The 288,358-nt window shown below is 49.1% G+C and overlaps 3 protein-coding genes and 1 non-coding gene across 4 annotated transcripts; 2 read left to right on the plus strand and 2 right to left on the minus strand.

Annotated features, from left to right (window-relative positions):
• Positions 1-10,947: 10,947 nt before the first annotated feature.
• Positions 10,948-13,700, minus strand: Cebpa (CCAAT enhancer binding protein alpha). Its single transcript, XM_052165572.1, has one exon. The coding sequence runs from the start codon at positions 13,504-13,506 to the stop codon at positions 12,433-12,435; it is 1,074 nt and encodes a 357-aa protein (XP_052021532.1). The 5' UTR covers positions 13,507-13,700; the 3' UTR covers positions 10,948-12,432.
• Cebpg (CCAAT enhancer binding protein gamma) lies at positions 13,530-87,975 on the plus strand. Its single transcript, XM_052197280.1, has 4 exons — positions 13,530-13,724; positions 14,838-14,927; positions 79,105-79,353; positions 84,737-87,975. The coding sequence occupies exons 1-4, from the start codon at positions 13,530-13,532 to the stop codon at positions 85,283-85,285; spliced, it is 1,083 nt and encodes a 360-aa protein (XP_052053240.1). The 3' UTR covers positions 85,286-87,975.
• A 2,830-nt stretch (positions 87,976-90,805) lies between these two features.
• Pepd (peptidase D) lies at positions 90,806-228,157 on the minus strand. The gene is made up of 15 exons (XM_052165583.1): positions 228,089-228,157; positions 219,007-219,190; positions 216,308-216,435; positions 206,067-206,130; positions 197,742-197,789; positions 194,685-194,746; positions 184,374-184,418; positions 167,379-167,454; positions 165,505-165,551; positions 114,131-114,199; positions 112,996-113,073; positions 103,221-103,369; positions 94,516-94,700; positions 91,617-91,808; positions 90,806-91,256 (listed from the first exon to the last, which is right to left on the minus strand). Exons 1-15 carry the CDS (start codon positions 228,103-228,105, stop codon positions 91,119-91,121), a joined length of 1,482 nt encoding a protein of 493 aa, XP_052021543.1. The 5' UTR covers positions 228,106-228,157; the 3' UTR covers positions 90,806-91,118.
• LOC127676561 (small nucleolar RNA SNORA17) lies at positions 196,277-196,409 on the plus strand. The gene has a single exon (XR_007976030.1). It is a non-coding gene; the product is annotated as a small nucleolar RNA SNORA17 (small nucleolar RNA).
• Positions 228,158-288,358: the final 60,201 nt, after the last annotated feature.

A 288,358-nucleotide genomic window follows, 5' to 3' on the forward strand; every position in this document is an offset into this window, starting at 1 on the left:
AATAAATAAATACCCATCCCACATCGCTGTGGGACTCCCAAGGGCTACACCCTCCGTTTAAGGATGAACCAGAAGCAAACCAGCCCTCACACGAGCTTGCTATCTGCCCTTCCATCTCCTGGGTAGATCTCAGGACCTTCAAGTTGGATCAAGGGAATCCTGAACTGGCAATGCTCCTGGAGCTTTGGCTAGGGGAGAATTTGGGGGTGTCCAATCAGCGAGCATGCTCCCCCACAGGCAGGTGGGAGGGGAGGTGGTGGTGGTGGTGTGTCCAAGGGAGTTGTGCGGTGGATAAGATCAAGGTAGAGTATATACATGTATGAAATTGTCAGAGAATAAATAAAAGATGGTCTAAAAACTGCTCCCCTATACCTCAAGGTTTTCTTAGGAGCAATGACTAATGACTAGTCAAACACAACCAGACACAGAAGAAAGCAAGGCACTGTGGCCTAACACTGGGAGAACAAACACAGAGCAGATAGAGACCATCGAAGGATTCAGATTTTTGCCTATAACGATGTATATTCTACTTAAGTACTTAAATACTACTTAAGTATATTCTACTTAAAGTAACAAAGCTCACTTGAAAATAACTGTAGGTGCGGGGTTTGAGAAAAGCAGAAGTCTCAGGTATGGTAGTGCATACCTGGGATTCCAGGACACTGGAGGCTGAAACAGGAGGATTTCAAATTCTTCACTAGTGTGGTCTGTTTCAGAAAACAGCAACAGCAACAGCAACAACAACAACAACAACGACGACGACAGCTGAAACAGATTTGAAAAGGAATGAAGAAATTTTATCTCTAAAAATGAAATAACATTAAACCAAATCAAAAACATTCAATGGTCATGTTGATTAACAATCTCTCGAGGGGAGGAGAAAAGGTTCAGCAGTCAAGGGCACTGACTGCTCCCCCAGAGGACCCAGATTGTATTTCCAGAACCCACATGGCAGCTCACAACCATCTGAAACGCTAGTCCGAGGAAGTTCTGACACCCCCCCTTCTGGCCCCTGTGGGTACTGCACACACATGGTGCACAGACATACAAGCAGGCAAACACTCACACACACAAAATAAAGATAAATAAAATAAAATAATAAAATAATAAATATGTTGAGAAGAAGAGAATCTGCAAAGCAGAGAAGCTGTCAGATGGAACGCACCGTGAAGGCATCAGATACCAACGGAAGGAAAATACGGAAGACGTGATGTGAGCTAAGGGGAGAATATATCTTTAACAGTATCTGTTAAGGAGACAAGGGAGAAAGCACAAGGTCCTTTTATGTTTAAGATTTGTCATGTTATGTGTATGAGTGCTTTGCTTGCATGTGTGTAAGTGCACCGTGTGCATGTCTGGTACACCGTGGCGGTCAGAAGAGAGCCTGGGATCCCCTGAGTTTCAGATGGCTGTGAGCTGCCACATGAACCTGGGTCCTCTGCAAGAGCAGCCAGTGCTCTGAACGGCTGAGCCACCTCCCCCGAGGTTTTTAAAGGACTGATAGCTAGGAACTTTCTGGAACTGATGAACCGGAAGAGAAGTGCTGGCTAATGACACTTCAGTGACTCTATCTATATCCATGTTTCACAGGACCCAGAACTTTTAAAACAAATAAAATAAAATACTAGTGGGAGATTCTGGAAGAAGTCTGCTCTTGGCCAAAAGCCACGGTGTTGTACAACAACAAGAGAAATAAATGTAGCAAAGGACACAGGAAAACAACATCAAAGACTGGGGAATTAACTGGCTTGCCTTCGGCCGAGCTATGTGGGCAGCCTGACCTCAATGTCCCGTCCCATTCCTCCTTGCCTCCCTCCCATGGGCCCCCAGGGACAATACAGAGCCTGGGAGTCTAGGGCTCTGGGTTTGGGGTGCTGAAGGTGCAGCTCCCACCTGGCCCTGGGGGTCCTCATCTTGAATTCTGCTACTCTTCTCTTCTTTAGTTTCCCAGTTCTGGGCTGCAGAGGTGGGGAGTTGGGGATGCATGGTAGGAAAAAAGGGTGATTGGCCAACTGCTACGGACTGGCTGTAGCTTGAGGGGGAAGAGGAGCTGATGTATCTACTTCCTACAACCCAAGAAGGCATGAGCATGCTGTCGGAGGGTTCTGGACCCCAGCCCCAGTGCTGGCTGAAACTGGTAAAGCCTTTTTATTAATCCAGCATGATAGCATCACCTAGGACCTGGCTGGCATGGAGCCAGGATCTGGGCTCCAGAGGCAGGCAGGGAATTTCTCAACCCGGGGCCTGCAGCCCTCTCACTCCCAACCCTTCACTCTCTTGGAGAGGTGAACACTCGAAGCTGGCAGGTGGCTTGTTTGTTTCTGACTCACGGACCCCCACCCCCACCCCCTTAGTGGCCAGGTGGTCACTCTGTTCTCATTGTGACTTGTCCTGGGATCAGCCCCTTGTGGTTGTGTTTGAGAACACACCTCTCATCATCTTGCCTCTGGGAATCCCGGCACACCTTTTAGACATGCTGGAACAGCGAGGCTGCCAAACCTGCGGATGGTCACACAGCAGGTGTGTGTGTTGGGGGTGGGAGGGTGCAGGGCAAACACAGTCTCACGCTCCCAGTGGGTGGGAAGGCGGGTTCAACCCTTGTGTAACCAGCACCATGGCCTGGGCACTGTGAGCAACATGTCATGGAGTCTCCTGGGTGCCCTGTTGCCACTACACACGCCAGTTCATAGGGAGGTAGAAAGAGATGGCCAGCTGGGAGCCCATGGTGACCGAAGACAGAGGTGTCACCTAGACCGCCCAAACCTGGTCTTGATGGTGACTTAGCTATGCTGTTGCCATCTAGAAATTCTCCAATATGCTCTAAACAGTCTTCTGTTGATTTAATTGTTTAAATGCAAAACCAGAGCCAGTGAGATGATGCAGCACCTGCTACTGAGTCTGACACTTGATCCTTGGGACCCACGTCCTGGAAGGAGAGAACCAGGACGCACTTACGCATGCAAAGAAAAGACCCAAAGTAGCAGAGAAGGAGGCTAGCCAGTGGAGGTAATGTGACAGGGAGCCAATTTCTCAAGTGTTAAGAAAAAAATGAATGTCTTCCTCCCCCTCTCCCCTGGGGTGAATCTGGGGGTACTATGGATTAAACCTCTCTACTAAGTGGGCAAAGTAGAAGCCCAGGAGTTACTGCTGCCCTGACCCTAGTCCTAGCCCATTGGTCCTGCAAAGATATGACCCTGGTACGCTCAGACTCTGTGGCTGTGGGCAGCTGGCCGGGCCAGCTGTGGGGATGCTGGGCTGTTTGGTCAGTAGAGCCTAAGGACTCTACTGAGAGCCCGGGAGGCAGAGGACACGGAGCAGGCTGTTCTCTCTTCCCTAGCATGGCTGTCACACACCCCAGCGGTGTGCTGCCCCACATAATTACATAAACTTCGCGTCCCTCGAGATGCTCATCTGGCCTCTGACACATTTCTGGCTCTGAGCCATCATCCCTACCTCCCCACGGCACAGGGGCCTGGCCCCGTGACTCACCTGCCTCCACCTTTCTCACATGAGATTTCTCCTCAAGCCGAGGAAGTCGGCCATGGCTGTGCCTGAGAATTGCTCTGTTGGGGGACCCCACACACACACCCCAGGCTCGGATGCTTCCCCCCCAAAAGCCTCAGATTCAGCCCCACGTGCAAGTGCATGTGGTGTGTGTGCTCCTGTCCCCACGCCAGCACCCACACAATGCCACTCTCCCTGGGCTGCTCTGGGACTCGCCCACACCTGGAGCATGTCCCCTGTTCTTTCTGCTGCCCTGTGCTGACAGCCCGGCTGCCCTGGGTGTGGAGTCGCTAAGGATGTCAGGCTTGCAGTCCCACTCAATACCTGCTGTCGTCCCGACGCTGGGCAAGTGGAACCAATCCGGTTGCTTCCTGTGCTTGACAGTGAGGCCCAAGAGCTGCCTTCCTGCCTTCTCTGAGGGTTTGCTCATTAACTGGAACTGCTTTCATGGTGACATTTCTGGCAGTGACTGGGAAAGAGAAAGGTAGATTTCCAAAGTTCTTTCTTGTTAGCTCCCTCAGTTCTAGGAAAGTTTGGTTAAGAACTCCTTTTATCTGCTATGTGCCCACTCCCCGGGACCCTGAGAGCTTCCCTAGTTGTCTGAGACCCAGCCTGACCAACTCTTCTACAGGGCAAGAGACAGTCTTTTCCTGGACTTGAGCTTTCTCAGGATGATTTAGAGGAGAAGAAAGGGAGGTGGGCAGTAGGAAGGGTCCCCCCCCACCCCCCCACACAGAGTATGGCTTCCACTCTCCTCTTAGCAATGAAAGGAGTCCAAAGCCTCCCAACTCTTTCAGGGTACAGCTTTCCAAACGAAAAGATGTTCACAGAGCCAGGTATGTACGTATCTATAAGCTAGAGGCCTATAGTGAGACTGTCCCGAAAGAAAAAGAAGCAAGAAAGAGAAGGGGTGGGCAGAGAAAAGGAGGCAGGAGGAAGGGAAGGAGGAAAGAGTCCAAAGGGAACCCCAAGGGGCTGAATGTCCTATGAAGATTGGGGGTGTCACCCCAGCAAGGATGCTTGTCCGTATTGATCAGTAGTCGCTACTTAGACTCTTATTTGAGTTTCCAGAGACCCAGCAGCCATGCATCCAGAAGCTTGGGAAATAAATGCCCTTGAAGGAAATAAGAATTCTTTTTGGGAAGGGGAGTTTTTGTTTTGTTTTGTTTTTTGTTTTAAAGCAATGTTAATGTGACTTTGAGTCCTTGGGTATCTGGGGACAAGGTTTTTGCCCTAAATTATTCACAGTTTTTCAGGGACAGAGGTGTGTCTTACTCCTCCCACACAGGGATGGCTCACTTGGGCCAAGTGTCTCACAAGCCTGGCCTGTTTACCTTTCACAACTCTGTGATGACAAGGTGCTGGTTTTGCATACAATTTGCATAAAAGGAAACTGAACCGCAGAGGCATGAAGAGGCTTGGTGAGTGCCACCCAGCCAGCCAGAGGCAGAGACAGAATTCAGTTGGAAGCAAGGACTGCATGGTCTAGCTTCACAGGTCATCCCCACAATGGTATGGGAGGAACAGGAAACTTCCACTTACCAGGGGAACAAATTGCTTCCCCCCCTCACCCCCCCACCCCCATGTGCCCTCCTGAATGAATTCACATTAGTGTGTACCAACTCAGGATGTCTGGGCTGGAATTGTACACTTCTGTGTTCACCACCAAAGGCCCAATAAGTCCCAGGTCCCTCTCTACCAGAGTAGAGCAACCTTAACACACATTGTCCTGCCCCCAGGGAATCAGAACTTGCGAAGCTAAATTAGGCTATATTTAAAACATTAAGACACGAGTGCCTTCAAATTGTTCTGGGATAAATGCTCTGTCCTGTGGACTCCTGGGCCAAAGCCAATTACAGTGCCGCCAGGTAGGGCTTATTCCCTATAAATCAGTGGGAATGTGGTCACACGAATTTTAAATATCAGATTAAAATCAAATTAGTGGGAAAATTTGGAACAAATTGCCTTCGAGTACAGTGAGCGAGTCTATTTTTAAAATGTTGCCGCACCAGGCAAAACAGTGAGGCAAACACATTTCTTCACAGCGAGCAGACACTGTGCTGAGAGTGATTTGTCATGCTGAGTCACTGTAATTGCCCCGGCAGAACTCGGGAATCAAATAAAACATGTTTGCAAATTGTAAATCACTCATGGAGGCCACTTCTGACGGGTCCTAACCTGATGGTGAAGGTCATGGCGGCTCCCTAAAGAGCTGGTACCCAGTCCCCCGACACCCCCTTGCCACCTGTTGTCTGGGCTTGGCAACTACGTCCAGCTGAGACTCGATTGCCCAACACGTGCACAGGAAAGCCACTAGAAGTTGGTCACATTTCCTTATCGGCAAGAGGGACCCAGTATTCTTAGGGGGTGGAAGTGGGCGCTTGACCTTGCTGGGCTTCAAGGGAAACAGAGTGGCGTGGGGCTCTGTCTATGACTTCTGTAGCTTTGGATCGGGCCGGAGGGGGGGGGGGGCGTGTGCATTCCTTAGGGAGGAGAGGCTTTGTTTCAAGTGAAATGTTGGGGATGCCACTTGCCAAAGAGTAGAAATAGCTTCAGGTCAAGGAGGGCTTGGGACAGGCTGTGGTGGTTCTCTGGGTCACTCTGTGATGTGTCTTGAAACTAGACTGTTGACATTTGACCACTACTACCCCACTCTCAGGCTATTACTCCTCTAAGAAGACCCTTCCAGGCACCCTAGAGCCGAGTTAAGAGACACGGAGGTCTGAAATACCTTTCAGCTCACCAACTGTTGCTTCCAGGGCGTACAGTGGGCCTTCACCTCAGCAGTTCACAGCACACAGTAGATGGCGTGTCCCTCCTCCCTGATCTCTTTTTCAGAGTCCCAGCTCTTCTCCACCCAGTGTGCCTGTAAAACAATAACCCTCCACGGAGGCCTGGCCGCTCTCTGAGTCTGGTGATAAACTAATACCACTTTGCCACTGAGTACTACCAAGGACTAGACAGATCGCCTCGCTAGAGTCTTGTCCTTTAAAAGTCATTTTTCTAGAAGCAAGAACTCATCTGTTAGAGGCTACCAGGTGGAAGTCTATGATCCATCCTTTGGGCCGCTCCTGACTGACCCCTGCCCCTCAGCCCATACTCAGTGGCCCTTAAGCCAACCCTGTACTCCCTTGACTGAAAAGAAGTGGCCAAGGGTGGGTATTCCAGAAAGGACAAAGATAAACTGGAAAGAGAAACTAGCATTCAGAGACGTGTGCACTGACCTGCCCTAGGCTACATACTGGATGTCGGTGGGAGCCAAGGCCAGCCAGACGCCAAGCAAGGACCCGGAGGAGTTCTAAGAACTAGCAGCAACCTTGAGGGCGGGGACGGGTGGAGGATGGAGACCAAGAGACAGTGAAGACAAAGGTCAGAAAATAGATCTCTTGGTCTGTAGGAATCAAATGATGCTGTCCTGCCTCTCTCTTCTACCTCTCCTTTGCACTCCCGCTTTGCATGAGTACGTGTGTGTGTGTGTGTGTGTGTGTGTGTGTGTGTGTATTCAGGTGCATGTGTGCAGGATGCATGGAGATAGCAGGCAGTATGTAAGCTCTGGTATTGTTCCTCAGTGCAGAGAGAGGTGGGAGGAGGGAAGGGATGGAAGGAGGGAGGGAGGGGGAAGAGAGAGAGTGTATGTCTCTACTGGCTTGGAGCTCTCAAAATGGTCTAGGCGAGCTGGCCAATCCACCTCTCTTTGCTTCCCCAGCACAAATACCATTATATCCAGGCTGCCCCCCCCCCCCCGCCTTGCTCTCGCTCTTGCTCTCTGCCTGCTTGCCTGTCTGTCTTTTTCTTTCCTTTTTTTTTTTTTTAAATGTGGGTTCTGACGATCAAACTCAGGTCTTCACTCCAGGCAAGCACTTGCCTGAGCTAGCTCCAAACCACCAAAAGGAGACTTGTTAAAAACAAGTAAATTTCTACCCAACCTGATAGCTATAAAAAAAAAAAAACCAAAAAACAAAAAACAAAAACCCCACCTTTTTCCAGGTAAGGTGTAGCTTGCTTGTGGCCATCCTGGGCACACAAAAGTTACAAGTTTTTAGTCCAGCCTGGGCTACCTAGGAAGACCTTGTTTCAAACTAACTGGATGAATGATGACAAAGGCTGGGGCGTAGCTCAGTAGTAGACACTTATGTAGTTTGCAAGAGGCTCTAAGTTTAATTCCCAGCACAGAGAGGGAAGGGAAGAGAAGGGAGGGAGGGAGGGAGGGAGGGAGGGAGGGAGGGAGGGAGGGAGGGAGGGAGAGCTCGAGCTTATTTTTTCAGAGTACTTCAGTGGGCCCCTGCCGACAGTAGTCACTAAAAGAGGAAGTGCTAAGGAAGAGTTGAGCTTCTTAGCTCTACCTAGAGCAGGCTTGAAAACGACAGAAGTGGGTCCTGTGGTTCACGCCCAGCCCTTTCCAGGCCATCAAGACAGATGAACAATGTGGAGCCTGGACTTTTCATTTCTGTGGGGAGCTCCAGGGGCTTGGGCCAGCTTCTGCCATTGTCCACACGGGGAGTGGGTGCAGGCACGGCAAAGGAAGAGAAAAAGGCTTCCATGTGCCCCGGGAGGCCTGTTCTTAATGGGTGGGGCCAGAGAGCTAGAAAAATAATAAATAAAAACAAAAGTGAAGAGAAGGGCTCGGGTGCCAGAATGGGGCTGGCTGTGGCTGTGGCTGGCTGAGTAATGGGTTCCATATTTGTCTGGCTCTGTTTGCAGCCACCAGAATCCAGGACATACCGTGGGCCTTGCAAGGGCCAGAGGGGACAGCACAGCTGCTGGCAGACTTAGCATACCCTTGGGATGGTCCTGTCCCTCTCTGGGCACCACATGGGCAAGATGGGGCTGGAAGCATACACCCCAGCAACCCCAGCCTTCCTCTGCCCACTCCCACCCCCAAACCCCACCCCTGCTCCGGGCTCCTGGGCTCCTGCCTGGCCTGCACAGATTGTTCGCGTTATTAATGCGTTTTCCCAGAGATTCCATCTGGCTGTTTAATTGTTCTGGGATGGGGCTAGGATGCTTTGATAGTGAATTGGTTTCTTTCCTAGGTTACAGCTTTCGTTAAAGGCCCCATCCACGGGGAAGGATGAGAGTGGGGAGGGGTGAGGTTGAGGAAGAGGAGGTAACATTATAGAAGCCAGGAAGAAATGATGGCTTAGGGGAAGGAGTGGGAGGAGGAGGGGGAAGGAAGAAAAGGGCATGCGATGGGAGAAAAGAAGGGGGGAAAGAGAAATGAATGAAAAGAAAGAGGCTTCCTGTATCTACCAGCACAGCAATGCAGAGGTTAGAACATTAACATCATCCGAACAAGGACATTACTGTGTGTCTGCAGAAGGCCTGTGGGCGCCCTGGAAGAAGTTGGCCCTTGGTTAAGGAAGATCAGTTTCTGCTCCCTTTGACCTTCAAGATGAGGGGCCCCCTCCCCTCTTGTGAAATCAGCAGCTTGTGGAGGCCAGGCAGGCTCCACCTGGGCTGGGAAGGAGGGGGCGGGAAGCCCAGGAGGGGTGGACACTCCTCAGCCTTCCCAGTGTTTCATGGCAGGTGTCAGGGCCAAACCCCGTGTTCACAGATTCCCAGGAGATCCAAGAGATAAGGGTGACATCCGTGACAGCGGTAAGCTATCTGGTGGCAAAGGAGTCACCTCCCTCTTTCACTCCCGCCCTTGTTTCTCTCCTGGAGGCTGTCAGGGGACACGCAGAACTCGAAAGCATTCTGGAGAGAGAAGTGGTGCCCACAGGCAGACAGTGTCCTGGGCAGAGCTCGTGCCTGGCAGAAGTTTGCAGGCGTCTGAGGACAGGGTCCATGGGGGGCTGGCCTCGGTGGCTACTGGGCTGACTTCGGCTGCTGTTTCCACATCAGGAAAAGCCCCTCAGTGCATTCGTTACTCTGATACGGTGACATGGCTTGGGGCCATAGGGGTGTCAGCTCCCCAAGGCAAGACCTGGGTCTGTTCTCAGTGATGCTATTATTTTGGGTACAAGCCCTGGCATAAAAGACATTCAATGAATATTTAGGGGGTACATTCAGTTACTCATGAAGTATGAATTCCCTGGAAGGCCACTCCCAGCTAGGTATAGAGCACACACTGGACAGGGTCACCCCCAAACTGAATTCCCCCCACCCCAACTCAGACCACACTGGAGGCATCCCTGATTGAGCCCTTCTTGTTCCCAGTTCAGTCTACGATGAGACCTGGGTTGGGGGTGTAGGAAGGATGCCCTTCCTGGAGCCCCTGGAGAGATGAACACTCCTACCTCATGTGGTAGGGAAAGGAGAGGAGCACCCCCCACCCCCTCCCCTGTTCAGCCAAGGACCTGTTCTGGGAGCAAAGGGGGAATTCAAGGATCATTCCCTGTAAACAAGAAAAACTGGAATCCACACTGAACTCAGAGAGGGTTTGCTGGGGCCTGCAAGCCACGGCCTGTCCCAGCCTCTAGGCAGGCGGTGGGGCTCTGCCTCCCTAGTTCCCAGGCTGACGGGGCAGGCCACCGCCTCCTCACTGGGCTTTGGCCTTTCCTCTGCCAAGGGCAGCCATGGGTGAGGGGGTGGTAAGGCATAGGACAGAGAGGGCGGTGGGGGAAGGGGTTGGTGGGACAACTTAACCACAAAGTCTGGTCACGCCGAAGTCTGCAGAATTTAGAAGAACTTGTCACTTCTCACCAGTATATACTCTAAGCTGCTCAGCAATCACACTCGAGGTGAAGAGCCCAGTGGGATGGCGATGAAGGCCTCCCTTTCCTTACCCCCACCCTTCCCTTACCGGCCTGTTACTACGGCCAACTGGATGTCTGCACCTCATGGGGCAGTTGCAGCAGTGGAGACACAATCATTAGAAGCTAATCCCCTGTTTGCCAGGATGGAGAAAGTGGGGCAGATGAGTCCTCACAGATGATCTATGGCTGCCCCCCCCCTCGGTAAGCTAAGGTAAGGCAGGTGCAGGGGGGTGGCGCTCAGCACACAAACTGCTGATTTAGACTGGCACCAGAGATCGGGAAGTGGGCAGGGAGAGGTGAAGAGCCCTGTTATCCAGGGCTCCACTGAAAGGCTGGGCAAAGGTGGCGTGAGCCTTGCTCTCTAGAGCTGGAGCTGAGTGATTTGGGGTGTGGCCAAAGGGTCCCTTAAGCTGAGAGCTTCTACGTGGGCTTTCCTGTCAGGCAAAGGTGCTCTCTTCTGGATGCAAAGAGAGACCATGACCCTAAGACCACACTACCCCTCCGCCACCACCACCCCTGCCACCCCCGAATTCCAAGAGACTCAAGTCTTGAGACTCGGGGTGCTCTCAGCTTAGTCCTGACCCCTTTCCTTGACTGCCGTGACACCTCACCAAGGTGAAGAGAGACCCCAGAGATGCAAACTTAGCCCCCCCCACACACACACAGAAAATGCTGTTTCAAATGGAACCCAGCCCAGAGAAAATCTTACGAGTGGCTTCTCTCTGGTTTTAAAAAGACACCAAAATTGAGTTTGATATGTTTATATTATAGATATAATACATACGACATCTAGCATGAAACTTTGTGTCCCCCCCGCCCCCGAAAATAAAAGATGAGAAGGAAGCAGTCCACCCCTGCTCCCAGCCCGCAGGGGTGTGTACGAATTGGCTGGAGGTGGCCTTCTTTCCAGACCCAGAGCCAGGGCCTTTGGGGCTGGGGGTGGGTGGGTGGTTGGGTGGGGAAGCCTGTATAGGTCTTAGCCGGAGGAAGCTAAGACCCACAACTACATACACCCTTGGAAAACTAGGGGAGAGGGAGAAGGCCACTTCACTTCATTGGTCCTCTGGGAGGTGAGGGGGTGTGTAGAATCCAAACAACCCTAAACCAAAAAGAACGAGAGCCTCACTCAGCTCCTTCCCCCAGCCGTTAGTGAAGAGTCTCAGTTTGGCAAGAATCAGAGCAAAACCAAAACAAAACAAAAGACCAAATAAAATGGTGGTTTAGCATAGAGGCACACTGACATTGCACAAGGCACCGCTGGGACAGAGACCAGATACAAGTGTTGATATCGGATGATAAAGCAAAATATTTGGGAAGCTTGTCATAACTCCAGTCCCTCTGGGATGGATCGATTGTGCTTCAAGTTCCTTCAGCAACAGCGGCTGGCGACGACGTACAGTACACACAAGGCTGACGGGTCGGTCTCGGCGTCCTTTTATCCCCCACCCCCAAAGACCAGAAACCTAGGTCCCTGTCTCCTAGCACTCGATTAACCACATGGCTAACTCACGACTCAGCTTTCTGGTCTGACTGGGGGTGGTGCCCCCATTCTCCATGAACTCACCCAGGAAACCTGGCCTGTTTAAAACTGGGGGTGGGTGGGGGTGGGGGGCAGGAATGTAGGTGGAGGAGCGAAAAGCGAAAGGGTTAGGAACACTCCATCTCCCGATAGCTGGGGGTGGGGGTGGGGACACGCTTAGACTCAAATCCCAGCACCCTAAGTCCCTCCCCTCTAAGGACAGGGACTGCGGGGCAAGGCACTGCCGGGATTTCAGCTTCCTGAATCTTCCTCCTGCCCTGGGCCTGCACCCTTCACTTTTCTCATGGGGGCCAGCCGAGGCCCGAGAGGAAGCAGGAATCCTCCAAATAAAATATCAAGGCACATATGTTTGCTCCCCCTACTCGGTAGGAAAAGGAGCGAGTTTTGAGTCTCCAAGGCACAAGGTTACTTCCTTAATACTAGAACTGCCGGGCTCCCAGCTCAGCTCCGCGGAAAAGTCTCTCGGTCTCAAGGAGAAACCACCACGGCCTGACTCCCTCATCTTAAACGCACCAGTCCGGCTCAGAGGAAGGGAGGGGACGCGCGGAACGGGCCAGGCTTTCAGGCGACACCGGAATCTCCTAGTCCTGGCTTGCACGGCCCACGCAGCCTAAAGATCCAGCGACCCGAAACAATCCTCCGGGTCCCCGGCCACTGGGCCGGCCCAAGGCGGTCCCGCAGCCGCGCGCCTCACGCGCAGTTGCCCATGGCCTTGACCAAGGAGCTCTCAGGCAGCTGGCGGAAGATGCCCCGCAGCGTGTCCAGTTCACGGCTCAGCTGTTCCACCCGCTTGCGCAGGCGGTCATTGTCACTGGTCAACTCCAGCACCTTCTGTTGCGTCTCCACGTTGCGCTGTTTGGCTTTATCTCGGCTCTTGCGCACGGCGATGTTGTTGCGTTCCCGCCGTACCCGGTACTCGTTGCTGTTCTTGTCCACCGACTTCTTGGCCTTGCCCGCGCCGGCACTGCTACCGCCGCTGGCCGTGCGGAGGTCGGGGTGCGCACCCGCTAAGCCCTTGAGCGCGCCCCCGGGGCCCGGCAGGCCCGCAGCACCCAAGGCGGGCGCAGCGTGCGGGCTGGGCACGGGCGTGGGCGGTGGCGTGGGGTGGCCAGGCTGCAGGTGCATGGTGGTCTGGCCGCAGTGCGCGATCTGGAACTGCAAGTGGGGCGCGGCCAGGTGCGCGGGAGACGCGTGCGGGTGCGGCGGCGGCGGCGGTGGCGGTGGCTGGTAGGGGAAGAGGCCGGCCAGCGCCAGCTGCTTCGCCTCGTCCTCCTCGCGGGGCTCCTGTTTGATCACCAGTGGCCGCAGCGCGGGCGCCCCGACGCGCTCGTACAGGGGCTCCAGCCTGCCGTCCAGGTAGCCGGCCGCCGCACAGCCGTAGCCCGGAGGGGGCCCGTGCGCCCCCGCGGACATGACCGCACCGCCGGGGCCCGCTGGGGCGCCCGGGTAGTCAAAGTCACCGCCGCCACCCGTGGGGCCCGCCGCCGCCTTGGCCTTCTCCTGCTGCCGGTTGTGCTGTAAGAGGTCGGCCAGGAACTCGTCGTTGAAGGCGGCCGGGTCGATGTAGGCGCTGATGTCTATAGACGTCTCGTGCTCGCAGATGCCGCCCAGCGGCTCCGGGGCGGCAGGTGGGGCTGGGGGCGGCGCGGGGCCCGCGCCCCGGGGAAAGCCAAAGGCGGCGTTGCTGGGCGCGTGCGGGGGGCTCTGGAGGTGGCTGCTCATCAGGGGCCGCGGCTCCGCCTCGTAGAAGTCGGCCGACTCCATGGGGGAGTTAGAGTTCTCCCGGCATGGCGAGCCTCGGCGGCCTCCAGCCTGCGCGTGGCGCCGCTGTCGCTGCCGCCCACCCAGTGCCCCAACTCACTCGCGCCCGCGCAGCTTCGGGTCGCGAATGGCCAGGCCCGCGCGGGGACCGCTTTTATAGAGGGTCGGGCATCGCCCCCTGGTGTCCAAGCGGGTCTCGGACCAAGGGCGCCAGCAGGATAGTGCCTGCTGGGTCTTAGAGCCCGCCTTCTCCTCCTCCTCCTCCTCCTCCTTCTCCTCCTCCTCCTGTGACTTTCCAAGGCGGTGAGTGGGGCGGGAGCACAGTGCTAGTGGAGAGAGATCGTGTCCCAACGCCCACTGACTCCTGCGCTGCGAGGCGAACCCAGCTTGCGGCGCTCAGCCCCACCCCGGTGGCGCTGTCGCCCCCGCACACACGTGGTCCGTGGTTAGGCGCCCCTCCTTTAAGGCTCTAAGTCACCCACTTCCAGCCAACACTAGGGAGCCCGGGAGCATCCAGAGGCCGAACGAGGGGAGGTGGAGGTTGGGGGAGCGTTTGGAAAGAGAATGTCTCTTAAACTACCGTAGTGCAGACCTGTCTTAAAAGCTGGGACTAGGCCTGTCTCCCACCCGGATTTCTAAAAGACTGTGGCGGAGAGCTGCGGAGCGAGAGGTTAGGGACAGCTTTGGACCAGCAACCTAGCACGCACCGAGTGGCGAGGCCCAGAGTGCAGAGATTGTGCGTCTTTATCTCTTGAGTGGCGATCCCACTGCCCCCCAGGCAGAGCACCTCTCTTTCGTCCAGCTTCTCTAGAACCCCAGGGTCCCACGGGCTCTTCGGAGTAGTGGGGCGCTAGGACCCGGCGGGAGCGGAGGCGGTCGCTAACCCCGGAGCCTGGTGGACCTGGCTGGTCCACCCGCCTAGGCTGGAAAACTTTCTTTTTAATTACGTCTCCAGGCCAGAGCGATAGGATTGCTAGGTTTACAAGGCAGACGCTGCTACTCTGCGTGGAGCCTCTAGTTAAGTGTTCTGGACTCCCCTACTCCTACCCCCGGGACCGGCCGGTGGGTCCTCTGAGACTCTCAGACTCTTAAGAAGAGCGCGCAGGGGCCGCGAGAGGGCAGGGTGTTGGAGTGAGAGGAGTGAACTTGAATCAGGGACGGTGATCCCCAGGCTGGGCCCACAATCAGGGCAGTTTTCTTTCCCTACTGTCATGGGGGGGGGGGCACTAATCTCGGAAGCTCGGGTGTCCAGTTCCTGGCTACAGAGCCTTTCGAGCACCCACTGGGAGCCCCCTGTCGGGTCCTCCGGATCCTCGGCACCGCGCCTCCTACAGGTTTGCGTGCATCTGCTCCCCCGCCACGTGGCGTCCCGTTTACTCTCCACCTGGATCGCGGCCGCGGAGGTCCGGGGCAGAAGGGACCTGGTGAGCACCCACATCTCTCGTTTTTGCACCCCGAAGACCGTTTTTGCGGCTTCTTGACCTGAGGCCTTTCGTCCTCTCGAATTCCATTTGTCCGTGTTCCATGCTAGGGGTCTTCTTGCGACTGTAGGCTGCGCAGGTCAAGACCCCCCAATGCAATGGCCATTTTAGGCCAGGAAGGGCGCTGCGATCCGCCCAGGAGGCTCAAAGAGGAGCTGCTAAAAACTGTTGGGGAGGTCTGCTTGTGCTTCTACTGTGGTTACAGTAAAGAACCGACTTCGTCTGGGGGACGCATCCTGTACTTTAATCAAATTCTCATTCAACATATTCTCAGTGATTAATGGCCCAACTGCTTCATTTTTCGGTCCAGAGCGCATAAACAAGATATTTTTAGCTTGGTGCTTCTGAACAGAGCGAATACAAAGCAGATACACTAAGTAAACAACTTGGTGTGAGCAGATGTGCGCGACCCACGTACACACCATGCACCTATGGAGTGTCCCCTGGAGAGAAATCCTTACAAGCCGGGAGGGATCTTCAGTCTTTCTACTGAGTTAAATAAAATGCTTGTTTGTTTGTTTGTTTGCTTTTACCCTGAGGGAAAAGGGAACCCAGTGAGAAAGTTCCTAGCTAAGAGAGACATTAGAGGGAGGCTGGTGGCTTAGTTGTCCTCGCTTATGCAAGCATAGGAACTTAGGGTTGAAGGAAGTTGGAGCACTATACAGTCATCAACAAAGGGTGTGATAAGTGTGTGAGGTGAGGGGCGGAGACTGGGAGTCCTGCCCCAAAACCTCCAGGTCCCGGAGTAGCTGCCAGAACACTTTTTACTGCTCTAAACATCCAGGGTGCGTGAGAAGTGTCCCTCCTGCATATGTCACAAGTAGAGGGACAGATAAATCATATGCAGTCAGCTGGTAGGAAAAGTGTCATCGTAGAGGGGGACACCAAGGAGGCAAGCCATCACCCACGAAATGGGCTCGTGGGTTAGGGGTGGAAAGGGTCATTGAGGCTGGGTGCCCAGCCCCAGAAACCCTGTGCTCTGGAGAAGGCAGCCACTGATTTCTGGATTTCACTGACTGATTTCCAGCCTCCTGAGTAAGGGTCAAATATGTATCTTTATACAACACAGTTAGTGGAATCCCACTGCGTGGGAGAGATCTTTCATGCAGGCGTGAGCCTTTGAGATATTTCCTGAAGTAGGCAGGAAGTAGCTGGAAGGGTAAGAAAAGCCTCCCCTCCCCACCCCCTTTGGAGGCGGGAATATCAGGTGCAAAGGTGGAGGCTCCCAAGAGCACGTCGGGTTCTGGTAACAAAGGACAAGGGTGTTTGACAGGCTGGAGTGTGGGGAGAGCTAGGGAGGGGCCTAGATAAGGCTGGTTCTACAGACAGGGTTGGGTTGATGGCCAAGGCCATCCCAGGTAAGCCAACCGGCTTTATCTCACTGAGCATTTATCCTCTTGTGGCTGCTCTGGGAGCTCTTTTTGTCCCATTTGGGTTTCCCAGAACCTACTCCAGCTAGAGTGGAGAGGAGCTTTTGGCTAGATGAGAAACACGGGGTCCCCAAAAGGGTGTGGTGGTACATACCTGTAACCTCAAGTTCAGTCTAGAGGCTGAGGCAGGAGGATTACAGGTTCACCGACAGTCTAGGCCACACCGAAAGAACTTGTTTCAACCCCCAACTCCCTCTGCCAGGAGCAGCTAGAGAGGCAACCTAGGACCTATCTAAACAAGATGCCAGGCACCCCACTGGAACTGACATCTTGCCACATGTATGTCCTCCAAGCCCTTGGAGCAGGGAGCACAGGGGCAGGGAGCACAGGGGCAGGGAGCACAGGGAGCACTTGCCAGACACCACTGGCTTGATTGGTAAAGGGTTTCTTATCCATAGTTTATTAGTTATTGGAGAAGCTCCTGGAATCATCCAGTAGGTTACACATCTTATCAGGAGGCCCTGAGTAAGTGAAGGGCTCCAAAGACCATTAAAATGCCTACCTCCTCGTTTACAAGCCGATGACCTTAGACAAGTTACTGGGCTTCTCAGTCATTCATTGCAGGGCTTGTGGAAGGATTAGAGAGCATATATGCTGAGCTCAGGACTGAGCCAACTGTTGACACTGATAAATAAGACCGTCTTGAGCTGTTCTCGCACTATCTGCTTCTAGTAGCATACATTGTTGGGGGTCTGGTTTTCTCCAGAAATTTGTCACACTAAGGAACTCACTTCAGTGCGATTATAGGATGCCTGGTGCGCTACTACGCTGGGGTTCGCAGCCTGGTCTTAGGCAAAATTGTGTGATAGTGTTCTCTACCAAATACCCTAGAAGTGATTTCCCTGTTGGGAAATGTAGCTGTAGATGCCATGTAAGATCATAACCATAAGTACGTGATATATCAAAAAAAAAAAAAATCCTGAGTTCCTGAGAATCAGCGCTTCCCAGTTTTCTCTTACTCACCAACTGTGACACTTGTGTGATTTCTTTTGTTGTTCATATTGTTTTCCATTTGCCAGAAGCTATTAGCTGATAAGCAAAAGCAGAGATTCTAGAAGAAAATCAAATCAAATTGCAGAATATTTTTTAAAAAAATCATGTTAGTTTTATTTAGCAAATTGGGGGAAGTTCTTTATGGCATTTTGGTATAAACTCCTTCATGAACCCCAGAACTGCCACCCAGCAAAGAGGCATCCATTAAAACAAATGCTAAACATGGGCGTGTCTTCTCCATGTGCCTAAGGGTTCAAGGACAATGGTACAAATTGCAGCCCCATTTCATGTTTTATTAAATACCAAATCACTGGCTCTGTGGTAATACTAAATAAATAATTTGGTATTAAATAAATACATGGCCATAATTTAAGCACTGGAAGGCTAAGGCAGGAGAATCACAGGTTCTATAATCTCACTGAGAGTTCAAGAGCAGTTGAGGCTACATAGTGAGTTTCAGGCCAGAAAGAAAGAAAGAAACATAGAAAGAAAAAAGAAGGAAGGAAGGAAGAAAGGAAGGAAGGAAGGAAGGAAGGAAGGAAGGAAGGAAGAAAGAAAGAAAGAAAGAAAGAAAGAAAGAAAGAAAGAGAAAGAAAGGAGAAAAGAAACCAAACCCAAACACGATCCTTCAAAAATTTTCAAAACCAAGAAACTGTTAGGTAAAATATATTTCTAGATTTCCTGTCTTAAATAACATTACTTCAAGGCTGGAGATATAGTTTAAGTGGTAGTGCTCAACCAGAATCTCCCAGTGAGGGGCTGGACTGTCCCTGACTAGAATCCCCCAGTGAGGGCCTGGGGGTGGGCTCAATGGTAGAGCCCCTGTGTAGAATCCCCCAGTGAGGGGCTGGGGTGTGGCTCAGTGGTAGAGCACATACCTGGAATCTACTAGTAAGGAATTGGAAGTGTGGTTCAGAGGTAGAGCACCTGCCTTGACTTCATTAGTAATAGGTTGAGGGTGCAGCTCTCTAGAAGAGCCTTGTATAGTATTTCCATCCCCAGTACAGCAAAACAAGCAAGAACCAAATTTTAGAATGTGCTAGAGGACCAGATTTTGACTTAGAACATGTGTGTGTGTACATACAGACATATACATATATACATATATATCTGTATGTATGTGTGTATAGAGAGGGAGGTAGGGGGGTATAACTGTGTGGCCCTGACTGATGTGACACTCTCTTTGTAAACCAGACTGGCTCAAACTCACAGAAACAGAAATCTGGCATATGTATCTGTATCTGTATCTGTATCTGTATCTGTATCTGTATCTGTATCTATGTACAAGAGAAACTGATTATGTGATTTTGTCCCTTCTTTTCCCTGTCCTAAAGCCCTCCAGGTCCTTTAGGTCCTAGGGCAGGCCATTGCTTTGTAGCCCAGGGCTGAAATGCTGTCTGTGTTTTGTCTGTGCCTGGGCCTGGGGATCTACATACAGGCTAACACCTGGTAAAAAGGCCCACGGGAGTCTAGGTAACTGACTCTGAGCTTTTGGGAAGGAAACTCCCAAGTCCAAGAAGAGGACAGGGAGATCCCCACCAGAGGGCACGAGGGGCCAGCGACTGTGGAAACCCTTGTGTTTGAGGCTGCATGTGGGGCCAGACATATGACAGGCAGCGTCTCCATGTTTTGGCCTGGCCAGCAGCTGGTCAGCACAAGCAGAGGAGCAGTGACCCCATCTATGTAGATGTCCTTGCCCCAGTTGGGAGACACAGCAGTGGGCAGGAACCCCACATCTGAGGGACTGGAATTCCAGCTACGTAGGGTGGATGTAAATTCAAGGTCAGCCTGGGTAACTTAGTAAGACCCTGGTCTCAAAATGAGAAGTCAAATGAGAGCTGAGGGTTTGGCTCAGTGGCACGCATGCGCTCAGCACATGGGAAACTCTAGGTTCACTGCTAGCAACGTAGACACATGCACCCCCAAATCACCCCTCCTTCGCGTATTACATGCTTGCAGCCCACCGCGCCCCACACTGAACCTCCACACGGCCACTAACAGTTTTTCCTCCTGACCTACTTGTCTCCACCTCTCCCAGCAAGAGAGCCCCCAGAACCTTCAAAACAACACACTTCAGCTACGTAAACCCTCTTTAATACCTTGTATATGAGGAAGGAAGGTTCTGGAAGTGCATATAGCATGAATCTACTGTTGCCTCCCCTCACACAAGCTTGCTTAGCCTCTGAGGGCTGCGATTTGTTCTTCGGGTTCCCTGAAGTGTTCTTCCTAAGTTGGCACAGCCCCTTCCTTCCGGTCACTTGAGTGCCACCTTCTCAGAAAGGTGTGAGTCGTACGTACCCTCCCCCACGGCTCTTGGGCCACCACACCGTTTTATTTTCCTGGTAGCTCACTCAAAGAATGGTCTCCTTTACTTATTTTGCCTGTCCCAGCTCCAGAAGACGCAGCGACCTTGTCTGTCCTGTTCTGCACACCCCTCCTCCCCTGACTAGAATAGACCTTGGCTGAGAGGAGAGCCTCAAATACTTGTTAAATGAACACAGAATGAACTATGTGGAAGAAAGCAGCTACCCAGACATCCTCCTAGAACTCAGACGGAGAAGACCGTCACCTCCTGGGCCAACCCCTGTTCCCCAAAGCAGGCCCAATTCAGAACCCCTGGAAGCAGTTCCCGAAATACCAGACTGCATGCAGCAGTGCCTAGGGCTGACTGGAAAGAGTCCCTCCCCCCTCTCCCCCCAGGCAGATGTGATCCCCAGAGGCTTGGCTGAACACAAAAGTGCCTTGGAAGGAGAGAAAGAGCCTATTTTCTTGGGAAAAATCCAGGCAGGACAAAAGTCTTTGCCAGGGAAGGTCACCAGAGCTGGGCCCAGAAGCTGCCCTACCTCTGCTGTGTGTCTAGTCTGTAAGGGCGCTGCTAGGAAGAGGGTCCCAGCTGGGCCAGACATAGAGAATGGACATGGCTGGTCCTTAGTTAACCGGGGGCACAGGTCTGCCTCCCTGCAGATTCATGTGGTAGACAGGAGCGGCTGCAGCCTGCAAACTGGCCAGACCCAGCCTGCTGAACATGACCTCCCTCCCTCCTCTGACCTCACTATCTCGAACCCATCCTATCTTTCTGTTGATTCCAAGGATCTGTGCCCTTGGTACATTCAACAAATCTGAGCAAGGCAAGAGACCAAACTTGGTACAAAATCAAGAGATGAAAGGTGATGTTAGCATTTGATCTTACCAGTAGACCCTACTCCTTGAAGACTAAGCCCCCCCCTCCAACACTGAATAAATAAGTGTGACATTGAGGCCGTGAGGCAAATGAGATGCACACCGTGGGCTACTTGCTGTCACACATGTTGACTCAGACTCCTGCCCTAGAGGAAGCCAGCGTCAGTGTTGTAGGGTCTGTGACAATGCTCTGTCAGTTTACAGCTGTGAAGGGGGCAGACTTTAAAGGTCTCTGTGCTTGGAATAGCGACGATGGAAGGAATCCTTCAGGTCATTCTGGGACTGCATGCTGCTTCCACTTAGCTAGGAAAACAAATAATGGGGTGCATATTTTTCAGCCAAGCCTGGTGATGTAGACCTGTCATCCCAGCTACTGGAGAGGTTAAGAGGCAGGATGATTACAAAGCTAAGGCCTGCTGGCACAACTGAGTGAAACTTTGTCTCAGAAGAAAAGGTAAATAGAGAGCTGTGAATGGAGCAGAGCTGTAGAGCTGGGGGCGTGGCTCAGTGATAGAGCCCTGCCTAGAATCCCCCAATGAGGGCCTGGGGGCGTGGTTCAGTGGTAGAGTCCCTGCCTAGAATCCCCCAATGAGGGGCTGGGGGCGTGGCTCAGTGGTAGAGCCCTGACTAGAATTCCTCAATGAAGGGCTGTGGGCGTGGCTCAGTGGTAGAGCCCCTGCCTAGAATTCCCCAGTGAGGGGCTAGGGGCGTGGCTCAGTGGTAGAGCCCCTGCCTAGGATCCCCCAGTGAGGGGCTGGGGGCGTGGCTCAGTGGTAGAGCCCCTGCCTAGGATCCCCCAGTGAGGGGCTGGGGGCGTGGCTCAGTGGTAGAGCCCCTGCCTAGAATCCCACAGTGAGGGGCTGGGGGCGTGGCTCAGTGATAGAGCCCCTGCCTAGGATCCCCCAGTGAGGGGCTGGGGGCATGGCTCAGTGGTAGAGCCTCTGCCTAGAATCCCGCAGTCAGGGGTTGGGAATGTGGCTTAGCAGTAGAGCCCAGGCTAGACCCCCCCCCCACCCAGTGAGGGGGTAGGGGCGTGGATCAATGGGAGAGCACCTGCCTAGAAGGACCAGTGAAAGCTTGGGGGTTTGTTTCAGTGGTAAAATCTAGTAAGTATGCATAAGGCCAAAATTCAATCATTCATGTACTAGAAAAAAAAAAAAAGGAGAAAAAAATCATCCTTCCTCCACCTCCCGGGCATGGTGCCACACACCTTTAATCCCAGTGCTTGGGAAACAAAAACAGGGGATCTCTATGAGCTCCAGGAGATCGATGTCTACATGGCGAATCCCAGGACAGCCAGGACTGTGTAGAATAACTGTCCCAACATACCACCACCACCAAAAACCTGTAGGGAAAAAAACCACTAAATTTGCAAACGTGTGTAAAGGAAGAAATGAGGGCCATGCACCTGTCAGAGTTTCTGACGATGTGGGCAAGAGCTGAGCTCGAAGCCTGAAGCCTGTAATTTAAACTCTGCTCTATTGGCCATTTTGCACAAGTATGTATTTATTATGCTTATGGTTTTATAAACTATAAAAATACCTTAAGTCACCTTAATAGTTTTATTAATTTTATAGTTTTACATACTATAAAATGTTTTAAGCTGTTTTAATTTACTCTACAGATATATAAGGCTGCAGTCAAGACTGGCTGGCTTTGCAAGGCATGCGCAATGCTTCCCAGGGACCGGGTTTCCAATGAGAATAGTTAACACGCGCTTTGATTTTCTTTCTTTCTTTCTTTGGTCCCCCACCCACCCCAGACAGGGTTTCTCTGTGTAGCCCTGGCTGTCCTGGAACTCACTCTGTAGACCAGGCTGGCTTTGAACTCAGAAATTCGCCTTCCTCCACCTCCCAAGTGCTGGGATTAAAGGCACCACTGCCTGTTTTAATTTTTATTCTTTTTTCTTTAAAGATTTATTTATTTATTGTATTTATTTATTTATTATATGTAAGTACACTGTAGCTGTCTTTAGACACACCAGAAGAGGGCATCAGATCTCATTATGGATTGTTGTGAGCCACCATGTGGTTGCTGGGATTTGAACTCAGGACCTTCAGAAGAGCAGTCAGTGCTCTTAACCGCTGAGCCATCTCTCCAATACATTTTTTTTCTTTTAAGACGTGCTTTGAGAATGTTATTCTTCCCCTCTCCTTGGTGAACTTTCCCAGATGAGGCGCGGTGTGTGGCTATGGATATCAGTCATGTTCACCTCTGCTGGTGACATGACGTTCCTTTTTCTTTTTGAGACACAGGGTTTCTCTGTGTAGCCCTGGCTGTCCTGGAAATAGCTGTGTAGACCAGGCTAACTTCAAACTCACAGAGATCTGGCTGGCTCTGCCTCTTATGTGCTGGAATTAAAGATATATTTCACCTTCGCTGGGCTGGGCTGATGGACTGTCAGGATAAGTCCTAAAGAGCAAACACTCATGTATGTATGTATAAAATCCTCCAAATCAGAAGGAATGGGAATCAAATCTAAAGAAAACTAAGAACACAGAGACTTTATTTTTAAAACAGCTAATGTTGGCCCAGTGGTGGCGGCACACATCTTTAATCCCAGTATTTGGGAAGCAGAGACAGGCAGATTTCTAGGAATTCGAGGCCAGCCTGGTTTATAAAGTCAGACCCAGGACAGACAGGTCTACACAGAGAAACACTGCTTCAAAAAATTAAAACAGAACAAAATAAAAAACAAAAACCTAGAAACAATGGCCGGTTGAACAGCTATGGAATAGCTGGTTAATAATAACCTATAACTCTATTAAAAAGGTAGGAGACAGCTGGTGAGATGGCTCCTTGGGTAAAGGCTTTTGTTTTGCAAGCCTGGAAACCTGAGATCAATCCCAGCAACCCATGTTGAGGTCACAAAAGTGTCCTCTGATCTACTCACACCTGCCATCACACACACACACACACACACACACACACACACCTTGAAAAATGCTAGAGGAGGCACTGGAGAGATGACTCAATGGTTAAGAGCAATGACTGCTCTTCCAAAGGTCCTGAGTTCAAATCCCAGCAACCACATGGTGGCTCACAACCATCTGTAATGGGATTTGATGCCCTCTTCTGGAATGCAGGTATATATGCAGATAGACTATTTAGATACACACGATAAATAAACAAATTTTTTAAAAAAATGCTAGAAGAATATGAAAAGATTTCTGACTTACTTGTTCATATATATTTATTACACCTATATGTGTATGAATGGAGGGATTAGGAAACATGTTCTAATAGCAGACTGTTCATTGATTTGGGAGCTCTCCTATGAAAGTCCTACATAGTTGTCAACTCTAAGCCACATTCAACTTGACATGCAATGCGAGTAATTTTTATTGATGGGGAAATGGCTTCTTTTTGTGTATATGAACTCCTAACAGGGTAGGGTGGCACCTACTTGTGTGGTGTGACAAAACTTTTCCTAGTGAGATATAACATATACATCTACTCACCCCAGTTAGGGAACTCAAAAGAGACCAAAGTATGGATACCACTGAAGTCCAATTTTGTGAACCAATGAGTTTTATTGGGATTACTTCCAGGAGTGGGGTTACTTACAGGATCAGAAGTGACTCAAAGACAGCTGCATCCCCAAAGTCCACCCAGCATGGGTCACAGCTCACAAAGATGAGCAGCTCCAGCACAGTACACAGCCTGTTGGCAGCTCAACAGGTTAGAGACTGTCTTTTCTAGGTGCCTCGGTTGGTCTAAACCCCTTCCAAGACGCTCAGTGGGCTCTGCTTCTTCCAGCCAGCTGGTCTGGTCTCAGTCTTCTTTGCAACTTTGAAGTTCAGCTTGTCTGAGAGTCTTTTGTGCAGCTCAACTTCACTTAGCCTGAGAAAGACTCTGCTTTTATTACTTACTGCGGCAGGGAGGAGGCCTAGAGAATCTGGTCAGTTTCAGGGACTTCCTAGAGCTGTTTTGTTTACCTTTCTGCTTAAGGAGCTAGCCTGGGGGATAGAATGTTTCAATCTAGGAAGAAAATGCTACACAACAATTTGTCCTCCCTACACTCTATTTAGGAGGCAGCGAGGGAGGAAAGGGATTGCAAACTTGAGGCCAAACTGCTACATAGCAAATTCCAGATTATTTTGGACTACAAAGAGAAACCTTGTAAGAAAGTAATGAACCTCCACAGATCACTACAAAGGAATTATTATTTAAAAGGAAAAAGGCAGAATACATAGGTACACAGTGTGTGTGTGTGTGTGTGTGTGTGTGCACATGTATGGAGAAAGGCACTACAGAAAACATTTGTTATATATTGCATGCATGCAAAGAGGAAGGGAAGGCTGGCCCATGTGTACATTTAAGACTTTCATATACAAGGAGAGGGGCTGGCAAGTGGGTGAACATTTCTTCACTGTATGTTAAAGCTATATGGAAGAATTGAGCAGTACATAAGCAATAACTAACTGTCCCTCAATTCCAAATCGTTTCTCTATCTACTTGAAACACACCATCCTTTGGTTATGAGAAAGATTTGCTTCCATTTTGCTAGAGCCGAAGAGCCCAATGGGCAAAATATAAATGGACCTCCACAGGACTTTTATCTTCATCAGCCGCCCCAAGAAAATCCATAAAGCTGTCAGCTTCAATAGAGCACTTTTACAGAATGAATACAAACCTGTTCCCCAGCGTGGAGCTGGATTTTCCCATCTGTACTGATTAGCAGCTTAGGGAGCATGGGCAGGGCACACTGGCCCAGCCCACTTCTGCTGGACTCCACTTGAGCGAGCGCTTTCAGTCAAAAAAACCCAAAGGTCAACTGAAAAGCACATAACCCACTCTTGTGACACTCCCTGTTGCCTGTTGGCCAGATAACTTCCAAGACCTAAACCTGTGCACCATCATGGGAACCAAGCAAATACAGTTAGAACTCCCAGCCCATGTGGTCAACAGGTAACAGTGACACTGGGAAAACTGAGTTTCAACAAGTTTATTTTAGCATCCAGTTTAAAATATATCTGATTAGAAAAATCCACCTTGCTTTCATCCCAAATGCAATTTTTAAAAAAAATAGTTTTTAATCTCACGCAAGGTGCAGTAACAGTTAAGGAAAAAGCAGAGTATGTCAGATTCCCCATAAAACAATGTGCTTCTGGAATTCAATGTTTCTTGGAGTGAGAGACACTTGCAGGTGATCCTCATAGGATGAGGTTGTTCTGGCCTCCTTGTTTTTCTGGGAGAAATTACTAGAAGGTTAATAGGTCACTGGAATCTGCCTAGTGGCTTAGTGACAGGGACCTCACCCTGAGTAAAGACTGACTGAATTCTTGGGCTGCCTGACAACACTAGCTTCCATACCTCCATTGTCTAGGAATATTTTCATCTTTAGAATCTCATCTTCCAGCATGGAAAGCATCCCTCAAAGGAGGTACAGAATTTAAGATTGACAACCACTCACCTAGTGAGAGCCATGAGACTCAACTGGAAAGAGCTAACAAAAGACTCAGCTGGTCTCCCATGCTGTGGCAGTTGTAACTGGACACAGGGACCAGATCCTCTGTCCTCCTTCCTAAAGCTGTGGTCAATATCCTGTAATACTTGTCTCTTCTGTAGTTGATATGGATGCTGTTGCTTCTGCTTTGGACTGAATAATTCCTCTCCCCTTTCTTCCCTTCCCCACCCCCACTCTCTGCCAGCCAGAACTCTGTTCGCACTCGGGGATAAGCCTCTGATTTGGATGACTAATATGGTCCTGGCCAAGTTCAAAGTCACAGATGACTCCTGTACTTCCTGCTCCGAGCCACCACCTTGAACCTGACGCCTGGCCCTCTTTATGAGCCACTTCTCAGAACCAGGTTTAGGAAGAAGAGAGCTAGCTGTGCAGAGCTAGCTGTGTAGATTGCGGCCGGTTTAAATGCCGCTTGCACACAGTGAGTTTGGCAGGCTGGCTGCCTCTCTTGCTTCTTTTCCTCATCTTTCAAATGGGGATAAGGCACCTTCTTCTACAGAGAAGTGCAAGGATTAAATAAATAAGCCGTTCATAGCTCTTACATAAATACTGAAGATTAGCTTTGTCAGCAAGGAAAATAAAACGGTTAGGGTGGGAAGTTTTAAATTCTTTCTTAAAGCCTGGTTTGATGGCATATGGCTGGAATCCCAGCTTGTAGAGGGGAAGAACTCACTGTGACTGTGAGTTCAAGATCAGCTTGTGTCTTGACACCTACACGAGTGAATGAGGGGTTTAAAATGCTTGTTAAGGGGCTGGAGAGGGGCTAGAGACATGGCTCAGTGGTTAAGAGCACTGACTGCTCTTCCAGAGGTCCTGAGTTCAATTTCCAGCAACCACATGGTGACTCACAGCCATCTGTAACAAGATCTGAGGCCCTCTTCTGGTGTGTTTGAAGAAAATAATGGTGTACTCATATACATAAAATAAATAAATAAATCTTTAAAAAGGGGGGGGGCGGGCTAAAGAGATGTCTCAGCGGGTAAGAGCACTGACTGCTCTTCCGAAGGTCCTGAGTTCAAATCCCAGCACCCATATTGTGGCTCACAACCATCTGTAAAGAGATCTGACTCCTGGTGCATCTGAAGACGGCTACCGTGTATTCACATATAATAATAATAATAAATACATCTTTTTAAAAAATGCTTGTTATGTGGAATCAAAATGAAAATTCTCTGACAAGCTGGAGCAGAAAATCTTAATTGTCACATACATGCACACAAACACACATTTATTCCCACATACACTCAGACACACATACACACATGCATCACACACACACACACACACACACACATACACACACACACACCTAGCCTTGGGCACAAACTCCTTCAGAACCAGTTATCAAAAATCCACAGATATCTTAGGCTCTAAACTCTGAACAAATAACTACAAATCAGATACCAAAAGACAACGGAGTTTATAAAAGCAGGCAGCCACAGATGGGGAGCTAACATCTGGAAGAGGGAGACACGGCAATGTGAGTTTCTTTCTTTTTAAATCTTCTTTTGCCTGAAGATGAGTCCCACCTGTACCAGATGAGGAAGCTAAAATTGTGCTGTGCTATTTGCTTGGTGGTAAAGGTTAGTTAACAGTGACCTTAGTCACCAAAAAAGCGAGGAGGGAGATCCTAAAAATGGATGCAAAAGGACCAAGCAGTAAGCTCTGCGTAGGAATGAACCAGCCACTCCTCTGCTGGACCTGTGAAGTTCATAGGCCTAAAACAGATACTTTGTAGCCAGCCAGGTCTGAAGGAATTGTCCGAATTGCTATCTCTGTGTGTGACACTTTGAATTCAATCAAATTAACTGTTCACTAGAAAGGAAATGAGTATTCTTCAGGAGAGCATAGTAGTGTCTATGGGGTCTCATTCATAACATCAGGGATGTGACATCACCATACTAAAGAAGCCACGAAACACTAGCCATTCTTAGGGAAGGCAAAGGAGTAGAGATTAATGTGATAGAAACAGCTAGGGTTGACAGTGTGATGGAATGGTTGTCTTAGGGAACAGAAACTATCCAGTGAAAAAGAAATTTTAAAAAGACCAAGCAGAAATTCTACAGATAAAAATATCAAAATAAGAAAAGAAAGTTTAAAATTACTAGAGGGCCTTAAACACAGAAGAGAAGGCTCAAGGCATGGCTCTAACCCCTGCTTAGAGCCCCTCAATGAGGGACTGGGGGTGTACCTCAGTGGTAGAGCCCCTGCCTTGAATCCCCCAGGGAGGGGCTGAGGGCGTGGTTCAGTGGTAGAGCCCCTGCCTTGAATCCCCCAATAAGGGTTGGGGGTGTCACTCAGTGGTAGAGCCTCTGCCTAGAATCCCCCAGTGAGGGGCTGGGGCGAGGCTAAGTAGTAGAACACCTGCCTAGGTAGAGCCCCTGCCTAGAATCCCCCAGGGAGGGGGCTGGGGGCATAGCTCAGTGGTAGAGCCCCTGCCTAGAATCCCTCAGTGATGGTTGGGAGCATGGCTAAGTGGTAGAACACCTTCATAGCATACATAAGTTCTGTATTCAATCTGCAGCGTGCAACAAACAAACAATTTTCCCCAAAACTAAAATAAATATGAATAATAAAGCTCATCTTATTTTGAGTCATTCTTTATTTTTTGTGTGTTAGGGATTGCTGTCAGGGCCTCAGGCATGCTGGTCCTGTGGTCTACCAGAGCTACAAGCCCAGCCTTTTTAATTTTTAAAGTTTATAGCTTACATATGTATTTTATTTTAAGTACATTCAAAGTAAAGCCTGAAGAGATATTCCAGCAGTTAAGAAGATGTAGTGTTGCTGCAGAGGACCTGAGGTTCAGTTCACAGTACCCACATGACTCACAGCAGCACTGTAATTCCAGTGTAGGGAATCCAGCATCCTCTTCTGGCCTCTGAGGACCCCTGCAAGCACAAGGCACACATAGGCATGTTCATTAATAGACAACTAACTAAATACATACATTTGAAGAAAGACATTCAAAATGTACTAGCATATAGAAGACAAATTATCATATAAATATTATAAAAAATATTATATCTATTTATTTCTTTATCCCAAACTTCTATCCTACTGGAGTACTAAGAGGCAGTCATTGTCATAAGTGTGGTGTGAACCTTTCGTGTGTGTGTGTGTGTGTGTGTGTGTGTGTGTGTGTATGTAAACAAGATATGGACACATGCATGGTATAACTTTCTTTTTCTTTTCTTTTTTCTTTTTTCTTTTTTTCTTTTTTTTTTCTTTTTTGGTTTTTTGGATTTAGTTTTTTTGAGACAGGGTTTCTCTGTGTAGCCCCGGCTGTTCTGGAACTCACTCTGTAGACCAGGCTGGCCTCGAACTCAGAAATTTTCCTGCCTCTGCCGCCTAGAGTGCTGGGATTACAGGCATGTGCCACCACCGCCCGGCATGGTATAACTTTCTATCTTAAATAAAAAATCCAAAGGAGCCCTTGCCATATGTATTGGTCTCTGCTTGCATTTTTCAATGTTATTTTGTGTTTTGACCATCTTTCATATCATTATGTAGAGACTGTCTTGATTATTCTCTTACTTATTTATTAAGCTAGTATGCAAAGTAAAGGGTTTCATTGTGGCATTTCAACACACATATCCCCTTCTACTTTGTTCTAACCCATCCCCCATGCCACCTCTGCCCTCCCCTGTGTCACTATCCCTTCCTCTGACTCGTTTATTTAAAAAAAAAAAAAGTACTGCATCTAAACCAGGCAAGGTGCCTGTAATCCTGGAAGTTGGAAGGTAGATGCAAGAAGAAGATCGGATGTTCAAGATTATCCTCAGCTACATAGTGAGTTCAAGAGCAGCCTGGGCCTCAAGGAGGCAAAAACACTGCGCAGAAGATGGGGAGTGTAGCTCAGGAGTGTTACATTTGCCCAGCATGTGCAGTTCTGGGTTCCAGTTCTAAGTCTGCAAAAACAAAACAAAACAAAACAGCAATAGCTGCAGCAGCAGCAACAGCAACAGCAGCAGCAGTCACAACAGAAACACCAGCAGCAGCAGCAACAGCAACACCAACAGTAACAGCAGCAGCAGCAGCAGCAACTGAGGAAATAAAGAAAAGAAAGAAAGAGAATCCACTTTCTTCCAGACCCCCAGACAGTATTAAATAGCAAAGAGTCTATTACTTGACTAGTTACTAGTGAAGTTGTTGGGTCAAAGGGTAGGGGGGTTAAAATTTAATGGAGACTAATTACCCTCCATAAGGCAATAAAATGCCACACACCTGCCAATTGATATGGTGTGCACGCGCCACCTGTGGTGAAGACCTATACTTCCTGTCTCCTGTGCAAACAACAATACAGTCAGGATTCTTCAAGTATTTATTTACTATTGCCTTAAAATTCCTTTTTCCTGGTTACCTATAAGATTAATAAATATGAAATTACCAAGTGTTTTCATTATCTTTCTCACAGTGTTTGGTATATTTTTGTATCCTTTTATTTCGAAGATCTTATTTGTATTTTGTCCTGCGAGCCTGAGTGTTTTACCTGGATTTATGGGCAGCATGGTACAGGACTTGAGGAGACCAGAAGGGGGCGTTCAGTCCCCTGGAACTGGAGTAACAGACAGTTGTGTGCTGCCAAGTGGGTGCTGGGAATCAAACCAGTGTCCTTTGGAAGAGCAGACAGTGCTCTTAACCACCCAGACATCTCTCCAGCCCTCTGCTTCTTTGAAATAGCAAGTAGTTGACATTTTTTATTGTGTTTCTAATAGGGCTGGGATGGAAGAAAGTTGTTAGACTTATTCAAGAATTGTTATTTATTTATTTGTTTGTTTGTTTGTTTATTTAATGTATATGAGTACACCATCACTCTCTTCAGACACGCCAGAAGAGGGCATCAGATCCCATTACAGATGGTTGTGAGCCACCATGTGGTTGCTGGGATTTGAACTCAGGACCTCTGGAAGAGCAGTCAGTGCTCTTAACTGTTGAGCCATCTCTCTAGCCCCTATTCAAGGATTGTTAATGACGAATCATGCTTGGTAATGCTTTCAAGCCCATTGGCTTAGTGGAGGTGTCACATGCTTAGATCTTAGCTCTTGAGAGAAGCAGAGGTAGCAATGCCCTGTCTGGGGGTGAGGGGAAACCACCAAGGGCTGGAAGATAATACAGGCTTAGCATTGCAAGGTCCTAGGCTTAGTCCCCACAGTATGGAAAACAAAAATCCCTTTGTTGAATATGGTGGTTTGAAAGAAAATGGACCCCCATAGGCTCAGGCAATGGTGAATTAGGAGGCGGGCCTTGGTTGGCATTGGTGTGGTGTTGTTGGACACAATGTGTTACTTCACTTCCTGCTGCCTGCTGATCCAGATGCAGAACTCACCTTCTCCAGCACCATGTCTGCCTGCAGGCTGCCTGCTCCCTGCCATGACTAACGGGACTAAGCCTCTGACCCTGTGAGCCAGCCCCAATGAAATGCGTCCGTTTATAAGAACCTTGATCAGGGAGTCTTCACAGCAATAAAACCCCAAACTATGTCTCTGTGTGTCATCATTGTTTAGCATACCGCTTAATCTATTTATGTTTGAAGCCATGTGACTGACAGCTGCCACATGGCTCTTTTTCTTCTGGAATGTGTGGGAACACAGCCACCACATTGTGAGGATGCCCAGGCGATGGCCAGAGACCTGGCATCAGTTTTCCCTGATGTGAATGAGACTCCCATCCAAGCACTAACCAGGCCTGACCCTGCTTAGCTTTGAGATCAGACAAGATTGGGTGCATTCAGGGTAGTATGGGCTAGAGAGAAGGTTTAGAGGTTAAGAGCACTGGCTGCTCTAGCAGAGGACCCAAATTCACTCACATTGCAAGACTCAAAACTGCCTGTAACTCTAGCATCAGGTGATCAGCCACCGTCTTCTGGCCTCTGGGTGCACCAGCTACATACAGGATGTATATAAATTCACTCAGGACTCACTAACACATATAAAAAAAAAACAAATCTATAGCAATAACAACAACAACAACAACAACAAAAACCTTCCAGTTGATAGGTAGAAAGAACACTACCTGGCCAGATCATGTATATTTTACTACTAATTCACCCTTCTATTCTTCTCAGTGAGATGTGTTTGAGTTTATTTATGCTATGTTATAATGTTTCTTTCTTTTTTCTTTTCTTTTCTTTTTTCTTTTTTCTTTTTTTTCTTTTTTTTGGATTTTTTCCGAGACAGAGTTTCTCTGTATAGCCCTGGCTGTCCTGGAACTCACTCTGTAGACCAGGCTGGCCTCGAACTCAGAAATTCGCTTGCCTCTGCCTCCCAGAGTGCTGGGATTACAGGTGTGCGCCACCACCACCCAGCTCTTATAATGTTTCTATTTTTGTTTCTAGCTAGAAGTAAATTTGTTTATTTATTAACTTATTTTGAATGTCTGAGATTAGAGTCTCATTTTGTGGCCCAGGCTGTTCTTGAACATGCAACCTTCCCAGTACCAGCTCCCCGTGGATCTTTTTACACTGAAAACATTTTTACCTTCTTTAAAAGAGTAGGACTTTTGTAGTTAGAATTATCACGTCTGCAAAGAAACACCATGACCAAAAAAGCAAGCTGAGGAGGAAGGACTCACTGTTCATCATCAAAGGAAGTCAGGACCAGGAACTCAAACAAGGCAGGAACCAGGAGGCAGGAGCATAGGCCATGGAGGGATGCTGCTTACTGGCTTGCTCAGCCTGCTTTCTTATAGACCCCAGAACCGTCACCCCAGGGGTGGCACCACCTGCAATGGGCTGAGCCTCTCCCATCAATCACTAATTAAGTAAATGCCTTACAGGCCTGCCTCCAGCCAGATCTTATGGAAACATTTTCTCAATTGAGTTTCCTTGCTCTCAGATGACTCTAGCTTGGGTCAAGTTGACATAAAACTATTCAGGACAACTTTTTTCATTGAATTCCTCTAGGAATTACAATATATAGAATTTGAGGCTGGAGGGATGGCTCAGTGGTTAAGAACATTTGTTACGTTGTTACCCAAAGGACTTGGGTTTGGTTCCCAGTACCACACATGGAAACTCACAACCATCCATAACCCCATTTTGGGAGAAAGTGATGCTGTCATCTGAGCTCAGGCAGCAGGCATGCATATGGTGCACATACAGAGATGTAGGTAGTACATACACATATGCAACACACACGCAAACGCACATGTGCACACACACTGAAAGAAAAACCTCAAATTTTTCTTAAATGCTTTTTTAAAATGAATATACTGACTTTATAAATCTTCCATTTCCTCCTATTATATCGAAATTTTAAGACACTTGTCTGTCAAATCCTAAGAGGTATTTGACCTCTATGTCCTCTCTTGAACAAGTGAAGAACTTAATGTGTTCACTTTCCTGACTCCCATCTCTCATGCTGACATCATTTAAACTTGGTTTTCAAACTGCATTTTAAAAAATATAGCCAGCCAGCATCCCATAAACATGTAAAAATATTATATTACAATAAAAAAATAGAGATTTATTTTTAGCTACATGTATGTACACGTTTGCATGTGACTCTAGATGCTCATGGATGCTTCCTGATTCCTGATGTTGAAGTCACAGGTGGTTGGGAGCTGACTAAGATGGATGTTGGGAACTCGACTTAATCACTCTCTTAGCTAGGGTTTCATGGCTGTGAGGAGACACGCAGCCAAGGCCACTCTTATGAAGGAAATATTTCATTGGGGTTGGCTTACAGGTTCAGAGGGTTAATCCACTATCCTTATGGCAGGAAGCATGGCCGTGTAAGGCCAGACATGGTGCTGGAGAAGGAGCTGAGAGTTCTGTATATTAATCCAGAGGCAGATAGATGGATACTGTCTTCTGCTGGCAGCCAGACTCCACAAGGGGCGGGACTTAGGCATAGGAGATTTCAAAGCCCATCCCCACAGTGACACACTTCCTCCAATAAAGCCACACCTCCTAGTAGTGCCGTTCCCTGTGGGCCAAGCATATTCAGACCACCACAACCTCCTAACAAGGCCATTAAATTATGAATGGAACCATTGCTTAATTCATTCATTAAGTCAGAGTCCTCGGATAGGCCAGTCAGTGCCAACCAAGCCCTCAATGCCTGTGAAGGGCATTTCACATTTAAACTGTCTTAGAAAGGGGAAGGGGATGGGCTTGTTTCCAGACATACTGAACTGCAGTTTGATCCTTTACTGAAATAAATGGGGAACTAGGAAATATGTGGCCTACCTGATTTTATATATACATATACATATATATATATATGATTATGTATATATATAAGATTTTATATATACATATGTATACATATATATGTATATGTATATATAAAATCTTGAATATATACATAATCTTGAATATATGTATAATCTTGAATATATATATTCATTCAGTACTGGGGATGAATCAGACCCTTGCTCATGCAAAGCAAGCATTCGAACATTGAGATGAGTGCTTAGCCCTATAGTTTTTCTTTTCATTTCGACACCGGGTCTCACTAAGTTCCTAAGCTGACCTAGAACTTACACTGTTGCTCAGGTAGATCTCAAACTTGTGATCTTCCTGCCTTACCTCCCAAGAAGCTGAAACGACAGGCCCACACCATTACATCTAACCCCCCCTCCACACACACACACACACATTTAAGAAGACAGAGTCTGACTTCTTTCTTTCTGCTACTCAATGGATCTGTAGAGAGCATGACCTTTTTCTCCAATAAGACAAACTACTCTCAGTTCAGAGGGGTCCAAAATTAGCACTTCCTGGGGTTCAGGTCTAGCTAGTCTTCATTGTATATAGCCTGGTATTGATGGTTTGGGTCTAGTATTGAACTCAGACTCCCCTTCCAAAGAGGCCTTGCTGTGTGCCTTGTGTATTTTGTTGAAGACACCATCACATTCCCTTGTGGGCTTGGCCCATGATGCATCAGTATAGAGAGGGAAACAGATAACCCTAGCCATCCCTCGGAACTTGACTTGGAGCTAATTCCTCCATGCTTTTAATAGCACTGGTTCCTCTTTGCGATCTGCCAGCCTTTTCTCTACATTCCTGTGGTAGAAAGCAGCAGCAAAGCACAGTTGGCTTTTTTTTCGGGTGTGTCCTACCATACTTCCCTCATCTCGGTGGCTGTAGCTTGCTGCTGGCTCTTTTGGGTTAGCGGCTGCTAACTGGCATGTGACCTTCTCCTGCAAGGGACTTTGCAATGTCTATGTGGTTGTACTTCCACCAAATGTGGCACCTTCAGCACTCGCTGCACTGCCCATTTCCCCTCCGAGACAGGGTCTCATTATGTAGCCCAGACTAGCCTAGAACTCACTCCGTTCAACCATGCTGAGCTTGAATGTGTGTCCCCCCCACCTGTGCCTTCTGAATGCTTGGAGGTTTTAGGCCTGTGCCACCAAACTTGGCTTACACTGCATGCTATGAATTTACGCTTTGCAAATCGCTAGCAAGCCTTGAACCGTCCTGGTCCGTATAACCAGGATAGACATATGATGGTTTCTTTTTTTTAGAGAAGGAAGTGTTGGCAAGCAAGAGTGTAGAGAGTTGGGGGCATTCACACAGTATTGGTGAGAATATAAAACAATGCCCCCAGCCTGGGAAGAGCTACGACAGTTCCTCAAAAGTTAAAAATAGAATTCCCAGGGGCTGGGGAGATGGCCTAGTGGGTAAGAGCACACACACACACACACACACTTACCCTTCCAAGGACCCAGGTCTGGTTCCAGACAGCTATGTTGGATGGCTCACAATTAATTGGAACTGTAGCTCCAGGAGATCAAATACCTCCTTCTAATCTCCATAGGCATGCACATACACGCATGCATTCACACACACACACACACACACACACACACACACACACACACACGTGTGTGTGCACACACATGCACATAAATAAAATATTTTTTTTTATGAGACAGGGTTTCTCTGTATAACCCTGACTGTCCTGGAACTCACTCTGTAGACCAGCCTGGCCTCTAACTCAGACATCCACCTGCCTCTGCCTCCTAGAGTGCTGGGATTAAAGATGTGCACCACCACCGCCCGGCTGAAATAATTTTAAAAAGTTTTTACTGATCCTTTGTGAGTTCCACATCATGCATCCCAGTCCCACTCATCTCCCCATCCCCTAATATCCACCCTTGCAACCCCTCCCCCAAATAAAAATCACACAAACAGATAAAACAAACTACAGAAAACAAAACAAAACAAAAAGAGTAGAGCATGGATCCAAGTCCTATCCTTCCCCCTCTCTTTCCCCTCCTCCTCCTCTTCCTCTTCTTCCTCCTCTTCCTCCCTTCTCCTTTGCTGTGGTTTTGAAACAACACGGCACTGCATAGCCCAGACAAGCCTTGAACTCATTACCCTCCTGCCAGATACTTGGATTGCAAGTGTGTGCCACCATGCCTGGGTCATTCATTCCATTGTTTTTTAAAATTCTTTTTATTTTACTGTATGTGCTTGGTTGTTTAGCCACCACATAAGTCTATGGTGGTTAGTTTTATGTGAACTTGACACAAGCTAGAATTATTAGGGAGGAGGGAACCTCATTTGAAAAACTGCCTCAGGCCATAGGCAAGCCTGTAGGGCACTTTTAAAATTAGTGATTAATGGGGGAGGGCTCAGCTCGCTGTGGGAGGGGCCGTCACTGGGCTGGTAGTTCTGGATTCTATAAGAAAACAAGCTGAGCAAGCCATGAGGAGCAAGCCAGTATGCATCACCCCTCCGTGGTTTCTGCATCAGTTCCTGCCTCCAGGTTCCTGCCCTGCTTGAGTTCCTGTCCTGACTTCAGTGATGAACAGGGACATGGAAGTATAAGCCAAACAAATCATTTCCTCCCTAAGTTACTTTCAGTCACAGAATTTCAGCAATGGTAACTCTAAGACAAAGTCTAGCACCACAGGAGTACCCGGTGCTTAACCCCTAGAACTTGAGCGACAGTCGTGAACTGTGGTGTAGGAGCTGGGAACTGAACCCCAGTCTCTGGAAGAGTAGCCGGTGCTCTCAATCACTGAACCATCACTCCAGGCCTCCCATTCAATGTCTTCCTGGGTGACATTGTAGCACACATCATTTTTTGTTTTTGTTTTTGTTTTTTGGATTTGGTTTTTCGAGACAGGGTTTCTCTGTATAACCTTGGCTGTCCTGGAACTCACTCTATAGACCAGGCTGGCCTTGAACTCTGAAATCTGCCTGCCTCTGCCTCCCAGTATGCTGGGGTTATAAACGTACACCACCACCACCGCCCAGCAGCACACACCATTTTTACAAGGTCCGGCCAGATGGCCTTCCTGAGGTCCCTTCCATCTCATCCTGCGAAGGAATAACTTAGCTAATTGGGACCTAGTGTGTATTGGTATCTTGCTGGCCTTACTGACTTATGAGAAACACAAATTGTGCATAGTTAATTGAGTAAGTCTGGGGCTGGAGGGATGGCTCAGTGGTTAAGAGCACTGACTGTTCTTCCAAAGGGCCTGAGTTCAATTCCCAGCAACCACATGGTGGCTCACAACCATTTGCAAACTGGGATATGATGCCCTCTTCCAGTGTATCTGAAGACAGCTACAGTGTACTTGTCATATATATAACATAAATAAAACCTTTAAAAAAATAAAGTAAGTCTGAAGAAACTCCAAGGAAGTACAGAGCAGCCTTGCAGAGCGCAGTAACAGAGCAATAGCTCCCTATGCCATGTGGGTCTTTAATCTCGTGTGACTGTCAGTTCTGGATATTATTTCCCAGGCCACTCAAGTCCTGAGCAGAGAGCCTGTGTCTGTGTCTTGAGGTCTGCCCCCTGGGTTGGCTTTTGAAATCGCTGAGTTTAACCCTGTTGCCTGTGATTCATTCTGAGCTGGGTTTTCTGCTGTGCAAGAGCTAAGGCTCCGATTTTTCCATCACCATTTGAGCAGAAGCTGTCCTTTCTCCGGTGCATGCTTTGTGCATCTCCGCCGAGCTCCAGATGCACACAGCTATGTGGCTTTATCTCTGCTGGTGTTCAACTCCATTGGTCCACATGTCTGTGCACGTGCCAGCATCGGGCTCTTTGTGTCCCTGTGGCTCTGGAGTACCATGTGAAATCAGATACTATGACTTTTGCTTAAGATCACTTTGGCTATTTGGGGTCTTTTCTATTTCCAAGTTAATTTCAGGGTTCTTTCTTTCTTTCTTTCTTTCTTTCTTTCTTCTTTCTTTCTTTCTTTCTTTCTTTCTTTCTTTCTTTCTTTCTTTCTTTCTTTCTTTCTTTCTTTCTTATGTCTGGTCTCACACAGTTTTAGAGAAAGAAGATAGAGAAAGCTGAACTGTAGAGTAACTTGTAAAATGTTACCCTTTCTTAGATCATTACTATACTTGTTCTTACTTTTTCAAGTTTTACAACACAGTCATAAAATCAATCATTTACAGACTGTATTAATGATACACTACCAATTATGATAAATATGCCTTTCCCCAGCCAATTAGAAGTAGGGTAGTCCCAGCAACTCCAGGCTGTTGGAGAATCTGTTCTCCAGAATATCTCTACCTGTTCTTCCTCCTCTGTCCTCTCCCCTCCTCTCTCTCTCTCTCTCTCTCTCTCTCTCTCTCTCTCTCCAAACCCCTCTCCCTCCCCCTCTCTCTGCACCTCCCTCCTCTTCCCTTCCTCTCTGTACCCCTCTTGCTCTTTAGCACTCTTTGTCTGTACTCACAGATAACTTTCAAACTGAGGTAAACTCTTTACTGTACTCCTAATGGTGAGCTTAACAGATGCTGAACAAACTCAGGATGACTTCAGGTGTCATGCCTGAAGCCGTAAAAATGTTTCCAACCACATGTGAATTCCTGAGCCATAGACGCTGTGACCTAATAAATATTTCACGTAAGCTGTGAAGTGTGGACGAATTTATTATGTAGGAGTGAAAAACAAGTATGTCACACACAATTCTGTCTGACCAACAAATACAAACAGAAAGCAAAATTATGTGTGGTGCCAGAAGTCAGGGCATTGCGTGTTTTCTGAGACACAATTTACAACACTCAGCAACATGCAAGCAGAGAAGCCCCTTCAAGAGATAGACAGAGAAACAAAGCCAGGTGTGCATGTGAGGCAGTTTTATTCAGTCATAAGAATGAAATTATTGGGGATAGAGAGCCAGCTCACCAGTTAAAAGTGCTTGTCACTCTTCCAGAGGACCCAAGGCCAGTTCCCAGCAGCCATGGGGGGTGGCTTACAACCTCCTGTAACTCCAGCTTCAGGAAATGGCATCCTCTTCTGACCTTGGCAGGAACTGCACTTAACGTTCACCTACAGACATAGCAGACACACACACACACACACACACACATACACAATTTAAACAAAAAGATAAATTTTAAACTGTGTTAAATAACGAAGCTATACAAATTACAGGGAAGTGGTTATCTCTAAGGTAGGCAGTGGCCTCCTGCCTTCATACAGGAACCCAAACTGAAATTAATACCATGAACCCTTCTAAATCTGGGCCTCTTAGGTACCATTGTCACTTGAGCTACTTCCTTATAATTAATCTGTTTATACACACATGTGTGCACACACATTAAGCTAGGTTCTATTTTTTTTAGAACTCTAGTACAATATAATATAACAAACATTTTTAAATTTTTGTTTTGTTGGAGACAGGGTCTCACTATGCAGCCCTGACTGGCCTAGAACTCACTATGTAGACCAAGCTGGCCTTGAACTCACAGAGAACCACGTGCCTCTGCCTCCTGGGTGCTGGGATTAAAGGCATGTGTCACCAAGTCTGGTTTAATAAACAATTGTTAAATTGATTAACTTCAAAAAAATAGCTGAAAGGATAATTTCACTAGTAAACAGGGAGAAATCTCAGAAGAACTAGGAGGAAAAGCACACTGTCTTCAAAAGCAGTGAGTAAGATTGACAGCTGAGTTTGTCCGAGAGCAAACAGAGGAAGGAAGAATATAGGACGCTGAGTAAGAACAGACGTCAGAACCCTTGCACCTGAGGCAGCTCCTCCCTTCTTACACACTGACGGGCACCTTGCTAAGACACTGAATCTGTAGTTAACAGGTTTCCGGATGTTAGCATCTCTCACCTGGGAAATGAGCCCACATCAGAATATGGTTGGTCAGTGATCCTGCTCCCTGCCCCTCCCCAGCCAGGGAATCAGAGAGCCCAGCTGCAGGCATGTGCTGTGAAACCCTCTTCCTCGGAGGTCTATAAGGTCTCTGCCCTGTGAGCCTGATTCCTCTCTTCCAAACTTTCTCTGGATGGCTGGGGTCTGAACTCTCCTTAGAGGCCCCACCATGCTATCTATATCTGATGCTGGGGTCTGAACTCTGTTGAGAATTCCTGCCATGCTCTTTGTCTGTCTGTTTGTCCATTCATCCATCTGTCTGTGACATTAATAACTCCTCTAATAACTCCTTATCCCCAGGGTCCCCTGGAAGTTCATATCTAAGGCCTTCTTGTATCTTCTTTGTCCTGGGGGCAGAGACAGGGTTTCACTCCTTAAACCAGGGGAGCCTTGAATTGGTGTGTGTCACCATATCTGGAAGATAATATCCTCAATAAGCTGAGAGGAACTAGCTGCCAACTTACAGTTCCACATCCAGCCAAAGGAAGCTTCAGAGATGGGGGTGAAGGAAGATGGGCGTGGTGGCACACACCTGTAATCCCAGCACTCAGGAGGCAGGGGGCAGGGGCGGGGAATGGAGACCTTGAGGCTGGCCTGGACTACAAAAAAGGAGGAGAAGGAGGAAGAGGAAAAGAAGGAGGAGGAGGAGGAACAAGAGGATGAGGGAAAGCAGGAGAGGGAGGAGGGGGAGGAAAGACAGAGTGTGGAATGTTTAGACAATGTTTAGGCAGCCAGTAGCTGGGGGGACTTAGTTACTTGTGCACCACCCACAGAAGGCAGAAGTCATGTTTAAAGCAGTTATTCAAGTAGGAGAAAAATGATCCCAGAGTTAAGGCATAAACTACTGGGCATGGTGGTGCACGCCTTTAGTCCCAGCACTCTGGAGGCTGAGGCAAATGGATCTCTTTTAAAGCTTGAAGCCAGCCTGGTCTCCAGAGTCTCTAAGCAAATGCTGACTGTATAAAACTAACATATGTTCTCACAAAGTGGGCTAGAGAACTTTACGTAGAAGAGAACCCAGAGCTGAAGCTTGAAACTAACTCTGATGGTTCCTTCTCAGGGGAAGGACTGGGGGGAAGGGATTAGGACCGTGTTGGATCTGAAAAAAAAAAGAGTGCAGGCTTCGAAAAAGTTTCACTATGAGTCTGAAGAGCTTCTCCCTGCTCAGAAACTCAGGGAGCCATCGTAGAGCGCTCAGAGTTAATCCTACAGGGAGAGAATAGAAACTTTGATATGTACCCAGCAACTATGGTCACTAATAGATGGGCCACAACTCCAGGAAGGCTTTAATTCCCCAGCACTTCCCGTCTGCTCAGTGTTCCTGGCTCAGGATCCTAAGAAGCCCCCAGGAGTAGCTGAGTCACAGACAGAGGGAGCTGCGAACTGAGCCAATTTATATTGGGAGCTGGCAGCACTGAGGGGCCTCAGTGGAGTGTGGAATGGGGATAAAACACTCAAATCTATTTAAATCTATTTTTAATCATCCTGGAAGAGCTCACTCAATTAATTATAAACAAATCATATTACGACCTTAAAATTTTAAGATGTATCTTTAGGTTGGTTTGTTTGTTTATTCATTTGTGTGTGTGTGTGTGTGTGTGTGTATACATGAGAAAGAGGGAGAGAGAGAGAGAGAGAGAGAGAGAGCGAGCAGTTGTTTATGTGCACCACAGGAGCTCCTAGAAGCCTGAAGGGTTTTGGATTCCCCCTGGAACTAGAGTTACTAGCAATTGTGATCTAGCACATGGGTGGTAAGAACGGAACCTGGGTGTGGAGCAAGAGCCATCTTACAATTCAATTAGTGGAGGAGAATGTTTGAGCCTGGCAGGGAGGCTCAGGCCTTTCATCCCAGTACTTGAGAGACAGAGGCACATGGATCTCAGTGAATTCTAGGCCAGCCTGCACTACATACTGAGCTCTAAACCAGCCAGGACCAATAAGGTCCTGTCTGAAAAATAGAAAACTACACACTACACACACATTCACACACGCTCTCTCTCTTACACATACCTACACTCACATATATACACATTCACATGCACACATTCACACACATATTCATACACACAGACATAGAGACATACAGAGAGGAAGGGTATCATAAACAAGGAGTCTATGGATATTTTTATGCTTATTAAATGGAGGATCCAAATACAGTCTAGTAAAAAAAAAAAAAACCCTACAATCTATTAAAAACAAGCAAAACCTGAATAATGTCACATTTAGTGAATACATTCATTGCAGGATTACATCTCTTCCTAGAAATGATACACCAAGTCCCAGCGGTACATACCACTAAACAGACAAGGACAGTAAATATTTGTTTTTCCAGGAACTGCTAACAGGGGGAACTTCCAGTCTGGTATAGGAAGACACAATGACCTTTATCCCCTAAAAGGGTTACCTCAGTTTGATAGTCTTTTTTGTTTATTTTATTTTGAGACAGGATCACATGATGCGTCCTAGGCTGGCCTTGAAGTTTCATCAGTCTTTCTGCCCACAGCTTCTCAAGTGTGGAGATTAAAGTCATGTGCCCCCATTGGTATTTTAAACAATTGATCAGTTCCAAGAATAACAGGGAATATCATGTAATACAGGGAAAATCATGTGTAAAATAAAAAAATACGGCAATCATTTGTGGTAAACTTTCTGTCATTAGCTTCAGCCATCAGTTTGACAGACCCGGGAAGCAGGGACTTCATTGAGGAAATGGTTCTATCAGAATGGACTGTAGGCATTTCTGGGGTGATTTTCTTGGTTGCTAATTAGCGTAGGAGGGGCCAGCCCACTGTGGGCGGTGCCATTCGTAGGCAGATGAGCCCAGTCTATATAACACATGGAAAGCAAGTCAGTAAGCAGTGTTCCTCCACGGCTTCTGCTTCACTTCCAGGTTCCTGCCTTGAGTTCTTACCTCGGTGTCCCCTGATGATGAACTGTGACCGAGAAGCCAAATAAACTTCAAGTTCCTTGTGGTCAATGTTTTCTCAGTGCAAGTGAGAAGCCAATGGGAAATTTTTTTCTCCTAAACTAAAAATGAATACAAGCTTGTAGGATGTCTAAAATACCTACAAATAAAAGAAGAGGAGGAAGAGGAGAAGGAGGGCAGGAGGAGGAGGAGGAGGAGGAGAAACTTACACTGGCAACCTAGAAAACGGATCTAGGCAATGATAAGGATAGAAAAGAAAGGGTAGTGCATGCCTGTGGTTCTGGTACAGAGGAAGCTGAGGCAGGAGGATTACTGCAAGTCAAAGGCCAACCCGAGCTACCTGGCAAGACCTTGTCTCTAAAAGGCGGGGATCATAGGTGCCAGTGCAGTTGGTAAATGCTTGCAGGCAAGCTTCAGGGCTTCAGTTCAATCTCCAGAACTGGTATTTAAAACAAACAAAAGCATGTGGTTGCTCATGCTTGTGGCTACAGGGCTGTGGAAGTGGCCGCAGGTGGACTCCTGGAGCTCCCTGGGAAGCTTCAGGCCAATGAGAATCTCTCTCAGAAAACAAACAAAAACCTGGGTGGATGACACCTGAGGAATACCACCCACAATCAACCCTCTACATACACACACACACACACACACACACACACACCTGAATACACATAAACACGCATACACACATATGCACGCATGCACACAAGGTGTAAGGACTGGAAAAGAAATAAAACTGCTATTGTTTATAAATGATGTGACCAAGGCAACCACAGTCAGGCTGGGTGACCTGTGTGCCATCCCTGGGACTCACATGGCAGAAGGAGAGAATGGATTCCTGCAGGTTGCCCTCTGACTCCCACCTGCGTGCTAGGACGTAGGTGTCCCCATCCCCGAAAAATAAATAAATGAATGCAAAACATATTTTAAACCCTATCTTCAGGTCAGTCCCATTGACTTTGCTGATTGCTCTGCTCTGACAACCTGTTTGAGGGATTGGACAAGGGGTGTCACAAGGGCTATAAACACTCAGCTATCACCCCAGTCCTCTTCTCCCTATTGATTTCCAGACTGTCTCACTGAGTCTGCCAGAAGAACCTTGAACTCTCTCTGCAGCCCAGGCAGTCCTTGAATTCTCCACTTCCTGCCACAGCCCCTTGAGTTGCTGCAATTACAGGCCTGAACCACTAGTCCAGGACACACAGTCACATTCCTTGGTACCTGGGGCTAGACCTTCAAGACTGGAGTTGCTGAAGAGGTGCGTGACTCCATCCATGTAGAACATGATAACTACCACCTCACAGATCTGCACTGACTTGGTGGAGCCCCTCTGAGAACTGAATGGGTGATACTGCACGCTGAATAGCCACGCCCACCCTTTCTTTGGTCCAGGCATCCCATTCCTAGGTATAAAATGCCATAGAGAGGTGCACATCCAGAGACATGTCCAGGGATGTGCACCGCGGTAGGCACAGTACCCCAAAATGAAAGCAAACCAAATGAAAGCGGGGGAATGGGGACATGAATTTGGTCCTAGTGCTACACTATGGACTTCCACGAACTAAATGAAAAAGAGCTCTTTGGCCACATAACCACCACCCCCTTCCCCACAGAGGCAGAATTTATGAACACAGTGTTGAGGGAGGCATGGTGGTGCACACCTGTAATCCCGGCACTCAGGGGAAGGAGGCGGGAGGGCTGAGAGTGACAATTTGGCTCAGGAGGTATGAGAACCCGAACTCAATCCTGGAGCCCACATAAAGACAGGAGGAGAGAATCCACTCTGCCGATTTGAACCGCTGACCTCTGACCACGTCCCCTCATGCATATGATAATTAATTGTGTTAAAAATTTTATAGTAGAAGAGCAAGGCTGTAGTTCCAAGAGCCTTTAATCCCAGCACTCAGAGGCAGAGGCAGGCAGATCTCTGTGAGTCTGAGGCCAGCCTGGCCTATATAATAGGTTCCAGGCCGGTCCACAGAGAGACTCTGTCTCAAAAGAAGGGGGAAAATGATGTTCCTTGATCCTGTACTTAGCATGTGACTTTTGTTGAGTTGTGCAAATTTTCTTCTCCAAATGAGTTAATTAAAACAAAGTAATTAATTAAAAATAAATAAATAGCTGGGTGGTGGTGGCGCACGCCTGTAATCCCAGCACTCTGGGAGGCAGAGGCAGGTGGATTTCTGAGTTCAAGGCCAGCCTGGTCTACAGAGTGAGTTCCAGGACAGCCAGGGCTATACAGAGAAACCCTGTCTCGAAAAAAAGAAATCCAAAAAACCAAAAAACCAAAAATAAATAAATAAATAGCTTCAAATCATCCCGTTGAGGGTCTAAGACCTATTAAAAAGCAAATAAAAGACCTTTATCAGGACAGTCCAAATGTCCCTGTTGTCAGAAACACAAACCAAGAGCATTAGAACCATCCAAGCTCCTGACAGCATTTCTAACTAACACTACCGTTAGCAGCTTACGAACTCCCTCCTCAAAGAGCACACTTTGGGGGCTGGAGATGCACCTTAATCGGCAGAGCGCTTACCCAGAACCCATGCAACCCCAGGTTCCATGGCCAACACAACACAAAGCTAACTGTGGCAGCATTCGTGTGAAATCAAAGTGCTGGGCAGACAGAGACAGGAGGATTGGCAGTTTAAGATCATCCACAGCTAAATGGAGAGTTCAAAGTCAGCTTGGGTCCCTTGAGACCCCATCTCAACAACAATGACAATAAAGCCAGTTTTTATGGATAAAGAAACATCAGCAGTACTATTCTTAGCTAAGGGACTACCTGGGAGTTCTAGGCGCCAGCCCCGCTCCCCATGCATTAAAAATATCTGCATGTAATTCCCTCCCCCCCCATGGCAACAGGCTAGGGCATTATTAAAGCAGCACAGCATGTTCTATGTACTACAGTTAATTTATGCAATTATAATTTAATGCCGCATCTCTATGTTTGTTCACGTTTCTCTAGGTTGCAAATGGCATTGTGCAGTCATGCACAGCATCTGCAAGAGTCCATTTTGATCAACTGGAGCTTATTATAGTCTCTGCTCATATTTTACTGTAGTAAATGATAAAGCATCATATCCCCTGCAAATATTTTATGTATCTTTTTTCTTAATGTTTTCGGGTTGATGAAAACCTCCAATAACTGCTACCTAAATCCACATTAGTAGGTCCACACCATTCAAACCTGGGCTTCCCGAGCGTCAGCTGTACTTTTTATTACGGAATTGAGAAGAAAGGTTTCAGAAGAACAAGATGAAAAGCAACCTGGGGAAAAACAAGACAAGAATAGACCCAACACAGCTAACCAGATGTAGTTCTTATTCCCAAGGAATCCAAAACTAATTTTCCCCATGGACCCCCCTTAAGGACGGCGTTTCCTTATCCCCCACGGATTATTTAGGCGAACTCCGGCTTTGAGTGTCCCAAAGCTAGCTGAGTCCGCAGTTGCTATGCCCAAACCCCTCTGTTGCTAGTCCCGGTTACCATAGAAACCTGTAATCAAAAACAACCCTTACCCTCTTCTTCCTTATCCCAGGGGGCAGAGCCGAGCTCTCCAAGCTGTGGCTTTGGCTATGTACATATGAGGCGGGGGTGGGTGGGAGTGGGCGTGGGGGTGGGTGGAACTGAGCGCGCTGCAGATTTACCCTAGACTTTTGACAGGATTTGGCATCTGCGGACCTCATGTGATTTTAGCAGAATTCTGTGTCAAAACCAGCTTCGGTTTCTTCTTTTTCTCACAACAATCCTGGATTAATGAATACCCCAGTAATCACAGGTGGGGATTTCCTACCCAGCTGGTGCTTCCTTGGCTTAAGGCCCGGTCTTTCCATCCTCCACTTAAGGAGGGGGGCATCCTGGCAGGTCTCACGGGAGTTTTTGGGAGTAGGCGTAGCAGCTACTAAACCCGTCCGTGAGCAAGAGAACACGCTCAGTTCCCGGGTGCTTCCTGAGAGCTCTTGTTTGGACAAGTTTTAGATCGATGGGCCCTTTAAAAAGTAATACAGGCTGGACTGGTGGCTCAGTGGTTAAAGAACATGTTACTCTGGCACAGGATGTGAGTCGGGTGGGAGCCCAGCAGCCATGTCAGGTGCTCTAAGTAATAGTAATGATCTGTTACGTAGGCAGCCTGTGTGGATTTTATTTAAAATTCTAATGGTAAGTAAAATCCACCTAGGTGCCTCTCCCTATATCTTGCCTTCCCCTTCCTTCTCCTTCCTCCCCCCTCCCCCAAAACGGGTATACAGAGGTGTTCATCTGGAAGGTGGAGGCAGGAGGTTCAGAATTTCAAGATGTTCATTAGCTACATGAGATCCTGTCTTAAAAAAAAAAAAATTCAAAGGGCAGACAAGATGGCATAGCGGTAAAGGGGCTTGCTGCCAAGCATGACTACCAGAGTTTGAACCCAGAACCCACAGTGGCAAAAGAGAATTGACTTGAAAATTGTCCTGTGACCTCTACTCTTTTATGTGGCACATGAGCCCTGCCACCACTACTAAATAAATACATTTATGTAATTAAAATTTCTAATCTAAAAACAACAACAACAAAACCCCAAACCTTTACAAAGTTTTTGAGTCGTCTCAGTAGCTAACACCAACCTGCTACACCCAACCTGACCCCCCCACCTGAGTTCGATCCATGGGACCCAAGTGGTGGAGGGGGAGCACCAACTTCCATAGTCTGGCCTCTGGCCTCTGACCTCTGACCTCTGACCTCTACACATGCACTGTGACAGGTATGCCCAACGATACACAGGCAGACAAAATCCACATGGAACTATGAGAAAAAAATTAAACATCTTCCCAAGAGAATCCCACCGGAACAGAATTATTTTTCATTGAGGCGTGTCTATGTATGTATGTGTTCATGAGTGTGACATACGTGTGGAAAGCCTGAGGCATGCTCTCCACATGATTTTTTTTTAAAGACAGGGTCTCTCCTTGAGCCCAGACCTTACCAGTTTGGCTGGACTGGCTGACCAGTAAGCTCCAGGGAGCCTCCTGTCCCCTAGTGCCATGGTCTCACACAAGTTGTACCACGCCTGGTCTTCTACACTGGCTCTGGGGATCCTAACTCAATTTCCCATGTTTGCATAGCACATTCTTAACCTACTGAGTCATCTCCCCAGCTCAGGAACAAACATTTCTAGACCCAAGACCTTAATGTGTTCTAAGGAGGAGCTCCCTGCCTCTCTGAGAACATATCCTATATGCAGTCCTCAGAAAGCAGGAAGGGCAAGAAGAAGACTGTTCCCAAAAGAACTTGCAACAGTTAAGTCAACAATCGTAGGGACTGTGAGGAAAAAGCATGCTGATTGTTAGGTGGCATAACACCTGTGAAAACCATTTGGGGTATTTTGAAGCTGTGTGTGTGTGTGTGTGTGAGTGAGTGTATACCTTGGAGCTTTATCATAACTTTGTCCTATGTGTTTGCATTTGCTCCCTCCTCTTTCACAGTGGCCTGCCTGATTATTGCATTACACTACTGGAGCTAAAACCCACAACTTCAAACACCAGGCAGGGTGAATTCACTGCCCCTGGGCTATATTCCCACTCTGAACATACTGCTGAAAAGACATGGTATCTCAGACTGGTTCCTGGTTCCCTCCTCTGCCTCCTGTGATTTCCCCATCTTGGGACTTTGATACAATGTTCACTTCACCTCTTATTCTGGGACTTTGATACAATGTTCACTTCACCCCTTATTCTGGGACTTGGATACAATGTTCACTTCGCCTCTTATTCTGGGACTTTGATACAATGTTCACTTCACCTCTTATTCTATTGTTTATATCTGTGTCCCTCCCCTAAAATAAACCCAGAGAAGGTGGGCTAGACCTACTTGCTTTATTCCCTGGTTTAAATCAAACGCTTAACACCATGCCTCACATGCAGTAGTCCCTCAACAAATACTCACAGACAATTGAAAATCCAGCACTTTAACTAATAAAATACCAAGTCTTTTTAATTGAATTACATTTTTTTTCTTTTGCCTCCACTCAAACTGGAACACTTGATCAGAACGTCTTTGCAGTGGGCAGCAGAGGTGGCTCCCTGGGTAGAGGCACTTGCTGCCAAGCTGACAACCTAAGTTTGATCCCAGGAAACCTTACGGTGGAAGAAGAGAACTGAGTCCCACAGTCATCCTCTGACCTTCATACCCAAGGTGGCATGCTCATGTCTACATTAATTAATTAATTAATTAGTTATTTAGTTAGCTAGTTAATTAAAAACTTTAAGAAAGCCTTTGCAAAGGGCTCGGGCCCCAGCCCAATGGTAGAACTTTTGCCTAGCATGCGCAAGGCTCTGGGTCCTCCCCATCTCTGCGAAATAGGGACAAAAAGTCTTTAGCGTTACCCCAAAGTATATTGCAATAGATTTTAAAGATACTGGATTAGGTTGTGCTGTTTCCAATTCTAGTTCCATCTAAAAATGAATTATTAGTGGTAGAGTAACGGCTCAGAAGTTAAAAACATATAGTAACTGCTCATCCAGAGGACCTGCCTTTGATTCCCACCACCCACATCAGGTGACTCACAATGACCTGTAACTCTAGCTCCAGGGGATCTGAGTCTGCTGGCCTTTGCAGGCACCTGCATTCATGTATACAGGTACACATACATACATGCATGCACTCACATGAGCACACACACGTGCTCACACACATGCTTGCATACACTTTAAAATACTAAAAGTAAATCTTAAATAATTGTCAGTAAATATTAATCTCTAATTGCAAGATATAAAATCCTGGAATAATTTTATTCTACAACATAAAGTGATTTTGGGGTTAACTCAAGAGTCCCCGAAGAATAATTTAAAGACAACACATACATTTGTCTTTAATCATGGCGTGAAGCGTCTGAGGCATCATGTGAAAAAGGCTGACAGGAGATTAGAAGGACCAAGTATGGAACTGGATGCCAAACTCCTACCAGACACTTTGTCTGCCTCTGACATTCCCTGAGAGAGACATATATATATATGCAAGTCTGCAGAGGGCGAAACAAGAGACTCAGAGAGAATAGATAACCAGCCCAAGGTCACACAGACCCCAGCTGAGTGGGAGCCTTGGTCTGCTCCTCCCTAGAGCATCTCCCTAGACGGTCTTCTCGCTTTCCAGAAGACAGCGCAGCGTGACACTGCACGCGCATGGTGTCATATTCCCGGTCAGCACATGTGTTTTTAGTAATTGTTGTGTTCTGAGCACAGTGCAGGCTTCCTTGGAGATTGATGTAGGACGCACAATGTCTCACTGGGAGGTGCGTGTTACCCCTGGGTTTGTGATAGGACATGACGATTGGTTGGGGTCCAGTGTATATGCCTAGGGAGCTCTGAAAAAGAGAAGGGGGAAGAGGAGAAGGAGAGGAGGAGGGGGAAGAAGAGGAGGAGAGGAGGTGGAAGAAGAGAAGAAGAAGGAGGAGAGGAGGGGGAAGAAGAGGAGGAGAGGAGAAGAGGAAGAGAAGAGGAGGAGGAGAAAGGAGGAGGAAGAGGAGGAGGAGGAGAAAGAGGAGGAGGAGAAAGAGGAGGAGAAGGAGGAAAGGAGGGGGAAGAAGAGGAGGAAGAGGAGAAGAGGAAGAGAAGAGGAGGAGGAGAGGAGAGGAGGAGGAGGAGGAGGAGGAGGAGGAGGAGGAGGAGGAGGAGGGAACACCACCTTGTTACCTTCATGGTGGACTCTCGATCCTCGCCAGCACTGGCCCATCACCTGCTGTAAGATGCCTGCATAGGGTACCTCTGGCCACGGTCTTTTCTCTCATCAGTCCCTTTGTTTATCTGGAAGCACAGAGGCAAACCTTATTTTCTTGGATGCTGGGGGTAGGAGGAAGCTTGAGATCCAAATTCCGTCAGTTGCAGGTTTAGTCCATTTTCTGTTGCTAAAACAAAATTCCTGAGGCTGGGTAGTTTATATAGGCAAGAGGTTTATTTCAGCTTGTGGTTCTAGAGGCTGAGAGGTTTGAAACTGGGCAGCTACATCTTTTATTTTGTTTTGTGACAAAGCTGGCCTTGAAGCCCAGGCTGGCCCATATTCTGCTGCTTCAGGTGTCTGAGTGTTGGTGTTATAGGCATGTGCTAGGACACCAAGCCCAAAACAGTTAATGTGACGGTTATTGTTATTCTGCAGCATTGATGTTGGAATCCAAGGCCTTGCATGTACTAAGCAAGCGCTCTAACACCGAGCTACACCATCCTCCAACCCCTCACTGGGAGAGTGTAGGCAGGGGCTCTACCACTGAGCCACGCCCCCAGCCTCTCACTGGGGGATTCCAGGCAGGGGCTCTACCACTGACCCACGCCCCCAGACCCTTACTGGAGGATTCTAGGCAGGGGCTCCACCACTGAGCCACGCCCCCAGCCCCTCACTGAGGGATTCTAGGCAGGTACTTTCTGCTGAGCTATATCCCCAGTCCAGTTGCCGAGTCTTTCCAGGTCCTCAAGCTGTTTCATAGCACAGCACAACACAGCACAGCACACAGCATCACACGTGCCATCTTCCAGCAACAGCATGCCTGGGGATTGGTAGACATGTGTGAGTGGAGACACTAGGATTTATTCATAACCTGCTCGAGAGACAACTCCCCCCCACCCCAAGGGATTAAGTACATTAATCCCTTCATGAAGGTGGCGCCCCTGTGACATAATAATCTCCTATAGGTCCCACCAGCCCTCAATACCATCATCCCGGGAACCAGTTTTTCAACCCATGAACTGGCATTGAAATCACTCAAACCATCCCACAGGCCCACTGTTAGGACCTTGGATCTGAAACCCGATGACACCGAACTATCACCGGGGAGCAGTGACTATAGCAGACAGAGGCCAAACCTGAGAATACATCTGTTCTTAGGTGCCAATGGCCAAGCCAGTAAAAAGAAGATTTGCCTCTCTGCTCCCATTAAACCTGTGAGCTCATGGAAGCTACCAGAAACCCGTGCGTTTGGTTTGATCTTCAGTCTATTAACCTCTTTTCATTGGGCAAGAATATCTTTTCTTTTGCTCTGCCTTCAACAAGGATGATTTTAGTTCAGGAAGCCCGTTTAGCAATCATTTGGGAGACAGAAAGTGAAACTCACTGCTCTTTGGAAAACTGTGGTTTGGGCTGGTGAGGGAGAGGAGGAGGCAGCAGGAGAGAGTGAGCCTGCCGCTGGCTCATAAGAGGCTTTAGATTCCACCAGAAAAACAAAACAAAAAAACAAAAAGGAAACTGGTTACTAGTTCCGACCCTTCCCCCGCGGACCAAAGGCTGCCTTAATCTTTCTCAACTAAGCTGGGAAATGACAGTTTCTCTCCTTCAGTTCCTGGGATCTACTTGTGAAGCTTGCTAATTGCACAGGAAGCCACAGGACCAGAGCTGGAAGTCCCTCTGTTTACCACGGGAGTCAGCAAGCCAGACAGGGCTTGAGCTCTGACCCAGGCATCTTTGGAGCGCTGTGTCAGCGCTTCGAGCATCCTGCCGGGTTGGTTCTGTGTGACTGAGGCAGGGAGAGGCTTTCCTGTAGTTTGGCTCAACAACTGAGATATTATCTGTAAAGTTGTGCTGTGCCTGGTCCTGAAATCATGAAAGAATTAAGCTCAGGCTGACTCAGTTATGGGGTAAATACCGACCGTAACCCCGGTTCCCTTCCACAGTACCCGGGGTTCATCCCTACTTCGCTCTCAGGGCCCATCTGTGCCTTTAAGTTCTCCACACTCACAGTTACAGTGTGGGATAGCGCCTTGAATTCATCAAAGCCAATTACTGCAGTTCATTTTTTTCAGCTTGGAGTTTTTCATTTTAAGTTGTCATGGGAAAATAACTCTTAATAAATCCCTTTAAGCACAAGGAACTAGGGCAATTATGGACATTTTAAGAATTATTGAAACATTTTAAAGTTTTTTTGATGAATGTTCTAAAGGAGACAAGTCATTTTCTTTTTTTTTCTTTTTTTTCTTTTTCTTTTTTGTTTTGGAAGGGCTTCAATTACTTTCAAGGACAGACACCGGGCACACAGATTGTTCAAATCTAATTAATTATCTGCCTCTTCCCACAACAGTCACACCTTCAAAACATTGAGGTTGGCCTTAATTATCTGAGATTCTCCCACACTGGAATAATTGCACACGCCCTTCAGGCCATGACAGATAATATATGTTCGGGATGAATTATAACAACCAAAGAGGGAGATCAAGTTCTGTTTGTTTAGGTGTGAGTAAGCCCTGTGGTCGTGCATGAAATAGTCACAAGTTGATAGAAAGCTTCTGAAAACCCAAAGGGGGTACCTAAGGCCAAAACCACATAACATGGGTCAAGTGGACCAATGACACTGACATTTTAATTAATTAATTGATTAATTATTTAATTAATTAATTATACATGTGAATGGTATTTGGGTATCTGTGTGTATAGAGGCCAGAGCAGGGCATCGGGACATCAGGTGGACTAGTCTATCATACTCTCCTCCCCTGGGGACAGGGTCTCTTATTGAATCTAAAGTTCACCATTTTGGCTAAGGCAGGCTAGTGCCTGAGCTCCTGGAATCCACCTAACTCTACCCCTGTTCTTTTACCAAATCTAAAGTTACAGGCACACATATCCATGCCAAACCTTTACATGGGCTTTGGGAATTTGAACTCAGCTTTCCAGAATCGCATAGCAAGCATTGGGGGTTTTTTTTGTTTGTTTGTTTGTTTGTTTTCGAGACAGGGTTTCTCTGTATAGCCCTGGCTATCCTGGAACTCACTCTGTAGACCAGGCTGGCCTTGAACTCAGAAATCCACCTGCCTCTGCCTCCCAAGTATTGGGGTTACAGGCGTGCACCACCACCGCCTGGCTGCAAGCATTGTTTTTTAAAAATATTTATTTATTTATTTATTATATTTTATGTATGTTAATGTGTTCCTGGTGCCCAAAAAGATCAGAGGAGGCTGTTGGATCCTCCGAAATTGGAGTTACAAGGCTGTTGTGAGCTACCACATGGGTGCTGGAGGCAATGAGCGCTCATAAGTGCCGAGCCATTTCTCCAGCTCTCAACGGCAACTGTGCTTAGCTGCCGAGCCGTCTCCCAGGCTGCTGTTGATACTTTTGACCATAAACTAGATTAGAAATCCTACATCTGGAAATAACAGTGGTAGAAAGATCCCAGGGATGGTAGCGCTCCGGAAGCCTCATCAATGCTCAAGCCCAGAGATGCTTAATAGAGGGAAAGCTGATAGCCAGAGGCCATCAGGAAATGGAGAGTGCTTCTTGTGTTGAGAGACTCTCACATGGGCTGGGTTCGGCTCATTGATGTATGCATAAAAAAATGAGCACACAAGGAGCAGAGGAGGTGGCTCAGGGGGTAAAGTCTCACGGTGCACACCTGTAATCCCAATGCTGGGGAGGCAGAGACACAAGACTCTCTGCAGCTTCCTGATCAACCAGTCTAACCAGTCTAACCAGTCTAACCAGTCTAACCAGTCAGTGAGCGCCGGTTCAGGGAGAGACCCTGTCTAAAAAAAAAAAAAAAACATGGTGGACAGAAGATGCCAGACATTAACCTCCACATACTTGTGCACACACATGGACAGACACACAGATATGTACATGTGAACACTTAAACAGGCACCAAATGAACCCAGAAAGCCAGGGATGGTGGTCTGAAATCTCAGCATTCAAGAGGCTAAAGCAGGAAGAACGAGAGTTCAAGGTCAGGGGCTGGAGATGTGATGGCTCAGGGGTTACAAGCACTGCTGCTTTTCCAGAGCATACGAGTTCAGTTCCCAGCACCAGTGTGAGGTGGCTAACAACTGCCTGCAACTCCAGCTCCAGGGAACATGATGCCTTCTGCTGGCCTTCAGGGGCACCCACACCCGCATGCTCATGTATGTACATGTGAGTATGCACACATAGACCTACAAGCATGCGTACACACATACATATACATGCTTAATTTTTAAAATATTTTAAAGTCCAAGGTCAGTTGAGATATAAAGTGAAACTTTGTCTGAAAAATGGAATAGAATGGACAAACTAAAATAGCAAACACATCTGACTTAAACACGAAGCTAACTAAAGAGAATTTACTTTCTGAGCCAGGTGTGGTAATTCCAGCATATGATAAACTGAAACAAGGGGATCTGGAGTTCAAGAACAGCCTGGGAAACATGATATTCTCTCTCTATCTGCATACACATACACATACACATACACATATACATATATATATGTGTGTGTGCTTACAAAATACAAGCAAAATACCCGTAAACATATGTAATTTTGGTTTTTTTTTTGTTTTTTGTTTTTTTTTTTTTTGAGACAGGGTTTCTTTGTGGAGCCCTGGCTGTCCTGGAATTTACTCTGTAGACCAGGATGGCCTCAAACTCAGAAATTCACCTGCCTCTGCCTTCCAAGTGCTGGGATTAAAGGTGTGCGCCACCACCACCCAGCAAACAATATCTTTATATACAGAGGGAACATATACAGAATATATAGAAAGACTATATGTAGTCTCTGCATATATATGTGTGTGTGTGTATATATATATATTCTATATATGTACATATAGTCCATATATGTATGCATAGTTTATATATACATTCCCTATCTCTATATATGCATGCACGCATGAGTGAGTGCACACACACATTTTCTGCCTATATATGGGTAAGCTTGAAAAGTAGGATAAGAGAGAAAGTACTCGATCTCCCATTCTTTCTCAGTAAGGATGCTTAGATCGCCCGCAGGAAGGCGAAAGGGACTGCAGCAATGATACCTCCACCACTCTTGACAGCTTCTCCTTCCTATGTGCTGTCCATAACACAGTGTGGCCAGTTTTTGAAAATGTCACATGTAAGGCCAAGCATGGTGGTGACGCACACCTTTAATCTCAGCACTCAAGAGACAGAGGCAGTGGACCTCTGTGAGTATGAGGCCAGCCTGGTCTCCAAGAGAGTTCTAGGCTAGTCAGGGCTACATGGTGAGATGCTTTCTCAAACCAAACCAAACCAAACCAAACCAAACCAAACTAAACCAAACCAAACCAAACCAACCAACCAAACATTTTTTAAGAAAAGAAAGGAAGAAAGAAAATACCGCATGCCTTATCAGAGCTGAGCTGAGAAGTGGTATGTAGGTCTGGAACACAAAAACAAAAATAAGCTTTTGAGCGGGCCCAGGCACGCCGCGTGTTCATCAAACAGGTCTTTTCTTTGGCACTGGGAGCCGGAATGTAGAGCTCTAAGGAAACAAATGTCTGTCAGTCCCGATACTGGCGGCCAGCTCAGAGGCATTCATCATGTGACTCACGTGCTTCCTAAAAGGCAGGAGAGCCGGCCCTGGGAGGCATGGGTACCGTCACCCACAATGCACCTTCCAGGCCTCTTTCCCACAGGACTGGAAGTCTCTCTGACTCTCAGAAGAGAGAGAGCAGCAGCTCGAGGAGGGATTTGAACAGAAAAGCCGGACAGAACAGGCCAGGTTGATTTCCACAGGCTGGGTGTGATGGCGCTTGCTGGCAACTCTAGAGGAGCAGGCAGAGGAATTATATGTTTCAGCCTGGGCTACAGAGCTGACCTTGTCTAAAAAAATTAAAACAAACAAACAAACAAACAAAGTGGGGAGAGCCACTTGCTGCCCAGTGTGAGGACCTGAGTTCTCAATCTAATCTGAGTTCAATCCCTAGGTTTTATAGAAGAAGAGAAAACTGACTCCCACAAGTTGTACACACACACACACACACACACACACACACAAAATGTAGTGATACAGAGAACCCCAGCACACTTTGCATTGGAATTTGGTCCTCATTTCCCCCCAAGTTCTCCCTAAGAGGAACCGGAAATGCTATTTAGCTCTTAGGGATTCTACATTTTACAAGTGAGTAACGAAGGCTGTTCTCGCCGGGGCGAGTGGGTTCTTGACTGGACGGGTTGTTAACTGAACAGGGTGTGAGAAAGCAAGTCAGCTCACTGTCCCCCTTGTCCACCTCACCCCCCTTTCTTTCACGGTGCTATGAACCACCAAGAGGCCCTCAGCAGCAGCTGGACAGATGCCATCTCTGCATGCCCGAACTTCCCAGAACCATGAGCTAGATACACTCTTCTTTCTAAACTACCTGGCCTGTGTTATTTTGATAGAGCATAGACTGACATGGTTTTCCTTGGTGACTCAGAAGAGATCGGTGTTTAGACCTGAGGTGTGAGCATAGGCTAGCCTGCTCTTCTATTTTTCACAAGCATCATGGCCCCTCCGATGAGGAGCACCTGGCCCTTCTGATGAACCCTTACTGGGGGGAGCAGCACTAACCCCAGTTATGAGTCAGAGCGCCAGTCCCAAAAGACCTCCATCTCCTCTGCTTCATATCTTTGCCATTAGAAAAGGAAAGTCACATTAAGGAACTAATTGTATAGTTTTGGGCAGTGTGTACCTGGAATCCCAGCATTTGGGGGGCAAAGGCAGGAAGATTGGGAGTTTGAGGCCAGCCTGGGCTACAAAGAGATTTGTTCCAGGCTGCCCAGGGCCATATAGTAAGGCCCTGTCTCAATTTAAAAAAAAAGAGTTATCACAAAAAAGACTAAGTGGCAGATAACTCTTTATTTCAGGATAAAGAATGTCATCAATATGAGCTGAAGAGTCCTTACTGGCTTGCTCCCCATGGCTTACTCAGCCAGCCCAAGACCACCTGCCCAGGACTGGCACTGCCCACAGAGTGCTGAGCCTTCAAACACCAATCGTTCATCAGGAAAATGCTTGATAGACTTGCCTACAGGCCAGTCTTATTGGAGGCATTGTCCCAGCTGAGAATCCCTCTTTCCAGAGGACTCTGGCCAATACTGAGGGCTTGCTCCATTAGCCTGAGCTCAGAGTCCTGGCTGCGTGAAATGCTGGGTGTGGCTAGGGGCTACACAGTGAGACCCTGTTTTTCAAAACAAAACGAAACAGCAAAGCAAAACAGGAGCGAGAAACCAAAATTTCATAAACAACTGGGCAGTGGTGGTGCACACCTTTAATCCTAGCACTTGGGAGACAGAGGCGGGCGGATTTCTGAGTTCGGGGCCAGCCTGGTTTACAGAGTGAGTTCCAGGACAAACCCTGTCTCAAAAAACAAAACAAAACAAAACAAAAATTCATAAACAACAAGAAAAGAGACAATCAAGGCTCTCTCTACCTAGACGGCTTAGAAGAGTCTAAGGATAGTTTGATCTCACACTTGACGAAGCAGGTGACAGTTACTTGACAGTTAAGATATGACGCCTGGCTTTGGGAGTCAGCCTTCTCAGCATCCGCAGATCCTTTGCTGCCAGGACCCTGTATCGATTGATTTCCTGTCTACAGCTGTAGCTTGTGTAAAGGTTGTCTCATCAACCTAAGTCAGTGTCTGTGCTTGTGACACAAGCAGTCAGTATGACTGTCACACATTGTGCCATCCAAGCCTTGTAGCTTTGAGTGTAGAAGATCTACCCTGTGTGTCATGTAGCTCAGCCCATGCCCTGCAGAGAGTGACCCTTTAAAATAGCTGAATGATACACAGAATGGTTGCCCTGTGGGTCAGCAGTCAACTAAGCTTTGGTTCTAAGTCCCCAATTTATTACTTTTTTTAAAAGAGACAGTTTTCATTGTATTGTCCTGGCTAGCCTGGAACTCACTAGGTAGACCAGGCTGGCCTCAGACTTAGAGAAGCCTGCTCTGCCTCTGCCTTCTGCTCAAAGGCTGAGATTGAAGGCATGTGCTGTCGGGCCTGACCCAAGGCTCCAAAAGTTAATTCATTTTCTTTTCATTATTATTTTTGTTTTTGTTTTTTTGAGATAGGGTTTCTCTATGTAGCCCTGGCTGTCCTGGAACTCACACCGTAGATTATGCTGGCTGTGAACTCAGAAGTTCAACTGCCTCTGCCTCCCAAGTACTGAGATTAAAGGCATGCACCACCACTGCCCTGCTATTATTATTTTCTAATTACAACTAAACTCGCCTTTAAAAAGAAAAATCCATAAAATTTATGCACCTGAGATTTTAAAATACTTTTTCCTTTAACGGCACCCACACCAAACCAATTATTTTTCCTATGGTTGGTGAGTTACTTGATTGTTTCCTTGACCCTTTTTCTTTTACATCTGGTTTTATTACAGATAATTGGAATTTGAAATCTTTTTTTGGAATAGATTTACATTTCTCTTGCTGTCTAACGTGAAATCAGTTTAACTATATGTTTCTTGAATGACGGGAAAGAATGTATATTCCTTGGCCAACAGAACATTGATGCATTTACTATCTAAATATAACTTATATGTCTTAGTTGGGGTTTCTATTGCTGTGAAGAGACACCGTGACCACAGCAACCCCATTATAAAGGAAAACATTTGCTTGGGGCTGGCTTACAGGTTCAGAGGTTCATTCCATTATCATCGTCGTGGGAAGCACCGCAGCATCCAGACAGGCATGGTGCAGGAGAAGCTGAGAGTTCTGCATCCAGATTGGCAAGCAGCGGGAAGAAGGAGGGAGCCTCTAGACCTGGCTTGAGCTTCTGGGACCTTAAGGTCTCCTCCTCACCCAGTGACACATTTCCTCAACAAGACCACACCTCCCAATAGTACCAGTTCCTGTGCACCTATGGGGGCCAGCTCCATTCAAACCACCACAGTTTTTAAGTATTTCCTTTGCTGATAGACATTCCTTAACTTCGTGGGTATGGTCATGTGTGTGCAGGTGCACATGTGTGTGTGCCCATGTGTGTGGAAGTCAGAGGACAATCTTGGGTCTCGTTCCCCAGTCGTCGAAGCTGTACACCTTGTTTTTGTCTTTTAAATTTGTGTATAATTTTTAAATTAAAATTTTATTTTAGTCACCTTTGAAACGTTTTATTTAGTTGCACTTAGTTTAGTTGATGTGTGTGTGCCTTGGTGCATGTAGGTGCATGTGTGCATGCAGGTGCCCATGGAGGCCAGGAGGGACCTTTGGGTCCACTGGATCTAGAGCTATAGGTGGTTGTGAGTCATCCAATGTAAGTGCTGGGAACTGAACCGGGGTCCTGTACAGAAGCAGCAAGTGTGTTAACCAGTGAATCATCTCTCCAGCCCCAACTTAGTATTTGAGACAGGAGCCCCCAGCTCACCAAGCAGGTTAGGCTGGTGGCCAGCAAGCCTCACCAAGCCGCTGTCTCCACCCCCAGCACTGGGTGGAAGGAGCAAACCACCCTCCCCTGGGCTTTTTTTTTTTAAAATAATTTATTTATTTTTATTTTATCGGCACTGATTGGTGTTTTGCCTGCATGTGTGTCTGTGTGAGGGTCTTGGATCCCCTGAAGCTGAAATCACAGACACTTGTGAGCTACCATGTGGGTGCCGGGAACTGAACTTGGGTCCTCTGAAAGAGCAGCCAGTGTTCAAAACTGCTGAGCCATCTTTTTAGCCCGCCCACCCCCATGGATCCTGGAATCTATGTGACTTCTGCATGCTTGTGCCCCAAGCCCTTTACCAACTGAGCCATCTCACCGGCCCTCTCCCCTTGACTTAAATTCTTTTCCTTAGAGTTACTTTTTATTATTTTATATGTATGTGTATTTTGCTGTATGCATATCTATGCAGCACATATGCCTGGTACCTAAGGAAGTCAGAGAAGGGGTGTCTAATCCCCTGGGACTAGAGTTACAGATGGTTGTGATGCAACTATGTTAGTGTTGTGAATTGAACCTGGGTCCTCTGGAAGAGCAGACAGTGCTCTTAAACATGAGTCCATCTCTCTGTCTTTCTCTCTGTCTCTGCCTGTCTGCCTGTCTGTCTCCTTTCCTCCCTTCCTCCCTCCCTCGCTTTCTGTATGTATATATGTATGTATGTATCTGCACGTGTGTGCGGGCACACAACACACACACACACACACACACACACACAGAGTCTTTTTGCGTAGACCACCAGGGTGGCCTGGATGGAATTTGAAATCCTCTGTGTCTGCTTCCAGAGTACTAGGATTCTAAGTGTGGCCAGCTTGAATCTGAGAAATTTCGAGCATTGTGATTCTTTTTAAAGATCCTTTTAAAAAATACGTTTAATGTTCCTTTCTGTCCCCTCTCATTAGGTTCTTAAAGATGCCTTTTAAAAATGCTTTGTACTTCTGGTTACATAATTGTGTTTAATCTTGTCAACTGGTTGGGATTTAGAACTAAGCCTTTGGGCACGTCTGGGAGAGAGTTTCTAGTTTGGGTCGAGGTGGGAAGACTCACTAAGGGCAGCATCCCTCCAAAGGCTGGAGTTTGGACCAGATGAGGAGGAGGCATGGGGAACCGCCACTCACCCCTGTCTGCTTCCCGGGGCTGTGGGGCACTGTGGTCCTTCCCCTCACTTTCCTGCTACAGGGCTTCTCCACACAATGGAGCACACACCCTGCCCTGGACCAGGAGCTGAAGGAACCCTTCCTTAACTTGGCTTAGTAGGTATTTTGGGTTTGTTTGGTTTGATTTTTTTTTTTTTTTGAGACAGGGTTTCTCTGTGCAGCCCTGGCTGTTCTAGAACTCACTCTGTAGACCAAGCTGGCCTTGAACTCAGATAAATCTGAGTCTGCCTTTGCTTCCCAAGTGCTGGGATTAAAGGCTTGTACCACCACCACCCGGCAGCAGGTATTTTATCACAGCAAGAAAAAAAACTGGACAATGATCTATATTGATCTGTGTTCAATTTCGCTTACCATGTTTGTGAAATTGTGAAATCTTCTGCTTAAGTCTTTCTACTGAGGGCCAGGCAGTGGTGGCACACGCCTTTAATCCCAGCACTTGGGAGGCAGAAGCAGGCAGATTTCTGAGTTCAAGACCAGCCTGGTCTACAGAGTGAGTTCCAGGACAGCCAGGGATATACAGAGAAACCCTGTCTCGAAAAGGAGAGAAAAAAAGTCTTTCTACTGAAATTTCATTTTGTAGTATTCCTCTCCTCACCCCCTACTCCTTTTTAAAAGTGAGATTCTACATACAGAGTCTCAGGATATAGTACTAGCTGGCCCTGAACTTACTGTATAGTTCTCAAGCTGGTCTCGAACTCGCAGAGTCCATTTGCCTTTGCCTCTTGAGTGCTAGGATTAAAGGCGTGCACTACCACATCTGGTCTAGTTCACACCCAGCTTCAGAATTCCTTTGTGTTTCTAACTAAATAATTTCATCTCGTGGCTAGTCTCTATCTGAAATAATGCTGTCATTTCCTCTTTGAACTCTTTCAACCACTTCATTGTGTTCCCCCTCTCTCTCTCTCTCTCTCTCTCTCTCTCTGTCTCTGTGTGTGTGAGTGTGTATGTGTGTGTGAATGTGTGTGTATGTATGTGCGGGTGTGTATGTATGTGTGTGTATATGTGTGTGTGGGGGTGTGTATGTATGTGTGTGTGTGTGGGTGGGTGTGTATGTATGTGTGTGTGTATATATGTGTGCGTGTGCTATATTACATCTGGACAGCCCATGTTGGCCTCAAACACACTGTATCACTGAGGCTAACTCTAAACTCCTGATCTTCCTGCCTCTGCTTCCCCAGTGCTGGGGGGGCAAGCATGTGTCACCACCCCCAGTCTCGTGTTTATACTTTCTGGCTTTGTAAGTTTTGGTGCCATTACTAAATAATATTAATGCACCAGGCAGTGGTGGCGCACACCTTTAATCCCAGCACTCGGGAGGCAGAGGCAGGTGGATTTCGGAGTTCAAGGCCAGCCTGGTCTACAGAGTGAGTTCCAGGACAGCCAGGGCTACACAGAGAAATCTTGTCTCAAAAAACCAAAAAGAAAAAAGAAAATAATAATATTAATGTATCAAAACTCTCTGAGTATGCACTCATCACGTTTGAGGAAGCCCTACAGTTTACTTTTCTTACTATTAGAAGATGAATTTGGAAGGCTTAAATTAGATTTAAGGGTTTTTTTAAAAATATTTATTTGCTGTGTATTTATATGTATGTCTATCTGTCTGTCTGTCTGTGCATGTGTGTGTGTGTGTGTGTGTGTGTGTGTGTGTGTGATTTCATGTAACTCAGAACATGGAAGTCAGAGGACAGCTTCGGGCATCAGTCTTCCCATTTTACCACACAGGCCTGGGGAATCAAACTTAAATTGCCAGGTTTGGTGGCAAATGCCTTTACCTGATGAGCCATCTTTTCAGCCCTCAATGTAGTTTTGATGCATATTTTCCTCGTGACTAAGGACCTGGGTTTCTCTTGCCTATACAATACCCTTCCCAACACTGATAGTTATGCAATAGCCAAGGCCCAAGAAGGACACAGTAAGGAAACAGGGACATCTTCCAGGCTTTCTGATGTGTTTCATCCAACTCAGTAAACAACTTAGACTTGAAAGCTGGCCAGGGTGGAGGGGCTCTAGACTGTATAGCTGGGCAGATGATGACAGGGGCCAGCTGTTGCATCTAGGACTGCAGTCACCTCCTCAGCTTCCTTCTCCCATGTTACCCTAGGAAGGGACATGTGAGGATGCGTATTGATTGACAGCTTGATTAGGTCGAGGGCTGCTCAGGAAGACAGTAAAGCACCCTTCCGGGGGTTGTGGCTGAGGGCATTTTCAAAGGGGGTCATTAATGAATGTGCTTGGCACCAGCCAACGAGCTGCAGGCAGGGATGGCCTGAAGGAGGAGGGTTGTAAGCATGACCAGCATGGTGGCACATACCTTTAATAATTCCAGCACTACAGGCACAGAAACAGGTGGATATCTGTGGATGATGGGTCAACCTGGTCCACATAACGAGTTCCGGGCCAGCTAGGGTGACATAGATGACATAGCTCTAGAGACTCTTTCTAAAAAAATAAAAACATAATAAAAAGGAAAGAAAAAGACAAGTGTTTCCTGGCTGCCATGACGTGAGCTGTTCCTCTCTGCCCCGCCCCCCTTGCCATGATGGACTGGCACTTTTAGAACTGTGAGCTAAAATAAAAATGTCCCTCCAAAAATCGGGTTTTTTTTTCAGGTGTTTTGTCATGGTGACATGAAATCTGACTATTAACACAGGAGGCTGTCTTGAACCCCAGAGAAGCTGCTCACAGAGGGACTAATTTTCCAAGCAGGACACGGGAAAGCTAGACTGCTGAAGATGTCATGGTGGATCCCCCAGGGACCCATTCAGGGTGGGGACATTCATTCATTCCCTGGGGCATGTTGTCTTGTTTTGTTTGTTTGTTTGTTTGCTGTTATTGTTTTATCAACTTGACACAACCTGGAGTTATCTGAGAAAAGGGAACCACAGTTGAGAAATATCTTCCTGGAACTGTCCTGTGAGCCTGTGTACATTTTCTTAGTGATTGATGCAGGAGGCCCGGCCCATTGTGGATGGTGCCACCCTTGAGCTGTTGGTCCTGGGTCCTATAAGAAAGTAGGCTGAGCAAGCCAGTAAGCAGAGTTCCTCTGTGGCCTCTGCCTCAGCTCCTGCCTCCAGATTCCTGCCCTGAGTCCCTGCCCTGACTTCCACAGATGATGGTCTGTGGTGTAAAGGTATAAGTAAAAGAAACCCTTTCCTCCTCAACAGCTTTGGCCATGGTGTTTCATCACAGCAATGGAAACTCCAGCTGGCACGTGTGTGCTCTATGTCCTACATGGACACACTGAAGAGGTATAGCTTCCTCTTAGACGAGGGCAGCGGTGCACAATGCAGCATGGTGGTTGCATTGTGAGACCCTGTCTCTAACAAAAGAAAAGCCCAAACCAAACATGGTGAGTGAAACCATATATACATATACGTACACGTACACACACACACACACACACACACACACACACACACATGCACAAGTACATATACATACATATACATATACACATACACATATACACATACACACACATGCACAAGTACATATACATATACACATACACATATACACATATACACATACACACACACACACACACACACACACACACACACATATATATATATATATATATATATATATATATACATATATTGATGTTGAATCCAGTGACACTTTGAGGAAAAACTCAGACCAGCAAGAGTTTCAATAGTTAGTAGATACCCGGAGAGCTCAGCCTTGGGTTGAGGACGAAGGAACAGAATAGAGCCTGCCCATGTGGGACCTGGGGAGGAATGGCCCACCAGCCTGGCCATTAAAATTCAATGAATATTTCTATTTTTGCTCCGGTTTATTGATTTTTATTGAACATTTGTGAATGTTTCCTGCATGCATGCACGTGTTCTACGTATGTGCCTGGTAGCCATGGAGGCCAGGAGAGGGCCATTAGATCCCATGGAACTGGAGCTGTAGATGGTTGTGAGCTGCCCTGTGTTTGGAACCATTCCTGCTTCTCTGCAAGAGCAGCAAGTACTCCTAACGACAGAGCCACCTCTCCAGCCTGTTGGTGGACAGTTACCGCTTTCCTTTTACAGCTGACCCCCATTTCTTTCTGACCCAGACACAGTCCCATCTCAAAAGCCATTCTGGCTACAGTCGCAATTGTTTCATCCATTGTGAAGCCAAGAAATTCACTTCCCTTCTGGCCCTAGCGTTGCTATGGTGAACATCTCAAAGAAACAACCTAAAGGAGGGGAGTTTGTTTGGGCTCACAGTTTCAGTTCACGGTCCGCTGGCTCCTCGGCTGTGGGCACGTGAGGAAGCAGAGCATCACAGAGACGGGAGGATTCATTGCTTGCCCTGCAGCAGCGAGGAAGCAGAGAGAAAGACAGGAAGGGGACATAGAAAAGATACCTTCCAAGGCATGTTCCTCACCGTTCTTTTCAGTATAGGTGCATACTGAGGTTCAGAAGGGCCTTGAGTTGTAAAAGGGCTAGGATGTTTCCTTTGGTGAAACTGGTATCGAGTTTACAGGTTGTAGCTCTGGTCTTCCTTTATGAGTACACTGCAGTCTTCAGGAACGGACATTACTCTTGACTTAGCACAGCCTTGCAGGCCCTCTCTCCTGCTGCCCAGTGTGAGTCTATGGACTGCCTGGAGAGCTGCCGAGCTATCGAGCAGCTATAGACAGCGATAGAGTCTCTTTCTCTACCTTGTGTGAGATCAGGAGGTGAGGCACAGGAGGGCTAGGGAGCTGGGAGTGTAGTTGGGAGGGAGGCCCGTGGGATCAGACAGGACAGTGCCTCCCTGATAGCACTGGGAAATGAGATGTCAAGTTCCTATAGGAGCTGGCAACTTACATGGTGGGTTGGAGGAGACCTGGGGGTTGGGGATGGGCTATCCCAGAGGAGTCAGACAATCTGGTTAGCACTGGGAAGTGAGACCCCAGAGGAGGAAGTGAGAAGGGAATGCCTCTGTAGTGGCTCACAGAACCCAGACTGAGATCCCCAGGAGATGGACTGCCTGTGTAGTGGGGAGGGGCAGAACTTAGCTGATGGATGGGGTAAGGAGGGAGGTCCCATAGTCCCATAAGAGGTGTGTGTTTGTCAGGGGTGAGCCTATAATGGGTTAGGGGGGGAGCTAAAGACATGCCTTTATAGCCGACTTTCTCCATGTCCCACTTCTGACGTCTCTACCCCTCCCAAACTAGCACGGACCAGCTCGGGACCATATGAGTCTGTAGGAAACCTTTCATATTCAAACAATAACTGTGGGCCTGACTCTTCATTACTGGGACGCCTGGGTCTACCAGTCACAGGACAATGTTCCAGCCTCCCCATGCCTCTGAGTGCATCCTTGAATGGTGCTTTATCTTAGTGTATTTCTAGGTACTGACAAGGTACCATTAGCATCTTTGGCTCTCCAAGTCTCTTGAGGACAGCTCCCATCAACTGCCTATTTAACTGCCCAGGGCTGATGCTAAGGGCGTGGCTTCCTGGGCTTTATAAACACTGGGTCCTAAAGACATTGAAGGGACTCCCTGTTCATCCTCCTTCCTATTGGGCCGCAAGGAGTCTGTCATAGAGATGAGGGAACAGTCACTCCCTGTAATGACTGCAAGCGGTTCCCATCACCATCCCATCCCACAATTCCAGCCCAACTCAGATTTCTCCCCAAAACCGCTTTCCTGAGAAAAAGAAAACATCAGTCCTCTCACTCCCCACCATCGTAGTCTCCACCCTGACCAACATTTACCCTAATAAATACTCATGGCCCCACTCTCCAAGCCCCAACCAAGCACATCCAACCTTCAGTTCAGGTTCACATAGGAACCCATGGTTACTGTGGAATCTCAAAAAAAAAAAAAAAGAAAAAAGAAAAGAAAAAAGAAAAAAAAGAAAAGAAAGAAAGAAAAGAAAAAAAAGAAAAAGAAAAAGAAAAAGAAAAAGAAAAAACCCAAACCGAAAGGGGAAGAAACAATGACAAAAACGTAGAAGGGAACACAAAGTCCTAGCTGGCTGCACGCCCAGGAACTCTGCCCCACAAGCCCGTTCAACTTGGCAGCTTCCTCGGCCTTATTTATATGCATTGAGTAACAGCCCCCCATCTTCACAGTCCCCACCTTGTTCCTTATACAATTCTCAGCACTTGGGACAGTGTGTGGCAGGGTGGAAATTCAACAAACATCTATTGATTGAGACAGATTTAAATCATGATGGGGCGGTGGGGACGGGGCCATGGTGGTGTGGATAGAGTGACGGGACAGCTTACACCCTCTTCTTCTGTCTGCGAAGTGGGACCCTTTTTCGTCAGACTGTGTCTTCCCACTTAGCCCAGGCTGGCCTCCAATTCAGTCCTCCTGCTTCAGCCTCGAAGCTTCAGGCGAGGTCTGGCTTCCCCAGCATACATGAAGATGGCTGCCCCGGGCTCCCGCACACCCTGCAGCTCCTCTGTGGCCACAGCCCACAGCTTCTTCCTCCTCTCCGCTTTTTTCTCCTCCTGTGCCTTTTCACGCTTCTGCTTTCTCTCCATTTTTTTTTTTTTGGAAGGATGTTGGTTTTCCTTGTCAACCCAGCCACTACCAGTGGCTCGTGATAGGACTTGGGGACTAAGGCTCATGGGTTGAGTTCAGTTATACTGGTGAAACCCTGGGCTTCAGTCAGATCCATTCACTTTTGCACCGGATCTCCTAGAGCTGGAGAAACAGGCTATTGTGAGTCACGTGACGTGGGTGCTGTTGTCTGGAGGAGCAGGAAGCGCTCTTAACCACTTAGTCATCTCTCTAGTCCTGAGACTCATTAATGCTTTTTAAAGTGGTTCAGTTAGTGCTAAAACTGTAATAGGCTTGGGCATGGCTGTGTTTGTGTGGGGGGGAGGGGCGGGGTGAAGCGGGATGCAGCGAGCTTCAGGCGAGGACTGGCTTCCTAGCATACACAAAGATGGCTGCCCGGGCTCCTGCACATCCTGCAGCTCTGCTGTGTCTCGCCATTTAGCCCAGGCTTGCCTCCACTTCAGTCCTTCTGCTTCAGCCTCGGGTGGGGTGGTGGTGTAAATGGCTGTCATCCAGCACTGGGGTGGGGGGCATAGTTAGGGGGAACTCAAGTTTGAGACAAATGAAAACGTAAACAAACAACAGAACGAAACAAACAAAACAAATGCAGTACATCCAAATAGTTTTAAAAGACCAAAACTTTAGGGGTCTGAAGATGGTTCAGTGGTTAAGAGCACTTGCTCTTTCAGAGGATCAAGTTCAAATCCCAGTACCTACATTGGTACCTCCAGCTGCAGGGGATGTGACATGTGACTCTCTCTCCTGGCCTTAGGGCACCAAGTACAGACCTGAAACACAAAATAAAAGAAAAATGAATAAATCTTAGGCCACACCGAATGATTCCAGATGGACAGCTCGAGAAGATTACTCGCAGTTTACACTCACGCTGCGCGCCTAACTTCCGTGGAGCTTCCACATTAGCGCAGGACACTCGGCTTCAGGCGCCGTAATTAGCCCAAGTCCCGGTTCTATTTGTCCTTCTGGAAGTTTTGCATGGTATCCTTTGGCTTGTTTGCTTGCTGTCTGTTCCAGGTCACATCCGAGGATGCCAGGAACTGGGGCACTCCTGGCTTCCCCCAGGAGTCCTGGCAGTTGTGGGGGCTGCCTGGGAGCCTTGTGGAAAGTCTCCCTCTGAAGTTCGTCAGCTTGTACTGTGGCTGTGCTGTGGCCAGAGCTTGGAAGACAAGGAAGACAAGGGAGTGCTGCTCTCACCGGAGCCTATCGAGGTCATGGGCACCATCACGATTTAGCAGCTCTGCTGCTGACTGACGCCCTGGCCCCTGGGTTTGCCAGGCTTTGCCAACCTAAGGCTACTTCTGTCCCGAGGTTCTAACAGCCCCGGAGGCGTTCATTTTCTGAATCGTGTTCTTTCAAGGTGCATGTTTTTAATTTCTCAAAAGAACTTTTTTCTTTTTTTCCCTCTTTTTTCCTTCTCTCCCACCCTCTCTTATTTCTATCTTTGTCTGTTTTGGTTTATTTATTTATTTATTTATTTATCTATTTATTTATTTATTTATTTTGAGACAGGATCTCACTCCCTAGCTCTGGCTGCCCTGGCACTTGCAATGTAGACCAGGCTGACCTCAAACTAGACACAGATCTGCCTACCTCTGCTCCCCAAGTGCTCCAATTAAAGGTGTGTGTTACCACACTCAGCCATCTGTCTTATTTTCTCTATTTTAATTGGGGGCGGGACTGGAACGAGCTCACAGGGAGGACCTGACTGATCACCTTGGGCCCACACTGTGGTAGGGAAGAGTGGATGCTCACAAGTTGTCATGGATTCTCACAAGTTGTCATCAGAGCCCCATATATTTCACACTCATGCACATACACACACACACACACATGCACGTATGCACACACACACACACACAGAGGAGTTAGCCTGGCTCCTAAGGATCCAGAGTAAGCAGATTATAAGGAATTTGGCACAGCTCTTTTTAACTCCTCTTCCATATTTATGCAATCATTTGCTAATCATTTAGACTCATAGCTATTGGTTGTATACTCCAGTTTATAATCCAGTACTTCTGGATCATGAAGGTCTTGAGACCTTCTTTAAGTCTCAAGCCATCTCAGCTCACACAGAGAGCTCTTCCACTGAGTCCTGTGACCCTTTGACATACTGTGGGAATGCTGGTCCCCACCTGCATAGATGCTGACAGCCTAACCTGCAGTATGCTGGTAACTAAGGAGAATCTGCGGGGCCATGAGGGTGTGCCCCTATAAGAAGAGATATGGAAGAAATTGCCCTCTGATGTCCTGTAACCACTCCCCAACTTCTGTACAGAGGTCAAAGAATTTGGTGGCCACTGAGAAACGAAGAGAAAATGTCTCAAAATGTTGTCCACCACAGTCGGATCATATGCCTGCCAACCCCAGAACTCTGAGGCTGAGGCAAGGGGAATCTCTGCCTTAGCTATAGGGAAAGATAGTCTCAAAAACAAAAACAAAATAAACAAATCAGGGGCTGGTGAGTTGGTGCTTTCAGAGAACCCAGCTTTGGCTCCTGGGTGCCACGGAGTGGCTCATAAGCACCCATAAGTCCAGTTCCAGGGCATCTGACACCTACTGATCTCTGAGAACTAGGCATGCACGTGATGCATATACATGCATGCACGTAAGACACTCGTACACAATTAAGAAATCTATCTGGAGAGATGGCTCAGCTCGTAAAAGTGCTTTTCCCCAAGCCCAATGACCTGAGTTCAAACCAAAATGGCGCGGGGGGGTGGGGTGGGGGTGGGGGTGGGGAGAGACTGGCTCCTGAAAGTCCTCTGACCCCCACACCCGTGTCATGCCCACAGATGGCAGGAGCCCATTCACACTCATGCATACACACAAACAAGTAACAAATCCCCAAATAAAAATAAACACAACAACAACAACAATCCCCCCCCCCCCAACAAGCTACAACATAATAAAGCCAAAACGGCAGAAGTTCAACACTTTAGTCTCAGGGGCCCCCAGCAATCAGATATTGAGAAATTAACTTCTCTTACTGAAGCCAGCCGCTTACGTTATGCTGTTTTTGCACACACACAGAGACATACATCCTCATTGATTTGTTTTTGAGCTCTTCCTGTTTGTCTCTACAAGCTGCACATCTGTCTTTGCATTTCTTTCTATGTTTTAAAAGATGTATTTATTTATTACATGTAAGTACACTGTGGCTGTCTTCAGACAGCACCAGAAGGGGGTGTCAGATCTTGTTACAGATGGTTCTGAGCCACTGTGGCTGCTGGGATTTGAACTCAGGACCTTTGGTAGAGCAGTCAGTGATTTTAACCGCTGAGCTATCTTTCCAGCCCTGTCTTTGCATTTCTTACCCTACACCTAGCATCAGGAACATCTCCAAGGAACACAGTTCCTTTTATTGGAGAATGGTAATTGGGAATTGTTTTAATTAGGATTTTACTGCTTTGAACAGGCACCATGACCAAGGCAAGTCTCATAAAGGACAACATTTAATTGGGGCTGGCTCACAGGTTCAGAGGTCCAGTCTATTATCACCAAGGCAGGAGCATGACAGCATCCAGGCAGGCATGGTGCAGGAGGAGCTGAGAGTTCTCCATCTTCATCTGAATGTAGTTAGTGGAAGACTGACTTCCAGGCAGTTAGGATGAGGGTCTTTAAGCCCACACCCACAGTGACACACTTACTCCAACAAGGCCACACCTCCAAATAGTGCCACTCCCTGGGCCAAGCATATTCAAACCATCACAGGAGCTGACTCTTCAGAGCAACGAGTTTTAGATAGGTAGTTATTCTGTGGGCAGGCACTAGCTCCTTCTCATGTCTGTTGTCCCAACCCTCAGGGTGACTGTCCACTCTACAGATAGGTAGAGAAGTTCGGCTAGATTAAATGATAGCCAGCACCACCTGGTTCTGTCTCCAAGCCCACCCTTCCTCTATGATGGACACTGGTGTCTTATGAATCACAGAAAGACGAAATTCTTTTTATCTTTAGTTTCATGCTACACACCACAGATGCTGCAGTAATTTATCTCTCAACCATTAAGGAACAGAGAATTGTGCTTATTCTGTGAGGGGAAGGCATGAAATGAGAGCCTCCCGGGTCCATTAGAAATACACCGTGAGGGCTTTTAAAGCTTGAACTAAAAGCATTTTGCTTTATGAACGACCATGAGGCTATGGGGGCTATGGAATGGATTGTGGTGGTCTGCGTGAGAAATGTCCCCCGCAGGCTTAGGTATTTGGACATTCGGCCTCCTGTTGGTGGTGCTATTTGGGAAGGCTATGGAATCTTTAGGAAGTATAGCTTTGCTGGGCGAAGTATGACATTGGGGGAAGGATGGGTTTAGAGCCTCACTTTACTTACAGTTCCCTCTCAGATCCGTCTGTGTGGGTGAAGATATGATCACTTCGTTTTCTGCTCTGCAGCCTGCTGCCATGTGTTCCCTCCCACCCCAATCACGAGGGACTCTCCATTTGGAACCATAAGCTAAAATAAACCTTCTCTTCCATAAGTCACTTTGGCCATGGTATTTTAGAAGTTGGTATCAGGAGTGGGGAATTGGTCCTAACGAACAGAGATGTCTTTACCTCTTCTCTTTTGTGCCCAGATGGAAAGTGTTTATTGTCCTGTGCAAAGACAACAGGCTTAGATGCTCTCGCACGGCACACATGGGGCCCCTGTGTGCAGATGACATCTTACTGCATAAGATAATGACATTTGGCATGTGGAAAGTGATTTTTCATAAGTACTGATAATGCTTGCCAGTCGCTGAAGCTTGCATTGCCAACTTTCTCTATGTTATGCATATCACTTGTGTATGAAGTTGAGGCTGCCCTAAGACAGTAATATCTTTTAGAACTCTAGAGAGTTTACCCTAGAGATAAAACCTCAAAGATGATGTGGTGGTTTGAATAGGTTTGGCTTCCATAGACTCGTGTGTTTGAATGCTTGACCGGTGGGAAGTGGCACTATTAGGATGTGTAGCCTTATTGGAGGAGGTGTGGCCTTGTTAGAGGAAGTGTATAGGAGGGCTTTGAGGTCTCCTAGGGCTCAAGCTCCACCCAGTGTGGAAGAGAACTCCCTCCTGGCTGTCTGCAGAAGCCAGTCTCCTCCTTGCTGCCTTCAGTTGGAGATACAGAACTCTGCTCCTCCAGTACAATGTCTGCCTGCACACTTCTGTGCTCCCCACTATGATGATAACAGACTAAACCTCTGACACTGTAAGCCAGTCTCCAATTAAATGTTTTTCTTTATAAGAGTTGCCCTGGCCATGGTGTCTGTTCACAGTAATAAAATTGTAAGTTAAATAGATGGGGACCATGTGTCAGGAGAAAGGACATACCTACCAGTCAGTTAATCAGTCAGTCAGTCAGTCAGTCAGTCAGTCAGTCAGTCAGACTAATTAAAGCCTGCCAACATAAAGACCTGCCATTTCAAGTGGTATTTATGGGTTTGTTGGCTCAGTACCCCCTTATTTCCACTGAGAACATTCCTCCATCTTCTCTAGAGCTGCTGTGTTAGTGCACTGCGCCATGTTCCTGGCCATTTGATTATTAGCAGAGGAGCACTCAACCCAGTTGGGCCAATCTTGGTGACCTTGCCTAGAACTCTTAGGACAAGAACTTTAAAATGTTTCTTTTCTTTTCTTTTCTTTTCTTTTCTTTTCTTTTCTTTTCTTTTCTTTTCTTTTCTTTTCTTTTCTTTTCTTTTCTTTTCTTTTCTTTTCTTTCTTTCTTTCTTTCTTTCTTTCTTTCTTTCTTTCTTTCTTTCTTTCTTTCTTTCTTTTTTGAGACATGGTTTCATCTCTATAGCCCTGGCTGTCCTGGAACTCACTCTGTAGACCAGGCTGGCCTAGAACTCAGAAATCTGCCTGCCTCTGCCTCCCAAGTGCTGGGATTAAAGGCGTGCACCACCACTGCCCAGCAAAATGTTTCTTTACTACTGAGGTTGTCAACATGGAAGCTACTAGTAGCCAGTATAAGTACAAGCAGAAAAATAAAAGGGGGAGAGAGAAAGAGAGAGAAAAAGGAAAGGGAGGGAGGAGAGAGGGGGAGAGGGAGAGGGAGGGGAGGGAGAAGAGGGAGAGGAAGGGGAGAGGGAGAAAGGGAGGGGAGAGGGAGAGAGGGAGAGATTGATTTTGGGTCTGATATGATCTAGGTATTTAATGAAGAGCACCCCACCATCTTTTAGTAACCGACTCCCATATACACAGACTTAGACAGGGTCTCTCTGTGTAGCCTTACCTGACCTGGAACTCTTCTGTGTACACCACTTGGCTTCCAGCTTACAAATGCCTACCCTTGTCTTCTGAATGCTAACATTATAGATGAGCAACAACAACAAGCCCCACTTCAGGTTTTTTTTAAATTAATTAATTAATTTATTTTTTGAGACAAAGTTTCTCTGTGTAGACCTGGCTGTCCTGGGAACTCATTCTGTAGACCTCTGCCTCCCAAGTGTTGGGACTAAAGGCATGAGTTATCACTGCCAAACTGTTGTTTTGTTTTGTTTTTTCAGAGAGCATGGTGGTAGAAGTCTATAATCCCAGTACTATGTAGATGAAGGAGGAAGATTGCAACTTTGATGCCACACAGCTCTAATAGAAAGACTGTATAAAAACAAAGCAAAAATTTCAGCACACAGGAGGCAAAGGCAGGTGGATCTCTGAGTTTGACCAGCCTGGTCTACATAGTAAGCTCCAGACCCAGGCTGTGTAGTTAGACCCTAATTTTAAAAAAGCAAAGCAAAACAAAATTTAAAACCCAAACAAACAAACAAAAACAAAATCCTCAAACAGAAAGCAAATTAAAACTCCAACTAACCAATTTATTTCTAATCAAAGGATCCCTATTCAATGCCACAATAATATATCAAATTATGGTAATAAAGCACAGATAAGATCTGCCAAGACTTGAACCTGTGATGGATGGCCCCTCAGTTCTCACAGTATGACAGACACGGACCAGACCACCTGCTGAGGTAGGTTTTTGTACTAATTTCTAAGGAACTTTGGTCTACTATTTCCTCACTATGATATTTTGGAGTGGTGATATATATCCTGTGATGTTGGAGGCATCTGATCTGTCTTTTGCTTTTGCTTTTATAGGGGATTAAAGTTAAGAGATTGCATGAATCTCAGAAGAGACTTTGAACTTTGGACTTTTAACATTGTTAAGACTGTCGTAGACTATGGGACTTTTGAAGTTGGACTAAATGTATTTTGCATTATGCTATGGCTAGGTGTGGCTTCTACAGACGCATGTGTTTGAACAAGCCTATGGGGGCCGTGGAGTGGAATGTGGTGGCTTGAATATGCTTGGCTCAGGGAGTGGCACTATTAGGAGGTGTGGCCTTGTTGGAGGAAGTATGTCACTGTGGGGATGTGCTTTAAGACCCTCATCCTAGCTGCCTGGAAGCCAGTCTTCTCCTGCTTGCCTTCAGAACAACGTGTAGAACTCTCAGCAATTCCAGAACCATGCCTGCCTGGACACTGCCATGTTTCCTGTTATGATGATAATGGACTGAACCTCAGAACCTGTAAGCTAGCCCCAATTAAATGTTGTCCTTTGTAAGGGCTACTTTAGTCATTGTGTCTCTTCACAGCAATAGAAACCCTAAGATAGAAGTTTGTACCAGGAGTGGGGTATCCAAGGCAACTTCAGCTTTCCAGCTTCTTGTTCCAATGTCTGGGATCCACATATGATCTTCTGGGCTCCTCCAAAGAGCTTGGATCACATCTCTAGCTCTGCCCTCTGTAGCACTCTAGGCTCTGGTTGACTCCACTCCACTGCTGCAGCTGTCCATCATCTGGATTTCAGATAAGAGGTTTCAAGTAGGGTGTGTGTGTGTGGGGGGGGGTGTGTGTGTGAATGCTTATAAAGCCAGTGCTCAGGAGAATGAAAGATGATTTTCATGAGTTCAAGGCCAGCTTGGAGTACATAGCTCTCGATCAGACTGAGCTATAATGTGAGGCCACATCTAAAGCAAAAAACAAAAAGATGGGCTGGAGAGATGTTTCAGTGATTCAGAGAACTCTCTGCTCTGTCAGCAGACCAGGTTTCAGTTCTTAGCACCCACACAGGAGATCACAACTGTTACTCCAGTTCCAAGAGATCTGACGCCCTCTTCTGGTCCCTGAAGGCACTGCACACACATGGTACACCTACATTCAGGCAAAACACTCATACATGTGATAAATAAATTGATAGATAAAAGTACAATTTAAAACCAAGCAAACAGTGGCTGGCGAGATGGATCAGTGCTTACGAGTGCTTACTGTGTTTGTAGGGGTCTGGGAGTTCGATTCCCGGCATCCAAGTTGTGTGGCTCACAGTTACTTGTAACTTCAGCTCCAGGTGAATCTAACACCCTCTTCTAGTCACTGCCCCGAGTCACTGCACTCAGTGCACAAACACACAGACATATACATATTATGTAACTGAAAAATAAATCTAAAAGAAAAATATATTACAAAATTCCCCCTAGTCTTATTTTTATGGAAATAAAGGAAGTTATAACAATTAAACTTACTGTAAAAAATGTCTAATGGGTCATATTAGTATTAACATGTCCAATATTTGAGTGATTGAATCATTAGATCAATGTAAACATGAGTCTGACTTAACTTTGAACTGTTGCAGTCAACTCTGCTTCTATTAATGTGTGTTCATTTACATATGTGCATCATGCTAATGCTATCCAATGCTTCATATGAATAGCTCTCACCACGTATGAGGCAGGGGCCTCACAGTAACACTGTTGTCCTCTCCGCTCCAGAGGGCACAGAGGTTAAGGGATTTGCATACGATCACACTTCTATGTAAGACAGTGCTTCTCAATCTGGGGATCCCCATCCCTTTCAGGGGTTGAAGGACCCTTTCACCAGAGTGACCTAAGACCATTGGAAAACATAGATATTTATATTACGATTCATAACAGTAGCAAAATTACAGTTATGAAGTAGTAACAAAGTAATTTTATTGTCAGGGTTCTCCACAACAGGAGGAACTGTTAAAGGATCACTGTGACCACGGTGACAGAAGGTTGAGAGTTGCTGACTTAAGGGTTGGAACGTTTTTGACCCTGGGCCATAGCACTTTGGCAATCCATGTGGTTAGTCCCAGTAGTTGTCAAGTGGCTAGACAACAGGATCTTCTACTTCTCAAGTCCTCTGAAGGAGATTTGAATATACTGCTGGATTATAAGTTCTTTGGCTTTCTAGAATATATTTGAACATTAGCAAGGCACAAATATACACAGGACATTTTCCTTTACTAGGATGGCTTGAGTCTTTGTGACTTGCAAGGAAACAACCTAGATTTCTTCAACCTGGAGGCCGAGTATTCCCTGGGTTCTCACGTCCTTATACTGAGTGTTTCCCATTGCTGATAGTAACAAAAGGTTCTCCTGGGCTGAGTTTCGGCTTAGCGGTAGAGGAGTGTTAGCCTGTATGTGCGCATGCCCAGTGTTCAGTGCCCTACCCCCATCTAAATCATTGTTGGGCTCACTTGGTCGACCCTCCCCTACTGGGGGGTCTTGCATCAGCGAGTGACCTTATGCTCTGCCCATCACAGGCCTCTAAGCAAAGCCAAACCCTCCTCATCTTTTAAGCTTCCTCTGACACATTAGATCAGGTCTGGCTCCTTCTTACAATCTCCCCCAGCATCTTGGACTTCTTTCCTTAAGTGTTCATGAAAATGGGGCTCGAATCATGTCTTGGTGGTTCTCAGGGTAAGCTCCCTGTGGGCAGGGATGGCAGGCGTGTTTGTCTTCTTCATTGCTGACTTAGTCCATGCTTTAGAACTTACCACATGTGTAAAAAGGAAAAGAACTACAGGCCACCAGCTAAAGACGAAATCTCAAGACTCCTGGGCATTGACTGCTGGCCATGGAAGGCTTGCCTAGACACAACACAGAAGGCAGCTGGCAGGGTGGCTGGCAAAAAAGAGGCTAACTCAATATACATATGACATGCAAGGATATTTTTGTTTTCTATAGCTTTTATATGATTAGAAAATATTAAGGATAAAATCATGATCTTTGTGAGAAACAATGCACAGTTCATCTTTGATAGTGTTAAAAGTCTTCAAAAAATGGCTCTTAATACAGAGATCCAAAACTAAAGAAACGTACTGGTTTTGAGACATTAGCTCCCAAAGTGTGCATGAAGTTATCAGGGGTCGTTCTCTGTGGTTGCCTTTCTTTTTCTTTTCTTTTCTTTTCTTTTCTTTTCTTTTCTTTCCTTTCCTTTCCTTTCCTTTCCTTTCCTTTCCTTTTTCCTTTCCTTTCCTTTCCTTTCCTTTCCTTTCCTTTTCTTTTTTTCTTTTTGCAGGTATTCTCATCTCTCAGGGATTCCTCGAAGTCTTACATGGAGAGCTGCTCTCCAGGTCTTAGAGATGAAGAAACATTTCCTTTTTGAAAGCCAGAGAGTTTTCAATGATAAGCATTGCTAAAGAGGAAGCAATCAAACCTATCAGGCAGGCTCTGCCCTCCACCCAGAACGCTGCTTCCCGTTTTTTTCAAAAGACAAAAGCAAATAACAAAACAAGCCCCGCCCCCAAACAACAAACAAACAAACAAAGCATTTTGATCCTCTAATGAACTATTTGGGAGAACCAGGCTGGACTCCTTGTCACTTTTTGTTTGCTTGTTTGTTTTTTTCAGACAGGGTTTCTCTGTATAGTCCTGGCTGTTCTGGAACTCCCTCCGTAGACCAGGCTGCCCTTGAACTCAGAAATCTGCCTGCCTCTGCCTCCCAATTGCTGGGATTAAAGGCGTGTGCCACCACCTCCAAGCTACTTGTCACTTTTTAAGAGAGCACCTCATGTCCTTCATACACTCTCACGGAGGTGGAGGTGAGCGTACTTTGGAAATCATGATTTGTCCGGGAGCCACAGTCCGCTGTTCTCAAGAGTGTGACAAGTGCTAACATTGGACAGTTTTTCCTTAACGTGCTTTTGTCAAGATAAAGTTTGCATGCCTCAGGTCTTTGAGGCCTAAACAAACAAAAAACCCACCCCAAATCAATAACTCAAAAATCCACCCAAGAAAAATGTCATTTCCCTATGGCAGGTGAAGCTCTCATAACTCTGATAGAACTTTTCTTGCCACGGGTCACTCCCACAGCTCTGGGCCGACGCCTGCCACCTCGGGCAGCCTAAGGGGGAAACCTTGGAGCGCGCCTCTAGCAATCGCCGGTGCTGCCACGCCCACCACGCCCGCCCCGCCGCGCACCCGCCTCTCGCCGTCACACGGCCTGTGATTGGCTGGTGGCGCCGCCCGTCTCTAGAGGCCAGCGCGTTGTTCTCCGAGCGGCGCTTCTATTGGTCACGGCGGCAGCGGCAGCGCGCGGACCCAAGAGGAGGGGAAAGCCGGTGGCCGCGGTGGCGGAACGGGCGGAGGCTGCCGGTTTCGTAACCGTCGCTCCTCCTCGCCGACTCTCGGGCTGCGAGGCCTGGGTCGGGCCGCGCCGCGCGGGGCCGCTCGGAGTGGAGGAGTGGAGGCCGTCTGTGGGCGGGCGGGACGGCCGGAGGCGCAGGTAAGGAGGCCGCGGGTTTTAGCTCGGAGGGGTTGAGGGAGGAGGCCGCGGGCAAGCCCGCCGCTCGCGTAGGCGCCGGCCCGGCCCAAGGAGACCCGGCCCTGCCCGATTCGGCAGGTTGGCCCGGAAGGCCCCTGGCGGCTTGGCGGCGCGGGCGGGGGCCCGGAGCGGCGTCTGATGCAACCTGCGGGCAACACCCGGCGGGGCTGAGCTCATCCCTGGCCGCGGCCCAGCGCCGCCGCGCGTGGCTCCGACCCCCGCGCTCCCCCGGGCGCCCCCTCACCACTGTCGGGGAAGGGATGGAGTACCAGGTGCCCCTCCAGAACCTGTCCCCCCGGCGACGAGCAGCGCGACAAGCCTGGCGCGCATTGGCCCCTGGGGATGGAGGGTGTTCCCAGAATAGAAGGTGGACCGAATCTTACTTTGGAGCCACCTAGGACTCTTCCAGTCGCTTGGTCTGGGGGAGGAGGGCCCGGGTCCTATTTGGAGTTAATAACCTAGTGGTCATCCGGGGAAGGCACTCGAGTTTTTTTACACACGCAACGTTGCAAGAGGGAGATTTTCGTTTGTTGTTTTTGGACGCGGCCGTGTGTCCTGCAAGTTCACTGGGAGGGGGAGGACATCCTAGATGATCGCGCACCAGTTCACTAGACGCAGAAGGTCAAGCCATGAAGCCTTTCCTTAGCTCGCCGGGAGGGAGCTCGGGAAAAGAGCCAGCGGAGGTATCCAGGTGGAGAAGTTGGGCATGAGTGTGTGAGGAGTTTTTTCTCTTTCCAAGTGTGCTTGTGTATTTCTGGTCTTCTTGATTGGCATGCTTAGTTTTGCTCTTCTTTCTTTCTTTCTTTCTTTCTTTCTTTCTTTCTTTCTTTCTTTCTTTCTTTCTTTCTTTCTCTCTCTCTCTCTCTCTCTCTCTCTCTCTCTCTCTCTCTCTCTTTCTTTCGTGTTTATTTCTGTTTATTTCTGTGTAAACTGCATCATAAGATGTATCGAATTTAGAAAGGTTTCAACCTTTGTGGGTTGCACCACAGCTGGGGGTTGTGTCTCTTGAGTTTCCACCCACTTGAATCCTTATTTGAATATATTATCATTGAATGCAGACCTGTCTCACAGAGGGAATTTTGAAATAAAGTACTGTAAAGTCTTTCTTTACTGAGAAATTCTACATAGAATTCAGAGTATGTTAGGCAAGCCCCCCCCCCCCCCACCTCTTGAGCCACATCTCCAGCCTTCAAAGCACTCTAAGGTCTGTTCTGCTGTTGCCACTTGTGTAGTAGTTATGATAAGCTAGCTATCCCTGCGGTTATTTCCCTGTTCCTGAAAAACTGTAAACAATGACAGGATGCTACTGAGTTGTAGAAAAATTTGAGCCTGTTTCCTGAGTCTGATGGGCATGCTTGACTGACTCAGTTATTTTTATGACCTATCAGAAACAAATAGGTGGGAGCAGCTGTCGCCCGTCCCCCTCCCCCTCCCCCAATATCCTTTAAATTCTCACAACATGTCCATGATTGCCAGCCCAGCTCTGTGATCTTGGAGAGGTGCTTTCATCCCTAGTGGATTAAATGCTCCCTGGGAAAGTCCCTGGGAACATTCCCTCCAGAGATCATGGGAAGGAGACACAGGAGCTGGTCAAAAGTTGCCTCAGTCACAGTAATGAGTACTGTAGCAATTTTAGGTTTCCCTCAGAGGGGCGGTTGCATAGGTTCTTACAGGAGCAAGTTTATTGGTCCTCTCCCTATTCCCTTGCCCTGCCCTGCCCTGCCGTTAAAGTGGGGGAGAAAACCTGAATAGGAACGCCTAATAAGTGTATATTTATAAACAATGAATTTGTTTTGAATGTGCTAAATAGTACTATATTTAGGTTTAAAGGATAACATTCAAGCAAACATACGAATATTTAAAAGATAACATCCAACCAAGCATATGTTTTCTTCACAACTTAGTGGACAACTTACACTGAACTCAGGTCTCTTCTCTTTTGTGGACCCTGCCTCCAACAGTCTCCAGGGAGCTGGAGTTGCCAAAGAAACTGGGGGAGCAGATTGGATAAAAAAAAGAAAGAAAAGAGAAAACAGAGAGCATTTAGAATGCATTAGGTAGTGGTCTGGAACATAAAGGAGCAGAACTTGTAGAGAGAGTTAGGACCTTGGGCTTGATCCTGTAGTCTGGAGTCACAGACATTTATTTTTAGTAGGAAGATGTGACATAGTTAGGTTTGAATGGAAGACTGCTTGACCTGCAGGTAGCAACTTCTTTGGGGGCTCAAATGACTGACCCTTTTACAGGGGGTCACCTAAGACCATCTGAAAATACAGATATTACAATTCATAACCATAGCAAAATTATGAAGTAGCAGTGAAAATAACTGTGGCTGGGGGTCACCAGAGCATGAGGAACCTGTATTAAAGGGTCACACACTGAGAAGGTTAAGAACTATTGCTCTAGATAGTCTAGATAGTGGGTGGTTGGAGGGAGCTCAGGTTGCTACACCTGAGAGTTGGGCCCCTGGGAGATGATGTCAGCCTGAGGTAATTTCTGTGGCATTAGGAAGCACAATAGATGTGCAGTATTTTTGTTTGTAAATCTGAAGACTGAACTTTCATTAAGGAAATTGAATGAATATTTTATTTTGAGAGGCTAATGGAGAGATACGTGGTTTTATCTAGGTTTAAGGAAAAAGCAACAAACCAGGAAAGTTCTATACAGGTTTATTGTTCCAAGTAAAAATTTAGAAAAGTTCTATTTTATTTTACTGTTCTAATATTCCAGAGTTTCATTGTTTTATTCTTTTAAATGAACATTATTACTTTAGTTAAGAAATTTGCACTTGAAAACGTCTGTTACTCATTTCATTTAGTCTCACATTCGTAAAATCCATTGTTTATATGTAGCCATGGTTCTCCATTGTGTCTTTGAAATCATTTTGGGGGCGCCCCTAAAACAAGACTAAAAGCTCACACCTAAAACTTGTTCTTCAGACTGGCAGCCTGAGAGGTGGGACTTGTAAACATGGCTGGTGTTGGTTCAGGGACCACTGTGAGGATAGCTGCCCTCAGCTTCCCTGTGCTCAGGGGGGTTGACAGCAGAAGGACAAAGGCGCCACCCTGCTTCCTGTAGACTGAACTTTGGAGTACATTAGTCCAGCTAGGAACAGACTTTGATTTAGAGTAACTATCCAGATATTAAATGTCAGATTGCTTTGTTGTAGAACTCAGCAAATGTTTGTGGAAAGGAACAAAAGCATAAAGGACAAGTGTCTTTGTTCAGTGCAAAACCAAAATTGTTCTCTTTGAAGCCTGTTAACTCCTTGATCCTCCCTCTCCTCTGTCTCTCCATCTTTCTTTTATAGACAGGGTCTCTCTACATAGCCCTGGTTATCTTGGAACTGGATATGTAGATCAGGCTAGCCTCAAACTCACAGAGATCCACCTGACTCTAAAGCCTGACTCTCAAGGATAGCTTTAAAGGCATGCACCACTATATCCAGCCTACTTTAAAAAAAAAAATCATGAATTATTTTTTGCTCTCCAGTTTTTTCTTGCAAGTTTATAGGCTCAGTAAACAATACTCTTGGTTTTCTAGCCAAAAGGTTCATTCAAAACCTATCCTTTGTTTTGGTTATTGACTTAGCAAAGTTAGTTAGAACCTTACCCCATTCTTGTGTCTTTCAAAAACAGGGAGAACATCCTGAATTTGGAGCCCGTTGAAAGGTGTTTGACTAGAGTTTGTGGTAGTTTGTTAGTTGGGGCATCATATCATTTCCACATCCCTCCTGTACAGATGGCGTTGAAGCTCACAGGACGGAAGGGTATGTCTAAGTTTTGGTAAACTGAGGGAGCCAGTGCCAGGGAAAATTGATCTTCTAGTCTGTACTTTTTTGGATCGTTGCTATCTTAGAGTTTGGCTAAACTGACTGTAGAGATTAGTTTTGAAGAATAAGAATACAAGAAAATAGGCAACTAAGATGAACATGATTTTGAAGGCAATCCCAGGAGGAGTATTGAGTTATACAAGTCCTTAAAATTGGTTACACACAGTATACCAACTTGATAAGCTCTAGTGTTAAATGGCAGTCTCGGTGGCTTAAATTAATATTGAATAGCCAACTCTTATTTTTTAATTAATTTGTTTACTTTATTTTGAACAACCACCTTTTAAGTGGGAGAAAAATTAGGCCACACAATCATTTTCAAGGGAAGTTGTGAAATATCCATTGTAAGTGTAACTCAGAGTCCATATTCATCATGGCTTGGGAGGAAGTTTTCTGTCTTCCTTTAGTGCTGGAGCAAGAACAGATGACCCACTAGCTCAGGGCTGGCTGAGTGGCTTTTAAAACAATTCAAAGTAATGATATATGGATATTTAAAAGCAAAGATTAATAGTAATAAATAATAAAAAAATCCAACTTAATAACCATGCTTGAAGAAAGGCTTGGCCAAAGCTTGTGTTGTCCAAAGCTGTTGATGTTTACTGACTGAACTTCTCTTAATAACCTTGGGTGTGCTCATCGGGGGCATTTTCCTAACTCTAGCTAACTTCCCTAATTTTGTCCACTGAGGTCATTTTAGCAGTTCTGGGAAAAGAGAAGAGAATAGTTTCATGGTTCGTAACAATACTTTCAACTTTTCTAAGGATGCTGCATCTCCTAGGGAGACACAGTTGATTTAGCTGTTTAGATGGTGGTAGGTTACTAAAATGTAAAAATACATATCAACTGATCAACTCAAAGTAATCCACAAGCAAGGTGGTGGTGGCCCACGCCTTTAATCCCAGCATTCAGAAGGTAGAGGTAGGGGAGTCTGAGTTGGAGGCCAGCTTGCTCTATAGAGTGAGTTCCAGGACTGGCAGAGCTAAACAGAGAAACCCTGTCTTTAAAAACAAAAACAAAAAAACCATAATAAGTGAAGGCATTGCTAATTCATCCTGGGAATATTGAATAAGGAACTCGCCAGGATCTTAGCTGCATCCAGACCCTCATGGGTTCTGCAGACTGAGTGTTCTGATCCAGCATTCTGACCTGACTTGAAACGCACTCCCCACACCCCGCAAATGCAGGCGTCTATTCTACAATGATTGGACTTGTTTTCCATGCTTACCCTAAAAAGCTCAGATTTTCCCTGGCAGATTGTCCAGGGATATTAACTCACATATGCTGCCTAGTATTTCCTGCTATGCTTTGGGTTTTTCATCCCCTTTTTGATAGTTACAGGTGGACTGGTCTTCAGCTTATGATGCTTCTGAACCAACTTACCTTTTGAAGTTTGGAAACTTAGGTAATATTTGCAGTTGCTCCTGTCAGCAAAACTGTGTTATGTCCATGCAAGTTTAATCTGACTTGATACTGTCATTTCAAATATTTTAATGCAACTTATTTTCTAACTAGGTACATGTGAAGATTTTTTGGCAGTTGTGTGTGGCCTCCTCGGATCACATTGCTCTGATTTCTACCTGTTCTGTGTCTGAAAAGGAACGTGCCCAAATGAGCAAGCTGTCGCAGCCAGCCACTACTCCAGGAGTGAATGGAATAAGTGTCATTCATACTCAGGCACATGCCAGCGGCTTACAGCAAGTTCCTCAGCTGGTGCCCGCTGGGCCTGGGGGAGGAGGCAAAGCCGTGCCTCCAAGCAAGCAAAGCAAGAAGAGCTCACCCATGGATCGAAATAGCGATGAATACCGCCAGCGCAGAGAGCGGAACAATATGGCCGTGAAAAAGAGCCGGTTAAAGAGCAAGCAGAAAGCTCAAGATACACTGCAGAGGGTAAACCAGCTTAAGGAAGAGAACGAACGGTTGGAAGCCAAAATTAAGTTGCTGACAAAGGAATTAAGTGTACTGAAAGATTTGTTTCTTGAGCATGCACACAGCCTCGCAGACAACGTGCAGCCCATCAGCACGGAAACTACGACTACAAATTCTGATAACACAGGGCAGTAGATCTCCTTCCAGGCTCCACGACTTTGTGACTTGAGTATGAGAGGTGTGACCACCCTGCACCCCTTGGTTCAGTGGCTGAACTCAGTCTTGTTCCATTGGAGGTTATTTTCTAGGCTCAGCACTGAACAGCTGATTAGCCATGTAATTTATCTGGTCTTAAATGATAATGGATTTTTGAAGCACTAAAAGGAAACTTAGGGTTTCTGGTTAAAACAAAATTCCTGGACTTTAATATTCTTAATAAATCCTCACTTCCCCAGAAATGCTTCTTTTGTAGGAATGGGAAAATGGGAAAATGGAAGGTCATAGAGAAGGTACTGGGTTCTGATGGATTAAGAAAAGCTGAATTCCATCTGTGTTCGTCAATTTGTGATTTTATTATAAATTGTGTATGGTAAATTCTAGGGCTACAGAAACCAATCATAATAATTTGGTCCCATTTTATAGATTTATAAACCTGTGTTAGCATAGCCTTGTTTTTTCCTACATACACATTTTTAAAAATGACTTTAAGTAAAGGTAAAGAAATCCTATCAGGTCATGTCAAAGAGGTGGTTAAAAATACAAATTGTGTTTAGGAAGGAAAGAAGTGATTTTGTGCTTTTCCCCTTGTTTTTTTTTTTTTTAAAGAGCATAGACTGCGATTGGACTTTGGGGGCTTCTTCTTACTGGATGGGCATTATCTGTGTCCTAAAAACAGTATCGACTGTATGCTGACACTTTAGTTTCTATGGACGCAAGTAAAGGCAGCATCTGGTTTGGGGGAGAAACCATTTTTTGTCGTCAAATTAGTAAATAAAATGCTGCCTTGGCTTGATGATACAGACCATGGTTTAGAGCACTACTAATCTGTTTGGTTTCTCCTGTGTTTACAAGAACTGCCAATGGGGCCATGATTTTTAAAAGTAAAGTTTTTGTGTGTATGCTTGTATGAAGAGCACCTTTTGGTGTTTGATCTCAACTAAACGATTATTAGAAAAACGAATCAACTTCATGCCATCTCTCAAAAGACTAGTCAAAGAAAACTTGAAAGTATGAGGTTTGAATCTTTAATTTATTTCCTAAATCTTTTTATTTTTCTTTGAGGATTTTTTTTCTACTTTAGTGGGCTATTCTTCCAGACTTCATGTGTTATTGCCTCTATTAGTGTGCTTTTATATTCTGTATAAATTATTTTAGAGTGAAAATGCCGATAAAACTCAGGATATTGACTTTTTTGTTGTGAAACCGAGACGCTGGGTGTCTGTAGGGTCTGCTTGTATCAGTGTTGGATTTAGATCGTCTTCTTGGTGACTCATGGTTTGTGCACAGTTCCAGTGTCAGTTTGTTAGCTCCTGAGATGGTAACTAAACATGGGTCTTATGTATCAAAGTTTGGGTTGCTGGGAATCTTGTTTGAATGTGGTCACTTCTGGCCCTGTGTCCTACCCTGACTTGGTAACCCCATTGTCACTCAGGTTGCTCCCTAGCATGGCAGGAAGTTGCTGACTGTCCTGGGCAGAAGCTGTCAGGGCCCTGGAGCTCAGCAGAGCTGAAGACAGGCGCCGACACTGTTCTTTGGGAGCTAAGGAATGAGTGGGGTTTTAAAAATTAGGGCCCAGCACCAGTTTACCTTGGTTGGAATAGCCATTACTCCTAAAGATTAAGAGATGGTTTGGATAACTAACAAGGGCTCACCCATATAATCCTATTCTTCACCAGCTGATTTGATAATTATGTAATTTAATTGGAGACACGGGTCCCACTTGAACATGTATGTACCTACGTGGAGAGGCAGACTTTGGAAACTCTTTCTGAACACCAGCTTTCACAAATGGATGTTCTTGTGGGATTTGTGGTTACCAATGCTAGGACTTTAAAAAGCTGCAGGGAAGTCAGGTTCAGTGTTTCAGGTCAGAACGTACAAAGGAGTCCCAGCTCTGCTCTTCCCTTTGTGAGTGAGATTGTTAGCACAAGCAAGTAGTTCCACCTTGAACACAGATGTTAGTTGGTGTTTGGACTTTCTTACTCAAGTGGGAATGATGTTTAGCTTGATAGATTTCTCTGTAAAGTTGGGGGAAACTAGGTTTGGGGAGTGGGTAAACTTAAGGCTTTGGAAACCGTAGAGTGACTTTTGAAAGTCTTGTTACTGGGGAAGCTTTAGAGTTTGATCTACTTGTGGACAGGTCAGTGGCTTAGGAGTCAAACTGTAGTGTGGATTAGCCATGTCTCTGTCTCCTGGGATGGCTGCCCTTTGCCCTCTCTGTCTGGCCCTTTGAGTCACAGATGACTTTGGGATCTCAGTAAGGATTTTCCTAAAATATGACTGGGTGTTTGAAATCTGGGTCATGAGGCCATTCAGTTTTTACGGTTCCCAATTTGTAGAACTAGAAGCATGTACAGTTTGATAAGAAAGGGATGCAGCTGCTTTTGATGTTTCTTAACCCCTCCCCCCTTTCCAGGGGAGCTTTGTGCCTGGACTGCCCATGGAGCGCATAGCGTGCTCCTGATGCCTTAGAAGTAGGAAAAGACGCCTGTTTGTGTGACAGGCTGGGGAAGATTCCATTCCACAGCTAATCAGATCTGCCTCAGGAAAAATACTAACTTGTTCTGTTTGTTCCTGGCCTTCAGTTTGTGAGATTACTCTATTTTTTTAAAATATAATTTTATTTCTTTTAACGAATTTAAAAATAAAAAACACCTTTGGAACAACGACTTTTTCTTTGTGGGTTTCTTTATCTTGGGCATGAGCAAGAAGTTCACTTGTAGTTGGCCCCAAAGAGCCTGCAAGGTGCCTCTTGCTGCTGCCCTGGGCTGGAGTGCACAGATGAGGGGTGCTTTGTGCACGTTTGGATTTCCCTGAGTGCATAGGGAAGTGGTTGTCTCTAAACTTGGAGTGCAGCTTGGGTTGATTGTAGCTGTTTGGTCTAACTTAAAACTGCATCCCAGTGTGGGACCAGGATGCGAGGGGCTGCCTCTGTCCTGGTAGTTCCTAGCCTGTGCTTTCCATTTGAGGCTATCCCTAACAGTACATTTTAGAATTTGAATACCATCTTGACTTACATAGGGTATATGCCTGGGTATGGAAGTACACTGGCTGATTTCAGAAATACATCGAAAGTCTAAGAAACTAGTCTGAATTATGTGTTTTGTGGGGTGGGGAAGGAAGGCTGTTTAGATGGCTTTTCTCTGGTCCTGTTAGTCTCTTTGCATTTGGGGAAATAAGGTTCTAATTGTTGCGTAGTTGTGAAAATTGTGTGGCTGAGTATGGTGGTGCACACCTGTAACCCAGCATTACAGAGATGAAGGTTGAGTTTGAGGCCAGCTTAAGACCCTGTCTTAAAAATGAAAAAAGAGTAATTTTTATGGGTGGGGCAGAATAGAATTCCTTTGACTTCATTGTATTTTTTGTTTGTTTTTTAGTTTTAGTGAGATGGTCTCCTTGGCAGTGCTGGCCTTCAACTTGATGTGCAGCCAGGATGACCTTGAGCTTCTGGCCTTCCTGCCTCCATCTCAGGTGCTAGGACTACAGGTGTGTACCACTACGTCTGCTTTTATAGGACACCGGGTCTTGAACCTGGGGCTTTGTGTGTGCTAGGTGAGCACTCTATCAACAGAGCCGAATCTCCTGCTTTAGTTTATTCCTAATAACTTGTATTGGAAAATTTTATACTTACGTTGTGACAAAATCAGGTCTTAATAAAAAATACTTTTAGAATGACCAGTTCTTAAAGTGCTTGCACATGAGTTTGTAACTGTATTTTGTGCATTAAAAAAAAGCCCCAGCCCCTAGACTATCTTTTGCCTCAGTCAGTCCCTCCCTTTGAAGTAGCTGTCAGGTGCTTGCTTCAGACCCTGCCACCCAATCCTGCCTCCCTCAGAGCCACCCTCCTTTCCTGCATGGACTTACTTGATGCCTTGTGGCTCTTCCTGTGTGTCAGTGTATCACAAGCTCCTAGAGCCTCCTGCTCCCCACTGATCGTACGCAGCCCCTCTGTCCCCTCCTTTCTCCCTGCTACCTTTTGCAGCCCTTTCTGTTTGGAGTGCGGCATCTCTTGCTTTTCACTTCAGACCTTTCTTGGTTTAGTCTTGGTCTAAACAAGTCTAGCACAGGGCCATTCCCGTCAGATTGTGCTCATATCTCATGGTGTAGATGCTGAATTAATACTGGGCCCTTCCAGAGTGTGGAGAAGGCTTCAGCACTGTAGAACTTTCTGGAAGAGTCTCTAATCCATTTTTGAAGCTATACGAATTTCTGCAGAGGTTGGAGGAAATGGGTACAGCTTTAGGAACATGGGCTGCAGTGAGCCTGTGTTTACTCAGACTTCTGTGTCTCTGGTGGTTAGCCAAGGGGATGGGCCCCGTCTGTACCAGCAAGAACCCTAAGAATGGGTGTTGTAAATCTAAGAAGTAAATGAGATAAATGGTGCTTTGGGACTTAAGATTGGCATTTGGTTTTTGGTGACTTTTATTTTAATGTGGCCACATCATAAGCACTTTTTTGTCGCTGCCATAGCATAGGAAGAAGCCAATTTGTAGTAAATAAACCCTTCAGTGGTTGCTTGAAGTCTCTAGCTTGGACCAGTTTTTTTTTTCTCCATTACAGTTTCATCTTATTTCTAAATCCATTCATTCATTCATTCATTCATTCATTCCTTTATTGAGTCAACAACCTCTCTATGTAGTCCTAGCTGGTCTGGAACTTGCTGTGTAATCTAGACTGGCTTCAGCCTGCCTTTGTTTTGAGATAGGATCTCATGTCCCAGGCTGGTAAACTCACTGTGTGGCCAAGGATGATCTTGCATTCCTGATCCTCTGCCTCCAGCCTCCCAAGTCCTGGGATAATAGGCATGTCAGTGCTAGGGAGGGAACCCTATTGAACTGCATGCCGGTGGAACCTTTCTCACTTGCTCTTCATCTCCTTAGTAAGAGAAACCTGGAACCTTATCAGAATTTTAGAAGCCAGTTCTGGGGCTAGGCAGGGCTCTAGGAGTATCAGCCACACTGTTAAGCATAGATGCTAGCTATCTTTGTTAAAAAATGAAATCAAGGTCCCAGAACCTTTTTTTGTTTGTTTGTTTTTCTGGATTTGGTTTTGTTTTTTTCGAGACAGGGTTTCTCTGTGTAGCCCTGGCTGTTCTGGAACTCACTCTGTAGACCAGGCTGGCTCGAACTCAGAAATCCACCTGCCTCTGCCTCCCAGAGTGCTGGGATTATAGGCGTGCGCCACCACCGCCCGGCTTGGTCCCAGAACCTCTTACCAAATGTTCTGGTGCCTGTCTGCATGGGCATCCTGACAGTAGGTGACAGTATTGCACTAACTTTGGTAGAATTCCTGGAGCTCAATGAAAGCTTGTGGTAGAGGACTCCCCTGGTCCTCCCAGGCCAGTCTAAGGCAGAGGCAGAAGGCACAGGGCCGGTGCTAACAGGACTGTTCCTGGGAACAGTCTCAAGGCTGACACTGACAAGTGAGCCATCATCTTGGGCCACAGCTCTATGCTCTCTTGTGAAGGAGTAAAAGAGGAAGCTGGGTACAAAGGGCCATTTTTAGAAAAGTTTTTTTATTGCAAATTCCATTCTGTATGTTGATTTTTTTTTTTTTGAAGATACAAGTGCATCTTCCCTGAGCACAAGAATCGAGTTATGACTTAACAACAGGATCTTTCTTCAATCAGCATTCTTCAGTCTCTGTCATTTAAGCAAAGTCAGAGTTAGGGATGCGATCTCGCAGGTGAATAAATGCTTTCTCTTCTCAGAAACAGCAGCAGTGATTTTGGTAGAATCAAATGTGAGCTCCAGGATCTTGCTGTTGGGGTGTCATGGGCAGGCTGACAGCACATGAGTGTCTCAGCTGTCTACTTTGGGCCAGAGAAGGGCACGAAGGCCTTGTCGCAACCTGCCATGCATGCTTCGATTTCCTCCACCGTCCGGGGTACACATGTCAGCAGCTCCATGCCACTGTCAGTCACGGCAACGTCTTCCTCAATACGCACCTGGGCCAGACAGACAGGATGCCATTGTAACCACACTGACTTAATTTGCCACATTAGCAATGTCAACCTGCTTCAGCCTGACTGTGCCACCTGGGAAAAGCTTTCTGAGGGATAGGACCTGTCTTTGTGACAAGACAGACTGGTCTCAAAGCCTCTGGGGAAGACTTACTTGGAGCCTCTGGGACTGGAGGGCATTTTGAAGAATCTCTGTCTATTAACAGGTGAGCACCTGTTTGGTGACCGCCCACATACAGGGGCTGGCCAGGCCTTAAGCACACAGCGCTGTCCTTCCACCTGTTCCTGCAGCAGTGGGGTGGTGGGCATTCTGGAAATAAGAACGTGGGGCTTCCAAGTACTCACCCCACCAAAGTTGCGAAAGCGCTGCAGGACTTCCTGGTTAAAGAAGCAGGCTTGGGCCGGGTCTGCCAGGGCCTGGTCCAAGAGGTGGTCAATGAAGTAGATGCCTGGCTCCACGGTCAGCACCATGCCTGGCTCCAGGTGCCTTGCTGTCCGCAGGCTTCGCAAGCCAGGTTCATCGATGCGCTCTACACCCTGGAGAGAGGGAAGGTTGGGGAACCCAACTGATAGGCCCAGGGCTGGCTACCAGGGTCACTGCCTCATTGAGAGGTGGCCAGGCAGGATGGGCTCCAGCGCAGTCTAACCCTGTTGGTCTGGGCCACGCGAACCTTCTGTCCTCTGCACTTACCTCTGTATTGGGCATTTTGACCCTGGCCACCCTCAGATCTGCTCGAGGACACTGATAATGCGCACGTGCACAGGCCTAAGACTGGCTGGCTGCTCGGGCCCTTCTGCAGGTCAGAAGCCAGGAAAGCTCTTAGGAGGTTCCATGGCCTTCCTAGTCTTTTCTTCCAGGCAACTCAAGTGGAAATGGCTGGTTCTGGCTAAGTCAACCTTTCTGTTAGAGGAAGGGTCAGGTGCTGACATCAGGACAGGCCTGTTACCACCCTTACTGGCCTGTAAAGTACCTGCTTTTGTGTCTAGCCTATACCTGGGCCTTGGGAAACAGCTTTATGGCCACTGAAGGGACTTAGTGGTCGCTGCTTTCTGCTGCGGCTCTGCTCCTCCCCCAGCTCCCCGGGGCACCCACTGGCCTCTGGACAGGGCCTCTGAGCAAGTGGGCAGCAAGTGAGCTTTCTAGTTAGGATCTGAGTTTGCCCTGCCCTACTTGTGGCTCCTCCAAGGACGCCCAGCTGCTGGAGACGGAGCTGTCATTTCTGACTGTTTGAGGGCCAAGAACATCAGACTTCAATTAGTGGTTCACGTAAGGTAACTAGAAACAGGCTGGCTCAGCCTCCAAGGCTGGGCACAGTAAGGAGGGCTGTGGTTGGGATTTCGTGAGGGTAGGGACGGCCACTGTGCCCTGGTGTGAGCAGGCCAGGATGGAGGTGCTGATAGGACGCAAAGCACCATGCTTCTTGTGGGTCATGCTCTGGGAAGAACCCTGGCTGGTGCCATCATCAGCCTAGCAACACTTGCCCCTGGACCAGCAAGCTTGAAGGCTCAGGGAAAGGAGGGTGCTCCTCGGAAGGCCCCAGGCAGAGCTCTACTCAGGAGTGCTCAGATGACAGGGGTGCTCCTGTCTGTGTGCTGTACCGGGCTTTTGCTCCAGAATTTTCCAGCTGCCCCTGAGAGTCTGCCTTCTTTGGCATCTCATTCCTGTTCCTTTCCTTCATGCTACATCCTAAGTACTTCTCTGTAAGCCACGGCTGTGCAAGCCTGCTGAAGGTCAAGGCCTGACCCAGGTTGTGGTTGGTTGGGATTTTAGTTCGTTTTGGCGCTGGAACTCAGGTTTTGGGCATGCACGGCAAGTGTTTTGTCACCGAGCTTAAACCCGACCCATTCCATCCTTTTCCAGGGCTGTGGAGGGGCACAGCTTCCTGCCACCTAGGAAGGCTTAAGACCATTAATTACTCTAGCTGGGATCAGGGGATACTATAAAGAGTTTGCAGGGAGGGCTAAAGGATAACCAGTCTGAGCCAACACTCCTTCAGAGCATTGCTCCTAGGGGCTGCCAGGTTAGGGATTACAGGCTAGCCTCCAACAGACAGAGCAGAGGATGGCGAGTCAGTCCGAGTGAGAACATGTCCAGGATGGGGACAGTGTGGGTTCCCTCCTCTTGGTCAGGGATGCCAGCTATGCCTGCTTCTCTGCCTGGGCAGAAGGTTCATTTAGGCCTTAACTTGTACTGGACTCTGAGAAGAGACCCAGATGTCTCTGTCTGTAGGCCTGAAATAAATGACTTTTATAGGAAAAGCCATATTTTTTCCACAGTGTTTATCTGTCAGAAGAATAGACCAAGCACAAAGGGCTGCTTACTGGAAAAGATGAAAACAGTTTGCTGCCAATTTTCTTTGGTGGAAAAAATGGACTTTGGCGACTAATGAATAAGGAACCTCAACTAACAATGTCTGGAAGGGCCTGCTCTTGGCTCCCTGCACACAATAGGATGGACAGAAATTAGGAAATTAAAACTGATTTTGTTTCTCCAAATTTAACTGTTTACACTTGAGAAAAAAATAATTGAATAATAATGCTTCTCTTGAGCAATCTTCCCCCCCTCCCCCCAAATCATTCTTAGTGCTTTCAAAATACCCCACAGCCAAGAGGCTGGGTCTAGTCTTGGCTAACTGGCTGGTGGGCCCCAGGGTGTGCACCAATTGCACAATCAGCCCCCTGCACGGTAGGCACCAGGCCAGGCTGGGCAGCAGGGACAGGCCCTAAGGGGCTATAGCCACCTGCCCAGCAGGGCTTCTCAGGAGCCCTCGGGCACCCACTGGGTGGTCCTTTGAGAGCTGGTAGTAAGTGGGAGAGAGGAAGCCCTGTCAGAAGATGCTCTTTAAGCCTTCCTCTCCTTCCAGTGGCCCCGGAGGGAGAGGATGGGCCAGCTGGGGAATAGGAAAGGGGTCTGCTGCTGAGCTGCTGAAGGCTGAGGTAAGGTTAACTGCCCGTGAACTCTGGCTTCAGTTCCTTGTCTTGTGGGGACCCTGTGTACAAATACTAAGCACATGTCTTGGGGCCTTGCAGGGAGAGGCACCCACCCCCAAGCCTGAGGCCTGTGCAGCTACTGACCCACCCTGCGGGGTGTCCAGAACCCCAATTCTACATATCATGGTGAGACACATCCCTCCTGTTCCATTAAATCCCTAGAACCCTCTGCCTCCCCCCAAAGAAACCCCAGAACAAGCCCTCACTTTACTCCATCAAGGCCGGGCTTAGTGAGACCACCACGCACACTTACCTCAGGGTAGCCCCCCACGTCGTGCACATCTAGGCCCATAAAGTGGCCAAGTCCGTGCGGCATGAATACTGCTCCCAGGTGGACCTGGAGCATGGCATCCACACTGCCACTCAGGAGGCCAATGCGCGTCAGTTCCTCCAGGTGGATACGGTCAGCCAGCCGGTGCATATCAGGCCACCAGACACCTGTGGTTTAAGGAGGCTGTGGTAAGCCAGGGCTCCAGAGACGAAGGAACGGGGTAAGTGTGATATAGCCCATGCTGCCTTTGAAGCTCGGGGCCCAGAGACTGCATCATCACACTGGGATCGAGCTTCTGTCCCTCAAAGCCAGGGGGTCTGGTTCTGTCCACCCAAGAGCAGATATGAGTGGTTCAGGCTCAAAGGAGGCTTCAGAGTCATCCTAGACTGCTGTTGTTGGGGGTGGGGCAGGAAAGGGCCGGGGCCTGGGGGACGGCATCCCTGCACACCCAAGAATGGTTGACTCAGTCTGGAAGCCGCTGTGGGCACAAAGGTTTCTGGGTGAAGGTACAGCTGGCACGGCCTCACCCTCTGGTGGGCCTGGGTGTCTAACTAAGCCCAGGCTACTAATCAAATTCATCCCTACCCCATGTTTCTGGGGCAAAGGTCACTGGAGAGCCTCCTGTGCTGGCTAGTTTTGTGCCAACTTAGCACAGGCTACAGTTAGTTACCTCTATTAAGAAAATGCCTCCATAAGATCAGGCTGTAGGCAGGCTTGTAGGACATTTTCTTAATTAGTGATTGACGGTAGAGGGCTCAGACCATGGTGGGTGGGGCCACCTCTGGGCTGATGGTTCTGGGTTCCATAAGAAACAAGCCAGTAAGCAGCAGGTTCTACATCAGCTCCTGCCGCGGCTTCCCTCAACAAACTGTTATATATAAACCAAATAAGCCCTTTCTCCACAAGTTAGCCTTGGTGCTTCCTCACAGCCACAGAAACCCTAAGACACCTTCTAGGCACATAATATCCTGGGCCAGATGGGTTCTGTGGGTCTAAGGCTTAAGGACAGAAGTCATCCCCGCTTGGACTAATAGGGAGGCCCCTGCAGGGCCTCAGGCAGTATCAGGGCTGCCCTGCCTGCTGTGGAGATCCCCTTCAGCCACTCCTCCTGGGAGACCACTAGACAAAGAAGTCTTCAGCTCTGACTGCAAAGGCTGAGCTTAGGTCACAGCAGTACACTGTCCAGAGGGTAGACATCATAGCCCTTACAGCACCTCCCAGCCAGCCTTGATCAATGCTGTAAGAGAGGAAGGCTGGGACCCTATGCAGTTGAAGGCTCTATAGCAGCGGTTCTCAGTCTGTGGGTCTCAATGGTTGGGAGTCAAATGATCCTTTCACAGGGTTGCCTAAGACCACTCTGCATATCAGATATTTATAATTCACGAGAGTAAAATGAGTTATGAAGTAGCAACGAAAATAATTTTATGGCTGGGGTCACCACATGAGGAACTATATTAAGGAACTGCAGCATTAGGAAGGTTGAGAACCACTGCTCTATCAGATCCTGAACGGGAAAGGGCCAGGCCTGGAAACTCAGACTGCTGAGCCTCCATGGCTATAGAAGCCTGGTAAGGGGCCCCCTTCCTTGCCAGAGATGGTCACCAGCAAGGCTGGCAGTATGGGGTCTTGAACAGGTCATGGTGAGGCTGCAGGGCTGGTTCATAGGGCTGTGACACATGGCCTAAGTTGTACGTGTTGAGAGGTGGGGGATGTTTGTCTGTCTGAGGCTGGACCAGCCTTCCTAGGGTCTAGAATCTGCTACCAGGCAGCCCTGGGGTGTCTGGTTACTGCTGCCTCACATCTGGGGGCCTCCTGGACATACATAACTCCTTGGCTGGCCCAGTCTGCACCCTTGTGGATGAGGCCTTTCTCCAGTGGTTGGCAACTCAAGAGATGGAGTTTAGGTAACTGGAATCTCAGCTGCTATTTGTGCTGTGACCTAAGCAAGCTTTCCTGATTCCCCAAGCCACAGGTGCTGCCTCTGTCCAAGAGCCACAAAGCTGGCCCCAGAAAGCTGGCTCCAGCCTTGTGTCTCCAGGGCACTCTCCATCAATGATCTGTCACTTAGGACCAGCCAGAGTCTGGTTTCAACATTCTGGCCATCGTGCTCTAGAAATGTGAGTCACATCTGTGCCACCTCTGGCTGCTGCTCGTTCCTGGGATCCAAGTGGCCGGCTAGATAGTTCTGCTCTCCCCACTGGCCCCACTCCTGGAGGACTCTTCAGAGACCAGGTTGCCTTTCTGCTCTAGAAGCACATGTTACAATGGGGCCTTGGCCTTTGTTGGGCTATCCTTGTGGGGTAGTGGTGTCCCAGCATCCTAGTTGCCTCTCTGAAGGCATCCCTCCTCCCCAATGCTGCTGTACACTACCTGAAGACATCTGCTTAGCTGCTGCGCATGCACCCTCACCAGGATGGTGGGGTCCCCTGTGATACCCCAGGACTTGGCTTGGCAGAGTACCTGCTCCTCAGGTCCATATGCTCCTAATTCAGGTCCTTTATGTGTCTAAAGGGCTGTGCTCACTCATCCCCAAGTCAGCCCAGAACAGGGAGCATAGAAAACATTTTCCCTGAGTGGGGGCCTTCCTTAGTCACCAAAGGAGAGCCCCAGGAAACAATCTGCCTTCCAGCCTGGCTTAGGCCTGGCTGAGCCTCAGCTGAGAAGGGGCATCAGATAGACCCATGCTCCATGGTGGCTCTAATTGCCCAGACATAGGGCCCGGGCCCTGGGCTCCATCTCCCTTGCTTGCACAGCTCTCTTGGCCGTACGTGGGGGCTTTGTGCCTGTGTGTGGTTAGGTTGTGACAGTGACTAAACCTCCAGCGACTTGGCCTCAGCATTTGGCACAGGTGCTAGTTATGACACCCATGGCTGGGGCGGGGCCCTGGAGTGTGTGAAGGTTGCCCTCCTCGGGCCAGACTGCGGCTGGGCACAAATCACGCCTGGGCTCCTCCCACCTTTGCAGCCTGCAGGCACCTTGAAGGCCCGGGTCCTGCTGGGAGGTATCTATCCCTGGATCCCAGAGGCCCACTCTAGACCCTTATGGATGGGGGTGCCGCCGTACTCTCCTACCTCATCCTATGAGTGCCACGAAATCTCACCCTGGCTTTCTAGCAACAGCAGTGTCCCTGGGTACTGCTCAGAGGCGCGAGGAGACCGGTGGGCCGGGGCAGCAGCATCTTGTTTCCTGCTCCTGGGGTCTCACCCATCTGTGTGTGCTCCCCACCTGCAGGCTCATGGCTGAGACGCCTCTTCAAGCTCCTATTCCTCATCTTGGCCCTTCGGTTGAGAGACCTTCTCCAGGATGTCCTCTCTGATTGTCCCTTCCTGGCCTACCAAAGCCAAATAAATCCTTGATAGCCCAGCAGGGCAGCAAAGTCTAGTCCTGAGGAGGTGGGGTTCCAGCCTTGCTCTGTGCCTGGTACTTGCTAAGTATGAGGAGTAAGCAAAGCACTAGCCTCCCCCCATGGCTTTTCACCAACTGGAAATACATAGTCCTCAATTCCTAAGGGACCTGCACCCCACTCTTGAGATCAGAGCACAGGGTGGGAAGAGCATCTAGAGGTTAGCACACCGCCTAATAATGACGAGCGCTCAGAGGGATGGCTCCTGTGCTCGGGCCCCAGGATGGGTTTCTGCTGGCCCCCTGCTCCACCTGGCTTCCCTTCCTAGCACTCCAGTGGGCCTGGAGCCTGCTGCTGCTGGAGCCAGGGAAGCCTCTAAGAGCTTCGGCAACATCCATCAAAGCCCCAGGCTTCCTGCCCAGAGAGTGACAGCCCTGGGGGGCTCCCAAGCCAAGCCAGGAAGGCAGCAGCTCCCCCTCGCCTGCCCCCAGGCTACTTGGTCAGACAAAGAGCTCACTTCATATGTGGACAATGGCCCTCGCGGGATGGTTGATGTGGGAGCCAGGCCTGTGGGGTGTGGAAGCAAAGGCATAAAGCCCAGGTCTCAGGGCAGGCCCGGAGAGCTGCAGCGAGCTAGCTGCATGGCAGGCCAAGCTGGCATTAGGCCCAGGGCCTCTAGCCCAGCCCACCCTGCAGTGTCTACTTCAGGACCTTGGGGACTCATTCACCCTTTAGAGGGGCAGGAAGCAGCGTGTGTCCAGGCTGCAGGCGCCTCGATGCTGCTGATGAGGCGGAGGCGGAGCTGGGAGCTGTCATGTGCACACTTCCTGAAGCTCCTGCCTCTACAGTCTGAGAGCACACATACAAGTGCCTGGAGCTAGGCAGAGAGCAGGGAGCTTGCCCTCCATCCTGCAGCCACGATGAGTGGTGGACAATGGACCCCAGGCGGCCCTTCTAGGTCTGGCTCCTGCAAAGGGCACCACAGGGTAACATGAGGTCCCTGCACCACTAATGGCACAACCTCCATATTCCTCACCATCTCTAAGGACAAGGGACAACAGGAAATCTAGCGGCTTGCCCTACCTGCCCCTCTCCCCATACACTGGTCAACACGAGACATGGAGTCAGCTGTTGTGGACACGGCCCTGTGTCCCCCTCCACTTCACCTGCTCATCACCCACATTCCTCTCAGCCACATTTAGGACCACAGCAGCTCAAGGTGTTTGGGGCAGACTGTGGCTGCACAGAAGATGGAGAAACAGTAGATCCCGGGAAGTACCTGCCTCAGTGCTTGATAGAAGGATGGAAACTTCAAGACCCAGCTGGGTATGGTGGCTCATGCCAGTCTGCACTGCAGCAGCATGGGCTGCTGGCCCAGAAGACACCAGAGTCACTTAGAACTAGGACCCCACCCAGCCAGGATGAACAGTGTTCTCCCAGGTGCTGGAGTGGCCTGCCCACCCTGCCCACACTCCTGCAGACTCTCCAGAGACCTCCTGGCGAAGCTCACCCCACCCTTATTCTCTGAGTGACAGAGCCTGCTCCTCCTTCTGGCTCAGGACAAGGAGCCAAGGCCCGCATTCTTCAATCCCCCGGGGCTGCAGCTGCTGGTCCGTGTGTGTTCTGATCCTTCTCGGTCCTGCCTTTCCCCTGGGCGTCGTTGTGTGATTTCCTGCCTGTCTTTATTTATTCTTCCTTGGAAGGTCTCAGGAAGCAGCCGGGCAGTCTCAGCAGGGCGTTTGTCTTGGCTCAGGAGCTGAACCCACAAACCAGGGGCAATTCCACTGAGATGGGCAGGGGGCTGACCTAGCCACTGCCAATTCACCACTATGGTGAGGCGATTTGTCCCCATCTGCCAAGCAGCTTTCTGTGAACACAGGACATTTGAGCCCTGCAGGCCAGGCCTATACTGTGTGACCAGACAAAAGTCTAGCTTTGCCCTTGTGGACCCTCAGAGTGTCATAATCTATGGGAACAGCTGGGGGCTCTGTTCTACCTTTCCACAAGGAATCTTCAAGCCACCAGCATGAGCTCTCTGTGTCTACAATAGCCTAGCATTGACAAGAGTGGGTCTTAGGTTGGCTCTGCCTCCTGTGGCCTCCATAGGAGTTGGGTCTGGATGATCTAGCCTAGTGACTTCCCCAAGTAGTCTGTATAGCTAGGAAAGGTGACCAAGTGGGTGAAGGTATCCAGTCAAAGGCTTCTCTTGAGTGTAAGTGGGGCCTGGCTTTGTGAGTGCCAGCAGCTTAGCAGTGACCAAGACTCAGCAGCTTAGAGGGATGCAAGCGTGGTGCTCCTGGATTAGCAGATGGAGACACACTGCTGTGCCAACAAGCAGGGCTCCTTTCTCCAATTTGCCCCCCTTGCATCCACACTCCGGAGGCCTAGCCCCTCCTCCAGCCTCTACTGCGGCATGACAATTCTGTGCCCCTCCTTCCTGTGGGGGGGTGGGGTGGGGTCTGAAGGGCCTGCCCCATGCTCCCACGATGACCTTCGTCATCATGATATGAGGGTGCCTTGCTCTGACTAGTGGGAACAGCCTTTTCTGACCCAACACCGCCATTTCACTGCTGCCTGCAGGGGTTTGAAGATACCACCTGATGTGACAGAGCCACTGCCAGCTCAACCCGAGTAATGACATAGTTGTCTGCTTGAGGTTCGCATCACAGACGCTGGATGGCAGAGGCCCCAGCGCCCATGCCAGGGACTGTGCCCAGTGGTGGGTCCTCAGTGGGGAGATGGCCTAGTCCTTGGTGGAGTGGCAGTAGTTAAACATCATAGGAGAAAACATTCCACCCCATCTTCCCGGTCCAAACTATACCTCTGAAATACTGATCACTCAAACAGTGTGCAAAACAAGCAAAAATGCCGGCCTGTGGTGTAAAGATAGGAGGCTCCGTGCCTTAGGTAGCCGCCACCTGACCTCAGTTTTAAAAGCGACACAGGAAAAAGTCTCCAGCTCCAGGTTCCTCCAGGGCTCTATCATAGATCTTACCACAAATGAGAACCCAGGTTTTGGGCTGTTCTGAGTCAAGGGGCCGTGAGGGCCACATGCCCTGTGCCCCAGCACTGCCCTATCTAATCCTCAGAGACACAGCTGCTTTTGAGGTGCTGTGCCCTGCAGCAGCCCGGGTGAGCCAGTCAGCACTGCTGCCCCTGGGGGGGGGGGGCTCTGCTTTCAGGTTTTCCTTGTCTTCCTTTTAGGGCATATTGACTTTCTGTGCTGGACTTGTCCATCTGTCAAGCTCTGGCTCTGGTTGCTGAGTGAGGGTGAGGGGCTGTAAGCTCCTGGCTCCAGTGTCCTCCTGCCACCACAAATCCCTGCAGTTCCTCGACTCCAGTGGGAGCTCTGAAGGCTAGCCCACACTGAAGGGCTGTTCTCAGCATGGCTCCTCTGAAAATGACTGATATTGAGGTCCCTCCCTGAGATCACAATGTAAATCATTCCAACAATGGGAAATGGGGTCACAGGGGACTATTTAGCCAAATGCGGAACCACCAAGTTCTAGGGCTACAGCCCCGCCACATCCCGGAGCGTTTACAGTCCTGGGGAGCAAGATCATCTGTTTTGCTTTTCTTTCTTTTTTCTTTTTTAAATCAGGGTACCGTGGGATGTGCGAGTCTGGCCACCAGAGCCCTTAGAGATAGTATGAAAACCCAGCTTTCAGGCCTCCCGTGGTCCACCACAGACGCGAAGCTCTTACTCAGCACCTCCAGATCACAGAGAGTTGGGTGGCTGCAGCTCCCTGGCCCTTCAGAAGGGTTTGGATGCTTGGGACCATCGCTGGCAGAGACTGCCCTAGAGTGGGCTCTGTAGTAGGATGGGGAGCTACCCTGCCGGTTGGGGTTCAAGGAAACCAGAGGGCCCAGCTTGCAACCAGCATGCTGTGGGCTGGGGCCGAGTCTTACACTCTGGGTGTCTTGGGCCCCAGTGTTGGGGAGAAGTCTGGGTTCTCCCTATCAAGGGAGGGCTGGGCTGTCACAGGGCCAGTTGCTTCTCTGAGATGAGGTACGGGCAGGGAAGCAGGCTTTGAGTAGCATGATACCTTGAGTGGGGTCTGGATGGCCAGGCAGGCCATTCGACCTCTTTGGGCCTGTGACCAGGCCTAACCCTGCTGCTTACAGGCAAAGGCCGCAGAGGCCAATGCTTCAGTGGGACATCTTTGCCTGGGGTGGTGTGGGTGAATCACCAGGTAGGAGACCGATGTGGCAAGCTGCCCCATGGCCAGATGGACCCTGGCTGCAGCAAACAGACTTTTAGGTGGTGTCAAATAAGCCATGTGTCCCTAGAGGGCCTGGCCTGGGGGTGACTGGCACCTCAAAGCTATATTTAAGATGTGGGCTCAAAGTGAAAATCCGGTAGAGCCACACGTAGCCCTAAATGCTCCCCTTTAGTCTGAGGTACTTATACAAGGCACACTCCCTGATGCTACGAGGTGAGGCAGGCTGAAACAGCCAATGCCAGAATTGTAGCTCAGTGCTGTGGAGCCTGCTCCCACATCTCAACACCATGAGCTGGGGAGGAGGGCAGACTCATCAGGTAGCACGACCAGGTGTTGAAGTAGGACCAGGAAAACCTGAAGGTCCCAGAAGGAAGGCTATAAAGTTGGTGTCACCATTCCCCCTACAGAGAACTGTCATGAAGTGAGATGCCACGGGGTAGGGGCTCTGTAGGTTGTGTAAAGAAGCATGGGGAAGACCATACAATGGTGGCCATACGATGAAGTGGGGAGAAGCTGGTTGGATGAAGAGAGGATACCAGGGTCAATACAATCACTGACACAGGGACAGTGACCATAACAGATGGCTAACTCTTGCTTAGTGGTCTCAGATACTCCCTACCATTCAGCTTACATCTTATGGAGTAAGCGCTCTCTCCACATACATGCAAAAACCAGTCCCAAAGGAGAGAGTTGCTTCATGCCTCAGGGTCGTGGCCTCTGAGTGAGGTTAGAGCTTCCTCTGGAGTTCAACCAGATGCCAGGTTCCAAAGCTGGCCTGGCCTTTCCTCAAGTGGACTCTGTTTTGGGATAAAGCAAGGGACATGTTGATGTTCCAATGACCAGTGTGGGTGGAGGGGTGGGTACGGAGATATGAATGGATCAGACGTGGGGTCACGAGGGGTTGAACTTCCAGATTCAGCACTCTTCCTGGCTGGTAGTCAACCCTGTGACTTTAGGGTGATCTGGGGGATGTCATATCACCTGGATCTAACTAGCCAAGCATGTGGAATAGATGCAGACAGACTTCAGGATTTACTTCCTGTGGGTGTCTGTCAGTCAAGGAGTATGTCCCGTCCCCCCATCTCCCAGCCAGGTCCTCAGCTGGCTCGCCTGCCTCTCACCTGGCTTCATAGTGCTCATGACAGTTCTGCAGCTCCTGAGCACTGCTTCGTAGATGGCCTTCTGGTCCTCTGTGAACTTGCCATTGGCAGGGAAGGAGCAGGTGATATCAGAAGCGAAGCAGTAGTACTCTCCACCCATGTCGAACAGGCTGTGGGGACAGGGCACTGTGAGGCAGGTGGGCAGATGACCAGAGGTGCCAACCCACATACCCCCTGTACTCTCTCTGCTGGGGCCTGGCTGCAGCAGGGAGCTGAGGTCACCTCATCAGATGTGACTGATGGTGGCGCACAACTTTAATCCTAGCACACAGGAGGCAAAGCAGGCGGATCCCTGAGTTCGAGGCCAGTTGAGTCTGCAAAACAAGTTCTAGGCAGGCGGTGGAGGAAACAACCTCAAGATCTGCCTAGGCTACAGATACTCCCTACCATAAGTTTGAAGTCAGTCTGGGAATTTTGTGTGCCCCCCCACCCTCCGTCAAGCCCCCCAATCTCAGAAAAAAGTAGGTACAAAGAGCACCGGTGATGTTTCTCAGTAGATTGTGCTAGCACACATGAGATCCTAGGCTCAGCCTCCAGAAGCACTGCAGGAAAGAAAGATGGGAAGAGGAGGGGAGGGAAAGAGCAAGGGAGGACTGGCTCAGCCTGTCCAGGGGAAGCCAAGGAAGAAGCACGGCCTTAGCAGCCTTAGCTGTGGGGACCCATTCAGAATAGCAGGAGGACTCACAGAAGGATGGCTAGGTCTCCAGATTCCCACATGCCAACTGCCTTCCATATGAGCTTGTCTCGAGACTCACTCAAGGTGGGGACCTTGCTTGTGCCCAGGATACATCTGCCATATGTCAGTGGGTTGAGCTTCCCCAGGCCTTTCTGTTTGGCCCACAAAGCTTGGGAGGAACCAGCAAGTGGTTGGTGCCTCTGGCTCTGCTCTACTGCCTGGTATCATCCTCCCCCTGCCCAGGTAGGACACACGTCTCACGAGTGCCCAAGAGAGGGGCACAGAGGAAGCGTCAGAATAGCCCCCTAGTTAGCAATGCTTTCCTGGGGTGGGTGGCTGTGCAGGCTGAGACGGCGAAGCGGTCTTGCAGGAGACCCAGAGGCCCAGAGCCAGTGGAGGCTGGACAATGGTGGAGAACAGCCAGGCCTGCTGGGTCAGGAGAATGGAAGCACCACTCTAGATACTATGTGATGGCCCCTGGTACAGCAGAGCCCACCTAACAGGCCTTGGGACTCAACACTGTGGACAGAGAATCCTACCCTGTGCAGCATCTGGGATAGAGCAAAAGAAGGTCTGTGGGTCCAGGCCTGGCTTTCAGGACATGGGTCAGTCTCCCGTGGCAAGGATCACTTCAGAATGCTACAGTGACTAAGGCAAAAGGACATTCACACAAGGCCCCCCTTCCCAACCCATTCCCCTTTAGCACTCGCAGGAGGGTCATGACGTTAATCCCAATGAAACTGGCTGAGGGACCATGACCCAGTCTTCCTGCATCAGTGGAGGCCAGCTCTGCTCTGTGCTGTGCTGGTGCCGGTGCCGGTGGGGTAGTGGTAGGCATAGCCATCTGCAGCCACACACACATGCTGGCTAGTCTGAGCCCAGGGCATATCTGGCTTCCTTTATGAGAGCCTCTCACCCAAATTCCACTCTAATGGTAACCACAAACATTCCAGAAGCTGCCTGTGTGCTAGTACTGAGAGACAGCAAGGGAGCAGCTGGGCCCCTTGTCCTGCATTTAGAGCATGGATTCCAGCCACGAGGCTTACCAGACAGCACTGGCTATTGCGTGGCAGCTGGTTTTAAAGAAAAAAACCCCAATGCTCAACCTGCTTGAACACCATACTGGAATCCAAAGTCCTCAATGAGGTACTTTTTAATCTCCTGACTCTTCTAGTTGCAAAACACCATAAACGGGGTCAACAGTACGGAAAGCAAAGCACAGATAATATCTCAGGTGATTCCTGGGGAGCCACCCTCCACCCCCACCCCCAACCCCCCAGTACGACTGGAAACTTTGACTTGGTCAAAGTCTCTGGGGAGGACCCTGTGTAGTGTAAATTCAAGGGACCTGGGCCCCACTTCAGGAGGACCCGCCCAACTTAGTTACAAGGGGGCCATGAAGCATGGGGCGCTGGAGACACACCCAGGCATCGCTCTCTGGGGTGTGCTGTGGCCTTCAGGGCCAGAAGCTGCCTGCAGGATGTGCTCCTCCTCAGACTGGGCACAGTGGAGCCTCAGCTGGAGGTCTGTGAACGCAGACCTAGCAAAACCCTCAGTTGAGGAAGGTAAACATCTCAGTTACCTCGTGTTGACTCGGCCAGTCAACCTTTGGGACCTCGTTTTCCCATCTTTGACATGGGAACATGTCTGCAGGCTGCAGGTGCGTTAGGGTTCTTGGGGCAGAGCAGGCTGCAGTGAGACATGGGATCCCAGTCTCATGTTGCTGGAGGAAACAACACTTTTATGTGGGCTTTTTGGAGTCAGTAAGGAAGACAATGCTTCGTGGTTTGCTGGATTCAGAGCATATGAGAATAAACAGCCTGGGCAGACAGGACAGGGCCAGGCATGTGGGGACACTCATTCCTGGGACACTCATTCCTGGGAGGTGCCACTTAAAAGAGTGACCTGCGATCGCCCCTGGGGAAGAAGAGTCTACTGGGGCTGGTCTAAAGAAAAAACAGAAATGAGTTATTTTTAAAAACCAGGAAGCTTACAAGATGACACGAGATGCTAGAGTCATCTAGAATGGGACAAACAAGATTCTCTGGGGCACGGCAGACTGAACCGAGTTCTCCAAACTTTCCCTAGAACCGAGGTTAAGATGGCGGGAGCCTGATGTTTTCAGCCGGCCAGGCTTTCTCCTCCAGCTTCTAAAGACTTCAACTCTATTTTTTTTTTTTTTTTTTTTTTTTTTTTTGTTAAACTCATCCACTTTCGGGAGAAGGAAGTGCACACCCAGCCAGCCAGTTCCATCCTGCCCGGCGACGATGCTTGGGCACGGGCTTGAGTCTATTTTTGTGTTCTCAGTTCCCCATATTTTCTGCCTTTATTCTGTTGTTGTTTATTGTTTTTAAATCCTCCCCCAGTGCTTTTCCATGCATAAGTGATTCCAATTCAAGCCATTTGGAATCCAGGGAAGAAAGCCATCACTTTTATAAATCACCTCCCTCCAGTGTTCTGTCTATTGCGCCTGCCCTTTCCATGTAGAACTCTGATAGAGAATTCGGTCACTCTTGGCTCAAAAGAGAATGCGAGATCTCCCCTTCCTGGCTGTGTAGGGACACCCACCAGGGACACCTCCATCACTAGCCGAGTGGGTCTGTGTGATAATCTGAGACATCTGGGAGATGACATGTCTTCAAGCAATGTGCTGGCGTCTCTTCCCCACATGTGTTCCTACGGCTGTGGTTCTGGCCGGGATGAGCGGTTCTGTCTTCCGCTGGCTCTTCGTGGGGCAGCTCCAGGCCTGGGCTACCTGCCACCACTGGCCCACCCAGACCCTATCCAGGTCCTGCTTAATTCCCTTAGGGCCTGTGCAGGGGACCAGCCAGCCCACAGGCAGAAGGGCTCCAAGGGAAACTCGGCAATGTTTATACAAGGGTCACTTTGTACTCGGTTTGTAGCTTCATTTTCAATCTTAGTATGCAGCACACACTCAGCTGCTTCTCACCCAGGACTGACATCTTACATGCACGTGTGTTAAGCATGCTTGCTTTGTGCAGATGCCCCAGTCTGCATCCCAGGCTGGAGGGAGAGAGGTGGGGTTCTGAACAGCAGAAAATGCCCATCTACCCAGTCCTCGGCGGGGGGTTAGAAAGGAAGGCACTGGTCATTTTTGTCTCTGTAGCAGTGCATGCGCTCCAGGCTGGCCACAATGGGCACCCGCCTCTTCGTTTCACAGTTCAAGCTCCCCCTCCAGGCCTCTGTGCATGCTGGCTGTCAGGGATAGCCAGCAGCAGCAGCAGCAGCAGCAGCAGCAGCAGCAGCAGCAGCAGCAGCAGCAGCAGCGCCATGTCTTAAGTGCTCCCCATGGTTACAGGTAGACCCACAGAGGGAACCTCTTTCTATAGAGCCCTGGGCCAGCAACTCCTCAGGGACTAGGTAGGCAGGGATGGTCCCCCCACACCGGCAGCATATCTCCATCCCCAAATCCCCAGTGTAGATTCTAATGAGAACAGTCCCATGCTGGGGGCCTCCTATGTCTGCAGAGAACTGGCACAGAGATGCAGAACACTAGTGCCAGGCCAAGACCCAAGGAGGGCACCATACTGTGGCCTGGACAGGGGCACGCACTCAGCTGCTGCCTGCTCAGCCCCAAGGGCCCAGGGTTGGGCACCAGGGCGGTAGCTGTCGTGGGTGGTGGGGTGGGGGGTGGGGAGGCTAGCAGTCATTATCACGCAGACAGCACATGCTTCATTTCACTTTTTGGGTGACCAGTGTCTTGTGATGTCTGTGAGCACTGTCTAGACTAGCGCTTTTTAAACCATGGGTTGTGACGTCAATGGAGTGGGCGAGGCCACAAAACAGTGACAAACTAAACAGAAGGGACAGAAAGCAGGTGGGAAGGGCCTCTGCTTATGGCCAGAAGGCATATCTGCAAATAGGAGCCCTAGTTTGAAGGCTAATGGTCTTCTGGGATGGGACACTGAAGGCCCCAGTCAGCTCATCCAGACAGACTTATGTTTGCAGAACTCTCACACCCAAAGGCTGGCTTAGCTTCCCCCTAGGAAAAGCCCTGAGAGGGCCCTCTAGTGGAGGCCCACCAAGCCTCCCTTTGGAAATAACAAGACTGGGAGGGGCTGGGAATTGAGCCTGGCAGCAGGCACCTAGCCCTGGATGAAATTCTCTAAAGTCTACTGGAATACTAGGCCGAGAAGATGAACCTTGGATCCCCCCCACCACCACCACCACCATGGCCCTTTACTCCAGGCCTTGTGCAGCAGGGGAAGAGCCCTGGGCACAGATTCACTCTGCCTGGGACCACAACTGGCAGCCTAACACACAACTAAAACAGGCACAATCATTTTATCCAGTGCAGGGCTCATGAGAGGCAGGGTCTTGCTAAAGTCCAGGACTGAGAATTGGCTCGCCTTCACAGGCAATAGCAAGACAGCCTGGGTGACACCCTGGCTCCAGCTGTGACCCAGACGGAGTGACAGTGGCACAGTTCTGGGGGCCCATAAGTACTAACTGTCCTGGGATGAAACTACCCTCATTTCTCTGGGTTTTGGTGACATCTGGACATGGTCATTACCAGAACAGGGAGACAGATGAGGCCAGAGGCCACAGCAGGGATGGAGAGGGAGGAGACACTGGCAAGCTGCTAAGTGCAGAGCTAGGATAGGCCTGTCCCTAGGTGGACTGCAGGCCCACTTCCCACACCCCAGGTCAGCACAACAAACTACAACCCAGAAGACCTGGCAGAGTCCTGAAGCTACACTGCCCTCTTCTGGCCAGTGCTGGAGCGCCCTGTATACCATCAGTCAGACCTGCAGCACATGTGCTCTAATGGGTTTGGAGAAGGGACATGGCACCTCTTCTAGGGTGGCAGGCAGGAGACATGTCCCACCTGCTTCCCAAATCAGAGCCCCCCAATGAGGTGACATTGTCTGATGTTTGGGGTGAGCTTGCACAGGAGTCAGGAGAAGCAGGTGGGAGAGTTTTGCACAGGCATGACTCAACCTGGGATGCCCTGCTTCCCAGAGGGTTTAGGCACAGTTGGTACTTTTCCTGTTGGCCGAGGTGCAGCCCCTGTGGGCTTAGATGCCCGCAGTCTGAGCTGGCTGTGGGAGAGCTCAGAGGGGTATCTGAGGACCACTCCTTACCCAGAGCCGGTGGGCCATGGCTCCTCCCCTGCTTCTCTAGGCCAGACGTGTTCGCACCCACTTGCCTGGACCTAGATGCAACATGGAGCGTCTTCTGTGGCCTCCCACTCAGGAAGGGCCTCCTGTGGTCTTGTCAACAACATCCTTTATAAGAACAAGCTGGAGGCACCAGCCAACAGGACTGCCACCCTTGGTAAGCTGGGTCACCAAAGCCCTGCCTGCTTGCCTTGAGAAAGAAAACAAAACGCAGCCGATGCTTGCTGCAGGACGTGACCTGAGCAGCGGGGTCAGGGGGAACTCCAGGGACACAGCTGGAAGGTGCTCTTGGAGCCAAGAGGAAACTCTGCGAGGCTTAACAGCAGCCACAGGCCATGCACAGGCCTCATGGCACTGAACTGAGCTGACGAGAGGCCCCGACTCCAAAGCCACACACATCCCCATGCCTTCCCTAGGATCCACACAGAGCAGCTGGGCATGGGATCTGGCCCAGAGAAACAGGAAGGGACCTGGGAGCTACTGGCCGGGATGTGGGATGGCCCGAAGCTCTTGGCTGACAAACTTGATCTGCAGCACAGACCAGCCTGGGCAGCATCTCGACCTCACGCGTGACGGCTGGGGCCCACAGCTAAGTGGCCTTAGCTGACTCCCAGCTCCACCTAGGGTTTACATGAGCGGACACAGTGGTATGTGCCTGTAATCCGAGCACTTGGGAGGCCATGGTGGGGTGGAGGGGACTGGTATAAATTAAGGCCAGCCTGGGCTACAGTGTGAGACCCTAGTTAAACTGCTAAAAAAAAAAATTGTCCAAATAAAGTAGGCCTGATTTGTGTTCTGCCCTGGCCTGGGGCTGGAAAATGTCCTTCAGAGACACAGAAGGCAGGAAGCAGCCCATCCTGCCTGGCTTTGCAGCTGTGTCTCAGCTTCCTGGGCTCTGACCCCTTGGAGTCAGGCGCTCTAGGACCCCTCTAGACTGACAGAAAACCTGAGGTGGGAGGGAGGAGCCTCTTGGCTCCTGGTGTACTTCTGAGGGTACATACTGAGAAGTGTGGGTGCACTCAGCCCTGGGCTGAAAGAGACTAAAGGGGCTGTCACTTAGCACCTCCCCCTCACGGCTCTGAACCAGCTCTGACTCCCCAAAGAGCCCCATTACGGTTAACATATCTTGCTTGTCAAAAGCTAGGTAGAGCCCGGAGCCCATGCCTGTGCTTGGTGCCTGGAACACATGCCCTGTCCCAGGGGGCACTCAACTTTGGGAGAGCCTCCAGTTTATACACATATTCTGGCCCCCTACCTTATGATGAAGTATCGTGGCTTTATGTTAGGATAACAGTGTGATTTATTATTTACCAAATGCGCTAGGTGCTTGGCAGATCAATTTCAATAAAACAATGGATTATAAATGCCGCCAGCAATCTGGCAGTAGCAGTAATCAACAAAACATGTTCTAAATGCTGCATAATAAATTGACTATAATAAACTCATAATGATTCCACTGGCTACATTTCAAAGTTAGCACTAGAAAAACAAAATCACCAATTTGAGTTTGGCATGAACGTCCCTGGGTTTCCTCAGATCATGCCTGTCCACAGCTGTATTAGGAGATGCAGGTGCCACAGCTGCCTATGAGGGCTGAGGTCACAGCAGCCAGGCCATGTAGAGAGAGGCCCACAGTATATAGGCCCTGGCTGGCCCCTGCCCATCTCTGAGATTCCCGGAAATGTCAGTAGGGCAGCCTTCTTACAGGGCAAGAGCCCCCTTTTGGACAGATGAAGTAGATCGTGAAGTACTGCTTCCTCTGGGGTATGCTGAACTCAGGAAGAGTCAAATCCATGGCCAAGGTGGCCTCCAGCCAGAGCTCCCCCGGGGTGGCAGGGATCGAAGCCTCTGCCCCAGGCCTGGGTTCTAGCGCCCTCTCCTCTGGTCCTAGCCAGCATAGGCCAGAGCTAGAGAGTGTCAGAAAAGCTCTTGGAAAGGCAGTGGGAATTTGCGGTACGGGCCAACAAGTTCCTTAGAGGTGGAGGCAGGAGGACTGAAACTTCAAGTTCTGCCTGGAAGACTTAGTAAGAATGCCCCAAAATAACAAGTGAGAAGAGGGCTGGCAGTAGGTACGGCTCAACGCTAGAGTATTTGCCAAACGTGCTTAAGGGCCCAGGTATCCATGAGGGGTGGGGGGTGGAGGAGGCCAGAGGGGGGAAGCTTGGGGCAATCGCAGAGCCCGAGGAGACCAGTGGCCTCTCTGGCTGCCTTTGGCTCCACATGGCCTACAAGGGAGGGTCTATTCGTCTCTTCCTTGTCAATGCTGAGCCAAGTCTGAGGCAGTCAACCCTATCCCCAGTCCCTACGACCATGAACTCTGTCTGCTATGTCTCAGGTGTGCCAGCCCCAGCCAGCACCCTGCTGCCTGCCCGCCCGGAGATAGTTCTCAGGCTCCCAGGCCTACACACAGACTCTGTGCAGACACAGGTTTTGTGGACTTGTGCTGCTAGGCAAGCCAGCGAGACTCACACGGACTGAGGTCCTGTTGTGGTCATGGAGGGGATGGGGTGGCAATGGGTGGCATCCTGAAAACTGTAGGGATCCTCTGGTCTCTTCCCGGCTCCCACTTGGCTTTCGGGTTGGACCCCAGGAAGAGGTCTTTATCAGCCTGCTCCTCACATACCCTTTCTGCCATTATCATGGGGAGTCCTGACATGTATATGCTATCTCCACTCATAGATAGGTAAACTGAGGCAGAGAGACGAAGTTTTCCTTATAGGAAGCTGAGCGGCTTGAACCAGAAAGTCTCCCTTGTGGGCAGTCTGGCCAGTCACGTGCCAGCGTGGACACTGGGACACAGTGCTTGGCTCATATTCGGTGGTCACTACTCAAAGCATGGAGTCTTTCTCTGCAGCTCATTATCTGTCTGTCCATGTGTTGTGCTCCCCCTGGGTAGACACGGGCTCCCATGACCTGCAGCAGGGCCAGAGCCACATGGTGACCAGCTATCACAGGACCCCGAGGCTGGGGGATGAGTGTGACAAGTGGCTGAGAAGGGAACTGATGGTCCGGCCGGGCACCCCAGCCAACCACGGCCAAGGAGCTCAAACAGTGTCTAAGCACCAGCCAGGCAGGGCGGTTTGTGCCTGTGATCCCAGCACCTGGGAGGTAGAGGCAGGAGGATTGCTAAGTTCTTAGCCAGCTCTTATCTAGACCTTCTATCAACAATATAAAACAAAACAAAACAAAACAAAACAAAACAAAACAAAACAAAATACAAACAGACATTTAAGAACCAGGCAGGACAGGAGCCCTTCTGGTTAAGCGGGTACTCGCGTCATATCTGATAGCTAAGGCAAGATGGCTGGACAGCTTGTGAGCAAGCTGCAGACTTCAAGGTGGCCCCCAGCAGCCCTGCGTGGCTCGAGTCAGCCCTGGTCAATGTCCGCTGGGGATCAGGATGGTTAGGAACAGCTGGATCAGTGAGCACAGATCCCTCCAGGCCCAAGGATGCAGCCCGGCATGCTCTGCCCACATCTGCCCCATGTGGCCTTGTGAGGAACTGAGGGTACAGAGCAGAGGCAATGGCTGCGCATGGAGCCTGGTGGCCAAGGAGGATAGAGTTTAGGGCGGGGAGCACCAAACCCAGGGAGCTTAATGGTTGAAAGGACAGCCTAGAAGAAGCTGGGGGAGAGCAAAAACGGCCCCACCCCTCCCAACTCCACAGCAAACAACCTGAAATCTTGTGGGCACTGTGCCGCACGATGTTTGTTTCTAGGGTGCAGATCTTAGGCCTGGAGAAGTTAGCATCCAGGCTGACAGCTATAGCAGAGAAGTCTGGGCTGAACGCAGGCCCAAGGCTTTGCTGTAGCTAAGGACAGGGACCCAGAGGCCTCTGGCTGACCCAGATGTGGAGCATCTACCACTGTCCTGGCTATTCATGGGCACCGTGGGGGGAAGGCAGCTCAGCCTCACTTACCAAATATCTCCATCCTTGATCGTCCGGTCATTGGGGGCCCCGGCGTGGCCATAGTGCAGCACGGCCGCGTTCTCCCCACTGGAAAGGGCCACAGAGGGTGGTTAAGAGCTCACTGTCACCAGCAGGCCCTGGGGGCTGGACCAGGCCCACAGCCAGGAGGAGAGGAACATGGTGTCCCTGCCTGACAGAGAGCAGGGGGTGGGGGTGGGGTGTCACAGGAAGGATGCTGTCGGTCTCTGGAACATCTTGGTCCTATCCAGGGCCAATGGCTCCTTGTTCCCTGATCCATGCAGCTACCCTAATGGGCTACCCTTTAGGAAGAACTTACGAGTCTGTCCAAAGGGAGGGGCACGTGGGTGTAATATTTATGGCTCCATTTGGGAGTCTCAGGAATCATAAAAGTAGGAATAATGATTTTTCTCCCTATCTACCAGGGAAGCACATTTCCAAGGACCAAGATGCTCGGATGTATTATTCATGTGCAAGGATGTGCCCACCTCTGCCCAGGCTGCCCAGGGACCAGGCCGGAAGGACAGAGCTGGGGAGGCCAGCTTGGGTCAGCCCAGACGCAAGAGGCCACCTACACCTATGATGAGAGACAGGCTCAGACTGACGAGCAAGCTGTTTTCATAGATACAGCCCCATCTGCAACCAGCCACTCATAGAGCTATGCATGCCCCGAGACTACAGCAATGCAGTCAAAAGCCAATGGCTATCCCCGGTTAGGGACAATGAGGCCATGGTTAGTTCTACAATGTATATACACTAAAGCATATCCCATCATGTGCAGATGACATAGCCTCAGTGTGCCACAGACACCCACACAGAGCCAATCATCTGCCTCCCACCACGCACACACTTCTATAAAAGAACTTGATCCTACAGTCCCTCTACTGACACAGCTCCATCCATGTTTTACCCCTACTCCACACAGTAATCCACCCATTTGCTACATGCTACCTGGAGGCTACCCTGTCTGTCTTATGCTATGGTGCACATATGCGGTGAGCATCGAGTGCCAGGAGTAGAGGGCAAGAAGACTTCTAGGCACTGGTTGGGGCACAGGAGTGAGCAAGTGCCTGTGAGCTAGGGGTCAGGGGTTGGATCCTCCATTAGGCCTGGACCCAAGACTTACCTGCAGCAGATACAGGTGTAAGAGGTGTGGCGCATTCCACCCTTAGAGTAACAATAGTGCTGGAACAGGCTGTGGAGAGAGAGAGACATGGTAGAACATTATTGGAGTCTATATAGCCTTGCTCTTTGATTGCAGATTCCTTGCGTAGACCTGCTTCTGCCACAGCCCCGAGCAGACTGGAGTTCCCCAGTCTGTGTGAGCACAGGGCCCACCCTGGGACACAGACCCTTGCTGGGGGAACTTGCCAGCTACATTATCAGGACTTCTGAGCAAGCAGAACACTGGAGCTTGGCCCTTGGAAGACAAGCTGGGATGACGGACACACTTCTGTGGCACTAGAGGGGTCTTGCTGTGAATCTGTGCCTGGAGCTCGGCTGAGGAGCAGCATGAGCCAGGGTTATCCTGGGCTTCCACCAGCGTGCTGTGCAGATGGGATGGCAGGGCTGGTGTGAGCGGGCAAGGCAGGGCAATCGCCAGGGAGTGAGGAGGTCTTTAGGTTCCTGCTTGAGAGAGCAACAGGCGAGCTGGCTTCGGGAAATGCTCACACATGTAGGCCCAACAGCAAGGGCTGAGAGGACGGATGGGCCTGACCCCAGGGCTAGGGGGTGCCTTCGGGAGAGTGGGCTATCATTATAGTGTACATTGTGACAAGGAGGGCAGGAAGGGGTCCAGCCTTCTACAAGGCTCGGCAATGAGAACACGTGTGGGGGAGGAGCAGTGAGCTTCCTCCTCACACTGGGACCCTCTGGGCAGACTCAGGAGGCTGTCCAGATGAGGATGGACCAGACCTGTCATATCAGAAGGCTGAACTCTCAGTGGGCACGGTGGCATACACCTGTAATCCCAGCCCTGGGACACCGAGGCAGGGGGATTGCTATGAGTTCAAAATAAGCCTGGGATACATGTCAAAATCCTGTCATCAAAAATCCAAACACCAATCAAGAACAAACACAAGAAAGCTAGGGCTGGAGAGAAGGCTCAGACTGAGCAACACGCTCTGTTTTTATAGTGTAATTCCAGCATCCACAATGGAAGGCTCAAAACTGTCGGAAACTTTAGCTTCAGGAGACAGCCACCTTCATCTGACCTCCGAGGGCACTGGGCATGCCTATGGTACACATACATACATGCATGCTGGCAAAACACTCATATACATACAGAAAAATAAAAATCACCCTCCCCTAGCCCCTTGACAATTCCTCATTCTGAAGCCTTGGCTGGTCTGGGACTCTGGACCAGGCTGGCCTTGAACTCACAGAGATCTCCCTGCCTCTACCTCCTGAGTGTTGAAAAGGCTAAAGGTAAGCTCCACCAGCCTGACTTTTCTTTTTTTTTCAAAATAAGGAAAGCTGAATCCCAGGAAGGCTGCACCGCCCAGAGCTTTAGAGTGCCCCCCCAGCCCCCCCCCATGTGCCTGGACCTCAGCTTTAGGACACAGCATGGCCAGCCTCTGCAGAGCCTAGCTAGTAAGGAGATGACGGTGAAAGCTGTCTTCACTCCATCCCAGAGGATCCAGCATCTTCTCCCTGCTGGTCCCTGACTCAACCCTGCCCCAACAAGCCAGCATCGGTGGTCCTATCCCGCCTACTGTCACATGCAGAGTGCCAAAGGCAGCCCATGGGCACGCCAAGAGGCAGCCCTGCACGCTCTGCACATTCTAGGCTGTTTTGGAAAGTGTCTGCGTGGAGGAGTTTAATCTTTGAGGCACCGTAAACACAAATTATGTATAATTGTTTTGATTGGGTATTAAGTAGTTGTTATGCAGAAATGGTTCCACTGGATTCGATCGGCTTTCAGACTTGCCTTGAAAAACCTCCCAGGATAATTGGGTGTCTTACAAGTGAAATGTTTCCTCAACACAAAGGATTTAAGGAGCTGTGGAAAAGTGGGGAGACACTCACTCCTTCCCTTAGCTGGTCCCATTGTCACAATGGGAGCATATAGGCCATGGGCAGTCAGACCTTAGCCAGAGAGCCCTGGGCAGTCGACCTTCACTACAAATCCCTGACAGGCAGCCTCAGAAACAGCCTCCCTCTCTGTGTGGCACACCTTTGAAGGCACCCATGGACCTTCAGTGCTCCTCAGCTTTCGGAGGCTTGGTCCTTTTGCAAACATCAGGGGGCCACACGGCTATGTTCACAGAGGTGGAGTCAGGTGACCTACACATGACCACAGTGCTACTGGGATTATCTGGCTTCAGAAAGCAGAGGCAGAGGGACAGCCACGTCCCTGGCATACATGTATAGGCAGCAAACATTTCACCAGACAGAGCCTAGGGCCTAATCTCAGCAGAGACAACTAGCCTTCCTTGTATCTTTGGCTTCTGTGGAAGAGAAAAAACAATGCCCAATGCAAGGTACGGTTCATAGTAGTGTCTAACGGGAAGGTAAGAAAGACCCAGTTTTCAACGGTAAGCCTCAGCCCAACACTGGCCAGCAAGGCGTATGACTTCACATTCCCACAAGATGGAGTTCCAGGGAGGAGAATCACCCTCATGCAGAACATCCACTCTAAAGGGAGTTTGCTGTTCTTCACACTGGACAGCGACAGACATGTTTTGTTCTAAAGGATTGTCTGGACAGCTGGTGGCTAGCTGCTGGTGGTATTTTGGGAAGCCATGGGACCTTTGGGACATGTGGCCTGCTGGTAGACACAAGCTAACTGGGGGTGGGCCCGAGGTAACCCACCCCACTCTGAGTCCAGTTCTCCACCTGCTGATCCTCCAGGATGAGAGGGATGCTGTCCACCACTCCTGAGGCCGCAGCTGGGAGCTGTTTTTGTGGCAAGCCTTTTCTGCCACAATGGGCTGATAGTCCCGGCCGTGTGAGTCAAAATCAAGCCTTCCTCCCTTAGCCTGCTTCAGTCAGCCATTCTGTCACAGGCATAGGAAAAGCCGCCAATGCAAGGTCTAGTCCTACACATGTGAGGCTGGCACTTCACTTCACTACTTGGTGTTTGGACCCCCACCCCCCACAGAAGGACACATGGATGGTTTGGAGGTGATAATAAGCAGACTAATTGGTCACCACATTTTCTGCAGGCGTCTAGCCTGGGCTGTGATGTGTAAAGGTGCCCAAGTTGTAAGGAAAGGGAGGGTGAGGCAGGGGCCTGGTGCAGAGGAGCAAATGCTTTGACTTGAGCCACAGCTGCCACACAGAGCAATGCCAGGCTCCGTGCAGGCTGCTCTGAGCTCAGCAGGCTGAGCTGAGCTGGGCTGAGCAAGCATGGGCCAGGGAACAGAGCGACCTGACCCCCACGTCATGTGCCAGGACACTTCAAAAAGGTCTCTCTGCAGCTTCATGGAAAATAGGTCAACTGGAAGGCAGAGAAGGGTCTAGCTAACCTGGTAACGGAAAGGCTGACTGCCGAGGGGCCCAAGTCGGTGTGGTAACTTGTCACAGGCGGCCAGCTGCCCCTACGGAAGTGCAGTACATGAATTGATGGAGAGTTGCCGCCAGAGACCTTCCAGCATCCCACACAGAGGTGCAGCAGGAAACACAACACGCAGGGCTGAAAGCGAGGCACAGAGGCCAGCCAGCCTGGAGACCCAGAAGCAGCAGCTGAAGTGCCACGTGGGTACACGAGGGCCAGAGGCTTAGACCTGAGAGGTCGTCCGTACATGGAGCCGGGCCTGCCTGGTGACACACACACAAAGGCAGGGTGTGAAGCGACCAGAGCAGCCAGAATGCCTGCCGGGCTATGCAAGGCACACGTATCTCAGGATTCAAAGCTGGCTCATTTGCCCCAGTTTCCCAGTTCAAACGGGAATGATCCGCAGGGTTTAGAACCCCCCGAGCAGGATATAAACAAAATTCTCAAGTCTCTGATGGTGACACTGGAGTTGTTAGCAGGAGGGCACACAAATCCAAACTGTACAGCCTCAAGAGTGCCAGCCAAGGACTCCAGATACAGCCACAGCATAGGCCTATATACACATCTGTCACCCCGGGCCTCCAGCACATCACACACACCACACTTACACACCACACACACATGCACAGCATGGGCTTTTATACTCATCATATGCATGCCACAGCCAGCATTCACACATATCACATACACCATAGACAGACCACAGTTCAGTTCTCACACATACATCACATGTACACATCACATACATATCACATGTACACTGTCACTTGCTCATGACACACAAATACCCACCACACATGCTATACACGTCATACTCTAGATACACAAGAGTACATGGCACAGGCCACATACACACCTGTGATGTTCACACACAATACATACATGGTAAACCCCACCACTATGAGCTCACAGACCTATCATACCCTACCATTATGGACTTAGCACACACACATCATGCCTCTTCCCCCTGCCCCACTATACACTCACACTCCCATCATGTACCCCACAACCACTGTGGAATGGCACACCCACCATGAACTCACACACCCAAAATGACCAATGCATACAAAATTTTCATATACAACAAACAGCAGGTTGAGACCTTCCCCGACCCAAGGATTTCTAAAAAACAATGCCTGAGACCTTAAACACATAAGGTATAAGTAATACCTAAAAGGAGAGCATGAAGCTGGGTAGTGGTGGCACACACCTTTAATTCTAGCACTTGGGAGGTAGAGGCAAGTGTATCTCTATGAGTTCGAGGCCAGCCTGGTCTACCAATCAAACTCTAGGACACCCAGGACTGTTACACCTAGAAACTCTTGGGGGGGGGGTGGGAAACCCCAAATGGACAGAATGGAAAGAACTGGAAATGACCAGTCTCTCCACTAGAGGAAGACAGGGATGGTGCTAGATGCCACTACTCTTCTGGGAGTCTTGAGAATAGGGCACCATGGGGGCTGAATGGGAATGTCCCCCACAGGCTCATATATTTGAATGTTTCATCATCAGGGAGTGGCACTGTTTGAGAAGGATCAGGAGGTGTGGCCTTGTTGGAGGAAGTGTGCCACTGGTGGTGGTGGTGGTGGTGGTGGTGGTGGCAGGTTGAGGTTCCAAAAGGCCAAGCCAGGCCCAGACTCTCTCTCTGCCTAGCGATCAGGATGTAGCTCTCAGCTACTGCTCCAGTGCCTGCCTGCACAGCGCCATGGTCGATGAGGGACTAAATCTCTGAAACAGTAAGCAAGCCCCAGTTAAATGTGTTCTCTTAGGAGAGTTGCCTTCTCTGTGGTGTCTCTTCACAGCAGTAGGACGGTGACTAACACAGGCACACTGACCAGGCACTAGGGTGCTGACCAAGGGACCTTCTGAAGGCAAAGGGGCTGCCAGTGTGCCAGCTCCCCACCTGTCCACACACCCTACTGCCGGGCTCCTGGGGCTCTTGTCTGATTAGCCGTTCCTCCAATGATACCTTGCCTTTTTTTTTTACCCCCAAGCCAGCCTCAGGTAAGAGTTGCATAGTATCTAGGCATAAATGAGGGCCTGAGGTAACCCCAGAGAATCTGTGCAGTGAATAACAAGGTGGATGGAGTCACTACAGTGACAGAATGGACTCAGGGCCATTTGTCAGTGTCTGGACATGACTAATGGGGCAAAAAACCAGCGAATGCCCAGGCTCATGACTGTACAGACCGTGTCCCCAGGGAGAGCATTCTGAGCTTGCCTCTCTGGCCTCGGGAGTGTGCCTGGGCCCTGCTCTAGTTCTTGAACAGGATAAGCAGTCCTATAAAATGCACTGAATGATTAAGAGACCAGCAGAAGGCCTGCCCTAGTAGCAAAGTCGGCTGAGCTTTTTTTTTTTTAAACCAAGACTGGTAGCTCATGAGGCTGGGGCTTTGGAGGTCAGCAGAGGCAGCCCAAGGAGGTGTCTCTGGCTACACCATCCCCTGGGCTGGTCTTTGGCGGACATCAAGACATAGAGAATAGCATGAGCAGATGCATGGGAGGGAAGACTGCAGGGGAGAGATGCAGACCACAAGGCCATGCAGAGGGCTAGGAGAGCGAGTGCTCTGGACACTGGCTGTGAAGCTGGGTGGAGGAAAACTGTATGGCCACCCCCACCCCAAGTCCCTTGTCCTCAGTCTTTGAAGACCGACACACACACACACACACACACACACACACACACACACACACACACGGCCTCCTGGAGCTCTGCTCAGTCCTGACTCAGACACTAAGCCCCTGACCTGCCACTTGTCACCTATGTGTGCCTGATGGGCCGCAGTCTCACTTGTGAAGAGAGGGACAGCAGTATCCTACTTCTCCTGAGTTTTTGGCTTAGTCAGCAGAATATGTGGCTCAGTGAGTGACACACCATGAGCACCATGTCCACCACATGTCTGCCTCCCTGTTAAGGGGAGTTCATGGGGTAGAACCCTCTCCTGTAAGAAATGGAAAGTCTGTAGGCATCTAGCACTGGGCTTTGAGAAACAGACCTGGGCACATGCACACACAGACAGACACTGGGACACCCCAACTGGGGTACTTTCCTGGGCCTCCTCTGGCCCCAAACCCCAGGTGAGGATGGACCCAGAGAAGGCTAGGGACAGACGTGCCACCACCAATGATCAAGTGGGTTTCATAGTATGTTGCTAAGAAGGATCTGGTGTAAAGCCTTAGGTTAAAGCCAGCAATGCATCGTTAGTGAAACCAGCATTAGCAGAGGGCCTAACACAGCACAACACAGCCTGCATCGATGTGGCATCATTAGCCACAAGGCTGGCTGTAATAATGGTGGTGGCATCTTTGCCATTAGCAGTCTCCCCGACATCCTGGAGCTCCCCAAGTCTCCATAATCTTTCCTCTCACCAGCTCAACCCTAGGACTAGCTCAACTTTACAAAGGTCCTGCCAATCTTACCACAGGGTATGGGTAGGGCGTCTTGGGCCTGCATAGACCACCCCCAGCCATTCGTCCTAACTTCTCTGCTCCTGATGGGTAGGGTATCGCTGTGCATTGGCTACCTCTCTTGCTTACTGTGACCAAACACCTGGAAAGAAGCAGCAGGGCTTATTTTGCCTCAGATGTGAGGGTGCAGTTCATCGTGGAGGCAGCAGGGGTGTGAGCTAGCTCATTCACAAATGGGCTGATCCTAGCATTGAGCTAGCTCTTTTCATTTTCCATCTAGAACTCTAGCCCATGGGACAGTGCTGTCCACATTCAGGACGGGTCTTCTTCCCTCGGATAACAGTCTCCGGAGAAACCCTCAGATACACCCTAGGTGATCCTAACTCCAAACAGGATGTTAGTGAAGATTAACCCTGACACTTGCAATCTAAGGTCCTATCACGGAAGGATAGAGGCCAGAGGGTTAGGGTTTGGTGTCTGCACAGTTTCAGATTTGAATGCTTCCACAGTCTCAGGCCTGTCAGATGTGTGGGTTGAGATGGCACCTTTTATAGATCCGTCCTGGGAAGACTGATTGAGATCATGCAGGGAAGGGCTTTGTGTTGCATAAATCCTGGTGGCAGAGGGTGCTATGATAACACCCTCTGCATCTGTGCACAGGGTCTGCAAGGACTTATGACTCCACCCAGTGGGGGGGGGGGAGAGGCACCAGGTGGCTGGTGCAAAGCAGCAGCTGGTCCTCGGAGAAAGGATGCTGGGATGCGGGAACCCCAGAGGACCAGCCTTGCTAACTAGAGGCAAGGGCAGCAGCGGAGTCTGCAGTGGCCGTGGCAGAAGGCAGGAAGGTGAGCAGCGACTGTACGGCAGCTCCCCTCGACTGGAAATGCCTTATCAAGGTACGGGATAATTAGCATTTTAATTGGATAATTGGGAATTCTAAATTGCCTATCTTCTATTAAGCATAACGGAGGACATAACATGACATTCAATTAACAAATCATCCCCTTTATTCTTGACATGCTTGATTAAGCTAAGTTTCTGACTTTGTCCGTATCAGTTATTGGAAGAAGAAAAAAATATACCAAACCGAGCTCAACGTGTTGCTTTAATTTGTCAAAGCCATGGCTGCAGTAGACTACTAAAATTCTCAATTCATTCATATTCTCTTTCTCTTTTTCTCTCTCTGTCTCTGTCTCTGTCTCTCTCTTTCACATACACACACACACACACACACACACACACACACACACACCCTTAGAAATTCTTAAGACATTCTTAACTTTGAGACAAATTCTGTGCAGTGGGGGCTGGAACGATGGCTCAATGGTTAGGAGCACTCAATCTTCCAGACAATGTGGGTTCAGTTCCCAGCACCCATGTGTCACCTCACATCTGTCACTCCAGTCTCAGGGGTCTCTGAACCCTTCTTCTGGCCTCCATGCATGTGGTCTACTTGCAATACATGCAGTCAAAACACCCATGCACATAAACTAAAAATAAACCTTGTTAAAGCGGTACACATTGTTTGGCCTGGTGGCACACACCTTTGCTCCCAGCGGAGGCAGGCGGAGCTCTGTGATACACAGAGGGCTCAGGCTGACAGAAGCTTCACAGTGAAACTCTGTCTGTCAATCCCCTCTCCCCCACACAATCTTATGAGCCAGTGATAACCTCTATTAAATATTTTGAACACCCTTCTAGGCATTTTTAAAATGCATAAACACAGGTTTAAAAATATAATTAGCTGTCAATTGTTTTACTGAAATATGACATCCATGCAGGCAGGATTCGCATCCTAAGGAGGCAGCACATAAGTGCCCCTTCCCCTCGTCAGACCCTCCCTCCCACGCGGGGCCTGACTCCTGACACTACAGATTGGGCTGGCAGGTTTTTGAGCTTGCTGTAAATCGGCCCAGGTGGCATGTTTTCCTTAGTGTCTGGTGTCTCTTGCCGCCCAGAGTCCTGACTGTGAGATGTGTGGGCAGTGGGTGCTCTTGTCTGTCTGTCCCGTATGTCATGCCTGCATTTTACTGTTGCTTTGGAATAACTGGAACTTAACCATGTGACAAAAGCACCGTCAAGTGCTGAAGGATTTATTTTGGTTGCTTGGTCCCATGACCCGGGCAGAACATCATGGTGGAGGTTGGCAGGTAAGGCTCAGGAGCTTTTTCATTGTGGGCAGGAAAGAGAAAGAGCACACAGGAAGAGGCCAGGGCAAGACACTGTCCCAAGCAGACTCCTAGTGACCTAGCCCCAGTGAGGACTTCTGCCAAGTTGGGCCCCCTCCCACCTCTCACTGCATCCTCCCCACCCCCATCATAGTAACACATGATGACAGCATCAAGAGACTGGAGTGCTGGTTAGGATGGAGCCCTGGTGATCTCACTGTCTCTAGTCATGCCATCACAGACAAGCTGAGGTCTGCAACTTTGTCAATTCAACCAAGCTGATGAACCACCAGAGGGCTCAGCAGGCGAAATCCCTTGCCATCCACATGTGAAGACCTGAATTAGAATTCCCAGAACCCACATAGAAGCCGGAAGTGTGCATAATCCCTGCGCTCCTACAGGGAGACAGGATGTGGAGAAAGAACCCCAGGAAACCCAAGGACCAGGGAGCCTAGTGTGTACATCAGAAACCACAGAGACACTGTATCAGCACAGCTAGGACTGATATCCGAGGTTGTCCTCTGACCTACGCACCTGAGCCATTGCACATGCATAGCTGCATTCACACGCAGGCATACATGCTATTATACATTATATGAACACACACACACACACACACACAGACAGAGAGACAGAGAGACAGAGAGACAGAGAGACAGAGAGACAGAGAGAGAGATGGCTCAGTGGTTAAGAGCCCTGACTGCTCTTGCATAGGATCTGGTTTTAGTTCTTAGCACATACTCAGTAACTCACAACCATCCATAATTCCAGTTCCAAGGGATCTTCCAGTCTCCATGGTCATATATACATACATGCAGGCAAACCCCTCAAACACATAAGATAAAAATAAATACACCTTTACAAACGACCATCATGGTCAGGTCTCACTTGGCTGAGTAGAGCCCAGCGTATTTTTCCACTCTAGCAGCGGGCCTTCAGGCTGCTCCCACGTCACAGCCATTATGAATGCTGCTACTGCAGAAGCCATCTGGTCCTCTGGGACCCTTGTACAAGCTTCTCTGTTAAGCTGACATCTGGGAGTAGAGGTATGACGTCACAGGGTCCCGTGCGGGCTCAGCTCTAACAGAGAAAAAGTCAGAGGTTTTCCAGGCGCCCCATTCGTGGAGCCTCTGATTCTTCTTCCACTTCCCACCTGCACAGGGAGCCGATCTGATCCAGACAGGTCTACAGACAAATAGCCTGCCCAGTCCAGCTGAGTACCCAAGGATTTCAAATCTCTGCTCCTTGTCAGGAGTCCCATGTCTATGCGGTTTCCACTCTGAATGCTGTGTGCCTATGACTGACCGTTTCTCCACACTGCCACTGTTTCTCCCCAGCAGGGCAGGCACGCTCCCCTCTTGCCCGGTCGCTGGTCACCTTCCTGCTCATCTCCTTGAGAATATCACAGGACTCCTCTGCTTACACCCCACATTTACAGTTTGCAACATGCCCTAGTTGTTTTCATTTTCTTAATTTTCTTCCTTGTTCCTGATATTGCCAGGCAACCTCGTATCTCTGGTCCACTGGGTATGCCCCATTGTCTCTGCGGAGAGTCTGTCTCATTTAGAAATCCACAGTGTTGATTCTTGCCTTCTCTAGGAATGATCTTCCTTCCTTCCTTCGTTCCTTCGTTCCTTCGTTCCTTCGTTCCTTCCTTCCTTCCTTCCTTCCTTTTTAAAGATTATTTTTATTTATATGAGTAAATTGCAGCTGTCTTCAGACACACGCCAGAAGAGGGCATTGGATCCCATTACAGACAGTTGTGAGCCATCATGTGGTTGCTGGGGAACTGAACTCAGGACTTCTGGAGGAGCAGTCAGTGCTCTTAACTGCTGAGCCATCTCTCCAGTCCTCTAGGGATGATTTCTAATGATTCATTCCCAGGGAGGCCAGTCCTGAGTCTGGATAAAGAGTACCTGTTTCTGCTTTGATCTTCACATATATACATCTACTTATCATTTGTCCATTCATCCATCCACCCATCCATCCATCCATTCATCCACCCATCTATCCACCCATCATCCATCCATCCATCTATCCACCCATCATCCATCCATCCATCCACCCACCCATCCATCCACCCATCATCCATCCATCTATCCATCCATCCATCCATCCATCCATCTATCCACCCATCATCCATCCATCCATCCAACCACCCATCCATCTAACCATCCATCCATCCATCCATCCATCTATCCACCCATCATCCATCCATCCATCCATCCAACCACCCATCCATCCATTCATCCACCCATCCATCCATCCACCCACCCATCCATCCATCCATCATCTATCCATCTATTCACCCATCATCCATCCATCTATTCACCCATCATCCATCCATCTATCCACCCATCATCCATCCATCCATCCATCCATCCATCTATCCACCCATCATCCATCCATCCATCCATCTATCCACCCATCATCCATCCATCCATCCATCCATCCATCATCCACCCACCCACCCACCCATCCATCCATCATCCATCCATCTATCCACCCATCATCCATCCATCTATCCACCCATCTATCCACCCATCATCCATCCATCTATCCACCCATTATCCACCCATCATCCATCCATCCATCCATCCATCCACCCATCCATCCATCCATCCACCCACCCACCCATCCATCCATCATCCACCCATCTATCTATCCTCCCTCATCTGTTACAGGCTGGGGTTTATGTTTTGTTCCCTGCAGTCTGACCCCATATAGTGCTTGGCACACACGGTGTTTGGGCTACATTTCTGAAGAATGACTGAATAACTAACTTTGAATGAAGCTTACGATGCATACAGCCAGCCACACGCTGTCAGAGATCTAGCTTACTTCCGCCTGGGTTATGAAGGACGCTCCTGGCCATGTTCCTTTTCATTGGCATGGTCTCCATCCCTAGCCGTGGAATTACTGGACACATGCATGGTGCTTAGTCTCAGGGAGTGTTCTATGAACAGTTCCCTGGACACTCAGAAAAGACTCCCAAGGTCCTGAGCAGCGCCACACCTTGGGGCCTGTCTGCCCACAGGACTGGGCATCTGGCAGGCGAAACACCAGGCACTTTACTAATAAACCGAAGAATATGAAATGCTTAGTCCTCGTATTTCTTCCCTTCTGAATAGTTTGTTCCTTTTTGAAAAATGCAGATGTTCATCTTCTTATTGATCCTTACGGGATTTATATATGGAAGGTTCTAGGCAGTGGTGTAGCCTCTCATCCATGTAACATTCTCTCCTCTGCTCTTTAATCTTCTTTATGGTATTTCTGGACAGATCATTTACATTTTTATTGGTCTGGTGTTGACTTTTTTCTTTATGGCCTTTTCCTTTGGCATCATATTTAAGATTTCTCTTTCTTATCCCTGTGATTATATAAACTATCCCTTTGTGTGGGTGTGGGTGTGTGTGTGGGGGGAAGGCAGGCTTCTCTTTCCCAGTCAGCCCTGAGTTTTGTGGAAGGGCCCAGCTAGTCATCTTAGTGTTGCCGTGTCCACACACCTGACACACAGCTGAGGGAGGTAGACTACTCTGGACCATGTCCTGACAGCTTTGGCCTGTTGTGGAGGGAAGGGAGGTAGTGTGGTATGGTGGTGGGGGTGTGTGAGGTTGAGGCTTGGTCACATGACTGTGGACCAGGAAGCAGACCGAGCAGGCAGGAGCCAGGGGCAGATAGACTCTTCCAAGGATGTCTCAACTGACCTACTGCCCCCAGCCAGACCCACCTTCTACAGGTTCCACAGCCTTCCAATGCAGCCCCAGGGCATGCACGAAAACATGACGTTTCAGATTCAAACCATAACTGATCCCGTTTCTTTTCTCTCACATATTGGCCTCACACGGTGACCCAGATCATCATCTTGTTAAAAGATGAGCTCTTTTTACGCGTGTGTGAATTCTTTTACGCACGTGTGTGTGTGTGTGTGTGTGTGTGTGTGTGTGTGTGTGCACTGAGTTTGTCCATCATTTCTCTATGCTTAAGTGCAAGGACTGTCTCCCGCCCTCACTGTGACTTGCAGGATAAGTGCCACCCTCTCTCCAAGCAGCTGGCGCAGCACACACCGACTTTCTCCGGTGTTCTTTTTGATGATTTTCGGAGGACACATAGAACAGTGGCTGGATGACAACGCCCAGGAGGCAGAAGCTCCAGGCCCATAGCATGGCTCAGGTGGGGATTCCAGGTCTGAGCATCTATCTGCTGACAGGCTCCCTGAGCACAGAGCCCTGGCTTTGGGTGGCCCCATGGGAAGATGGGAGTGAGTGCAGTTTAGTGATGCTTCTCTACCTGATTCTGGCTCCAGTCAATGTCTGCTCTCAACTGAACAGACTTCACTAGTTATCTCTAAAAGTGCTTCCCTTCTCCACCCCAACCCCACCCCTTGCCCCAGAACAGGAATCACTCAGGGAAACACAGGCCACATGATGTCTGGGAAACAGAAAGGCAGCACTGTGGAGGGAGATGATGTGATCTGACCCAATCCAGAGGCCATTTTCTTCCCAAGAGACATTTACTCTGTAAATTTACTCTTTTAAGTTGTTACTTGCCAAATTGGAAAATTACACTTAAGATAGAGATAAAAGGTTTTCTTTTAGCTGGGTGGTGGTGGTACATGCCACTAATCTCAGTACTCAGGAGACAGAGGCACACAGATCTCTGAGCTGGAGGCCCCCCTGGTCTACAGAATGAGTTCCAGGACAACCAGTGCTACACAGAGAAGCCCTGTCATGAAAAAGTAAATAAACAAACACAAAAATAAAATTAAAAATAAAAGTTGAAAAATCTTTACAAGGAGCTGGAGAGATGTCTGGCTCGGTGGTTAAGAGCACCCTCTGTTCTTGCATTCTAGGCCTGAATTCAATCCCTAACACTCATTGAGAGGCTCCCAGCTGCCTATAAGTCTAGGCCCAGGGGATCTGCTGCCCTCTTCTGGCCTCTGGGAGCAGCTATATACATGTGGTGCACAAAACCGTGCTGGCACACATATATGTACAAACAAAATTAGATCTTTATTCTTTTTTGTTTGTTTGTTTTGTATTTTTTTTTTCGAGACAGGGTTTCTCTGTATAGCCCTGGCTGTCCTGGAACTCACTCTGTAGACCAGACTGGCCTCGAACTCAGAAATCCACCTGCCTTTGCCTCCCAAGTGCTGAGATTAAAGGTGTGTGCCACCACTGCCTGGCGGTAAAACTAGATCTTTAAAGTGCATACTTACAGGGAAAAAACTCAATTTAAAGAAAACCAGAAAGTAGCAAATAGTAGATACAGGATGTGAAGTTGGCTGACATCGAGAAAATGCCAAGCAACAGGCCGGGCTGGGCTGCTCTGCTCTGAGGCGTCTTGGAAGGAAAGCCTGGCTTTGATTCCACAGGAGAGGGTGTTGGGGTCTGGACCCTTTTCCACTGCTCTCGAGTTTCCATTTGGCAGCTGCGGGATGAACTCCAACAGACTCCAAGTTCACCTCAGTGTCTGAGGTGCATCTTTGCCTGGCTCAGGCTAGAGAGGACCCTGTGGACAAAGGCCAGACAGGCCTCTTGATCTTCGGGCCTGGGTGCTGAGGGATGTCAGGGACTGAAGCCATTTCTAAGCCAATCTGGAGGCTGAGAGCACTGGCTAAGCAGGTGCCAAATCCTTATGAGGATGGCCTGCTCTGCTAACGAGGCTTGGCATGTGTGCCTCCCTCGGCCCAGAGTGCTGGCAGAGCATGCCTGGCACGCTGCATCTGCTTTATCCAACACCATGAGACCGGGTCACTAGACGCAGCCTGGGCAAAGCTTCAGTCATCAGGTTTGTCAGGCTGTGGGTCCAAGGCTATAAAGCACCACTAATGCCCAGTGGCTGTTGACTCCACTGGGGGATCCTTCAGGGCTCCCCAGCTCTGTGCTCCCCCTTCGAGAATGAAACCTGAGATCTTCCGGCAGACAGATGTTCCCTAAATACTGGAATGCCAAGTTCCAGCTGGGGCGGGTGGGACAGCAGACCCAAATCACCGCCATTAGAGAACAAAGTGTTTGCCTTGTGAACCCCTCTAGGGGGGGGGGGTTGTTTCATTTTAAAAGACTCCAGGGACACTTTATTTCTAGATATTCGATTTCTTTCTCAGCCTTATTATCTAGAATATTTTATAAATGTGAAAACCTGTGAGTTACTTCTCTGAGGAAATGTTGTTTTGGATGAATGCCTTCCTGAGGCACAGTCTTGCACGTCACCCCAAGCTCTCAGTCTTGGGTAGCCTTCTATAGCCCCCCTCGCACTCTGATCTACTCCCTGGGTTTTATGCCCACACATCTCTGCAGATAGTCCTGAAGGGGTCACAGGGGGAAGTAGCCACAGTTAACCTGCAGGCAGGCAGAGACACAGGCCACCAGAGACACTATTAGGTATAGGACTGAAAATAAGAATCTAGTTACCCAGGAGCTAGTGGGAGCCCAGTGGTCAGCGGGGTTTCAGGGATCTGTGCCAGCTTGGAGGCATGTCAAGACCCCTGCCACCTTCAGGAAATAACAGGTAGGGCCAAGAAGGCCAGCTTCCAGACACCTATGAAAGTATCTTTTTCCAACTTGAGAAATTTCTTAAAGTACTCAGGAACTACAAAGCCCAAGGCAGACCCAGAACCTCAGAGAAGGGAGGCTGAGGTGTAAGGCGAGTCCTGGGAGGGGCCTGTTTCCATCCTGCATGGGGCTGTGGGGTAGCAATGTACTGGTGTGCTGAGTGTAGACAGGCAAGGGCTGTTCTGAGCCTTCCCGTGTCACCCCTGCTCACAGCTCTGAGTGACTTCCGAGCATTAGTTTAGCCACAGCAGGCCAAGGGAGCAGCACAAAGAGTATTTGTCATCCTGTAAGTCTTTATCCACTTCGGATGATGGATGGGGGCTGCGTTCATGCTGCCCCCACAGAAAGATCAGCACTGCGAAAGGGGTTGCTACTGCCATGGGTCGGTGGGGCTCAGGACTTACAGGGCTAGTGTTTTCCAGCATATTCTGTGCCTGTCAGAGGGGCCTCAGGCAAGGTTCAGGTGGGAGGGTACATCTAGTGGGCAGATGCCACCTACCAGGACCTTGGCACCAACTCATGGTGACTAGCGGCAGAAGGCGGGGATGGTGGGATTGCTACATGCCATTCCCCATCTTTCCCTGTCCAGGGATGCCCATTGGGGGCCCATAAAGGTTAGGAAAGGAGCGTTGGAACCATGTGTCCCAGACCCTGCTCCTGCTGACATCCAAGACACACAGTAGATCTGAAAAAATTTCTTCCAAGAGAGGGGTGTCAGAGACAACCCCCAAGAATTTAAATTTCTGGTAACTTAGGTCTGCATATCAATAGCTAATTAATAAGGCCTACATCCTTTGATGACAGGATGATTAAACTGTTTTTGAAATAATCCATTTTTAATTAAAATGCTACCTTCTCTTGTTTCTGGATGTATTCAAAAGAAAGCGTTTGCAGATGTCTTGTTTTTAAATACACATTCTACAAAGCCAATAATTAGAAAATTTCATGCTTTTAATTACATTTTAATTATTCTTTGCCTATCGATGCAAAGTTAAACATTCTTTCTTTATGATAATAACACTGCTCACTGAAGCCAGTAGACACTGGAAGGCTTCCTTCCATGCATAAAATATCATCTCGGTGGCCTGTAGTGTGGTAGGGGTGCCCAAGGGTACCCCTTCCTTGCAGACAGGGGCTGAAGTCACTCTCTAAGGCGGGAGCCACAGTGAAGTCCCTCCCTACAGCCACAGAGCAGGAGAGCCCTGGAATTTGCTGCTGCTTGGCCTCTAAGCTCTCACCAGAACAAACCACACAAGACATCAAAACTGAAAGGTTTGTAGAGCATAAAGGAGGGCTGGGAGGGTGCGGAGCTCACACTGTGGAAGGCCCGATTCCTGTCTGCTGTGCTCAGTCAGGGTGGGAAGCACACACATCCACATACCTGTGCAGCACGCCCCAGCTCTCCCTCAGTAAACAACTGGAACCCGCCCGCTGCCAGCACCCCACTGTGGTAACCCCCCAAGCTTTGCTATCTCCCTTCTGGCCCATTGCACCCTGGAGGTGGTAGGGGTGGGGTCTCAGTGGTTTCTCGGCACTAGCTGCTTGTCCTGAGGTCTCTGGGCGCTGAGCACCTTCACCTCTTATTCGTCACCAAGGTCATCTGCCCTGCGTCCCTCCATGCACCAGACATGACTACCCTCTCTAGGAACTTCCCTGGGTTTCCTCCCGTGGCCTCTCTCCTCTCAGATCCCCCTTCCCTTCTGTCACACCGAAAGCCCTGCATGACTGAGCTCAGCCCACGTCTACTCCGAGGAACTCTCACACTGGCATGTAGCTGACCACAGCACTGGCATCTTTCCGTCTTGGTTCCTAAATGCAGAGTCATAACCACCCGTACCCAGCCGGGGCTGGGCACACAGATGAGCAAACAGAATGTCCTCAGCAGGCATGTGATGGCGGGGCCACAGAGAGCTGGCCTTACCAGGCATAATGACCAGCACGGAACATGTCCTGCGCTCACCCCTAAGTCCCACCCGTCCAGTATCGGCCATTTAACTCCCCTTTCCCTTTCTGGGCTCACTTCTGAGCCTCTGTGCTGTTAAGTGGAGATCATGTGACTGTTTCTTCCCAGCGGGAATACGAAGAGAAATTCCAGTGCACGTATATACACCATGCTCTCCGTCCTGCTGCTCAGAGCAGGCGCAGGTAGGAAACGGAAGCAGCTTGGAATCGGGGCTGGGAACAGCCACACGCCAGCTGCAGGCTGCAAGAGGAGCAAGACAGAAGCCTTGGCTGTGCTGAGCCATATGAAATCTGGCTTTTGTTGTTATTTCAGCAAAAGCTGTTCTCTGCTGACCAAGTGATGCACATTTAGAATAGGAAGAATTTTAAACCAACTGGGCAGGGACATTATCCAAAAGACAGTGAGTGGGCCAGTTGGTCATTTTCTTAAGGCAAAAAAAAAAAAAGTCAGATCCTTGTTTACACATTATTTGTGTGTGCGTGCATGTGTGTGTGCAAGCCAGAGGCCAACCTCAAGTGTAATTCTTCAGAAGCTGTCCTTATTTTTGTATCTGTGGGTGTGCGTGCCACATTGTGACATGTGTGCTGGGACCCAAGCAGGCTAGAAGAGGGCCCTGGAACCACTGTAGCTGCACTCATAGGTAGTTGTGAGCTGTCTGACGTGAGGTTCTGGGAACCAAGCTCTGGGACAAAAGCACCTGGTTTTAACCACTGAGCCATTTCTCTAGCCCCCAACCCCTTGTTTTGAGATGGGGTCGCTCACTGGCCTGGTGCTCACCAAGTGGGCCAGGCTGGCTGCCCACTGAGTCCAGGGATCCACCCCCCTCCCCTTGTCCCTTCCCCCTCCCCTCTCTCTCAATTCCCCAGTGCTGGGATTACAATGCTGACCATATATTCAGCTTGTGTATGTGAGCTGTGAGGACCAAACTCCTGTTCTCACGCTTGCACAGAGAGTGCACTGCTTAGTGAGCCGTCCCCCAGCCCTGTAATTAAGTGAGGTTTTAGATGAAGAGCTCGATACGAAAATGCAAAGCTTCTCGGTATGGTAGTGCACACCTATGATTCCAGTGCTTGGGATGCTGAGGAAGGTTGATTAAAAAGCCCAGGCCTCAGGCTGGAGAGATGGCCAGTGATTAAAAGTACTTGTTGCTTTTACAGAGGTTACACACTCAGTTCCCAGCACCTATACGGCAGCTTACAACCACCCCGAACTCTGGTTCCAGAGTGCTAAACCTCTCCTCTAACCTCCACAAATAACAGGTACAAATGAGGTACACACACATGCACACAAGCAAAATACTCAAAAACATTAGTACACACCAAATAAATAAATCTACAAACTTAAAATTAATAAAAGACCAGCCTATGCTGTCTATGTGCTATATAGGATATGAGGTAGTATTTGAATACAGTTTCAAATATAAACAACAAATACATTTAAATCTTTAAATAAAACTGTCAGGACTGGAAAACACACACACACACACACACACACACACACACACAAACACACACACGTTGTACTGTGGTAGTGCAAACAGTAACAGTGCAAATGTGATTAGGCAGAGGTGTGAATTGCACAGGAGAGGCTCTGTCTGAAAGCTGACACGTAAAATTTCTCAACATCACACTGTGAAACATATTTTCAAAATACAGGCAAAACATGAGGCCCCCGCCCTACTACACAGTGTTCTTACAAATCAGTCTGTCTACTCCACAGCTCCCTAAGCAAACAAGACAAAGAGCGGACAAGATGGGGAGAAAACGGCTAAGGGGCAAAGATGGACTTCCCAGTAGTTCAGAGACATCCACTAAGATGGTGGGAGACACTTCTTTCTCATTAGTCGGGGGAAGAAGAATTAGCATAGAGAGAGCATCATAAGTCCTGAGGTCCAGCGGACACATGGCCACGCCTAAAATGCCACCAGCACGTTGGTGGGCATGGTGGCTTCTGGAGAAGGCTCACTCGGCTCCTCCCGGTTTTGCGACTTACTAGGCAGAGGAGGGGCTGCTCACCCCTCACTGGATTAGCTAAAAATCCCAGTAAGCAGCTACCCTCCAAATGCTGCCACCAGATGCCACTTGAGTTGGGCAGCTTTGCTGAAAGGCAGTTGGTTCTTTGTGCTTTGAAATATTCCCAGAAATGTCACTGTAGGAATCCACCCCAAAACAACGATCAGTTAGACTCCCTCAGGAAATAGTGGAAGCTGAAGACATTATAGCATCAGTCCCATTGGCAAGTACCTAGCTATCTGGGTGATGGACTGGGCAGGGGGACTACACAGATTCCTTTAGAGCTCCCAGGTCTGTAAAGAAGGAAGGACATGTCCTCCCACTGTGATCCTCCTGCACATCCGTCTGTTCATCTGGGACCCAGAGAGACCCTGGGTGGGTGAGCTTCAGGGCGACAGCTTTTCCTACATTGTAGTTTACAGTGTTCTGTGCTGACAGGCAGGCAGAGCTTTTACCTTCCTAGCAGAGTAAAGCTATTTTCACTGCTGAACACTTTCAGAGAGTGATGAAAACTGGCCAGCAGTGAATCCCTCCCTGCAGTGACAACTCACACTTTTCAAGTGTGGCCCAGAGCCAGGCTGACTTTTCGAGGCTGCCACAAGGGGTCGCTCGTGCACACCATCAGCCTCCAGCTAGGAGCACCTTGAAATACCTGTAGGCTGACAGTGAGGACCATCTGCTTTCTAGACTACCTTTATAGACAAATTAAAAATTATGCAACCCAGGCCTACATCTGGCCTGACTCGAAATCAGGAAACCTGGAGATGCTGAAGGCCCCTGGAGGCCAGGACTGGGGTCCCAGGCACATCAATCACCCCGGGAGTCACACAGGGGCTTTCCTCAGAGGGGACGCTCCAGAATGCACATTCTCAATGCTTCTTTCAGGGTCTCCATTTTGACCATGTTTTGCCTCCTGGGCACAGAACTTTCCCGGAGGGACAGCATCCTCAAAGACTCTCCCCCTAGCCTCTTATCACACATACTTGGTAGCAGTTCTGCCTGGGACAGGCACCCTGTCTCTAGGGATGACTGCTCTTCAGCTTTCTGGTGAGTACATTCCAAGTGGCCACCAGCTGGCGAGCCTCAGAAGCCTGTTGGAGGGAGGGGCCAAGAAGAAACCTCACCAGGGCAGGGTGTCCTCTTAGAAGACGGTACACCCTGTCTCCTATACACTGTGTCAAAAAGTACAGAAACAAACTGTAGGCAAGGCTCGGGTGTGTGATTCAGGGAACTCACCACATGAACAACTGCTCAGTTCTGCCTCAAAAGCCTTTCTCTAAGATTGGGTCTCTCAAAGCCCTTCTGCACAGAGAGGCATCCACACTCTCCGCACAAGGAGCAGGGAGGTGGAAGCAACCTTTGACCGCTCCATCTTGTGCACGGTGCATTCTGTCTGTTGGGGGCACCCATGTAAACCAACACACCTTCCCACCAACAGAGAGCCCGAGGCAGGCCACCAGGCTAACCTGCAGCTTTTAAAACATCCAAGGTGCCCCTGGTGCTGTCACTAGGCAAGACCCAGCTATCCATCTGCCTGGCCCAGAAGTGACAGGAAGCTTTTCCACTCAGGAAGACCAGGCCACTCTGTGGACTCCAGCTTGCTACCAAGACAGATTCAACCAGCCTGGGCAAACCACCTCAAATGTACAGAGTATCACATGGTCATATCCTCTGGGACAGAAAACTGAGATTCAGCAAATAGCCTGAATCTGGAAGGATTTCCAGTCACAACCTCAAAATCCCCCAATTAAATGCATGGTTGGATGGCAAAAGATGGAAGGTCCGGGATCCTGGGCTCTTGGGCAAATGGCCGGAAAGCAGTGGCCAGGGCAGGACCTAAGTCTCACCTACAGATTCTTTTTGTTTTGTTTCTGTGTTGTCTTGTCTTTTTGAGACAGCCTCAATTGTTTCAGCTACAGCAGCTAGTAAGCGTGCTGGCTTAAAATTACAGGCTTTCCTTCCCATACTGCCTGTGACCTGGGGCATCCTTTCAGGAAATTATTTCTACCTTACTGACTTGAAATAAGTCAGTGGGTCCCCAAGACCCTAAGAGTTACTGGTAAATGTACTGTGACCCTGTCCAACCTTTGCCCCCAGGGTAGAATGTGCTGAGTGATAGCCAGGGTTCTTGCTTCCCTAGAAACCTCAATAACCAAGGAAGAGCTCCTGTTATGAAGTGCCTACCTCCTGGCTGTTGGGTCGATAGTGGGAGCAAGTATTTCAACCTTAGACCCCAGTGCTCAGCCTGCCCCACCCTGCACAGGAGGAAGTCCCACTCTGCAAACACACAGGGCATAGCGAAGCCCTTGAGACGGTCCTAGAATAATGATGGCTACTTTGTCCCTCTAGGGGCCTTAACTAATTTATAAGGCAATTTTAATAATAACTATATATTAATTTTACATCCCCCTTTTACCTATTCCAGTGGCTATGAGCTGTAAGGAGTTAGGTAATATATTGCATTGGGCTTCTGGGGACTTTTTATTAACTAATGCCTCGTATTTAAAAAATGCTTTGTGTCAAATGAGAAACATTAAGAAATGCTGTCCCTTTCATAATTGCTTCTAATAGACTCAGGTCCAGGCCCTGGCCTTAGCAGACAGCAGGGGTGGCACTTCCCCTGATTGCATTTAACTTTATATCTTCTGTGTCGGTCAGTAGAATAATTCAGAGAGTGGTCAAGCGGTCATCTCACTGTGTCAGCCCATAATTCCAGAGGACACCCGTGAGTCTGGAAGTTATGAGGACCACTCAGGGCTACGGATGCAGCAGCCTTTCAGCCTGTGAGTTAGCGGAGTGGCCCTGCTTTGTAGTTCAGGTGCTGAAATGCTCACTAACTCCTTCAATGCACAGGCATCTCAGGTGTCCAGACAGAAAGTTCTACAAGCCTTTCTCTGAGGCTGAGACCCAGGGAATTTCTGGTCTCCTAGGGGGCCCAGCTGTCCCCTCCCCTATGCGCCCTGCTCCTCATTCACCAGAGTTTTACTTGTGTGAGAGTTTTATATATACATGAGACCTGTTGAGTCACTTGACATTACCTTCCCAAGAGTCATCTGTCCACCTTCCTGTGCACAGCAGCAATCTGTCTGCTCTCCAGGCCTGGGTCCCCATGGTGTGACTGAGGCACGGTTGTTCCACCCACCATCAACAGGCCCACGCTTTGCCCACTGTCAGACCTATCCTGGTCTGGGCAACCACGTGCTTACACATTCTGCCTAGGTGCTGTCTGCTCGGTGGGGTTGTTGGGGCGTCAGACGTGGGGTGCTCAGTTTTAGGAGCTGCTGACAGCTGCTTTTCGGCAGAAGTTCTAGAACCTCTATTTCCTGTTTGCTTTCTCCCATGACAGGAACTAAACCTTCACGCCTGTCACCTGCATGAGCCTGGGACCTGAGCTGGAACGGAGGTGTCAGTGGGGTCCACCATGCTTGGGGACTGCTCACTTCCACGACTCCTACTGCTGTCTTCCTCACACCAGGCAGAAATGGGAGGGAGGAGGAGCAGGTGACGTTCTCTTGGCAGAGCTTTTTCTACAAGTAGAGGCTTCATAGGAAAGGAAACTTGGGGGAGGGGGCACACATGTATGCTAGGACCATTTGCAAGAGACCCCCTGAGGTCAGGTCTGTTGACATTAGAGAAGGAGGGGGTGGTTGGGTCACTGGCCTCCCATCTGAAATTCTAGCTGATTCTCCGAGTTATTTGTATGCAGTTCTGCCTTGACTGCGGGGTTGTCTAACTGGCCTGGCAGACCTGCGAGGCACTAGAGGACAGAAGCTGGGGAAGGCTAAGAGAAAACTCCATCATTCACTCTGGGGAAAGACTTTGCAGTGAAGCACTTGTGGAGGTTCCTGACTCTCCTGTGTGTGGTCCCTCCCATCACCCGAGCTCTGTGCTGTGCTAAGCCCAGTAAGCTCACTGCCTCCCCAGGGGGAACTTCAACAGGACCTATCTTTGTATTGTCTTGGGGCCTTGCAAAAGAGTCAGTAGCTGTGTATGTTTCTCTGGAGTTGAGCAGCTTGTCACAAGTTCAACAGGAAGCCAGAGCTGCCAGCTGGAGGTAAACTCACGCCCAGTGAGTGGTCAGAGGACCTTGGGAACAGGGTTAGAAACAAACCAGATGGAGCTGCAGAAAGCCCAGCAAATCATATGTGAGGCCTGCCCACCCGGGCCTGAGCCGCTCTGCTCTGAGAGTAAAAAGCTATACAGCATCTGAGGACATCCATGGGTGGGACAGTTACAGACATCTGAGGACACCTGGAGAGACGGCCTTGAAGCTCTCTTCCACAGAGAGAGCTCTAGAGCCTGGGGCCAGGCCCAAGGACTCAGAAGATCAAAGTCACAAAGGCTGAGGGTGCAGTGCAGGGCTAGAGAGAGCTTGCCAAGCAAGCATAAGGCCCCGGGTTCCATTGCTGCTCCGCAACTTATAAAAACCAAAATTTAGGAAAAGAGCTTGGGAAGATGATCAAAGGCACAACGGGAACAGGAGGGAACTGGGTGAGAGTGGGTGGGGTGGCCCTCCTCACCCAGCCAGCATTTCCAGGCACCCTCCACAGTGGCTGCAGAAGCCACTAAGAGGGGCCTTCCTTTGTTTTCATTTCCAAACTCCAAAGCCCCCTTGGCTATGCGAATGTCTGATCCTGACCCAAAACCATGAGGGACCCTTGGCAAGCCGACACAGAGGAGCCTGTGCTGTGACCGCCTGGGGGGGCCTTGGGAAACTGGGGCCCCAGAAGCCGGTTTCAGCCATTTATGAATAAATGTAATTAGTATAATGGAAAACAGAATTTTGGAGCCAAGTGGAAGCCCCAGGACAAGGAGCTGGTGGGTGAGCTCCTGTCCGACCCACCACTTGGCCCCTCATAGTGGACGGGGGTCAGCAGGAGACAAGCCCCTCGCTCAGTTATAGCTAAGAACAAGAGTCTTGGGGCATCTGGTTTGTCTGGGGGTCTTGGAATTCCTTCCCAATTGCACCGGAACCCACTCCGTTACTTTGTTTTGGATATGGCTGCTCTGGTCGTGGGGCCCTAGGTCTTCAAGCATGTCCCTAGTGACTTCAGCGACAAGCTGCCTTGTCAGTAAGAACACCAGTGCTCCTGTGTTGCCTTTACCATTACAGGCTGTGTGCCTCCAGGCTGTTCACTTGGATGGCCCTGAAGTCTCACAGGGTCCTGGGTGGGAACTGCTGAGGGCTGCAGGCTCGCTGTGTCCCAGGCCCTCATACCACCACACACCCAACCACCTTCCTGAGCTGTCCCTGAGCTGGGCACTATCTCCACGGGATGCTCACGATGGCCTCAGGCTGGTTGGCATGTGGCTGCTCCCTCTAGGCCTTAGCAGCTCTCCTCTGCCAGGTAGAATGGGCAGACGGAGAGCGGCAAAAAGGATGAGAGGGAGGTGCAGGCTGGGAAAGGCTCAGCTAAAGTCGGCCCTGGACTCCCTCTGACCTCTCTGCCTCACTTCAGTCTGTTTTCGACTGCTATAACAAATCGCCAAGACCGGGACATTTATAAGGCAAAGAGACTTATTTATTTACCTCATGGTCTGGAAACCAGAAGACAACACTGGCTGCTTTTGGTGAGGACCTCATGGTGCATTTCAAAATTGCAGGTGACATCACGTGACAGGAACATGTGTAAAAGTGGCTAGGAAGAGTGAGGCTGAGAGGGCGAGGGGGAGATGCCAGACACATTTCAAAACAGCCCTTCCTATACAGACCAATCCTGCCACGCAGGAATCAGAGCCCACTCTCTGGAGAATAAGCCACACCCTATAAAGGTCCCACCGCAGCTTACACTGCAACACTGGGCCCAAGCTTCCACACAAACCCCACCTTGTGCCGCTTCTGGATGAGATGAGAAGTGTGAAGAGGGCGATGGGGAAGGGGAGGGGTAGGAATAGAGGGAAGGGAGACAGAGAGGAGGGGATGGAGAGGAGAGAAGAGAAGGGGAAAGTAAGGACGGTGGAGGACGAGGTGGAGGACAAGGAGGAGGACGAGGACCAGAGCACATCAGCCTCTCCCAGCCACCCAGGCTAGGGTGCTCCTGCCAGTCCAAGATGGCTACAGACATGCTGGGCTGAAGAGACACCTGCCTCACTGTGTGCGGCCCTGGACACAGGCCCAGACGCTATGGGCAACTCTCATCCAATATATCCTTTGTCTTTCAGCCGACCAGAGCTCATCAGGGAGTAAGGCTGGGGTAATACCAAGAGGGCTCTTACACTGCAAACTACATCTGTGCCATCTTCCTACAGCAATCACTGTGACGACAGGCAGGACCCGGTCAGCGTTCCTAGAGTGGGGCAGGGGTAGGGGCATCTCAGCAGATCCCGAGAGGGAAGCTGTGGCTGACAGCCACCATGACACACTCTGCTGACCCTTGAGACTCTGTGGCTCATTTGTCAAGTGTGTAGTCAAGCCTGCTGGACACTTACTGTATGCTATGACAACATGGGAAAGCCATGTCCTGAGGCCATGGAAGAGAATCTTTCTACATGAATCCTGAACATAAGAAGACAGGAGCTATGTGCTGGGAGAACACAGCCATGGGATGGGCCTTGAGGGAGGTCCCTGGCCTTGGTGGCACTTTCAGAAGGATTAGCAAATGGGAATCCTTGTGTGTGTCAGAGAAGCAGTGATCATACCAAAGGTCCTCAAGAAAAATGCAGCCTGGGCCAGGCATGCTGGCACACACCTTTAATCCTAGCACTTAGTAGGCAGAGGCAGGTAGATCTCTGAGTTTGAGACCAGCCTGGTTTACAACAGCACGTTCCAGGCCATCTGGGACAATACAGTGAGATCCTATCTCAACACAGACACACAGACACACAGACACACACACACACACACACACACACACACATATCCTCTCTCTCTCTCTCTCTCTCTCTCTCTCTCTCTCTCTCTCTCTCACACACACACACACACACACACACACACAGCCTGGAAAACAGGTCTCTAGGCTGACCCGACCCACAGAAAGGCATCATCACCTGGACTTGGCTCAGAACCGTGAACAATCTTGTCTCGCAACTGTCAACTTTTTCCTTTCAAGATTCTTTTAAATGATGGCTTGTTTAACCGCCAACATCAATTGGCTGGCAATTTCACGAACAAATGGTTTTCTGCTTGTCTCTGAGTCCGGCCACTTTTATTTGTCCCTGAGTATTTGGCAGGAACTAGTGACATCAATAAGGAGATGTCAATTTTTAACGGCCACGTGACATGTAAAACCTCAGATGGATTTTCCGTCGGCAAACAGGGCGCCTGGAGGAGCGGTTATTAACAGCCCTGGGAGACACATGGGCAAGCCCAGGAGACAGCAGTCCGGATGTAGACTGGATTAAGGAGACACTGTAGGCACCAGACCTCCAAGCATCATAAATAAAGCTGAAATCTTAGACTGTGGTTGAACCCTCTGCTGTCATAATCGTTTAGGTCATGGCGGGTTTGATGTTTTATAGCAAAATGACAAATATCTTTCTTAACTGCTGAGTGAGGAGCCCGTTGGCGGAGACCCAGCAGAGTTTCCCACTACAGGTGAGTGGGAGGCTCTCAGGCGGGAGGTGTCGTCACACAGCACACGTGCTCTGGGGTCTGTGTTCTCACTGACTGTCACCACTTCCCATCATGTGGCCTTCCTTCCACACCTCTGGTGACGCGTGAGGTCTGGTTCCCACCTTGGTCCAGTAGAGCAGAGGAGAGGGCAGAAAAGGGAATGGCAGGAGAACAGTGCGGTGAAGTAGCAAGGGTGGGTGAGGAAGGAGGCCTGGAAGCAGCGGGTGACGCCTTGACAGGTGGAGGTCACTCCCAAATCGCCTTGACAGGTGGAGGTCACTCCCAAATCCCTGCAGCTGACCCAGTGCCCAGACACAAGCCTAAAGGACGTCGCCAGTGTACATGGACAAGACTTGGGGAGTGTCAAGAGCCAGGGAGGACTCTTGGAGGGCACGCCCACTGTGCTGGGCACGAGTGAAGATCCCTTTGGCCTCTATGGCCCAACTCTCGCAGGGGCCACATTGTACCCACTCAGCAGAAGAAAGCTCACCTGCCTACAATTCTACTCAGCCATGGGCCAACACAGTGAGGGGGCTGCTTCCTCTCCTAGGCCCATGCCCTGACTTTGGGGCTGTTAAAAAATGGTGCTTGTGGGACACCAGAGAAGAAAGGTCAAAGAGTCCTCCCTTGCCTGACGCCCCAGGATGAGTAAGACTTAAACCGTTACTGGGCCTTCTCTGATGACCAGGTGTGAACTGAACACATCCCAGGCTGACCTTGAACTCTCAATCCTCCTGCCTATATCTCCAAGAGCAGAGATAACAGAAATGTACCACAATGTCCAGCCCTGTCTCAGCTCGTTGGGAAGGAAATCTCCTCAGTAAGAAGGGCAAAGCCAAAAGCCCACCACAGGGCCAAGAGAGATGGTTCACTGGCTAAGACCAAATACTTCTCTTATGGGAGGTCTAAATTCAAGTCCCCAGCATGCACACTAGGCAGCTCACAACTGTCCGTAATTCCAGCTCCAGGGAAATCTAGCTTCCAAGGACACCTGTACCATGTGCATGTATAACTCTTCTCCTCCCAATACACACAACTAAGAAAAACTCTGGAAAAAGCAAAGTCCACCACAGACAGTTCCCCAAGTGACCACAGATCCAATGTATACAAACAAGACTTGAGGAATGTCAAGAACTAGGGAACCAGCACTGTCCTTGCCAGGATATCCCTACCTTGAGAAGGGTCTTATGATTAAGTCAAGTTATAACCTTGAAGGTACTGCTACTGTTAGCCTCTCATAATGGCAAAATATTAGTTTCAAGAAAATGCCTTTTTAAGATACTATAATTTTATTTATTTTGAGAGAGAAAGTGTGTGTGTGTGTGTGTGTGTGTGTATAACCACTATAGCACATGTGTGGAGGTCAGAGGACACCTTGTGGGAGTCAGTTCTCTACCACACTACCACGTGGGGACTGAACTGGAGTCATGAGGCTTGGGAGCAGGAACCTTTATCTTATCAACCACTCACTAGCCCCCCAAAATGTTCTGAAATACAAATTCCCCATTGTCCCCTCAAGCACAGCACTGGGTCACGCAGTCCTTCCCAGTGAAATCCCATGTGGTGTGCCGTGGGTGGTACCACAGGCTAGGAATAAACCTTTCGCCATGTGCTCTCCAGGCCTCTCGTTTGCTGCCTCAACAGGGAGGAGGTGGGTCCCTTTTTTCTTCATTCATCGACACTTGCAGGTGTTCCCCATCCCAACTTTCTCCTCTTCACCCTGACAGCTGTAACAAGGTGCTTGGAGCCAAACTGCTGACATCTTCATGAGATCAGCTGTGCTTTTTGGGAAAGTCCATCAAGATGGAGGCTGTGAACTACAGCACTTCTGAGAAGTAGGGTGTGGTGAGGATCCCTGGAGTACTGACTATCCAGCAATTCCTCCCAACCATCTGTATACAATCTTGCATACCTGCACATGCCTTGGGTCCCTGGGAAGTTCTAGAGTGTAGAATATTGGGGATGACTAAAAGAAGAGTCATCTATGAGGCTAAGAGGAAGTGATCATCTATGCTGGGAGAGCTTTGGGTTCTCTCGCACTTGTGTCTGGTAAGGGTGAAATCCTACTTTGGTGTGTTTTTGAGACCTTGGGAGAAAGGGGTAGGATTGGTTGCCCACCCTCAGTCCCTGAACCATCCTCATCTCCACCATCTTGGTTCTAGGCCCCTCCACAAACTCCCTGTTTTGCCTTTCCCCCCTTGCAGTCTGCTCCAGCCATGAGCCTTCTCACCAAGTCTTTTCTCTACTTGGGAACCTGTGCCCCAACCCTGTCTCCTACCCTTAACCCTTTCTGTTCTGGTAGCCTGGGCCTCTTACCAACTTCACATCTCACTGGACTGACACCCCTTAAGGTCCACAAGGTAAAGGCTTAGTTGCTTTGGTGCTGGAAACTTTTAGAGGTAGGCCTGGCTGGAGGTCTTCAAGCCACTGGGCACATGGGCACAGTGAAACACCTGTCCCTCTTCTCTGTTGCTTTCTAGCCACAGGGTGAACACGTTTGTTCTGCCAAATGCTCCTACCATGATGTTGCCTTGTCATAAGCACAAAGCAATGTAACTGCTACACTGTGAACTAGAACAGTACATCTGTGAACCAAAACAACCTTCCTCTTTATAGGCTGATCATCTCAGGAGTGTCCCAGGGACAGAACGCCAAGGCAACCAACCGCCCTCTTAAAACTAATGACAAATGACGCCCAATATTCTCCTCATTACCTTCCCTGACTTCAGTTTTTGACACTGAATTTGTCACCAAATACATGTGACATTTGACTTTACTTGATTTATCTCCAGACAGCTTTTCCTTGCTTCTGCTTCCCCAGCTCCCAGAAAAGAGTCTGACACTTGCCATTATGCAGTAAGTATTTGTGATCTAACAAACTAGCATGGGCCGTCTGCGGATGCCATGCCAGGCAGTAGGAACCAGACAGGCTGCCCAGCAAGGATGGACAACGTGTAGTGGACACCTGTCGGCTTGCTTGGTTCTGAGTCAAAAGCTTTCTGAAACAGACAGCCTTAGATGTAATTCCTGACCAATTTGGGGTCACCTAAGGTTGGTGGAAACAATTCTGGATACTCCTGGTCTGGGCAGGTATGGTAGTCATTTGTAAATCCAGTATTCAAGACTCATAGGCAGGAAGCTTGGGAGTCAGAGGTTAGCTGGACTATGTGACTACATAGCATGATCCTGTCTCAGACAGACAGACAGACGGACGGAAGCCCCCCTCCCCCCCCCCCGCGCGCTCTTGAAGGAAAAGGGTTCTGTTGCTTCTTGGAAGCCTAGAGACATTAGCCCAGAGACTTCCTGAAATGGTCTCTACGGAATCACATGTAGGCATTTAACATCTTTCTGAGGAGGCTGTGGCCTCTGCCTAACCCAGAGGGACCAACTGGCACATATACCCCATTGCAACACCAACAACACGCCCTTTATCTGCCATCCCAGCACTGTAGACCTGATTCCTCGATAACCACTGGGCCATGACAACCACATCCCCAGGAAGCATGGCTGCTGGAGGGCACACAGACCCAGGTGACCGTGACCCAGATCTGATGCCACCCTCCCTGAGCAGCCACCCCTGCCCCTGCCCCGGTGCCTGGTGAGGAGCTTCGGGGTCTCAATCCCCACGCAGCCTCACTCCCTCTCTTGATAGGAGTGCTCACAGGATACCTGCTGGGTGGCAGGCCTCACTAGAGGCCCTGTGGTAGGCCCTGGGGCTGACAAGCCAATCTCCAAATCCTGCTTCCCCAATTTGCCCCTGGCATGAACATGGACAAATTAGTCTGCTTCTTTGTTCCTCGTCCATTAAAGGAGCTTAAGAATGGTCACTGTGCTCTCGGGGCTGCTCTGAGGATTTGATGGATCGCACCCTCATTTAATTATAGATACATATGGGGTCCAGACCAGAGCTGGCCTGTAAACAGGTCTTCAACAATGTCCACTGGAAGTCCTAAGAACTCTTGCTATGGAGTCTGAAATGTCCCCCATTAGGCTCAAGTATTTGAAAGCCTGGTCCCCAGCCAGTGGCACTGTTGGGGAGGGAACTTTGGGACCTTTGGAACAAGGTGTCTAGCTCACTGACGCAGACTACTGGGGGTGGTCCTTGAAAGTTATCTCTATCTCTGCTTCCTGCCCAAGCTCTTTGCTTCCCCATTTATCATAATATGAAGCAGCCACATATCTTTGCCACATCTAAAATGTGTGGCTTCTGCCTGTCATAAAGATGGAAAAAGTAACCAGTGCAGCTGTGCTCTACCGCTCTCCATAGGAATAGTAGTAGTATCTAATACAAAGGAGGTGATCAATAAATGTTTGTAAAGCTAGTAAATGTGCTGGAAGCAGCATGGTTTGACTTGAGAGTGCGTTTCATGGGCATTGTCATATATATGCGCCCCCACATATCGTGTGTGTGTGTGTGTGTGTGTGTGTGTGTGTGTTGCCTAGGACTACCTGGATCAGCTTCTCTGGTGGGGACAGGCCACACTCAACCAGCCAAGGCCACCACCTGGCAGTGAGACTCACTACCATTCTTCCTTTTTTCTCATCCCAGCACCCAAGCTATGTCTGAGGGAACGCCTGCTTGCACAGACACACTCACCGGCCTCCTTACCACCCTCCCTCCGTCTACCAGCCACCCAGAGCCCCAGCCCCAGCTGACAGGATTGCAGTCCAGCTCCCTTTGCTGTGAGCAGAACTGAGGACTGGCTCTGCTGCCCTGCCCTCCCCTCCCCTCCCCACAAGGACTCACTCATTCCTTTTGCTACTCATCTTCCCAGCATGTGGCACTACAGAGCCAGCTCCTCAATTCCTCAGACAAAGAAACCTTTTACTATGCAGGTGTCCCTTCTGCTGTTGGTTTGGAAGAGAATGGACCCCACAGGCTCATATATTTGAATGCTTGGCCTTCAGGGAGTGGCACTGTTTGAGAAGGATCAAGAGGTCTTGTTAAAGGAAGTTCATCACTGGATGGGTGGAGGTGGGGGGCTTTGAGGTTCCAAAAGCCACACCAGGCAAAGGGTCTTTCTCTCCCCGTGACCCCCGCTGCTCCCTTCCCTTACAGATCAAGATGTAGCTCTCAGTTACTGTTCCAGAGTCAGGCTCCCTTCCCTGCCATGATATTGAACTAATCCTCTGAACCTGTAAGCCAGCCTCCATTTAAATACATTCTTTTATAAGAGTTGCCTTGGTCATGGTGTCTCCTCACAGCAACAGAACAGTGTGACTAAGACACTCTCCCTATGTCATCCTTCTGGATGTCATCTGTGTGCCCGGCCCTAGAGGCCAGCCTTGAAAGAAGATGATACCTAGGGCTGGAGAGATGGCTCAGTGGTTAAGAATGCCTACTGTTCTTGCTGAGGACCTGAGTTTAGCCTCTAGCAGCCACATCTACCTGTAACTCTACATGCATACATGTTTTAAAGTGTAAATCTCTTAGACAGTAGCTGAGCTACCTTCAGTGTGAGCCCCACAGTGTGGGGGCAGTGACCAGGGGCCCATGCAGTTTCTGCATGTGGCAGAGGCACTATTTGCATAGTGATCCTCCCTGATTCATCCCAGATCCCAGAACATAACTATATGTGAAGACAGGATTTTACAGAAGTACAGACACGGGGCTGGAGAGATAGATCAGTGGGTAAAAGCGCTTGCTTTTGTAAATAAGAGGCACTGAATTCCAATTTCAGAACCACATAAAAAAAAAACTGGGCATGGCTTGATTCCTTGATTCTGGACTGCCCGCTTCCAGAGTCACAAGGAATAAATTTCTGTTGTCAAACCTCCCAGTCTGTGGTATTTTGTTACTGAACTCTGAGCTGACTGATGCCTGTACCTCTAAGGCAAAGGGACGACAGAAGAGTCCCCAGATACATCAGGTAGGGTGTGGCCACAAACCACAGGGACCCAAATCACCCTCACTTGAATTCTAAACTGGAAATCTACCTGGGCCAAAGTTAATACCTTACTTAGCAGGAGTCAGAAAAAAGACAGAGGAACCCTCTCCTCCAAGCCAGACCCTGACACAGTGTGGAGGAGAGACCTGGATCGTCAGGAGAGGAGAGGACATGCTTGCCCCCAGCAGGGGGGGGGGTTCTGACCACTCCGCCCTGCAAGGACTAGTGGTCCCAACCAGATTGTGAGCCTGTTGGATTCGCTCTTTTCCTCTTCAAAGCATCTGAGATTGATTGCCAAGCCTCGTCATGAATCAAGAGAGAGTCACTCCTCATTATCTACTTAGAATTCCCCAGGTTCTTCCTACAAAACCATTCCTCAGCTGTTTGATCTCCCAACCACCAGCACTATCTCCAGGCACACCACCCATCACGGCAGCCACCAGACACTTTTTTCTCCTAGGCGCTTTTCTCAGGATCCAGATGAATTTCCACCTTTCTCTGGCTTTAAGACGAGCTGCCGAGATAAATGATTCAAAGACTCTGGCTGTGGCTAGAAGTATATAGACTGTGAAAGCTGCTTCTGCATAAGCCAGCACAAGGGCGGCCAGCACTGGCTAGCACGCTGCCACTGCCGCTCTGGCCGTAGCCACATGCTCTCTACAGTGTTTTCATGTGTAGACTGATGAGGCTTGTGCAGCTTGCATGGCCAAGGCAGGCCAAGTCCCTGCTGCCTCCTGCACAATGCCAGTGACAATCTCAGGGCATATGCCAACTGACCGTGGTTAGAGGGAGGGAGGAGGTGCCCTGTTTGCATACAGTATCCAAAAGGAACCTCATCTCCAGCCCTGCTGCCTAGAAAACAAGCCCTCAGCCCACCACAGGGCATGCTCAGTTGCTCGTCCCTGTCCTGTCCGTCCCGTCCAGTCCAGTCCTGGGGCGAGGCTCTGCAGGCTGCCTTCACCTCCTCCCTTCCCAGTCCTACTCAGGCTTCCTCCACCTATGCGAGGCCATACAGCTTTCAGGTGAATCTTTCTCCTCTGCCGTCAGCTGTCTAGGAAGGAACTGAGCCTGCTTCTCCTGCTCGGATGAACAGGTAGAAAATCACACAGTGCAAATGAAGCGTAGCCAGGTTCAGCCACCCAAGCACCTGCCATGCCAGGGGCAGGGCAGACAGGAAGAGCTGGCTACCAAGCGGCTCCAGAACTCCCTACTGGGAGTGCCACACACACCTGTTTCTAGATAGGATGGCCCAGAGAAGGCCCTGGGCAGCCACAGTGCTGCTGTTGAAGGCTGAGTAACATGGGACCCACTCTAAGCCACGTGCAGACACAGTGCTTGCCCCTCATAAATTGGAAAGACCCAGATTGCTATTAGATACTGTTATAGAGACCATGTGTCTATAGAATGAGTGCTAAGGGGCATATGTGAGTGTGCAAGTGTGTGAGATAGTATACGTGTGAGTAGTGTGTGTATAAGTGCATGAGTGTGTGGGAGTGTGTGAGCGTGTGTCAGTGTGTAAATGTGAGTGGATATGCATATGAGTGTGTGAGAGTGAATGAGTGAGTGAGGTATGTATGTGTGTGAGTGTGTGTATATGCAGGATCAGGTAGGGATGCAAAGGTGAGGTCCCGACTCTAACACAGAACCAGGCTGTCACATGTAGAATTCATGTGAAGGCAGCTGGCTAGGTCTGCAAGCAGCAGGCAACCACTACAGGCCCTTTCCTGTAGCCACACCCCTACCAGGCTTCTAAAGTTGCTAAAACCCTGGATACCTGACAAACACATTATCCTGTAGGCAGGACAGGACCCTGACAGTGCAGCCCCCTAGCTGGAGGCCTCTGAACAGCACTGGGTACCATCCAGCATTAGCAGCTGGCTCCCTCGGGTGTCAGAGCCTCTTCAGACTTGCCAGTGAGTTGGGAGTCAGTCACTCTGCGGCAGCTGCAGGCACAGCAGATGTGTCTGATCCGAGGGAGGTGGTCAGCCTGCTGACCGCCTGCCCTAGGCATTCTTCATCTGCTTGCTCTAGGGGCGCCCTGGGAGTCTGGGTCCCACACTGTGGCATGCTCTTGGACAGTCGCTGTAAGAACCCAGAGTGCTGACAACATTCACCATCTATGCCCCTGACTGAGCGAAGCCAAGCACAGCCTGACCTGTGGGCAGGGTAGAGGTTAGCATGGGCTGGGAGGCCCAGGAACTGGGGTCTCCCCAGGAAGAACCCTCTCCCCGCCCTGCCCTGTGTGCCACAGAAACTAACTCCAGGTTTCAAGAGCAGATGTGTCTACTGGTGGATATGGAAACGCCTTTCAGAGTTCCAGGGTTAAACCCATCATGACATCCACAGAATCCAGAGCTGGGAGGGAAAAACTCCCAGCCCGAGATAATTGCTCCCATAGGGAACGTCGTTTTGCACTGGCGTGTACAAGGTCTGGATGAGAATTCTCTAGCTTCGGCAAGGAAGCTGGCTGCTAATCATAACCGTCTGCCTGCACCAGAAGTCAAACTGACATCACCTCTCCTCTGGGACAATCCTCCTTGGACCCCCCACGGTTCCACACTGTCTCCTGATACCAAGGAGGGAGGACCAAGCCTCTCTGAGATGGGCGTGGGATCTCTGCACCCTTTTGATCTACCAGGAACTCCTTTGGGAGTGTGTCAGGAAGGGTGGGGGCTCCTGGGGTGGGAGCAGGGCTCACCCAGAGGCCCAGAGGGCTCTGGCAGGAGCAGAGCCCACCAGGCATTTAGGCAGAAAACACAAAGCCTTTTTATTTTTCGCCCATAGCACTGCCCTTTTCTCTTTTAAAATTATGTGACCCTTTAGACTCCCCTCTGTCCCTCCGCCCTCTTCTTGATAGAGACATTGGTATGAGAAATCTTTTTTTTACCTAGGAGAGAGTAAGCATTCTTAGTGTGATAGAAAGTCAGCCTGGGGCGGAGGAGAGGTCTGGGAGGTTCTGGTAGAAGAAAGGTGGGAAAGGAGCTTTGGGAGGGCTAGGGGAAGGATTGGGGGTGGCAGAGGGAAGGGTTGGAAGAGGCCATGTCCTGCACCTGAAGGCTACTGTCACCACTATTGAGTGCTGAGATTAAAGGTGTTCGCCACCACGACCAGCTGAAATGACATAATACAATTACAATTTCAAAAAATAAAAATAAAAATTATTATTTAAAAAAAAACAAACACTGTATGGACCAAACTGAGGGTATCTACTAACCAGAATTCAGAGGCTACCAGAATATAAACTCTGGCCTTCGCCATGATAAAAACTTCCTGATGCAGTTGTCCTGGTGGTAAAGGCCTATCAATCCAGCTACTGAGGAGGCAGAGGCAGGGGGTAGCAAGGCCTGTCTGAGGTAAGGAATAAGATCAAGAACAGCCTAGTGAGGCCCTAGGAGGCAGAGGCCTTGTCTACAGAGTGAGCTCTAGGACAGCCTGTGCTACACAGAGAAACCCTGTCCCAGAAAACAAACAAAAAAGTAAGCAGGAGGAGCAGGGAAGGGGTGTGGCTTAGCAGGAGGGTGCCAACATGGTGTGAGGGCCCCTAGGTAACCACCCTCCCTCAGAGGTTGGCTCACAGGAGCCAAACTACCTTGACAGTGGGATGCCAAATCTTTTAAGTTCAGCCTCCATTTTAGAGAACCTGACCTAAGTTTAAACTTAGGTAAACTAACAGGCTGGTACCTAGGATTAGTTTCCAAGTTGCCTCCTAACAAAACCCAGTCTCTAGGCTAATCCCCAACAAGACCAGCATTTCCAGGTTACACCCTCAACATGACCATCGTCTCTGGGTTATTCCAACAAACCTGCACCCCCAGGTTACAAGCCTGTCCCCTGCCTAATGACCACCAATGCACAGGGGAGCAGAAATTAAGTTTACAATATGACTCCCAGCACCAGCCAATTATGTAAAAGGCCACAGGAACTTTCCAATTAGATGCTTGCACATGTACCATGTACTCCTTGCTTGCTGCTTACTATAGAGCCTTGCCCTAATAAACATTCAGGGCTCCCCCCTCCACCAAAACTGTCCTATGTAACAGTGGTGCACTGGCAGGGTGGGGGTGGGTGCGGTGGCGGCAGCAGGCACGCTAGCTCTAATAGAATAAAAAAATAGAATAAAAACCCTGCTGTGAGCTGCATCAGATCAGTTCCTGTCTGTTTTTGGGGACTGCTAACATTTCCCTGGCACTGCAACAGCTGCCCTAAAGAAAAGGCAGGCAAAGCCAACCACAGCTGGTGAAGATGTCTGAGGAAAGGAGGTAGACAGCTCACACCCCACTCCTTAGCTTTTGCGGGTTCACCTCCCACAGTCTATCTACAACGTAAATATCCATTCCCTTTCTTCTGTACCTGAGCACTTCCAGAAGGCGTCCAGGACCCACCTGACAGCTCTCGGTCAGCTGAGTGAATAGAGCCAGAGCCACAATGTCTGTTGTGGTAAAATAAGAAATGTCTCCCCCAAAAGCTCAAGTGTTGTGGGCTCTGCCCCCAGCAGAGTCTGTGAGAGCAGGCATTTCAAAGATGCACCAGAGACACAGACAGGCATCGTAGGGGCTCACAGGGACAGCCCAGGCCTAAGTGCATGGCTCTGCCGATACAATATTACTTTAAAAAATTTATTTATTATATATAAATACATTGTAGCAGACACACCAGAAAGGGGCATCAGATCTCATTACAGATGGTTATGAGCCACCATGTGGTTGCTGGTATTTGAACTCAGGACCTCTGGAAGAGCAGTCAGTGCTCTTAACTGCTGAGCCATCTCTCCAGCCCCACCATATTACTTTCAATAACACCATATTACTTTAACCTGGAAGGAAGCTACAGAGAGATGGGGGTTGAGGGACTTGTCTAGGATGGCATGATAAACCATTCCATCACAGGTCTCAGATCACATGACCTGCTGGGGAGTGGTCTGAGGGCTAAGGACAGTAATGATGTGCCATGTGACCCTGCCAGTTGGGTAGGACTACCAGCCCAGGATACTGCAGGCAGAATAGCCTTTCAGGCAACAGCCTTGACTCCATAAGCCTGTAACATACGTTAGTCAGCAGGGTGCGTCTCCTCACCTCATCTGCTCCTGTGTTTCATGTGGTGGCTCCTCTGGACAGAGTTGATGGGCCAAAGTCAGAACCCACTGCTCTAAATCTTGCTAAGATGTGAGGTGCCACCCACTAAAAAACTGGAAGCTCTACCAGAGCCCTGCTCGCCCAAGCAAAGACTGAAACAGCCTCCCTAAGCTTTGTCGTCCAGTGTCTGGCAGGGAGACAGATTTACCCTAGACTTTCAAAGTATCCTCCTTCTGAACAGGACCACGAGAGAGTCACGGGAAATAACCATCTCTCTCAAGAATCCTGGGGGCATCTGTCTAGGCAAGAAGCCTAAAAGTTCTCTGGAAAAGAGCAAGAGTGTAACTTGTCAAAGACCTCAGTTTTCTGGGAGAACAGAGACTCAAAATCCATTTATGCCATCATCGATCACAAAAGATTCTCCCGCACGTGAGACACTCCAAATGCTGAGCCAAGACTTAGCAAGCATGAGGCTTGTAAGTAAAGGCAATGAGTGACTTTGCTAAGATAGGTTCAGGTTGTTGCTGAACTTCTGTCCTCTAAGCCACCGTTCAGCTGTGCCCACTGTCAAGCAGTATCACAGTAGGGCTTACATAGGGAACATTCTCTTATAGATCTGAGGAGAGCTGGAGAGGGTCCTGAGACCCTCACCAGAATGTCTAACCATTCCTGCTGGCCACCACATTGACCAGCAGCACATCTAATTCTGCCCTAACTACACATGGCCTCGGAGAGGGTTCAGAAGTATAGAGACTGGGAAGAAATAAAGAAGGGTTCTCCATGCATGCAGCCATGGGGAAGACATTATGCTAGGTACTGACCTTCCGGTGTCACCCACACTCCTGCCTGTAATCCCCAACTATTGCTTTTAAGCCTGATGAAGTGGTAAAGCCAAAGAACTGCTCGTGAAGTTCCTGTGGCAGCTTGCTGATTCCATGGCCTTGCCTTAGGCTGGTTGGTGAGCCTGTGGTTTCTTTAGGATTGAACTACAGCTGCTGGTTTGTGTGCGGTGTCTGCATGCCTAGAAGACTGGTCTACAGCTGCTGAGTTGTATTTGGTGTTTGCTTTGGGACTGAACTGCTGCCAAAGACGATTGAGCTCCCCCCCCCCCCCAATTGCTAAACAGGTCCACTTTCCCCATATCCTAATAACTTTTCTCTTCCACTACCTCTGATGAGTGGTGGGTAAGAGGAGAGGTTGAACACTTATTAAAGTAGGTTGCAAACAATTCATGCCTATATGTGGCGCCCAACATGGGACTCAATCCATTCGCAAACACTTCACAGCTATACAGCAGTCTAGTTCAGCACTGCTGGAATGGCAGCAGCAGTGGCACAACCTAACAGGAACAGCTAGGCCTCAGTTGAATCAGTATGACTCAGTGGGAGGGATTTGGACCAGTAGGGACTCCAGGAGAAGTTCTCTGCCATGCCTCTCTCAACAAAGCGTAGATCAGTGAAGATGCAAGACCAAGAACCATTGCACAGGCAGCTTCACAAGCAAACCCCTCACAATCCATCGAGTCCTCTTTATACTCCCTCCAAACATCACATGAGCTCCTCGAGTCTTACCTCAGCCTGTGAGTCTGACTTTGCAAAACTCCACATCGTTCTGCCAATCGACCCAAGTCAGAGGAAGCAGCAAGCTGCTGCAGGAACCTCACGAGCAGTTCTTTGGCGAGTTTCTCTCAATGGTGGCATTACCACTTCAGCCTAATAAATTCCTTGGTTCCCCAGAGTGAACTCTAACAAACTAGTATCTCGCTTTGAAACAAGGACCTTAGGAGGAGGGGCAGATTTTGCTTCTCCCAAGGAAAGGATTTTAGCAACATAAGTTTAAATCAGTATAAAAATAATGTACACGTGGAAAACAATTCAAGGAAATATACGTTGTATAAAACCCATCACAAAACCACACAACTAGGAGGTAAAAGGAAAAAGGATTGAAAAGCAAGTGCATGCTTGGTTTCCAATTCTTTAATTGTGACAGAGATGTGAATTTAATTTTAATACAGACAGCCAGCAGAGAAATGCACGTCATCTGTTTCTTAATTTACAGGTGACTCCACAGTGAAAGCGGGATGCATATGAAAGAACACAAAGGACACTTCAAGAGCTCAAAGCAGCAGGGAAAAAAAAATCAAAGCTATAAAGTTAAAACAGAAACCAGAAAGCATCCAGGAACTGCAGGGGAGAGAATAGGCATGCTGCCTCCCCCGGAAACGTGCCAGGTAAGAAATTTTCTGCTTTTTTGTTCTGTTTTGTTTTGTTTACTTACAGTACTAAGGTTCCAAACCCAGAGCCTTGCACATGCTTGGCCAGTATTCTACCACAGACCTACACCCCAGCCCACCACAGTAATGTGAATGCCCCTGCTAACACCAGTGAGGGCCTTCTATTTGGAATAAACTCCAATTTAGAAGCAATAGAAGACATCAAAATAAAGGAAGAGGGACCACAGAGGCATGGCATTTCTGTGTCCATAAGCCTAGAGCTGGGAGGAAAAGCCAGGTGGACCTGGGGCTTGCTGGCCAGCTAGCATTTACAGTGAGTTTCAGGACAGTGAGAAGACAATCTCAAAAATAAAATAAAATAAATAAAATAAAATGAAATGAAATAAAATAGGTGTGGCTCAGTGGTGCAACAGTTGTTGTCCTGTGTGTACAGGTTTTTGGGATATATCCCCAGCACCACAAAATAAATAACAAATAATAAGCCAGGAAACATTGGGCCAAAGAGACTGCTTAGCAGTTAAAAACACTTGTTGCCCTCGTAGAGGACCTGGGTTCAGTTTCCAGCACCAAAAAAGGCAGCTCACAACTAGCTAATACTCCAGTTCCAGAAGATCCAATGCCCTCTTCTGGTCTCCATGGGCACTGTATGCGTGTGGTGCACTTCCAAGTAGGCCAAACTTGCACACACACATCGATCAATCAATCAATCAATCAATCAATAAGTCTGAAAAAATAATCCCAGATATGGTGACACCTGTCTTTTATCCCAGCACTCAAGAGACAGAGGTAGGGGAACCAAGTAGGGCTACATAGCAAGATTTTTTTTCTCAAAAACACACACACACACACAAAAAGAAAGCAAAAACCAACAAAACAAACAAAAACAAAAACAGGAGAACAAAGACAGCAGGAAACCTAACACAAGGAAAGCATATAACACCACTAACAAAATCAGATATAAATAAAATTCAGTTCTAGTCCAGCCTGGTCTATAGAGTGAGTTCCAGGACAGCCAGGGCTACACAGAGAAACCCTGTCTCAAAAAAACGAAAATAAAATAAAATAAAATTCAGGACTCTGATCAAATAGTTAAAAGGGATTTCTTGTAATGTGAAAAGGTCAACTATGATAAACACAGACATAAGAGCCAGCAACCCGCATCCCTCAAACCCCGCCCCTCATGAGGGGGAGTTCATAAAGTGCATCTCTCAGTCTGAGAGCAAACCCAAGGAGAGAGAAGAAGAGGAAGGAGAGGAGATAGATGACCAGAACCCAATGGGTGTGCACTGAAATAGTCACTCTAAATTAAAAATTAAGCAAGTTTAATACTCTATAAAACGCTGACAAAAATACTATAAAATAAGCCACAAAGAAAAATCTCAAAGTGTGTGTTTTTTTTTTTTTTTTTTTTTTTTTTTACAAAAGGCTTTATCTTCTTATTACAAATGGTGATACACCCAGTGACTAATAACAAAAAGTTAACCAGGAAAAATCCAAACATATCAATCTGGAACGAATTAGTTCATTTCTCGGTCAAAAAACAAATCAATCAAAACTTACTAAAATATGACCAAAGGTGCTTAGTAACAAATTAGCCCAAATCAATATATTATCTGAGAAGAGAGTTAAGATTCATCCAAACAGGTTTTAAACATGGATGTTCAAAAAAAGCATCTGGAAGAGAAGAGAAAGGGCTTAAGGATGGAATTGGAAATCCATGAGTCAAACAAACATCGGACCCAGAAAAGAAATTTAGGACAGATTGACTGTATGAAGAAATCAATAAAACAGACCCAACTGTTACAAACTAATCGATAGAGGAAGAACACAGATTCATAGTAGGAAGGTGAAAGGAAATATACCTGTGGATATGAAGGAGAGACTTTAAAAACGGAGGAGCATAAAACAGGTAATTTAAAGTCCTTGGTAAAAGTAAAACCTTTGCACAAAGCTATCCTACACTGATGCTCCGGGTGAGAGTGTAGAGTGACTCAGCTCTGCAGAAACCCCACCTGCAAAATGGGGTTCAACGGCGGCACAGGATGTCAGCCTTTCGTGCTTTCTATATCGGTCCCCCCAAAAGAAAATTGGGGATGAAGGTGGGCTTGCTAACTATACTATGACCCTAAATATGGCTAATGGTTGAGTGGAACGGCATTTGGAGCTAGATCTTCTGTTCTGATACTATATACAATTTGAATGGAAAACCTAATAAGCTAACCCCATAATGGCAGATAGTAAGACACTATACCAATATCTATACTCACTGGACCCGCTCAACCAGGCTAGGAAGGGTTGTTAGCAAACATCTCAGATGAGGAATGGGAGGTACAATGTTATCAGCCTGCCCAGTGTCACACAGATGGTAAAGTGGCAGAGCTGGGACCCAAATGTCCAGGATACCCATCTCTAGGAACTCTAACCACAAAACTACAAGAAAACCCTCTGGCTCCCCACTGACAGACACATATGCGCGCGTGCGCACGTGTACACACACACACATACACACACACACACACACACACACTTTCAGCTTGTTTAACACAGCAAGGCACCCAGCAGAACAGAGTGTGTGCCGGCATGCTATTCTGGCTCTGTGGCAGAAGTTTGCTGTAATCACCTGAGGCATGGCTACTACTAAACCTTGGTTGATTTCTTAAAAAAAAAAAAAAGGCATTACTTATATGTAAGCATAGGTATACCACTGGTGTGCAGGTGCCCACAGACACAAGAAGACAGTATTGAATCCCCTGGACCTGGAATTATGGCTGTGAGCCACCGTGTGGGAGCTAGGTCCTCTACAATAGTAGCAGGTATTCTTATGGGCTGATTCATCTCTCCAGCCCGATCCTGGTTTCTGACATGATTCTCCAGTAACAGCAACTAGCATGCCTTAGAGAAATGTCTCCCTCAAGGGCTTGAACGAAGAATATACAAGATGAGCCCGGAGCATCTTGCAATCTGAGAGAAACCCAAGGCAGTGCTCGGAAGGCAAAAGGACAGGTGTTTATCAAAGAGACACAAGAGCCAAATGAAGGAGCCTTCAGCTCTCGGAGTCAGAACGACTGGAGCATTGAGATGGATGGCCTCAGTCCAGATTGCAATCCAAAATCTAAAGTAAGCATCCAAGAGTCTAAATAGAAATGAGTATAAAACACTGACTAAATAACCAGGGGAGAAGAGAGCACTGTGCACCTAGGCGTCGGGCCCCCCTCCAGGAGGTGGGGCTGACCCCCCCACGCCCATGCGCAGCCTGTGCACAGTGCCCTGTCACAGAGTGAGCTAGTGGAACAGGAAGGGTGGGAGTCACCTCACAGGAAAAACCAAACAAGCCAAACCAAACCTAGGCAGGTGACCAGGTCCACACTGACAAGCATGCATCGAGTGACAGCTTCGGCCTTGCCATTTTCTGATGACAACGGCACTGTACTTCCTCCAAATACCACATAACCCCAGCATATGCCTGAGGAGCTGCAACGGGGAGGTGTCCTTCCCAACACCTAAGTCTGGCTCTTTACCACTGTCAAGGTCATCACAAACCAGGGCGGGCCGAGGGACTGCCAAGGCTCTGGGGAGCTCCAGGACACAGAGCAACTAGGTTCCATAGGCTCTCCTCAGTCAGGAGAAGACACTGGGTGGATGCTGGGAAACCAGCGGGATTAGCTAACAGTAACCATCCTGAGGGGCCAAGCCTTCCACAGCAATTCCAGCAGAGGTGAAGGAGACGCAGTGTGTCCACAACTCTCATCTAAAACCTTATTTAAAAGTACTTCCTGCTCTTGCAGAAGACCTAAGTTAGGTTCCCAGTCCCCGATTCAGGGGCTTCACAACCTTCCCTAACTGCAGCTCTAGGGGACTGACGGTCTCCTCTGGATCTCCAGGGACACCACACAGACATGCATGCACTCATACATAGACACTCATAAACAGATAAGATAAAAATGTTACAGACATTTTTAAAATATGAAAACTTTCCGAATATCTCTCTCTCTCTCTCTCTCTCTCTCTCTCTCTCTCTCTCTCTCTCCCTCTCACCCAAGATGCTTAAAAGGCAGCTGATAACATTCCACATCCTTTCCTGATACAATCTCCAAGCAAACCAGGAAGACAGCTTCCTTAAACTTATGATAAAAATTATCTGAAATAAACAGAACCCCTTAGTGTTGAAACAGCACAGATCCACAAAAGCACCCACTGGGCCCATCCTGGGGTTCTGACAGCACTGGCGCTGGAAAGAATGCCTGCTTCAGATGATGTTGTCTCTATACCCTGGACCAGTTCATCACTTGACTGTGTATTTACAGAGAGCACTTGCTTGCACACACTCATGAGGGCACTCGGAGTGAAGGTGGGGTGGGGGTGTTGCTGACCTCTGACATGGTGGGCTACCAAGGAAGTGCTGGGAAGAAACCAACATCAGGCCACCAAGGCCATAAAGGGTTTCCCGAACCCAGATGTGGGCTCCCGGTAGACTATCATCCCTTTTGAATGAGCTGTTCTACACAAAGCTCTCATTCTTCAACTCGGGCTGAATGCAGCTGCGTCTGATATGGAACATCCGGGCACCACCTATGGGCAATACAAGCAGGCTCACAGAGCAGGTCCACCAATCATGTCTCTGCACTCCAGGTTTGTCCCCAATATCTCCTTCTCTTCAAAACCCAAGTATCCTTTACAAGGGGGCAGACAGTAAACTAGGGAGAGCCCCACTGATATCTAGATACGCCCAGGCTGAAGCCGGATCAGGTCAGAATGTACCTTAGCTGGAAACTGGGCATCTCCAGAATCTTCCGAGAAGGAAACAGACCTCTGAGTGACATCCACAAGCACCACCGCCAGGCTTGCTGAATGACTCAGGAAGAGTTCCAACACTGGCTATGGACATACAAGGCTGGGTCTGACCTCATGCCCAGTAAACAAGGCATCTGGGCAAGTCACAGAGCAAGAGGGCAGTGTGGGCACAGAGGTCACTCTTCAGAGATGACAGTGCCTAGAGGGATGGTGAACAAGGAAGTGAGGATCTCTTCTAAAACCAGCACTTGGGAGGCAAGCATAGGAGGCGCTTGAATTGAAACTGGCTACGTAGTGAGACTTTGACAAAATGGAGGGCGGGTGCGTGGCTCAGAGGTAGTGTTTCGCCTATGTGCTCAGGCCTGTGCTTCATCTCCATGAGAAAAGAATAGGAGGAGGGTGAGGAAGTAAGGATGAGGAGGAGGGAGAGGAGGAGGAAGAGGAGAAGGGGGAAAAGTGATGAAAAAGAAAGGTGAGGAAGAAAAGGAGGAGGAAGAGGAGAGAAGGGGGAGGAGGAGGAGGAACAGGAGGAGGGGAAGGGAAGAACCTGAGAATCAGGAGTCCAGAGATCTGGAGTCAGCTCCAGCAGACTGCCAGAGCAGCCAGGGCTTGCCCACCCAGAGTGAGGGGTGCAGTCAGGGCCCACAGAGCCACAGAGCCCATGTGCTGCAGGCTGCCTGCTGCCCTGACGCTCTGAACTCCAGGAGAAGCAAGTTGGAGCCTTGCCTCCCTCCCTCCCGCCTGCCCTCCCTCCCTCTCCAGCCTTCCTCTGTCCTTACTGTAGCTCAAGTTTCTAACCCCTTAAAGACAAAAAGAACCTGGCCTGCTTAAAGGAAAAATGACTAGGGTTCTGCAACTTGAGACCTTGGTGCACGGGAAGTTTCACCGCCCCAGCACCTGGAGACATGGATGGAATAGCCAAGTTGGGGTTACTCGAGGTTTATGTGTATCTATGAGGTGTGGAGTGAGTGTGCTAGTGTGTGTGGAGTGTGATGTGTGTACAGTATGTAACATGTTGGGCACACAGACGTGTTTGTGACATGGATGGAATAGCCAAGTTGGGGTTACTAGAAGTTTATGTGTATCTATGAGGTGTGGCATGAGTGTGCTAGTGTGTGTGGAGTGTGATGTGTGTACAGTATGCAACATGTTGGGCACACAGAAGATGTGTTTGTGCCATGTATTCAGGAGCATGGAGGTGTAGGGATGTGTGTGGGAGGAGGCATCAGTGCATAGTGTGTCTAGGTGTGACATGTATGTGATAATGAGATGAAGGCCCTTAGGCTGGCCCTACCCCACCCCCCCAAATCTGGACGTAACAGGTACCCTGAAGACAGAGGACACATGACTCATTCCACTTGTCCAAAGCACAGGAAAAAACAGTAAGACCTTCAATTTTAAAAATGCGCAGCTGGGCAAGTTCTTCATTAACACTGGCCTAACAGAAAACAGGAGGCTACCCCTGTGAGCTATTGCCTGCGACAGGAACCTAGAAAATCCCAGTCCTAGTGGAGGGGTTCCAGACAGGGTTGAAGACTGTGGAGAGGGATTTCTTCACTGGAGAGAACAGGGTCAGGGGCAAGGCCCTGGGACATGGTCATACCCACAGAACCTGTCTTTTAAGTTCCTCACAGTCCCCACCCCCACAAGCTGTCATGACAGGGCCCCCAATCATCCCTTCACAGATGGGGGTGGGGAAAGACAGCAATCCCAATTAAGGTCCCAGGCTGTCAACGGCATCAAGTTATTAATCTCCTTGTAGTAAATGTGAACCGGGACCTGCTTACACGGCCAATTGAGCATGCTCTAAATTAGTGTTTGCAGGTAATTGATTCAGCTGCCAGCCCCATGCCAGCCAGCTACAAGCCAGTTACGCCACTAACATTAAATAATATGAGGTGGTAAATCGGACCGCCTGATTGGGCCTGGAGTCAGATGCTGCGCGAGCCCGATTTGTCCAAACATTAACGTCTTATTGGTTTAACACAATTTACTACACCTCGATTTTGGAAAATGATTTTCATTTCCTTGCTGGCAGGCGTAGCGCAGAGGAGAAGGCAGTGTCTTCATAAACGACATCAGCTAGCCTACGCTTTTTTAACATGCCCTCAAGATGGTATAATAAATCTCTGATAATTAAAAAGGGGTGTGTGTGTGCAGAGATTAGAATGAGTCTCTAGCTGGCATCCCTGAGTGGGCAAAGCTGTTTGTCTGGTGCTGCCCAATTTCTACCCAGCTTCCTGTTCTGCTGATAGACTTTCTGCCCCACCTCTGCTCTGCTCTGCTCCGTGGCCTGCAGGCTTGAAGGATGCCACCATCAGGGCAGGGCACCCTCAGCACACATGAAAGGGAAGCTTGCTTCCTCTTGCCCCCACGAGTCCACCGCCCACACCACACTTGGGCTGCCCTGATCTATCTGCCCAGGAGTCCAGTCTGTGCCCAGGAGCCACATTCCCTGGGTAGCCAACGGCATCTGCGTTAGAAGGCTCTGATTTCAACCTGAGAATAATGCTCAAGTCTCCAGTGACATGCAGGATGTTAGAAAAATAGCTCTAATCCCTTTTTTCTCTCTTCCATCTGTCCATCCATCCATCTGTCCGTCCATCCATCCATCCACCCACCCACCTACCTACCCATAACAACCCAGATGTTTCCCGATACCAGCTATTGAACAGGAAGATGAGATACAATTCCTGAGACATCTCCAGGTTCTCATGGACTGAGACTGCCATGGGGCCAGAAAGTGGCCCAGGCAATGACAGGCTGGCCTGCCTGTGGAAAGAGAGCTTGGGACTAAGAGTCAACCCAGTTCATGGCCACAGATGAGAGGCAGGGGAGTTGCCTGCTTGAAACCTAGGCAGAGACATCTTCAGATGTGATAACGTCCACGGACAACTGTCTTTCTGCTACGTCCAGGAGCAGACTTTGCATCTCATTCCTGTCACTCCTCTCCCACTCTTCCCTGCATGCCCGTTCTCACCAGCCCCTGCACGCTAAGTTCTCAGGGACCAATGACCAGGTGCTCCCACTGGCTGAGGCCCACAGACAGACGTATTTCCCTCTACAGTAACGGTTCTCACCCTTCTTAAGGCTGCAACCTTTTAATACAGTTCCTCACGTTATAGTGACCTCCAAACCATAAAATTATTTCGTTACTACTTCATAACTAATTGTGCTACTGTTATGAACTGTAATGTAAATATCTGATATGCAACCCCAAAGGGGTTGAGACCCCACAGGTTGAGAACACTGCTCTAGAATCTAGCCGTCTACATCTATTATGGGCCACAGGTGGATGTGGTATGCACGGTACACATGAGAAAACCAGCTGGTCGTCATGCTAAATCTTTGCACTTGGCGCCCTCTGTATACCTAGCCAGAGCTGCCAGCATGCTGGCAGAGCTTCAGATCATCCTGGCCATAACTCAGAGATCTAGTCACCAAGCTCTTCCCAGGATACCAGGTCACCCAGTGTAATGCACAGCCTCTGTTTGAATCTTGGTTTAAGGAAACCAAGGAATCCAAAAAAGAAAAGACAGTTTTACATCAATGTAGACCAAAGCAAAGGATAAAATGAAGAAATTATAGTCAGGACACTGGAGGGAGGGCTCGGGGGTCAAAAGCACTTAGTGATCTTCCAGAGGACCCAGATTTGGTTCCAGGACCCTTGTCAGGTGGAGTCCTGTTTCAGGGAATCCACTGTTCTCCTAAGGCACCTGTATGCACTTGGTACGCATAAACTAACACACACACACACACACATCACATCACATAAGAGAGGGCTGACAAGATAGCTTAGCTCCAAGCCTGACAACCTGAGTTTGGTCCTTGGACTCAAGAGTCAGAAGAGATAATCTTCTGACCTCCACGGGCATGCTCAGACATGCGTGCCACACCCACCCACTCACATACTAAACCAACTAACTAGTTAAATACGAGGAGTCAGTCAGTCTTCGGCAGAAGAAGGGACAGACTCTAAGGACCCTGTGGATACCAAGCAGCCTTCCCAGACACCCACTTGCACCCACACCTCCTCACCTAACATTTCAAACCAACTGGAGGTTACTTATAAGACCCAACACATGGGGCTGGAGAGATGGCTCAGTGGTTAAGAGCACCGACTGCTCTTCCAAACGTCCTGAGTTCAAATCCCAGCAACCACATGGTGGCTCACAACCATCCATTAATGAGATCTGACTCCCTCTTCTGGAGTGTCTGAAGACAGCTACAGTGTACTTACATATAATGAATAAATAAATCTTTAAAAAAAAAAGACTCAACACAATGTCCATAGTGGTTACATTGTGTAGCCTGCAGAAAAATGACAAGGAAAGGCCTGTGCTTGTTCAGGTACCGACTCAAATGAAATAAAAGTTTGTGCCACTATTGGCACGTGGCTGAGTCCGTGATGTCAGATGCTCAGGTATAAAAAGTTGCTTGTATTGTTTATTTGTATGGCTAGACGGGATAATGGCAGGGTAGTTATAGAAAGAGAAATGTCTCACTGACAGACATCTCCTGAAATATTTACATGGGAAATGACAAGATGTCTGGGCTGTTCACATATGCCAGCAAACCAAAACATAAACAAAACTAAACAACAATGGCTGAGCACCTCGGGGTTCATTATGCTTTAGGATTTCTTTACATTTCTGAAAAACAAACCCCTCCATTATACCCAGGCATTCCTTGCTACAGACCCAAAACCCACGTAGCTTTGCCTATGGGCGGCAGCAGCAGGGTCAGGGTCAGGGCTGAAGACAGAGCGTCTCAGGGTCCCTTCCAGAGCCAACCTCCGTACAGCACAGGGCACAGCTGACTGACAGGCAGAGGTTGTGGGGGCCCCATGCTGAGATATGCTATTCTTGCTCTGATTTCTTGGCTATTTTTATTTGAGGCATCTGTTATGGGTCACTATGAGTCAACTCAGTTGGGAACAGGTTTCTGGGCCAGTGCCAGTCTGAGGGGCTCATTGTTCCACCTTCCACCCTGGGCTGGCCGAGAGCTCGCTTCTCATCTCAGGTCCCCGGGTGGGAGGGAGAATGCTGTGCAAACTGCAAATCAAAGAGGCTGTGCACGCCCTTCCCCAGTGTCCTTGGCGAGACGGAGGCTCCCTCAGCTTTGATAGACAGTTGTTACAGGCCCCCTCCTGGGACATCATAGCAGCGGAGGGAAGCCATTTTAACAATTCCGTGTCCTTCAGAATAAGAAGAGGACTCCAGGCACTCAGCTCACCTTTCAGGGTTTAACTCTGAAAAAGGCCTCCGTTTCCAAGCCCACAGTGAACACACATGTCACACTGGCCACTGCTGACCCCACCTGTGCGTCTCAGTTCTGCCCATTACACTGATGCGGCCGGCAAGGCCATGAGGATTGGGACAACATAACAGTCCTTTCTCTGCTGCTATAATTAAATACCCAAGGCAGACTATTTTATAAAGACAAAAGGTTTGTATAGCTTATAATTTTGGAAGCTAAAAGTTCAAAATGAGGCTCACTGGGTGTGGCCAGGTTGGCGCTTTTTACAACAATTCTTTCTCAATCAAGAACTACCTTTGAGTACAGGACTCCCAGTGGCACAAGGGCCTCTCAATAGGCCCCACCTCAAAGGCCCAGCTCTAGTTATATCGCCACACTGTGGGCCCAGCTTCCCGGGGTCCTTCCAAGGACAGGAGCCCTTCCTTGGAAGACACAGCAGAAAAGAATCAGCTCCCCCTCGCACAGGGCAGGCCGGATGGCCACCAGAGGGGATTGGGGCTGTCGGCAGGGGAAAGGGGGTAACAGCTGTCAAGCACTGTACAGTCACTGATTGGAGCCCCAGGACGGGGTGGGGGTCTGATCTGGGTCCTAGAGCAGGACTAGGCTGCCCCAGGCAGCACCTGGGCAAGCCGCCCTGAGAGGCAAGCCTAATTGGAACTGGAGGCCGGGTAGGGCTCCCCAGGGAGCTTTATGAGCCACTTAACCATCCCCCGACCCAGTCGCCTGAGCACAGCAGACATAATGGTGGTGTTTACACATAAAAACGGCAAGCTGTTTTACTAGTGGCTTTCGGAGGCACAATAGCAGCCATTGGGTAAAGTTTCCCCCACAAATCGTAGGAACAAAGTCCAGGAGTGGAATGATGGGACACTAAACCAGCCTGGAAAGTTATCAAGGCCCATAACCATCAGACACTGCCAGGAGCCAGGGAGGTGGCCGCCACCAGAGGGGCCGTAATCTCTGCCTAGGATCCCAGGGCCGCACGTAATCCCCACCTGACCGCCTGCGCTGCTCCAGCCCCTCATCAGTTACTTGCTTGGGGAGCATAAACTGCTGGGGTTTTTTTTACATTTTAATCTTTACTCAGAGACACACAGCTTACCTTTCCATCTCGTACTCCTTCATCCCCACTTTCACAGCCTTCATTACCTAGAGGACGGGCATTAAGCAAAGACATTTGTATTAAGCAGATAAGTAACACAGCCTTATAAATAATGTATAACACCTTTTCCAAAGCTCCTCTTTAAAAGAAAAAGAAGGAGGGGGTGATCTGTGCACAGTGGTGCAGAGAAGTGACAAATTGGACTTTGTAACAGCCCCGAGACCCACAGAGTTTGTGTGGACCATTGTGGAGCACCTGTCTTTGGAAGCTGATAAATACCATGCTATAGCTTGCAGGTGGCCAGAAACCTAAAGACAAAAGATTTGACCAAGATGTTTGGCGAATCCTGAATATTAAGACAGGTCTTGTTTATTTACTTACTTTTACCTAATTTTCATAAACAGAGAAATTAGCCAGAACAAGAGAAAACGTGGCTTTTTGACACTGGGAGTCATCTGTAGCACTAAGCTGTGATGGCCCCTGAGCAGGCAGGCTATCCCAGGCACCTTGAGTAGCCTTTAAAACACTGGCCTCCTTATTCGCGTGTGGAGCTGTCTGTGGGAAACGGGTGATGAGCAGACTTGGCAGAGCACACCTGCGATACTGGAACTTCGGAGGTGTGAGGAGGTGCGCTGAGATAGCTTGGGCTACTGAGTGAGCTCAAGGCAATCCTGGGATAGATGCAAGGTGTTGTCTTTAAAAACAGAAAAGAAAGAGGAGAAAAGATGACTCAGTGATTAAAAAATGCCTGCTGCTCAGTCATGAGGGCTGGAATTTGGGCCCCAGCACTCACTGGGCTCACTGCCATCTGTAACTGCAGCTCCAAAGGATCCAATGCCCCCTTCTGGCCTCCAAGGGCACTGCATTCAGTTATACATACACTTACACACACAAGTAAAAAAAACAATAATTTAAATTAAAAGAAAAGGAAAAAAAAGATGGTGGTTTGGTTTGAAACAGAATGGCCCCGTAGGATCATAGATTTGAATGTTTGGTCCCCAAGGAGCAGCAATTTGAAAGGATTATGAGGTGTGGCCTTGTTGGAGGAAGTGTGCCACTCAGGGTAGTAAGCTCAGAAGCCCGTGCCAAGCCCAGAGTCTCTTTCTTCCTGCTGCCTACAGGTCTGGATGCAGAACTGTCAACTTTCCCGGCACCACGTCTGCCTGCGTGCCGCCATGCTCCCCGCCATGACAGTAGACTAACCCTCTGACCTGTAAGCCAGCCCCAGTTAAATGCCGTGGGCATGAAGTCTCTTCACAGCCATAGAGCACTAAGACAGGCAGCAGGAGGAGATGGAATTACAGTCACAGATGGAAGACGCTTTAACGCTTGCTGGGAAGTCCAGGATGTCAGGAAAACCCTGCTCTCTTGGAAGCGGGGCCATTTGGTTAGACAGTCCATGAGGACTGGGATCATGGCCCTCACGAAGGTGGGTATCTTAAGAGGAAAAGAGGGAGCAGAGAGTCTCCATCCATGCCCTGCATCCATGTTATTTTTCTTCCTGACAGTTCTCACTCCTGCCCAAAGCCATGTCCCCACAGACTAGTGTGTCTGAACACTTGGGCTCCAGTGGGTGGTGTTGCTTCGGGGAGGCAGTGGAACCTTTAGGAGGTGAAGCTGGAGGAAGCGCCGGGTCCTGGGGAGCTGGCACTGAGGGCTGTAACCCAGCCATCCACACTTCTACCCCAGTCTCTGCTTCTTGGTGGGCTGCGGTCTGAGTAATCTCCCCATGCTCCTGCCTCCAATGAGCCACCCATCACTCCACCATGACAGATTGTAAGCCAGAACAAATCCCTCCTCCCTGAGGTCACTTCCTGTCAGGCGTTTGATCACAGCAATTAGCAAAGCCATCAATGTACTACTGCCCAACTCACCTCACGGTGGGCCTCACTGGAGATCCTGTTTGTGTATCGCAAAACCTCTAGCTCCATGTCTGTCTTGAACACTCGGCTGCAGAGAGGAGAGAAAGACAGGGCCAACTCAGCGATCTGACAGGGCCGAGAAGACATCCCCAGGGAGACTGACCACCACCTCTGGGAACTAGGCTGGAGAAGCCCAACACCCACGGCAATGTGTAATCCGGAGCTATCCAGAAGAAAGCCCGTGGTCAGGGGAACGGATCAGCCGTCCCTTTGTCCTAGCACCAGCTGCAGGCAGACAGCCTACAACAGTGATGGCTGGCAGCTGCTAGGGGCCCCCAGCCTTGGTGGCCCTGCCTGCTTGAGCCCCAGTTTCCTGATTCACAGAAGCAGAATAGAATTACATGGCAAATGGGGTTACACTAAGGAGTACTGCTGGCATCCCAGGGACCTGCCCTATTGGCTGAAGGTGCCTAGAGTGGTTTGAATGAAAATGGCCCCCATAGGTCCATAATGGCACTTGTAGGCGGTGTGGCCTTGTTGGAGTAGGTGTGGTCTTGTTAGAGGAAGTGCATCACTCGGAGGTAGAAGCTCAAGCCTAGGCCTAGTGGCTCACTGTCTCTACCTGCTGCCTCCTGACTAAGAGTCTGCTCCACACTGCCCTGCTCCCCACTATGGCAATAATGAGCTTAACCTTTGACACTGTAAGCCAGCCCCAGTTAAATGTAGTCGTTTATAAGAGCTGCCATGGTCATGGTGTCTCTGCACAGCACTAGAAACCCTTGTATCCTCCGCAGTTCTAGCCCTTGTGTACCATGTGACTCAGGCCTTTGACAAAGACAGGGTTGGGTGGTGAGAGACAAAACGGATGGTGGGTCTCTCTACCCTGTGTGCAGAACAAACATGGAAAACCTCTGGTCTGCAGAGAGCAGGCGACTGGGGAAGGCATGAGACTAGAGATGGTGGTAAAGTGTCAGCAGGGGACCTTGAGGAGTCCGTGGGCATGAAAGGCACCAGGACATCGGGCACAGACAGACACCACACCCCAGGTGCGGTTCAGACGCTCGGCTCTTTGTCTTGGTTTCCTCATCTGCAAAGTGGAATGTTTGCCCCAAGGGATAAGACAAGGTGTCATGACTGAGCTGGCCTTGACTCTCTACCATGTGTGTGCCCAGCAAAGTCCTGGAACTTTGAAGGGAGCAGCGCCAGGCACCTGGAGAGCTGTCTCTGGCCTGTGAGGAGAGAGGAAAGCTTGCAGCTGCTGGCCGGCCTACACTGCTTCCTTGAAGCCTTAGCTGAACTGCCTTAATCCGCATTGAACTCCCATCCCTCAGCACCACAGGTGATTGCTTCTGGGCCACCGCCCCCCATCCCATTATACCCAAATCCACAAACTGCACACAGCCCGCACACACCCTCCTGTGCTTAGAATCCTTTCTAGATGACTGACCATACCCAATACAGAGGGAATGCGGTGTGAGGGTTACTGTGTTGTTCAAGAAGAAATGACAAGAAACTGGGGCTCTGCACGTACACTACACTGTGGCTTAATTCTGCGAGGTCCTTGGGGGCTCATGTTTTGATTACTCGCTCCCCAGATGGGGTGCTGTTTGGGGAGATTCTGGAATTTTAAGTAGGGACTAAATGGAGGTCACTGGGGTGGAATCTTAAAATAGGCCTCCACTTCCTGTCAGCTCTCTCTGCTTCCTGGTTAGCCAGGAAGTGAACAGTTCTCCTCTGGCACACGCTCCTGCAGTTATGATGCTCTGTCCAAGAGTATCATCAGGCCAAGCACCTATGGATGTAACTGTGAACCAGAACAACCCCCCCTCCCCACCCCCATCCCCCCTCCTGACCTCCTCAGTAGCTTTGAGAGGTATTTTGGTGACACAGATGCAGAGTGACCGGCATATGTTCAGACACTGCCACCGCAGGACCCACTATAGAGCACACGGACTATATGTGGAGTGGGCGATATGGATAAACCAGGACTGAGGCAGGACTGAGGGCCCAAGGGATAGCAGAGGCTAGACCACAGCATCCCTGTCTACTTTCTTTAGGTAGATTTGACATGGTGCTCAGTGCTTGGTTGATTCAAGCACTGATTGTCAGATAGTTCTAGAATTTTCTCCCTATTGCGGCTGACTGAACCCATGGAAATGGAGGATGGCTGCACTGCCAAACATTGGGATGTTTACATTCCAGCAAGCCCGCTCACAAGGCTAAACACACTTCAGAAAATAAACATAGGCTCCTTTCTTCTTAAATTACCTTTTGCCACCGTCTCACTTATGTAGGTCCCATGAAAGGCAACAGATATTGGCTGCTTTGCCCTAACTCACCAACTTAGGCACCACAGCACTCACTTCTCAAGAGCTGGGAGAACTGGTAGCCAACTAGTCCTCTCCAGGAGTCTTGCTGATCCTTACATCATTTGGGATGTTGCTGGTGGTGGGACCAACTGAGGTGCAGATATGTCTGCAGCCCAGTCAGGCCTGCTTCTTCACCAAGGGCCTTCCTCAGTACACTTCCTGATCACTTACCTCAGAGATAGTTTCCCAGGAAACAGCCTGAAATTCCCATTTTGCAGCAAGGCAAATTGAGACTTAGCTAAAACAGTATCAAAGACTGCATGACCCACTGTGCTTCAACGGCTCCCTTGTCCTTATACTTCACACAAAACCAGAACTCTACACCCAAATTACTGATCAAATCCAACAGTAGAGGGTCATGGTTAACCATTCAAAAGTGCAGGAGGGAGAGAACTAGTTCCAGGCATAGGCTAGCAAAAAAGATAATGAACGGATGTGAGATACCTTTAAGATTTATTTTTATTATTTAAAAAGATGAGAACGCCTGTTTGTGCACCTAAGTGTCATTGCAGATGGAGACCAATAACAGATGTTGGATCCACCTGGCTGGAGTCACAGGTGGTTGTGAACCACCATGTGGGTGCTGGGAACTCAGGTCCTCTGCATCCTTGACCACTGAGCCATCTCTCCAGCCCCTGGGATATTTTTAGAAAGTGGCATTAGTTTGAAAGTATAACTAAAAGCAGCAAGAAGGTAAGGCAGTCAGCAAGTCAAGGAAATAAAGTGTAAAAAAATCAGTGTTCAAAGTATGCGGCTTTGAGAATTGGATGGGTTCATTTCCACACAGACACGCAGGGCACTTAAGAATGCTCAGTGATGTGGTAAATGAGGCGAGAAGTCCTCCTATCCATAAGAGAAGAAAATGGCAAGCGAAACGCTGGATTAAGAAGCACAGAAGCTACAATGACTTGCCGGGGATCGGAACAACGGCACACATTTCCTCCCTGTGCAAGGGGGAGCTGGAGTCTCATGGTGGATTTAGCATCATGAATGGGGTAGGTCAAATTGGAACTGTTTGCAGCCTAATGGAGCGCAGAAAGCAACAGGTGCCCTCGCGGCGGCCGGCACATATCCACACACAGTGCCGGTAGGTCGGACTTCCAGGCAACAGGAGACATGGATGTGAAGGGACATGGGAAATGCTCCAACACAAACCCGGAAGCTAGAATGCACTACCACACAGCAGCCACCCTTCTCAGAGGTCAGGGACCTTAACTATCCCCGCAGAGGGAACTTCCCTCCTCTACTCTGGGTGTCTCAGAGAATTTGTCACGGTGGCAGAAAGCTGACTAATGGAGTACTATTCAGCCATTAGAAACAATGAATTCATGAAGTTCTTAGACAAATGGATGGAGCTGGAGAACATCATACTAAGTGAGGTAACCCAGTCTCAAAAGATCACTCATGGTATGCGCTCACTGATAAGCTGATATTAGCCTAGAAACTTGGATTACCCAAGTCATAATCCACACATCAAATGATGTCCAAGAAGAACAGAGGAGTGGCCCCTGGTTCTGGAAAGGCTCAGTGCAGCAGTATAGGGCAAAACCAGAACAGGGAAGTGGGAAGGGGTGGATGGGGGAACAGAGGGAGGAGAGAGGGCTTATGGGACTTTCGGGGAGTGGGGAACCAGGAAAGGGGAAATTATTTGAAATGTAAATAAAAAATATATCTAATTTTAAAGAAAAAAAAGAAAAAAAAAGAAAATGTCACTACATCCAGGGAAAATATGGGAACCGCACTGGATGTGTCAAGGACAACTGGGGAAATTCGTTTATAATTGTTTTCTAACTTAAAAAAAAAAAAGACTTCCTCACTAACACGTTTTACAGATTTATTTATGTGTGTGTATATGTGCCTGAGCACATGTATGTGCATCACATGTGTGCAGGTGCCAGTGGAAGTCTGATGATGGTGTTGGACTCCTGGATCTGAAGTTACAGGCGCTCACACCTGATATAGGTGCTAGGAACCGAGCCCAGGTTCTCTGCAAGAACAAGGTCTTGGGGTTTATATTGCTGAGATAGAACACTGGGCCCAGAAGCAGCTTGGGGAGGAAAGGGTTTATTTCATCTTACTGCTTGAACTCCGGGACCCAGAGAATTCAGGGCAGGAACCTGGAGGCAGGAATCGATGGTCAGGCCATGAAGGAGTGCCGCTTAGTGGTTTGCTCCTCGTGGCTTGCTCAGCCTGCTTTCTTATAGCATCGAGGACCACCAGCCCAGGGATGGCTCCACCCACAGTGAACTGGGCCCTCCCACATGAATCACCAATTTTAAAAAAATGCACCATGGGGGCTGGAGAGATGGCTCAGCAGTTAAGAGCACTGGCTGCTTGCTCTTCCAGAGGTTCTGAGTTCCATTCCCAGAAACCACATGGTGGCTCACAACCATCTGAAATGGAATCTGATGCCCTCTTCTGGTGGGTCTGAAGACAGCTACAGTGTACTCATATAAATAAAATAAATAAATCTTTAAAAAAAAATGCACCACATGCTCCCCACAGGACCAGAGATGGGGGAAGCACCTTCTCAATTGAGTTTCCCTCTTCTAAAATGACTCTTGTCTAGTGTCAAGTTGACATAAAACTAGCCAGCACGAGCTGCAGCAAGTGCTCTCTACTGCTGACCCATCTCTCTGGCCCCTCCTTATTAGTGTAAATGTGTCATTTACACTGACATAAACTTCATGGGTATGGTAACACACGCGCGCGCACACACACACACACACACACACACACACACGTGCACACATATACCCAGAGACAGGGTTTCTCTCTCAGCCCTGACTGTCCTGGAACTCAGTCTGTAGATCAGGCTGGCCTTGAAGTCATAGAAATATGCCTGCCTCTACCTCTGCCTCTGCCTCCCAAGTGCTGAGATTAATGGCATGCGCCACTACCACCCAGTGCATTTCAATATTTTTAATGATCCTAGCAGTTTTATCACCTTGGGTATACTTTTTTCTCTTTTTTTCTTTTATTTTGAGACAGAATCTTACTATGCAGACTAGGCTGGCCTTCAATTCTTTATGTAGCCCAGGCTAGCTCTGTACTTGCAATCTCCTTGACTCTGGTCACGGGTATGTACCATCATATGTGACTATATATCATTTCCTTATATTAAAAACATTCAAAAATCCTCCCCAGTAGCTAATTCCAAATGTTCAATTAGTTGGTAGCAATCATGTCTATTCAACTGTACCCTTGTGCCTATTAACCACTCTATCTCTCCACACATTCCTTCCAGGCTCTGGTTATATTTTTTAACTTTTAAAAAGTACACGAATGCTGCTTTTACCCTAACCAACGGGTTTTTATTTTCCAAAATAAAAAATATACCAAAGGGGAATAAAATATGGAGTAATTCTTTGCAGTCCTGGGAATGGGACCAAGGGCCTCCTGTGGATTGGGCATCTACCGCAGAGCTACATACAGGCTGGAGGTCTGCAGCTGGTGGTTATGTAAGGGAAAAAAATCTCTTTGCTTTGCCTCTAGAAGCCTGCCCTTGCGGAAGGCTGGGTGGTGATGTCAGGACACGAGGAGCTGTCTCCAAGGAACATTACTAAGGTGGGCATGGACCACCACCACAGCGACGTCGATGCAAACCCGGTTTGATGGGTTTTCTTTTCATTTTTATTTTTGTTGTTATTTTTACCTTTTACAGTTATGTTCTCACTCCTGAAACACGGAAGATTTACTGCTCAATAAAGAGCAGATGAAATGGTAGGAGTCCTGACCAAAAAAAAAAAAAAAAAAGGAAGCCACGATACAAGTCAGAGGTGAGGAAAGCAGCGAGGACAGAGACGTGCGGAGTGCTGTGTGCAGAGTGCGGTGTGCGGCGTGCGGCGTGGGAGGTGATGTAGGTCTGCAGCCTCAGCTTATGAGGGGAAGATGGTACAGAAAGTTCAGAACGGGTCACGGGAGGGCCCTGGTGTGGCAAGCCGGCAAAGGGAACCTGGGCAAGAGCCGAAAGAAGCACAGCACTAAAAGCATCCTGTGAGGGAAGCACCCTGTGAAGGATGGGAGGCAGGGTGGCGGGCAGGATTTTGATCTACAGCCCCTGTACGATTCTGGATTACGGGAACCTCTCTTCATTTAATACAGTTATTAGCATATATTAATTATACAAAATAACGGGTTTCGTTTCGACATTTTTTGGTACTTTTATTTATTTTTTATAGTAGTGCAGGCCAGCCTTGAACTCATGAATCTCTGGTTGACTTAGCCTTCTAGGTGACGGGATCAAAAGCATGTCTGTCATGCCTAGTTTCATTTATACATGTGTATAATGTGCTTTGACACGCTGACCTTCCCACTGTCCTTTTCTGCCCTCATGTTGGACCACCTTGTCTTCCTAAATAGTCTCCCTTACACACACACACACACACACACACACACACACACACCGCCTTCCCACATTACACCCCTAAGACCCCACATACACACATATACACACACACCACACAAAACACTCCATCACCTCCACCACCCCAGCCACATACTACACCACCACCACCACCCACAACACACACACACACACACACACACACACACAAATCCTGCCCTCCTACCCCACTCCCATGCCATATACATAAACACATATATACATATGAGACACACACGGTTTTACTCTAAAATCTGCACATGACAGGGAACATATGTGATATTTCCCTTTCTGAGCCTTGTTTACTGCACTTCCATCAATTTTCCGGCAAATGGCAACATTTCATTCTTTGCAGTGACCCAAACTCCTTAGTGTACATACACCAGGTTTTCTTCTCTCAGCTGTTGGTAGGCTAATTCCATATCACGGCTCTTGTGAAAGGCACAGCAATGAATATGGGTGCACGAGAGTGTCTGTAGTATTCTGACTGATTCCCTTTGGGAAACACCAGGGGAGCAGAGCTGGATTATATGGGCGTTTGACTTTTGCATTTCTGAGCATCCTCCACACTGATCTCCACAGTGGCTGTCCAAGGCTACATTCCCACCAACGGAGGTGGCGTACAGAGCAGCAGAAAGACCACCTGGCAGGGGATTACTATCCGGAATAGTCTTTAAAAAATAAAAAAAAAAAAGAAAATCAAGATTGAAAGGACAAATGGCCCAATCAATAAATGGGCAAATGCACGGGGCAGGCGGTTCTCAAAGGGGGTAATAGAAATAGAATGGTCACAAGCATGTGAGAAAACCCAGCGACCTCTGCCATCAGGGAAATGCAGTAAGATCCCACCTCGTTCTGCCAGAATGGCTATCTATCAAGAAAACCAGCGGAGATTTCTAACAAGGTACACATACTGCTTGGGCAACACTTTTAAACCTTTAAGGGGGTGGGGGGTGGGGGTAGTGTAGACGTGCATTCTCCTTGCTGGTAAGGCAGTGCCAATCTGACATTCCCAGTTGGGAAGTTAAAAATGTCCCTCTCTCAAAGCCTGGAGACTCAGGAGAAAGAAAAAGCAATTATAACATGGGAAAGGAAGGCTGCCAGGGAATCTGGATTCTGCAGACTGGAAGGGTCCAGACTCCTCCCAACAGACCCAATGAGGAGGCCTCCACAGCAAGACCTGCAGACTGGGTAGGGGAGAGTGGAGAACAGGCCAAGGGTCCTCTGCACATTGCTTTTAATGGCCAGTTCAGCTCCTTTGCAGATGCTAATCACCCAACCTTTCCCTCTAAAAGCAGCAAGCAGGCACCTTCAAGATCAGCCAGGTTGGAGAGGCCAGCCGGCACCCTCCAGTCAGCGCCTGTGTCTCAGCCCAAGGGGATCTATGATCTACCCACCTGTCCTCTGCCACCCACGAGAGAGAGCCAGGGGGAGGAACAGGATGGGCTCTGACTGCTGTGAACTGAGTCATTTCTCAGACCCTGTCAGAAGCAGCCAGCCCTCAGGACATCACAGAAGCATCTGTGTCTCCATGATGCATGGGGGACAAGCAGCCACTGGTTCCTGTGAAATGAGGCAGGCCCTGCAGCATGCTACTACCTTCCACAGGCTTCAGAGTGTGGGAGGCAGAGCAATCCCAGCCTGAGAGACTGCTCCCAAGCAGACACCCTTTCCTGAAGCCAGTTTGTCAGAGGGACCTCTGGTTCCACAGCAGGGGACCAGAATGCTGCTGGTATCTCCCCTACCCCCACCCCTGACAGGCAGGTTTCCTGTGAGCCTCAGAGAAGCAGCTCCAGGTAACAGTGGAGGGCCACAACTGCACGCAGGGTAACCTTGTGACTGCTGTGTGTCTCACTCCTTACTGCCCCCCCTCCACAGACTACAGGCATCTCCTGTACGAGCGATACCGCAATTAAATCAGACATAGGTGTCTCCGGCCTGTGACCCTTCTATTGGGCTGAGACTGTCACCATTGTTCCTGCCTGTACATCACACTCCCTCAGCCTGTGTCTACCCACCCACAGGGCCCCACCTTGTTTGCTGCAGAGGCAGGGGAGAACACAGGACCAGGCGGATTGGTGGACAGGGGAGAGCACAGTTGCCTCACCTGATCACCGTGTGGTCCCCATCTCTGGGGGAGCATTCAGGAGAGGTAGACTCCCAACTTCTTCCTCCTGCTCTCCCCTCCCTGCCGAGGCTCCTTTCAGCAGACAAACAACTGAATGCCAAGCTAGGGGGCGGGCCACTCTGCCTCTCCTTCCACAGTTGCCATGTTTTGCCCTTCTGGACACATCCTGCGGATAGCTCTCTGCTCTACCTGACAAGTCTTTCACCCTCTTTGCTTTTGGTTTCTGAGGCAAGATCTTACTCTATAGTTCAAGGTGGCCTCAGATTTACCCTGTAGCCCAGGCTAGCTTTGAACTCTAGACCTTCCTGGCTTAGCAGGAGTTTGGGGCTTATGGGCATATGGCGCACACCAGCTGCCCGCACGCACGTCCCCCTCACTGCAGCTCTAGGGCAGCTGTAACTGGACTCTCTCGCAGCAAACTCCCCTGCGCTCACTCCACTCTTTTGCAGCCAAGCTCCTCAAAAGCTGCTTCTTCTTTGTAAACCTCCCCTGCTTCCCTCTGCCTCCCTGCCATCCTGAACCCTCACCCTTCCGCCAACCTTCCTCTTACAGCTCCTGGAACCTTCTTGCAGGCACGGCCCATCCTTTTTAGCCCTCCTGACCCCTGCACTTGGCCTTCTATACCTGCTCCGGGTCTCTGGCATAAGCCTCTGGACTTGACCTCCTGTTGACCTAGGGCCTAGCATGCAAAACTTGCCACTGTGTTCTGGTCTCTAAAGCCCTCCTGCTGCTGAATGCAGACACCTGGCACCTCTCTTCTTCTGCTCCACTGACAGCCCACAATGGCTCCAGGCTGTCCCTCCCTTTCTCTGTCTCCAACCTTTGCTGCTGCATACAGCACCTGGGGTCATGGTTGGGCAGGGCAAGACTCTGACTCCTTGCTTAGGTATCCTGTAGATGAGAGAAAAGCCATGATGCCGCTTCCCGCCACAACCTGCATGCAGCCTCTCCTGCAGCCTCCTGCATGCAGCCTCTCCCTCAGCCTCCCTCCTCCTGCCTGCCATTTCACCTGCTCAGTGGCCCCCAGATACCAGAAAACCGCCTTTCCAAAGGTGTAGAGGGCTCCCCCTACTCCACCTTTGGGTCCAGATAGTAGAGAGACCCTCCCAGAATGAATGCACTGGAAATGTCTAAGTGTCTTTCAAAAGGCTGAGTGGATCTGAAGAGCAGGGAGCCACAAGGACTGACATCTGTGGCCCAGAGCAGAGCCAAGGAACGCGCTACTCAGCACCACTGTCTGAGGAAGACAGGCAGGCAGCGCACTGGCTGACCGCAGGAAAAGGAAAGATGGCAGACGTTGTAACATGCAGCTGCACTCCCAGATCTAAGAGGCTGGGGCAGGGGGAGCGTGGAGCTAGCCTGGGCTGCACAGTGAGACACGGTCTCTGGCTTTGGGGTTGGAGGGGGGTGGGGTAGAGGCCTCCATGTTCCTAGTTCTAGCCAGGTAGCTCTTCAGTCCCAACAAGAACAGGGGAGTTCACAAGGACTGCACTGCTGTCCTGTCAGGCCAGCAGCACAGCCTCCTGGGAACTGCTGCTGTGCCATAGAGAAGAAGAGGCCCAGGCTAGAAACCACCCTCAACCCCAGAGCCCCTACTCCCCACTGGAGCCCTTACTCATCCCTGGAGGGGACTCAGGTTTGAACCCTTGTCACCTCCACTCCCTCCCACACTCATCCCTGGCTCCTCCCTACACCACCATTGCCATGGTGAGAGAAAGAAGAACAGACCCCACAGAATGCTCTCCCAGGAAGAGACTGTGCTCATGTTAGCCAGTGGGGCTGGAGGCTCAGAGCCCTGCCCTTAGACCTCTAGAGCTGGTTTATCCAGGGCTACTTAAAAAAACAAACAAACAAAAAAACAAAAACAAAAACCTAGCTAGAGTAGTGAACAACCCTATAATCCCAGCATTCGGGAGACTAGGGCAGGAAAGTGGAATTTGAGGGCAGCCTGAGCTACCTGGAGACAGTTGGTTTTGAGAAACAAACCGACAAAACTAAAACCAACCAAACTAAATTAGAACTAAAGCAAATTATCCTTGAAAGGCAGGACTCAGAGGCCTGGTTGGTCCCTTCCAACTTAATCTAAACTTAGGCAGATATCTGCATATACTAATGTAACCAATTATACAGCCCATAGGTTACTGAACCCGAGGGAAGGACTCTCGTCTGTCCAAGGAGGCATGAGATGGCTACTGAAAACATAGGATCCACCCACTGTCTGGTACCACCATGGGAGGTCAAAGCCACCTCCTATGGGAAGAAACCAAGGAGCAGGACTCAGGCTGCAACAACGTGAGCCCCTTATGAAGCCGGGGCGGGGCAGTAGGCAGCTCTGGTTCTCAGATGGGGAAAGAGGTTCAGGGGATATGTGCTGGGAGACGTGGGTACTGCTTGGCCTTGAAGTAATGGCTGTGAGCATCATTATACCAGGGGGCCACTCCAACAGACAGACAGGCAGGAACAAACCAGGTCTGACGCCATATTCCTGGAACCTGAGCACTTAGAAGGTGAAGGCAGGAGGATGATGAGTTTGAAGACAGCCTGGGCATAGCAAAAACCTGTCTCTGGATACATAGCCCAGTAGTAGAGTAGCGCGCGCGCACACACACACCTGCCCCTTCCCCCAATACACAGAGGCACTAACGTATAAGAGAAGATGATGACCAGAGGACCAGAGGCCTCACCCTGGAACCAGGAACTAGAGTCTCCTCCACAGGCCTGAAATGACAGAACCTGTACGAGGCAGAGATTTATTTGTGCAATCTTTTTCTCCCCCTTAAATATTCACAGGTCACAAAACTGCCTCTAGGTATTAAACCCAGGATTAAGACATCAATTAACTGAGGTCTGAATGCAGCACTGATTAAAATAGTAGCAAGACAGGATGAAGTATTTCCCAGATCAGTCTCTAAGCATCGAGGTGCCAGCTTGTTGAATAAAATCCATTTAAAGGGCCAGGAACTCCAGCTCTCCCAAAGCTCTCCCAAAGCACAGGCAATGGCTCTGCCGGAGGCGGGTGGTCAGGAGTTCAACCCTAAAAGACTCCCTAGGCCCCGCCCACTGCACGCCCTCCACACTGGAGACCGAGTATAAGAAGAAAACCACTTAGTAACAGGAGGGACAAGAACGGGGCTGGAGAGAGTTGCATATCCTTGGGAGGCTCTTCCAGCAAGTCCATAAACAAACCAGCCAAGCTCAGCCCCTAGAGGGGTTGTGGGGACAGGCAGGTGTGGGGGGAACTTCAGTCTACATCCAAAACAAGGCCTGACTGTGCGTGCCGCGGGGCAGACAGAACATGTACCCAGGGGTTTGCTGTGAAGTGCAGATTCCTCTCTGGGGCATCTCCACAAACTTGGAGCAGGAGGAAGCATGACGTCTCTTCTCTTGCTCTGGGTCAGATTCCTATTCAAGGCCACACACTGCTAATGACTGCCGAATGTTTGTCTACAATCTGATTGTCTAGAATGAAACGACCTATTTCATTCACTCCTCAAGGCTAAAGGCATAAAGAGTAACTAAGATATTTAGACTCCAGGGAGCAGGAGGCTCAAGTTTCCAATGTGGGTTATATAGTGAGACTAGGTCTCAAAAACAAAACTAAAGATAACTAAGGTATGGTTCTATGAGCTATATAACATCCTATTCTCACCCCCGCCCCCCGGGCTGGTTATTTTCTGTCAATTTGACACAAATCTACACATACTTAGGTAAAGGAAACTGTAATTGAGAAAATGTCTCTATAAGATTGGTTTGTAAACAAGTCTTGGGGTGTTGTTTTTATTGATGGTTGATGTGGAAGTTCACTGTGGGTGATGCAGTCCCTAGGCAGGTGGTCTGGGGTACATAAGAAAGCAAATGGAACAAACCATGGGGAGCGAGTCAGTAAGCAGCATTCTTCCATGGCCTGCTTCAGTTCCTGCCTCGAGTTTCTGCCCTGTTTCCTTCAGTGATGAACTGTGATATAGAAGTGTAGCCAAATAACTTTCCGCCCCAAGTTACTTTTGGTCATGGGTTGTTTTATTGCAGCAGTAGAAACCTAACCAAGACACCCTCCAAAGACACTTTAGTGTCTCTGATTACTGTTCTAAACCTGCAGTCACCTTGCACTCCAGAAACAGCAGAGTCTCTCAGACAGATCACCCATGAATGGGGGAAGTACCTCAAAGGCTGACAAAACTGAGAAAGGAAGTGTCTCCTCTCCCCAAAACAGGAACAACATCTCATGAGAAGCAGACAGTAAGACTTCTCTGGAGTCACCTGCCAGAACCACAGCTGGGACAGGGCCAGCCAGACCACGAGCTGACCCAGACTGTTTAACTGTACGGACTTCTCAGTCCTGCCCTGCCCTCCCTAAAACTCATGCCAGTGTCCACCAATGGCTGAGTCTCTTCTTCTCCATCTTCCCCATCCAGCAATGATGACTATACCCTTTCCACGTGATTTCTGAGGTTACTGACCAGGCCTGATTTGTTGGGTCAGATGCCTGTCACAGGACTCTGGGAACAGTGATACTCCCACCCTGTCCCCCATCTTCTGGTGCGTAGGAACCAAATTCTCTCTCTGCTTTAGGAATCCCCAGTCATTTCATGAAGGGTGCCAGAAGTACTCAGCGCGAGACAGGCAGTGGTCCTACTGCAGTACTTCCCAGAAGCCAAGAATGTAGGTCATCATGTTTTTAAATTCTGGATGCATTTTTAGATTTGGAACATGTTACCCAAAACGTTGAGTCCGGTGCACTGTGTCCTGCAGCCCTCTGCAGCTTACCTCCTGTGCAGGCTGTAAGAGAGGAGCAGAGGTAGCGACGGTGCCCACTGCCTGCATTTTAACGCATGCAGGGCCAGTTTCACTCCGCTTAATTAACAGTTCTAAAACTGGCCTATGACTCAAATGAACACAGTCTCACTTAAAACCCAGGGAGAAGCACAGCAGCCGTGGATACTCTCACTCTTCCATAATGGTGCGCCCCGGCACGGAGCTGTGAGGCGGGATGAAGGCATCTTCTTTTATTTCCTACCCTACCTCCAGATCAATTTCATCCTCTACAAAACAGCAGAGCCGCGGCAGGCTGAATTATGGCAGTGACATGCCTGCTCTTAGTAAGTTTCAACTTCTGACCTATACGTTCCAGCCGCAATACTGAAGCACAGGCACAGAAATGTGCAGTTATGATCTTGTGTTTGTGGGAAAGTACAATTATGGAGGAATTTACAGGAAATAAAAAAAGGCGCTGCCTGAGAGGGTACAAAACAATAAAACAGTCACACAAAGAAAATGAATGCTATCTAAAACCAAAGCCCAAGAAAAATATCTGGAGCACCAGCTCCCCAGGCCAGGAGAAGCTGCTCTCCACCTCCCAATCAGACTGGCCCTGGAAAAGCCCCACAGCCCCCAAGTGCTAATCTGGGCCTGGGGTATTGTGTGGATGCTAGGGTCACTTTCACACACAGCCCCTGCTCTCAGCCCCGCGGTACTTGACCAGCGAACCAATCCAAGGACGCAGTCAGCAGGCCTTGCAGAGGGCCTGGGAGTGAGCTGAGAAGGTGGCACTGGGGCAGGCCCGGACTCCAGAGTGCGATGTTGAGCTACAACTGTGGAGCCAACAGCTTAGACTCCTGGCTTTTCCTTGAGTGAGTTACTAACTCTCTGTGCCTCAGTTTCCTTATCTGTAGCAATGGAGATAACTAGAGAAGCTGCCTTATACACAATAAAAGCAACCTCTTTAAATAGAGTGGCTTGTGAGTATTTATTAGCACAGGCCTTACATGGAGTCTCGGTAGGAGTCAGCGTTGTTAAGACATGCAATTGAGCCGGGCAGGGGGTGGCACACGCCTATAATCCCAGCACTCTGGGAGGCAGAGGCAGGCGGATTTCTGAGTTTGAGGCTAGACTAGTCTACAGAGTGAGTTTCAGGACAGCCAGGGCTACACAGAGAAACCCTGTCTCACAAAAAAACAAAAACAACAACAACAACAACAAAAAACCAAGACATGCAATTGACCCATCTCATCCAATCACTGTACCAGCCACCTGCTTTGCAGATGAAAACATTCGGGGGGGGGGGAAGTAAAATCCTTCCATTCTCACCGAATGTTAGGTCTGAACACAGCTGTCTCCTGGCTAAAGCATCAGACAGAGAAGGCCAGAGGTCTTGAAAGAGACAGAGACTCACCAGGCAGTGGTGGCGCACGCCTGTAATCCCAGCACTTGGGAGGCAGAGGCAGGCGGATTTCTGAGTTCAAGGCCAGCCTGCTCTACAGAATGAGTTCCAGGACAGCCAGGGCTACACCGAGAAACCCTGTCTCAAAAAAAGATCAAGAAAAAAACAAAAGGAGAGAGAGACAGAGAGACAGACAGACAGGCAGGCAGGCAGACTGGGACTAATCTATGCCAGAGGGGACAGTCTCCCGTGTGCATATACCCTCATAGGGTTGAGAGGGCATTCAAGACCTGGGGGCAGTTGAAAGTGGTGGGATGTTCCTACAAACCCAGCATTTGGGATGAAAAAGAAGGAGCAGCTTAAGTTTGAGGCCAACCACCGCCACCACCACTTCCACCGCCACCGCCACATCACCACTAAACAAGTAAGCCAAACCCGGGAACTCTCAAAAATGTAACGCCAAATGGTAATTTAATATCACAGGAAGTCCACCTGCTTTGGGAGAGGAGGGCCTGCCGCTATCGCACCCAGAGTCCCTCCTTGGGTTCTAGCGAGGAGGGCAATGATTGTGGCTATGATGGATCTGCCAAGATCAACTGTATCACTGCAGAGACTGGGCCCGGTGCTATTAAAACACACCCCTGAGGCAGCAAGGACAATGTGACATTTCTGAAATTGTTCTACTACCATCAAATGCCAAATAAGTCCTTTTTGCTGCTCAGTTCAATAAAGCTGAGCGGTATTCTTATAAACGCAGACTCCACCTTGGAGCCTTGCAAATGTCACTGGAATTAAAGTGAGCTTGCTCTAAAGAGACGAACTAATGGCTCGTCCCTCGGGGAGATGCTGGAGCTCACAGGCCAGCTGTGGTCTCCACCACACTCCCCACTGTAATGACCCCAGGGGGAAGTCCCAGTGCAGGAGATGGTGGACACAGGCCAGTTCCCAGTGCCCGGCACTGGTCCTGCTGAGTGAGCCGCAGAGACAGACGTTGGCTCCTTGTCACAAACAAGAAGAGGTACCATGAGCCTGAAGGACACGGCCTCCATCCCCAGAGTGTGTGGCTGTGGCTGGCACAGGGGCGCGGTCACTGCCGACACCTGTCAGTAGCTCTTGAATCTCTACCCAGCTCCCATGGGCGCCTGCCTCTGACAACATGTGGATAAATCTCAGATCTGTGGCTCTCAGTTCTGTCAGTCTCCATGGCCCCCTGGCTGTCACCCTGCCGTCTCCATGGTCACCAATGCTCTTAGAACGGCACCAGTTCCCACTCCTGCCTTTAGTGGAGTCAGTAGGAGGTCAAAATGGCTTCGGGAAATATAAACATGATCTTCACTCTCTTAAGTCCTTCAAAAGTTTCCTGGGCCTTCTTTTTCTCTCTCGGGAGAAGGCTGAAAAACCTGACAAGCAACAATGTCCCTCAGGCCACTCAGGGTCCACTTTCCTGGCTTTGCAGAGCCACCCAAGGCCACCGCCTTTTTCCCTGATGTCCTTGAACAGGGGTTCCTTAGCCCTTGATCCCTGACCACACCCTGAGCCCCCCTTCCCTCCGCTGTGTTTAGGACACAGCAGCCCCATGGTTTTCAACTAGGCAGGAAAGTGTCAGCACACAAACTCAGGCTCAGAAGTGGCGAGATGTCTTCTGCCTGCCTCCCCATGGAGTGCAGCCCAGCACGGGCTCCACCGAGGCTCTCTCCTACCTTCACGGCAAGTGCAGTCACTCAAAGAAAAACTGTTCTGCCGCCATCAAGGAGCAGCCCCGAGGCCTGGGGAGAAAAGTGGTGGCACACAGAGCCACCCCCAGGCTGAGAAGGTTCACCCCAAAGCCACCTGATAAACCAGCTGTGCTGCATGTCAGAGCTGCCTGGGGCAGAGTCACAGGCACGCAGAGTACGGACAGCGGAAGGAACTGTCTCCGTTCTCTGTGAGCTGAACAGTTAGCTGAGGCAGTCACAAGCCACGCACTCACCATTCCACGATCTCTGGGTGAAGAATCGTGTTGTTGACGTTGAACCTGTGAAGAGAAGACACACCGATTGGTGTTAGCTGCAGGACCTAGCACATCCCAGCTAGAAGTATCTCGTTCCACCCAAACACGCCATGACCAAGAGACTCCCCCACCTTTGAAATTCCTGGCTCCCAGGCCCAGAGAAAGCTGCTGCTATCTCGTTCGGACCTGGAGGCCTGGGCTGCCACCTCTAAGCTTGGGCAGTTGGAGGGCAAGCACTCCGACTACAAAAGACTCCTTCTTCTCCATGAGGCAGACTCTTTATCAAGTTCATTAACACATAACAGAAGTACCAGAAATGGAGGAGAAAAAAATATTTGGAGGAAGAGAGTTAATTTTTCACTAATTTGATGAAAAACAATGCACATTCTTTTTAAAGGTCAAATTCATCTTATGTGCATGGGTATTTTGCCTGCATGTATATCTTTGCCCCATATGCATGCCTAGTGCTCTGCAGAGGTCAGAAGACAGTGCTGGATCCCCTGGGGTGACTGAAGTTACAGACAGCTGTAAGCTACCTTATGGATGCTGGGAAATGCACCTAGGTCCTCTGGAAAAGCGGCCAGTGATCCTAAACCCAGAGCCATCTTTCAGGCCCCTTAAAGCTCAATCGTCTCTAAGTAGTACAAATCTAAAGACATGCCACGGCCGGACTGCCAAACGGTGCATACATCGGTGGTCCTGAACTCACAATGAGTGGATCTACACCTGAGTGGTTCAACTTCCATTGTCTAACCTTACGAAAGACTGAATGAGATACAGCACATCTATCAACGAAGGAGCTTCTACATCTTGCAAGCATCATGAGAAACTCAATTCAGCAACCATACTGGGTATGCTCCTGCTATGTTCTCATCGGCGGCCAATTCTGCATCATAAACTACGCCAACCAGACGGCAATGGGTTAAAGTACAAAGGATTGAAAAAAAACAAACAAACAAAAAATTGAGAACCAAAATTCCAGCAAAGATAAGCTTCAAAAAGGAAGGAAGAGGATCCCACTGTGACCTTTGACCCCAGAAGAGGATCCCACTATGACCTTTGACCCTGACGATATGAGAGGCACTACCAGGGCTCATCAGGTGTGAATGCCTCTCAGTTCCTGTGTCTGGATGGGTAGGACTGCTATGAGCCTGACTCTTAGACAAGGACTTAGCCTGATGGAAACTGGTGTCAGAAATCCTGAGTCACAGGCAGTCTCTGTGGATCTGGAGCCCACAGTAACTGGGGAGCTCTAAAATGGCCCATATTGCCAGCTCTCTTCCCCAAAGCAGCTTATGCTACCCAAAGGATGCCACTAACAACTATGTCGGTGATCATTCCATCACTGCCAAGAAGATCACCTAGCCAGGCTGGACTCAGGGCCTCCTGGTTTCCACAGCTTTAGAGAGGGCTCTGGCTCCACATCATTGCTGACGGAGCAGCTCTCTATTGACTGTGTCAAGACATCTGATCTGGAGTTCTCGACCTAGGCAGTGCCCCGAGTGTTCACAGCTGTGGGTCACCCACACCACCCCGAGCACTCAGACTGTGCCTTCGCGGAAGACAATGAGGTCACAGGTGACCTCGAACACCCAACCTAAACCAGTCTCGGCTGCCTTATCCCTCAAGCTGCCTCCCCTAACACAGCTATGCTGCTCTACATACATGACTCTGACAGAGTTCTAGACCAACGTGTGGCCTACCCTGTGTCTCCTTCCCCTTGGCCTCCTCTGCTGCAGGCGTCTCTGCAGAGAAGGCCTGCTGTGAGAACTGTTGGTGGTAGAGATGAACCTGAGCTGCTCTGAGCCTCCCAATCAGATAGTAAAGTGCGAGCCCCAGCAGAGCCACGTGCATGTCCCGTGGCCTCCTGGTCCCTGGAAATGTGCTACCCAAGGCTGTGAGTGTTGCCATCACTGCCATCAGGACCAAGAACAACCTGTTTGTGGACTCGTATCTATACCAGGGGCCTCAAGGTTCTTATCAACGACTCGCCTCCCAGTGTGGCGCCTAGGAGTCTGGCCACGGCACAGCATGGAATGTGCCACGAGTATTCTGAGCAGCATGGCTGCTGTTGTTGAGGCCTGGACCTCCATGGACCACAAGTTTGATGTGGGCCAAGGGGACTTTTGTACACTGATATCCAGGTAAGGACACGGAGGAGCTGAGTTCTCTGAGACCAGAAGGATATGGTTGTCCTAGAGAAAAATCGCAAGGAAGTAGGCATCAATTTCCACAAAGAAGGGGATGCAGAAAAGGAACAGACAGTTGCTTGGAGTGTGTTCTGTATAGTTATGGCAAAATCCTTCCAAACGGGCAGTCTCCTTGCATTGCTAAGAACATGAAGGAAAATGAAAACACTGCAAACAAAATACAAGGGAATCACCGCTAGCAAGCTTACCCTGCAAGGATTCCTTCACACTGAACAGACACCACAGCGATGTGCCTACATGAAGACACAAGCACGGATGGCTCAGGGGTGAAGGCACTTGGTGTGAGGCCCACTCAAGCTCAATTCCTGGGACCCACATGGTGGAAGAGAACCAACTCTTGTTTGGTTTTTTTAAAGCAGTGCTTGGTGAAATAGAAATGTCTAGGTTCCAGAAGAAAGGGGTTTAATTCCCAGCACCCATTTTGGTTGGCTCACAACTTCCTGTAATTCCAGTTCCAGGGGCTCTGATGCCCTCTTCTGGCCTCTGCAGGCACTGAACACACGTGTATATACTCACACAGACATACACATATATCGATATGAATAAAAATAAATCTTGAGGGGGGGCACTAGTAAAGGTGACCATATAGGCAAATATGGAGACAGTAAAGATGTAGCTTTTTCTTGTAACTCCTTAAAAATTACCAACAGACACATGTACACATACACATGTGAATGTGCATGCATACACATACATGTATATACATACATACACACATACACATGCAAACATACACATATAAGCACTACCTCCACTCCCACACCACACACACACACACACACACACACACACTGACAAGAGAAAGAGGCCAGATGCAAAAGCCCACAAATAGGATGACTCCATGTGACATCAAGCATCAGGTGAAGAGAGAGACAGAGATGGTTAGGAAGGAGCTGTGTAGGGTGAGGGGCCTGAAGAAACAGCACTGCCTTCTTTTAGGTGATGAAATGCTCCCAAACTGATAATGATGGGTGGTTATAAACTCAGAAAGCATGCCAACGACCCTGTTTAGGAGAACCAGCAGAAGCCTTGGGTAAGCCCTTGGCCTTCTGGATTCCATGATCTTCTGGAGGCTCAGGCAGAGCTATAAGCTCCTGACATCACACAACTCAGACTCTCCATGAGTTTGAACTAATCCAAATGCCATGGTTGTAGGGCCACTTACTTTAATCAAGGAGCAGGGTGGTCAGGAAAAGCTATAAAGGAATTTTAATTCATAGCATGGCTGCTCTGACAAGAGATCACATTCAAAGACCTTCTAGGTCTCTATGATCCGGCTGGAATGCGGGCGTGCCTTTAATCCCAGGAGACAGAGGCAAGCAGATCTCTGAGTTCAAAGCCCACCTGGCACAGAGTTTCAGATAAAAAGAAGCTTAGGTCGAGGCGTGGGCATACACACCTTTAATCCCAGCACTCAGGAGAAGGGCACACAGATCTCTGAGTTCTAGTTGGTTCTGTTCGGTCAGTTTTACTGGGAGAGTATTACAGAGACAGGTTGAAGAGAGAACAAGCTAGACACAGGTGAAGACAGAACAAGCCAGAGAATGAGAAGGAGCCAGAAGATTTAAACAGGTTGCTAGAGGTAGTTTGAGGTCAAACAGAGCAATTCACTCAGAAAGAGAGGACAGAGGGAAGCCAGAGTTCAGAAAGCTAGAAAAGGTGAGCTTATTTATCAGTGAGGCTCAGGGCCTGAAAACACTGTAGGCCTAGATTAGATTGTAGAGTCTAGAAGCTTCCAGGACTAGGCCTAGCTCAGCAGATGGAGGCAGTAAGCCTTGAAGAAGAAAATTAAATCAGGCAAATAAAAGATACTTTAACAAAAAGGTACCACTTTCTTAGAGGATTAATCTCTGAAGCTTTGGAGATTCTGAAGTACACAAACAAAGCTTCTTGGTTTTAAATCAATTTAAATACTTTAGAGTCAAAGTGGGGCTGAAGGGATGGCTCAGTGGTTAAGTCACTTGCTGCTATTATAGAGGGCCTGGGTTCAGTTCCAGGACCTATAAAAACACAATCAATTGTGCTTGGGATCCAGGGCTCTCGTCTGGCCTCTGAGGGCACTCCTCGCACACGGTACACAGACATACATGCAAACAAACATTCAGAGACATAAAATAAAAAGAAATCTAAGAACAAAAGAATCAAAGTCCTACCTGTGGTGTGTTAAAGAGATTACAGACAGCTGATTCGGCTCAGAACAAAGACCAGGGCAGCAGTTCACATAAAGCAAGATTCTCCCATCTTGCCAACTGTCACTGTGACCTTGGAGAAAGCCCTGACTTAGCTACTCAACAGCTGAACAGCTGTAGTGCATCTGATTTTACACTACACACACACAGATACACACACACACAGATACACACACATACACACATACACGACACGCATACACACACACACACACACACACACACGTATACAGTCACACACATGTACATGCAGAAGCAGCAATGTAAAACAGGGTTAATATGACGCATACAGACACAGCTGCAGAAACACACATACAAAGACACCAGACTAGACAGAAGACATACTGATGTGCATATAAGAGACACCAGAGACACACACAAATGGACAGAGATGTCCCCTATGTCCTAAGAAGGACACATTCCTAGCCCCACAGTGGGTGCCTGAGAACACAGCACTGAACATTGGGTATACCTTGGTTCTCTCCCTAAGCATGAATAGCTATGGTAAAATTTAATTTATAAATTAGGCACAGTAGGAAGCTAGTAATAAGTAATAATAAAATAGAACAATTACAACATGCTATAATAAAATTGCATCACTAGACTTGTGCTTTGAAAAAAATTATCAAATAAAAGAAAGTGCTGGGATACCGTGGCTGATTTGATAAGAGAGACAGTCAATTCTAACATGTTTTTCTACATTTTCTACAATTTTATCAGAAATATTTTCCATGTAAATCTTCAATTCTACCAAAAATATTTCATATTTCAATTAATTTAGCAATGTTTTACATGTCTACCATTTTACTCTTTAATTTTCCATGAAAATTGTTAATTTTAACTTGTTTTTCTATGTATCTCTTCTATTTTATCTGAAATATTTTCCATGTAAATCTTTAATTTTATCATAAAGTGTTTATACTTCCCTTTTCAATAAAAAAAGAAAGAAAAAGAAAAAAAGAAACTAATGGGTAGGTATCATATGTACCACGGATAATTTGTGACTCAAGTAAATGTTACAAGATGGGATCATGCTTTGCAGAACAGCATGAAGTCATGAACTGGTCAAGCACGGTAGTGCATGCAACCTAAGCCATGCAGGGGCCTGGGGTAAGAGGACAGCCTGGACTACAAAGTGAGACCCTATCCCAAAACTGCTGGGCATGAGTGAGGGCTGAGAGCAGAGCTCAGCGGTGGGGTATGTGCTGTGGGGAGACTTCAAAGGGTGTTCTACCTAGAATGCTATAGTACTGACTTGGGTTCCTTATGAATTGCATATTTCTAGAATTTTCCATGTAACGCTATCAAATTGTGGTTGACTCTAAGTGAGATGGTAAAAATCAAAATTACAAAGGAGGGGTTATTCTACTTGCCCAGACACCAAAAGACATTAATAGCACATGCGCTTACGAGGCACAGGGTCATCCAGACATGTACACACATCCAGACAGACAGCACACAGACACAAATGACATACATAGACCAAGGCGTACACACACAGACACATAGAATTCCAGACAGAGAAACACACTCAGACACACAGAAGAGTCCAAAGGACTATGTGGATGGGTTTAAGTGAAGACGTTCAGATATTCTACACTGTAGCCACTTGCACTGTCGAGAATATGTTCATTGTGCAAAAACAACAAAACCCTATCATGTCTGTGGGGGTGAGAGGATACCCTAGGAGTGGACGGTGAAGAATAGAAGGGTGAACAGGGCAGACCTAGCCTCTGAGCCAGGACTCGCTCACATTACACCCCGGGCCTGGAGTTTCTAATCTACTAAAGGAGACGGGCACACACACACACACACACACACACATTTCCTAACAGGGTGCTGGGGAAGTTTCTCCCTTCATAGAGATTTCAATGGGCCATAATTTGAAACTCAATCCTAAATATTAACTTGATATGCAAGTTAACTTTTACCCAAAAGTCAGGGTCCCCAAACCACAAATTGACATTTTGCTGTAAATCGTCAAGTTTTAATAATGTCCCTCTAACTTCCTAGGCTTTAAAATTCACATCATTGAATATTAATATCCTTGCATTAGCAAGTCCCAAATTCAGCATTTCACATTTAACTGCTTATTTAAATGGAATTAATTTGTAACCAATTGTCCTCAAATATGCAAGGCAATTTAACTAAATGCCAAAAGATAAGAAATATGCTTGTTCTCAATAGCCAGCTGATGTGAAATAAGGACCATATTTCTCTCTCAGACGACGGCGTGAAACAGCGAACCCTGTAATTGGCTGTCTCCACCCAGAATTCATGTGCACAGGTTCTACCTGTCTGGAAGGGCGATGGCCTCGTACCAGAGAAGTGTCCTCACCACCTCTGGACTCTGACGAACAGGTGGTTCTCAGCCCATGTCATAGAGCCATCATGGTCAGCTTCCTTATTTCAGGAAACTCTGCCCCAGCATCTACCTCCTCAGGCACTGACAAAGATGCACAGCAACTGGCTTGGTCATGGGCTGCTAGGGCCAAGTTTCCGAGGGGCCCTGGGTACCTGGAGTCCAGAAGACGGATCTCAAGTCCTCTCCACTTACAGGTCTGTCCTCCCTATCTCTGCCTCTCCCAGCTCCAGCCTACGGAGCAGCCCGGGCCCCCACAGCAGAGCCTGACAAGGAACCTGACCCTTGTGCCCATCCACCATATGCCTACTAGAGTCTGCGGAGAGGCCTTCTTCTAAATGTTCCCCGGGACTTGTGTCTGATGCAGCAGGGCCTAACATGGCTCCACAGTCTGGGCCAGATCCCTCACTCAACACAAACATCACAAAGTAAATCAGAAGCCATAGCCTCTTGGACGCCCAGCAGCCTGTGGCTCCAGCAAGATCTCTCTGACCTCTGACATGTCTACCACCTCCCTCACCTCCACCTCCCTTGTCGCTCTGCTCCTCTACTGTCCCCACCACTCTCTGACCTGGTGCACACCCTTCTGTGGGCCTCAGGAGGCCTGGCTCTGATCCGAGACTAAGGCTCCACACATATGGGACAGGACACCAGGTAGGTAAAGCCATGTAGCCACATTCTGAAGTAAAAGTCACAAGCCAACACCTGGCTGGACCACAGCTCAGAGGGTCTGGGATGGGTAGACTACTGAGGCCACTGCCAGCCCCTCCTTCATGGAGGCCAAGAAAAGGCAGCCCAAAAGGCCGTCAGGAGAATCGGCCAAATCAATGTATCAGTCTAGGTAGAACAGAGATCCAAGATGGAGGCATTTCAGAGACATTTAAAGGGGTCAAAGCAAAAATCCCAGGAGTGTGGGCAGTGAGAGGTGACTGGGGACAGATCAGTTACACACTGGAAACTAGGACAACACGAAGCTTCGTCTTGCTTAGGAAAAGGCTATTATTATCCGGCAGCCAGCTGGAGACTCCCGGCAGGCAGGTAAGTACAGTCCGGTGTCACGGTGGCCCTTAAGGACAAGGATCCTCCCTAGCCTGGCACCGAGTCCTGAGGTGCTTATAGCCCAGAGTCCAAGAACACAGACATGGCTTTGAACAGGGAGGAACTAGGGGCACTTGAGCCAATGGCTAGGACCCCAAGTTAGTGCCCATGGAACGTAGGGTAGAGGATACCTGATGAAGGCTCTTGTCCCGGCACAGGACAATTACACAAAGGCTGACAGAGTGAGATGAGGCCCCAAGAAGAGGAGAGTAAGGGACAAACCAGCCTTGGACCAGAGAGGGGAGGGAATATGGGTCCCATACACAGGTCAGGCGTCTGACTCTAGCTATCATGTGGGCACAGAAACGAAGCCAGCCCACACCCAGCACGGAGAGCTGGCCCCAGCCCGGCTCAGCTGCCGTGGGCCTGGGGAGCACCATAGCAGCCCCCCACCATATATATGCATCCCACAAATGAGACAAACTGTAAAAACAATCCCTGGGTCTCGGGGGAAAAAAGCTCCCCACTGGACATGTTGGTGCACACCTGCAGTGGGAGATTTGTGAGTTCCAGGCCTGCCCAGGCTATAGAGCAAGATCGTGTGTCTCAAAAACAAAACCAGACAAGTGCCAAGATGTCAACTGGGTGGAAAACTGCAGTGTACAAGCTCACTGGGGTCCCGAGAAGGTCTAAAAAGACTCAGGGGAGGAGCAAGGGGCAGAGGCTGGGGTTTGCTCAGAGGAGAGCAAGGCTGGAAATTCACCACAATACCAAGTCCTCTCAGTGAGGCAGGATGAAGCCTCCACTTCTGGTTCCCAGTGACCATGATGCCCTTTCTCAGTAAACCTTCCCAGTGTAGCAGAGATCGGCCTCAGCAGTTTCACCCCAGGACCTCACCAGTCACATAATCCACCGGATTCCATTCTAGGAGAAACTCAGCATCCTCTGTGGCAGAGGTTAGAGGCCGCAGCTTATAGCCATGCACGAATCTGGCCACTGACCATGCTGGGTCCACTTGGCAACAGCACAGATGGGGAGACCAAGGCTGTGGACTGTCTCCTTTGGTCCCCAACACCCAAGCAGTGCTGCGTTAGTTGTGGTGACCAAGGTCACAGAGCCGGTCAGTAAGGTACCCACCGAGGCTTCCACTCCCACATGGCTGAAGCCCACGCAGAGGCTGCAGATGGTATGGGTGGAGAAAGGTGAGGAGGGCACAGGCACCTGGCAGTGCTGGGAGCTGGAAGAGGAACTCAGACTTAGCAGGCGGCAGTTCAGCAGCTGGGCTGGCCACCAGCAGGCTGCTTAGGGCAACATCCCAAGAGGATGCAGCAGTTTGTGCCAGGAAAGAACCAAACTAGATACCCCATCTCCCTGCCCCACAGCCCTTATCACTGGAGAATCCATACATATTCATGAGCTCATAATCCTTTCTAATCACCCTTCCATCGAACATACACAGATTCCCTCCCACCTGGGGCTCAGACTCATACATAATCATAAGGAGCCTCTTCTGGTACCACCTCGGTCTACAAAAGACTACAGAGGACAAAGTGTCTACAGAGAGCCTGTGCTTGGGAGGTCACTGAGGCTCAGGTGCAGGAGCATAGTTGAGGGCTGCTTGCTGGCTCTCGGACCCATCGGTAACAGCCCAGTCACTCCAGCCCAGACCTCCCAGGACACAGCCTGGCCAGGCCACAGCTAGCAGGCAATGCTCTCTGGGGGCATGGGTGACAAAGAGACAGACCTATTTACCACCATAGCCCAGAGTTTCCTGGGTAGGGATTAAGGGCTCAACCCAGACTTTAACTAGGTAGTGAGTAAAAGACTCAGCTAATGGAGACACAGGGAGTTCCTGAGAACTGAGCTGGGCCAGGACTTGGGGGCGGTAGAGGTGGGGGGCTGGGGGGGTGAGGGGTAGGGGTTAGGGGGTAGGGGGGTGGAGGACAGGGAAAGGGAGGAACGAGCGTTGGGTTGACTAAAAAAAACTGATCTTAGAGAAACCATCCAATGCAAACACCATTCCTAGGACAGCCTAGGCTAAATAGAAAATGAAAAACAAGGCTGGTTACATGAACAATGTAAACTTGCTGTGCCACCAAGCCTGCCAGCATCAGTTCCAGGATCTACACAGTGGATGGAAAACAGAACCAGCCCCAAAGCTTGTCTCTGACCTACACACACACCACGGCATGTATATTCACCCCAAATATACGCATAATCAATCAGCCAATGTTAAAAACAACCAAAAAGCAAAGAAAACAGCTACTCTTGCCACACAGTGGCCAGGGCCCCAGGGCTCTCTGGAGAGGGAGACCACTGTGGAAGGGAGTCTTCCTTAAAGTAAAAGAGGAAGTGGTTTTTCACTTCACAGTTCCTTCAAACACCTGATCCAACCTATCCTCAGCACCCTCCCATAACGCATGTCTGTGTGGCCAGCCTGGGAAAGATGAGCTAGCTGGTGAAGGTAGGTATGCATGGAAGGCGGACTCACTTGCTAATGCCCTCGAAGGAGGCCTCTCTGCAGACACTGCCGCTGTCTGTGTTGACACCACGCTGTGGAGAGAAGAGGAGGTGTGAGAACAGGTGTGCCACGCAAGGGCCACAAGCCTCCCCAGGGCCTGCCTAGGAGGGTCTGCCTCTTCCAGACAGACACAAATGGAAGCACAGCCTGACACACCCTTCCCCCAGGTAGCTCTAAGCTGGGCCCAGAACAAAGACAGGGTTGTGTCTCTCCTAGTACAATGTGAAAAGCAGAGAGATCCAGCTATATGGCACATGCTTGGGATTCTAGCACTGAGGGAGACTGAGGAAGGGGAAATCACCAGCTCAAGACTAGCCTGGATGGGTCAGAGCATCCCAGGTACACAGTAGGGGTGGGCCTGGATGGGTCAGAGCACCCCAGGTACACAGCAGGGGTGGGTCTGGATGGGTCAGAGCACCCCAGGTACACAGCAGGGGTGGGTCTGGATGGGTTGGAGTGCTCTGCTCACACTGCGCAAACACTCAGGTCCAGGCAGGGGTTGGGCAAGAATATCAAGAGCCTGAGACACCTTCTCCACCAAGACACATGGACATACACACTCTCCCCACCCCGTCTGCGCTCTCCAGGCCCCTTATCTTTTATCATACACATACACTGTCATTACTGTGAGGTCCATAGGAATGTAGCCTGTCCTCCATACTACAGTTAGGTAACCACAGAACCAACAATCACAGAACAAAAATATTTAAAAAAGAAAACAACAAAATCCCCAAACTAAGAAAAAAATTACAGCTGCAAATTTTTTTCTTATCAATATCATCTCCTAAACAAGACAGTGTCTCATTATACACAGGGACATAGTATCATGTCAACTTGACACACGATAGAGTCTTCTGAGAGGAGGGGACCATGGTTGAGAAAATGTTCCCACCAGACTAATCTATAGGCAAACCTGTAGGGCATTTTCTTGATTATGACTGATGTGGAAAGGCCCAGCCCATTGTGAGTGGGGCCATCCCTGGGCAGGGGTTTCTACAGCCTAAGAAAGCGGGCTGAGCAAGCTGTGGGGAGCAAGCTAGTAAGCAGCACCCCTTCAGAGGCTCCACATCAGCTCCAGGTCCTTGTCTTCCTTGAGTTCCTGCTCTGACTTCCCTGGATGACAGACCCCAAGGTATAAGATGAAATAAACCCTTTCCTCCTCAAACAGCTTAGGTCATGGTATTTATCACAGCAACAGAAACCCTAAGGACAGGCACTTTGCATAGTAGGAAGTGTTGCAGGTAACCTGCAGATGATTTGCTGGATATGGTAGGGTGTGCGTGGGTTGATATTATAAAAGGAACTCCTGAATCTGTAGTGTTGAGATCCCAGGGGTCTGGAAACCAACTCTCCATGGATACAGAGGGACAACTATAGACTCAGCCTTAATCCACCTCCATCCATCTCCAAAGGGAGCTCAGTCATACACTGAGATTAAACGAGGGGTTCCGAGAAAAGATAGCTACCTCAGAGAGGGAAGGCATTCTCAGCAGCTACAGCTTTCTCAAGAATCTCAGGCTGATCTCCGTCCAACTTTGATCCTAGATAACACACTGGGCCATCCTGTCCCTAGAGGCACCAGAGGTGTGGCTGCTGTGTCACATGTGTGTCAGCAGGTGGCAGAGAGGAGAGAGGCTGTCTACATTCAGTGTTCTGACCGAATGGAAACATCTGAATGATTAATAGCCCAACATTGCCTGAAAAGAGTGAGCCCCAGATGACCCCCAGTCCAGCACCGTGGGGCCTGGACAGGGGACTAGCCTGAGGTGACCCCCAGTCCAGTGCAGCACAGGCCCGAGCTGACCCTGCCCTGAGCCATAATGCACCAGCAGGCATAGCATTCCTGAGACAACCCCAGACACTCAGAGACCCCAGGTGCCACTAAGAGAAGCAAGGAAGTGGTGGGGAGATAGAAGAGAAGAACATAAGGTGTGGGTACAAGGAAGAGAGGCAGAACTGGAGACCCGAGGGTAGTGAGGAGCAACCTGATGGGAGTAGCTGGGGATGCCGTCTGGGACCATGGTGGGGTCCTGGCCTGTGCTGCCACAGGACTATGTCTGGGTCTGTGGCCTTGTAGTAGCAGGGGTCTGTTACCACTAAAGGTGGACATCCCTGGTCTGGGCTGTCCCCCAGAGGTGGAGGGCGGGGTATGAGGGGAGGGGAAGATGAGTGGGATTACGATGCACAATGTGAAATTCACAAAGAGCCAATAAAAAGTTAAAACAAAAACAAAAACAAAACAAAACCAGGGCCATCTCTGACTGCACCCACCACAGCTACTGTGCCTGCTTAGTTAGCCACAGAAGCAGCACAGCAAGGAGAACATGGAGGAGGGCTAGTCCTATGTAAATTGGTAACAAAGGAGAGAAGGGCCATTCTGGAAGGATGAAGGGGTGTGTGTGTGTGTGTGTATGTGTGTGTGTGTGTGTGAACAAGGGAGAGAAAGAGAGACAGAGAGACAGAGATAGAGACACAGAGACAAAGACAGAGAGATAGACAGACAGACAGACAGACAGACAGACAGACAGAGTGAGCCCTGAGGGCAAGGCAGAAGAATGTACAATAGCCCAGCCCTGCCCCACCATGGGCTGTGCACACCCTTAAGGTATCAAGAGCCTGATTTCCAAATTGTATTATCATAGGGCATTCAGATGAGAATCAAGAGTGACAATCTATATCTGAAATGCCACAAGCTTAAGATGGACACAGTTTTATGTCCAAGTCTGGTTTTAAGCCCAAGGACTACTGATGGTACCTTGCCCACTGTGGCCACAAGAGCAGATATAGCACGCCCCATGGTCAGCCATTAGCACAAAACAGGTGTCCCTACTCACCACAGGGGACCGGTTCCCAGCTTCTCTTTTGTGTTCACTTATGTAGCTCAGGCTGGCCTCTAACTCCCATTCTCCTGCCTCAGCATCCCAAGCCTGCATACCTCTGTGCCTGGCTTCTTTTCAGTCTCTTAATCCACGCACCCCCACTGGGTAACAATGCCAAGTACTGCATGGCAAGAGACCAGCCGCTTACCAAAGTGAGGAGGACAGAGGGACTCCGTGCGGTCAGGACACTGGCAATCTGAAAATCAAAAGGGAAAGCCACTTTAGAGCAGTGTTCCAGTTTGAATCTGAAATGTCTCAGGCAGACTGGTGTGAAGTGGCCAGTTTGCGGCACAAATCCTTTAGGAGGTAGGGTCTGGCAGCCCCTGATCTCTGCCTTGATCCCAGGACTGCTGTGACAGGAGTCCCTGTGCTCCTCCACAAGCTCCTGCCATCACCAACTGCACCCACTGTGGACTGAAGCTTTTCCTTTCTCAAGTTTCTGTCAGGTGTCAGTCACAGCATCAAGTGACTAGTCCAACAGAGAAGTGGAATGGAGATGATACACAATCACAACCTGATGATTACAGCACTCATCCATGGAGCAGGTCCTCAAAAGGCACACCACTGCCACCCTGCCCTTAAGATGAAGAAACAGACTCAGAGAGGTAGAAGGATTCCAGGAAGCGCTACAGCTGTCAAAACAGTAGAGGGTATAAACCGGGCACCCACCTCACCTTGTGGCCTGCCTCCAGGCACCACAAAGATCCCTGGCTCCAAAGAGCCAGACCTGCCCACTCCCCAAGGCCAGTACCTGTGTGAGGTGCTCTTCCTGAATGATCTGGTCCTATCAGACACAAGCCCCAGTAGCTGCCCATCCTCAGAGTAGATGCCTTCCCTTCCCCCACCCCCTACCCGCCCTGGCTGATCTCCTGGGCTAAACTGAAGGAAGTTAGCACTTGCACTCACTGACTTCCACCCTGGCCCCCTCGGCCTCCTGCCCCTACAAGCTGAATGCTTCCTTTCCAGTACTTTGTGCGAGCAGACATAGGCTCACCTGCCCACACCTCTGCTCACTCTCACCTACGGCTGCATCACCTTCCCACCATCTTGACGAGTCCATCACCTCCTATTCGGGTCTGAACGCCAGCCCAGCCCTGCAAGCAGATTTAGTCACTCCCTTCTCTACCCACCCCCAGCCACCCTTCACCCACCCCCTAACAAAGCACCTGTCATATGCCAAAAGGGAAACTGCGCTCCAGAGTGCTGACCACCCTGCTGGGAGCAAGCTGGTCCTCCGTGGACTGTCTGTCATGCTCCTCACCCCCACCCTAAGCTCTCTGATACCCTCAACACAGAAGAGGAGGATGGGCTGTTCCAACTGGCTGGCTGAGCTATTGCTGAGACACTCCACGCCGCACGCATTTAAGGTGGATATTTTGATAGGTTTTGACATAGCATATACACTTTTCAATACTAAAAGGTTTCTGGAGAAAAGCTGGGACATACTGGAAGCCGCGAAAGAGAAAAACCGCACCTGCCATCCCATCCCCAGAGACAGTTCAGCTCTGTGCACAGAAACAGAGAACTGTAATGACATTTGGATCATATGAAATTACATGCTCCGCTTATTTCCTGTCATTAAATATTCTTCAAACACGTAATTTTTAGCAGTCACTACTGCTGGGGATGGTAAACGTTCAATAAGACTTTGATTATGGCCCGTGTCAGTCATCTTACACACATCACCTCATTTAGCTGCCCATAAAGGCTCCGCTGCAAACATCCAGGACTCGCGGAGGAAACGACTTGTGTGAGGGCTACAGAACCCGCCTAAGTGCACACTGAAGAAATAGCAGAGCCAGGACAGAAGAGATAGCACAAGGATTAAGAGCTCTTCTGGAAGATCCAAGCTGGTCTCTAAAACCCGTATCAGTTGCCTTACAACCACCTATAATTATAGTTCCCAGGGAATCAACCCCCTCCTATGGCCTCCACGAGCATGCATGTAAGCAAGCAAGCACGCAAACACAAACACACACACACACACTCACATACGCACACACACATACACAGAGACAGAGAGAAAGAGAAGCACACATACCCACACATGCACACGCATACACACCTTCAAAAGAAATTAACAAAGCCCAGTTTTAGTGTGTGGTTATAGATAAGTCTTAATGGACTATGCATCATTTACTTGATCCTTCCCTCTGCTAGACATGTAAATTATTTCTAATGATGAATTATTATACATAATGCTGTGTGAGCATCCTGGTATACATAGTTTTTTATATATTTATGTACTTTGGGTTTATTTCCTGATACGGTGCGGTGCCTCACATCTATAAAACCAGCATTTGGGAAGCTAAGGCAGGAGAACTGTGAGCTTAAAGGTCAGTTTGGAATACAGAGTGAGACCCTATTTCCTAAGGGAAAAAAGAGTTTACTTAAAAGAAAATTAAACGAGAACTTGCAAGGCAGAGGTATGTAGATCATAAGTTCAGGGCCAGCATAGAGTCCCCGGGGCCCTTCCTTAAAAGGAAGGTAAGAGCAAAGGGAAAGAGGGGTAATAATAAAATGAAAAATAAAAATAAAAAATTACGTGAATACCTAGTTGAATATGGGGTCAAAGGCCCGTGTTCCAGACCAACCACGGTCTAGCCACCTGGGCTGAGACACTGGCTCCCGGGGGTCTCTGCTTCCCTCACTCAGTAACTGGAGAATGACTGAGCCCCTCTGTGCTTCACAAACGAAGGCACGCAGAGTCCCTTCCTCCTGCCTGGCCCGCCTGCCCCTCCTGGAGGGGAGAGAGGCTCATTAAAACCAACAGAGCAGAGTGTGTCAGGCCCTGGGTGTGTTGTTTGGTTGACATGAAGGGTCTACATTCATCAGCACACACTGACGCCGTCAATTACAGCGGCAGAATCAGAGAGCGAGGAGGCACTTGGGGATTGTATCTGCTATTGTCCTTCGGAGAGAGGAGCTGGATAACAAATGTGCGGGCTGATGGTTTTTCTCTCCACAATGACTCTCTGGACATGCTGGTTAGGAATAATGGAGGAGAAGCCCTGCTCGCTGCAAGCCTGACACTCAGATGCACGGAGCCCGGACGCAGCCGGCCAGGCGTCGGTGAGTCTTGGCAGAGTAACATCTTTTATTGATCACAGCTGCTTGAGTGGGCCCTGGTTACTTCTATGGCTGCAGAACCTCTCCCAGCCCAGCAGCTCCATCTGCCTTCCCCGTGGAGACCCATTAGTGCTACACTCATCAGCACACCGATTGGAGGCTGTGCCTCAAAAATTAAGGGAACAAGATGTGGTTTATGTGTCGCTGGCTCTGAATGTAGCCCTAGGAGGAGACAGCACAGCTTTAACAACCCCAGGCCTACTTTCCAGGAGCGCATGCCACAGGGGACCCATCTGCTCTCCCTAGTGGGGCTGTTAAATGTTCCTGTCTTGCTGCAGGTCATAGCCTGCATCCATCTCCCAGGCAGCCTGGACTAGGTGGACAGGCACCAAAAGAATTATCAGAGCCCTGGGAGCCCAGATCCTGCCCTGGGGACAATCGGGAAGCTGCCCAAGGGAACTTTACACAGGCTCCTAACCAGGACTCCGACCAAGCCAGTGAGTCACTCTTAACAAAGGAATTAGGCACGCTTCAACTGTGTTGCTGAGCAAAGCCCATGTGGCCCCAGTGTGCAGGGCTCTGCCCTACCAGCATTGAAACTCTTGAAAACAAGCCATTACTCATGGCAGGCTCCCAAAACACCAGCGCACACCAGTGGCCTGAAATGCCCTTAAATTTTTGAATCTGCTTTTAAAATCAAAATAGCACCAACAATATGGCTGTCTGACTATGCTTGAGCAGTCAGAGCATGCAGCCTCTTCAGAGCAAGGTCCCATCATAGACCCCTTTTCCTGAAGTCCCCCTCCCCCACTAAGGCTAAGAAGCAGGCAGCATCTATCCCTGGGCAGCTGTGGCTGTTTCTCTTACATCCTGCCTGCCTAACTGACCCTGCGACCTTCACACATCTGCCACAAAGCAACAAAACTCATCCTCCACCCTGCCAGCTCCCAGTTAGTCAGACACGAGCTTCTACACCAAGTGTACACAGCGGTGTGGTGGAGCCCCCCCGCCCAGGGGTCCCCTGAGTGACCCCTTCCCAGTAATTAAGCTCTGGATCTTCTGTAAGGAGGAGGAGGGGGGAGCCAGGTCTGTCTCATGTAGCCCAGGCCTTCGAATGCATTAACTAGCCGAGGATGATCTTGATCTTCTGAGCCTCCTGCTTCTACCTCCTGCAGGCTAGGATCACAGGCATGCACCACTATGTTTCATTAATTTGTTCTGGGCATTGAACTCTGGGCTTCCTGCATGCCATCCTCTGATACATGCATTTTATATATACATACATTTATATACATGCATTTTACATATATGTGCATATAAGACATTAAGGGATGGCCCAGGCCACTCCCACCCTCCTTCAGAGGGAACGTGCACCTACAGCTGGCTGTCTGGTTTATAAAGATGGACAAGGATGGAGAAGGCTGAGCACTACAGAACTGGCCTGGGAATACCTGCGAAGGAGCTTCCCGTCACCATCCATGACAGACTATGCCTGGGCCCTGGGTGCTGCCCACATCAGAGAAAATGCTTCCAGCGCATGGGACTCAAAGCGGCAGTTTGCTCCTTTTGGTGGGACTCATTCCCAGCTTCAGGAAATCGCAGGGACTTGGAAGTCTGGGTCCCCTCTGCACAAGCAAGCCTCCTGCAAGTCGGCCTTTCACACGGACAGACAAGTGTAGAGCTGGAGGCAGCCTCTGGAAGTCTTTGAGTCACCACAATGCTGCCACACCCCAGCTGTGGGGCCATGGATGAGGCCTTCTGCCTCTCAGTCTTGCCTTCCTTGTCTATAAACAGGGTTGGATCTGTGGTTCACTGTGGGACAGGGTGGCAGGGGTGACAAGCAGCCAGCCCCAGTGTGAAGCACCTGTCCTACCCAGAACAGCAATTAAAGCTGAGGTGTGGGTCTGTGGTACCGCCTGGCGCGTCCAAGGCCCTCAGTTCTCTCTTCCTCAGAGAAATAAAAAAATTGACCAGCAGGCATGCTGATCAACAGATCTGATCAATGATGTCAATGATTATATTGCTCCTAGAGAACCCTACTCCAGAACCCCAAAGAGGCTCTGCCCTTTGACCTCTACTGATGCCTCCATTTAACATCCTGCCTTCAGAGACTAAGAGCAAGCTGGCCTGTCTACGCCTTCACTAAGGCCTTCCTGCCTGGATACTTCCTCTTCCTCTACTGCCCTGCATCTGGAGGGCTCCTTCCTTTCCCGAGAAGTCACAGAGTGAACGGGAGCTGAGTTCTCCCCTCCCTCCCGTTATGACAATTCTTGAGGCTGCAGCCCAGAGAGGGATCTTACTCAGCAGAAGGGGAAGCCCAGCCGAATGCAGGAATCTCACAACCCTGCCACAGAGCCCAGCCTAGCCTCGCTCTCTCTCCAGCTTCGATGGTGGGAGAGCCCAAGGTCAGAGCCCAAAAGAGTAATGACATTGAGATGCGAGGGTAGTGGAGATATGCCCGCCAAAGGACAGCATCAGGACCAAAGTCAGGGTGAGGAACAGCTCTCCTCTAATGCTTAGAGATACAATGTAGCAAACAGCCTCATTAGGAGCACATAAACAAACATTCAGTCTCTAAAAAACTGGAAGCCAAGTGATCCACATGACTTAAGGATCCATCAAAAGCTGCTTCTCCATGTATGGGAAAAGGAGCCCTATACACTACAAGTAGGACTTTAAATGAGTGCATTCGACATGGAAATCAGTATGAAGGTCTTCACAAAATTACGTATGCGCCCGCTACACCAGTCCTAGGTATACAGCCAAAAGAAGCAGAAGCAGCTTACTGCAGAGATGCTCGGATACCCACATTTACTGTAGCACAATTCATACCAGCCCCACATTTACTGTAGCACAATTCATACCAGCCCCACATTTACTGTAGCACAATTCACACCAGTCCCACATTCACTGTAGCACAATTCACACCAGCCCCACATTTACTGTAGTACAATTCACACCAGTCCCACATTTACTGTGGTACAGTTCATACCAGCCCCACATTTACTGTAGTACAATTTACACCAGCGTGTGCGATCGGCCTAGTGCCCATCAATAGACAAATGGAGAATGAAGGTGTGGTGCATGCACACAATGGGGTGTTATCTGGCCACACAAGAAATGAGAGTGTGTCATCTCCAGCAGAGGCCATCTGGGCTAAGCCAGATTCAGAAGGACAAACATGGTAGGTTTGTTCTCACTCGCAGAATCTACAGTTGTAGGAAGAAATGAATAGAAAGTAGAAAGGCAACTACATGAGGAGAAGCGGGTCAGCATTGGGCAGGACAAACATGGACTTCCGACCGAAGTGTACAGTGTACATACATAAAATGTAACAATAAATCCATTCTGCTCTACAATGTACATATACTACAAGGCAGGAAAGATGGTTCTGTAGTTAAGTACACTTGCTGCTCTTTCAGAGGACCAGAGTACAGTTCCCAGTACCCACACTGGGAGGCTCACAACCCCCTGTAAATCATGACCCCTGGAAATCTGATACCCTCTTCTGGCCTCCATGGTACTGTATGCACATGGACATATACGCAGACATGTATACGTACTTATAAATGATCTTTTAAATGCACACACTAATAATTATTTTAAAACTTTCAGAATAAACAATAATCCACTCTCTCCCTACTGTCCATCAGGGCAGAAGGTACAGAAGACACAAACTCAGGTCCCGGTATGTGAGTGTTTGCCTTCACTGAGGTTCTCCTGGGACCCTGACAGGGTTCTACTTTGCTTCACTGACTTCATCCACGAATTCACTTCCTGTGCTGGCCCACACCCTGGGCTGCTGGGTGGAGCCCTGGATCTAAACACCTCTGAGAGCCTGTACATCCCTGGGAGTAGGATGGAGAATGCAGGAGAGACATGGCAAGGCAAACAATCAGGTTGTCAAGATGGAGATGGGACAACAAGAGGTGCAGAGCAGAAGCAGGTCTGTGTTCACAAGCTATCCCAAGAGACTAGTGTGGGCCAGTGCAAGGCCTTGGTGGATGGGGGCAGGGGTGGGGTGGGGTGGGGGCTGTAGCACTCCAGGGCTACAGAACTCAAGGCGGGACCATGCTGCCCATGGACAGGATGAAACTGAAGCTGGGCTGCCCAAGGTCATGGAGAGTTGTCTATCCCAGAGCCAGTGGACCAGGCTCAAAATGCTAAGCAGAGACAGGCAGGCTCCTCACGGTGCAATGCATTTGGCCAGGGTCCCTCAAAACCTGCTTCTTTACCTGGTACTGTTACCCCAACATAGCTGTGTCCTGCCCAGAGGGACAGGTTTCTGCTTGATCTCCGCTGGTTAGATCTTAGGACCCACCTCTACCCTGCAACCCCAGTCCTGGGCCTCAAAGGTCCCTCTCCTGCCGCTGCCTCTTCTCCCTCATCAAGGTCTCACCAAAGAAATTATTAGTGTACATTCACAGCACAAGACTGTGCTTCAGTAGGAGGTATTCACGTGTGACCTTACAGGCCTGGGATCCTATTCTCCATTCTCCTTTCTTGTCTCCATCCTCCCCATCCCCCTTCCCAAACAGTGCCTCTGCTTCCCCCCATCCCCCCACCCCACACACACAGGCAGACGGGCAGACGGGCAGGTTTATCTAGACTACATATGAGGGCAAACTCAGGGCATCTGGCTGCTTTCCAGTCACATGAAGATCCCAGTGCCATCCATCCTCCTGAAAATGACTTCGTGAATGAATAACGGTGCTGTAGACATCCAGCACATTCCTCCTCTCCATTCATCCACTGACAGGCATCGAAGCAGCTTCCAAAGCTTGGCAGCCCCAGCTCATAGCTCGCGTGTGCTTTCGAGCACTGTCTAGGGCGGTGCCGCCACGCGCCCTGTCCCCATGAACCAGCCAGGTCCAGGCTGGACGGCCAGTGGCAGATGCTGCTTCTATCCAGACCCCACTTGGAGAGTTTATCAAAAGATTAGAACATGGAGCGGTGACAGCATCCAGGGGGTGGAACAGTGGCCTCCTGTGTGCTAGGCAGTGGCCACAGTATCAGAGGACCTTGCTCACTCGGACCTTGGAGCTCCGAGCTGTGCTCCCATCTCTGCCTTAGCCGCGGTCAGCAGTGGAAGTTGAAAGAGCTCCTTTTATCTGCCTGCACGAGGGTCAGATTCACAGCCTCAGGGCAATATGTCAATATTTACCCACACTACCCAACACTGGCTGGGTGACAGGCTCGAAGTTAGATTTAAGTCAAGGTACTCCCCAATTCCTATACATTCACTGGCCATCATTCACAACCCGGGGCTCTTACAAACACCCCTCAACACACAAAGGCCCAGGCTGAGCCCACTGGCAGTTTTGATTAGAGTGGCGTCCCATTGACAGGCAGGCTGCCTCTCTGAGACATCCTTTCACAGGAATCTCAGGGGTCAGCTACGCACCTCATCCGTGTACTGGACATCATCCACAGCGTACTTCTCCTTGAAATGCTCCTTGGAATGGATCCTGAAAAGCACAATGAAACCACGGTCAGGGCCTGGCGATGCCCCAGCCTGGTCACCTCCTGCCAGCCCTGCCGTAGTATGGAGATGCAGCACCAAGCAGGTACAGCCAGCAGTTGATGATGGTAAAGTTGATGATGTCGTGCCGCTGAACCGCCTCTGCTGCCCGGGGACCTCTGATTCAGTCCACTCTACCCCTGGCTGCCTGCAGCAAGCAGTGGGAGGAAATGGTCCCTGCTCCCACTCTTTCCCTCCGTATCGCTGACCCTCTAGGCTGCCAGCCAGCCAGTCCGCCTCGCCTTTAGGGGCACGGAATAAGTGACATCCCAGCTGGACCTCTTGAAAGGAAGGTGAATACAATACATGAACGCTTTCAATAAGTCAGTATCAGTGTTTTTCAGTGTGATAAGAAGACTCTAAGCTGAGTCATCAAACTTTAAACAATTAGCCGAGGAGAAAGCAGAAGTAGATGAGGTGAGACAGCCCTCGCCCGGCTCTTGGTGCTATCCCTGGATTCAGCAGGCTGCAGCACTACCCGGATAAGTCAATGCTGTTGGGGGCAGTGGGCTCCCCTATGGAAGAACAGTCACTACATAGGGGGGAGGTGATGTCACCAGCCAAGCGCCACCTCCAGTGACGTGCGTGTATGCCACCTGCACCACTGCACACCTGGTTGCTAAGGGGACACACCCACCCCTTGCCATCCTACTGTTGTCTCACAGAAGGTGCCCCATCCAACAAGTCATTACAGCACAACAGATGGCCTCTACACTTACCAGGGCCATAAGGGATGTGTGGATGGAGGCAGTATTCCTGGGAGTTCATGGGCACTCTGAGTTCCATGGCCTATGTCCCATAGCACAGCACTTTTTGGGGACTAGGAGTCTATAAATCAATCTCTTTCCACCCAAACAAGTAAAACTTGTTATCAAAGGTTCAGATTATAGGACCAGAGGACAGGAAAGGGTAGTGGAACCAGCAGCGCACACACACATGCATACGTGTGTACATGTGTGTGTGTGTGTGCGCGCGCGCACATGCGTGCATGCGTGTGTGTGTGTGTGTGTGTGTGTGTGTGTGTGTGCATGCATGTAAGTGTCATGGCCCAGGCAGAAAACCCACTTCAGGCTGAGAAACTCTGATCTCACTGTAGTCTCATGGAATACCCTACCTTTCTTTTTCCCTCTTCTTTGGCCTCTGAAAAACTCACTGGGCATCAAACCCTTGCCATTAATTAAATTTGCACAGTTCAGTCACATTAGCTTCTGCCATGAGACGGGGCTCAAAAGTTAACTGGCCAAGATCTGACACCTCTTAACAAAAGGTCTCAAGAGCTAAGGCAGGAGCTGTCACTTCACCTGGATCCTAACTGGGAAAGCCAGGGGCAGGACCACCAGCAAGGCAGCTGCTAGACTACCTTCATCACTTCCTGTCCAGCTGTGCCAACGGTGCCAGCACAGCCCCCCTACCTCCAGCCCCAGTCACTTTGTCAACACCAGTTATGACAGGCATAAAAAGCAAACTCCCTACATATTCAGAAGCACAAAGATCCGATTCAGCCTCCAGGGCTCTGCGCAGGATGTCAGGCCCGCCACTAAAGTGGGGGCCCTAACTTTCTCATATCCCCTACCATAGGGCATCTGAAACCTCTTTCCAAAACAAAAGTGTCCTTTAGAAGGAAACTGCCAGGAAACATCTCCCTGTCCTTCTCTTCTGAAGTCTTACAAGTTAGGGTTCCTCAGAGACTTGCCAGACCAGAGAGGCCTGGTGAGGTCTCAAAGCTGTAAGCCCCGGGTCAAGAGCTTGATCCCATGAAGCCAGGGGAAGCAGCAGCAAAGAGGAGGTGACAGCAATGGGCTGTGAACACTGGGTGTCCCCCCTGCATGCTCACCTCCAAACTCCCACGAGGTGCTTACACAACTCGCTTCTACATCTCTGTGATGAAATGCTTTGCAGAGCAACCTGAGAAAAGAGCTATTTATTTTGGTCTGGGTTCTTGGTTTCAGAGGCTCAGTGTGGGGTTGCTTGGCTCCACTGATCCTGAGTGAATGGGGAGGCAGGGCACTGTGGGAGGGCATGTACAGCCAAGGCTGTTCCGTTTGCAGTGGATGGGCAGGGGACAACAGAGACGGAGGGGCCTGAGACAAGATGGCACCCCGAGAACACATCCCAGTGACCTATTTCCTCCAGAGCCTTCCTTCCTAACAGCAGCATCAGGTAGGAAAACTGAGCATTCAATACATAACCTTATGCGGGACAACGTCATTCAAACTGTCTGTGGATGGCAAGGTGGAGCAAAGGAAGGCTGACCCCCAGAAGAGCCCCAACAGGAAGAAGTGGGCACAAGGAAAGGCGCCCCAAGTACCCTTTGCCCAGTCCTTGCTCTCTTTACAGAGGCGGATGCCACAGTCTAGGCTGAGTGCGAACTGGGTCTTCCTGCACTTCCCGTGCGTTGTTGCATTGTCAGGAATAACCACCAACATATAAAATATGAAGAGCTGTGGGCATTTGTCTAGTACTCTGCACATTACATTCTTAGAAAGGACAGAGATAATTAAGTTTGAATAGTGCTTGCTTTTTTCGTGTTTGTGAGTTAATTACAATAAAAATCATTTAGACGTTACCTGGAGGGACATGTGTGCCAGGCTGCATGATCAAACCAGCCATGGAGACCTTGGCAGCCACAACTTGGTGGAGCTCATGGGAAAAGGGGCGACATGCCTACTGGCGGGGAGGGTCACGAGGAATCTCTGAATGCACTGAAGGGATTCTGATAGGGCACAAAGTGGCCTTGAGGAGGATCTACACCTAGCTGACCTGTGGTGAGGAGAACCAGACTGAAGGGACAAATCAGGAGAGGAGCTGAGCTCCCTCGGATACTCATACCAGTACCAAGTGCAGTTCTGGCAGAAGAGAGACAGGATGCTTGGTCACAGTACCATGGGCCCCAAAGCCCTGTGTGAGTCCTTCAGTGAGAAGGAGCCGTTAAATGAATGCACATGATGCAGACATGACGGAACCCTCCAGAAAATGGAATTTTAAAGGGCAGGTCTTAGTGGCTAGCTGAGCACCTGCATGCGGTTAATGAATAAGTAAAAAGGCCAAATGACAGCAAACACCATCCGTTTCCGGCACCGGGTGGGCACCTGCCTCCAGCTCCACAAAACGCCGCTGCCTTTTATTCCACTATTGGCACAACACGGTACGTGCAGAGCAGAAGTCAGCAGCCGTGTCAAGATGTCATTAAGTTGTCAGAGAGGGAAGTAGCCCTCTGCAAATCAGAGCAGTGTCTGAGCCTGAAGACTGCTCCTACGTGTGAGCTGGGGCAGCCACAGCGCAGCCTCTGAGATTATCCCGATCCAGAGCAGCCAGGCAGAGGAAGGCCACACTGCAAGGCTCAGTGATTGGGACAAACCAGCCCATGCACCCATGAAAGCTTGGTGCTAAGAGTCAGGTGCGGGTGCTCAGGAGGAGTCAAAAAGAACCCATTGGCCCTCCTCAAGATTCCCTCAAAGAGGCCATCCTTCCTCCTGACACCAGCCTGAGCCAGAGTACTGCCCCAGAGGGAAGTACTCAGGAAGCCCTCCCTCCTGTGACTCAAGGTGGGGAGGGGCAGAGCCATAAAAGAGTCCCACACACCAGATCTCATGCCCACATATAACCAAGTGCGATAGCACATGCCAGGCTCCAGTATTCAGGAAGCTGAGATAGAAGGATCCTGAATTCAAGGTCACCCTGAGCTACCTTGCAAGACCCTGTCTCAAAGAACAAAAGCCACCCCATGCACACTCTTCCACGAGACACATTCCTGGGTAGCCTAAGGCCAGACAGGTCCTAAAGAGGCCAATCACCACCTCCCAGCAAACCTAGGCCAGGCACAGGATCTTACTTTTCAGTTTGGTAGGGACAGGAAGGAATGTAGAGGATTCCCTATCCATACCCCAAGCTGCTCACTCTCCACGCTCCTGAAGCTACTTGGTGTGGTGTGTCACAGAGAAACTTCCAAATGCTCAAGCCAGAGCCACTGTCGGATAATCTTCTTTTGGATAGACTCCAAACATATCAGCCCCTGCCTGTCACCCTCCTGCTTCAGTAAGGGTGCAGGGTAAGGCACAGGCCAGCCTCAGACTTCCAGCTCCTCCCCCAGCATCTGCAACCCTGACAGCAAGGCTGTACCCACGGAAGCTGTGGATCCTACAGCGGACCTCAGGTTTCCTGAGTGACTTTGGATTGTAGAACCTGCCAGATGGATTTTCAAAAGCCATCAGATAGAGACTCCAAAGGAAGCTGAGGAGCTTGAGGTCAAATGTTCAGTCTGGTGGGTTTTGATTGCAAAGGCCAGGTAATCCCATCAGCCTTGCTCCCGGTGCCCTATTGATTACCACAGAGTCTGGAAGCAGCCGTGCACATCAGATCTGGCTGCTTCCCAGCTCGAGCCCAGACAACTGGCCCCTTTGTCACCTGCCTGTTACAACCAGGCCTTCCCTCCCAAACACTCAATACAGAGAGACAAGTGAGTCAGCCCAGAGCACAGAAGGGAAAGGTCTGCTGGGGAACTGTCTCAGCCATGGTGTCAGTCTCCCTTGGGACCACAGCTGCTGGGCCTGGCTTGCACAGCTCACATAGCCTCATACACCAGGGGAACCAACCCTGCAGACATGAATCTACCCTCAAGGTCACTCGAGGATCTACTGTGCACCAGACAATGAGCTGCCTCAGCAAAGCAGCGCCTTAATAGTCTCAGACTCAGCTACAGAGTTCCCGTATTCTTGAAGACTCTGTGTGCACGAGGAAAGCAGACTGCTAACAGCTGACACCTGACCAATCATGGTCCTGGGCTTTAAGCCCTTCAGTCAAGGGCAATTAATTCCCAGGATGTAACTGTAGGAGACATTCGGAGTTTACACGGGTTCAGTAACTGGGGTAGAGCCTTCCAATGCCCCAGCTGCAGATGCCTGCCGCCAACTCCCAGGCAGCATCAGACCTTTCTTGCCAGAGCCAATTCTTCATAAGGAAATATCTAGGTGAGCAGCTCAGTGGTAGAGTGCTTGCTTAGGTTAGGCAGCCCCAGCAAAACACACACACACACACACACACACACACACACACACACACTCACACACACACCTGCATGCGTGCAATTACCCCCATAATTCTTTTGGTGGGCCATGGTAATGGTCACCTATAATCCCAGCATGTGGGGAGGAGACAGGTGGATGTGAGTCTGAGGCCAGCCTAGGCTACAAAGTGTCATTTTATCTCAAGATAAAGAGAGAGAGAAAGCGCACACACCAGGTGGGGCCAGCTGACCTGGAACTGGACCTCCACTGCCCATCCCTACAGCTCACAGTTGAAAGTATCTGCCAGCTTCTGAGCTCTCTCTCATCTCAGCAAGTTCTGTTTGAGCGAGGAGGTAGGGCCAAGGGCAGGCTGAAAGACCAGTGTCTTAGGGAGGGTTTCTATTGCTGTGAAGAGACACCATGGCCACAGCCACTCTTGTAAAGGAAAGCATTTCATTGGGGCTGGTTTACAGTTTCAGAGGTTTGGTCCATTATCATCAGGTCGGGAAGCATGGCAGCATGCAGGCAGACATGGTGCTGGACTGGCAGGCAGCAGGAAGAGAGCTCAACGGTGGGTCTGGCCTGACCACCTGAGACCTTAAAGCCCATCCCCAGTGACACTCTTCCTCCAACACAGTCACACCTAATAGTGCCACTCCCTGTGTGCCTACGGAGGCCATTTTTATTCAAACCACCGTGTTCCACTCCCTGATCCCCATAGGCCATATCATTATATAGTCATATCATAATACAAAATGCATTCAGTCCAACATCAAAAGTCTGCATCCATAGTCTATCACGGTCTCCACACTGAATAAAGTCTAAACTTCAAAGACTCTTCTGAGACCCATGGCAATCTCCTAATTGTAACCCCCTGTAAAATCAAATGAAAAAGAAGATCACATACTTCCAACATGCGCAGGATATACATTACCATTCCAAAAGGGAGGGAAGGGGGCATGGTGGGAAAATAGTGGACCAAAGCGAAACTGAAAACCAGCTGGGCAAACTCCAAACTCTGCCTCTCCATGCCTGATATCAAAACACCCTTCAGAGCTCCAACTCCTTTCGGCTTTGTTGACTGCAGCACACTTCTCTCTCTCTCTCTCTCTCTCTCAGGCTGATTCCGCTCCCAGTTAGCAGCTCTCCTTGGCAGGTATCCCTCAGCTCCGGCATCTCCAACACCCTGGGGTCTCCAAGGCTTCACCTTCACAGCCTCATGCAGTGACCTCTCTGGGCCTCCATGCTGGGACATCCTGCCACAGGCCTGGCCTCAGCATCTTTCCTTTGTCATGGGGGAGATGCCATAAACCCCTGTCTTCTAGTCTTGACTCTAAAGCCAGAACTATGTGGTTGAAGTTGCCAAGTTCTTCAGCTCGCTAGGGCTGGAACATTGCTCCCTCATTCAAATACACTTTCACCAGGTGTTTTTCTTGGATTCTTGACTGCCTATGCATGGCTGTCCTGCAGCTCTCTCTGTAGACCAGGCTAGCCTCAGACTCAAGATCCAACTGCATCCAGGATGCTGGGATTAAAGGCATTTGCTACCAAGCTTTTAATTCCTTTGCACGGGCTGGAAGCTCAGCTGGGTTGGGTCTCGCTCTGACGTCACCATATTCCACTTGGCATCAGGCTTTCTTTTAACCTGTTTACACCTCCTCCTGGTGCCCCCTTTCTCTACCAACTATACATTCTGAATTTTTCCTTGCTCAGTCTGTTCCTTACCATTATAGATCTCCATGAGCCTGGCCACTCATAACCACACAGCACAATCAACACTAGGCAGTTTTGAAATCTCCTCTGCCAATCAGTCAAAAGTTTTTGGACAAGGGCAGAAAGCAGCCACATTCTTCACCAAAATATCACAAGAATGATCTCCGGGCCACATATTAATAATATTCTCTGAAACCTCTTGAGCCAGGCCCCCACAGTACAAATCACCCTCAGCACCACTGTCTTCCATGCTCCTGCTAGGATGGTGCATTAAGCCCTGTTTAAAGTGTCCAATTGCTTTCTTAGTCCAAAGTCCCAAAGTGTTCTATATTTCTCCAGAAAAAGTGTGGTCAGGACCATTACACCAACACCTCAGTCTCAGGTACCAATTTCTGTCTTAGGGTTTCCATTGCTGTGAAGAGACATCATTACCACAGCAACTCTTATAAAGGAAAACATTTAATTGGGGGTGACTTAAAGTTCAGAGGTTTAGTCCATTATCATCATGACAGGAAGCGTGGTGGCATGCTGGCAGACATGGTGCCAGATCAGCAGACAAGAAGAAGAGAGTGAGGCACTGGGCCTGGCTTGAGCATCTGAGACCTCAAAGCCCACCCCCTAGTGACACACTTCCTCCAATAAGGTCGCACCTACTCCAACAAGGACACAGTTCTACTCTCTAGAGCCTATGAGGGCCATTTTCATTCAAACCACCACAGACAGCCACAGTGGTCACAAGCTTGGAGTTCAGAAGGCATTCTGGAAGCATCTTATGGAGATGAGACATACACTTGCTCACGGCTGTTCAAGTTTTTAGATGTTATGATAAGAAGGATCCCACAAAGACTTGCAAGTTGAAAACTTGCTCCCCCGTGAGGCAATGCTCAGGAGAGGCTTATTATGGTATTAACTTCATCTACAGAGTAACTACTGACAGACTAATAGCTCAGTGGGCTTTTAGGAGGCCAAGCCTAACTTAAGTAAGGCACTGGGAGGTATATCCTTAAAACTGTATTTTAGAGCTCTTGTCCATCCATCCATCTGTCTGTCTATCTCCTACCCCTTCTTTTCTAGCTACCATGAGGTTAACTGCATGACATGCTCCCACTACCATAGTATTCTGCCTTATGTCAGATCCACAGTGATGAAATCTGCAAGCCACCGAGTGAAACCTCTGAAACCGTGAGCCAAAATAAACCATTCCTCTTTTGAACTTGTTTCTTTCAGGTACTTTTTCATAGCAGTGAAAACCTGATTTTATGGACTACAGTTGAGTAATACCCAACCCCCAAACTGAGTGGAACAAAAAGATAAAGACTATTTATCCTTGCTATGGTTTGAATTCTGAGCTGTCTCCCAGAGGTTTATGTGACTGAACATCCAGTCTCTATTTAGCTATCCTGGAAGGTTGCAGAACTTTTATTAGCTGGGCACTTGGGACAAGCTATGAGGGTTATAACCTGACCACCAGTGTGGTCACATTCTCTGCTTCCTGACTACTGCCATGACACAACGTCACACTTTTGGTGACAGGCCCTGAGTCACTCCTGTTGTCAAGCCTTTCCTACCGTGATAAGCCATGCCTTCTGAGACACTAAACCAAGATACATCCTTCCTCCCTTAGGGTGCTTCTGTCAAAAACTTGGTTAAAATGAGAAAGGTCACTAGTGTGTGGACTCTCAAGGTCAGGAAGTGAGGCAGAGCCTAGGCAGCAGCGCTGACCTCTATGACCCCATGATCTCGGCAGAAGCCTGAGTCATCTGAAGGCTCATTCACGCTGATTGATGGCTGGTGCTGCACCAGCAGAGGCTCTCCACACATGGTAGGGCAGCTGCGTTCCAGAGGAGAGTGTCCCACTAGAAAGAACCACAGCAACACACTGTGTCGTGGTCCTGACCAGCGTCAAGAAGGAATGAAAGAAATTCTACCTCTCTAGCCAGATAGAAGATTACAAGCTCACTGCCAACCTGGGATGGCACAGGGACTTCTAGGTCAGCCATTCGGGGACATTATTACTGCATTCCTAGCAACATCACCACCTCGTGCTGGCCTCTCGGATGTAACCAACCCACCAACACACCACTGTAATGGTACTGTGGATCCTAGGAAGGAATTAGAGCAGTGGTTAGACTCACTCACTGGTGCCCCATGCCATCAGGTAGAGGCCATGACAGCCCGCAGGCAAGCCTTACTTCTAATCACAGCTCCTACAAGAACAGGCCACAGTGCTGAACAGGACTCCCTAGCACACTGAACCTGCTTCCTCTTTAAAGTAGGGAAGTGGTAGAGTTTTGGCTGCAGATGGAATACAAGCTAGGGAGGGATCTGGCATGGCCTCTCCCCAGCAGCCCAGCTGTCTATCCCAAAGGCAGCTAAGCAAGACACCCTGCCTTGGTCCCTCCCAAGAGTCAAGCCATGAAAGCTTCACAGGGAAACCAAAGCTTGTGTCTCTCCTGCTGCCAACTCTGCCTCAGCTGCATCTCCACAGCAAAGCTGATGGCCCAGGGCCAACCTGGGACGCTGCCAAGTGACCTAGAAGCAGAACTGATGCCAATTTGAGGAGCTGACCCCCCCCTCGCCCCCAAGACAGCAAAGAGTGAGATGCCAGGAGCAGCGATGGATGCTGTGCGGTCTGCCTGGAGCAGGAGGGACAGCGCCTGAAGCAGAGGGAATACGGAGGACAGTCCTTTAGGGGCTCTGGACCTCTGCAAAGAGCTCAGAGGCCCTGTGGCAGCTAGGTGCCATGTCACTCAAAAGAGGCACAGACTCAGCAGCCCACCTGGTAATGAGCGCGATGGGGCACCGGGTAGCAAAGGCTGCAATTTACACATTAGCTTGGAATAATTACTCTCCAGGCAGAAATGACAGACTGGAAGACAAGATTCTCTGATTACTTCAAACATCCCTGGTTACACCGCATCTGCCTTAGTGCTGTTAGCAGGCAGGGGCGCTGCCAGGTATCTTGGAGAGTAGAAGTGGGCTGGTCTCACCCAGGGAGCTTACAGCCCGGCCTCTGGTCCCAAACTCTTCACATGGACAGCCTTAATCCTCCACCATCTCTCACAGAGAAGCCAGGGAAGCAGAGAGCATCTGTGGCTAGAGGGAGGCATTAGAAACACCTCTAAATGTAAGTAACAAGCCTCAGAAAGGGAGCCCAGACAACACACACTCCTCCAGCATGGCCATGCAGGCCACCACCGGCTGGTCCAAAAGCCACAGGTACCTTTAGTATTCAGGGAATCTGGGCTTTCTAATAAACCATGCCTCTAACCTACAGGTGGATCTGACCCTCTCCCAACTGAGGTCCGGGGCTATGATTCAGAGCTGGCCAGCAAAGGCCCTTTCTCCTATCCCTAGCCCGACAACATCCTCAGCAGGCTGGGAACCAAGGCAGGGACCACTCCTTACTTTCCCATCCAGGTGGCGTAGCTATCAGGAAGTCTGGGCACGAACAGGGTTGATTTCCCAGTGTCCACATCGATGACACCATAGCAGCCTGACTCGATGACACCGAAGGCCCAGTGAAAGAAGGACTCCTGTGGAGGGAGCGAGGGACCTCATTATCCAATGACCAGAGTGGAAGCGTGAAGTACCGGAGGCAGGAGAGCAGAGACTGGGGCCTCCCTTCTCCACTCAGGCCTCCTCTCAGGAAGTGGCCTCAGCCCTGCACAGCCTAATCCCTAGTCCAGCCGCCAGCTGTCCACCCTGCCATGCTGCTGTTTGTCAGGGACCCCTTCTACCCTCTTGACCCCGCCTTCTACCCTCTCTTAATGACACTGATCTATTACTATTTATGTCTGTGTGTGTGCCACAGCACTCACGTGGACCTAAGAGGATAACCTGGAAGAACTGGTTCTTTCCTTCTACCTTCTGGGTCGTGGGGATGGAACTCAGGTTGTCCGGCTTTCCACGCAGGAAGCACTTTTATCCACTGAGGCATTTCCCCAGCCAACCCCGTGTCTTATATTTTTAACCATTCAGGTTTCCTGTGTGTCCCTACCTCATCCACCTGCAGGTCACTCCCAGAACCATGGCAGCCAGAGGCCAAGAGCACCAAGCACAAGCTCAATTCAGAAACCCACACAGAATCTCTTTACCTAAATGGGATGTTCCGTCCCTCCTCTCCCCGCCCCTATGCTCAGCACAAAGTACTGAGCTGGGGTCACCAAGCTAGGAAGTAGGGGAGGGGCTCTTCTCAGATGAACCCAGAATGACATCAACTGGGGAGCCCACAGCTAAATTTAGAAAAGTGATGTTTTTTTTTTTTAAAGCTACAAATATATAAAGCTCTAGAAGCTTCGAGATTAGTCAGAAAAAGCCTGAGACGTCCATGATACTTGGTAGTTGGGGATTGCAAGCTTGTGGCTATGAGGACAGCGGGGCCATGCAGATCATAGCCAGACCTTGTCCCTTCCTTCCCTTACAACCTGACCCTCACATTCCTCTGTGGCCCCACCTCCCGCTCTAAGTAAAGTTCTTGCCTCAGTTCTAGGTCTGAAAGCTGAGAGAGAAAATAATCACAGCTGTGGAGTTGGACTTTGTGAGTGCATACGTGTATGTTATGATGGCTGTACTGGACACTGAAGCTAGAGCCTACTATGTGTTTGGCATGTGCTCTATCACTGAGCCACGCCCCAGCCCCTCCCTGAGGAATTCTAGGCAGGGGCTCTATCACTGAGCCACGCCCCAGCCCCTCCCTGAGGAATTCTAGGCAGGGGCTCTACCACTGAGCCACGCCCCCAGCCCCTCACTCTGGGATTCTAGGCAGGGGCTCTACCACTGAGCCATGCCCCCAGCCCCTCACTGGGGGATTCTAGGCAGGGGCTCTACCACTGAGCCACGCCCCCAGCCCCTCACTGGGGGATTCTAGGCAGGGGCTCTACCACTGAGCCACGCCCCCAGCCCCTCATTGGGGATTTTAGGCAGGGGCTCTACCACTGAGCCACGCCCCAGCCCCTCCCTGAGGAATTCTAGGCAAGGGCTCTACCACTGAGCCATGCCCCCAGCCCCTCACTGGGGGATTCTAGGCAGGGGTTCTACCACTGAGCCATGCCCCCAGCTCCTCACTGGGGGATTCTAGGCAGGGGTTCTACCAATGAGCCACGCCCCCAGCCCCTCACTGGGGGATTCTAGGCAGGGGCTCTACCACTGAGCCACACCCCAAGCCTCTCACTGCTAGATTCTAAGCAAGGTCTCAACAATGAACAACATTCTCAAGATTTTTTGTTGTTGTTTTTATTTGTTTTTGTTTTGTTTTGAGGCAGGGTTTCCCAGGTTTTGTTTTGAGCCCTAAGTTTCCCAGGCTGGCTTTGAACTAGTGATCTAACTAATTAAACCTCTCTTGAGTACTGGGATTACAGGCCTTCACCAGGCCCAGCTAGAAGATAGGGCTCTAACTCCAGGTCTACCTCTTGGCAAGGTGGTTCCCCTAGGCCTCAGTTTCCTCCTCTGTAAAGTGGGTATGATGGATCAATGAGTATAGGCCCAGCTCTGGGTCACCCTTGCTTCCTAGGCAAGTGTTATTCCTGAGGACTTTGTGTTGCAGTAATTCTCAGCTAAATACAGGATGTCTGGGCTGTATACCATAGTTCTAGAACCTCAGAGAAGCTTCTAGTACATATTCAGGGCGGGGGCTAGGGGCATGACCAAGGCCCAGTTAGGGTGCCAAGGGTAAGCACTGGCCAAAACAGATGAAGGCTAAGGCCTCTGAATAGGCAGGTCACACAACCCTCGCAGTTCTCCTCCCTGCCAGCATCTGGTCCCAGGAACTCAACCCCTCCTCTGTAGCTTCTGCTGCCCCCCCAAACTGTAGCCAGTGGCCCAGACCACCCTCTGTTTTACCCACTCCTCTGCACATTGTCCTCTTGCTTGTCCAGATTCACCCTGGCTCACTCCAAACACCAACTCCTCCATGAAGTCTAGCCTGTTTGCACCCACAAGGACATCTTTCCATACCCTGATACCTCTGCCCAACAGGTAAGGCTGGAGGTGCCGACCCCAGATGTGGATCCCTGCTCCCACGCTGCCCCTAGGGGCCTTTGGAACCAAGCCCTGCCCAGCCCTGAGCCCCATGCCTGGCAGGCCTGTGACAGCGGGGTGCGGCTCACCTGGCGGAAGACGATGGAGGTATCGGTGCAGTATCGCTGCATCTCTTCCCCGCCCTGCAACAGGACAGCTGAGCCGGCCTGCACAGCTCCATTCTTCCTCAGCCTCTCACACAGGCGCTGCCTGTTCAGGGCGAAGAGTGCCAGGGGCACCTTCAGGGTCTCATTCCCCAGGGAGAAGGAAGGGCTGCAGAGACATGAGCACAGGCCGGTTAGCACCTCCCACATGTGTCCATGGCCTGTGGTCTGGGCCTGCAGAGGGACTCTGGTCAACTTGTGATGAGCCAGCCTATACTTAACCCGTTGGGACACAGAGATAACCCTTCACTGAGCCAACCAAGGCTACAGAGGCTTGTCTATCACACTGTCTACCCTTCTGCTTCTGGGAGCCTGGCTTACCTGGGTATGAGGGTTGACTGTACCTGCTCAACTGGTAGGCGGACAAGGCTTATGTGGGAAAGCCTCTTCAGGGGAGAGAGCACTTGTGTGCCACCCTCCAGGGCCTGCCATCTGCTTTGGGTTTTCAAGAACAAGTGGGAAGGCTGAACTCTGACCCACACAGCGCTGGCCAGTACCATGCATGCACTCCCCATCTCGCCCCCTTTCCCATCCGGTCCCAGCCTGACAGCCTGTACTGGGAGTTCCCGTGCTCGCCAGTGCCCAACCCCTCAGTATACACAAACAGTGCAGCCCCACAGCACCACGCCCCTGTGACCAGCAACTACGGAGTGAAACCTTCAAGGATAGCAAGGCTGGTGTTCTGGGGAGTCTACAGGAGCTGGGAAGGGCCAGGTCTGCCTTCCCTGGGAGATGTGCCACCCTAGATTTCTAAGCTAGCTCAAGCCAGGTCCCACGCCACACCCACAGACTGCGCACAGCCTTCCCACTCCCATACCCATTCACAGGCTGCTTCTGCAACAAGTTTCTCCCCTACTGAGGCACCTTCAACATTCAAATATACAATGACCGGACCCTAAAAAAGGGAAAACTATTTCCTCAGACCTCTCTCTCAGCAATCCATTTCTTCCTCCACTTTGCTGTTAATACTCTAAAGAGAAACCAAGCCTCTGGCACTCCTGACAACACATGCTCCCCAGTTTATCCTGAGGCCTACACATCGCTCCCCTAACCAAACACAGTACATCTGACCACAACGACCCTATGCTCCTAAATCCACATTGGGTCCTGATGTAGTCCTCACCAGGCCTTTCTGTAGCCATGGCACTGGGACACAATACTGCTGAACTCACCCTGAAATGGCTCCTCCATCCTCTCTGTTCTCCCCATCATGTCCAAGCCAACCTTGTACTGGAACCCCAAGACTAGGTCCATACTCTTCCTACCACTGGTGGACTCAATGCTTTAGCTTTAAGTACCACCTGTTGCCACAGGTCAATGATGTCCCTCTACATGCAGAGGCCCTCCCTGGCCCTCCAATATAACAGCACAACAAAGACTTGAGCCTTGCCTCCTCCTGCCACTAGAGGGAGCTATGCTCCGATGGTGCTCAAGCCATCCCTGCCTTCTCATTCCACCTCTGGTCCATCACCCTCGCACACCTCTGAGGGGGAGTAGCCCAAGTGGCCCAGATCCACCTCTACCTCAACAACTTCAAGAAACTCTCCACTGCTTTCTTGGTCTGAGCCTCCCACCCTACAGAGTTAATTTGTGGCTGTCTCTCCAGGTAACTCGCGACACAAAGACAGAACTGGTATCAATGTCTGGCAGTGATACCCTGGAAGGAAGGCAGGCAGACCCTGCAAAGCAGCTAGAAGGCAGACAAGGGTGGGTATGCAACAGGGAGCTCCTGAAGTCTCCTGTCCTGGGCAGCGGCAGAGTTTGAAAGACCAGGCTTAAGCCAGAACTACGGCAGCAGAGTAGGCGCTGACCAAGGACCACAATGAGCCTCCCATCACACTGCAGGGGAGCCACAAAGAGGCCTCAGTGACCCCCCCCCCACACCCTACACATACCTCCTACATACCTTGGCCCCAATGCCACCTTGTAAGCATTCCTAGACTCATTTCTACCCGACCACCACCACCACCGCTCACTCCACATAGCACTAGGCCAGTCTCCCCACTTGCTCTCCAGATCCCACCTACCCACAGTGCCTTGGATGGACCAACAGACTGTGAGTCTTTGTGGGTCCATCAGCCTGCACGCAGCCTCTGGATACTAGGTAGGCTGAGCCTATGAGAGGTGGGGGAGGGGAAGGAGCAAAACATGAGCATAGAGCTCTCTCGACTCCTTCCACGGCAGGCCATAAAACCAAACGGCCCGTGCCTGTCTCTCAGAGCAGAGCCGTGACTTCCCCTCCTTCAGGTTCTCTTTACATCCCTGCAGTTCTGTAAAACCATCGTTGTAGCAAGCTCCTAGCACCGACCAGGGCCCTAACTGAAACAGGCCCTGCAGGAGTTAGACCTAGCTCTGTCTGAGTCACTGTGCCCTGTGCCTAACACAATGCCTAACACAAAGCAAGTGCTTGGGGGGAGGGGCGGGGCACACATCAACCGTGCAGATTTGAAGGTGCCACATCGGCTCCATTCATGAACTGGGAGGCAGGAAGGGTGGAGGAGCGGGGAGCACCTCCACATGTTGGTGGTCTAGATGCCCACTCCTCCCCACCAACACCTGCCCTTCCTTCCTCCCAGGAGAGTGAGTAGGAGTTAGAGGGCACAAGTAGCCGGGGCCTCCACAGAGCTGGGGTTGATATCTGCTGTTCTCGGTCACGAGGATGAAAGGGTAGAATATCCTAGTAACAGCTTGTAAGCATGGCTCCCAGCTGGTCTGGCTGACAGGAACTGAAAGTGCACCCTCTAGCACCCACACTCAGGGAACTCCCACCCCGTCCCCACCCACTGGGTTCCACCCATGGAAAGGGGTCAGCACAGCACAGGGGGAATTCATGAGCAAATGCATAAGGACTCTTGAGATGGACGGACGGGCTCAGTCCCAGTCACCCCACCTACAGCACCGCTGCTGAAATGCTGGGCTGGGCTTCCTTGCCTCCCACGGCTCCCCTCTACCTGACCCCCTCATTAAACCTAAACAAGGGATGCCTGTCCCTGGCATGTGATCATCCCATCTAGAAGGTTCTTGACCTCTTGTCCAAAACTGTCACAAAGGTCTAAAGTGCCTTTGGACACCCAGACTTGGGGCCTCCTGCCTGTTTTATATAAGGGACTTGAGCATCTGAGGGTGTTGGTATTTGAGAGGCCTCCTCGGAACAAGCCCTGGGATACTTGCTTACCCCTCCACGGGCTGGGTCACACCACCGCCCACCTATCTTATCTGGGTTAAAGAAAGCCAGTTCAGCCTGAACCACCAGGCAAGGCCACATGCTCTAGTCGAACTCCAGGACACTCTCAGGGTCAAAGATTAGAGAGATAGGAAACCCTCAAAGGGATAGTCAGGGCCAGAGCAGAGAGTGGTTTCTCTCTGTGTATTCATCTAAAGTAGTAGCAATAAAACATCCTCAGCTTTTTTCTTTTGTGATTCTGGGAACTGAACTCAGCATCTGGCACACCCTGGGCAAGCACCCCGCCCCTGGGCTATGTCCCCAGGCAGCCCCCTTCTTTAACATTTTATTTTGAGACAGACCAGCCTTGAACTTGTTCTGTCAGCCATGAAGTTCTCGAACTTGCAATTCTCCCCATCAGACTCCCTCTAGGCCTGGCTGTCCAACTGGTTTCTGGTGAAGGGTTTGTTTGTTCGTTAGTTGGCTGGTTGTTAATTGACCCTTGGAATTTCAAATCCACAAGCATGTCATTCCTGAGTCCCGGAACAAACAAAGTACAATCCACTGCATGCAGCCAAGACATAGATGTGTCTGAGAGGAACAAACTGGCTGGTGGACCAGCTTAGGGCTAAAGACATCCACAGGACAGACCCTCCCAGGTCAACCACCAACACCCAGGAGGCAGCCAAGGGAAAACAGCAGACTGACTAATAACAGAGCCAGACCCCAGGGAGGTCAATGCCACAGCTCCTGCAGCCCACCTTTGTCTCAAACTCCCTATGCTGCTGTCTCCGGGTTCCTATTACTGTGATAAAGACCTTGACCAAAAAGCAAGTTGGTCACACTTCTACACCACTATTCATCACCTAGGAAGTCAGGACAGGCATGCAAACAGGGCAGGAACCTGGAGGCAGGAACTGATTCAGAGGCCGTGGAGGCGTGCTGCTTACTGGCTTGCTCAGCCTGCTTTCTCATAGCACCAGGACCACCAGCCAAGGGTGGAACCATCCAGGGTGAGCTGGGCCCTCCCTCAGCAATCATCAGTCAAGAAAATGCACCACAGGCTTGACTACAGACAAATCTGGTAGATCATTTTTTTCTAATGCGGTTCCCTCTTCCAAACGACTCTAGCTTGAGTCAAGTTGACCTAAAACTAGCCAGCACACCCACCCTCTCCTTTGCCCTCAATGCCTACCTACAGGTATCTGATAGAAGGCTCATGCATGGAATATTAACACCTTATCTTCTGGATGAAAAAATAATTTCTTTGGTTTTTTCCTAACTTATAATTCAAATCTATATTTCATTCACTATTGGTGCATGTAACTAGCCTGAGTATCGGCCACACCAAGAACTCTGCCTCCCACAGAGCTCACCAGCACTTTCACATCACAGCACCACTGGGACTCTTTCTCATCTGTCAAGACTTCAAAATCAAGGTGCCAGTTAGACCTGCTCCAGGCTCCTGTTATCTAATTAATGTGTCAATAAAAGTGCACGTGACCACATCACAGATTCACTTAACATCCTGAAGGCTTGCATTTCCATGTAATTTGTTTTCCTTGTGATCCCTTATTTATTTAAGGCATTTTAAAACATTATGCCCAGCTGGATGTGGTGGCATCCTAGCACTTGGGAGGTTGAGGCAGGAGGATGGAGGAGGCCGGTCTGGGCTACACAATTGCAATCCTTACACAATATGCAGAGCTAATAAGTAAATGACATTAAAGGAGAATGTTGCCTTGGTCTGTCGCTAAGGTTCATAAAGAGGTTTAGTCTCCAGTGTAACATTAGTCGTGGACTTTTAAAAGGTCTGGGTCTTTCTGGGAGATGATTAGGAATTAATACTGCCTCAAGGGAGTGAGTTAGGTCTCCTGAGACCGCTACAGCTACTGAGGCAGTGAGCTGTCACAAGGTGAGGTCAGCTGGCCGTCTTGCCAAGGGACCTCTCTTTTATGCTCAAGGTACACGTCCCTTTCATTTGTATTCCTTCCATGCAATGTCACCCACCAAGTTCTAACGTCAAGTGAGGGTCTCACCCGAGGCTGTCTGTCAGCTGACATTGCTTCCAGAACCGTGAGCCATATTAAAATTATTTTCTTTATAGGTACCAATCTTGGGTATTGAGATACAGCTCAGAAAACAGACTAAGACAAGCATATAGGCTTCACCAATACTCACGAGCTCCACAGCACAGACTATATAGCAAGATCCCTGTGCTACCACGTGATAAGCTCCCAGAGAAAGAGGCAGGCCAAGGATGACCAGAAATTCAGCAGCCACTGGCTACCTAACCACAGAACGATATCCCTGACTAGAGGGACTTTGGGCAGGGGTCAAGTGCCACATAGCCGCTCTCCTCTCTCCTGACAAGGACTGGAGAACAAGCACACACATCTAGGGACAAAGGACTGAGGAGAGAGAGGACCAAGCCTAGAGAAGAACCAGAGAGGCCAAAGGGCACCTGGGCCGGCTTCCACAGAGTCACCTGTTTTCTGGTGCGAGCACAAGGACTCTGCTCAGAAGCACAAGGTTCACATAAGGGTGTGACAGCTTTTGACCCCGACAACATTTTGTGTCCGGAATGCTTATCCCAGCACGGCAGGTAGCTCAAGAGACACACACCCAGGGTAGCTTGTGGGATGCTCCTTGGTGGTGTGCAGTGGCTCCTGGAGTGCCGCTCAGAAGAAGAATGAGAATCAGTTCTTCATCCTACTCTTTGGAATTCTGGGCCCCTTCCTATCCCCAACACCTCCCCTTTGCTGTCTCCCAAGACCGCAGAACAGCATTCTGGGATAATTCATATGGCAAACACCTCTTTCATTTGAATAGCACCGTTTCACACCGGGTTGGTGGCCCCAGGGATACAGACCACATAGCTCCCTGGGCTCCAGGGATGCCAGGAAAGGAATGACAGAAACCAAGCCCTCAGCTAGTCAAGATGGGGAGATGCGAAGATGTGTGCTACTAACACAAATTGGGGTTCTCTGGGGGGGTTGAGCAGATTCAATGGGAGGCCTGTTTACGGGAGGAGGAGCCATCTGGGATGGACCTGCAAATCTGTGAACAATCTTTTAATCAATCTTTTAAGCCAAGAGCATCCCAGGGCCATCAGCGGAGCAAGCTGCAGGACACGGAGGACAGAGGGCAACAGATGCAGGCAGGTCCGGCTATAGCCTAGAGCTTCCAGCCTCTGTACATAGAAAACTCAACGCATGGCTCAAGGAGAAAGCGGGGGCTGCCTCCCACCCGTGCACAGATTTCAGATGCTTCTCCATTCATATGAGGTACATCTGAGATTCTCAGGAGCCTACTGCTCCCATGTTTTACTAGGATTCTGTTGGAAACCAACTCAGATTCCTTGGAAGCCACTGGCTATGAGTTGAGGCTCAGTATATCAGACACTCTTAGTTGGACATGGGGATGTAAGCCAGTAATCCCATTACCCCGGAGGGCTTATACAGAAGGATCGTGAGTTCGAGACCTACATAGGGCATCCCTGAAAAAAATAATTAATTAATTTTTAAAAAAGACTGGGAATAAAGTTTGGTGGCAGAACACTTGGCTTGGCATAGCGAGGCCTGGGTTACAACCTTGGCACGTCCCCAAAACGGGAGACAAGTGACATGCCTATCTGTCACAGGAATGCAGCATCAGGGAGCCATGCCTTCTATGGAATATACTTCAATCTTGTCCCATTAAGGCCTTACAGGACTCAACTCAGGCTCAACATTTCTGAGATGGCTCTTCCCAAGGAGGCCCTGGACAACTGTTGAACACTCCCATATCTGTCAGCTTTCTTAATAAATATTCCCCCCCACACACCAAGATTTGTGTCACTTTTTTTGTTTGGTTTTTTTGGGGTTGTTTGTTTGTTTGTTTTTGTTTGTTTTTTTAAAGACAGGGTTTCTCTGTGTAGCCCTGGCTGTCCTGGAACTCACTCTGTAGACCAGGCTGGCCTCGAACTCAGAAATCTACCTGCCTCTGCCTCCTAAATGCTGGGATTAAAGGCGTACGCCACCACTGCCCAGGTTGTGTCACTTTTCACCTTGTGTGATGACCTCAGAGAATCAGTTTGGCTATAAGAGGCTTCCTTTGAGAATCTGACTAGTTCCTATTCCAGACTGGAAATCTTCCAGAAAGAAGCAAGCCTTGAGCCAGCCTGGAGTCTCAAACCCAAACACAGGAATTGCCTGTGACCACCTGGCCAGCCCAGATAGACAGATAGATGATACCCTACAGACAGATACCTGCCCACACTTTTTGCTCACTGTGCTTAATGGAGGGTCAAAGGCTGGGCTCACAGTTCTGGTCCTGGCCTCCTGGAGAGCTACCAGGACTTTGTCTGCACAGTTCTCCACTTTAAGTGTGTCTCAGTGTTTAAAGTTCACCCGAAGATCACTAAGTGCAAAGATCCTCCCATGATCCTAGAGCTCATGCCTCTTGTTGGCACAGACGAAGATCAAAGTTATATGAGAGTTAGATGGCACAGAATTAGGTGACAGATCCCACCTGTCCATCAGTTTTAACTGTCCAGTGTTGCTCCTAGAAAACTGCAGGCAGTCACTAAGCGATTGCTAGGTTCAAAACTCTCCCAACCTTGGAAGCCAACTAGAATGGCACTGTTTCCACTGCCCTCGTTTTATACAGAGAGATTCATTTGCTCCACTAGTTTTACCATACTCGTCTCAGTTCCTAACTCAGTCTGTGGAGAACTGCCTTCTTCTAGCCCTACCCTTCCCAACACCTCTACCACCAGGTCCACCCCCTCTCCCACTGAAACCACAGTTCATGCTGTCGGGATCTTTAAGAAGCCAAGCGGTGGTAACACACACCTTTAATCCCAGCACTTGGTAGGCAGAGGTAGGTGGATCTCTAAATTCGAAACCAGTCTCTACTACAGAGTGAGTTTCGGGACAGCCAGGGCTACACAGAGAAACCCTGTCTTGAAACAAAGCAAAACAAAACAGAATGGATCTCAAGCATGGTGTAGTGCTATTGGGCCTGTAATGTCGGCACTCTAAAGAGCGTAGCAGGAGGAGTCAGAGTCCCAGGCCAGTCTGCGCTTCGTAGTAAGAAGCTGTCTAAATTTCTTAAAAAGCAGACTCCAGATGACAATCCTTCTTGCTCCCCCAGGACAAAGTCTGGAGAAGTCACTAGCACCACACCTACTAGCTCAGGGATGCACCCTACTCTCTCAGTCTATCTCTTAACCTTTGATCAACTGTGCTTCCACAACACTGTCCAAACTTCCTCCCAACAGGACCACTGACCCTTTAATCATACAGAATTATGGCAAGCCTAAGCCGAGCAATACAGTGGAGCTAGAGAGATCAGAGTTGATGATTAAGAGAAGGTGTCTTGGAGGAGCTGACATTTGGGCGAGGAAAGAATCAGGAAAGTGCTGGATATTCTACGGCCACTTCAAATACTACTCACACTTTCCCTCACTTTTGGGGAAGAGCCTGGGAACCTAACGCCCACGCCACGCTGGCCACCCCATCGGAGGGGCGTGGCAGTGAACAGATTTATGAAGCTCCCACTTCGGCCACACAAGGTGAAGCCGCCACATCCAGGGCTCTGGGGCACACACACACACACACACACACCCGCCCCCAGGGCCACTGGGCAGCCGCGAGCGTGCAAGGGGCTCTGCTCTGCAGGTACCACTTGCCCGGCCCGGCTCTCGATTCCGATGCCCCGGAGAAGACGCGCGCGGCCCGCGGCCACACAGCAAGTCCAGTCAGAGTGCGGGGGATGTCACCCACTGTTCAACTAGGAACACCGAGGCAGGTCACCTCTACGCGGGCCGCAGGCAGGACAAGGGACAAGCTCAGCACTCACCGCGCGATGGACGCCATGTTCACTCGGCGCTAGCGTCACGTGGAGTGCAGCGTCAGCTGAACCTGCCAGGGTTCCTCTAAGGCGGGCGGGGCGGGGCCAAGGGCGGGGTTTTTTAGTGGGCGGGGTGGCTTCGTTCGTTCCCTCCTACTCCGGTTCCGGACTGTACACCCTTAAGTGAAGGAGCCCTGGAGCGGATTAGGCACCTCAGGTTCCCGCAAGGAACTAGAAGGAACTTGAGCAGCAACCCAGAAGGCTTTCCCTCTTGCGAAGAAGTGTCCTGAAACAGGAGATCGATTGATTCTAGGTTAGCCCCTGACCTTAAGTGTATGTAGCAATCCACGCGCTGGAAGAACACACAGAAATAAAGAAACCTTGGGGAGGAGGGCTAAGGAGGCCGAAGAGCTGGGACAACTGGAGTAATAAAAGCCTTCGGCATTCAGCAAAGAGAGTCTGGGGAGAAAGTCTCTGGCTGAGAGATAAGCAAGACCTTCTGGGCCTTGGATATAAGTTGGGGAGTTAAATCTAATAGGATCTAGTCTAAACATCCCCAAGTGTAGAATGGAGGAGCTAAAAAAAAGAGAAGCAGGGACAGGGTGGAGGAGGGAGGGGAGGAAGAGGTGAGGAATGGCAGAGTTGAGCCCCGTGATAGGGGAGAGTCCTACAGAGAAAGGACACACACACACACACACACACACATTGCATTAGCTCCATCTTCAGCGAAAGAGTCTCGACTCCCTATTACGGGACACTTTTTAAAAACAGCAGAGGAGGAGCAGAGAGCTATCCGTGTCAGTTCATCGTAGGAAAACCTGCCCCCAGCTAATCACAGCCCCACTTCTTCTGACATAAAATATGTCAAAATTAAGCCAACTGCCAGCTTAATGCTTATTAATGTGTAAAAGAAGTAATTATCCTAAATATTTACAAAAGAGAGGCAGGGAACACCCTGCCACTGAACGGAGCACTCTTTCTGTAGCTGTTACAAGGAAGCACTGCCCACAGCTCCTGCCCACCCAGGCCCATCTGCACCGCGGGCCTCGCCTCGAGGCAGGGTCTGTGCTGACCGTGGTTTTCTGTCAGACGCCTGCTGCCTCTCCCCACCCCTCCCCATCAGAGGCTCCAGCAGAACGGCCCCTCCCCTACTCTTGCTCAAGACCCTTCCTAGCAAGCCCGACCACAACCCTCACTGCTCCCTGTCAGACTCCATCTTGCCCCTGCCATATATCACAAGTCCCCATCAAAGGCTGAGGCAGAGGCTCTTCCTCCCCTGCTCCTGCCCATCAGAGGCTCTGGCAGAGACTCCAGGAGAAGCTGCTCAGGGTGTGGGAGATTTTTTTTTTTTGAGTTACTCAAGCAGGGCAGACCTAGATGCTGCTGGGAGCCAGGAGGCAATTGGGGAAAGATTGATTTTAGAGAGTCAGCGTGGGAGTGTGTAAATCAGCTGAGGAAGTGAGCCAGGCAGTGCGCTCACGCCGTACACTGTGCCTCACCTCTAAGGTCACGGGTCCTCGGAGACAAGGTCTGGCCTCATGTAGGCCATACAGGTGGCAGAGAGGTACCTGCTTCATTGGCCCAGGTTCTAAAGCAGTATTACTCTCCAGAAATACCCTGCCTAGCTATCCCTGCAAGAGCTCCATCCCAGCCACGACCCTCCCTTCTCCCTGTGTCACTGTGTTAGACCAGCCGGCCTTGCCCTGCCCGCCCCCCCTGCCTAAGCCACCACACACCGCTCCCCTATACCTCAGTGGACATTGCTGACCACTGGGTCTCTGACTCCTATTGACTCATGTCAATATGGAGCATGTGCGGCCAGGTAGGGGGCAGGAGGATATATTCCACACTCACTTCTGCCAGGTGGGACAGGAAGGCATGCACCAGACAGGACATGATATATGAGTTACTTTACCAGTCCCTGTGGCCCCAAACCTGACAGAAGCAACTTCAAAAAGGAACAGTTAATTGGGGATCATGTTTCCAGAGGCTGTGATGGTTCTCTTGAGTTGTCAATTTGACACACCCAGAATCACATGGAGAGTCTCAGGGAGGGACTTTAAGTTGAGTTAGGCCTCAGAGGAAGGGATTGTCTGAATTAAGTTTATTGGTGTGGGAAGGCCCAGCCCACTGTAGGTGGTTCCATCCCCTAGGCAGGGGGTCCTGACCTACATGAGATAGAGAACTGAGCGCAGGCAGACGAGCAAGTGAGCATGCGTGCATTCATGCCCTTTGCCCTTTACTGTGAATGAGATGTCACTAGCTGTGTGATGTCACTAGCTGTGTGATGTCCCTGCCTTGACTTCCCCAAAGCTGTGGATTGCAACCTAGAAACAGTAACAGAAATAAGCCCCTTTCTCCACTAAGCTGCTTCCTGCCAGAGTACTCATCACAGCATCAGAAACAAAACTAGAACAAGGGGCCGTAGTTCACCACAGAAGGGATTGCATGGCTCCATCTATAGCAGCAGGAGCACGGGGCTATAGCTAACATATTAGTGGGTCAGGAAACAGAAATCTCAGGCCAGAAGCAGAAGTAGGCACCACCTTCAAACATTCCCCCCAGAGACCTGCTTCTGTGAACTAGGCCACAGTCCAAAGGTTCAGCCATCTCTCCAAACAGCACCATTTTCTAGAGGCAACGTGGCCAGACATGTGCCTAGACAGAGTGTTTCTCCTTCAAACCACAGCACACACCTAGGCAGTTGTCCTGTCATGGCACTAGCAGGCTATTGTGATAATGGCTGGCCTTACCTTAGCGTCCCTATTTCTAAGGCCAGTGTGGCCTGCAATGTTCTCCAGGGCCACACCATCTGCCCCAGGAAGGCCCTTCATCACATCCCCATCCTCTTGCCCTCCTTCCCCAGCCGAGCTCATCTGGACATCCATCTTCCTGAAGAAAAGAGGTAGGGAGCAGCCGAGGGGCCTTCCCCGGGAAGCCCCCATCACTGCGTCAGATGAAGTGGTCCCTGCTGGGTGCTTTGCCAGGGTCTACGAGGCAATTCCAGATGAGAAATGGAACGGTGGCTTCAGAAAAGCAAATCACTCCGGCAGCCCCTTCAACACCTCGGAGAAACAAGCTCTTTGTGTGTGTGTGAAAATGGGGAATATATTGTTTTTCAGTGTTTGGAAGACTGTTTTCTCGTCTTGAAATCACAAGCTGCTTTCTTCCAGCGAGACTTATAAATACATCCAATTATCGACATTCAATATAGGAAATAAAGTTCTGAAATTGTTTTCCTCCCCATGTACAGAGCTGGCCGACTGGGTTGCACAGGTGATAATTACTTTTATTTCTTAAAATGAGCTGAATCAGTGTGGAGGGACTGGAGGTCCACTTTTTATTTCTTCCCCCCTTTATTGCATTGCCCATGTTGTGCTGGGCTATTCGTTGGCGTAACTCCATTATCCTATTTTAAGATCACGATAAAAACTAATGTAATTCCTAATTTTAAAAGTTAAGACTGCTAAGTTCTGGGGTAGGAAGGTTCTGTAGGGGGGACTGGAGAGAAACTCCTGGAGGATGTGCTCTCTTTCTGCCTAGACCCAAGTTACCAACGTCTTTGTTGGACAGTAAGAGGGTCTCTGATGGTATTCAGAAGGTGTGCCATCCGAGGACTCCCATTAAGGTAGTCCTGTGGGAAAACCCCTATATACTGTGTACTCAGCCGTCATTTATTCCTTCATCTGTGCCAATATCAAGACTGGGTCATCTATGACTCAGGTATGGTGAGGCACACCTGTAATCCCAGCACTTAGGAGGCTGAGGCAGGAGGATCACAGATTCAAGGCAAACCTGATCTACTGTCTTAGTCAGTATTCTGTTGCTGTGAAGAGACACCATGGTCAAGGCCACTCTTATAAAAAGAAAGCATCCAGTGGTGGCCTTGCTTAATAGAGACTTGGTCCATTATCACCATGGCAGGGAATGTGCTGGCCCACAGGCAGACATGATGCTGGAGAGGTAGTTGAAAGTTGTGTACCCTATCTGTAGGCAGCAGAGAGAGAGAGAGAGAGACAGAGAGAGACAGAGACAGAGACAGAGAGACAGACAGAGACAGTGAGAGAGACAGAAAGAGAGACAGAGAGAGACAGTGAGAGACAGAGACAGAGAGACAGAGAGACAGACAGAGAGAGACAGAGCTTTTGAAACCCCAAAGCGCACACCCAGTGATGCACTTCCTCCAACAAGGCCATACCTCCTAATCCTTCTAATCCTTTCCAAAAATTCCACTCCCTGATGACTAAACATTCAAATATGTGAGCCTATGGGACCATTCTTGCTCAAACCACCACAGCTACAAAGCCAGACTCTGGGTAAACAATGGTGATAATGAAGATGGAGAGGCGATACCTGTGCCTCCTCTTCCTGCTGGAGTTGATGCCCCCTTAACACCATCCACTCTTCCTCGTCAGGGCTTGTCTCTCCTCCCTGCGACCTCTGTCTTTAAGGACCTATTCTACTCCACAAAGTCTCTCTTCCATGATGCCTTTCGGCCATGGCATCTCCCTTCCGTGACCTCCCCCTTCCATAACCTCGGCCTTCCTTGACTTCTCCCTTCTGTGACCTTTTACTTCCATGACCTCTCCTTCCCATGACATTTTCCTTTCATGACCTCTTCCTTCCATGACCTCTTTTTTCATGACCTCTGCTTCCATAACCTCTGCCTTCCATGATCTCTGCCTTCTGTCATCTTTCCCTTCCATGACCCCTCAATTCAATGTCCCATCTCTTCTGTGGCTTCCCTGTTTGACCACCAAGTCCTCCTGACTACTTGCCCATATAGCTGTATCTTTGCTTATCTCAAGGCCTCACATTCATCAGAGTTTTCAGCAGCAAACAGGCCTTCAATTTGCTCTTGCACTCAGGAGGGGCAGGGGCACATCACATAGCACAGAACTAAGGCAGGCTTAAGAAACAGATGGGGAGGGGTTGGGGAGATAGCTCAGTTGGTAACACTTGCTATGTAAGAACTAGGACCTACATTCAGATCCCTAGTACCCAGGTAAAAGCTAGGTATGTAATATAGCTATAACCCCAGTGTTGAGTGGGAAGGTCAAGACTGATAGAGTCCAATAGGTCATTCATTGCCTGGCCTGCCTAGGGGAATTGATAAGCTCAGGGTTCAAAGACCATTTCTCCAAAGATACATAGGGAGTGATCAGGGAGGCTGCCCAATATTGACCTCTGGCCTTTGTACACATCACACACAATACACACATGCATGCACACGTGCGCGTGCACACACACACACACACACACACACACAAAATACAAATGAAGGGAAAAAAGAAAGGAAAAGCAAGCAAACAGACAGGACCTGGGAAGGATGATAACCAAGTGTGTCTGTCCATAGGCCATACTCTTGGGGACCACAGCTGCTGTTACCGCTGCCAAGACAGTTGCCCCCACCTCTGCCCCTGGGTGTGACCTTGCACTAACACTGCATCCTGGTTTCACTCTCTTCATGGCCAGAGTTCTTGGAGAAGCTTGCAAACACCCTGTCTGTCACCTCCCATTTAGCCACTGGTGAGGATGGAGGTGAGGGGAGCACATGACATCTGTTTGTTAGCTTTCTTGTTGCTGTGACTAAACATACAGAAAAAAATTAAAGAGAAAACAAAATGTCCCATGGTTTTAAAGGATTCGGTCCCTAGTGGCTTGACTTCATGTACTTGGGCAGAACATATTAGCAGCAGAATATGGCGGGAACCTTCTTCAGCTCATGGTGGATGTGAAATACAGAAAAACAGAGGAAGAGGCCACTGGTGGTGGCGCACGCCTTTAATGCCAGCACTCAGGAAGCAGAGGCAGGCGGATTTCTGAGTTTGAGGCCAGCCTGGTCTGCAGAGTGAGTTCCAGGACAGCCAGGGCTACACAGAGAAACCCTGTCTCAAACAAACAACCAACAAAAGGAAGAAGAGGAGGAAGAGGGGGAGGAGAAGGAAGAGGCTGGAGACACAACACCGGAAAGGGCCCACCCTAACAGCCTATGTCCCCAGGCAGACCCTCGAATCCTTGTGTCTAGATGCCCTCACCATACGAGCCCCCAGCTGGGGACTCGGCATATGAAAGCCTGCTGGGGACATTTCAAATTTGAACTGTTATAGCACTTCACTATGTTCTAGTCTCCAAATAAGATGTTGGCAGATATACACAAAGCCCAACCGCATAGTGATGGATCAGTTTAGGGCACAAGCATCCCTCCACATAAAATACTGAAGAACCTTTACCCATAATCTTAACTAAATGTTGCAGTTGCAAAGTCCCAACCTCAGCTATTTTCATTTCAGCTAAGCATGAGATTCTTGATTCACAGTTTGGTATAGTTTTTAACTTCAGTTTATGTGTGGCGATACATGCTTGGCTCTTAATTGGCTCTGAAGTTCTTCTGAGGCTCTGCCTCTACGTAACCACTAGACAACGATTCCCCAGTCACAAATGCCCACTTGAAACTGTAGCGAGAGAGAAGGTGTGTACTACAAAATTGGCAAGCCTGTCTTGAGTCCAGGCAGGGAACATCTGGTCTTCATGCTCCCCTTTTGAATCCAAGAAGTCTATGAAGGAAACGTCCTAGGGTAAGACAAAGTTTTGAATACCTGGGCTCTTGGGAGATAGTTTAAAATTATACAAATGAGGTATTTTCCTTAGTGTGACATTAAATATTATGAAAGAACATGGACAGTAAAGAGGAACACTGTATTAGGGTTTCTAGAGGAACAGAACTGATAGAATGAATATGAATATATACACAAATACATATACATACACATACATATACATGGCATTTATTGGGTATATAGTGATTCATATGCAAATATATTTATATATTAATATATGAAATATATTTCACATATAAATATACATTTATATAAATATATTAATCTATATAATATTATTTATAAATAATAAAAATATATCTTTATTGGGTATATAGCATATATATATATTGATATATATAATATTAATAATAATATATAAATATATTTGTTAAATATATATTATATGCATTTCAATTGTTATTTATGTATTATATTATATATAAATATATATTAAGCATATATTTAATATAGATAGAATTATTATTTTATTAGATTTATTATAGACTTTGTCTCAGTTAGTCTAACAATAGCTTGTAAAATTCAAGAATCCAGCAACTGTTCAATCTGCAAGGCTGGATATCTCATCCGGTCTTCAGTGTATGTCAGAATCCCCAAGAAATAGGCTCCAATGCCAGTGTCTCAGGGGTAAGGACAAACAAGCCAAGAGCAAAGACGTCCTTCTTCCTTTATATAGGCCGCCACCAGAAAGAGGTGTGACCCAGATTTAAGATGGATCTTTCTACCTCAAAAGGCCTAGATTTTTCCTACTTCAAATAGTTAAAGCGAGAAAAAAAAATCCCTCTCAGTTATGCCCAGTCACATGGGTTTTAGTTAATTCTAGATGTAGTCGAGTTAACCCCCCAAAATTAGCTATCACGAACATGAACGTAAAACCCTGTACCCCTGGCTTCGCTGTTTACTCACTGTATAACATTAGGGAAAGTACCCAACCTCTGAGTCTCCATTTCCTCATAGGCAAAATGAAAATGGCAGCCTCTAGCTCAGAGGATCAATGAGATCATATTGGCTGGACCCAGAAGATCCTGCAGTTCAATCCCTATGTCAGTCTACGGTGAGGTCATTATTATGTAAATGGTCATTTGAGAAGTGGGGGGGACAGCAAGAAGGAGCTAGCACCATATCCTCAAGGTGTGAGTGCAGATGTTCTCCTGTGTGGTATAATACCTTGATGAAGGCGGCTTCAAAGAGAAAGGGGTTTATTTCAACTCTCGATTTCAGGTTACAGTCCACCATTGTGTATAAGTCAAGGAGACAGTGTAGTATTATTTCAATAATCCCATCACAGGGTTGTTCTTACCTCAGTGGTTTATGTTCCCAAATAAAAGGCAAGCACACAGCCTTTATATTTTAATATGCCTTAAACAGCACAATAGCTGGGCAACTGCCTAACCCCCATGCTGTCAGAGTCTCCCTCCCACGGATAACTCAGAGGTGTTACTACTTTCTGTGTTCCATCTTGGCTGCTCTTGACCCAGTTTAGCAGCCTTCTGGGCTGCATTCTCTTGGCCTCTTTACTCTGGTTCTCCCTTCCGCACGTTCTTACCCTTCCATGGCAGCTATCTTCTCTCCTCTCCTGCACACACTCCTAGGGCATGGCGGCAACCTCCTCCTTGGTGGGTTCAAGCCCAGGGAAACCTAAAAGCCCCGCCTATGTCTCTCCTCCCCAGTTATTAGCTGCCGGCATCTTTATTTACCAATCAAACTTAAGTAGGGGCGGGTTCCCAGAAGATACGTGCAGACCCTCTCGTGCAAACAGTTTGGGGGGATCCAATTAGTAGTAGAATACAAGCAGCTACAAGACAAGAACTTACAACATTCAGTCAAGTCACATCTGCAGTCAAGAACAAAGAGGAATGAATGCCTATGATGGCCCGCTTGCAGTCAGCGTGATTTCTCCACTCTGATACACTCCGGGGCCTCTCGCCTAGGGAATGGTGCCACCCACAGTGGGCTGAGTCTTTGCACAGCAACTGACTTAATGAAAATACTTCCACAGGCTAACCTGATCTAGACAGCCCTTCGCTGATACTCCCTTCTCAGGTAATTGTAGGTTGTATCAAGTCAGTGGGCAAGTCACCCTTCCAGTTCAGTCCACATACGGAGCAACCTTGCTTGAAGGGGCCAGTCTACCATCTTGAACCAAAGCGGCCAGTTCATAGCTCCTCCAATGGCTACATGGGCCTGAGAGCTACACAACCATCCCAAGCCTGTGGGATGTCCGTCTAGCCAGAGATGCTGAAGGAATCCGGGGATAATGAGGGAGTTCCTTCTGCACCACACCTCTTTCTATCCCAGCCTGAAGCGTCAGTCTACAGGATACTACTTATATAAGCACGGTTTTGTATTTGGGGAGGGAGTGTCTCCAAGGTGGCTTTATAAGATTTCTAAGAGGGTTACAGTCATGAAATAGATTCCAAAGTTTACATCACAGTTTTTCTTGGCTGTAGCCATGCCCTTGCATTGGTTTCCTGGGTCCTCTCTTCCCAATATGGCATCTATTTTTTTACCAGTTCCAGACTCTGGAAAGCAGAGAATAGGGGATTTGCTTTAAATAATGAAATCCTCCCAAAAGCAGAAGCCTTAGAAGGTGTGTGCTCACCCATCAGGTCTAGTCTCTTGCCATTCCTGGAAGCCCTGCCAATCAATCATGGGAAGATGTTCTAGCTAACCTGACGGAGGGTAATGCACATGGTTATCAGACACAAGAGCGAGGCCATCTTAAGGTACTTATCTTCCAGCCAACCCCACAGCAGTCTCAGAGCCATAGATAACTCCTGTAGAGACCAGTTAAGTGAGCTCCCGATTTATGAGTGACATCTAGCCGCTCTATGGGGAAGGGGATAATTTCAAAATCACATATGACCCAAGTCAGAAAGAAGAAACCCTAAAATATATTGTCCCAGAGAGGTTCCGGGGGCAGATGATGCAAAGGGCTATTTTGCAATGGATCCAGTCTGGCAGGGGCAGGTCTCTGCAGCACGTGGGACAAAGTATGTTCTTCACCTGACCTCAACCCCCAAGCGTAGTGAGCAAAAGGCTTCGTGGTCCCAAATCTATTTGGACACCATAATGATTCATTGCTCACCTAGATGGACTTAGAATCACCTGGGTGGTGAGGCAGGAGAGTGTTGCCATAGAAGATCAACTGGGGAAGGAAGGTCCACCCTGAATGTGTGCATCCCCATCTCCTAGGCTAGGGTCCTGGGTGGAATAAAAGGAGGAAGGAGAAAACCACCCAAGCTCTAGAATACCATTTCCCTTTTCTCAGCTGCCTGGCCACCATGATGTGAACTACTCTGCCCGCCCCGCCCCTCAGGCCCACCCCTTCCTGAAGGACTGAGAACTCAGAGTCCGTGAGCCACTTTAAGTAATTCCCCCTTTGGAGGTCAAGGAGATTGTAAAAGTAACTAACATAGGCACTGGATAGTTGTGCTGTGTTGGGGGATCCAGAAGGCGGCACCCCTACATCGATCTCTGCAGTGTTATAGGGGTCAGACAGTGGCCATTCAGGAAGGGAACATTCCAGATGGCGTTTCCTGGGCAATAGGACTTGAAACACATCAGGATTCTGTGAGTTTCTAGAAAAAGCACTCCAGGGACTACCAGGGATACTTAGAAGGGTTTTACGGCTGAGTGAGCTCTGTGTTAGAGAGAGGAGCATAAAAAGCTACAGAGAGAAGTGAGGGGACTCCACCTACACAGAGGGGGTACAAAAAAAGGCTGGTGTGGGGTACACAGAGTAAGCACATGAGACGCTTTTTTGTGCTGTGACCACAAGTGCCTGGCAGAAAACAACAACAACAACAACAACAACAACAACAACAACAACTTAAGGGATAAAAGATTTCTTTCCCCTCACGGTTCCGGAGCATTTCAGTCCACCATAGAAGGAAAAGCTAGGTGAACCTGCTTACGTCATAATGGTGGGAGCATGTGGCAGAGACCGTCGGGTCATGATAGACAAGGAAGCAGAGAGTTAAACAGGAAATAGACATAACAGACCTCTGGGGACCCTCCTCTCCCTACCTTATGTCCTTGTTTCCAGACCCTCCCCAAAGAGCACCATCAATTAGTTGCACAGCTTAGAGTAAGCACTGGAGAAAGCAGGATTGTCACCCACTCAGGCCTGTTTACTTCTAAGTAACCTGGTCAAACAACCTAGTGATCCTTTGCTATTCTATTAGGAGCTGGCTTCTACCTCAATCCCCTCCCGCCCCCAATATCCTGAGCATAATTTTGGCCCTAATCCTGGGATTTGTCTCTCTGTGACTAGAACTCACCCCTGTGAAAGGGATCACATGTACTTTGCATCCTCCATTAATAGAATCTATCCGTAATCTTATTACATATCCTTTCATTCTAGGTGTTATGAAATATAATGCCTTTTTGGGTGGGGGTAAGGGGTTACCTGGCAGACCCATGCCAAGGCCCCCCCCCTGAAAAATCATCATGCCATGGGACAGACCAGATATAAAGGAGGTTTACTTGGGGGAAGGGAGGGGAGTGAGGACCCGGAGAAGTGCTAGAGGCAGACAAACAGAAGCAGAGCCATGGGGGCAGAGAAGAGGGGACAGAGGACAGGAAGAAGGACAGAAGGAGAGGAAGAGAGGCCAGCTGGGACACAGGAGAACAGAGAGAAATAGTGAGAGAGCCAGGATAGCAAGTAATCCTTTTATAAGCTGCCAGACCGCCTGCACCTGGCAGGGCTTAGGTAACAAGAGTCTGTCTTCCATTTCCCCGTCGCATGCTATCACTGAGGGAACTTAGGCAGGAGCTGAAGCAGAGGCCAGGTGAAGAAATGCTGCCTCTCATGGCTTTGCTCGGCCTGCTTTTTTATCCAACCTATCTGCTCAGAAGTGGCACTGTCTATGTTCTTAACCAAGAAATGCCCCTGCAGACTTCCCATAGGCCAATGTGCTGGAGAAACCTCAAGGGAGGTTCCTTCTTCCCAGGGGCTGGGGTGGGTGGAGCGTCACCCTATTCAGAATATAAGCTATTACACACCAATCATCATTCAGTCAAATTAGCAAATACTTGAGAAGTTGCCAGTGCCCAGTTCAGTTCAGTCAGCAATACAGCCTCAGAATCAGAAGCCACGTTCACAGGCTGCAGGGCAAACTAGCGATGCCCTTACCGCCTTCTTTGTTCTTTCCGGACATTCAGGTCAAACAGCCTGTGGGAAAATCACGATTTTATCCGGATCTCAAAGATCAATATCACACTCTCTATTTAGGGCTTGAGGGAGAATGGATTGAGGCTTGTCTGTCAGTGGGAAGGCCAGAGGCAGGTGCCCCAGCACAGGTGACTCTCCAAAGAGACATCTGATCGTGGTGGCCAGACCACAGATCTACCTGCAGAGCCAGCTGTCTACCTTAGCATCAGGCCTCTCCGAGCTTTCTCGCTTGACTAATGGGATACTCAGAGCCTCCTAGAACAGAGGGCAGTGGAGGTGGGCTGCCAAGTCTTTGTTCACAGGGACCTGGGGGAACTGACCTAAAATCTCTACCACATACCACCTATGTTTGAAAAGAGGGGCTTAGCCAAAGCCAGGCTGAGAAGAGCTCACTTAATCTATGTGGGTGTTTCTTGAACTCCACACTGCAGAAAACTTTCTGTCTCTTGTGTCCAGAGCAAACCTCATCCTTGCTATCACCAAGGACCACCTGCTAGTGTCTGGGTTTTATTGTTGCTGTGATCAAATGGCTGACAGAAATAACTTACAAAGAGGAAAGTTATTTTAGCCCACGGTTTTACAGAGTTTAATCCATGACTGCTTGACCCAACATGTTTTGGCAGAAGAACGTTTTGTGCGTGCATGTGTGTGTGTGTGTGTGTGTGTTCACGTATATGTGTGTGAATGTGTATGTGCATGTATGTGTGTATGTATGTGTATATGTGGTATGTGCATGTGTATATTGTGTGCCTGTGTGTATATATGTGCATGTATATGTGTGTGTGATTGTGTATATACATGTATATATGTGTGCATGTGTGTGGTGTATATGTGTGTATGTGTATGTGCATGTGTATGCTCACATGTTTGTGCATGTGCATGTGTGTGCATGTACATGTGGTATGTGCATGTATATGTGTGTGCATGTATATGTGTATGTATAATTGTGTGTGTATTTGTGTGTGTGTGTGTGTGTGTATGTGTGTGTGTGTGTTGGGGGCTTCTCTACTCCAATACTACAAATAGTAGAGACAGAAAAAGGTATAACCTTTAAAGGTACACCTCCAACTGAGATCTGCCTCCCGAAGTTTCAGCACCCTTGGCTGCAGCACCCTTAGCTGGGGACCATGTGTTCAGCCTGTAACGCAGAGAAGGACAGTTCACAGTCAAACCACGAGGCTGCATGAAGAGTAAAGGCCTTTTCAGAAGCTATCCAAAGAGCAGAATCCCATGCTCCTTCTGTGGCCTTGTTGAGGAATGGGGCCCGGCTGCCCACCACCGGCAATCCTGACACCCAGATACTGTAGTTTCTGACCAGATTCTGGGTACTCTGTCTTGGCAGCTACCCAAGGAAACTGTCCATACTTGTGCTCTGAGTCTATGTGGACACGATCATGCTGAGGTTCCTTCTGGGGAGGGGGGGGGGAGCCTGGGCAGCGGACATCAACTCCAAGTTCATTACTCCTTCTAGTTAATTCCTTATCTTCCTCTGGAAAGAAACACTTTTCATCCAGCATCCTCCAACACCTTCTCCTATGCCTTTCCAATACCCCAGATAAGAAGGCAGTCTAGGACTAAGGGTGGAGATATGACACATGGTTTAAGAGCACTTCTTGTTCTTGCAGAGGACCTGGGTTTGTTTCCCAGCACCTATATGACAGCTCACAGCTGCCTGTACCCCCAGCTCCAGGAGTTACAGGTCATCTGGCCTCCCAGGGCTCACACAAGCATCATACATACATACATACATACACCCAGGCTCATACATATAAAATAAAATAAGTTTCAAAAGAGAGAAGGCCTTATTTAGGGGTATATGGAGTACGTACATCTGGGGCCCAGCTCCTGCTGTCTAGAGACCAAGATGGGCACCAATTAAAAGTTCACTGAGACTGGATATTGTGTCAGGACATGGAGAAATCAACTAAAATGGCCACTTTGGATGAAGGGCATTTTGGAAATATCTGTTGAAGCCAAAGTGAGTGATGGAAAAAAAAAAAAAAGAAAGGAAGGGGGAGAGAGAAGCTAAACCTCTGACCTTGTGATCGCAATTCTCATTATCACCAGTAAAGAAATGCCTCTTCATGCAAGGAGCCTGAAAGAAACAGCTTGTGGTTGTGATGGAGGAAAACTGCAGGCTATGTGTGTCTCTGATAAGTGAACTCCTGTTTGTCACGTGGGACATAGGAGAGACCTAGAGGTCCGTCCCAGATCTGCAGGTGCCCGAATGGGAGCTGGCTGGCTGCACAGTGGTGATGACAAGCAAACAAGCAGCAAGTGGGTGTGCCAGGTCCTCAGAGCAAGAGACAGGATTCTTCACAGACACGGGTTTACGTGCTTAAAGCACTTCAAGGTCTAGGAGAAAATAAACGGAAGTGATTGCTTTCAGGGGGATAGGAGAGCATCGTGAAGGAGTCCATTGGACCTAGAATCTATGGGAGCTGTTCCAGACGCCCCCTTCAGACCCTGACCACAACCTGTCCTTTCTCAGTTCCTGGTTCCATGGTTACAGGTCCATCTCTATCCAGAGTGAGGAGGTCAGGAGATTTGTGTGTTGAAGAAGACATTTTACAGAGATCATAGACACGCTCTCCTGGCTGATCCCAGAGGGACGGCTGAGTTTCTGAGGAACGGACCTGTCTTGTCTGATATGCGTTCCGCCCCTATGTTCCTATTCCAATCTTCTGCTCTTGTCCCCCCCAGTCTTTTACACTCATGCCAACACCTACCAAATTCTAATTAGCCTTCACTACAGAGAGCCCCTTCTCTTAACTCCAGCTCTAATCTCAACTCCTGAACTTTGACCTCTGACCGGCACCTCCATTCTACTACAGACTATCTGTGACACCCCCAGTCTCTCAAGGGCTACCCTTCACCCCTGCTTCTCCCCTGACCTTACTCTTCAGCCAGGGCCTGCTAACTCCTCAGGAAAGAAGCCAGCCTTTTAGTGGGGTTTCTGCCAATGAGAGAGAAAAATGGTATTTTTGGCTTTTCAGAAGGGAATGTCCTCCCTGTCTTGCCCAAGATTTGCAAGACAGCTCGCAGCCCCTCCCCCTTCCTGGTTTCCTGCCTTCTCTTGGTTTCCATGGATTCAGAGATTTGCTCCTAGCACCTGAGTCCCAAGGGAGCGGGGAGGAAATGAAGGGGGGAGTGGCCCAGTGGCTAGAGGAGGGGGAGGGGGAAAGCTTTGAATCAGTTCCACACATTCACTGACCCAGCCTCTAGAGACCCTCCCAGGAGGTGTTGGGGACTTTCTGGTACCCAACACATCTCACTTCCCTCTGGGGGTGGGGATGAAAGAACTCCAGAAAAGACTGCTTCCTGCTGATACCCAACATCAAAGAAACTCACTGAGGGACAGGCAGAGCATGCTGACTGTGACCACCACAAGAGGGACACTATCTAAACTGTATGCTCGCTGAAAGAGCTGCCTCAGATCCTTCTATTGTCCTTAGCCTCTGACCCTGTTATGTTACAAATCCTAAAACCTGGGTCCAGACAGCTCTGGGTTCCAACGTTCAGTAAACTATAAGGAAACAGGTCAGAGAAGAGGCCAAGGACATTATTGGGTCATTCCCAATCCTGCCCAGGAACTTTATGGGTCCTTTGTTTCTGAGGCTCCGGTATTATATCTGTAAAACTAACAGGTCCATTGAAGAGAATGAGGGGAAGGTGTGGTCACTGTCTATTTGAGAGTGTACAGCCTACACAGTGTAGCCCCAGTCAGAGCAACTAGGCTATTACTAGCAACTAGGTTATTACTAGCTGCTCCCCCTCCCCCCAGTCTCCCTCTCCCCACTCCCCACCCCCACCCCCTCTTTGCCAGAGCCTCTGGTATATGCACAGTGAAAAGAGAAGGAGTGGACAGTTTCCTTCCGGCTCTCTCTCTCTCTCTTTCTCTCTCTCTCTCTGTCTGTCTCTTTCACTCTCTGTCTCTGTCTCTTTCTCTCTTTCTCTGACATGTGTTTGTGGGTGTGATGTACATGAATTAGCATGTGGGTGGGTGCCTCTGTATGTGTGAGTGCATATGTACATGCATGTGAGTGCAGATGTACATGTCTGTAGGTTGCTCATATACATGCCTATTGGTGCACATGTACTTGCATGTGGGAGCATGTCAGATATCTTCCACAGTTGCCCTCCATGTTTTGTAGTCAGTCAAGGTCTTAGGCTGAACTAGCTCAGCAACCCTGGCTAGCCAACCTTTGTAGCTTATCATGGCTTATCTTGTGAGTTCTTCTTTCTTCCGCCCTTTTCCACCCCTTTTAACCCCTAACACTAAATAGGTGGGAAGAATGGGACAGTAAGAAAAGGGGTCAACTTTACCCTTAGATTACTTCCTATAATCAGGCATCAAGTTCCTTGGGGCAAGTTTGATCTTTGCCATTAGGATATCTAATTTCTTGTTGTTGTTGTTGTTGTTTTGTTTTGTTTTGTTTTTTTGGTTTTTTTTTTTTTTTGTATAGGACTACTTAACAAACTGTAACCAGCAGCAACCAAAAGCCCACCCTGCCTCCCAGGGCTTTAGCGTTTATATATCCTATGAAAATTCCCAGAATTCCAAACATCATGCAATCGAAGAAACTAACTGCAGCCAACAAAATCACACCCCTGCTAGAGCACGAGGCAAATCATAGTCAGCTGCTGTGGACAGTCTGAAGTGGCCCCATGTCCCACACCTGGGATTATGAAAACTTATTCCCATAATATTTCTGTGGTTTTTTTTTTAAAGGAACCAAAATTCTAAAAGCATCACTACAAGCCTCCCCTGGGTGTTAGGGTTTCCAGGCAGGTTTTGACAGATGAGGAGACAAGAAACAGCATGAAGTCACACCAGGCAACAGACCTCACACAAGAGATTTACTGGAGGAGAGTGGTACAGGGCTGCCTCTGAGCCCACACCATCTCTACAACTCTGAAATGCCCCCTATAGTCCTGGCTTGTGGCACTGTTTTGAAGTCTATAGAGCTTTAAAGAGATGAATCTCAGCTTTGACCAGCCACATGACCAGTGTCTCATTGAGGGCTGCTCCAGGGTCCCTGCCATTCCTCCCCTTCGTGTCCCTTCAGTACCCTACCCAAATCCCACCATAGACTTCACACCCAAACTGGAGGACTCAAAGACCCCAGTCAATCATCCATCTGCAGCCTTCAAACAAAGCATGGTTTAACCAACAAACTGTACTCCTGGCTAAACATCCAAGAGACCCATAGGTATGTGTCTACCAAGAGATAGGCAACAGAGCTCCTATCTAAGCCCTAAGTAACTAACTAACTAACTAAGAGCCCTAAATTGGAAAGTACCCTGAAGAACCAGCCTGCCTCCATCTTAGGCTTAAAAGCCATCATATAGCAAAGACAAACTAGGTTCATTCATGTTTATGATTAAATTCTGCTTCTTAAGAATTGGGCCATGCTCTACCTGTAACCTTAACTGCAAATGGTTCTGTACTGCCTGTTCCGGGAATGGCAATCACATCTTTGTTTCGAAAAAGATGCTTGTAACCTTCTTGCAATTCTACTTTTGTTTCAAAAGGGTTGTTATGGATACTTTGTTATGGCTGCTTGTTGACATGCTCACTTTGTAACCATGTCTTTCTTTCAGCAGCCCAGGGAGAACTAACTTGTTATGCTTATGTTCTGCTCCTATAATCCCACCTATTTTGCCCACCAAATAAATGCCCCATTTGGAAACCCCCTACCCCTGAGCTATAAAAGTCTTGTCTTCCTCACATCCAATGCTGACCTCTCCAACCCCACTTTTGGGGGAGGCAGCCCCCAAGGTGAATTTTAAAAGCTTGCTTTTATTAATTATTAATCTCAATTGGGGGTTTCTACCCCACCTTTGATCATTCAGTTCCTAGGTAAAAGACATGCAACTTTTATATTTGTAATAAGCCTTTAAAGCACCAGAGCTGGGCAAGTATCAACTCTCTAGGCTATTTTGGCTACTTCCCTATCAATAACTCAAAGATATGATTTGCTATGTTCCATCAGTGCAGCTTTTAAACCCTCATGGCTGAGGCATGCTAGGCTGACTCCACGCCAGGTTTCAAATTGGCAGTTCAGGAGACTAGGCCTAAATCTCTGTTTCCAAGAACTGGGCAAGTCTAGGCCAGGCAACCTGGCTCAAAGCAAGGACAATGGATCAGCAGCAGTTTCCAGAGTTCTGCAGCCCCTCAAGCCCCAGCCCCTCAAGCCCCAGCAATGATTCTAGACTGTCCCTAGAGATAGAGCAAACAGGTTAAGATAGAGGTTACCTACTGCTCTCCAGAAATTCTCCTAATGTGCCTTAATTAGGCCTGTGAACTCTCTATGGCGTCTCCATCTTGGAAGATGGTAGACCCCAGCAGAACAAAATGTTCTTTGCTTTTGCATACTATTTGAGTCCAGGGTATCTATCATTCTTCATCGAATCATGGACCCTTACAATGACCATATTTTCATGACTTACCTACTTCATGGTGTCTTCTCCTCTCTCTCTCCTTCTTCTTTTCTTCCCCTATGGTCCTCATCAGACTCTAAACTTTGGAACCGAAATTCCACCTGTCTCTCTTCTGCCCAACTACAGACTGTTGGTATCTTTATTTAACCAATAATTTTAAATTAAGGAGCAAGGTCACATAGCATTACTTTATGTATGTGCAGATTCTCTCTTCCCCGGGGACAACCAGGCCTGGTGGTGGTGGGGGGAGACAGTATTTAGCAATGCAATACACAGCAAAAGACCAAACCTCAACACTTGCTTTAATTAATTGCTTGTTTTAATTAATTTGGCCATGAGTATTTGGTCAGAACCTCTGCTTATCCACTGTACAAGCTTAAAAACTCCGTTTGCCCTTCTTCTGCCAACTCCTCCCACGAGAAGAAAACTTTAGGCTAACATGTCATCCCTCCTTGTATCAGCATTTGGCTACCACCCCATGAGTGCTGCCCAGAGCCTCAGCTGCTGTATCTTATATGGCAAAATCCCAGCCCTAGCTCATAGGTTATCACCCCCACCTCCAAACCCATAAATCCCCTTGCTTTAGCCCAGGCAAGTGACTTCCCTGACCACACCCTGTGAGAGCAATGAACTTGCCCAGGCACTGCCTCTCAATAAACCTGCCTTTGTACGTCTGGTTCATCTTCGATGGGTTCAACGGCAGGGAAACCTATCAATGATGATTTGGGTCGGTGGTCTTTCTGCTCCTATTTTAGGGATTAATAGCCCAAATTCCATTCATGACAGACAGTTAATGAAGCAGGAACCCATGGAGTCCAGAAGAGGGTCCCTGGAACTAGAGTTAGGGTACATTGTGAGCCACCTTGTGGGTGCTAGGAATAGAATTTAGAAGAACAGTAAGTGATATTAACCATTGAGCCATCTCTCCAGCCCAAGATTTTATTTTTAATCATGTGCATATCTGTGTGTCTATGTGGAGATGTGTACCCCATGAATGCAATTACCCATGGAAACCAGAAGAAGGCATCGATCCTCTGGTGCTGGAGGTAGAGAGGGGATTGAGGGCATCCCACCTTGATGGGAACCAAATTCCTATCCTTTGCAAGAACAGTGAATTGTCTTTACCAACGACTTTCTCTCCAGCTCATAGGTTTGTGTTGTTGTTGTTGTTGTTGTTGTTTATTTGTCCCTCATGTATCCCAGGCTAGCCTTGAGCACACTATGTAGCAGAGGATGATCTTGGTCATCTGTTCCTCCTTCTTCCACCTCCCAAGTGTTAGGATTACAAACAGGCACCACCACACTCAGAAACTCTATCTATTTAAAGTTAAGGAAGAACACAGATGACAATAATGGAAACCACGGGAAGTCAGAAGAATGGCCACCCTTGGTGAAGAGAAGCTGGGGGGTGCACAAAGAGACTCTCATGATCACGGACAATGAGTTTAACTCATCCTAATGTTCTTGTAGTGTATTTGGCTGTGGAAAGTTACAAAGCTGTATGTGACCAGGTCTCTACTTCTCAGGACACATGCCATCCTTATAAACATGTGACATACTTAACCCTACTACCCTTGAGGAGAGCGTTAGGACCTTCGGGAGGCTCCGCAAAGACCACACCAGGCCAAACAGTTCCACGTGAGGTTTATTGAGAGAGGCAAGGTGGTGGCAGGAAGAGAAGGGGGGAAAAAGGAGGGGCTTTCTTTATATGTGGATGGTGACGTAGTCACAGGTAAAGGTGGGAGGTGAGCCAAGTGGATTCTGGGAATATGGCGGCTGTTGCCTTGGCAACAGGTGTGCAGGTCACGCTGTCACCTACTTGGTGTCTCAGGATTTGGAGGTCCTGATACCAACAACCTCTGTCTTCCATTGCCCCAAGATAACCTGCTCTGGCTGCCGTGTTTTCTCCACCATGATGTACTACTGTACCCTGTGACAGAAAATCCTCTGAACTTGACTAGCTTCTGTCAGCTAATGCACTTCAGCCTTGAGAAAAGCCAACAACAGTGTCTGTGCTCAGCCTCTGCTAGCACAGACAGGATCTCATCTCTTGTGGAGGAAGTAAGAACTGTTTCCATTTTATAAATGGAGAAACAGGGGCTCAGAAAGGCTGAGTAAGTTGTCCAAGGTCACACAGTTCTTAGAAGAACGGGGCTCTTATTTCTCTTGGACATCTTTTCCTCACTTGTGAGGCCAGATCCCCAGCGAGCCAAGAACAAAATAAAACATATATCACATAGGTCATTGTACAGAGACCAAAAAGAATCGTATATTTCAACAACGCTAGTACAAGGTTTTCAGAGTCCAACGCGTAGTCTCCTCTTTTTCCAAACATTTGTTAATGTGCTTTTGTTGTCTGCATTAGTTTTTTTTTTAATATCTAAACATTTAAAACATGTATCTCCCTAGTCGCTTCCGTCAAGAACGCTAGGATAATTGTCATTCAGGAGCGTCTGCTTAAGGGAACAAACTAACTATTCAAGGCCGCTCCAAGCAGTGCTTCTCCTGTTTCAAGTCAGACTGCCAGAAAGGCTCGCAGCTTTCATACAGAGCTGGCTTTTTTTTTTTTTAAACCAAGCCCCATTTTCTCCTCCCAGCCTCTGCCAAGGATCAATAGACAAAATGTTCGCATGAAGACTTTCTCTGCCTTTTTTCTTAAAGCGGCACAGGCAGACACCATCTGCTGTGTTCCTCACATGCCTTGCAAGGATCCAATTGACAAACTCCCGTTGGCTTCGTAGCTGGGGGGAACACTCTCTTGATCAACCCGCGCGCTCCTGAAGTGTTTAACCATGTCTGCTTTCCCTCATGTTGTTTCACAAAGTCTGTAAATTCCCAAGCCTTAAACAAGTGCTCAAACTATCATTTGTTGAGTGAGAAAAGAAGGGATTTATTGACTTGCACAACTGAGAGTCCAAATAGGTTTTTACTTCAGGGATAGATCCAGCACGCGGCCAGGAGGACCCCTCCGGGCTCCGCTTTTGCTCTGCTTTTTAGTATTATCTGCGCCATTCTCAGGAAGACTGACTTCCTGTGGCGGCCAGTCACTTTCATTTCCATAGTCACTCTCCACCTATCACCTCCTCAGTTCGGATAAACAGAAGCATCCCATTGCCCAAGACAGGACTCTGATTTGCTAGCTTAGACCACAGGCCCACCACAAGGGCTACTCAAGTTGGCTAAGGGAATGAGTTCATCTCATTGGCCAGATGTGAGTCAAGTCCCACCCCAGAACTGAGGGGGCGGAGTTAGCTGCTTTCACTCAAAGCCTACTCCTGAGAGCTCTGGAGGGCCTGTTGAACAGTACCTATGCTTTCGCCCCCTCCAAGCTTCAAGTTTTCACCTCAGTACTTTGCACAATCCGGAATGACCCTGCCTCTAGAACCAGAAGGTCACACAGAAACCTGAGGCCACTAGAACCATCCACCCAAGAATCCAACTTCATCCAGCCAAGCAACTGCTTGATCCAAGTCCTTCACCTCTTCCCACAGCTCTGGAGTGACACTGTGGAGAAAGTATCACGCCCATTTTACAGCTAAATAGGTTGAGGTTGAGCTGAACAAATGATATCTTTTTTTTCTCCTTTAAAAATAATTTTATTGGGCTGGAGAGATGGCTCAGCGGTTAAGAGCACTGACTGTTCTTCCGAAGGTCCTGATTTCAAATCCCAGCAACCATATGGTGGCTCAAAACTATCTGCAATGAGATCTGATGTGTCTGAAGACAGCTACAGTGAACTTACATATAATAAATAAATATTTAAAAATAAAGTTTATTTTTATTTCTTCTTGTCTCCTCACCCACTGTATGTGTAGGCACACTCTTCATAGCATGTGTGTGGAGGTCAGAGGACAATTCTGTAGCAACAGTCCTCTCCCCCCACATTTACATGAGTTCAAAGAATCAAACTCAAATCTCCAGGCTTGTGTAGCAAGTATCTTCAAACTGCTGAGCCATCTCCCTGGCCCAAACAATGCCTCTTTTGCTTTGGAGATAAGATCTTACTATGAAACCCAGGTTGATCTCAAATGAACACTCCTCTTGCCTCCGATGCCCAAATGTTGGGATTGTATGAACGTGCTGCCACTTGATGGAATCTGTTCTTTCCTTCTACCATATGGGTCCCGGATAAGAACTAAGACCATCAGGTTAGCAGCAGGTGGTGGCTCAACGGGTTGAGCCATCTCACTGGCCTCAAGGATCCTTAGGGTCACACAGGAAAGAAGCAGGTGGCAGAAAGCAGGCAGAGTTCAGGCTTCCTGATAGGTGGTTCAGAAATGCACCACCATTTCCACAAAGACCATGAACACTCACAAACCAAACACTTCTGTCAAAGTTGCTCTTCTAGTCTGACAGAGTCTGAATTCATGGCTTGGGGACACGGGGCTCCCCAGGCAGAATAGGAGCCCCAGCAAGGCCTGTGTGTCAGGGACTCTGTGGCCACTTCAAGAGAGTATCCTTCCTGGGCATCAGACTCCAGGAGTTTCTGTTACCATGCCAGGTTGTGGGACTGGCGTAGCATCCTGATGTGGTATGTGTGTAGGTGACTCTCCCCATAAAGTTGCAGGACCCTCCTTGACCTGTTTGGAAATCCTCAAGCTAGGACTAGTCATAGCTGGGGTCAAGCAGGCTCGTGGCCTTAATTCAGAAGGGCAACGCATGGCCCAGAGACCACCCCAGCTCAGGCTGCCTGAGGTCAAGCACCCCAGGCAGTATACTCTCTGCTCTGAGTGGATGGCGGCACATTAGGCTTCTGTATTCGCTCTCAAGTTGTCTTATTTCTTCCTTGTTGCAGACCTCCCAGGAAGCAGTCATGATGATGGATTTAGACTCAACAGGTTCATCAAAGGTTCTATGAAGGAGACCAGTGGGAGCCATCAGGGGAGGGGGTGGGGGGAGAGTTGTGGGCTCTATTAAGACTGGATGGTGTCACAGCCAGGCTCCTGTGGAGCTCTGCAGCCAAAGGCTCACAAGGGAAGACCAGCATAGAGCCCTTGCCTCGCTTCGCCAATGGCTGAATGCCGGAATAGTCTGGTTTAGCAGGCGTAGTGCCTCTTCCCGGTTGTCAGCTTGACTATATCTGGAATGAACTACAATCCAGAATTGGAAGGCTCACCTATGATCCTAATCTGGAGGCTGAGATACAAGTTTCTGACCTGGATCTTGGTATGGAGATCTTGAAGCATAGTGGCCATAAATTCCAGAAGATTAAGGCAGGGAGATCTCTGAGTTCAAGGTCACCTGGGATTAAAGGCGGGATGGCACACACCTTTAATCTGGGCCACACCTTCTGCTGGAGATCTACATAAGGACATTAGAAGAAAGAATATTCACTCACTTTTCTTTGAGTGCTTGCCTCATGGGACTGAGCAACTGCTAGATCCTTGGACTTCCATCCACAGCTGCTGCTGACCATTGTTGGGGAGTTGGACTGCAGACAGTCATCAACAAATTCCCTTACTATATAGAGACTACCCATATGCTCCGTGAGTCTAGAGAGGGTTCTAGACAGGGTTGACTAATACAGAAGGACAGCTCCGTGAATTCAGCAGTGGTGTTTGAAAGGGACACGTGTATGCCTCATGAAGGCCTCATGAACCAGCTCATCTAATCAGATAGATGCCAGTTCCCAAGGGACTTGGGGACTCTGCTCATCCCAACCCTAGCAGCACCTGATTCTCAGTTGCTGAGATGCTAAGGCCCCTGCCAGTCACAACTCTAGGGTGGGCATTGTCCCTTTATCCTTGTGCTGGTTTGCCTATTCTTGACCCATGGGAAGTGGTATTATTAGAAGGAATAATGTTGGAATAGGTGTGGCCTTGTTAGGAAACTGTGTCACTGTGTAGGCAGACTTCGAGGGCTCTAGCACTCAAGCTCCACCCAGTACGGAAAGGACCCTCTTCCAAGCTGTCTGCAGAGGCCAGTCTCTCCAGGTTGTCTTCAGATCAATATGTAAAACTCTCAACTCCTTCTCCAGCACCATCTCTGCCTGCACGCTGCCATGCTTCCTGCCGTGATGATAATGGACTAAACCTCTGAACCTGTAAGCCAGTCCATAATGAAATGCTTGTCTTTATAAGAGTTGCCTTGATCGTGGCATGTCTTCACAGCAATAAAAGCCAAATTAAGACAATCCACAAGGGATAACAATAAGTAGCTGTCTGAGATAGGAGACTGGAAGACGCCAGTGTCCATGCTGAGCCTGGGCTAAAATAATCAGAAAGACCATGTTTGCTTCAACACGTCTCTCCCTTTCTCTCTCTCAGAGAAGATATTTGTAACCCAGGTGGCTTTGAACTCACGATTCTCCTGACTCAGCCTCTAGTCTACTGAGATTATAGACATCACACTCTAGTCTTCATACTATCACAGAACTCTTGTGCAGTGAGAGGGCTGTTTGATAAAAATCCCATAGCCTTTCCATTTGTCCCTTCCATCGTGGGCACCTCTCTGTTACCACGGGATGTCCCTCCTCATTCCCACACACCTGCTCCATCTGCCTGTGCGCCTTTAAGACAAGCTTAAGAGGTCATTGGTGGCTGTGATTTCAATGACCTCTTCCTAATGGTCAGTTCCATTATTTCCCTGCAGTAGAATTATGGGTTTAGGTTTCGGGGCCAGGTGTGATGGTACCAATATCCAGAAGGCTAAGTTAGGAAGAGCATATTGAAGAACAACTAAGCTAAGTTATAAGACCCTGCTATGAGGAAGTCAGAGTGTTAATGTGTCCTATAATGGAAGGCAAAAGAAGCCGAGTGCAGGCGAGTGCAGGTGAGATGACTCACTTGCTGGCAAGCCTGATGGTCTGAGTACAGCCTCTGGGGCAAACACATTGTTAGGAGAGAACTGACTCTCTCAAGTTGTCCTCTGATTTGCACATGACAAATCATGCATGCGTGCCCCCGCCACAGAGTTAACTAAAATTTCTTAAAAAGCCAGCATATCTGATAGACCATACCACCCCAGACTGCATTGGATTCCCTCTCCGCCTTTCCACCTTTCCAGCCAGGACCCCATTCTCCTGCCATTGCACATCTCAAGTCTCAGGGGTCAGGCTTACCTCCCAGCCCTCCCTAGTTCTGTGGCATGCACAGCTGATCCCTGTACTCGACATAGGCAGAGAGCAGCCAGACAACTCAAGGGTTCCCTGACACCTCTAGGTGGCCTGCCTGCTGGGACTGAACAACTACCCATGTGACCACTCCTTGTCATGGTTTATAGTTCCTCATCTCCTCGCCATCCCGTGTCCCCAGCACTCAGTGAGAGCAGCCCAGCCTCATTGTGTCTCTACCTTGGCTATATATATATATTTTATACATGATTTTAAATCTATTCTTTGAGAATCTCACATGTATACAATATATTTCAATTAGATTTACCCCTTCCTCTCTTCTGACTCTTCCCAGATCCTCCTATCCCTCTCCCAACTTCATATCCTCTTTTAAAAAATAATCCACTGAGTGTAATTGGGGCTGTGCGTGTGTAGGCTTAGATTTTTCAAAACCTACATTAATAAGGGTTCTTAAATGCTTCAACCTCTCTTCTAGCCCACCAATCAGAAGCAGGAGAAAAGTAAGGTTAATAGGAAATGGGGGTTGTGGACCTTTGTAGTTCTTTGGGGGGTAATTCCAATCTTCATTGTCAGGATATCAATAGTCCAATCCAAAACCCAAGCACCAATCAGTAGCAGCAGCTTGACCATGAGGCCTTGATGAATCAGCCATGAGTCCACAGAAGTGGTAAGAAGCAATGAGAAGTTCCCCTGGCACGTTTCTCACCAAAGTCGGGACAAGGAAGACTCAGCAAATACCAGCAAAGAGTTGCAAGGCGAACCAATTCAAGAGTGTTGTTCACTGCCTACTGGGTTGCATTTATACTCTTTCCAAACATCGTGTGTCCTCTCAAGTGTCTGCTTCAGCAAAACATCCTCTCACAAGACAGCTTCCAAAGAAAAACATCATATGATACACAACTGAATTTCCAAAGAAACCAGAAATGTCTCCTTCTACACACGTTTGCATTAATGTGGAGCTACTCGCCAAGTGGTGGTGGTGCACACCTGTAATCCCAACACTTGGGAGGCAGAGACAAGTGGATTTCTGAGTTCGAGGCCAGCCTGGTCTACAGAGTGAGTTACAGGACAGCCAGTACTATCCAGAGAAACCCTATCTCGAAAAAAAACAAATCCAAAAAATCAAAAAAAAAAAAAATGTGGAGCTACTCTCTAGAACATGGTCAAAGTATCTAGGAACCCATCCCCAAAGAAGATAGATTCTACCTCCCTAGCAATGGCTGCACATCTAAACAAATTATAACGCCATAAGCTCTGTCTCAAGATTTGTCTGGCTTGGAGCTCAGACACTGGGAATTTCTTTAAAGTCAGGGTCCCACTTTGCAGTTCTGGCTAGCCTAGAACTTCCAGAGCAGGCTGTGGCAGTCTTCCTAATTTTGCCTCCTGAGTGCTAGGATGACGGTTGTGTAAGAACACATCTGTCCAACTTTTCTTGTTGGACAAGAGAATGTTTTAGGGAGATAACATAACCTAACAGGAAGCCCACAGAAGGGCGCCCTCCAATGTGTCAACCTCTCTGAATTTACTTTTCCTCTGGGCCTGTCAGAGCCTTGGTCATTCTCCTAACTCCATCTACCTCTCTTTGTATGGACCAGACTGTCCAGAATTGTCCATGGTGACTTATTTTGCTATCACCTCCAATGGCCCCTCTCAGAGGGACCTCCTGAACTCTGTGCTTGAGCAGTCTATGTAATCAATCATTCCTGACTCTCTTGTGCTGTCTCCCAGTCGTCCCCATTGAAGTGACCCTTTCTGTTGATTCGATCATGGCCACTCCACCCCTCCACCCTCCATGCTGAGCAGGCTGCAGGGAGAACACTCTCTGTTCTCTTGGATGAGTGTCCACAGCAGAGCTGGCCACCGGTGGGATCCAGTCACTAACTGGCAAGGAACAAGCCTAGGTCAAGTTTAACGTCTGGGTTGTGACTGTATCTGTGTGATGACTTCCAAGTGTCAAGGCCAAGACACTGCAGCAGGCTGCAGTGGCAAAGCTCACCATGTCACCTTCTCCACTGTACAGCAGTGTGTGCCTGTGTTCAAGGGGGACATCAGCTGCTGCGGGGTGAACGACTGGGAGGAGGGGGAGGTGTTGGATCCGCTCAATTAGCACCCCAAAACCTATCATCACTCATAATCTGCCTGAGATAAATCATAGGCAGGTAATTATGATGTCAGGTCAGTTACCAGAGAGAAGTTTTAAAATAGCAATCAAGGAATTTCCTGGCTACTTCAAATCCATCCTCACTCCCTCAAGGGGATGAAAGTGCTCAGGCTGGAGAGTTGACCAGGCGGAGAGAAATGTGATTGCTTCATGCAGAATGGGGACTTCTGGATTTAATGTTTCTCTTTGTCGGGTTCCAGAATAGTGCACCTGTCAGAAATGAAATCAATGACCACCCATCTGAAGTAAATCATTTTTTTTATCCCACTCTGTGGTACTGGGGATTGAACTTAGGGCAGTTGCAAGGCAAGCTTTATACAGTGGAGTCACACTGCCAGCCACTAGCCACTTGCTAGGCAATGTCCTATCACTGAGCCAGACCCCAGAGCTCTCGCTGGTGGACTGCATGCAAATGCTCTCCCACTGAACTATATCGCCAGCTCTTTTCACTTGTTGAGATAGGGTCTCCTTACATCTCCTAGGCTAGTCTTAAACTTGCGTATGAACTTGGACTCCTCCTGCCTCAGCCTTTAGAGTAGCTGGAATTATAGGCCTAAGCCATCAGGTTCTGCTCCAAAGTAAATCTTACCGCAAATGTTATACACTCTGGATGGTCAAACTGCTCAGCCTGCTCACCAGGCTATACCCACCTCAACTCCAGGCTGGAATCAGGGATCTAAAACTCCTTGTTTTATTTTCCCATGTTCCTGGGTCCATTTGTCTCCCTTTCCGGTATGTGACCTCTCACCCAATTGCCCCTGAGGCTGGACTTGAGTCACTTAGCTTTCTTTGCTCCAGGCCTGTCCCTGGGACTCCATTAGAAAATCCCACCTCCTGTCTCTTTCCTCAAAAAGCCAGTGCCAGGCTTACCTCTCCTAGAGATGCCAGGACTCTAGGATCTGGCCAGCTCTAGACTGTGTCAAAGAGCTGTTCTCAACCATTGCAACCTGTCATGCTCCTGCCTTAGACTTTCAAGTAACTGGGGTTATAGGCCATGTACCACCAGGCTGCCTGGTCTGTCAGGTAACAGAAACCACTTCGGACTGACTTAGAGAAGGCTTCAGTTTATTTGGAAAATGATGGACATAAGCATGGTTTCTTTGAATGGCAGGGGCAGGGACATTCAAGCCACGCTTCAACACTGAAATGTCCTCCCACACACTGCTGTGCTTCAATATTTGGTCCCCAGCTGATTGCACTGTTTTTGGAAGATTGTGGAATTTGGGGGACATGAGGCCTGGCTTTCAGAAGTAGGCAGCTGGGAGAGGGCTTGTGAAGGTTATATTCACATCATTGTTACCTTCTTTTTCTCTGCCCTGTCCACTATGTTATAATATGAGAAATCTCCACTGTCCCTCCTAGGCCTCCCTCCTTTATGGTGGATTGAACTCTCTCTGAAACCATGAACCAAAGCCAACCTTCTCCATCTTAAGGTCTTTCCGTTGGATATTTGTTCATAGAGAGGCAAAACAAATACAATCTCTGAGCCAAGCAGACTCCAACCAGGGTAAGTTAAGTAAAGGCAGCACTGGATACAGACACAGTCTCCAGGTTCAGGCAGATTCTGATGGTGATGTCCCTGAACTCTACACAACGGTGAGTTAGTTACTTGCACCTGTCCAGTGCAGAATCCTTAGGATATGTTGGATACTGCTTCCAAGTTTCTCAGACAATGGCCCCAGATTATTTAACCAGAGGCCATTATACTCAGCCCAATTACTATGGCCACAGGACAGCCATGTTGCGATGGACATGGACCCTGGGTTATATGCTGCCCCCTCTAGGGGTACAGCTCCACCTACAATAAGAGAGTGGAGATTCTCACTAGAGAGTCAGGATCTCTAGAAGGAAGGATGAGTGCTGGGCATTTCCAATCTAATTCACACCACAGACTCTAATGAAGAGAACACTAATGAATTCAGGGAAGTCAGAAGGCCTCAGGGATGGAAATCTTTCCCTTCCCTTCCCTGGCTCTGAGCATGAGCATGGCTCCTAGTACTATCAGCTGTGGTCCCTGGGAGAATCCATCTGGCAGGGTCTCAGTCCCAAGCATTGCAACCAGGGCCTGGCCTTGAGTAAGGGTTCCCCCTACCAATAGGTAGGCACACTATTGGAAACTGCTATAGTGTGAATATTGGACCATCGAGATAGCTCAGTCAGTAAAGGGGCTTTGCCACGAAGCATGATGACCTAAGGTTGAACCTGGGTCCCATGTGGTGGAAAAAGAGAACGGACTCCAACAAGGTATTCTTGGGCCTACACATGTGCCCTGTGGCACATACCCTAGCCCCACCCCCAAATGTAAAGTTTTTTAAGAGGTGAATATTATTCCTGCTATAAATTTGAATGAGAAATACTTCCCCCATAGGCTCACATGTGTGAACACTTGGTTCTCGGTTGGTGATGCAGTTTGGGGAGGTTGTGGAACCTTTAGGAGGTGGAGCCTTGTTGGAGGAAGTATGTCCCTGGAGGGTGGTGGAGGAAGTGGGGCTTTGCGTGTTTATTACCTTACCTTACTTCCAGTTTGCCATCTCTGCTCTGTGTTTGTAGATAAAGACATAGTAACTTAGCTTCCCGCTCTAGCCACCTGCTGTCATGTCCCCCCACTCCCTGTTATGGACTCTCCCACCATGATGGACTCTCCCTCTGGAATGTGTAAGCCCAAACGAAGCCTTCCTTTCATAAGTTGCTCTGGGTCCCGGAATTTTATCACAGCGACAGAAAGGTAACCAGTACACCTCACTCTCAATTCCCTTCCCCAAATCAATGCCAGCCTGCATAGAACACTGCTCTTGGTGTGTCCCTCCTCTGGCTTAGAGGCAGGGTGCAAACAAAGCCAAGGCAGGAATGGCACGGACAGACAGGGAGGCTACCTGTAGGAAATGGCTGACCGCTTTCTCCCTTCCCTAGAGCTAGAAGGGACGAAATTAAGTGGCTTTACCTCTGAGCTCCAACTGGTTGAATCTAAATGGCACTGTCCTAGGAATAAGTGCCCAGGATGCCCTCCTACTCCAGCTCCTCCATCCTGAAAACAACCATGATCCTTCATCGTTTTCTATTCTGTATTTGTATTTTGTTCGTCCAGACAGGTTTCCTTTGTAGATTTGGCTGTCCTGAACTCACCTCTGTAGACTAGGCTAGCCTCAAACTCAAAAAGATTGGCCTGTCTCTTGAGTTGAAAGGCATGCACCACCACTGCCCTGCAATTCATCTGTCTTTTGAGTCAAGGTCTTCCTATGTAGCCCAGGCTGGCCTCAACTTGCTGATCTTGCTTCAGCCTCCCCAGTGCTAGGATGACAGGTGTGTTCCACTGCACCATGCTCGGAATGCTTCTTAGGCCCAGTGTGAGATCCTCCAGATACCACTGGATCCCTCTGACGTGTTCCTTTTCACCCTTGACTTCTGACCCACCCAGATTCCAATGGTGTTCCTTGACGTTTCCAGGCTGCCTGGGTCTCACTAGGTCTTCTCTTCCCATCATGTCCACCTAGATACCGGCATTCCTCTCACATCGCCTCCTCCATGATACAAGCAGAGCAGAGGTGCCTGCTTCGGCCTCAGCACCCACCTCCCCCCAGGCCTCCTGACTCCATGGGCACATGCTGATCCGGCTGTGCTGCCCGACTCTGACTTTCAGCCGCTCCGCTCCGTCTCTAGGCTCAGTGGGTGCTCTAGGAGCCAGGCAGCAAATGGTGAGCTGGGCGATGAATGGAATCCACTATAAAATGGGACCAAGGTTCCTCCCAGCCCTTGTTAGGCTCTGACGTCAGGAAACAGGTTATGGCTGCAACATCCACAGGGTAGAGTTCCTTAGGAGCTGAGTATGGCGGTACGGGGCTGTAATACAGTTCCCAGGAGACAGATGAAGGGGCTCATGAGTTCAAGGTCAGCCCTGCCCACACAGCTTCTCAGAACAAATCAGTAAACAAACAGGGCCAAAACAAACAAACAAAAAAAGCACAAGCACATGGAGAATTTGAGAACAAAGCCAAGAAAACCTCCCCCGGTAGCAGGAATCACTTAACAGGAGTTGGCAGCGCCTTCCACCCCAGCATGAGCCTGAGTAAGATCCCAGCCCTGGAGGATTCTCTCAAGATGGAAGGCAGTCCTGGGGTGTCTTCTAGAATCATGCCTGCACTTCAGATAGAAGCATCTGGCATGTCCAGGACTGCTGCAGCGGGAGGCTTGGACAAGATGAACCTCAGGGTTCATTTCCGAGGCCTCACTGAGAAACTGCAGGTGACACCTCTGTCCAGACATCAAAAGTGAGGGCCTGGTACAGTAAGACAGGATAAACTAAAAACTAAAAACTAACACAACAACAACAACAACCACAAAGCAAAGATTTTAAAAGGGAAATTATCATTCTTGGCAGATAATAAGTTCATACTTATTTAGAAAATCCAAGAGAATTAATTGCAAAACTATCAGGTAGAAAAAGCATCTTAGGCGTAGTGGTGGGGTGTCTCACACCTTGATACTAGCTAGCACTTAGGACGACCAAGGTGTGACGATTTTAAGCCACCCTGGGCTATATAACAAGGCAAGTCTCCAAAAACCAAAACCAAACCAAACCAACAAAAACCAACCAAATAATAATAATAATAATAACCCAGAAAGATCCACAGCTTTACTGTGTGCCGAGGAAGTGCTGGCTACTAGGCTGCAAGATATAAAGGAAAACAAAACCATCATTCACACACCAATCACAGATGCTGAGTGTTATATGGCGGGGCCCATACCAAGGTGTGGCCCTGAGAAATTACGCCATGCAATAGAACTGGTACAAAGAGGATTTATTTGGCGGAAGAGAAGGGAGTGAAGGCCTGGAGAAGGGGTAGAGATAGACAGACAGGGACAGAACCATGAGGGCAGAGAAGTGGGGACAGAGAGGGACAGACAGGGGGAGAGAGGGAATATGACTGGCCAGGAACACGTGAGAAGAGAGAAAGAGAGCTGGGGTGGCAGGGAGTCCTTTTGTGCTGACCCCAACCCCACCTGGCCGGGGCAGATAATCATAGCAGGCGATGGACGATGATGACTTAAGTGGCTGCTGGGTCCCTGGGAGGAGCCCAGCGGAATCTCGTGTAAGCTAACACAGACAGCCTAAGTATGGGGTCACGTTGATCCCACTGGCCTGCAAGCATGTCTGTGGGGGGTTGTCTTGATTGTTAGTCATGGACCTAGGGCTATAGGAGAGTAGAGATCGTAAGCGGAGGAGCAAACAGATTGTTTTACTCCGCTCTGGACGGTGAGTGTGGTGTGACCAGCCTGTCTCAAGTTCCCTCAATAAGGACTGAAAGTTGAAACTATACGTCAAATAAACACCTTTATGCCCCCACACTCCCATATTGCTGTTGGTCAGGGTATTTTACCACACCAACAGAGACGAAACTAGAACAAAGCTATAAAACATACAGATGTGACAAAAACCATAAGAGACACATATGAAGAAAAGCAAACAACTAACAAACACGGCTTTCAAAGGACCGAAAGAGTGCCTCATTTAAGAGATGCACCCCACGAAATAACTCCCTATCGAAGATAGTAGTTTTATTCTAAATTTACCAATGTCTTTTTTTTTAATTGTCATTTCAAATCCTTAAGGTCCAAAAGGAACCTGCTTTGAAAGGAAATGCTGAAGTTCTTCGGACAAAGCCGACACCACTGGGCTGAGGGGCGTGGCCACACCGATGTGTTACTTACTGGTGACCTGTGTGCCTCAACTTAGGGAGGACATCTCCTTCCCCAAAAGATCCCGCCCCACCCTGGCTTCAAAAAGGGAACCTGGAAGCTCATTTTCTCCAGAGGGCTGTGTGGACCAAACCAGAGACTGAAGGCCCAAGAGGGGGAAAAATTCTGTGCCATATGGGTCTTCCCTATGTGCTAAGAGTGTCTGGCCACTGACCTACCACAGAGGTATGGACAGACAGATCCAAGTCTAGACGACAAACGACCCGGAAACTTGGCTCCTCCTGCCTGATGCCTCCATGCTAGATCTGGATTCATTTTGTCTTAGAATTCATGGCAGGACAGGCAGAGAGCTGCAGGCTTTTTCGCCTTGGAGCCGAGGTTACTCACAGATTCATGGGCGCCATAAACCTGCGCCCTATTTCTGCTCTAATTGAGGCTATTTGTATTGTGACTAAAATAATCAGAGACAATTTTATGGGTATATTTTTAAAAATAATTATGTCCCATATATTAAGTTATATAACGGCAGTGGCAATTTAGTTGGGCTCCCCAGGGTCCCTGGCTTAAAGGGCCTGTGCTGGGGGACCCTCATCTGGTCTTCAGTGTCCTGCAAACTCCCCAAATATCTCAAGCAGAAGGGATGTTGATTGACATAAGGCCCTAAGACCTGAGGCACAGTCGGGGTTCATTCTGGAAACATGTAGTAACACAGGGGCGGCCATGAGTGCCCAGTGACCCTGGAATGCTATAGGATAATGGACAAGAGGGGGTACTGGGGAACACTCCTAGACCTCTGGCCTTCACGGTAGGCATCTGTACTCTACCACGCAACATAGACTCTTTCACTTTCTCTTCACCACATTCCCCTCACCCTCATTCCCTGTCTCTGCTTCTGCAGCTGCTGTAGGGACTCAACTCTGAGGTAAGCCAATCAGAGCACCACATTCCCCAGTCAAAGTGATTGGGTCAAAACCTAACCATGTGACTCATTCTGAGCCAATGAAACAACGGCTGCTCTTTCCATCCCATTTACTTTTGAGTCAATGACAATCTGGAACTAGGGAGAGCCCTTTTGTCCTCACGTGGAGCTGACATGGAGAAGGGCTCGGCAGAGAGACCTGGTACAAAGAAGGTCCTGATGGACTGTTTGGCCATTGGGACCAGGAGGTTTGGCTCTTGCGACAACAACGCTACCCCTTTTGGTTCAGCCTGTTGAAGCGAGGCTTTTGCCACCACATCAGACTCTATTGCTATGACTTGGGCAACTGTCCATTTCTCCAGCAGCACAGAGAGAGAAGACAGACTTGTTGTAATGACCGCACATGGAGGTTACCCGTGCAAGTCACCAAGCCCAGCGCTTGATGGGAGGAACTGAGCAATACGCAGTGGCCCTGACTTTCCATAGGGGCTGGGTTACAGTGTGGGAAAAAAAACGGAGGAGATAGCACAGTCCAGGAAAAGGCCCCATCCCAGCAGACCCCCAGTGGGCAGGAGTACTTTTCCACTGGCCTCGGCTATTGATTGCACTCAGCCAAGGCCCCTTACTGTGCCCAAGTCAATTGTGCATTGATCCTCTGTACAAAGCACAGGCTAAAAGGAATGCCTGCAGCAGTGGAAAGAGGGGTACACCCCACCATATTTGGATCTAACTTTGGATAGTGGACCATCTGGGGCTTTGGTCACAGTGGGAGGTGTTGGCTTATGTCCTGTGCCTCTTTAGCAATCGCTGCACTCTGTGCTCTGTAAACTCACGAGTCTGCAAATACCCTGACTCCTGCACACACGGCTGAGAGGTGTGTAGCCTGCATGCCCATCCGCCACCTAGAACTACCAGACGCAGCAGGCCAGAAGGACATCCAAACTCCCACCGCTCCGAGCAGATGCTCTCTACCATGGCAGCCTTGGCTGTGGAAGCCACATCAGTCAAAGCCACTAACAGGGCTGCCCCATTGATTTCAAACCCTGTTCTTCTTGCTGATGAGGGTCTCAGGGACACCACCTCTGTCCACATGTGGGAATGACAGCTCTATTCCTGCTAGTTTATCTGACACATCCCCCATCTAGCTGGGGCCAGAACTTCAGGCAGCTCTCAGAGCCCCAAGCCCTCCCAAATGCATGATTTAGTGTGGACGCGGAAGCTTGTATACAAGCATGCTCCCACACAGGCATAAATGGACACATGTATACCTTTGCATGTACACGTGACTACTTACATATGCATGCCATCACAGGTGCACACATGTATCTACTCACCCACATATACATACATACTTACCCACATATGCATACATTCAAATGTGTACACATATACACATTCTTACAGATACAGAGCATATGTGCTCACAATACACTTGTGTGTTCGCTTATACATGTGCATACATATACACATGTACATTATCATGTGCATATACCAGCATGCTTACATTTTTATATACACATATACATTCATATATGCACACAAGCAATAGACTCTCACATGCACATAAGCACAACCATACACATATCTGCACACATATGTACATGTTCATACAAATGAACACTCTCACATGTTCATACATATCAACTCATGACTACACACATATGCACATATCAACATCTCGCATATACATGTACACCACAGACATGTATACACATGAGCATGTGCACACACATATGCACACATGTACACAATACATTGATCACATATGCACACATACCCATGATCACCTACATACACCTACATACACCTTTCACACATCCATGCTTCATACATGTGACCCTCAAGTGTATACATGCACATTCTCACAGGTCCACATATACATACTAACCTATGATCACACTCATATATACCATCACACACGTTCAAACACTATCAATACACATGTATATATACATGCAGTTGTATATGCATACATGCAAATGAACATACATTCTCACATGTATATACAGATTCATATATGCACAGACCAACACATATGCACATTCTCATGCACAATCACACACATCCCAAAATGCTTGCTGTTCTTGGCAGCAGCAGAGTGGTGACGCCTAGGCCATGCCCCTTCATGGTATTCCATAGCATCCACACACTCTAGGCACTGTCTGTTGCCAGCTTGGGAGACCAACCACTGCTTATCACTGTGCCCTCCCCACTCATCAAGGTCCCAGCATCCAATGTTTCTTATAAATATTGACCCTCACCTATCCTGTAGGAGGACGGTCTCCAGCATCCTGTCATCAAACCACAGATGGTCCAGCTACCTTCACTGGCCTAGGAAAGGGGCTTCAGAGGACAGGTGACCCAGGAGGACATAAACCCTGCCTCGAGAAGAAAATAGATCCAGGAGAGCCTCTGGTACAGCCCCACTGTGTGTGGTGATGGTACGTGAGGGGCAAACTCTGCCCCCGGGGTTACATACTTTCCCTTTTGGAATAGGGTCCCAGAGGGGACAGCCTGGCTGTAGGCACCCCCTATTATCTTTTAGCCATGTCCTAAATACCTCTTCCTCAGTGATGATGACCCCACAGGTCACCAGGAATTACCCCCTCCCTCTGGGATGTCCTCCACCCAGCTTCCCACAGACCCAGACAAGTATTATCTGGTTGCTAAAATGTCTTACAGACCATGCATTCGAACATTTGGTCCTCAGCTAATGGAGCAGTTAGGGAAGATTGTGGGACCTTTAAAGAGGCCCCTCTGTAGGAGACGTCTGTAGGAGATGGGCCGGGATGGGGGCTACCTTGAGGGCTACAGCCAGCCTTTCGTGTCCCCTGAACCACTGAGATGTGAAGCGTCCCAGCCCAGGGTTTGTGCCACCATGAACTCCAGCAATCTTTCTCTACCAAGATGGTCCTGAGTCAAAATAAACTCTTCTTTCCTTGAGGTTTTTCTGTTGAGTATTTTATCACAGTGATGTGCAAGGTAAATAGCATGCCCACTGTCTGCACACTCAGGGCAGGTGGTACCGCACAGGGTCTCTCTCTCTTTCATTGTCACTGTGGCTACAGGGCATGTATCTAACAGCCCTTGGCAACATCCTAAGCACATAACAGTGCACTCCTTGGCGACCTCATCACTCTAGTGTCATCGGGCCAACACAACACCACTGAGGGGCCCTTGGGTCCCCTAACCTTAGCTGGGATGCTATGCCCTTTCCAAATTCCAGAGTGACAGGATTCAAAGAAAGACAAGATACCTGGAAAGCCCAGAAAAGCCAAGGAGCTTACTTGAGGAAGACAACATCCCTGGCCCTCCTCTTGGCAGGATGCCTGGATTGGGACAGAAGGTCCTTTAAGGGGGCGTTGCTACATCACGACCTTAAGGGTGGACCTGCAGCCAGGCCTGCAGGAATACAGAGCCTCAAGGTATTGCTTCTGGGCTAGTCATGTGGGACTGTGGGAAACATTGTTTCTGTCCCCTTCAGGTGCTGCTAGGCTGGTCCAGATAACCCAGAAACATGCAGAAGAGAGAGGGAGGAAGGTAGTTTGGTATGCAGATAATTTTTCTGTAGTCTGGAGCTTGGGGAGATCCTATGGGTACCCAGCTGGCAGAGGCTGGTAGATGGGCCGGAGGAGAACAGTCAAGCCTGTGGCCCCATGGTCACGAATGAGTTAACCCCTGTCAGGACCCCAGAAGACTGCTCCTAGGACCTCTGAGGTGATGCTCCTAAAGAAGCCCAGAGGTGATATGTCTGCTTGAGTTTCCACCACAAGAGTCCAGAACCCAGGCGTCTCTCTGGACATGCTAGCCCCAGATCACGTCCTTCTTCAACCCACAGTTTTCCTCACAAGCAAAATGAGGCCTTGGGTCATGCCATGCTTAATATCTTTGCCAGCCTGATAGGATTAGAGTCATCTCGGAGACAAGCCTAGAGGCATACCCGTGAGGGATTATCTAGATCAGGTTGGCTGAGGTGGAATGGTTCGCCGTAATTGTGGGCGATAGCATTCCCTAGGCTGCCGTCCTTGGCTGAAAAGAAAGAAGAAGGCAAGTGAGCTTCCCGGCCAGAGAGGCCACGGGGCCAGCTTCCTCAGGCTCCTGCTGCCGTGACTCTTCACCGGTGACGGACCCCTCCAACTAAGATCCAGAATAAATTCCTCTTCCTTTCAATTGCTTCTTGTCTGTTATTTTGCCGCAGCAATGAGAAAGGTTAACTAGAACTGGCTCGCAAGACCTTTAGTGCACATTGTGGCTGGGATATGCATACCTCAGACCCCCACCCTGCAAGCCTGGGAGAGAGTCGTGGCTTCCCTTCCTCTGCCCCTGCTGCTCAGCACACAAACCTTTTAAAATAGAGGTTCTCAGCCTTCCTAATGCCTCGACCCCTTAATACAGGTCCTCTGGTTGTGGTGACCTGCAACCATAAAATTATTTTAGTTGCATCTTCATAACTGTAATTTTGCTACTGTCATGAGTCATAGTGTAAATATATGATATGCAGGATAGCTGATATGTGACCCCTGTGAAAAGGTCGTTCGACTCCCAAGCAGAGCCCCATGGGTTGAGAGCCACTGTTTTAAAACGTCAGCTCTGGGTGAGGCCAGTGACATGACACAGGAGCTAAGGGTGCTGACTGCCAAGCCTGAGTTCAATCTCACAGATTCACATGGTGGAAGGAGAGAACCGGCTCCCGGAAAGTGTCCTCTGGACTTCACGTGTACACCATGGCGTGTGTACCCACCCCCACGGATCTACAAAGAAATGCAAAAAATAAAAAATAAAATAAAATAAAAAATAAATTAAATTAAATTAGCTCCACGAGGCTCTGAGATAGAGCTCCATGGTCGAGTACTCACCTAGCATAGGCAAGGGTCTGAATTCAGTCCCCAACATTGTTTTTTTTAAATAAATTAGTCCCCTGAATTACAGAGGGAATGCCTGCTTGCTTGTTAACATACTTCAACCAGTTAAAGAAAAATACCAAGTAGAAGCCAGAAGTGTCCCCTATCCTCCCAGGCCTACCTCTACCAGGTCCAATGTGGCCTCTAGGATGTGTGTTTCTGCTTGAACAAATCCCCTATCAGAGTCCCATCTCCCTCTCACCAGCCACTCTTTCTACAGGACTAGGGAGCAGGCAGAGAGGAGCGGGAGACAACCCTGAGCTCAGGCCTGGGAATCCCTCACCTCGTCAGCCCCTGCCCACACCAGTCCCTCCGAAGCACTCTTCACGCCCCCCCCCCCACACCAGTCCCTCCGAAGCACTCTTCACGCCCCCAGCCGTGCCAGCCCCCTGCCGCTGTCCCCATCATACTAGCTCATTATTCCATTCTGCCTGCCTAGGACGCCTCAGAGTGACAGCTGTTCTGTGTTTAATTACTGATGGGCTGAGGCGAGGACGCCAACCCATGAATAAAATTACAGTTTTTCTGCAATGCAAATGCCGCAAACTCCTTGGCGGAGGGTCTGTGAGGTGCGGAGTCTTTGGATTGGCTGGCTGCGTTTAATGAGGAAAGTTGTATTACATTTTAAAGAGCATTAGTAATGATGCAATTCATACACCTAAGATTTATATAGCACCACAAACGAAGAGGGGAGTTATTTATAACTCAACTCCCTCCTGCTCTCTGATTGCTTTGTTTTAGGGAGCCAAGAATCTTTAGCTGATAATTGCTTTAATGATAAATGTGGGAACTTAGGCCCAAAATATCTGAACCGTCCTCATAAGGTGAGAATCTCATATTTGAATTGGAATGAGTGGACACGGTTGAGGGTGGGAAAGGGAGGTTGCTCTTTAAGGCTCCTGAGATATGAATGAATGGCTGACAGGCCACGTTGGTAGAGAGTTTGCACTCAGTAGCTGCCAACAGAGCACCAGTTTGGCTTCTGGGGACCTGCTAAGGGATGTGACTCCACCCACGAGAATGAATGCTCCTCCCATTACCGAACTTTCCCATGCCCCCGAAGCTGGAAATCCCATCCAAGCCACAGTTTCAGTTTGGTTCTCTGAGTTGTACAGACTTGAACCCAGAACGTCTGCTTTGATTTCCCCTTTTGCTTTTGAACCTGGAGCCTCCTGCTGAAGCACCTGGTAATGAACGTGAGTCGGGAGGGGCTACTTCTCCCTTGATGAGGTCTCTAGGCAGATCCTGTTCCCTGGGATCTGGTTGAATTCAGAAAGCCAGAGCAGAGGGGAGAACTGTCCAGGTCATCTCCAAACAACAGAATCACGTTCGACTTAACCCTGCTGGTGGTGTTGAGGGAGGGGGAACCCGGATGGGGACGTGTCCAGATCAGTTTGGCCTGTAGGCATGTCTGTGGGGACTTGATCGTTCATTGGTTAGTAGGAATATCTATCCCACTGTGGGCGGCATCTTTCCCTGTGTGTTTGAAACGGGATGGGAGAAGGTACCCCGAACTATATAGAAAAGAAGGCCGGCGGTGGTGGCGCACGCCTGTAATCCCAGCACTCTGGGAGGCAGAGGCAGGCAGATTTCTGAGTTCGAGGCCAGCCTGGTCTACAGAGTGAGTTCCAGGACAGCCAGGGCTATACAGAGAAACCCTATCTCGAAAAAATGAAATAAAAAAAAAGAAAGAAAAAAGAAAGGAAAGGAGAAGCTAGAGACAGGCAAGCAGGCAGCGTGGGTGTATTCCTTTCTCTCTGCTTTCCACTGTGAATGTGTTATGCCCAACCATCACAAGCCCCTACCACTGTGACTTTTCTGCAACCGTAATCTGGAATTGTAAGCCAAATAAACCCTTTCTTCCCTAAGTTGCTTTTGGTCAGGGTATTTTATCCTAGCCACAGAAAGGAAATTATAATGGGGTTCTTTCCTGCAGCAGGGGCTCAGAAGGAGATTGAGTGGAATTTCTAGCAAGTGGTAGAATGCGAGTAGTGTCTTACCACCCCACACGAGTCTACACGCATGACAGTTTGCTGCAGGTGTATATCACTGTACATATGCGTTCGTGTGCATGCTTTGTGTGCAAATGCCTGTCTACGTGTGTTTGTACTATGCAAGCATGTGTCTCTGTATTAGTGTTTGTGGAAAACGTGTATAGCATGTTTGCATGTGTGCATGTGTGTCTCTCTGTGTGTATCTTTCGCATGTGAACAGGAATGCTGGGGTGGATGTGTATCACATGACTTTAAGGATGTGTGGCTTTTCAGATTTCAGTGTGAACACAGACACCTGCATTTATCTGAGAGTCTACGCCAAACCAGACTGTGGGGTTTTTTGTTTTGTTTTGTTTTGTTTTGTTTTTTCATTTTTTAATAAAGTCTGACACTCAGGAATTGACGCAGTCTGACACCACCGCTGGAGAATCTGAAATGAATCCCACACAGCTCCACACACAGCTCATGCCCTCAGGCAGCTCAGGTTTCCAGGTCTCCTTGGTGAAGAGAAGAAAAATGGGAAATTAAACAGCAGTGTCTGCCTCCCGGAACAGCCCAGGCCAAGCCCAGGGCACTGGGACAAGCAGGCATCTGATGATAGCTAGTCTGCTCTTGCTATCAGGGCTCTCTAGAGCCAGGGTGTCACATGGCCAAGGGGAGACTTGAGGATGAGAACGGTATTTGAATGCATAGAGCATTTAAGAGGACATGCACATGGGTGTGTGTGCAGGGTGTGCATGTGCCATATGTGTGAACATGTGTGTGTGCCTATCTGGGTAAGCATGTATCCAGGTTGCAGCTGTTCTCCGTGTGTACAATGTATCCTATGTTTCCTTCTCCAGAGTCAACTATGTTATTAACTCATGTAACCCAGAAGTGCATTGAAGTTGATGGGCACGGGGCAGCGGGGCAGACATCTTGCTTTTGGTATCCCACACACTAGCTCAGACATTCCAGGGCTGGCACCATCAGGGGACAGTCTGTGCTAGTGGCTCTAGAGAGTGCCCAGTTGTTACAGGACATACTCCGGGGCTCACTACACTGCACTACAGTGGGATGAGGTGGGGTGGGGGGATGGGGGAGGCTGATGCCTGGGTGGTGAGTGTCAGAGGGATTTGGTGACTAAGTGAATGGAAATTGCCAGCTGAGGTCAATCCACTGGGCCAGAATAGACCTGGTGGGGAAACCTGTCTGAATTAAGCAGGAGTATCTATAATGACAGTTAAGTAGAGAAAAGATTTGACAGCTAGACAAGTCACTGGGCCACAGGAAACAGGGGATACTTAGTGGATTCTGCATGGTGCCTTTCCCTACAGATACCCAATTTTTCAGACCCACAAATTACAGCTCAGAGAAGTCTAGAAGCTGCCTAGAGCCAATCACCAGGTATGGCCGGAGCATAGCCAACACTAAGGTCACAGGAGCCCGCAGTGTTGACTACTCTATGCAGCCTGCCTCTCCCGCTACTCTGAAAACAAGAGCAGAAGTGCAGTAGAGGATAGTATGTAGCCAAGTGAAAAGGTGTGGCCTGTGGGTGCCAGGCACACACATGGGGCACATGCATACGCACAGGCACCGACCCAGACACCTGTAGAGAAGGGAGTATCAGGGATCATCTGCAGTGGTGCGATAGCATCCTTGACACAGACACTGGACCACCATGATGCTCAAGAACACACACGGTCTCTTTCCTTCTCAACCACAAGATACAGAGACCCCTTGCCAAAGTCATGGCCATTTGCCAATTGTCCTTTGAGGGGGAAGCTCCTATTTTGAATTTTTGGAAAGTGCACCCATATGTGGGCTGTGAGGCTGCATTCGGGGACTCAGGGGTCTGAGCAAGAGAAGAGCCTGATTGTTACTCCCAAGGCAGAATCCCATTTTGTTAGATGTTGCGGAGGTTAAAGATGAACATCTCTCTGGCTGTCACCATGAAGGCTGCGACATTCCTTTGCATGTGTGCATATGTGTGTGACACACAGGCAACCTTTAAAGTTGGGACAACATTCCAAGAAGTGTATCGTCTGGTGGCTTGGAGACACAAACACCAAGGCTAGATGAGCTAGGTCCACTTGACACTCCTTGTTGTCACAAGAGATGCATGCAACTATAGCTGGCATAGCTTGGTCAATGTTTTGTAGAAAATATTCTTTTAATACGTAAAAGACGATATTCTAAAACAATGATTAAAATACAAAAGAAGGGGCTGGACAGATGGCTCAGAGGATCTGGGTTCCATCCCTAGCACCCGCACAACAGCTCACAACTTTTATAACTCCAGTTCCGTGGGATTTGACAGCCATGGGTGCCAGACGTACATAGCACACACACACACACACACACAGGCAAAACACCCATATACAATAAATAAATAAATAAATAAATAAATAAATGTATGTTGGCAGGGCAGCTTGACAGCCACTGGGTAGAACTGCCCTTACTCAGAACAGCAGGAGGCTGGGAAACCCATCATTTCAAGATCCACTTACTAGGAAAGTCTTGAGAGTCTGCTGATCATCTGAAACCATGCCTTGCATAAACCCTTTCACATGCTACTTTGGCATGTCAGCAGATATGTGCACAAAATGTCTTCCTGACGCTGGCTTTCCAGGCTGAACAGTTCTGAAGGTCTACAGCCCTTACGTGTGCCTGGCTCATATTTCATCCTGAATCTGGAGGGCAGGGTAACAGATGGACAAAGTCATTTAGGAGCAGGGCTGGGGGTGCGTTGGATTGCCCCGTATTTTATTTTATTTTTATTCCGACTCTCGCATTGCTCTCTGTTGCACCTAGGGTCTCATTCCTGGTGAGATTTGTGTCTCTTGCCACGATTCCCGGTTTCTTAAAATGCCTTTGAGGGTGCCTGTTCATGTTTCATTTTCTTGCTCCCCCCACCCATCTCTCCTGTTTTATTTTCCTCTTCCCTAGTAGTATTACAATTTCTGAGTGCTCTCAATGCTGATTTTTATGCAGATGGTTTATGTTAAGCTTTTAACACTTGAGATTGTACTTTCTTCTATAGAAATGCTTGTAATTTTCATTTCCCCCTAATGGATTTAAACTTCACTCTTATTTACTATAAAACATTAAAACTACTTGTGCTTGCACAAAAAAAAAATCTTTAAAAAAATACATAAAATAAGCCACGTGTGGAGGTACACACCTGTATTCCCAGACAGGAGGATTGTCACCTTGAGGCCAGCCTGGACCACACAGCTAGACCTGTTTCCAAAAGCAACAACAGAAATTCAGTGGAGGATAGGAATCAGGCAAGTGCAATGCTGGGGCCTGTGAGATTAGCTGATGAAGAAGCTGAGGCAGGGGGATAGCTTGAATCCAGAAGTTCATGGCCAGTCTGCATAAGATAATGAGAACTCTATCTCAGAGAAAAATGACAGTGCATGATACATATGTATAAAGTACATATACATACATATATAAACATCAGAAAGGAGTCCAATATTTGCACACTAATTAAAACTAACAAGGAAAAGAAAAGCATGGCTAGAGACATGGCTTAGCAGTTAAGAGCACTGACTGTTTTTCCAGAAGACCCAGGTTTGATTCCGAGCACCTATGTGGTAGCTCACAACCATCTGTAACTCCGATTCCAGGGCACCCAGCCTCTCTTCTGGTCTCTAGAAGCACTGCATGCTCATGGCACACAGAGCTACACAAGGCAGAACACACATGCATATAAGAATATTTTTTAAAGAAAAATACCCACAAACATTGCCATATTTTTAAACAGCAGGCAGTGGCTCTTTAAAAATGGTTCACACCAAAATGACCACAGATGACAAGCGCCCAATGCATCTTGCTGCGATTTGACAGTTACATCATCCTCAGGTGACAGAAAATAGCAGCTCCATTAAAACCTTTAGAGCCCATTGTCACATTCACGGTCACTTGTGGATGGAAATATCACTGCACAGCACACTCACACATGGGTATGTCGCCTGTTTTCTTCTTAAAAGTGTCTGGGACAAGATTCATGCAATGGGATAAACCAAACCAGCCCAGCAGTTTCTCTGTCCTCTCAGCAGTGGCTGGCCCACCCAGCAGTGGGCTATAGTCAAAGTTGTTTGGCCTTTGAACGTGGGGCCAGAGGATGATCCCAAACTTATGGCCCTTTTGTATTTTAGAGATTTGCTGTGCCTGTGACTGTAAATACAGAATGTGATTTGATTGCAGCGTAGCGATTTGACCTGAGAGTGAGTTGCAACCAGAATAAAAGCGATCGTTTTTATAGAGTAAATAACACACCTAAGACTTGCTTACCCATCTCCCCATGCAGGGCACTGAGCTAAGCACTTTGTCGGCACAGGCTCTCTTAATTACCTTCAGCCGGAGAACCTGGAGTACATCCTATTATTTTCCCCATCTTCAGAACAAGCCAACCTTCCTCTTTCCCCAAACATGTCATCAGCCTTTTATCACACACACAAAGTATTTTTGTCCCTTCCTAAAGTCTCAGTGGGAAAAATGACTCACTTAGGTTTCTTAGCCATGGCTGACATGGTGTGCCAATTATCAGGCATGAGGTGTGTAAATGAAGATGGTAGTGTCAAGAAAAGGCCTCTCCTCTCCTCTCCAAAATGAGAATAATTGGGGGGAAAACAAGTTGGAAACTTGACTAAAGCTTCAGTACTGACTCCAGTTTGCAGTCACATTACTTTTGTGTGACTGTGACCAAAAATACTTGACACATACAACTTAAAAGAGGAAAAACTGGAGGAGGGGGAAGGGTGCATATGGGGATGAATTTTGGCTCACAGAGGCTTCTGTCCATGGTTGCTAACCATCACACATCTGGGTAGAACATTATGGTGATGGGAGTGTGACAGAGAAAGTTTTGTTTTGTTTCCATTTGTTCTGTTTTGAAAACAGGGTCTCTCTATGTAGACCTGGATCTACATAGAGAACTCACTATGTAGAGGAGTCTCTGCAAATGTTATGTATGTATGTATGTGCCTCAATCTATGCAGATCTGCCTGCCGCTGGCGCCTGAGTGCTGGGATTAAAAGCCCATGCACAGCAAGAGGACCTCACGACAAACAGGAAGTACAGCATGAGACCAAGACGGAGACAGAGAGACAAAAGCAAGCAGAGAAACAAAAAGCAAAAACAATCGAGACAGAGATAAAGGTCAAGCTACAACCAAGACCCACTTCTTTCTGCTAAGCCCAACCTCTCAACGTTTTTAAAACCAACTAAGACAGTGTTGATTTGTGGACCAAGCTGCAAGTTCATGAGCCTTTGGGGGACACTTCACATTCACACTCTAACAGTAGACTTCAAGGAGTCTTCCTGGGTGCGGACAGCATACACCAGAGTGGAGATGGGTAGTTGAAGTTGTTCTAGATCCCTTTTACCTAGAGGCAGCACGGTGTCATGGACAGGCAGACAGGACATGCCGGAACACCAGGCACATCCCGCTTGTCCCGATGAGTCGGTGAGCATGGTCACAGGGAGTAATTGTGGCCACCAACTGCCACGTTTCAAGAATTTCTGAGGCTAGTACCCCAGGATTACAGACAGGCTTGGCTGACCCAAAGCTTGAGGTGATAGAAAGTTTACCTGACCGAGTATTTCCTTAGGTCCAGGAATTCATGGGTGTACCTTTTCTTACCTCGGAGAGGTGATCTAGTTATAGTGGAGTCTATGACAGTGCTAGCGATGGGGCAGGCTTGTGTGCCCAGGTTCTCTTGAGGCCGAGACAGGAGAATCACAAGTTCAAGACCTCTTAGCAGTACTTGCTTAGCCTTACCTGCACAAGTCCCTGGGTTCCATTGCCATAACACTTGCACAGCTGTGAACACACAAACCCGTGCACACACACAGTGGGGGCGGGGTGGTGGTGAGGGAGCAGCCCTTTGCATGCAACCCTCTTGCCACAAGGAAGCTGCTGGCCTGAGAAGACCCAGCATCCTCAGGCCGAGTCTGTGGCCAGGTTCTTCTTAGACTTCCCTTTACTACTACGCTGAGCTTAGCCTGACCTCGGAGGGGAGCAGCCTCACAAACAGCGTAGACAATCCACTTTGATAGGCCGAAACCTGAGTATGAGAGTAAATTCAGCCATTCAGCACCTGACGAGAAGGCAGATGGAGCAGAAAACTGTGCTGCAATAATATTAAGAAAAGAAAAAGAACAAAATTCCAAAAATATTTACTCCAGGAAACAGATTTTGTCATTGTTGTTTTGAGACAGTCCCACTGGGGAGTTAAGGCTGGCCTGGAACTCATCATCCTCCTGCCTCAGCCTGCTGCGTGCTGATATTACAGGTGTGTTTTACCACACCTGGCAAAACACAGGGTTCTCTCTTTGTTTTGTTGCATATGGTAATTGACTCTGAAAATCAAAAGACAAGAGAAGATGAAAACAAGCTGTGACCAAAATGAAGCTGGAAGCTAGGTAAATAATCCAAAGAAAAAACGCCGAATTTTTTTATGTTTGCTTTATTTTTATTGCTCGTGCTGAAAGAATCAAAGTCTGGCCTTGAATGCACTAGACATGTGCTTTACCACTGAGCCACGCCCCCAGACCCTCACGGGGTATTCTAGGTAGGGGCTCGAACACTGAGCCACGCCCCCAGACCCTTACTGGGGGATTCTAGGTAGGGGCTCCAACACTGAGCCACGCCCCCAGACCCTCACTGGGGAATTCTAGGCAGGTGCTCTACCACTGAGCCACGCCCCCAGACCCTCACTGGGGAATTCTAGGCAGGTGCTCTACCACTGAGCCACGCCCCCAATCCCCCACTGGGGGATTCTAGGCAGGTGCTCTACCACTGAGCCACACCCCCAGACCCTCACTGGGGGATTCTAGGTAGAGGCTCTACCACTGAGCCACGCCTCCAAACCTCACGGGGGGGGGGGGGGGGGGCGCGCGGGGATTCTAGACAGGAGTACTACCACTGAGCCTCGCCTCCAGCCCCTCTCTGGGGGATTCCAGGCAGGGTTCTACCACTGAGCAACGGCCCCAGACCCTCACTGCGGGATTCTAGGCAGGGGCTCTACCACTGAGCCACACCCCCAGGTCCTCACTGGGGGATTCTAGGCAGGGGCTTTACCACTGAGCCACGCCCCCAGCCCCTCATTGGGGGATTCTAGGCAGGGGCTCTACCACTGAGCCACGCCCCCAGCCCTTCCCAGTGGGAGGAGGAGGAAATGGAGAAAGAAGGGAGAGAGGAGAAAGAAGAGGAGAAGAGGAGGAAACTACAGCCTCGTTTCAGGTATGGTGTTATAGCAACACAAATCAATTAAGACAACCCACAAACGTTGTATTGGCCGATGGAACCGTCAAACCTCCCAGGTTATTGAGCAAAGAACAGTCACCAAGCTGTTGGCACATGCTGGCTCTGGGCTCCTTCCCCGCCTCTCTATGCTCCTGGTTTTCTGTCATGGCCTTTCCTTGCCCTTTCAGCAACTTCCTCGACTTTTTAATCTCTGTGCACCGCATTCATTTTGGGCTTGTCATCAGGAAATTGGGGCTTTTTATCTGCCTCAGGCAGTAAGTGAGTCCTCTGGGAGCACAGGCTGGCCCTGCCCTGTAAGCTTAGCCTCAGCTGGCCACACCACTCCAACAGAGTCCCTGTGCCGCAGGTGAGATGGGCAGAGAGAAGGGGCCTGTCCTACAAATTCATGCCAACGATGGGACAAGCCTCGAATAGGAGGAGCCGCATTGCTTAGGGAGCACGTTTGAGACCCCACATGCTTTCCAAATGGGTGCAGCACACACACACCAAGTGGGTACCCCATGCTCTTGAGCCAGATGGCACACTGTCAACCCATCCAGGCTAAGCCAAATGCTACATCGTGGGGTGAATTCCCTGACACGGGAAGGAAATAGCCCACTACCCAATCTCTTCTGCAAAGACGTAATTAAAATCTCCAGTGCCTTTCCCCAGGGGTCGCTGCAGTGGGAGCGCCTAAATGTCATAAGGGTATGAATGTGTTGCATTTATTATTCTCACCATGGAGACGCCCAAGAAAGCTGACCTTTTCTGCCTCAATAAAAACGGATTTTGCTGTGGGTCCTTTGACAGCAGCTGAGATCATAAGCTGGGCTGAAACGCAATATTAACCGCTAAAGGACAGAAGAAAGAGATGCCTTCCCTCGGTATGTGAGAGTGATTGGCACCTGTTTGCAATTAGATGGAGAAGTGACCGTGCCATTTCTGGACCCAGAAGGCTCAGGTTTCTCCCCCACATCTGTGTGGGACTGGATAGTCACGCACTCGGTTCAAGAATTTTTTTACTTGGAGAAAAGACACAGAAGCAGACTGCTCCGGAGTTCTGTGGTACTGAATTCTGCCCTGTGGGAAAACCAGCATTCCCTCCTGCCTGGGAGCCCAAGCCACCCCATTTTTAGGCAGCTTCTCAGAGATGCAGGCCATAGTGGACCCTCTTGCAATGATTTGGCCACAATGATGTGCAAAATCCCTTCCAAATTCAGGACTCCACTACTTCTGACTGTGAGAGCCAGTATACAGAGGAACACAATAGCAATCCCTCACAATGGCTGCTCCTCACAAAAGACACATAAAATGATAAAACAAACAAGGGCCCCAGGTATTCTCTTTACAGTCACGTGGATAGATCTCTGATAGCCTCTCTGTCCAATCTTGTCACCATGAAAGAGAAGTCTTTTAGAAAGGTATACGTTAACAAGAACAGGACCAGATGAGGTCATAACAGCTATGACAGACTTTGCTGGACTGCAGAAGGCAGATGAGGAGGGCAGAATGCAGACTGACTGACTGGAGCAGAGGAAGTGACATTTGAGGTAACTCAGGGAGGAACGGGAGGTGTGAGTATATTGGTCACAGATGCCTAGGCTCTGATGGAGGGCTTGGAAGGCTCTGGAAGCTTAGAGAAAAGGTTTGGAGGATGACAAACAGAGAGACGTGAAGTTGCAAAAGGTGACAAACAGGAGAAATGAGTGATGTCATAGACAGTGACAGTGTCGGCAGCCACAGGGGCCTGTCTCCCACTCAAACCTTTCTTGAGCTGGCAACAGCTGTCTGAAGCAATTGTGTAGAACTCTGCCAATGTAGCTGAATGCTTGCAGGATTCGAGCATGGCAGAAACGCTGATCTTATTGCTTATTTTTCTCATGCTGTGAAGAACATCAGACACAAACATCTTAAAGACATTTACTGGGCTGGAGAGACAGCTCGGTGGTTAAGAGCACTGGCTGCTCTTCCAGAGGACCCGGGTTCAGTTCCCAGAACCCACGTGGCATCTCACAGCTCTCTGTAACTCCAGGATCGGATGCCCTCATGTAGACATACATGCAGGCAAGAAACTGGTGTGTTTAAAATAAATAAATGCATCCCATGCATGCAGGTGCTCTTGGAGGCCAGAAGAGGACACCAGGTCACTTGGATATGAAGTTACAGGTGGGTGTGAGCCACCACGTGGGTGCAGGGAATCGATCCCAGGTCCTCTGCAAGAGCAGCCAGTGCTTTTAATCACCGAACCATCTCTCCAGTCTCAGTGTTTTAAAATGGAAAATAACAACTGTTGGCAGAGATGTCAATAAATCAAAACCTGTGTAATTCCTGGTAAGAATATAACATGGAAAGCGGTAGCATGAAACCCAGTAGGAACTAGTCTGGAACTTAACTAACTTTAAAAGTTAGCAAGGGGTTGGGTTGACACAAGAGAATCCATTTTGCATTCATGTGTCTTCCATAACTGTGCTATTGAAGTAGCTCTAGAATATTTATTACTGGTTTTAATGTGTCCTGGGCTATACCATAAAATTAAATGTGTTTCCTTAGTGATGCCACCAACATACTTTTAAAAAATATTTAGTGTTCATCATCATCATCGTCATCATAATCATCATCATTGGGTGGGGTGCATGTGGACGTCAGAGGTCAACTTTGTGATGTCACTCCTCTTTCCGACCTTTACAGGGGTTCTGAGGAGCTAGAATAGGTTGTCAAGGTCTTCTGGTAAGGCAGTAGGCGCCTTTACCCACTGAACCACCTAATCAACCCCTTCTCCCCTTCTTAAATAGAATCTCACCATGTAGCTTAGGCTAGCCTCGAATCTGTGATCTTCCAGTTTGGGCTGCTCCAATAGATCACAGACAGACATCACCATGCCTAGCTTCATTTTCATTTTTTAAAATCCATTTTCCTTCCAATTAACATAAAATTGGAAAAAATTTCTCAAAAAAAGTTGAGGAGTCGGAGAGGTAGTCCAGTGGTTAAGAGTACTGACTGCTCTTACAGAGAACTGGAGTTCAATTCCTAGCACCCACGCAGCAGCTCCCAACCCTCTGTTACTCCAGCCTCATGGGATCCAACATGGCTTCTGGCATTCACAGGCACTGCACACACATGGTACACAGACATGCATGCAGGATAGACTCTCATACACAGAAAATAAAAAAAAGTTGGGCTTTTATGTTTGTTTGTTTTGGGTTTGGTTTTTTTCGAGACTGGGTTTCTCTGTGTAGCCCTGGCTGTCCTGGAACTCACTCTGTAGACCAAGCTGGCCTTGAACTCAGAGATGTGACTGCCTCTGCCTCCCAAGTGCTGGGATTAAAGGCGTGCGTCACCACTGCCTAGCTGAAAAAAAAAAAGGTTTTAAGCTTAACACAGAGTTCCCATATATTGATCAACAATTCTGTTCTATGGTATGTATCTAAAATATCCAAAAATAGACAAGGTGCACCAATTGGTCAACAACAGTGGAAAAGGCGGAAGCAACTCAGGTCTCCATCAATAAATGAATGGGTAAAGATAGTGTGCTCTACACACAACGGAATGTAACCTGGAGCATGTCAGAGGCATGCTGCAGACATGCATGACGCTAGTGGACACGGGCTGCCTGGAGGAAGCCAAGCGGGGAAGGAATGCTATCTCTGTATGACTCTGCTTCCACGAAGCACCTAGAACAGACAGGTGAGGTTCTTGGGAGTGGGAGCAGAAGATGAAGGTGGACCCCAGTCAATGCTCAGGAAGTGCAGAGATACTGTGTGGGATAACACACAGTTTTCTGGAAACGGATAGTAGAGAGGGCTATGAACATTGAGAGCCCACTTAAAGCCACTAAACTATACAGTTGAAAATAGAAAATGACCCGAGGTCATGAGAGCAGGAGAGCTGGCCCCACTCCTCACTGGCTGCAGCACAGTAGAGCCGGCCCTCGTTGCAAAGGCACAGGGGAGCTGCCCCGCAGACAGGAGAGCAGAGACGCTGAGCTGCCCTTGCCCGCTGTGGTATTGGGTGACCTAACCAAGCAGTGCCGGAGAGCTCACCCTGGTGGTGCAGGTGCAGGCGAGCTGGCATGCTGACCAACTCAGCCACCTCCCAGGCCTAGATCCAGGACTTTGAGGTGGCCCACCCCAATGTCTGTCTCATCTGTGAACTGCAGGAGGACTGGATTGAAAGGGCCAGGCCTGCAGATCCGATCTCCATGACACAGGCAGCAAAGGGATATCCAAAAAGAAGCCTGGCGAGGATCCAGTATAGAGGGTATAGCAGAAGCCAGAGGCCTCGGAACAGACCAATGACTCATTGCAATGAACGTTTGAAAGTAACGATGTGTGGGCAAAAGGGTGCACTGTGGGACACACCGTGATACACTGCAGCTTCCACAACAAGATTTTTCTACCTTGTTTTATTTTGTGGGAAGGTCGCAAGGGTGGCGGGCAGATGCAAAGGGACGGGAAGATGCGGGGCAATGTGGTGCATGATGTGCAATTCACAAAGAATCAATAAAAAGTTTTTTAAAAATAGAAAATGAGCCAGGTGGCCATGGCGCACGCCTTTAATCCCAGCACTTGGGAGGCAGAGGCAGTCAGATCTCTGAGTTGGAGCCAGCTGGTCTACAGAGTGAGTTCCAGGACAGCCAGGTATCAGGTCCTAAAGGAACTGGGGACAAATGGTTAACTGTGGTGCCTGTCAGCACCAAGGCGCATTCTGGCAGCTGGCATTGCAAGTGCTTGTCACACAGACCATGCTAGCGTCCTGGCTCCTCTCAGCTCCTCTTGCCCTGCCCCCTTCCCTAAACTTCTCCACCATAGGCTTCCCTTCCCCCACCCTCTCCCTCCCGCGGGACCCTGCCGTCGGACCATGCGCGCATGCTCTTGGCCCTCTTGTTCACCTCTCTTGCCTTCCTCTCTTCCTGTCTTGCTCTCCCTGCCCTCCCCTCATGGACTGATTCAGTCTCCTAGCCATATCCAGTTTATTTTCTCTCCCTGCTCTGGATTCTTCCGGATGCCTCTGGCCGTGCTCTCCCTCATATATAGAATAAAACCCTTCTCCTCAACCATACCTTGGAGTGGTCATGTCTTCATTTTGTACATCTGAAGCCCAAATCCCTACTTTATACACCAGGGCTACACAGAGAAACCCCGTCTTAAAAAGCCAAAAAGAAGGAGAAGGAGGAGGAGGAGGAAGAGGAAAGGAAGCAAGCAAGCAAGAAAGGTAGGAAGAAAGGAAAAAAGAAAGAGGTGAGTTTTGTGTTTGTGTATATTTAGCCAAAAATTTAAAAAGCAAATAGAAGAAGTTAAAAAAAATGATGAAAGCTACAGTTAAAGTTCTGAGGAAACCTTTCCCTGGCATTGCAGCCAAGAAATGGAAGGCTAGAGATTCATTTTATTAGGAATTGAACCAAGGAGATGAACTTCAACTTATCAGACAGAGGAGGGGCCTGTGGACAGTGAGGATGGCCAGACTTCCAACTGGCCAGAGATGGGACGTCATCCATCCACAACCTCATACCCACAAACACACATGCTGACCCACTGTGTACATACACACACATACTGACCTACTATGTACATATATTACATACTGACTCAATATATATGTGCCATTTGGCTAGTTTGACAATTTGACACAAAACTAGTCAAGTGAAAGGAGCAAACCTTAACTTAGAGAATGCCTCCTGTAAGGTTAACCTGTAGGCAAGCCTATAGGGCATTTTCCTAATTAGTGACTGATGGGGGCCGGCCCAGGCCATTGCGGATGGTATTACCTCTGGGCTGGTGGTCCTGGGTTCTACAAGAAAGCAGGCTGAGCGAGCCCTGAGGAACAGGCCAGTAAGCAGCGCCCCTCCACGGCCTCCACATCAGCTCCACCTCCAGGTTCCCATACTGTCTGAGTTCCTGCCCTCGCTGCTTTTGATGACGAACTGCTATACAGAAGTGTGAGTGAAGTAAACCCTTTACTCTCCAAGTTGCTTTTAGATATGGTGTTTTATCACAGCAATAGCAACCCTAACTAAGACGTCACATATACCCATCCATCCACACACTGAACCCGCACATAGACTGTACTGTGCCCATACCCACACCACACCACACCACATCCACATACTATAATTGTGTGCACATATAATACATACATGCCACACCCACAGGCCACATCAATACACTCACACAATCATACACACAACTCCCCCACATGTATATATGCACATATGCCAAACCATACATGTCCACACATGGTACATCCATAAACACGTATCACACTCACACACATATACTGAATCCATACACACATTCATGTGCCCATTGAGCCCATACGTACACACTGCACTTGAACAAACACCCACATCCCACATGTACAAGCATACAACATCCACACGCATATCCCTCCATCCACATAGAGCACACTCAAACACACACAACAGCCATACACAAATGTCCATCTCTACACACTTAAAATGCCCACTTAAAAACACCCAAACATATACCATGTCCACATACATACATTACAACACACACACACACATTATACCACAGTCAAGGACATAAACAGAACTAAAAACATTCACTATACCATGCATACGCCATCCACATAGTACATACACTGCACACAATGCATATGTCCACATCATCCCCACATACACACGTCACGAACCACACTGATGCACTGTATATACATACCCACATACAGACGCCGCAAGCTCTGGGCTAGAACTTAGTCGCCTTCCGGTGTAAGCAGGCTGAGAGAAAAGACACACAACCAGTGTCTGGAAGGCCGGAAAGATAAGAAATCTGGAAAACTCAATCCAGACTACCAAAAGAAGTCCAAAAGAGAGATGTCTGGCCAGGCAGTGGTGACACATGCATTTAATCCCAGCACTTGGGAGGCAGAGGCAGGCAGATTTCTGAGTTCGAGGCGAGCCTGGTCTACAGAGTGAGAGACCCTGTCTCAAAGAAAGAAAAAGGAAAAAAAAAAAGAGAGAGAGAGTTGTCTGTAAGGAATCGGGGGGGGGGGGGGGAGTGGGAGGGGGTACAGAGCAGGACTATTGCCCCCATGGTGTGTCCTTTGCTTTCAAGGCTGTGTGTGTGCATGGCTTTGATAACAACATTAAAAGTATCAATCTACATACTGTTCACATGCACCCCAAATTCCTGCAAAAACTTTGCAGATCCGAGCCCAGCAGACGGAGATAAATTGCTCTCTCATGGCCCTTCTGGCCCAGCCACTGACTCTGCCTAATTCCCACCCTCTTTGCTATCTCACGCCTCTGTGATTTACTTGTCATGCCTTGCCCAGCCTCTCCAAGTCAACTAGGAAAGAGGAGTTACTGGTCTCTGCAAGGAGCTGTTTGCTGGGCAAAACCCTCCCTCAACATCTGACCAGGGCACTGCTATTCCCCACAACTGACCAGGGTCCCCCTTCCCCCATCTGACCAGGGTGCCCCTCTCCCCACATCTCACCAGGGCGCCCCTCTCCCCACATCTGACCAGGGCGCCCCTCTCCCCACATCTGACCAGGGCGCCCCTCTCCCCACATCTCACCAGGGCGCCCCTCTCCCCACATCTGACCAGGGCGCCCCTCTCCCCACATCTGACCAGGGCGCCCCTCTCCCCACATCTCACCAGGGCGCCCCTCTCCCCACATCTGACCAGGGCGCCCCTCTCCCCACATCTCACCAGGGCGCCCCTCTCCCCACATCTGACCAGGGCGCCCCTCTCCCCACATCTCACCAGGGAGCCCCTCTCCCCACATCTGACCAGGGCGCCCCTCTCCCCACATCTCACCAGGGCGCCCCTCTCCCCACATCTCACCAGGGCGCCCCTCTCCCCACATCTCACCAGGGAGCCCCTCTCCCCACATCTCACCAGGGAGCCCCTCTTCCCACATCTGACCAGGGCGCCCCTCTCCCCACATCTCACCAGGGCGCCCCTCTCCCCACATCTCACCAGGGCGCCCCTCTCCCCACATCTCACCAGGGAGCCCCTCTTCCCACATCTCACCAGGGCGCCCCTCTCCCCACATCTCACCAGGGCGCCCCTCTCCCCACATCTCACCAGGGCGCCCCTCTCCCCACATCTCACCAGGGCGCCCCTCTCCCCACATCTCACCAGGGCGCCCCTCTCCCCACATCTCACCAGGGCGCCCCTCTCCCCACATCTCACCAGGGCGCCCCTCTCCCCACATCTCACCAGGGCGCCCCTCTCCCCACATCTCACCAGGGCGCCCCTCTCCCCACATCTCACCAGGGCGCCCCTCTCCCCACATCTGACCAGGGCACCCCTCTCCCCACATCTCACCAGGGTGCCCCCTCTCCCCACATCTCACCAGGGCGCCCCTCTCCCCACATCTCACCAGGGTGCCCCTCTCCCCACATCTCACCAGGGCGCCCCTCTCCCCACATCTCACCAGGGCGCCCCTCTCCCCACCAGGGTGCCCCTCTCCCCACATCTAGCCCCAGCTCCCACCTGATCCAGGGCCCACTGACTCCTTGCGCTGTGTGCTGGAAGATGCCTCCAGGAGTTCCCAGCTCAGACATGGATGGCATACATACATACATAAGGGTCGGTGAAGAAAGCAGACAGGAGAGCCTTGGGTGAGTGGTGTGTGCTGTAGCCCCAGCATGCAGAGTTCGAGGCCAGGCTGGACTAGAGAGAGAGTTCCAGGCCAGCCAGATCTACATAGGGAGACCCCAACTCAAAAACACAAGACAAGACTCAGCCTCTCTCCGTCCCCTTTAGAGAAGAGTCTTCCTGCAGCAGATGGTAATTAGCACAGGGACCCACAGCTAGACAATGTGCAGAGAGCGAGAGACTTCGGAACGCTCAGCTGTAAATGGGTTGTCTCCACTGAAGCCCTCGGGGATGTGTGTGGAAAGGTTGTTAGAGTCAGACAGAATGCTAACTCCAAGGAAAGCAGCATCTTCCAGACACAATGGGACTGACGCCCGCATGGACTCACAGAGACTGTGGCAGCACACACAGGGCCTGCACAGGTCAAGCCAGACAAAAATCCCAGCACCAAGGGAGAGGTAGATATAAAGTCCCACCCTGAACAAGAAGCTATTAGCAGTTGACACCTACCGAGAAGGGAGGAAATCAGGTTTTTTTCCCCAACAGATTGTCACCATGTATATCAGCCACACTCCAGGGCAGGCCTGTGCCCAGACACAAAATGGTCTCCATCTCTTTTCTGTGTACACTTTTAATTTTGTTTTGGTGTCTTTTGTCTTACAAGAGTTTCTGTTTGCTGTTTGTTTCTGCTATTTGAGAGAGGAAAAAGGGAAAGAACAGGAAGCTAGGTGGGTAGGAAAGTGGGGGAGGCTCTGGGAGGAGTTGGGGGAGGGGATAAATATCATCAAATATATTGTATGGAAAAATATTTAAATAACCCCGTTTGCTCTCTGAGAACATTACGGTGAAGACCTATAATGGTCTTTTCTTCAATCAGCTCCGCCTCTCAGAAAGAATGATGGTTACATTACAATTCTTGCACTGTTCATCATTCTCTCTACACACTGATGACCATGAGCGCCTCAGAGATGGTTCACGGCGACAGCAGAGATGGTTCACGGTGACAGCCGGCCAGCAGTCTGCATTTTGGTCACCATAGAGCTCTTCCCATAACTGGTGGCGCCTCACTCTGTCTGCTCAGCGAGCTGAGCTTCGTGGTGTCACCCCGCCACCCTTCTCAGTAGGATGGGAGTGACACCTTGATGAGCCCCCGCCCCCACCCCAGCTCTGGCGACCCCAGAGGACTCTTGGAAAGCTCCAGACTGGAGCCTCTTGCCAAATGTTTTTATGTGCTGGGCACCATTTATGTCAGTCCTTATACCAGCTATTTAATGTTGCTATGGCCACAATGCCTAATGGAAGTATGAGAGTACAGATTTTGTTTTGGCTCACGGTTTCAGTCCATCATGGTAGGGGAGGCATGGCAGACTCTCTGGTGGTGCGAACGTGTTGTTTATTTGGTGTGGCTAGTGACAGAGGTCCCACCTTCTGCAGGTACTGTAGCCTCCAGAGTAGCGCCACCTGCTGGACAGCAAACAGCAAAACATGAGCCTGGAGCTGGGGCGGGGGAGGGGGGCGGGGCGGGGCGGGGGTTATTTTGGATTTGAACTCAGCTCCTTTGTCTTGTTGGTCCAAGAAATCTAGTTTACAGAAGCACAGCCTTGTCACTGCTGCATTAGCCTAAACGAATAGGAGGAAAGCCACTTCTGTGGGGGTTTTTTTTCCAGCCTGGGTGGGCATCTAAGGTGGAATCCCTCTTTGTGCGGCCCGTTGTCTACACAGGCAGTCTGGAGAGGTACAGCTGGTTGACACAGGACAGAGCCTTAGCTCTGGAGGCTCCTGGACGTGGATCTTATAGAATGGCTTTCTGGAAGGAATTAAGATGCTCGCAGCGTTTGGGCTGTGTGTTCAAATAACTCCTGTCTGTGCAACTTGCCTGTGTCCTCAGACACTGCAAAGAGACGTCTGTGAAGGGTACTAGGGAGATGTGCAGCCTCCGTGACAAAGCAAACCCATGCTGGTGGTGGAGAGAACATACTGGGTAGAGCATTGCCTAGGAAATATCCCCAGTGACCACTGAGGGCAGCACCCCCGTCCAGGTCTCACCTACTGCCCTCCTCTTGTATTTCTTAATTTTCTCATCATTCAAAAACACTGAAAGAAGCAATGTAGGCGAAGAAGGGTTTGTTTTAGCTTGTAGTTTCATGGTCGTATTCATAGCAGCAGGAGCAGCTTCTGGCTATGATGGCCACAGGAGTGCTTGCTGATGAGAACTTATTCGTATCTCCATGGCCACCAAAGAAGTAGCAATCTCCAGCCAGGACTGAGTCTAGGCTATAACCCATAAGCCTCCCATCCCATGGTCCTACATCTTCCAGCTAGATTCCACATTCAAAAGACTGTGCAATGGGGACTGGAGAGGTGGCTCAGTGGTTACAGTGCCTACTGACTTTGTAGCGGTTCCGGGCTCAGTTCTTAGCACCCACGTGGTGACCCACAACTGCCTGTAGCTCCAGTCCCAGGAGCTCTGGCGCCCTCTTCTGGCTTCCTCAGGCTCCTGCACACACAGAACACAGACCCGTACAGACACATACAAATAATTAAAACAATTTTCAAAAAAGAGGTTCTACAACTGAGGACCAGACGTTCACATACATGTGGGGGGCGGGGGGGGGGACACCACATGGTCATACCACAACACCTCAGAACTTTAGAGGACAAGTTAGAAGGACAGAAGCATCAGAAGTCCTGGATGGCGAGGACTCCTCTAGGCCTGGAGAGCCTGTTCTGTCCTCCAGCGCCACACACTTTATCATATTGGCCGGCCTCTGGAGGTCTCATCCCAGGAGTGCTTGCTGCTTTCTCCAGAGCCTGCCTACCTGTCGCCTGGGCAGACACAACCTTCCCCTTCCATCCAGGTTTCTGAATGAGTTCCTTAAGGTCACTAGAATTATTAGGAAGACTCCCTACCCCTCCAATCCCAACAGCCCACTTGACTAGGACTCCCTTCTAGAGACCTTCCTACAGGCCACAGGAGGGGAAGACTCTGGGGGTGAAAAAGCCAATTGCATCTGTCCCTTGGATGCCCTTGAGCATAGTAGGTTTGCACCTAGCATTAGGAACATTAGGGTGTGTGGCTGGTATGTTCTGGGGGTGTCATGCTCCCTTCTCTTCCCTCCATCAAGCAAGACCCCTGGATGTACCCCGGCTGGCTAACCGGTCCTCTCCTAAGCTGTAAGACACTCCCAAGATCCTTGAGTCCTTGGTGGAGCCCCTTTATTCTTGGGGGCTGGGCTCGAGCTTCAAGTGTGATGTCATCTGTGGCTTTTTGAGCAGGGTGGAGCAGCATGGGAAGCCACGCCGTCCTAAGGAACATTTCCATGTTATTGGATTTGCACACATCCCACCAGTCAGGAAGCCCTCACCCCCGCCAGCCCCTCTGGTTCTCTCTGGCCTCTGAGCCACTGCCAGGTCCGATCGATACCAGTGTAAACAGCTTTGTCCTGCGTTGTTGGTTGTCCTTCCTGGTTTGGGATGTAATCTATAATTCAGCT

Source organism: Apodemus sylvaticus, chromosome 1 (assembly GCF_947179515.1).
Source record: "Apodemus sylvaticus chromosome 1, mApoSyl1.1, whole genome shotgun sequence".
Classification (NCBI taxonomy): Eukaryota; Metazoa; Chordata; class Mammalia; order Rodentia; family Muridae; genus Apodemus; species Apodemus sylvaticus.

What these genes read in the sequence shown, in the direction of transcription:
- Cebpa (XM_052165572.1), bottom strand. Translation starts at nt 13,506, where the DNA reads ATGGAGTCGGCCGACTTCTACGAGGCGGAGCCGCGGCCCCTGATGAGC.
- Cebpg (XM_052197280.1), top strand. Translation starts at nt 13,530, where the DNA reads ATGGCGAGCCTCGGCGGCCTCCAGCCTGCGCGTGGCGCCGCTGTCGCT. An exon ending in CCAAGGGCGCCAGCAGGATA is followed by an intron (nt 13,725 to 14,837) that starts GTGCCTGCTGGG and finishes CGCCTCCTACAG; the next exon opens with GTTTGCGTGCATCTGCTCCC. An exon ending in TCCGGGGCAGAAGGGACCTG is followed by an intron (nt 14,928 to 79,104) that starts GTGAGCACCCAC and finishes GCCCGTCTCTAG; the next exon opens with AGGCCAGCGCGTTGTTCTCC.
- Pepd (XM_052165583.1), bottom strand. An exon ending in TACACCTGTATCTGCTGCAG is followed by an intron (nt 113,074 to 114,130) that starts GTAAGTCTTGGG and finishes GGCCCTTTCCAG; the next exon opens with TGGGGAGAACGCGGCCGTGC. An exon ending in ATCAAGGATGGAGATATTTG is followed by an intron (nt 103,370 to 112,995) that starts GTAAGTGAGGCT and finishes CTGTCCCCACAG; the next exon opens with CCTGTTCGACATGGGTGGAG.